This window comes from Manis pentadactyla, chromosome 11, assembly GCF_030020395.1.
Source record: "Manis pentadactyla isolate mManPen7 chromosome 11, mManPen7.hap1, whole genome shotgun sequence".
Lineage (NCBI taxonomy): Eukaryota > Metazoa > Chordata > Mammalia > Pholidota > Manidae > Manis > Manis pentadactyla.
This window is the reverse complement of record NC_080029.1, coordinates 106135930-106424287: the sequence shown is the minus strand read 5'-3', so window position 1 is coordinate 106424287 and position 288358 is coordinate 106135930. Positions and strand designations below refer to the sequence as shown.

General features: G+C 42.6%; 2 protein-coding genes, 1 long non-coding RNA gene and 1 pseudogene across 7 annotated transcripts; 1 reads left to right on the top strand and 3 right to left on the bottom strand.

Moving 5' to 3' along the window:
• Positions 1 to 3534: 3534 nt before the first annotated feature.
• Positions 3535 to 6754, bottom strand: LOC130679592 (uncharacterized). Its single transcript, XR_008992609.1, has 3 exons — positions 6533 to 6754; positions 5414 to 5517; positions 3535 to 3739 (listed from the first exon to the last, which is right to left on the bottom strand). It is a non-coding gene; the product is annotated as an uncharacterized LOC130679592 (long non-coding RNA).
• A 28694-nt stretch (positions 6755 to 35448) lies between these two features.
• Positions 35449 to 52775, bottom strand: LOC118921303 (E3 ubiquitin-protein ligase Arkadia-like; annotated as a pseudogene).
• A 3834-nt stretch (positions 52776 to 56609) lies between these two features.
• LOC130679673 (uncharacterized) lies at positions 56610 to 108146 on the top strand. The gene is made up of 4 exons (XM_057489054.1): positions 56610 to 56630; positions 71013 to 71885; positions 106926 to 106980; positions 108015 to 108146. Exons 1-4 carry the CDS (start codon positions 56610 to 56612, stop codon positions 108056 to 108058), a joined length of 993 nt encoding a protein of 330 aa, XP_057345037.1. The 3' UTR covers positions 108059 to 108146.
• Positions 108147 to 117299: 9153 nt separating this feature from the next.
• CGNL1 (cingulin like 1) lies at positions 117300 to 287459 on the bottom strand. Of its 5 annotated transcripts, XM_057488842.1 has the most exons (20): positions 287313 to 287424; positions 264361 to 264482; positions 224151 to 225758; positions 223327 to 223421; positions 221703 to 221808; positions 218531 to 218632; positions 217848 to 217996; positions 216254 to 216389; positions 207591 to 207803; positions 148957 to 149163; positions 147948 to 148052; positions 142330 to 142482; positions 141352 to 141522; positions 137645 to 137806; positions 134688 to 134777; positions 123795 to 123878; positions 122945 to 123069; positions 121880 to 121988; positions 121425 to 121588; positions 117300 to 120340 (listed from the first exon to the last, which is right to left on the bottom strand). In XM_057488842.1, the coding sequence occupies exons 3-20, from the start codon at positions 225741 to 225743 to the stop codon at positions 120205 to 120207; spliced, it is 3900 nt and encodes a 1299-aa protein (XP_057344825.1). In that variant the 5' UTR covers positions 225744 to 225758; positions 264361 to 264482; positions 287313 to 287424; the 3' UTR covers positions 117300 to 120204. The 5 variants fall into 5 exon arrangements, with proteins under 5 accessions (XP_057344825.1, XP_036785628.2, XP_036785627.2 ...); XM_036929733.2 differs by lacking the exon at positions 264361 to 264482 and having other exon boundaries at positions 224151 to 225755; positions 287313 to 287459; XM_036929732.2 differs by lacking the exon at positions 264361 to 264482 and having other exon boundaries at positions 287313 to 287449.
• Positions 287460 to 288358: the final 899 nt, after the last annotated feature.

Below are 288358 nucleotides of genomic sequence, written 5' to 3'. Positions count from 1 at the left end.
AAGTAATTTGCTAGTAATTTCTGGTTAAGGTACTAACCTTTGTGGATGACCTACCACAAAAGAGGAAGTGAGGTGATTCCTATTAGATTGCTTTTCCCTTGTATGGCTTCCAGTATGCTTTGAGGGGCACAGAAGGAGTAGAAATAGAGCAAGATGCTGATGGGGATGCACATAGTGGTGTTTGGTCTTGGCACAGGGAAATGGGGTTTTGCAGCCTTGCCTGTTGTTGTGTGTATATGTGTGGGTGTGCATGTGTATGGAGAATCGCTTGGCCCTAGTGAGGAACTACAAAGAACCACAGCTTATGCTTTAACAAAATGATAATTACCGTGAATCTTGGCCATGGAGTTGCCAAGAGACTGCTCAGTGTCGAATTCTAGGACAGGAGAGAGAATGCCCGACTTAGGGGAGCCAGGATCAAGGAGGCCGTGTTGGAGGAATTGACCTTTAGGAGTTGAACCAGATGTGTTGAGATGCCCAGTAGGCAACACCTGCCCATGAGACAAGTGGAGACCCCAGGCCTCCAGAGCAGGAGTCCTCATCCCTATCTGTGGACTTTGTAACAGTGCAGAGATCTCCACCTTTCACTTTTGGAGGTCCTGATTCTGCATTAGCAAATAACAACCTACCTCCCCACCCCAGATGAACCTGATGTACATGCTTGGGTTGATTCCACATTCCTTTGAGGGTTGTGGAGGGACAAGAGGTATCACAGTTTCATCACTGGACCTCTGAAGGAACAAGCAGAGTCTCACGCATGTATTCTCCCATGCATGCATTCAGACACAGGCAGGTACATGCACACTTTCATGTAGCATTTGTTTGACTATAATCAGGTCTTACGTGTGTAAATGCAGCTCTAAGAAAGAAATGTTGAAATTTTTAATGTGCTGTCCCAGTAGTCAATGTCTTATTCAGCTCTACAAATTATCTTGTTCTTGATATTGAGCTCTGAAGCCTTAAACTCCTAATAGTCATTGTGGAGTCTTCAAAGAGTGCTAACTCCTCTTTAGTGAGCTCTGGTATTACTTGGATCTTTTCTGTTACTGTTTTTTTGTTCTTGATATGATTGTGTCTTTCAAATCACTGGAGTATCCTGTATTCCTTTACCTGCTGGCTGGCAAACCAGCTGGATCTTGGAAAGGGTGAGGCTTATTTACATTATTCCTTATTACAGAAGGAACAGTAGCTAAGGAGTTGGAAGATCTGGGTTCTAATCATGGTTCTCCTACTAACTTTTGTGACTTGGACAATTCATCTTACATCTGTGAGCTTCATTTTTCCTGTAAAAAAAATGAATGGAACCTTACTTGATGTTCTCTAAGGTTTTGAAAACTATACTCTTAAGACACAAAGCACAAAAAGTGAAAATATTAAAAATCATTTTCTTCCTGACTTGGTTCAGTATTAATAATGGTTCATTCATTAATCATATTTTTATGTAATTAACTGCAATCATTTAATAAGCTCCTGTATTGACAATTCAGGTTTATGTCACAAATACTTGCATTAAATATATTTTAAGGTAATGATGCTTCATCTACATGAAAAAAATCAGTAGCAATTATTAAACAAGTCAGCAAGTAGTCATGCATCTAAATCTGATGTGCACTTGAAATCTATCTGTACTTGTGTTTTGGGGAACAGCAAGAGGACTCCACTGTGTAGAATGCTCCCCATCTTATGTTTCTTAAATCCCTTGGCACGGGCCCTGGGTTTTCCAGTGCTGAAGTCCTGCAACCCTCACGGGCTACCTGAAGACAGACCACTGCTCTCTTTCCCCAGTAAGGTGGCAGACATGGGTCTCTCCCTCCCCCTCTCTGTCTCCCCTCCTGACCCTCTACAACTGTAGCTTCTTCAAGTGTTCTTTTAAAAAATGTTACCCAACAATTTCTTAACAGTAGCTGTACTCCTTCTCTACACATACTATGTGGAAGCATGTTGATACTGACAATTACTACAGTGTAACACCTACTAATACAAAAAAGTCAAGTTGCCATAACTGAATGGAGATACCAAATTATGCACATGTCAAGTTGAGATCACTATTTTTGAATTTCAAGATACTTAATGTAATCTGTTGTACAAAAACTAATTATGAAACACAAAGACAATAGAAATAAAAGTTATTTGTTAATCAATCCACTTACAAAGGAGGTGGCTTAATGTCAGCTTCATGACATCTTCACACATGACCCATGGGGGAACATGTCTTCCACAGACAGACAGCGATGTTACTGACTGATGCATTTGCAATCTGGGGCATATTAAGCATATTTAGACAAATAAAAGTAGGCTATCCTGTATATGAAAGTATCTTGATAATATGCATCCTGAAGTGGATTAAAACTTTCTCCAAAGGAGAAATGTTAGTCTGTTAACTTTATATTCTATTATGCAGTAAATCTTAACTATAGAAATTAAAAATTTTACCAGTAATAGACCCTTGGTAATGTATGAAGTGGGAATCTAAAACCAGAGCAACATTAGGTTGACAGTATCTTCAGATTTACTGTTTTCAAGTTTAAATAGAAATAAAACAAGAGTCATGTAGATTTAGCTGACTTTATTTACCTTTAAGCTAATAAAAAATCCCTTAAAAGTGATCTTGGGATCTTTAGAAGTTCTATGAATGTGTAGATACCTGCCAATGACTACAATTCTAAATCCTGGCTAAATGTGTTTAACAAAATCTATGTAAGCAGAAATCTTTATTATACATGCTTAGTAGGAGACTGAACAAAATTCTACATGTCTTCTTCAATTTCCCTAAGATTCTGTTGAATCTGCAAGTGTGTACAATCCAGCTAATTGAAATTAATATTTAGTGTTCATCAGAGCTGTTTCACAGCAGCAAAAATTGAATTAGGGAAGTAGACTTCTAAGTCATGTAGGAAAAAGATAAATACAATCAGAACATCAGTCTAAATGTATGATATCGATATTCAACACTATCCGCATTGTGCTGAAAGGAAAAGGATGCACCAAGAAAATTTCCAACGATCACTCTGGTGATGTGAATACCACTGGCATCTAACTGAATATGGTTTGTATTCTGTTCCCAGTATTAAGGATGGTATTTATCTCAGAAATTCATGTTGTAAATATGCAGCAGCCATTTTGTCCTAATTAAGGAATGTCTTAATACACAATATTATCATTTTCTAGAGGATCTTCATACATGAAAGTACATGATTGATTAAATTAAAGGCTAGTAATGGATAAAAATTCATAATTCATAATTCTCAAGACCTGGTACTATGTAAAAAACAAAAAGACCACAAATTTCTACAAGATTAGCTAAAGCAGCTAATCTTGCCTGCAAGTTTAGGGTCATAAGCCCATTATATGTGCAAAGAAATGCAATACAAGGAACCACGCAAAAGTACAATAAATGACACAAGAAAAATGTCAAATCTAGAAAAAAGAAGCTTTAATAAATATACCAAAATCAACTGTATACATAAACTGTAGGTCCAGCATTAGTTGTACCATATAGCAGAGCAAGAGGTCTGAGCTTAAGGCTTCCAAATCTGCGCAGGTAAGTCATGCCATCTTTGGTTGACTGCAATACCAGGAGGGTGGGAATGAGAGGGAGGGCAACAGTTCTGAAACACGGTGTCAACCTTCACTTGGTGGCTGGGCTTCAATGTCCACTCTGCATATGGGGCACTTCTTACTGGTAATCAACCATTGGTCAATACACACTTGGTGGAAAATGTGCATACAAGGAAGACGTCTATTATAGGCAAACCCAACAAAAAGCAAAAAATTAATCTTACAACAACTGCACGTGGTATACCTGTAATAATTCAGTAGTGTTTCAAAGTTACCAGACATCTCTTTTTTCTGTAAAAACATTAAACAACCTCCCTCTCTAATGACAGTTACACCTACATTAAATCAACACTGGGCAAAATAAGGTATAAATACCCAAGATGATTAACTGTTTCAGCTATGGAACCAAATCATGTAAAACCTCAAGGATTTTAAAAGCTACATTGGCAATTATTCCAGTTTTTTTTCTATACATGAGCTGCCAATCTGCTGAGTTGGCAGTTATGTTCCTGTTACATAAAATTGCAAAAATATGTTTTTTTACTATCAAATGCATTTATGAAACACTTTTTAAAAATATATATCATCTAATTTTGTCTCAAAAATATTCGAACTCATATTATTCTAGCATGAGTTCTACTCATACTAATTAAGAAATCTTATATGTAATATTATTTTCTATCTAGAGGATCTTTATAAAGTACAGATTGATTGAAGGTTTATAATAAGGCTTTTATGGGTAATTGTTATAGCCACTTAGTACTATGGTACCATTTTTTTAAATGGTTTAATCCATTTTGTAATATATTTTCCATATTGAATCATGTACACTTGAAACTAATATGTACCAATTATATCTCAATAAAAAGTAATTAATGGGAAAAAAAGCAGGTTAAAAGGAGATGTTTACTTTGGTATACTACACTAAGTCATCACTTAGCAATTGAGAAATAAAGAAAGCATCCAGGCAATACAGGGTAAATCTAAGTCAGGAGTGGGATAGGAGTATCCATTTCTATTCCACTGCTAAGAGCTGTCACACATTTTTAGACTTCCTAGTTATGGCTAAAAAGAGATGCTCCAATTACTCTTTGAACAGTATGGCCACTACTGTAAGAAAAGTTAGCTTCCATATTTATAAACTTCACTGGCAACACAGTTTTCAAATAACATATATGTGGTATGGCAGACAAACATTTATAATTTCATTTCTCTCTCAGCCAACTGAACACACATGATAAAGTTACCCTTATAAATTAGGGCAACAAAATTAGCATACGGTTCTGTTACATATGCTACAGAACCTGTTTCACATGGGATTATGTTCCTTTAGATAAAAGCAGAATTCAGCTGCAAAATATTTAAGAGATTATAAAAAGAAAATACCTAAAATTAATATTGGGTTAGCATAACATTTTCTAAATTGCAAAGTTGTAAGAACTGAATAGTCCCAAGAAGTGAGAGGAAATTTTAGGACAAAATCAATTTATGAAAAGATGCTATAAAACACTGCATGGAGTTAATTGAGATTCCCCACTTTAGCTTTGGAGAATACATTAATTTAACAGTATCAGCCTCCAAAGCTTGTCAAGTTCTCTTTTCTGCAAGATTTAGAGAAGACAATTTGACCACAAAATTTCCCTGCCCAAGTATATTTCCCATCCCAACCCACTGTTAGCAATACAGAAACTTCAATCTTTTTCTTTCACTCACTATAGGAAGGCAATTCTCTACACATCAGAGATTGGTAACAGGATAGGCCAGGAGTGATCTTTATGTGGCTTCTAGTCTACTTTCACATAAAATCTCATTTACAGTTTTGGCAATGGATTTTAGATAATTAATGTCTAGTTACCTCACATCTTCACCTTCCTCTAAAATACACAAACAGATAGTACATTTCTCCTCTGTGTCTTCCTCAGTCCCTTCTTCCCCATCTTGTTGGAAGTGCAGTTCCCCCTGTAAAAACCAATCGGTTGTTACCTTGTTAGTAGGGATGACATTATTGAACAACTGAGTAAAGTCTGTGTTTATCTGACAAACAATACAAAACAAAACTACACATTCACCCACAACTTATCTCCCAGGTATAACTGTGATGAGTTAATGGATGAGTTAAGTGACTAATTTCAAATAAGAGTTATTTTAAGACTTAAATAAGCAGCATCAAAAGGAAAATTAAATGTAACCAATTTACTACTTGGAAATCTACTGTTTTTAATACATAATTAGGATGATATACATATAAACTCTATTTTTGTCCCATCATGAACACAGCCTTTACTAAAGAATTTTCAAATAACATCGAAATAAATTAATCTGATGACATAGTCTTTAGCTTAGACGACTGAAAGGACTTAAATTTAGTGATAATACATCTTTAATACTCATAGAAAACAGATGAAAAATAGTGATTTTTCACACTTTATTATTATTATTAGTATCTGCATAGCATAGTTGTTTGTTGAAAGAAATCTATTTAACATGTCTATTGCACAACTTCTATAAATAATACTGTATAATGAATTGAGGGTACAATGTAAGAAATGTAGGTCAACTAAATGTCAGAATAAGTGGCCAGTTAAATTACAGTATAAGTTATTAAACAGAATATGGGTGGCATGTGGATGCTGATATAGAATGAAAATATAATGTGCAAAAATTGTGCACTTATCATCCTCTTTTGTTATTTTGAAAAATGGAAGGGAAAATATGTACATATGTACAATTATTAATGCATAAAAATATGTAGATTACCTAACAAATCCTTAACTATGATTTTCTGGGAAAAAAAACTTGGGTCATCAGGGTAAGAAACTTCAGAATATGTATTCTTACACTTATTTAAAAATCATATGCATGTGTTGCTTTAGTAATAATGTAGTTGGCTAGACTCCATAAATTCAAAGAAGGTCCATAATACTCAATATAATGCATTTCAATAATGTAGACATTACACAGACTAAATTCTTACCTTTTGGTATTTATGTGGATATGTACATCTTTCAATTGTCTCCTGGGATGCTCCACGATTGACATTTCCTAATCTTTCTTCCAAATGTATCAGTTCCTGAAGGTGAAGAATAACTAGTATTAAAAGCCAGGATGACTATTCCTTGTATAGCACTGTCAAGACTGTAAAAGCAATAAAGCTCCATATTTATAACCTGCAGTATAAGTACAGTGTTTGCAATATGTTAAGCAAATGGATGTTTATAATTCTTTTCTCAGCCCACTGACATGGTGTGACAAAGTTACCCTTACATTCTTTATTACCTACGACTACCCACCTCTCGCTTCTGTACCCTCTCCTAATGTTCTGTCTTAAGCCCAAACATAGCTTCAAGTTTACCCAAAACTGTTATCTCCTTAATCCTGGAATGACTGCAGCCCTATTTCCTGCTTTCCTTTCACAGCCAGGCCTATAAAGCAAGTAGTTTATATTCACTGTTCCCACATTTTTAACATAACTCTCCAAGGTTTTCTTAATTTGTCAGTCTATACATTTTTTTCTGGCAATCTAATCCTCTTCCATAGATTTGTATTTTATGACAGTATGTGGCTCATATATATTGGGAAATCACAACATATCTTTAACTCAGGTATCAGTTTATGGTTTTGAGGTGCAGACTATAAACTTAAATCCCTACTGGACATTTCACTTTGATACCCACTTATCACAGATTCAGCATGTCTAAAACCTGACTCACCTAACCTCTTCCCTAAACCATAATCTAATACTCCACAACTCAGTGAAAGGCACCAAGCTAGAAATCTAGGAGTCATCCTAAATACCATTCAAATGTGTCTCATCATTATTACGCCAACTGCCATTGTCCTTGTGAGGGCGTTCATCAACTTCTCCTATGTCTGAACTAGTTTCCAGCCTCTCACTCTGAAATCTATTTTTCCAAACAAGTGAGGAGGTGGTCTTTCTAACTGCAATCTGATTAAATCACTCCAGAAGCATAAATAAGACCAAGTCATTTTGCTTTCAATGGTTTCTGAGTACAAGTTTCTTGGCAGGGCAGCTTTATTTCTTATTGCTGAGTGATCCCCATTCCTAAGATCCAGAAATAACAACCCATTGGCAGTTTCTTGTGTTTATGTTATTTGAGAGCTCTTAACATGCTGTAATCACGGCAAGAGCATCATTCTCAATTCCAAAGCCTGCTGAGAAGTCACACGCATGATAAAGCATCGTGGAAGCCTTTCCTACAGAACCTCTACCTCCACAAGATGAAGCCACTCCCTTCTCTGTACTACTTTTATAATTAATATGTATTATGAATAACAAACTCAATACATTTACATCTTATATTGTTATCTACAAACTGTGAAACTGTTCAAATCAGATATAATGAGTACAGTCCTTTGGCACATCAGTAAAGTAGAAATGCATAGGAACAGGAAGTACCACTTGTGAGAAAATCAAACTCATGTCCCACTGGACAGTTGGTCAAGACTGGTGTCTTGATACAAAAGAAAAAACTTTTATAAAGAGAGAAAAATACAGTACATTTTATAATGCAAATAGAAATACAGATTTTAATATATCTAATCCCTTTTTTATATTACAATTTCCATTTATTAATTCTCAAATTCTATTAAAACACCTATAACTAATACATTGAGAATATTTCCAATAAAATAATTTAGAAAAAGAATACTCTTAAGCATTTTGAAAAGTTTTAATTTTACCATTAAAGGAAGAGCTAGTAATAGTAAGTGATGAAGTCGAGATGGTGCGTGGTAATGGGCCAAGTGGGGATGCAATGCTCCAGGTGCATGAGCAGCTGCAGTCACTCCGGCTTCAATGCCCAGGTCCCTGACAAAGGAGGAGAACGCTTAGCTTTTAACCATCTCTGCAGTGTCTTACGATAATCAATAGAACTGGGGGAGTATGTTTACATTTTTTAAGTTACCTAAAGCTTCTTAACTTACACAGCTGAGACAAAGATCATTTAGACCCTAAGATTTAACTAAAAAATCTCAAATTCATTTCAGAAATTAAACCCAAAAATTCAATTTTGTAATTACAAGGAGCAAAGCACTGTACTGAGTTTCATTCACATCTTACAAAGGAAACAAAATGAACAGGTTCCTTCCAATCTAAAAGGCTGATTCTACTTGAGGAGAACACAAATTAGAAGGTTTTTCTGTTTGTTTGTTTATGTGAATGTTACAGATGCTCCCAAGACTTTTGTTTGTTGAATAGTGTCTCTGGGTTGCTGGCTTCAAAGATAATTACAACAACAAACACATCTGTGCCTTACAACGCAAGGGTAAACAAAATTTTATAAAGAGTAAAACTGGTAAATGCCAAATCTTTCCATTTATTTATTCTCATTTTTTGTTCTGTCTTAAAAGCTACTGTAGACCAAGATCTCAATGACTGCCTGAAGAAAATGAATTTTGTAGAAACTTAATGCACATCTGCTTCCATTTCTCTAGTAAAGACCATCAGACTAGGAAGGCCCAAGCTGGTTTTCCCTTGTCAGTAGCCAGGGTTAGAGGCAGGAAGTCAATCTGAGTACTAAGAACAGGGAGGGTGTATAAAGAAGTTGTGAAAAGTAGGATCTATTAAGGGAGCTGGCTTTAATGGTAGACACCCCTGAAGGACAACAGAACCCCGTACTCCTGTGTGACATGGCCCCCTGCCCCAGAACTCAAGTTCCTACTATTTCCTCCCCAGGTCTCTGTAACTTGCCCAGAGGCAGTGCCTCACAGCTAAGCTGAATTCAGTTTCTCCACAGCACCGCCTGGATGGCATTCCACTATAAAGCATTGATTCTGACAGTTTGACCACAAGTTACTGGGCATATCGCTGAAATAGACAAGATACTGACCAGGCAGATCTCTCTGGAGCCTGTCCAGTATGTGAGGACATAGTCTGAGGCACATGAATATGATGGCCATGGCCATAGTTTGGGTGCATCCTGTGTGGGTGAGGTGGGGGGCGCTCATGTGCCCGCCTGGAAACACAGAACACAGAAAGACCACCGGAAATAAGAGTAATTGGTTATTTCTTAATATAGAAAATATAACCTAGTATTAATATTACAAAAATCTATAGATCAGTCATGAAATTCATTCTCTAATAACAAATTATAAAAATGTAACATAGATTTAATGATTAATAAAATCAAGAAATTATAACCGCACAAACTGCTCATTTCTTACAATACCTCCAGTTCAAATTTATCCAAGGAAAAAGGCAATTTGAATGTTTTCTGATATACCTACTTTACAGTAGATAACTTTAAATAATAGGAATTTGAATGGAAATAAAATTTTAAAAATTAAACACCTCAGCAAATGCTATAGGAACAAGACATTTCTATAAACACATAAGGCAGGAAAATCGAAGTATTTTATTTTGCTTTACTTTTATATTGTAGTAACATTCAGCCATTTTAAAAGATAAATCTTTTAAGAGAAAAAATTTTTAACCTTGTGCATTTATTTCAAACACATGCAAGAAGAGGTTCCACACCTGGAAACTGATATTAGCTCCATTCACACTCTTTATACTGTATTCCAGCTTAATATATTTTCTCTTTCTAAAGTCAGTCAAATTTACAAATATAAGCAGAGTTCTAAACAAAGAGTACTTTAAACAAAAGTTCCAGTGATTCATTTTTATAGTCTAATTCTTATTTTCTATTAGCTTCTAACACGTTTTCAGATTCTGTATGTTTAATCTTTTTTTAAATTTCTATTAAGGTGTCTTCAATAGACAATCTTATGCTCAGGTTTCGCATGAGCAACATTGTGGTTACTACTGAATGTTTAATCTTAACAATTTAGAACAAGTAATCTTCTAGATACTGGAAAATATTAATGTTACATTGGCAACTTTCTATATAAAGGGTTACTATATTACAATGGCAACAACAACCAGAGAGTCTGGATATAATCATAAATTCTACAACTAAAGGAAGAAGTCACACAAGTGGTAGAGCATTAATTAGTTCAAGTGACTTGCAAGCATTTCCATAAGGGCCAAATACTTAAGTATTGATGGCTCTATAGGCCATACTCAACTTAGTCTTTGTAGTACTAAGTAGTTACTAAGTCTTTGTAACTACTCAAATTAGTCAAGTGTGTCAAGAAGCCACAGACAATACATAAATGAACAAGGGTGGCTGTTTTCCTGTATTTACAAAAACAAGCAGGCAGAATATGAACAACAGAATTTGCTGCACTGAGGTAGAAAATTAGATCCTTAATTTTCAAAAGAAAGCAAAATGTTCAGTTATAGTGTTCCCATGTTTAGGTAATACGATAATATTTAAATTTATAAGCAACCTAAGTTAAAGACATTGAAAAAAGACATTTCAGTGTCAGCTGAAAAATGCTAATACTCTTTTTCCCTCTGACTGGTAACATATAATAAATCAAACTAAATATTTGAGAACTGTATCTTGTTCCTCGTCAATTTTAACATTAATATTTACTATGGAAACTGAAAAAAGAAACAAACCAGAGACTGGTTTAAAAAAAAAGACCCTTTGTTGTATCCTGAAAATGGTTTGGTTTCATTAAATAATCTGACATAAACTTGTTTTGTCAACACCTACAACTCAGGGTAAGACAGAGGAAGATTTTGGATGGTAAAGAATAACCTAGTGAACTGGTGGTTTAGTATACTTACATTGCGTCTTAAGAATTTTATAGTTTTAAAAACCAATGGGAATAGAAGGAAAAGGAATAATGTGTGATTATCTTTTTAAAAACATGAAACATACGTTGGATGTTGCATCATCCTCCTTCTTTGAACTTCCATCCTCTGCATCACTTCGTGAAGATGAAGTCTCTGTGCTGGAGGTGCAGTGGCTGGAATATGATGTGAAATTGGCTGGTGTGTGGGAGGAAGATGCTGAGGGATTGGTGCCGCTGTACTGGCTAAATGAGTTGGGGGTGGGGCTGCCATGGGGTGAGATATTGCATGAGAAGGTATTTGAGAATGGAAAGCATGTACAGGAAGAATAACATAATCCACTTGAGGTGGAGGCTGCATCTGCGTAGGGGGGTTTCCATGAGAGTGTGGGCAGGCAGAGGCTTGATGATGAAGTGGTCTTGTCAAGGAAGCATCTGTAAGGAAAATATAGGCACCATGCAGTTCAGTGTAAATTGCTATTATATATTCCTACTTTATTTTAGAAGCATATTAGTGTATTTTTAATTTTTTATGAATACTTTATCAGTGCTTGAGTCTGCTCAGTTCTATTTTGCAACCTATTTTCTTCTTTGAATAATCTTAGATACCTTCTCATGTCAATATACAGTTTTACTTCATTCTCAGCTTCACAGCATTCTACTATAGAAAGGTACCAAAATTTATCAAAGATATTGCCATTGACAAAAATTGAAAACAGCCCAAATGCTGGAATAAATATCTGTATGATCCCTCTTGTGTTGATCTTCTTTTGTACATGTACATACATGAGTGCACACATCATTCATGGACAGTTTTTGTAGAATAAATTTCCTATAAGTAGTTCTGAGTCTCAAAATAGAATTTAAACTCAGATACCAGTTGACAAAAGACCCTGCCCAAAAGGTTACCGTAATCAATACACCTATCACCAGTACACAGGAGTCCCTGAAGACCCCCCACTATTACTCAGTCCTCACATGCCAATCTGAGAAAAATCTTGCATTTATTAGCCACTTACACTTTTTCCCAGAATTATCTATTCATCTTCTTAGCCTATTTGTTCACCTTTTTCTTGCTGATTTACAAGTATATAAATCTTGCTGATTTATATACAATGGAAGCTTTGTCATAATAAGCTGTAAGCATTTTTCAAACTGTCTTTTGTTAATTTTATTTTGCCATACACAGGTTTGTTGGCTTTTGTGTAGTCAACTGTATTAATTACACATTTATAAACGTATAAACCTTGTTTTCCTTTATAATTTCCTGGTTAATAGAGCAGTATAGAGAAGAAAGGGACTTGTAGTCCTTCTGGGCAAGACTGTGGATATGTACTTTTCTTGCTTCTCTCTCCCCCCACCCCAGGCCATTTCCCCCACACTTCATTAACATGATGACAGGAGCATATCTGCCAGGAGCTGGCCAAGGAAATCAGCCCTTAACAAACATGGCTTCCCCCATTTCTTCATTCTCAATTATTTTTTAAATGTTTTATTAAGGTATTATTGATATACACTGTTATGAAGGTTTCACATGAAAAAACAATGTGGTTACTACATTTACCCATATTATCAAGTCCCCACCCATACCCCAATGCAGTCACTGTCCATCAGTGTAGTAAGATGCCACAGATTCACTATTTGCCTTCTCCGTGCTACACTGTTTTCCCCGTGACCCCCCACACCATGTGTACTAAACATAATACCCCTCAATCCCCATCTCCGTCCCTCCAGACCTGCCCTCCCACACCCCTCCCCTTTGGTAACGACTAGTCCCTTCTTGGAGTCTTTGAGTCTCCTGCTATTTTGTTCCTTCAGTTTTGCTTTGTTGTTATACTCCACAAATGAGGGAAATCATTTGGCACTTGTCTTTCTCCACCTGGTTTATTTCACTGAGCATAATATCCTCCAGCTCCATCCATGTTGTTGCAAATGGTAGGAGTTGTTTCTTTCTCATGACTGAATAATATTCCATTGTGTATATGTACCACATCTTCTTTATCCATTCATCTACTGATGGACACATAGATTGCTTTCATATCTTGGCTATTGTAAATAGTGCTGCGATAAATATAGGGGTGCATATGACTTTTTGAATCTGAGAAGTTGTATTCTTTGGGTAAATTCCAAGGAGTGAGATTCCCGGGTCAAATGGTATTTCTATTTTTAGTGTTTTCAGGAACCTCCATATTGCTTTCCACAATGGTTGAACTAGCTTACATTCCCACCAGCAGTGTAGGAGGGTTCGTTTCTCCACATCCTCACCAGCATTTGTTCTTCTTAGGCTTTTAGATGCTGGCCATCCTTACTGGTGTGAAGTGATATCTCATTGTGGTTTTAATTTGCATTTCCCTGATGATGAGTGATGTGGAGCACCTTTTCATGTGTCTGTTGGCCATCTGAATTTCTTCTTTGGAGAATTGTCTCTCCATATCCTCTGCCCAGTTTTTAATCAGGTTATTTGCATTTTGGGTGTTGAGGCATGTGAGTTCTTATATATTTTGGATGTTAACCCCTTGTTGGATGTATCATTTACAAATATATTCTCCTATACTGTAGGATGCCTTTTTGTTCTGTTGATGGTGTCCTTTGCTGTGTAGAAATTTTTTAGTTTGATATAGTCCCATGTGCTCATTTTTGCTTTTGTTTCCCTTGCTGGAGGAGATGTGTTCAGGAAAAAGTTGCTCATGCTTATATTCAAGAGATTTTTGCCTATGTTTTTTCTAAGAGTTTTATGTTTTCATGCCTTACATTCAGGTCATTGATCCATTTCAAGTTTATTTTTGTGCATGGGGTTCAACAATAATCCAGTTTCATTCTCTTGCATGTAGCTGTCCAGTTTTGTCAACACCGGTTGTTGAAGAAGCTGTCATTTCCCCATTGTATGTCCATGGTCCCTTTATCATATATTAATTGATCATATATGGTTTGGTTTATATCAGGGCTCTCTAGTCTGTTCCATTGGTCTATGGCTCTGTTCTTATGCCAGTACCAAATTGTCTTGATTACTGTGGCTTTGCAGTAAAGCTTGAAGTTGGGGAGTGTAATCCCCCCAGCTTTACTCTTCCTTCTCAGGATTGCTTTGGCTATTCAGGGTCTTTTGTGGTTCCATATGACTTTAAGAACAATTTGCTCTAGTTCATTGAAGGATGCTGTTGGTATTTTGTTAAGAATTGCATTGAATCTGTAGATGCTTCAGGCAGGATGGCCATTTTGACAATATTAATTCTTCCTATTCATGAGTACAGGATATGTTTCCATTTATTGGTATCTTCTTTAATTTCTCTCATGAGTGACTTGTAGTTTTCAGAGTATAGTCTTTCACTTCCTTGGTTAGGTTTATTCCTGGGTATTTTATTCTTTTTGATGCAACTGTGAATGGAATTGTTTTCCCAATTTCTCTTTCTGTCAGTTCATCATTAGTGTATAGGAATGCAACAGATTTCTGTATATTAATTTTGTATTCTGCAACTTTGCTGAATTCAGCTATCAGATCTAGCAGTTTTGGAGTGGATTCTTTAGGGTTTGTTACGTACAATATCATGTCATCTGCAAACAGGGACAGTTTGACTTCTTCCTTGCCCACCTGGATGCCTTTTATTTTTTTGTGTTGTCTGATTGCTGTGGCTAGGACCTCCAGTACTATGTTGAATAGAAGTGGGGAGAGTGGGCATCCTTGTCTTGTTCCTGATCTTAAAGGAAAGGCTTTCAGCTTCTTGCTGTTAAGTATAATGTTGGCTGTGGGTTTGTCATATATGGCCTTTATTATGTTGAGGTACTTGCCCTGTATACCCATTTTGTTGAGAGTTTTTATCATGAATGGATGTTGAATTTTGTCGAATGCTTTTTCAGCATCTATGGAGATGATCATGTGGTTTTTGTCCTTTTTGTTGCTGTGGTGGATGATGTTGATGGATTTTCAAATGTTGAACCATCCTTGCATCCCTGGAATAAGTCCTACTTGATCATGATGGATGATCTTTTTGATGTATTTTTGAATTCGGTTTGCTAATATTTTGTTGAGTATTTTTCATCTGTGTTCATCAAGGATATTGGTCTATAATTTTTTTGTGGTGTCTTTGCCTGATTTTTATATTAGAAACAAAATCTAAAAGTTCTTTTTTTCTCCTTTTTCTTCCTCTTCCATTCTTTATATATTAGGTATCATATTCTGTACTCTTTGCCTTTCCCTTTATTGACTTTGGGGATAGTTGATTTAATTTTGCATTTGCTTAGTAATTAATTGTTCTACTTTTGATTTTATTACCTCTGGTGACAGCTTTTAAAACTTAGGAACACTTCCATCTATAGCAGTCCTTCCAAAATACACTGTAGAGACGGTTTGTGAGAGGTAAATTCTCTCGGCTTTTGCTTATCTGGAAATTGTTTAATCCTTCCTTCAAATTTAAATGATAATCTTCATGGATAAAGTATTCTTGGTTTGAGGCCCTTCTGCTTCATTGCATTAAATACATCATGCCACTCCCTCCTGATCTGTAAGGTTTCTGCTGAGAAGTCTGATGATAGCCTGATGGGCTTCCTTTGTATGTGATTTTATTTCTCTCTCTGGCTGCTTTTAATAGTCTGTCCTTATCCTTGATCTTTCCCATATTAATTACTATATGTCTTGGTGTTGTCTTCCTTGGGTCCCTTGTGTTGGGAGATCTGTGGATCTCCATGGCCTGAGAGACTATCTCCTTCCCCAGACTGGGGAAGTTTTCAGCAATTACCTCCTCAAAGACACTTTCTATCCCTTTCTCCCTCTTCTTCTTCTTCTGGTATCCCTATAATGCCAATATTGTTCTGTTTGGATTGGTCACACAGTTCTCTCAATATTCTTTCATTCTTAGAGATTCTTTTTTCTCTCGGTGCCTCAGCTTCTTTGTATTTGTTTTCTCTAGTTTCTATTTCATTTATTGTCTCCTCCACCATGTCTAATCTGCTTTTACTACCCACCCTCTGTTGTGCTCTTTAACAATTGGATCTTCGACTGGAATTCATTCCTGAGTTCCTGAATATTTTTCTGTACCTCTATGAGCATGTTAATGATTTTTATTTTGAAATCCCTTTCAGGAAGATTCATGAGGTCGATTTCATTTGAATCTTTTTCAGCTATTGTATTCATAATTTTACTTTGAACCAGGTTCCTTTGGCATTTATATTTGTATATGGCACCCTCTAGTGTCCAGAAGCTCAACTCTCTGGAGCTGCTCAACCCCTGAAGCAATGTTGGAGGTCACAGTGGAGCAGTATTGGTGCCTGGGGGTAGGGAAGAGCTGTTTCCTGCTTCCCGGCTGCTATGTCTGCCTCCACTGCCAGAACCAGTGGGCCTAGCACATAGGTATAAGCCTCTATGCTTTGCGTTTGTAATTGCTGTAGACAGGGCTTCCCTCTGGCTGGCCTAACACCTGGGTAGGGTTTGCCAGTTTGTGAGCCAGGTGGGGTTGGCCGGGAGAAAGGCACAGTAGGCTGCCTATCATGGAGGGGGTCCTTGGAGCTGTGTAGCCACCCAGGGAGCTGGAGCACCTGAAGATCATGAAAGTTCCCAACCTGCTGGGCAGAGTGCACCCAGATAATTTTGTCTACCTGTCCTTTCTCCTAAGCAGTAAACTCTGTGCAATCCTTGCCCCTTTAGCAGCCTTCTTGCTGTTAGGAAGTCTCTCAGACTGCCCACCTTTTTTTTTGTCCCAGGGCAGCTGGATATGGATCCCTGCTTTCCACAAACAGCTGGAACCTCAGTCTCTCCAGGAATTCTGCCTATCTTAGCTTTCCAACCCCCTAATCATGTGAGTACCACGCAAGCACCATGAAATGTAGGTTTGTGCTCCCAGAGCAGATCTCCGGAGTTAGGTATTCAGCAGACCCAGGCCTCCACTCCCTCCCAACTCCATTTATCTTCCTCCTGCTGTTGAGCTGCGGTGGGGGAAGGGCTTGAGTCCTGCTGGGCCACAGCTTTGGTAATTACCGTTCCATGAGGTTTATTCTTTTCTCCAGGTGTATGCAGTTTGGCACAGCCCTCTTTCCTGTTGCTCTTTCAGGATTCATCGTATTAATTATATTTTCATATTCTATGTGGTTTTAGGAAGAAGCCTCTGTCTAACCTCTCATGCCGCCATCTTTAGTCCCTTCCTTCATTCTAAATCTTTACGTTTCAAAGTAACTGTTGAAAGATCCTTCTGAGGAATATGCATCTATTTGAGGTAAAAAATGTGTTTATAGATTTCAGTCCAAATTTCATTTTATTTGGAAGAATTTCTTGGTAGTCTTGTATAGGTTATGAGCATTCTCTACTTTCATTATAGAAGGATTTCCTTCAGTTTTAAATGCTTTTGATTCATTCAGCTGGGGTAAAAGGTGGGTAACCATGAAAACATTCAGCCATATTTTCAAATGAAAACTTGGTAGCAAGCATCTTAAAGGAAACCTTCACTAAGCTCAATAATTTGTGAGAAAAGTTTTAAACTTATTTTCTAAAAGTTATATTTTCAAATCAATGCTTTACTCCAAGATGTCACAAAGCTCAGTATTTCTTGGTAATAAAAATGGTCACAAAGAGGAAGTGTCTCTGTTTTACCACAGTTAACTATCCTTCCTCAAATTCACAGCATTTTTTTCCAGTTTCACTTAAAAATTTTCTATTTCTATAATCAAAATGCAAGAAATAATATTCATAAGTATTATAAAATTTTAAAGTTTTGCTTCAGGATGAATCAATTAATTTAACTCTTCAACAATCATTTCAGTTTTTTTCAGCTTTATTGAGGTATAATGAACAAATACAATTGTAAATATTTGAAGTGTACAAATGGTTTGACATATATATACTTTGTAAAATGACTACCACAGTTTAATTAACACACCCATTACCTCCCATAGTTACCGTTCTTTTGTGCGAGGTGAGAACTTCACCCATCATTGTAATTCATTGTTTATCTAAACAAAAGAGATTGCTAACCACTGCAGAATGGTGAAGTATTCTGCATTCCCAAAGACCAATTCCCTTCCTTCCCTATATTATGTATTTTTGCCAGTAAAATAAAAGTTTCTGATATTGCTTCCTAAAAGTTCAACATGTCACTTGACCTAGCAATTTCACTCCTAGGAATTTACCTTACAGACTCAAAAACTACAAGCAATTTAAATGTCCATCAACAGAAGACTTATTTAATATACAATGGAATACTGAGGGTAATAAAAACAATAATCTAGATTATTATGTACTAACGTAGAAAAAATAAAAAACGTATGGTTAAAAACAGTCAAAAAATCAAAAGAAGGCAAATAATATGTTTGGTACAGTCCCTTTTTTTTTAAAGGAGATGCATATGTCCGTACAAAAGTAATTTCTGAAAGGCTTTATAATAAGCTATAAACAGGGGCTCCCTCTGAGGCATTAAGATTCATGCACCATGGGAAGAAGGGCTTTAACCTCTCACCTCACATCATTCTGCAGTTTAACTTCTTAGGATGCACACAAATTAGTTTTATGACAACAGTAAAACAAGTTAAATCTAAAACATTTATTTCTTTATTTGGACATTGAAAAAGGAATGGATTTACTTATAAACTGCTTCAGTATAATATTTTTAAAAGGGAGGGGAAAACCATACATGCTGAGTTCCTACTTAAAAATAATCACATATAAAGATGAATATCAACAAGTGTTATAAACCAGCCTGTACATCACACAAGGGCTCATACACTGAATTTGCCCATTGGTCAACGATCTGCAAAATGAATTGTTTCATTTTCTAATGTTTTAACTTACATTTAAAATTTTAAGTGGCATTATTGAAAGGTTAATGATGTTTCACTGGGTTTCACTGGACAAATTCTGGGTTGATTCCAACTGTTTTTGCAGAACCCAGATTCTAAAAATTATAGGAGTGAAATTACAAATCTAAGGAGATAGATAACTGAAAATTATTCCTTGTACAGAATCAGAAAAAAAGCAAATTTCCTTGATAACGTCTTGGATTACCCCTGATTTTTCAATGTTTTTTTTTAACAAAGTATTAAGGTTCTACTTGATTATTTAGCCTATGATTTCACAAAGTAGTAAATATATGTTACATGGCCTACAGGTATTTCTCATTTCTTAAGATTTCTCATAGATTTCAATTTCTTTTGAAAAGCCACATCTGACTCTATTTTAACTGCTTGCATTAAATGAGTATAGAAACCTTTTTGCAACTGGCAAAGCTTTCTGTCAGGGAATCTCTTACACCTTAGTTAAGCTTCAGAATTTAATCACAATTTACTTTCCTGTGCCTAGAAACAGCTGACCTCTCAAATTCCCTGTTATTCCTAAAGGATAAACCTATATTCCTTAGAACTTCCTTTAATAAGAATCTGAGGTGTCATTCAATGTCCTTCAACTTCATAGATATTAAAATGTAAATGTTAGAATGTAAAATAAACAAAATGTTATTTATTTTTTATTTTCCTGACCCTTTTAAACAACTTCTGCCCCCTTTTTATCTTAGAAGAGTGTTTTGGGGACACAAGGAGAAGGAAGGATGAAATGGGAAAATACACCCCACTCTTAGGCCAAGAAAATATTACAAATTTATGAAGAAGGATTACTGAAAGGTTATCTCATGAAGCAATGTACAATGCTTCATTTTATACGCCTCTAAGTTCTTTGCCTGTTAAGTTTATACTTACCAGGGTGTGGCCTATAATGTTGACCTGATGAGAGTGAGGCTTGTGGTGGGCGCTGGGGCTGAGGCTGCGCAACCATGCTTGATCCATAACCGTCTATCGGGAATGGCTGAGTTGGGGCAGCAGCAGCCTGATGGCCGAAGATTGCAGCTCGGGAAGAAGAAACAGGGCAGCAGGGGTCAAATGCAGAGGCTCCATGGAAACCCCCACTTCCATGACTTCTTATGCCACTGTTGCTCAGGGCTACTGGCAATGCCTGCTGTATGAAGAGGAACTGTGTTTTATCTTTCTAAAGTTTGGTCAAAACATTGCATGTTTAACTATAAAAGTACTCCTAATGTAATCTAGAAAAATAGAATCTTTAAGATTTTGAAATTGACAAAATTTTCTATGTGAAGACCTAACTGAGCACCAGAAAATACTATGCGTATCTTGGATTGCAATAATTGTAGTGACCATATACTTAAAATCCATAATCAACTTTAAAAAATCAAGCATAATAGCATGCTACTAGACAAACAAAAGTTAATTAATATATTATTTTAAGGTCTATCTCTCTTCCATTACCTACATTTTAGAAAACAACTTTAAAATCACACTTCCATAGTCTCCTTTACCTCAAAATTCTGAGTAGTAACCAAGGAATTCTTTGGGAAAATACAGCAACATGACTGAAAAATTAAGGTTCTAGGTAAAAACGTGTATGTCCTATCTCTAAACTGTACATAACAATCATTCAACTGAAACTCTAATAGTTCAAAGATAACAAAGGACATAAGATTATTCAAGAGTAACTACAAATTTATTTTGTCTCATCACCTTTTACACTTAAAAAAAAAATCAAACCATTGATTCCTTTTGTTGGGAATATGATCTCAGGAAGACCCATTTGCTAAGTTAGAAAATAAACCAGTCTAGATTCTATCTCTACTCATCAGTCAACTTTTTCCCCCAAAACATCTTGAAAACTCTTAAGTAAAATACACTTTGTATCTTCTACTCTGTAACAGATTAGAGAAACAGAATTGCTTCTTTGTATTCTTAAGTAATTTAAATACAAGTCTTTGTTCAGCGTTCAGTATGGCTGATTTTTAAAATGTGATTAAAGAAAATAAAGATTTGATGTTCTATATGAAATTATATTTAGGAATTGTTCAATACTGGAAGCTGAGGGGCTGGAGACAGAGACACTAGACGGATGCATTTCCCACAGACCCAGGCCACCTAGTGGTCCTCAGAGGAGCCCCAGGGGCCTTTGTATTTCTAATGGGCCCCACACTCTTCAGGGGACATAGACACAAGAGGAGCTCTGGATGCAAAGGGAAGTGGGATGACAGTACAGGAGAAGCTGTAGGCGTGAAAAGAAAGAGCTCCTTTCTTCTAATATAGTATGGAAGAATGGTCCATAATCAATTAAGCAAACATCGGGCCTTTTTCTTTTGAGTTGGCAAATACAATATATGACCTTAATTCAGGTAATATGGTTTAAAAATAAGATTGTGAGATTGTGAATTTACATTTATGGTTCATAATTCTTTCCCTATTTTCCTATTGAGGCTAAAATTTAGCAAATGAATTAGAGTATCAACAGACTGTGACGGTGGGCAAATTTCCTATCGTTTTCTCCGGTGAGTGAGAGCACTCCCAGAGCGGGAGGACAGTCAGGTGAGGGTCCTGGAAGGAAGGGAGGATAAAAGAAAAAGTAAATAATAAAAATTAAAGGGGAAAAAAACCACAAAGAGAACCCTCTTCTTTTCAATTCCTACAATTCATTCAATTCGTATTCTAGAAGGAAAAGAGGATAAGCGAAGTAGGTACAGAAATAACAAATACTACTTTACATAGATGATAAGCAATGCATGACCCTAACTGAACTATTTGCTCAAAAGAGAAAACTACCTCCGAAGGAGAAGGAAGGGCTATTGAGAGTCAGGTGACTGGTGTGATTTCTCTGTTCTGAAGCCTAATCCTCCCCAATCTTTCTCTGCCTATCTACGATCTGGCACTTAATCGTAAAATACCTATGATCACAGATCCTCAGATCAGTTTGTTTTCCCCACTCCTCAGCCTCCTCCTGGGCTCACAGAGGTCTCCCCTGGAGACTGTCTGAAATTATCTCATGAGCATGTGGCTAATTTCAGAGTCTGCCAAACGTATGGGTCTCAAGCTGTTCTTACCTTCAAAACATCACTCTCTGTTCACCTTTATACCCATTATCAATACTGATGACTCTCCTCAAGTTTTGTGTGCAATCCAAATGCGTATCTCTACTAAATGTCCGGTGAATAGGTTACATTAATTTCATAATGAGCAGAACCATCAAAGAGATTCTACCTGCAATAAACTCAGATAGAAAATGCTGCATACACAAATGATCTCTCAAACCAGCTGTGTATTTCCTAATTTCAGCAACAACAATATTCTGTGAACAAAAGGAGCACCTTTTGGCAGCTCTTAAATGAATGTGGGAGAGCTGGTAGGTCCAAGTCCTCACCATTTTCCCACTCTACTTATAAACCCTCCTTTCGGTCTAAATTTCCAGTAAAAAACTTTTGCTTTTAAGCAAGTCCTTTAATTCAGACTGAACAATTTGTCTTGCTGCTTCCTCATTCCTAAGAGGTAGAACAGGTCTAGAGGATCAGTGGATGCTAATACTTAGAACTGTTACCAGAATCAAAGCATCAACTAAAAATCTCTTTAAATCATATTTCCTACAAAACTCTTCTAAATTTCTTGTAAAGCAACTAGTTTTTTTTTAAGGGAACACCATTCATTGTTATTTTTAATTTGTTAAGTCCAGAAGACAGAACCAGCAAAATTTAAGAGATGAAGAAAGTACATTAGGCAAGGTCATGAGGTAAGAAAAAAGCAGCTGCTCTGAAGTTTCGTTTTGACTTGCTTCTAGCACGTATGTCAATTACAACTTTACCTTGAATACATTTCATTTTTTAAAGTATACACCATCCAGGTTTTATCACAATTATACCCAGACATAACACAGCAAAAGTTGAAATAGTATATATGACTTCATTGACCCCATACTAATCCAATATTATCTGACCTTTGAAGCACTCACCAATAATATCTATGAATTAATTACAATTTTTTTGCTGACATTTCAATTCCCTGTAAACTAAAAACCTTATCTGCTCCCAAGAAACTATGTCACAGGTTTGCATCTGAGAAGGCTACTTATTTCTAGGTGAGTGTAGATTACAGGGAGCTCCAGAACAGGTGGAACAGGGGGAAAAAAAACAGGGAACTTTCCCAATTTCTTATTAATCAGGTTAACACTGAAATTTCAATACTTTATTTGAAATAATATCTCAGGGATCAATTCACCTGTATTTAACTAAAAATGAAAAAAACAGTGTTAAAATTCTAATATTAAAAATAGTGATAATTTCTGATTTCCCAAATCCCTGGCCCCCTCAATCAGTAATAATTTAGAACTTTCACAAAATCGAAGAGACTTAATTAAAAAAAAAATCACAGGGCACTAAATTAGGCCATCTTTGCAAGAGGAGCAAGAAAAATAATTATACACAATTTCTCATGGGGTTGGTTTTTCTTTCCTCCTAAAGGAACCACAATTTTTAAAAATAAAGAAAAGCTCATGAAATTCTACATACCTGGTCGTGGTAGCCGGTACCAGGACTGCTGTTTGCTCCCCAAGGTGGCTGTGCCTGTGGAGGCCTTTCCACAGGGCGGAGAGGGTCACTAAATGGGGGAGAGGCGGGAGCAGCAGGGGCAGGAGTGTGATGGGGGTGAGGATGATGGTGGATATGGTGGCCCTGCTCCGGAGAGCATCGTTTGTGCGGGTGTCCTAATGCACGGTGGTTCTGTGCCGACCCTCCACAGGGCAAGTGCTGGGGGCGGCAGGAAGGGGACCTTGGCATTGCCGGAGGGCCCGTTTCTGTTACAGCACTAGATGCAGTTCTCCTTGAGTCATCTTGAAACCAAAAATGCAAAGAACAATCAAATGATCACGTTACTGTGTAAAAAATAGGTTTGTGTAAATAAGTAAATAAAGAATTAAGACATGTTTAGTAAATTCAAATCTCTGTAAATAAGAATGTGATAGTGCCATATTCTTAACGTATATATCATATAATTTCAGGCAGCAGTCTTCATTGAGATTTTCCTGAAAGCCTAAATTCTGTATAAGGTTCATATTTACCATGACGTTTAAATATGGCAGTAGATCATCTCCTCCTGGGTTATAACAAATGATTTGTTTTTAATTGCATTAAAAAAATTTTTTTAATATCAAATGAGTCCTTCTATTATATGCAATAAAGCAAAATTTCCCTGAACTCCAGGAACCCCTAAAACCACAAATCATTCCTACATAATGCAGACTGACTATCTTAAAAATCTTATCTTCTGAAGACAGAACCACCAAACAAGAGCCCATCTGGCTGCCTCACTAACCTCCAACGTCTCTTCCCTTCCTCTGGTCTCTAAACTCAGACATGACAGAATGTAAGAAATAAAATTCTAATGTGTGTAGAATTAATGGTGTCATAATAACCTGATTTCTCATTTCCCAAATCCCCTCGAACAGTAATAATTTAGAACTTTCAGAAAATCCTAGAGAATTAATTTTAAAAAATCACAGGCCACAAAATTAGATCATCTTTTCAAGGACAGTAAGATAAATAACTTATTTATTATATACAATATATCTGAACTAGTGAATTAGTGCTGAACAGTGGGAAAAAAGCATGGAGTCAGATGGGCCTGAGTGTGAATCATGAGCCTGTCTAATCCTGATCAATGTGACCTTAGGAAAGTCATTTAACCTTTCTCACCTATTAAATGGAGCAGTAACTGCCCTGCATGGCTGTTGTTAGAGAAGATGATAATATGCTAGGTTGAAATTCATGAGTTCTGAGCATGCTCTCTGCCCCATGCCCATAGTTATTTTGAAGGTATGCTCTTCCGTGCCAGAAGACATGCAAAAGTGCTCCCAGAAGGCCTAGCACAGTGTTTTAAACTCATCTAAAAGACAGCATCCTTTTCTCAAATCATTATTGTGCGGAAACCAGGTAAAAATGTAGATGAAATGTTTTACTTAAAAAATAAACATAGGAGGAGTGAAGCGCCCAAAGTCTTATCCTTTCCACATAAGAAGAGTGGAGCTCCCAAAGTCCTCCCCTTCCCACCCTCAGTGTGCCTCCTGAGGCCTCCCCGCAGAGCCCTCAGGATTCTGGAGCACCACCACTCCAGTCTGATCTCTAGACTAACCAATACCAGAGTTAACCTGCTCCTATTTGGCTCAAAGGACCTACCTCATCTCTTCTGGGCCAAGGTACCAATCAGGAATCTTCTCGTTAGTTACAAATAATGGAAAAATCCAACCAAAACTGGCTAAAACAATGAAGGGAATTGATGGGGTCACATAAAAGAATCTGGGTGGAGGCACTTTGGGCTCTGGTTGAGAGGTCTGATGGCAGGCAGCAAGCCTCCCTGTAATTCTCCTGGGCTGCCTTCCCATACACGTCCTCTCTTGTCTTTGCTGATTCTCTCCTGGGGAAGGTCTGTGATCTAAATTCTGCTACAGAGTGTCTCTACTCTAAATCTCTGTAAATTGGTTTTCTCCAAGCTTCTAGGTCTGGCCAATTTGTGCTAATTTCATGAACCCAAATAAAGGTAATCTGAGAACTAGATTCAGGAGTCTGTGGGCTTGGATTAAAAAAATTACAAATTTTTTCTCATCTCTAATTACCTCCTGGCATTTGTACGACCTTGTTAGCATCAGTTGAGAGGTTAAATATTACAAGTGATTTGAAACAAAAAACAAGGAAAATAAGTTGTTTACTTTTAAAACACAAATTATAGTGCATTCAAAGTCAGTTATAATTCTATGACTCAGTATATAACTGTATCATTTCATTCACTTGCATTCCAAATTTTTTAATAACTTGAACAAAGTTACAACTAGCATATAAGGAAATGACCATCATCAACAGCCTGTAAGTAACTATTTTCTATATGCTGTAATATATGTAGCAATAATTCATTACTACAGAAGCTTTATTTCCTGCAACATTTTCAGGACTTTATCTCAGCCCCCATGACAACATGTTGTACAAGTGTATGTCATTTAGGGTGAAATTACTTCAGAAAAAAGAGTGAAACCCTTTGGGATTAAATCCAGTCAGTGGGTGGACTAAAGGACCTTCATGGTTGCTTTCAACTCTGAGGCTTTAATTTTACAGATTCAGTTATTTGAGGATTCCGTGCAACCCTAAGACTCAGGAGATGAATTTGTAAGTACAGCAAGAGCACTGCGGACTGCTGCAGCCATGACGGAAGTGAGGGAGATGATGCTTTTCTGCTCAGAAAGAACTTGCCTTCGTTGTCTTCAAATATCTCAAATACAAAACTAAGAGTGAGAGAATAGGAAGCACAGTGACTATAAATATATATAAGGCCAAACACATATTTAAGGGGTCAGATCATTGATGGTGAGATCACTCATGATCTCAAAAAGAAGACTGGATTTAGAGATCTAGTTAGGGTACAGTTTTCACTCCCAATTACATTAAGCCTATTTTCCTATAGTCCAGAATGTCTCTGTTGCTCAAACAGGGTAGCAACCCAAAGCAAAGAGAGCTGAATCTCCTGTTGTTCAAGAGTTACTGACAAAAGAAAACTGCCATAAATTAGAGGTGAAACACAAAGATATCTGATAAAGTAAATAAAACACTTCCTTTGAATTAATATTTAGCCCCCAGTGTCCACTAAAAATGAGACAATAACAAACCTGCACCAGAGAAATTAACTACAGCTCAGTGACATGAAGCTGGATAAAGTACTTTCATTCGATTCTTTAGGAGGATTACTGAGATGGACCAATGCATTTATTCATTCATTTGGCAAGTCTTACAAATGTAATGGCATGGTAAAGGATCTAAAAAAGGCACTGGAAAATGCAACGGTGAAAAATAAAAGTCTTGACCTCTGAAATAACCTATGATGTGGTCTGCCTTTATTGTCTTATCTCAACTAGCAACATTCCTGCACAATGTAGGTGGCTCAATAAACACTTTTAAATTTAAGTTAACTCCCCAAGGGAAAAGAGGTATGCACGCATGCAGATAAGTGCTAAGAAGAAAAAGATTTGATCTTTGGTCCTTGAGGAGCTCATCATTAACTACAGAGAGGATTCAAAATATTAATCAACCAGTATTATAACAGAAGCACTGTGTTCTAGTATAATATAAAGCAATGCTACCCCCGAGGGACATGTGGCAACACCTGGGGACATTTTTGGTTGTCACACTGGAGGGGAAGTGCTGATGCTTGAATTCAGTGGACAGAGGCCAAGCATGCTGATACATACCCTACAAAGCAGAGATCAATAGAAGAAATACTTGTTGAAAATACAACAATACAACTATTCCTAAAAGAGAGACCAGTGGATACAGTACAACAGCCAGGCTACATCTACATCTGCGAGAACTCAGCATCTCACGAAGGGGGTAAGTTACAAGCTGCAGCCTGGGGGGACCTGAGAGCTCCCCCTATTCCTGCTGCCCGGTGGAAGGAAAGGAGTTGGAGCGGGGAGGGAGTGAAAGCCCAGGACTGCTAAACAACCAGCTCTAGTAATCTGCACCAGGAGCGCAGACACACAGTGCACGGTGTGCTGAATATTAGAGAAACAGAAAAGCAAAAATATGAGAGTGGGCCCCCACAACTGGATCCCGTCAGACAAAAGAAAAGCAAGTGCTTTTTGAAAGTCTTAAAGGGACAGGGACCTCACAGCTAGACAGAATCATAGCGGCACATTCAGCCGAGCAGCTGAGAATTCCGGGGAACTCCAGGCACCCTAACCCCTTGGGCAGCAGCGCAGCTCTGAAGCCCCTCAAGGGGATAAGCAGCCTGCCAGTTGTTCCCTGGGAGAGCGCGGCCCCTGACACAGTGGCCCAGTAGCCTGAGAGCAGCAGCGGCCCAGCGGCCGGACAGTGGGAGCATGGCCCTGGAGCAGGCGCATGAGCCAGTGGCGGCCAAGTGGCCCGGGAGTGCGGCAAACGCCCATGGTGGCGGCAGAGAGGCCCGGGAGTGGCCACGTCCCCAGAAGCCACCCAGAATCTCCTGGCACGCAGTCGCCTGGGCCAAACCCAAAGGCTGCCACCAGCATGCAGCTGCCCGGAGCAGGCAGAAGAAATTGGGGCAAGGCGTGAAAGCACGCCACTTTTGCAGGACAGCACATGTGGCGTGCCTGCCACTCCCTGCAGGGCTCTGGGCTACCCTGATGGCAACCCTGCCCATGGCAGCTTAGGGGATTAATCTGGAGGCTGCTCCAGGAATGTGGGTAACTGATACAGGCAGCAGAGAAGGGCAAGGTGACCAGCAAACAGAAAGGACTTTGTTCTCACAGCTGACACAGGCGCTACCTGCCTACAGCTACCTCTAGCACCATGAACAGGCAGAAGAATTTGGTCCAGTCCAGAATTACCCAGACAACCCCCAAGAGAGGGTCAGGGGAGATAGATTTAACCAATCTTCCTGAAAAAGGATTCAAAATAAAGTTCATAACCAAGTTGATGGATCTGCAGAGAAATATGCAAGAGCTAAAGGACCAAGTAGGGATGGAGAATACAGAACTAAAACAATCTCTGGAAGGACTTAAGAGCACACTGGATGAGATGCAAGAGAAGTTAATGGAATAGAAATCAGAGAACAGGAATACAGACAAGCTGAGGCAGAGAGAGATAAAAGAATCTCCAGGAATGAAAGAATATTAAGAGAACTGTGTGACCAATCCAAACGGAACAATATCCACATTACAGGGGTACCAGAAGAAGAAGAGAGAGAAAAGGGGATAGAAAGTGTCTTTGAAGAAAAAATTGTGGAAAACTACCCCAAACTGGGGGAGGAAATGGTCTCTCAGACCATGGAGGCCCACAGAACTCTCAACACAAGGGACCCAAGGAGGACAACACCAAGACATATAATAATTAGAATGGCAATGATCAAAGACAAGGACAGAGTATTAAAGGCAGCCAGAGAGAAAAAAGGTCACCTTCAAAGGAAAACCCATCAGGTTATCATCAGGCTTCTCAACAGAAACCTTACAGGCCAGAAGAGAATGGCATGATATATTTAATGCAATGAAACAGAAGGGCCTTGAACCAAGAATACTGTATCAAGCATGATTATCATTTAAATATGAAGGGCAGATTAAACAATTCCCAGACAAACAAAAGTTGAGGGAATTTGCCTCCCACAAACCACCTCTACAGGATATTTTAAAGGGACTGCTCTAGATGGGAGCACTCCTAAGGCTAAATAGGTGTCAACAGAGAAAATAAAATCACTCCAAAGAAAGCAGACCAACCAAATACTAACTAAAGGCAAAAAATAAAATCAACTACCCACAAAAGCAATAAAAGGAAACACAAAAGAGTACAGAATAAAACACTTAACATATAAAGAATGGAGGAGCAGGAATAAGAAAGGAGAGAAATAAAAAATCATCAGACTGTGTTTATAATAGCTTAATAAGAGAGTTAAGTGAGATGGCTAGATAGAAAAGAAGCTACCCTTGAGCCTTTGGTAACCACAAATTTAAAGCCTGCAATGCAATAAATACATATCTTTCAATAATCACCCTAAATGTAAATGGACTGAATGCACCAATCAAAAGACACAGAGTAATACAATGGATAAAAAAGCAAGACCCATCAATATGCTGCTTACAAGAGACTCACCTCAAACCCAAAGACATACAAAGACTAAAAGTCAAGGGATGGAAAAAGATATTTCATGCAAACAATACGGAGAAAAAAGCAGGTGTTGCAGTACTTGTATCAGACAAAATAGACTTCAAAACAAAGAAAGTAACAGCAGATAAAGAAGGACATTACATAATGATATAGGGCTCAGTCCAACAAGAGGATATGACCATTATAAATATATATGCACCCAACACAGGAGCACCAGCATATGTGAAACAAATACTAACAGAACTAAAGGAGGAAATAGAATGCAATGCATTCATTTTAGGAGACTTCAATGCACCACTCACTCCAAAGGACAGATCCACCAGACAGAAAATGAGTAAGGACACAAAGGAACTGAAAACACACTAGAACAGATGGACTTAACAGACATCTACAGAACTCTACACCCAAAAGCAGCAGGATACACATTCTTCTCAAATGCACATGGAACATTTTCCAGAATAGACAACATACTAGGCCACAAAGAGAGCCTTAGTAAATTCAAAAAGACTGAAATTCTACCAACCAACTTCTCAGACCATAAAGGCATAAAACTAGAAATAAAGTGTACAAAGAAAACAAAAAGGCACACAAACACATGGAGACTTAACAACATGTTCCTAAATAATCAATGGATCAATGACCAAATTAAAACAGAGATCAAGCAATATATGGAGACAAATGACAACAACAGCATAAAGCCTCAACTTCTGTGAGATGCAGTGAAGGCAGTTCTAAGAGGAAAGTATATAGCAATCCAGGCCTATTAAAAGAATCCCAAATGAATAGTCTAATGTCACAACTTTTGAAACTGGAAGAAGAAGAACAAATGAGGCCCAAAGTCAGCAGAAACAGGGACATAATAAAGATCAGAGAAGAAATAAATAAAATTGAGAAGAATAAAATAGAAAAAAAATCAATGAAACCAAGAGCTGGTTCTTTGAGAAAATAAACAAAATAGATAAGCCCCTGGCCAGACTTATTAAGAGAAAAAGAGAATCTACACACATCAGCAGAGTCAGAAATGAGAAAGGAAAAACCACCACAGACCCCAAAGAAATACAAAAAATTATTAGAGAATAGTATGAAAATCTATATGCTAGCAAGCTGGAAAACCTAGAATAACTGGACAACTTCCTAGAAAAATACAACCTTTCAACACTGACCAAGGAAGGAACAGAAAATCTAAACAGACCAATTACCAGCAAAGATATTGAATCGGTAATCAAAAAACTACCCAAGAACAACACCCCTGGACCAGATGGATTCACTGCTGAATTTTATCAGACATATAGAGAAGACATAATACCCATTCTCCTTAAAGGTTTCCAAAAAGTAGAAGAGGAGGGAATACTCCCAAACTCATTCTATGAAGCCAGCATCACTCTAATACCAAAACCAGGCAAAGACCCCACCAAAAAAGAAAATTACAGACCAATATCCCAGATGAACATAGATGCAAAAATACTCAACAAAATACTAGCAAACCCAATTCAAAAATACATCAAGAGGATCATACACCATGATCAAGTCGGATTCATCTCAGGGATGCAAGGATGGTACAACATTCAAAAATCCATCAACATCATCCACCACATCAACAAAAAGAAGGACAGAAATCACATGATCATTTCCATAGACACTGAAAAAGCATTCAACAAAATATAACATCCATTCATGATAAAAACTCTAAGCAAAATGCGTATACAGGGCAAGTACCTCAATGTAATAAAGGCCATATATGACAAACCCACAGCCAACATCATACTTAACAGTGAGAAGCTGAAAGCTTTTCCTCTGAGATCGGGAACAAAACAAGGATGTCCACTCTCCCCACTGTTATTCAACACAGTACTGGAGGTCCTAGCCATGGCAATCAGGCAAAACAAAGAAATACAAGACATCCAGATTGGTAAAGAAGAAGTCAAACTGTCACTATTTGCAGATGACATGATATTGTACATAAAAAACCCTAAAGACTCCACTCCAAAACTATTAGAACTAATACCTGAATTCAGCTAAGTTGCAGGATACAAAATTAATACACAGAAATCTGTTGCCTTCCTATACACTAACAATGAACTAACAGAAAGAGAAATCAGGAAAACAATTCCATTCGCAATTGAATCAAAAAGAATAAAATACCTAGGAATAAACCTAACCAAGGAAGTGAAAGACCTATATGCTGAAACCTACAAGATACTCTTAAGAGAAATTAAAGAGGACACTAACAAATGGAAACTCATCCACGCTCTTGGTTAAGAAGAAATGGCCATCCTGCCTAAAGCAATCTACAGATTCAATGCAATGCCTATCAAAATACCAACAACATTCTTCAACAAACTGGAACAAATAGTTTAAAAATTCATATGGAACCACCAAAGACCCCTAATAGCCAAAGCAATCCTGAGAAGGAAGAATAAAGCAGGGGGCATCTCACCTCCCAACTTCAAGCTCTACTACAAAGCCACAGTAATCAAGACAATTTCGTACTGGCACAAGAACAGAGCCACAGATCAGTGGAACAGAATAGAGAGTCCAGATATTAACCCAAACATATACAGTCAATTAATATACAATAAAGGAGCCATGGATATACAATGGGGAAATGACAGCCTCTTCAAAAGCTGGTGTTGGCAAAACTGGACAGCTACATGTAACAGAATGAAACTGGATCACTGTCTAACCCCATACACAAAAGTAAACTCAAAATGGATCAAAGACCTGAATGTAAGTCATGAAAACATAAAATTCCTAGAAAAAAACATAGGCAAAAATCTCCTGGAGATAAACATGAGCGACTTCTTCATGGACATATCTCCCCAGGCAAGGGAAACAAAAGCAAAAATGAACAAGTGGGACCATGTCAAGCTGAAAAGCTTCTGTACAGCAAAGGACACCACCAGTAGAACAAAAAGGCATCCTACAGTATAAGAGAATATACTCATAAATGACAGATCCGATAAAGGGTTGACATCCAAAATATACAAAGAGCTCATGCACCTCAACAAACAAAAAGCAAATAATCCAATTAAAAAATGAGCAGAGGATCTGAACAGACAGTTCTCCAAAGAAGAAATTCAGATGGCCAACAGACACATGAAAAGATGCTCCACATTGCTAGTCATTAGAGAAATGCAAATTAAAACCACAATGAGATATCACCTCACACCAGTAAGGATCACCACCATCCAAAAGACAAACAACAAAAAATGCTGACGAGGTTGTGGAGAAAGGGCAACCCTCCTACACTGCTGGTGGGAATGTAAACTAGTTCAACCATTGTGGAAAGCAGTATGGAGGTTCCTCAAAAAGCTCAAAATAGAAATACCATTTTAGGAATTTACCTTAAGAATGCAGCATCCCAGTTTCAAAAAGACATATGCACCCCTATGTTTATCGCAGCACTCTTTACAACAGCCAAGAAATGGAAGCATCCTAAATGTCCATCAGTAGATGAGTGGATAAAGATGATGTGGTACATACACATAATGGAATATTATTTAGCCATAAGAAAACAAATCTTACCATTTGCAATGACATGGATGGAGCTAGAGGGTATTATGCTCAGTGAAATAAGCCAGGTGGAGAAAGACAAGTACCAAATGATTTCACTCATATGTGGAATATAAGAACAAAGATAAAACCGAAAGAACAAAACAGCAGCAGACTCAGAGAACCCAAGAATGGACTAACAGTTACAAAAGGGAAGGTGACTGGGGAGGATGGGTGGGAAGGGAGGGATAAGTGGGTGGGTGGGGGAGAAAGGGGACATTATGATTAGCATGTATAATGTCATTGGGGGGCTTGGGGAGGGCTGTGCAACACAGAGTAGACAAATAGTGATTCTACAGCATCTTACTATGCTGATGGACAGTGACTGTAATGGGGTTTGTGGCAGGGACTTAGTGATGGGGGGAGTCTAGTAAACATAATGTTCCTCATGTAATTGTAAATTAGTGATAAAAAAAAAAAAAAAAGAAATGAATCCATCAGAACTGTGTGTTCCTAATGCATTCTGGATATCTATAAATGGTTCTATCAGGTTGATTATATAGAGGACCGATTTGGCCTAGAATAGTGTTCTCCTAGTCTAGGGAAATACAACATAAGCAAGTCTGTCTGTCCCAAAGGTCATCATCAATATAGTTAGAGTCACACCATGAGAAGGCTGTTCAAGTAGTAAAGTTGCTACCTAAGACATTAAATGTGAATCCTGACTGACCAAGGGTCTTATCAAATAAATAAGTAAATAAAAACTTTGAGACTGCCTTGAAATGAAGTTGGGACAGTGTCCCATGAACTAGCTGAGAGTCAGAGGACATAAGGCTGCCAGGGGCGAGGAGTGAAAGAAGTGTTCAGGTGTTGGCCTCAGAGATTACTATTGACCTTCAAAGCATGTAACCTCCAGATTTCTTTTATGAAATGTGAAGAGTAATATCAACATAAAGAAAATGTTTAAAGATTAAATAATAATATATAAAATAGCATACAAGATACTCAGTCCTGGGGAAAGAGTGTAGACTCAATAAATGGAATAAAAGCCCATTCCATTTCTGCCTACATTTTTTCAAAGAATTTGGTTCTTAAAACACACCCCTGTGAAATTTCCTTGGATTCTAGATTCTACCGTCAATTCTCCAAGGAAAGGAGACCAATCCAGCCATAAGCAGTTTTCCAATCTGTTCAATGTTAAGTTAGAAGGCTACTATAAGAATTAAATGAGATACTATTAAAGACAAAAAATGACAGAAAATATAAGCTGATTTCATTATTAATGGTAATATTGGTCAATCTACAAGCCACAGGTCTATGGTAGCCCTGTTAGTAAACAGCAAGTCCCCATCTCAGGGCCAGTGTCCAGAAGAGAAAGGAGGCTAGTTTAAGGCTTTGTTAAGACAGGAGATATCACTGGTGATGGAAACACAAGATTAATCTGAAGTAAGAGTTAAAACTATAAAACTCTTTAAAAGAAAATATAGGAGTTAATCTTTGTGACCCTGGGTTAGGCAATGGTTTCTTACATATGACACCAAAAGAACAAACAACAACAAAAATTAAGAAAATGGGACCTCATCGAGCCTTTTAAAACTTCCATCATGGCTTTCAGTTCTTCTGGATATATTAATCCAGGCCTGGGATTGTGGGCCACGTGGTGATTTAGCCTCTTGGGGAACCACCAAAGTGGTTTCCACAGCAGCTGCAGCGATTTACATTCTCACCAAATATTCATAAACGTTCCAGATTCTCCACATTCTTGTCAACACTGGCCATTTTCTATTTCCTGTTTTTTTGGTTTTGTTTTGTGTCTAATTAGGATGGGTGTAAAGTGGTTTTGATTTGTATTTCCCTCATAATTAATGATATTGTTTTCATGTGCTTCCCAGTTATTTGCATACCTTCTTTGGAAAAATATCTATGCAAATCCTTTGCCCATTTTTAAACTGGGTTGTTTCTCTTTTTACTGTTGAGTTGTGCAAGTTCAAGTTCTTTATATATTCTGGATACTACACCCTTATCAAATAAATGATTTTCACATAATTTTCTCTCATTCTGTAGGCTGTCTTCTCATTTTTTCAGTAATGTCCTTTGATGTACAAAAGTTTTAGATTTTGGTGAGGTCCAATTTACCTGTGTTTTCTTTTGTTGTTGCTCATATTTTTGGTGAAAGCCCCCAATCTCTTTCAGTTGTGCTATGATACTTCGATAACATGCAGCACGTCAAATATGAAATCTTAGTTTAATAGAGATGACTTTGCTCACATATGATGTTTCTAACATATTAAGACATTTCATTTTATCAAATTCTCCTCATAGCTGTACACTGCTACTACTCCAGCTTACCATCTTCATCAACAGTAAGGTCCACAACTTCTGCTGCATTCTGCCTCAAAGGCTGCATCACAGTAGAAATCCTGCTGCGGTTCCTTGGCTCCTGTGGCCGACTTGTATGGGAGCTTGAACCTTGGCTCCAGGGAGATCTGCAGTGTCCAAGGGTTGAACAAGACCTTAAATGACATCAATATTAAATTAGTAAATATAAAAAACAAAACAGAAATTTTAGTTACCCATGAAATAATAAGCCTTTCTTACAAAATACACTGTAAAGTCCTTCATGCAAGGTCTCTCCATAGAAATAATGTCACAGAATTCAAAATTATGACTAGCACAATGCCCAGCACTCAATTAACATGCTGAATGAAATATTCAGCAAATGTTCTCCAAACAACTGACCTAAGGAAATGAGAAATGATATGCCAGACCAATCACTGGTATAAAATACAGGAATTCTGGTTCAAGAATGGTGCTCTCTTTTCAATGGTTATTTTGAATATACATCTGGAGTTACAATCAAATGTTCACATTTTGTCTTAGTACCTGAAATTATGCACCACATGTTAAGTAACAAAAGTATCAACACCCTAAACATTTAATAACATCTTATGATCTTGTATATTTAGTCCAGACTGGACTTGTAAAACACAGCTTTGGGAGTCCTTAGCCAAGCTAAGTTTCTGGTGCTGCTCTAAAAGAGATTCAAGGCACAGAGAAATTTCCTGGGATCAGCAGAGGTGAGGAGAGCTGCAGCTCGTTGACCAGTTTGGGAGACACAACAAAACATCACTTGCTTGCACTGAACATTTTTATCATCTTTTTATGATGTGTATGGCATTGTATTGTATTGTTACTTACTGTAGGTTTCTTTTTTTTTTTATTTTAAGGGATTCACTGTAATGATCTAGACTGAGGGTACAGAGGAATCATATGTAGAATACACAGTCCTAAAGCTCCCAGAGAAAAATGAATGTTTTAGAAAGGTGGGGCTTATAAAAATGTCTTTTTCTCTCTTATCCAAACTGAATGTGAAACTGACTGTAAGTTTATTGTCAGCTTGTGTGGAAAGGGTGAGCCAGACCCATTCACACGCAGTCTTGAGGGGCACAAGCTCGACCACTCAGGAAAGACCTCTGAAGTTCAAACTGGGCTATAAATGCCCTCAGCAAGTGTAAAGCCGAAGAGTTTATAAAGAACTTCAAGCTCTAAAATGAGATTCTCCAGTATCAGGAGTAAAAAAGATTAATTCCTGAGAGAGTAAAAAAGAACAGCACATCCCAGGAAGAACAGTACAGGCTGAGGCACGAGAGTAAACAAACGTCTCAGGGTAACAATGGCTGTGAATGAGGACAGAGATCACCGGGTAAAATCCTTGAGGAACCAAGAGTCTGTGATGAGAAGTCTGTCATTTATGAAAAGCTATTAATAGCTACCAAAAGTTCCAGGTCCATTTTGTAGTACTTTTGTGAAAGCTTCATAGGACGTCCTAACTCCAATTTAGTGACATCTGTCAAGTCCTGACATCAAAGAATCTGAAATGCATCTGCATACGTGGATGTTTTATGGCCCTTGTCTAGCTTGGATTAACACATAGTCTACAGGCACACACCTGATCATCTACATTTGCTCTCTTACAACACTAAACTATGTTTTCTACCTTTATCTTGTATCTACCTACCACTTCAGCATTTTATTAAAAATAATAATAATAGAGAGAAATGTGGTATCCACATATAAATCAAGTATAAAAATCAAATGAGTATTCATATTTGACCTGACTGTTTATAGTTCATAATGCATAAGCAAAACCGAAAGCTTCTGTGATGACTGCCCTTGTAATGTTCACCATGTAACTTATTCACTATGTAAGAATTTGTTCTCCATGTAAGAACTTGTTCGTTATGTTTCAGAAGATTGGAGACTGACGAAAATTAGGCTTGGGGTGGATTAATGATTGTGCATTGAGCATTGACTCCCCTATATAGAATTTTATTGTTGTTAACAACCATTTGATCAATAAATATGAGAGATGCCCTCACACAAAAAAAATATATATACACACTTCCAATTGTAAAATAAATAAGTAACCAGGATGTAATGTATAGCATAAGGAATATAGTCAAAATATTGTAACAACTTGATATGGTGATAGCTGGTACCTAGAATTATCATGTATATAAATGTTGAATCACTGTGTTATACACCTGAAACTAATGTAATACTGTGTGTCAACTACTCTTCAATAAAAAATAATTACCTAAAAAAAAAAGAATCTGAAATGCAGATGTAGTCTCTCTAGGGGCCAACAAAATGGTGATTTAATTTAATACCCCCAGTAACAATAAGGAAAAGCATGGGACAAGAGCACCATTTATTACTATGGTAAATGTATCTGCTTAAATATTAAGCAGCTCCAGGAGAAGAAAGATGTCCAGTTCCACAAAGAGAAGATCCTTAATTTTAGCAATTCTTGTAGCTCATAAAAACTGAGTCACTGTTGTACCAAGCACTATGCAAAGTCACAGGATAATAGGGGAGTATCAGTTTTTCTCAGTCTGTGAAAATCCTTTAAAACTTAAACCAGGGATATATTCTAGAGTGCTCTCTTCCAGGCCATGAGAAACAGCACTTCAGTGGGAAAGTGACAAGTGAAGAAGCACACAATTTAGGTGTGTTTTGACATATTCCAAAATAAGAATGTCTGTTTTTTCAGTCTATAACCACACAAATCAAAACATCATCAGCAAATGCATTTCTAAATTCATTCCAACACAAAAATTGAGATTAATCCGGAGCTTAGTTTGATGAATCAGATGGAACAGAGGGACAAATGGAATGGAGGGACTCTTACCAATATCTGTAATCATCTAAAGCACAAGATGAATGCAGTGTTAGGGTTTAGTTTAGTTTAGTTTTTGAAGGGAGTGTCAAAATGTTTCCCAAAGGACAATGTCATTTTCAGTTATTTATCAAAACAAATGAGGGTTTTCATTCATTTTTTGGGCACAGGGGTTAGATGAAATTCTGAGTGAAGGGCAAAAAAATGTTTTATGCTATGCTGCCCTAACATAATAGCACAAACTTCACTGGTATCACTGAGATCTTGAGATGAAGCAAATTAGAACAAAAAGTAATGCTTTAGCATCAATACTCCTTTATATTTTTCTTCACTTTTAATTTTAGCCCATACCCAATATTTATGCATTATGAACATCTAAACTTCAAAGGAGCTCATGAATTCTCTTAATCATAAAGCAAACTCAATTTTGTAAAACACTTAGTAAAATTACCATTTATCTAGAGCAGACTCTTAACTCTCACTGTACACTATTTTAAAAAATAGTGCCCCCTAAGATTCTGGCACAACTGGTGTGGGATACAATCCAGGCAACAATGTATCTTTATTTTATGATCTTTCCAGGGGAATCTACAGTAACCTGGTTTGAAAACCACTAAAACTGCTTATCTGGTATATACATACACGAACTAGATCTCAGAATAAAAGAATGGAAATATCTGCAGCATAAAGATGTTTAAGTTTACTTTTAAAACTTGAAATGTTAAATTCTTTCAATCTTACTGATCGCTTTCTCCAACTGCCACAGTCTCCACTTCACTGTCAGTCAAGGTCACATCAATTTCTGCACAGGCAGTGACCTGGGGAGTGGAGGAAGCTTCTGAAACCACCATATCTTCCTCGATTTCATTGATAGGCCCTGGAAACAAAAGGAAAAAACTTTTAAAGAGCATCTGTTTCTCAACTAATTGGTAGACAAAATGTTTTACTCACTTTGAAGACTATGAAATTCGTTACAAACATAAAAATCCTATCTGTCTAAACGAAAATTTCTAAAAAAGAGCTGAATGCACATAGTGAAAGCAATACTTACTCTCTTAATCTGTACATCTTCACATATTTCCTCTTTTATGATTTTTGTTTACAAACTTAATGGTTTCCATAAGAATTTGTATGGTCCTATATAGTGATATCAATGCTGCAATTTCTAAAGGTATTAAGATTTTATATATTCATATTCTTTAAGATATTAATCTTTTAGTTCTAAAATAAAGATATTAAATTTGTTGTGTATTTTTTTCAAAGTTATTTTTAACAAAATGATATGTAATTCTTCTATGAAATACACAACAGCTTTTCAGTTTTATGCTATGAAATCTGTAATATCTGGGGTATGTGTTCTTTTCTAAATTATTTTAAGTTTGGAAAGTGCTTCCTTATTTGGACAATGGATACATATTATGTTTGGTTCAGTATGTTTCCTTAATTATTTACTTCATCTAGAACTAATTTTTGTTTATGGTATCAGATAAGATTATAAATAGAATCCAGTCTTGTCCCTCCATGGCTAACTGGCTATCACCAAACCACTTACTGAAAAACCCTTTCTTTTCCCTCTTTAGGTTTTGGTACCTCGCTTAAATATTCTTACATGTTTTAGATTACATTTTGAAGCCATCTATTCATCTCCTTTGATATAGAATGTCTCAGGGTGATTCTTTTTTTTACATAGCTTTTCTGAGGTATAACTTTCTACTTTAAATTTCACATTTTTGTCTTAAAGAGATATTTGTACATCCATGCTCTTGGCCAAGAGATCAAAGCAACCCAAATGCCCATCAATGGATAAATGATTTTTTAAAATGTGGTAAATGCACACAATGGAATTTACCCAAAGAAAACAACTTCTCAGATTCAAAAAGACATATGCACCCCTATGTTTATTGCAGCACTATTTGCAATAGCCAAGATATGGAAACAACCTAAGTGTCCATCAGTAGATGAATGGACACAGAAGATGTGGTACATTTACACAATGGAATACTACTCAGTCATAAGAAACAAATCAATCCTACCATTTGGAACAACATGGATGGAGCTAGAAGGTATTATGCTCAGTGAAATAAGTCGGGCAGAGAAAGACAAATAGCAAATGATTTCCCTCATTTATGGAGTATAACAAAGAAGCAAAACTGAAGGAACAAAATAGTAGCACACTCACAGACTCTAAGAAGGGACTAGCGGTTAACAATGGGGAGGGGTGGGAGAACGTGGGTGGGGAGGGAGGGAGAAGGGGATTTTAGGGAATCATGATTAGTGCACATGGTGTGTGTGGGGTCATGGGGAAGGAAGACAGTGTAGCATAGAGAAGACAAGTAGGGACTCTGTGGCATCTTACTACACTGATGGACAGTGATTGCAATAGGGTATGGGGTTGACTCAATAATGAGGGTGAATATAGTAGCCACATTGTTTTTCTTGTGAAACCTTCATAAGAATGCATATCAATGATAGCTTAGAAAAAAATTCAGTAAAAAAAATTAAAATAAAAAATAAAATTGTGGTATATACACACAATGGAACACTACTCAGCTTTAAAAAGTAAGGAAATCCTATCTCATGCTAAAACATGAAGAAACCTCAAGGCCATTATCCTAAGTGAAATAGTAGAGGCACACACATATACTGTATGATTCCCCTATAGGACTTACGTGAGGTAGTCACAAAAAAAATCACATAAATTTGACTGTACTATAGTAGTCAAATTCACCGAGAAAGTAAAATGGTCAAGGCTGGGTTGGAGGGAAGGGTCGTTTAACAGGTTCAGAGTTTCAGACTGCAAGATGAAAAAGTCCTGGAGATCTGTTTCACCAACATGTGAATGTACTCAACACTACTGAACTGCACACTTAAAAATTGTTAAGCTGGATGAATGGATAAAGAAGATGTGGTACATATACATAATGGAATATAATTCAGCCATAAGAAGAAAACAAATCCTACCATTTGCAACAACCTGGATGGAGCTAGAGGGTATTACACTCAGTGAAATAAGCCAAGCAGAGAAAGACAAATACCAAATGATTTCACTCATATGTGGAGTATAAGAACAAAGAAAAACTGAAGGAACACAACAGCAGCAGAATCACAGAACCCAAGAATGGACTAACAGTTACCAAAGGGAAAGGGACTGGGGAGAATGGGAGGGAAGAGAGGGATAAGGGCGGGGAATAAGAAAGGGGGTATTACGATTAGCATGTATAATATGGACGGGAGATGGGGAGGGCTGTGCAACACAGAGAAGATAAGTAGTGATTCTACAACATCTTACTACGCTGATGGACAGTGACTGTAATGGGATTTGTGGGGGGGACTTGGTGAAGAGGGGACCCTAGTAAACATAATGTTCTTCATGTAATTGTAGATTAATGATAACAAAATTTTTAAAAAAGGGAAAAAATTGTTAAGCTGGTAAAAAAAAGAAGAAAGTTATGCCCATTTATTTTGCTGTATTTTTCACAAAGTAGTGGTGATTTTTTTTTCTTTATAAGCATTCCAGTCTCTATCACCTGCCAATGTAAAGGTCAACAGTTGACAAATCATGTTTGTGATAAGAATTTTCCTATACAAATATTGATAGCTGAAATTTTCACCCATTTTAAGTGTACATTTCACTAATTTTAGTAAATTTATAGAGTGTAACCACCACCTCAATCCAGTTTTAGCACATTTCCAACACCCTAAAAATTATCTCAAATACCCTATTTCAGCAATCATAATCCATGTCCATCCCTACACCCCTGCAACTGATCATTCTGTCATTACGGATTTGCTTGTGTTTTCAAGGGTTCTACATAAATGGAGTCATACATAATCAGTCTATGGCTTCTGGCTTCTTTCACTCAGTGTAATTATTTTGAGATTTGCTCATGCTGTGTGTATCAATAGTTCATTCTTTTTTATTGGTGAGTAGTATCCCAGGAATATACCACAATTTGTCCATTCTTCTGCTGATGGACATCTGGATTTTTTCCCACTTTTGACTAATACATATAAAGCTGCTATGAACATTCATCTCTAAGTCTTCATATGTACACATACTTTCATTTCTCTTGAGTAAATACTTAGGAATGTAATTTCTGGCTAGTATGATCAATTTATATTTAACTTTTTAAGGAATTGCCAAATTGTTTTCCTAAGTGTCTGTACAGTTTTACATTCCTATCAGGAAAATGAGGGCTCCAGTTTCCACATCTCCTTGCCAATAATTGTTACTGTCTTTTTGTTATGGCTGGTCTGGTGGTTATATAATGGTATTTCACTGACTTCATTTCTACACATAACTAATGATGTTGAGGATTTTTTCAAAATGCTTTTCAGTCACACTGATGGACCATCTAGTCAGATCTTTTGTCCACGTTAACTAGGACTTCAGTCCTATTGTTGAATTGTAAGAGGTTTTTTTTTCTTTTGAGTCTATTTTCTGCAAATGACTTACTATTTTTTATACTGTAGTACACAGTATAAAACATAGGGGTCTTTATATATTTGGAATACAAGTCTTTTATCATATATGTTACTTGTAAATATTTTCTCCAAGTATTTTATTTCTACAAGTCTTTTATCATACATGTTGCTTTTAAGTATTTTCTCCCAGACAGTAGCATGTCTTTTCATTTTCTTAATGGTGTCTTTTGAACCACAAAGTCTTTAATTTTGATGAAGTCAAATACACTTCTTCTGTAGATAATGCTTTTAGTGACATATTTAAGAAATCCCTGCCTAACCAAAGGGCAGTGATCATTTTTCTTTTGTCTCCTTATAAATTGTATAGTTTAAGTGCTTACATTTAAGTTTATGATGTATTTTCTTAATTTTTGTGTCTGACATAACATGAAAGGTCGAAATTCATCTCTTTTGTACGTGGATCTACAATTGTCCCACTGCCATGTGTGAATAATTCTATTTTGATACCTAGTAGATTCAGGTTTTCCTAATTATTCCTCAGGATTATAAAATCAAGAGGATAGGAAAATTCTTGAGATTTAGACTGGGTTGGCATTAAGCAACACTAATAAAGCCCTGACACCATTATAATACATATTTTTTTCATCTCATGTTATTTTTTTTCATCTCATGTAACATCTTGAAGTTCCAATGATAAATCATATAAAGCTTGCTTTGCTAATAGATTAGAATTCAATTGATTTAAGTTTATGAACACAGAGATTGTATAACTGAAGGTTAAGTCAGTCACTCAGGCACTCTTGTTCTATTGATTAAACAGAACTCTATTGCACTAGGCTCTTTAAAAGGACAAGCATAACTTGAGCATAATACATGAAAATTATATAACTAGATAATAATTCAAAATAAGGACTCTACCATCTACAATCTAGTTTTCTTTAGAATGACAATTATGTAAAACAAAAATTAAAGTAAGCATTCCTGAAATCATTAAGTTAATCTTAATACAACTTTTAAAAAATCAGGAGAATAGGTCCCTTCTTATTGGGCTGATTTTATTTTCATGTTGCCTTTTACATTAGAAACATTAAAAGATAAGGAACTTGAGTACATCTAAGACATTAGAATGAGTGACCATAGATGATTTTCTTTTAACTATTTCTCTTCAGATTTTACATGTTGTTTGTACCTTTTAAAACACCATGAGAAAAGTGCATATAATAGCCTGGAAAGAAATGTGGGTAGTATGAGAATGGTAACAAAAATAATGGCTATGGCTTCTCTTACAGATGCCTTCATGAACCAATGTCCATTTCTATTCCCTGATAAGGAATCACAGATTCTCTTTGCAGCAGTGTTAGCCACTGTCATCACTGATTACCCTGGTCCCTCTGTGCCTTAAGTCTGGCAGATTTTAATAGTCAGAATAGCTTCCAATTTGTAAGCATATACTTTCTGCCACGTGTAATATTCTGCATATGTAGCTCTATCAAGAAACTGAAACTTAGACCTATTTCCAAAGCTCATAGCTCTTTACTAAGCTCCATCAGTACCATAACTAAACGTGTCAGTGCTAGTTACTATCAAAATCATGTTCTTTTTGATACAGCTGCTGTTTGAAGTTCTAGCAGCTTTGACTCTTCTTTTGGTCTCCTCTGTTTGGTATTTATTCAACAGGAATGAAAACGTACATACACAAAGCTCTGTACCCAATGTTCATTATTCACAATAGCCAAATACTGGACACAATCCAATGTCCAACGTCTGATACATGGGTAAACAAAATATGGTCTACACATATAACAGAATACTATAAAGGAACCAAATAATACAATATATGGAAACAATTTACTGAGACAATTACAATCTGCTACAACATGGATGAACCTCTAACTTTATTCTGACATTACGCTATGTGAAAGAAGCCAGACACAAAAGATGACATATTTTCTGATTCCATTTATATGAAATGTTCAGAAAAAGCAAGTTCAATATAGAGAGAGCAATCGATTAAAGGTTGTGTGAAACTGAGGGTAAGACAGGGATGAACTGCAAAGAAGCAGGATGGATATTTGGGGATTAATGGAAATATTCTAAAACTGTATTGTAGTGATGGTTGCACAATTCTGCATTTACTAAATATCACTGAATTGTATACTTAAAATGGATGAATTTTATCTCAATAAAACTTTAAAAGAAAATAAAACATCCCCTTCAAGATACAAAGGTAGACTTTAACAAATTAAAAGACATGCCATATTCTGGAGAAGAAATATTCAAAATCCCAAAGATGTCAGTTCACCCTAATTTAGCCTACAAATACAATCCTAGTAAAAATACCATCATGTTTCTGCAATACCAGGACCCTCAGATAAACACAATTATCTTAAGTTCACCTGGAAGAATAAGCAGGCAAGAATAACTAAGGAAGTTTAAAGAGTCTAAAATAAAAGCTGCGTGCTTCTAGTGCACAGATATAAAGACCAATAGGAAAGAATGAAAGCTCCATAAACAGACCCAAACGTCTATGGAAATTTAACATATGACAAAAGTGGCATCTCAAGTTAACAGGAAAAGGGAATGATCTGTTTTGGGACAACTGGATAGCCACATGAAAAAAAAGTGGATCCATCCTTCTTCATAATGGACATTAGAATAAACACCAAGTAGATCAGTGCTTTAAATATAAAAAAAGAAATAAACAGTACAAGGGGTAGGGGAAAAATGGGTTAGTTCCTTTATAAGTCTGGAGTGAGAAAACATCCCTAATTATGATTCAACACCCGGAAATAGTAATGATCAAGTTCGATAAAAATGACTAACCAAAAAAAATTCTGGCACAGTAAAAAAAAAAGTCTAACAAAATCAAAAGACAATAAAGAATTTGAGGGAAATGTGTCAGTATATATAATTTACTTCTGTAATATATAAACAGCTTCTAAAAATGGATGGAAGAATGAAGACCAATGTCTTGGTAGGAAAACAGGCAAAAGAGATCAACAGGTAAGTCGCAAGAAATGCAAATGATCTTTAAGCATGAAAAGACATGCAACATTACTCATAAAAAAGAAATACAATTTAAAAATACACTATCCCTTACTTATCAGATGGACCAAGGAAACTAAAATTTGACAACAAATTCTGTTGGAAAGGCTCTGGGAAAACAGGCACTCCACACACTGCTGGTGGGCATCCACATGGTTACAATCCTGATAGAAATTTGGCCAAATTTCAAAAGTAACATATGCATTTATCTTTTCTTATTTTTTTAAATATGGATTTATCTTTGACTCAACAATCCACTCTTAAAATTCTATCCTAAAGACACAGTGGCAAAAATATTAAATGACACATACAAAAAGCTATTTACTGCAGTGCTATTCATAATAGCGAAAGTCTACGAACTGTTCATCAATAGGAGACTGGCTGAACAAACTATGATGTAACTATACTATGGAGTACCATGAAGCTGTTAAACAAGAGGGTTGAAAAGAAAAGACTAGAGGAACTAATGATATATAATATAGCCTTTGTGCCTCAGGTATACATTTAGTCCCCTATAATATCCTTCTATATATTGTTAAATGAGAAAGAGCAAGAGACACTTTTTGAATAGGGGAGAATGAGAGTATATATCCAAATTTGCTTTTATTTTTGAAGAGAAATAAATGGAAAACAAACCAAAATTCTTAAAAAATGACAATGGTTCTCTATGGGGAAAATAAAGATAGGAAGAGGGGGTAGAGTTGGAAACTAAACCTCACTGAATATATCTTGTTTAAGAGCTTTTACTTTGGAACCAGGTAAATGTTTTACCTAATTAAAAAGCAAAATTAAAAATTTTAACAGATTCCTTAAAAAAAACCCAACCTTGAAACAAACACAAAAACAAATGAACCTTTATTTAATTGGTGGTGTAACCACACAGAAAACTGGCCAAGGGCAAAAGGAACCACACAAAAATCCTGTGTTATATTCACTAAAATTACTGTTAATAAAAACTGCAAACATTTCATTTACATTCATTTAATTCCCAGTCAATAGCATCTAAATATCATTTCTCAATAAAAAGAAATCAGGAGTACTTAAAGAGATGGTTGTTTGCAGGTTTGGGGCAGGAAATGTAAAGGATGAATCTGGACTGTCTTGTTGATCAGAGAGTGAGGAAGTGATCAGAAACTACCGGGGTGGGAGAAGGACACGGACCCAACTTGACATGATCCCATTGGCCAAAGATGAAACTACCTGAGCATCAAAAGAATGAAAAGATTGCGACATACCAGCTAGGCTAAAACCCGTGAGTTCATAATGATACTTGAAAGTGAAAAACCTCTTTAGATAGTTCTAGAGTACCAATTCATTGTCAAAAATGGTAAGTGAAGGTAAAGAATTAACTATTCATCCTGCATTTCTCACACAGACTGAATTTCAGAGTAACCAATTAGTTCATGAAAGAACTCTTCCTCAATTAAGAAATTTAAGCAGAATGATAGCATTAGAAACTCAACATTTCACAACTCTAATGAAATAATGGATCCAGGCAAATCATCAAAGCTGTTAAAAATATGACATGAAATGGCTGACAGGAAACTATAATGGATGGATCAGGATGTCACCATCTGAGCCCTCTATCAATTTTAACATGTGATGCAGCACAAAGTACACAGCTCCACCAAGGAAGTGTTAAACTGAAGCTGAATTAAATCAAGCTTTTCCATCTAACTACTAGTTTGCAGGAAACATGCAGTATAAAAAACAAACTAAAGGGTATGATGCCTGGAAACTGTTCTGAAATTCTTCAGAAAAGAAAGGGGGGGAGTCAGAGGTGAAATAAGAATGTCAAAATGTCAAAGAATGAAGTTCGATTATGAAATGTCGATTTGATTGTATACTTCTGTATTATTTGTGAAATTTTTCACATAAAGATATTAAAAAATAACTCTACAAATGATATTTTTGGAAAAGGAGAAAAAGAAATATTCATAGATTCAGACATAATTCCTACTATTAAGACTTACAACTCCAAGGATTGAATATCTTATGCAAACTTTTAAAACACTTAAAACTCTGTACAATATACAGTACACTTGAAAAATATGAATATACAGCTGTTGAATACTTTTTCTTAAAAGATATAAATAAAAATATACAGCTATTGGATTTTTTTAAAACCCTGGGAAATTGGGACTTCCCAGTCTTACATAAGGTTAACTGGTATTTGTAGTTTGGGATAAAACTTCCAATGACAGCATCACTCTTGGAGTCAGCAAGTGCTATGTCTCACACAAAGCAGATGAGGATGATATGCTCTTGAAAACTGTGTTTGCTGACTTAAAAATGGTTCTAGCAATTACCAAATCACTGATGTCTAACTGTGTGAATAAAATTGTCATCAGGAAATGTGGGTACTGAATAAGCAATATTCCTAAACTAGCATTTATTCAATACTTTCTATATGTAAGTAAATTAGTAATTTCATTACAAGACATATATCTGTTTTCACAGCCCTAAAAGTGTACAATTCAAGGTAGCCGGAATGTATTTTTCTACTCAATAGGAGAATGGGACTGATACAGTCAGGCTCTCTTAATTGTGGCATATGCGGTATTTACATTCCCTTCAAGTCTGTAAGAGAAATAATCTATAAATGCTAAACTAATTAAAGTTAATGAAGAGGCCCTCGTATCCACAAATAATTGGGAAACCTAAGGCTATCGCACTATAAAATAAAAATGTTAACAGCAGTTCCCATAAAGCTCACAGATATATGTCACTAAAATTAACATCTCTCAAACTTAGCTTCTATTTACTAAAATTAAACATCTGCTCTCAAACTGAGCTTCTACTGGAACATATTTAAATATTTGAAGTTCTTAGAGAACATTATCATGAACAAAAAAGGATGTATAAGTTCTCAGCCTCCTGAGCAGCTGGGAATCAGTCCATGTCTGACAACCCAGGTCACAGATCATGGTGCTTTTCTAGGCGTGAATACGGAGCCTGATAAATTTCCCAGGTGATTAATAATGATGAAGCAAGAGGTAAATAGGGATTTTCCAGAAGGCTAGTCATTACACAGATGAACTTATGTTTGTTATACATTGTAAAGTACTGACTTAAATAACTCAATGTTAGGTAATTTGGTAAAACTAGTTAATTATGGCCAACTATTGTACCTTAGGCTTTGCAGATACAACAAAGCATTTAACATGTAAAACATTCTTTCCATCAGTTAACTATAGCAACACCTACCAAGTGTTGATGATTAGTGTATGAAAAAGTTGCCCTAACAGCTCTAGAGTAACTAATACCCATACATCTAAATCATATTATTAAAATTAATATATAAATGTAATTAAAATTTGAGATATTCCAACCATCTCCTAATCCATAACATACATTAAAACATAAACCATACTCAGTATACTTCAGCCAGCATTAAAAACATATCTAGAAGAAAACCTAACCTCACTCAATTTTCTGAGAGCTATGATTTCTTGATAATACAGCTAAGTCCCATCAATATTTCAGTTTAACTATTCTGAATATAAATCATTCTTAAAAGGTTTTCCAAATGCTTCATCTGTAATATGAAGGTGATGGTAACAGAACACTCATAAGAATGTTGGAAGGATTAAATGAGAATATATATAAAACATTTACAACATTACCAGCACAGAGTAAATACCCAAAAAATGCTAGGTATTTTTTTTATCGTCATGACATCACCCACTATTGGGTGATAAAGGAACTTGATGCAAATTCCTTTGAGGGCATTCTGGTAACAATAGCCAGCAGTTTATTTTTATTTTTATTTTTTATTCAGGTACCACTGATATACAATCTTAGGAAGGTTCACATGAGCAATATTGTTACTACATTCAAACATATTATCAAGACCCCCTCATGCTCCAGCAGTCGATGTCCATCAGTGTTAGCTACAAAAGTTTTAAGTGCATTATCCTTTGATATACTTTTAGAAATTATTCCTTAAGCTATGCTTGCAGAGGTGTGCAAAAATGTGTGTACAAGGCTGCTCAATGCAGCAAATATTCATCAACAGAAGCTGATTTTCACCTACAAAATATTCATCAAATATTCACCAACAAAATACATTATTATACAGCCATACAAAGGGAATACTATGCAGGTGTTTAAAAACAAATGGGAAAACTATACATGTTGATATTTTTTAAAAACCCACATCTATTTACCCTTACATATATTTTCACATTTTTTGAAGGAGATATGAAATTGCTCACTGATTATTTCTGGGTAATAATACTGGGACCTAAGAAAAAGAGTTAAACTTTTATTTTTTATTTTATCCCTTTTTTTATTTTAAAAAAGAGACAAACATTTAAGAGTGTCTGAAAATAATGTAGTGGAAATAAAGTAATTCTTCAAAGAGAGAGAGTAAAAAACATGCTACAGTAAGTATGAAACAAAATTTTAAAACATATTATATTATAGACTTTGAATTTATCTTGAATACTTCAAAAAATATGAATTCTTTTGTTCTTGGAAACAGACACTGATACTCACCTGCATTTGCTCTATTCTCATGCCTCCTACATATATCAGCTCCTTGGAACATCTGCTGCACATCACCAAGCATCCTGCCTCACTAATTTCAAGCACAAAGTGGTCTCTGCTGATTCCTCTCCCAAAACTAAAGTCTTCACATGTTAAGCCCTTCAGAAAAGGGTGAAATGTGACAATTCCTATTCTCATCTCCTTCTTTCTCAAGAGACCTCAGGGAATGGTTGCTCTAACTTCCCCCTCAATGAGCTCTTTTTAAAACAAATATTTGGGTAGGTTAAAAGGTATGAACTGACATGGCCAAGACTAAAATTAAGAACAATGTTACTGGGTTTAGGATTCCAGCTAGGATAGAAAAAGAAATAGAGAAAAGGGAGTCTTGGAAAAGGAAGGGGCCCAAATAAAAGGAGAGAAGAAAGAGGGAGAAATGGCCTATTGACATAGCAGACTAACAGGCTCTGCCCATCACATGCAGGCAATCAGGCAGAGACCGGGAAACTTCTGAGTCTGTGTTAGAAGCCATGATATTAGCCCTTTAAGCAGCTCTCCCTGTCCCCCGTTTCCTTAGACTTCCACAAGAAATTAATCTTTCCCTCAGTCCAGACTTCACTCCTCAATGTTCACTTCATCAACGTCCTTTCAATTACAACAAACTGTAAAAATGGTAAGGAACATACTTATACTTCAGAGACTGCCTGCACATACATTTTTTCTAGTTAAATATAACTATTGTTGGGGGAGTAATGCAATCAAGCTAATTCTCTTATCAATTTAAATTAACTGATTAATTACATATTCTACTGAGCAGTGTTGGCCTAAAAACTTGTGTTCTGGTTTGAAAACAACAAAAGTTACTGCTCAAATACTTGAAATTATTTTTCAGTTATAAAGATCAGAACATTAAAAATCGAGTACTTAAATAAAAAATTATATTAAGCAGTCTTTTTTAGAGACTGGAATTGTTCTTACTGTGGTTGAATATGAAAGAAATCCATCACACAGCAATCTGAAAATGTATTCATAAAAGATAACCAAACTAAAGAAGCTCTATAGGAAAAAAAAATACCATAAATCACAAACTTATGAAACATCTTGTATGTATACAATGGTAAAATGATTTTTCTCGAGAAAACTACTCTGGCTTTTTTGTCAGAAAATTTGAAATCTTGTTAAAAGTTTTTAAAATCTGTGTCTGAGAATTATGGTTAGTCATGGTTCAGGACTACTGTTGATATTTATATGACTCAAAAATAAAAGGTAACAAGGCATCAATTCTTCTAAATGCAATGAAATCACTAAAAAGTAAAGGAAATAAGCACAGGCACGCTGCAATAGCCCCCATGTTTTACTCAACTCGAGAAACATTTTTACCTGAAGGAAGAGGTGGATTGTTCTGGTGGTTTTCAGCAACAGAAACAAACACATGTTCTCCTGAAGGTGGTGGGTGGGGAGAGGACTCACTGCTGAGCTCACTCTCACTGGAACTACTAGAACTAGGGAGCAATGCATATTTTCTTCGAGCTAGCACTTCTCGTTTCTTCCTCTGCATTAATATCCTCTCTTTTTGTTTCCGTGTCCTCTGTGAGGAATTCTTTTTTACAAACCTCTTGCTGCAGGGAAGTTTCCTTAACGAACTGCCATGAAAACAGGGTCTTTCCATTAACAATCCTGAAACTGATTTGGTCTCAGTGCGAGGCCACTTTTGTGATGGCGCACTGTGAGTTCTACTTTGAGCATTCAGTATTCCCTGGGAATGTCTTACAGAGACTTCTTTATCCTCATCTGAAGTCACAGTATCAGAATCCCCAAAATAAGGACTAGATGAAGGAGAAAGACAATCACTGAAAGAGGAATCATTATCTTCGTCACTTGGTGTTTCTAGGTGTTGCCTCAATCCTGATATTCCCTGGTTCTCTTTAACACAATTCTGCATGTATGAAGGGCCAGCCTGCTGGCTTTTGCGTTTTTTCCTCACAGCAACACTTTTTTCTTGCTCTTGTTGGTTACCATTCATGTCCTTCTCTTGTTTCTGAGAATCATCACACAAATGAGAGGATTCACTCCCCACTTTACTATTTATCATCTCAACTCCTGCAGGAACCCTTCTGGCTGCCCCAGTGGGCCTGGATGCACGAGGGTCCCTTTCAGGCTCTCCTGTGTCTTTGGGCATCAGGAGGAATCTCCCTCTTCACGTCCACTGTTAAGGTATAGGGTTTGTTATATTCAAGAATCCGTTGAGACGTGGGAAGCTTTAAGGAAGGCCTAGAAGACATAATTGGATATTTACAAGATTGTCAGTGTTTTTATCACACTACTTCACTGAAGAGTTCTCAGATTCTACTGAGAACATTCCTATAATAGGGCAAAAGGGCCTTTTCCTCATCAGGATATAAAATTGCTGTAATGAGTCATTTTACTGTTCTTATAAAACATTTTTCTCTACCCATATACCCGATTTTTACAAATACAGTAAAGATCACAGAACATAAGCCTACTTGAAAACTTCTATGAACCAATAACTGGTCTTGCTGTATTATCTTCCTACCTTCAGCAACATATTTGATAAAAATTAAATAATTTCTTCAATACCTACTATGGTGAAAATAGATAAAAGGATTAGAATGTGAAAGACTTTTACTCATCAACAGTGTTTTTCTATTTTCTGTGCATTTAGATGATTACTATGTTAGATGGATTACTATAAATAATGAAATAGCATGAATTCAGTGCTGTATCTAAGATCAGCCATTGCAGCCTGCCTGGCGTTCAGTAAGGTCAGCAGTAAAGGAGGACCACAAAGCTGGGTGAACATATGGGCACAGCCATGAGCAAATGACAAGAATCAGCCAGCCAGGCAGACAAGAATCACCACAGTTAAATGCAAGAAAACAAGTCACAGTGATAAGGCACAGGTACATGGGACTTAAGATTCAAGAGAGACCCACTAGGATGTGTATAATAAAAAATACAGATAATAACAAGTGTTAGCAAGGATGTAAAGAAACTGGAACCCTCACACACTGCTGGTGAGAATGTAGAATGGTGTAGCCATAAATATTCATAAAACCGTTAGTCATAATAGCCAAAAAGTGTAAATAAGTATCTGTCAACTGATGAATAAATAAAACCCAATAGGATATTACTTATTAAGAGAAATGAAGTACTGATTCAAACTACAACATGATGCCAACCTCAAAAACAGTATACTAAGTAAATGAAATCAGTCACAAAGATCACATATTGTAAACGTCCTTTTAAAGCCAATGTCAGATTAGTGACTGCCTTGGACTGGGGCTAATAGGAGGATTGAGCTGTGTTAGCCAAAAAGTGTAGAGTTTATTTTTGGTGAACTGATAGTGTTTTAAAACTGACTGCCATGATGGTTGTTCTGAATTGTACACTTAGAAAGGCAGAGTTGTATGGTATGGTATGGTTGCACAACAATGTGAATGTACTTAATGCCAAACTCTACACTTAAATATGGTTAAAATAGTATATTTCAAATTATGTGTATTTTACCAAACCTTGGCACATTTAATACTGTTGTGGCATGTTTCTCAGAGGACCTGGACTAACACACACTCCATTTATAGGACCAACTTTTCACCATCTCTCAAATCACTTATTTTTGTAAAGTACTTGAGTTGCCAGTAAGTGAAATTACTTCATTAGCCTATTTATTGTCTATTGTACAATAGACAATAAAGTCCCGTTACTAGAATTCAAGTACCAAAAAAGCAGTAACCTTCTCTGCCATATTCACTGCCTGACCTCCAGCAACTAAAATTGTTGAATGGCACTCAATGAGTACTTTTTTTTACACTGCATTAATCAGTAAAATGAATGAATGGATAAAAGTAAAAAATGACTGCTGTATTTCTGGCTTGGATGACTAAGAATACTGTGATGTCAATCACTAAGATAGGAAAAAGAGTAACAGTAACATAAAAATTATCTAATAATATCTAAGATTCATGAACATCTACGATAGCCCACTTTTCAGTTATAGGGGCTCATAGGACTAAACACCAAGAGGAAGATTTCAAGACTAAGAAATCTTTTTAAATATTTTCAAATACTCCAGGAAGCAAGAAAAAGTTACATTACAATGACAGCCAAAAAAACTAGAGCAAACCTAACACCTATGGGAAAACATTATGGAAAATGAAACATTCAAGGATATTGAGTGATAAACAGGAAAGGTGATTTTCCACTTGTAAGTGGATTACTGACAAAAAGGAGTAAACAGCCAAGCAAAATTAAGTGTCATTCATTTGTACTAAAAAGATCTTGGCTCAGTCTTAAAGTCTACCCTTGACTAGTTGTATAACCCTGGGCAAGTCACTTAATACTTAAACTCCTTAAGACTGTTTCTCATCTATGAAATTGGGATAACAGTAGTACCTACCTTGTAAAACTGCTTTAAGAATTAAATGAGAGTACATATCATAATGAATTAACAATAAATGAATTTTCCTTTTCTAGAGCAGTTACATACATTAGGCATATAATATTTAAGACCTTCTCTTATGCCTAGAAATGAATGAAATTACCTTAGAGTCAAAGAAAGACATAAAAATCAACTGTTCCTACAGAACCTTAAAGTACAGAAATAAAGGACTAATTTTCTTTGGCACAAAGACAATGAAAGCAAATAACTATAAAAATTTACAATCAAAATGTAAGTTGGTCACAGGGATGGTAGTACAACATGGAGAATATATGTAATGATTCTGTAACATCTTCTGGGTGAGGATTTAATAATGTGGGTAACACATTTGAAATTAATGTAAGGCCATGTGTATCAACAATGCTTCAAAAAAATTGCAATTTAATACATTAAAATATTATCCAGTTACTTTAATTTCCATTTCTTCAACTGCTAGTAGAGGAAGTATTAAAAACATTAAAAAAAATAAAGCAAATAACTCTATAGAATCTTCTCTAATATGAAGGACTGGAGTTTGGGGAGATGGATATTTCAGCTCCCTAATTTCTAGTACTAGACATTCTACTTTTGGAAAAAATTAATCTCTCTCAAACAATAGGCATCTATTACTCAATGAAGTTCATTATTCTGTTTGTCTTGTTTAAAGTATTCTAAAATCCCTAAGTATTAGTCATCAAAGAAAAACACATCTAACAAACATCTATTTAAGTCTATCAGTACAAACTGGGTGGAGTTCACTGTGCTATAGAGTCTGCTGCTGTAACCATGATTATGGCATCATAATGGCCAGTAGCAACATGAAGGGTGTATCTATCCTGGCAAGCCTGAGGAGTACGTGGCAGTCAGTTTCAACTGCTTAGGAAGGCAATACTGCAAATCACAGGGCACACCACGCAAAGGTCTAACATTTCTCCTATGGAAGCCTGGACTGTGGAATTTGTCCCAACATGAAATATAAAATATAAAGACATTGTTTATGATCAATTGCACAAAATATATACTATCAAAAAAATCTAAAAGAATCAACCAAAAAAGACCTGTGTGCAACAAACTACAAAATGTACAACAGGATGTAAAAGAAAATCCTCCTAAGTGGAAAGACACCTCATTCCTGGATGTGCAAAGATTCCAAACTGGCTCTGTTACAAATTAAAAACCGTAATTATTAAAAAATATATAAAACATTAAAAAAACCACCACCATGGACACGTCAGGCCTTTAAAAAAATTTTTAAACACTTATTTTTTCAGATAGTCTGAATACATAAACCTAAACATTAATTCAAATTCATATTGTTTGCTTTTATTTTCTCATCATTTAGTTCATTGGAGCTTTCAAAATAAGGAATATTTAATTTGAAATAATAGTAACTAAGTTTTATGTAAAACTGAGCAGGATAGAAGTGAAAGGGAAAATTTGAACTCAGGTGTTTTTTCCTTTTTGTAATCAATCTTTAATTTTTACAACAAAGATAAAATTACCATATATTCTAAAACTGCTAAACAGGCTTGTAAAATGAGGTAGATTCTGTACAAACTGATAGAAAGTACAGATAATTTTTTTAAAGAAGACTGCAAATAAATCTGTTATAATATGATTCTTTTTTTTGTAAAACAACTTATGTTTATATATGATGAGGACAAACAAAACATACCCTTAGTTTGGGATTGAAATTATAGGGTAGAAACTGACAGCACTGGGTTGAGAGCTTTCATTTTTTGTGTTACAAGTTTCTGTATGGTTTGACTTTTTAGAAATCAATCATTTGCCACTCACTTTTGAAATCAAAGAACAAAATTTCTGAAAGGTATAAAAACTGAGGAAAGAATATCCTTTATCTTTCCACTAGGACCCAACTTTGTTAGTAACAGATTACTATACAAATCAAACGTATGCTAGTATGACTTTTACAGGCATCTTGGTGAGGCATGAAATTCTTCCTTGGTAACTAGAAGTGACCACCAGCCTTGCATAGCTTAATGAAAGAAGAGGGAAGAAACCGACAGATGGCATCTGACTGTTGTCAAATTTGAATGGACTTCAAATTTGAGAGTTGAAGGCATGTTGTTTCTGAATTTACTTAAATTTCTTCAACTGTTTCACAAAATCTTTCATCATTAAAATACAGTAATTAGTGTTGCTGGGTTAACTGAGAAGTGCCAATACAAAGTAACAAAACAATGTACAAGGAAAACAAACCTCCACAATCTTTCATTCTTGATCCTTCTTCAAGTAATCAATTTGCCAACTTTCAAAGCTTCAAATTTCCAAACTATTCTCAGACATTAGTTATTGAAATGTCCAGTTTTCAAAACTGGACTTCAACTGAACTGGCCTCCAGGTTTCCTTGGAGATTGGAACTCAGTGAATTGAGAATTCTTTTTTTTTAAAGAGATACAGGCCAACTTAAAGATGATTAACATTTTTATATGTGTAAAGATATCTGCTTTCACATGCCAAATATCCTATTAAAATTTAACAATCTGTAAGAGCTATATGTAGAATTAAACCATACTGCTAAATAAGAACTGAAATCTTTACAGGAGTACATTGAACATTTTGAACTAACTTTTTTGTCAATATTTAAAATGACTTGATCCCTTTCTTAATGAGTAAATCTGATCCTAAAGAAGGTATTAGGAGAAATGAAAATAAAAAATAAAAATTATGGTTACACAAGACTCAAGGGAATAAGTTCAAAGCAGCAGTGAGCACATCCTTGTGAGGAGCAGGGAACAGTATTGGAAATAGGGTGTTACCAAATTACAGTGTGCTAAAATAGGATGAAAAGTTTTGACTGATATGGTACACGTCCAATTGCTCAAATATTTAAAGAATAAATACTTTGTAAGCTGGATCTGTGGACAGAGATAAAAATAAAATACAGGTAGGGTCCTATCTTTCAAGAAGCTCATTCTTAGTTGAAAGGACAGAGCTCCTGGCTTACACCAGGAGGAGACAAGAGAGTCTGTAGTGGTGCCTTTTCTAGGGGGTTTTATAGGCAGTTAAAGATTTTTCAAGAACATGAAAGAAAGCTTAGGGGTGTGGACTTATTAAGTGGTCCCAGGATACTTACAATTAACTTGATACAAGTAACTTCCTGCTCTGTTGATTTCTCCCTGAGATATCAGCATCTTAGTCTGGGGGCTTATGAAACAAGACCACCTGCTCAGCCCCCAAGGTGGGCTGAGACATTGTTTGCTGAAGAGTAAATTAAGTGCAATCTTATCTTTAAGGTGGAATCCTTTTTGCCTTTTACTGTGTTATGGCTGGGCTTGCATCCTAAATTAGTTTGCCCAGTTTGCAAAATCACTTCATCAGATCTGAAGGAGGAAAGACAGCACATAGGCCTGGGCCTTTTAGCATGCTAAAGTGAATTTTACACGTGATTATAAATGATTAGCATAAAATAAACATGTGCTGCTCTTCTTTGTCTGGAGTATACCAACTGCTCTCACTGAAGAATGACTCTAGAGCTGAATGTTTAACACAGAGTTTTAGTAGGGGGTTTCCTTGCATGTAGTTACATTGCTCTGACTGCAAATATCCGGCCTTGTTTTTTTCCGGAGGCCCTCACCCTACTCTGACTACACTCACGGTCCCTGTCTCATTCCCTGGAAGAGACCCTAGCTGCTGCTAAGGAAAGGGGGTGATGACCACTCTGGCTGCTTCATGCTGAGAGGGAGCGCAGTGAGGGGTGCAACTAGGTCTCCATCAGTAGTCCGTTGAGAGGGCCTCAGAAGACTGGCGCTTCTATTCCAGGCTCTATTTTTATTACTATTTTCAGTTTTACTACTTCTAGGCAAGATAGAACAAATTGTGTTATTAGGTTAAGTAGCAACATCTGGAGTTTGGATTTTCCATTCTGGAAGAACAGACTTGACAAGGAGATTAAAGAATGCATGGCTGAATATGAGGATTTGAAATAGTATAACTCTAATTGAGAATCATAGCTAGATATCTTGGGGAAACTAGAATTCTGGATCTGGTCTATGTCCCAATGACTAGTATTAGGACTCAGTATAGACAAGGATACATTATTGTAACAATACTTTTCTCTAAAATCACCCTCATTTTTATTAGAAGTAACCAGATTAAGAAAATTATTAACACTTGGCTTGATTATTTGCATAAGTGCAGCAAGAAAAGCAATTGATTACATAGGCTCTTTTAAATGTGCTTTGCTGGAACTTTTTATAAGGAATTTCAGATTGGACTTTTAAAGGCCACTTGAAGCCAGAAGGCCAAGCAAGACTTGCCATTAGGTTTTGCCTGCAGTACCTGTAAATTTGGGTAAATTCCTCTCTTCTTGAGGTTCCCAAGACATTCTTGAGGTTCCTGCACCTGCCAGGAAGTGACCTTCCTTACTCACCTGGTAAGGCTGCTGGGAACCCTCTAAGCAAGGTACCAAGCCAGTTCTTCCAAGGGGCTTTGTTGGCCTCATAAAGTCAACCTTAGCTCCTTAAAGCTGTCTGTTCATATCTGAGTTACACATGTGTCTGAGTTTACACATGTGTCTCCAGTAAAAGCCTTGGTAATATAACCAGTGTTTTTAATTGCTCCTGTTACAAGGACAGCAGATTCTTATTGAGCTTATGCAAATAAACACACTGCCATGAAATATAAAAAATAGTCATTGAGAGTTTTTAAATTCTGGAGGGATCAGGTACAGAGAAAGATAAATGTTTCAATTCCATTTATAAAGATTAAACTGTTGTCAGCTTAAAATAAAAAGCTTAAAACACTTTATCAGCAACATTTGAAACAAAAAGCCACAAAATCATTTTCTTTAGTTTACTTAATCCTATGTAACCAATACCTGTTCTGCTGAAATCTACTTCTTTATTAGTTTATAAATAATAAAACAGTGACTATAAATGACAAAAGACTTAAAAATGACAATGGAAACTGGAGCCAAGATGGCGGCATGAGGAGAGCAGCAGGAATCTCCTCCCAAAACCATATATATTTTTGAAAATACAACAAATACAACTATCCCTAAAAGAGAGACCAGAACATACAGGACAACAGCCAGGCTACATTTGCACCTGTGAGAACCCAGCGCCTCGTGAAGGGGGTAAGATACAAGCGCCCCTCCCCCCAGCACCCAGCGGGAGGAGAGGAGTCAGAGTGGAGAGGGAGAGGGAGCCCAGGACTGCTTAACATCCAGCCCTAGCCATCTGCACCAGAGCACAGACACACAATGCGTGGGGTGCTGGATTCTAGGGAAAGGGGACAGTAAAACCTGTGAGTGGGTCCCTGCAGCTAGCGCCCCGGGACAAAGAAAAGCGAGTGCTTTTTGAAAGACTTAAACGGACAGGGACCCCACAGATGGACTGAAACATCCTGGGACACTTAGCCCAGCAGCTGGGAATCCCAGGGAACTCTTGGTGCCCTAACCCCCTGGGTGGCAGCACAGCTCGGAAGCCCCTCATGGAGATAAACAGCTTCCCGCCCGTTTCCCCTCCAATGCCCACCCTGCCATAGTGGAGCAGCAGCATGAGGCTGGCCACACCCACAGCAGCAGGGCAGAGATTCTTTCACAGCAGCCAGGCAAGAATTAGAAACCCCGTCTGCACACAGCTGCCCAGCACAAGCCACTAAGGGTCGCCGTTCTCCCAGGAGAAGAGGGCCACAAACCAACAAGAAGGGGAGTTCCAAGCCGACACATGCGCCAGCTCACCACAACTACCTCTACCGCCATGAAAAGGCAGAAGAATTTGATACAGACCAGACTAACCCAGATATCCTCACCTGAGAAGGAATCTGGGGAGATAGACCTAACCAATCCCCCTGAAAAAGAATTCAAAATAAAGGTCATAAACATGCTAACGGAGCTGCAGAGAAATATGCAAGAGCTAAGGGATGAAGTCCAGAAGGAGATTACAGAAATTAAACAATCTCTGGAAGGATTTATAAGCAGAATGGATAAGATGCAAGAGGCCATTGATGGAATAGAAACCAGAGAAAAGGAATTCATAGAAGCTGATGCAGAGAGAGATAAAAGGATCGCAAGGAATGAAACAATATTAAGAGAACTGTGTGAATAATCCAAAAGGAACAATATCTGCATTATAGGGGTACCAGAAGAAGAAGAGAGAGAAAAAGGACTAGAAAGTGTATTTGAAGAAATAATTGCTGAGAACTTCCCCAAACTGGGGGAGGAAATAATAGTTCAGACCATGGAAGTACACAGAACTCCCAACAGAAGGGACCCAAGGAGGACAACACCAACACAGATAGTAACTAAATGGCAAAGATCAAGGACAAGGACAGAGACTTAAAGGCAGCTAAACAGAGGAAAAAGGTCACCTATAAAGGAAAACCCATCAGGCTATCTATCATCAGACTTCTCAACAGAAACCTTAAAGGCCAGAAGAGAATGGCAGGATATATTTAATGCAATGAAACAGAAGGGCCTTGAACCAAGAATACTGTATCCAGCATGATTATCATTTAAATATGAAGGAGGGATTAAACAATTCCTAGACAAGCAAAAGTTGAGGGAATCTGCCTCCCACAAACCACCTCTACAGGGTATTTTACAGGGACTGCTCTAGATGGGAGCACTCCTAAGGCTAAAGAGATGTCACCAGAGAATATAAAATCACAACAAAGAAAGCAGACCGGCCAAATACTAACTAAAGGCAAAAAATAAAATCAGCTACCCACAAAAGCAGTTAAAGGAGCACAAAAGAGCCCAGAATAAAACACCCATTTACATTTAGGGTGAGTATTGAAAGATATGTACTTATTGCCATTGCAGGCTTTAGATTTGTGGTTACCAAAGGTTCAAGTTTGCTTCGTTAGTATCTTACTGCCTAACTTAACTCCCTTATTGTGCTATTATAGACACTGTCTGGTGATTCTTTATTTCTCTTCCTTCTTATTCCTCCTCCTCCATTCTTTATATGTTGGGTGTTGTATTCTGTGCTCTTTTGTAAATGGACTGAACGCACCAATCAAAAGACACAGAGTAACAGAATGGATAAAAAAGAAAGACCCATCTATATGCTGCTTACAAGAGACCCATCTCAAACCCAAAGACATGCACAGATATAAAGTTAAGGGATGGAAAAAGATATTTCATGCAAACAATAGGGAGAAAAAAGCAGGTGTTGCAGTACTAGTATCAGACAAAATAAACTTCAAAACAAGGAAAGTAACAAAAGATAAAGAAGGACATTACATAATGATAAAGGGGTCAGTCCAACAGGAGAATATAACCATTATAAATATATATGCACCCAACACAGGAGCACCAGCATATGTGAAATAAATACTAACAAAACTAAACGAGGAAATAGAATGCAATGCATTCATTATAGGAGAGAATTCAACACACCACTCACTCCAAAGGATAGATCCACCAACAGAAAATATGTAAGAACACAGAGGCACTGAACAACACACTAGAACAGATGGACCTAACAGACATCTATAGAACTCTACATCCAAAAGCAACAGAATATCTTCTCAAGTGCACATGGAACATTCTCCAGTATAGACCACATTACTAGGCCACAAAAAGAGCCTCAATAAATTCCAAAAGATTGAAATTCTACCAACCAACTTTTCAGACCACAAAGGAATAAAACTAGAACTAAATTGTTCAAAGAAAGCAAAAAGGCCCACAAACACATGGAGGCTTAACAACACGCTCCTAAATAATCAATGAATCCATGACCAAGCCAAAATAGAGATCAAGCAATATATGGAAACAAATAACAACAACACAAAGCCCCAACTTCTGTGGGTCGCAGCAAAAGCAGTCTTAGGAGAAAAAGTATATAGCAATCCAGGCATATTTAAAGAAGGAAGAACAATTCCAAATGATTAGTCTAATGTCACAATTAGCGAAATTGGAAAAAGAAGAACAAATGAGGCCAAAAGTCAACAGGAGGGACATAATAAAGATCAAAGAAGAAATAAATAAAATTAAGAAGAATAAAACAATAGCAAAAATCAATGAAACCAAGAGCTGGTTCTTTGAGAAAATAAACAAAATAGATAAGCCTCTAGCCAGACTTATTAAGAGACAAAGAGAGATGGATTAAAGATGGCGGCATGAGAGGAGAGACAGAGGCTTCCTCCTAAAACTGGATACAATTAGAAAATTTAATTGGCGCAACTAATCCTGAGAGAGCAACAGGAAACAGGATGGCGCCAGACTGCACACACCTGGAGAAAAGAGCGGACCTCAGCGAACCGGGTAACTTACCAGAGCTGTGGCTCCGCGGGACCGAGCCCCTCCCCCACCCCAGCTCACCGGTGGGAGGAAAAGAAACGGAGCAGGGAGGGAGTGGAAGGCTTGGGACTGCTGAATACCTAGCTCCAGAGATCTGCGCTGGGTGCACAAACCTACATTTCATGGTGCTTTCATGAGACTCGCATGGAAAGTTAATACAGGCAGAGTTCCTGGGGAGACTGGGATTCCGGCTGCTTGTGGAAAGGAGGGATCCATATCTGGCTGCTCCGGGACAAAAACTTATACCTGTGTGCCCGGCCCACTGGCTCAGGCAGTGGAGACAGGCACATCAGCCAGGAGGCGGGGAACAGCTCTTTCCTACCCCCAGGCACCAGTACCGCTCCCCTGCGACCCTAACATTGCTTCAGAGATTCAGCAGTACCAGAATAGAGCTTCTGGACACTAGAGGGCGCCATATACAAACATGAAACGCCAAAGGAACCTTGTCCAGAGTAAAATTGTTAATACAACTCCTGAGAAAGATTTAAATGATATGGACCTCATGACTCTTCCTGAAAGGGAGTTCAAAATAAAAATAATCAACATCCTAATGGAGGTACGGAAAGACATCCAAGAACTCAGGAATGAGTTCAGGTCAGAGATCCAATCATTAAAGAACACAATGGAGGGTATTAAAAGCAGGTTGGATAGGGTGGAGGAGACAAAAAATGAAATAGAAACTAGAGAAGAGGAATACAAAGAAGCTGAGGCACAGAGAGAAAAAAGGATCTCTAAAGATGTAAGAATATTGAGAGAACTGTGTGACCAATCCAAGTGGAACAATATTTGCATTATAGGGATACCAGAAGAAGAAGAGAGAGAGAAAGGGATAGAAAGTGTCTTTGAGGAGGTAGTTGCTGAAAACTTCCCCAATCTGGGGAAGGAGATAGTCTCTCAGGCGATGGAGATCCACAGATCCCCCTACACAAGGGACCCAAGGAAGACAACACCAAGACACATAGTAATTAAAATGGGAAAGATCAAGGATAAGGACAGACTGTTAAAAGCAGCCAGAGGCAGAAATAAGATCACATACAAAGGAAAGCCCATCAGACTAACAACAGACTTCTCAGCAGAAACCTTACAGGCCAGAAGGGAGGGGCATGATGTATTTAATGCCATGAAGCAGACGGGCCTGGAACCAAGATGACTTTATCCAGCAAGATTATCATTTAAATTTGAAGGAGGGATTAAACAATTTCCAGATAAGCAAAAGCTGAGAGGGTTTACCTCCCACAAACCATCTCTGCAGTGTATTTTGGAGGCACTGCTATAGAAGGAAGTGTTCCTAGGGGTGGATAGCTGTCACCAGAGGTAGGAAAATTATGGTAGGGAGGGTGGAGCACCTGATTGCAAGGCAAATGCAAAACTAAATTGACTATCCCCAAAGCCAATCAAGGGATAGAGAAAAAGTATAGAATCTGATACCTAATATATAAAGAATGAAGGAGGAAGAAAAAGGAGGAGAAATAGAAAAGAACCTTTAGATTGTGTTTGTAACACCATACTAAGTGAGTTAAGTTAGACTCTTAGATAGTAAGGAAAGTAACCTGGAACCTTTGGTAACCACAAATCTAAAGCCTGAAATGGCAATAAGTACATACCTATCAATAATCACCCAAAATGTAAATGGACTGAATGCACCAATCAAAAGACACAGAGTCACTGAATGGATAAAAAAACAAGACCCATCTATATGCTGCTTACAAGAGACTCACCTCAAACCCAAAGACATGCACAGACTAAAAGTCAAGGGATGGAAAAAGATATTTCATGTAAACAATAGAGAGAAAAAAGCAGGTGTTGCAGTACTAGTATCAGACAAAATAGACTTCAAAACAAAGAAAGTAACAAGAGATAAAGAAGGACATTACATAATGATAAAGGGGTCAGTCCAACAAGAGGATATAACCATTATAAATATATATGCACCCAACACAGGAGCACCAGCATATGTGAAACAAATACTAACAGAACTAAAGGAGGAAATAGATTGCAATGCATTCATTTTAGGAGACTTCAACACACCATTCACTCCAAAGGACAGATCCACCAGACAGAAAACAAGTAAGGACACACAGGCACTGAACAACACACTAGAACAGATGGACCTAATAGACATCTATAGAACTCCACACCCAAAAGCAACAGGATACACATTCTTCTCAAGTGCACATGGAACATTTTCCAGAATAGACCACATACTAGGCCACAAAAAGAGCCTCAGTAAAATTAAAAAGATTGAAATCCTACCAACCAACTTTTCAGAGCACAAAGGTATAAAACTAGAAATAAATTGGACCAAGAAATCAAAAAGGCTCACAAACACATGGAGGCTTAACAACACGCTTCTAAACAGTTAATGGATCAACGACCAAATTAAAATGGAGATCCAGCAATATATGGAAATAAATGACAACAACAACACAAAGCCCCAACTTCTATGGGACGCAGCGAAAGCAGTCTTAAGAGGAAAGTGTATAGCAATCCAGGCATATTTAAAGAAGGAAGAACCCAAATGAATAGTCTAACGTCACAGTTTTCAAAATTGGAAAAAGAAGAACAAATAAGGCCTAAAGTCAGCAGAAGGAGGGACATAATAAAGATCAGAGAAGAAATAAACAAAATTGAGAAGAATAAAACAATAGAAAAAAATCAATGAAACCAAGAGCTGGTTCTTTGAGAAAATAAACAAAATAGATAAGCCTCTAGCCAGACTTACTAAGAGAAAAAGAGTATCAACACACATCAACAGAAACAGAAATGAGAAAGGAAACATCACGATGGACCCAACAGAAATACAAAATTTAAAAATGGGCAGAGGAGCTGAACAGACAGTTCTCCAAAGAAATTCAGATGGCCAAAAGACACATGAAAAGATGCTCCACATCGCCAGTATCAGAGAAATGCAAATTAAAACCACAATGAGATATCACCTCACACCAGTAAGGATGGCCACCATCCAAAAGACAAACAACAACAAATGTTGGCGAGGTTGCGGAGAAAAGGGAACCCTCCTACACTGCTGGTGGGAATGTAAATTAGTTCAACCATTGTGGAAAGCAATATGGAGGTTCCTCAAAATGTTCAAAATAGACTTACCATTTGACCCAGGAATTTCACTTCTAGGAATTTACCCTAATAATGCAACACTCCAGTTTGAAAAAGACAGATGCACCCCTATGTTTATCGCAGCTCTCTTTACAATATCCAAGCAATGGAAGCAACCTAAATGTCCATCAGTAGATGAATGGATAAAGAAGATGTGGTACATACACACAATGGAATATTATTCAGCCATAAGAAGAAAACAAATCCTACCATTTGCAACAACATGGATGGAGCTAGAGGGTATTATGCTCAGTGAAAGAAGCCAGGTGGAGAAAGACAAGTATCAAATGATTTCACTCATATATGGAGTAGAAGAACAAAGAAAAACTGAAGGAACAAAACAGCGGCAGAATCACAGAACCCAAGAATGGACTAACAGTTACCAAAGGGAAAGGGACTAGGGAGGGATAAGGGCAGGGAAAAAGAAAGGGGGCATTACTATTAGCATGTATAATGTGGGGGGTGCATGGGGAGGGCTGTGCAACACAGTGAAGACAAGTAGTGATTCTACAGCATCTCATTATGCTGATGGACAGTGACTGTAATGGGTTTGTGGGGGCGACTTGGTGAAGGGTGGAGCGTAGTAAACGTAATGTTCTTAATGTAATTGTAGATTAATGACAAGAAAATTTTAAAAAATGACAATGGTTTAAGTTCCGATGACAGATTAGTGTAAGACGGTTGACATAAGGAAATTAGGATATTTCTGTACACACAAAACATTCAGTTACAAAGTTTAACATCATTCCCTTTGATAGTGCTTTCCAAGTAATTAAGCAGGTAATTATATGTCAGGTAAATAAGCCAAATTAGCCAAATACTTTACCCAATGAGAAAAAATTCCTCTGACATGTTCCAGGGGCTCTCTGGACAATATCAGAGTTAACTAGAGGTAAAAAAAAAAGCACCTTTTTGAATTTGAATCTGGGACCCTGTCAGAAGAAAGTTTTTAAGTCACTTGCTTAAATAAGATTATAGGTTGCCATGAAGCAATATGTATCCATTTAACCAGAATGACAACAAAATACCTCAAAGGCAAATTCAGAAAATTACAGAGTACTTAGACAACTCATTGAGACTTTAAGCAGGAAAAACTGCTTTGATAAAACAATTAGAAAACTGTTTGCAATCTTTCAACATTAAGTGCTCTTAATGAAAACTCTTTAAGAAAACTCTCTTTTTCACTGAAAACAAAATTTTCTTTGCTGTGTACTTGATGTCGACTTATTTGCTTCAATTTCACATAGCATGACTATATCAATTTTTCCACAAACTTTCTACAACTTTTTTTTACATTCAGTGTTTTCTCTTTAAATAAACGACTGTACTTTTGAACAGATACCACCTTCTTTTACCCTCAACAAAACGAATTTCCATTCCTTACACCTTCTTTTATTAAAACACACATTTTTTTCTAGCAAACAGATGTTTTCTTTATTACTTTAAGTAGTTTTATTTAGAACTTAAAACCATTAGGAACCTTAATTTTCAGTGAACACTGAGAAGTAGGCTATTGTAAACCATTACGCTAGCATCCTTTAGATTGAGAAATCTATGAATACATTTTATAATTTCTGTAACTATGAGCTTTACAGCACAATCTCTCACTAAGCACAAAGTATGTCTACTTAACTTAGCAAAACTTTCTTTAAGGTTTTAGGTTACCACAAAGATTCTCAGGCCCTTTGTAGGTATACACACTGTAACACACTATTATTAAGATGTTCACTTGCTACACTTAGTTTACTCATTCCCAACAACCATGCTAGATTACTCACAAAACTTTTACCAAACATTAGACAAAGTCAAGCCTCTTTTTCAAGCATTTTTTCTTAAAAGATTTAACAGATAACATCAACTTAAATGACTTTAGGTAAACTTAGGCAGCTGATAACCATAAGGACATGTCCGTTTCAGTTCAACTTAAATTAGCATTAATGCTTAATATCTTCTATTAGAATTTTGGAAGGTTTGAAATGCCCAATTTTCACAAGCGCTTGTTTCTAAATCAATTTTTATTAATACCATCCGGAGGTAGAAAAAATATTTTTCATTTACACACTTAGACACAAATATACAGATTGAGACGTAATGACTACAGTTGGCAACACTTTTCATAACAGAACATATGCACACACAGATAAACTGATACAAAGATTTGAGTTACTGATATCCAATTGCCTTCTTTCCCTTTAACTTACTAGATTAAAAGTATCCCAATTTTCTAGAATACACTCTAAGAGCGAGTAGTTTACCTATCTGGATTAAGGGTTAGAAGACCCTAGACTAACAGGGCAAATGAAGGCTCTGTACTGATAGGGACTGTGTGTGTCCAGGGGGCTGGAAATGAAATACAAGTATAGTTCTAGCACTAGTCATTTAAAGCCAGTTTGTATTGTAAAAGACAAATTTCTTCCATTTCAGGGAGTCTAGTTTAAAAACCTCCCAATTATTGAAGATAACCTAATAAATAGAATAGATTTTTACCAAAAAAAATTAGAAAACCAGTTCCATATTGTAGTAGTTCATGGGACTTTTGACAATTTTCCTTCCTTGTGGCAAAATATATTTAGGTGCATAACCTTATTATATTGCATACTTCTCTTAGGGGCCAAGCCTCTCTAATCAGAGAGTTTGTATTGAGGCCAGGCTTGTGTGCAGAAGATAAGACACTTCTTTTTCAGGGTCTGGAGATCAAATTTCTCCCAGTTCTTCAGAATGCATGCCAGAGGTGTGTCTGGCTTTAACCTTGAAGAGGAAGCTCCCATCTGGAAGAGAGAGAAAGGCAAGTGTGCGACACCTGATTGGCCTTTCCTCTGTGGGGGCATCCCCTCGCCTTGGAGCCTGGTTACAGTGGTCAATCACCTCCTCTGCCAGGCCTACTGGATTTAACCACTCCTTACCAGCGTGGCCTGCACCTTGCCTTGATTCGCCTCTTGCCTTCCCACTCAGCAAGAGTCTCCTTGGAGCTCTGGATTTAGTGGGACCTTACCAGTGTGCTCCTACTTTACGCCTTTTGGGAGTTTTGCTAGTTTTCTCTACACAAACTTTAGTCATTCCTTGAAGAGTCCTCCTGCCTGTCCGATAAGTGCAGGGACTGTGGTGACCTCTCACTGACTGAGCCTTGGTCAGAGTCACAAGCCCGTTTTGCTTCCCTGGGGCCACAGAAAAGGAAATGCCTAGCCCCAAGATGACTGCCTTTAAGGAAGAGAGATCAATAGAATAGAGCCATGGCTAGAGTTTAAACGGGGCCATTTACATGTACAGTTATCTATACTCAAACACTAGTTTTTGCCACTGCCTGGAAATTTATTTAGCCAGTCAGTCATCTGCGACTCTCGCATAGGCAGCAGCCTAGCCAGAGGTTCACTCAGCACCATGGGATCAATCAGCTGGAGCCAAGATCCAAGGACCACTGTCTACTAGTCTGGTCTGCCCTCGGAGTCCGCAGATTGATAGGAAAGTAGGAAATCGGCTCAGCCACTCCGCGACATTCCCATCCGGAGGCGGGGGATCAAGGAGCAGCAGACACCGGGAAATCTTTCACCCGAGACTTAAGACTGGTAGCTGATGCTAATCATCTTTTAAGTGGCTAACAGGTGCCCAGACACATTTTTATGATATAAAAAGTACAGCAGTAAGTCAGGAATAAGAGCAAAGCGTAGGTCTCCTACCTTGCCATGGTGGGCATTGGGTTCCATGAAATTGAAGTTAGGAGAGAGTTAGGAACGCCCCATGCCTCACTGAGGCCAGGGCGGCCTGAAGAAGCAGGCTGGAAGTCAGAGGCAGAGAAAGAGAGACACTCCTCACAGATACCCAGTCAGGCTATCTGGGCACGCAGGCCTTTGAGAAGCCGCTGAAGTGCAGCCTCAGCCTAGACTCTCGCAGTTGCCCACAGCCTTCCTCAGTCCTCGCGTCCGAGGAGATGCCTCTGAAAGGGAATCCTGGCCTCCACTCAGCTGACTTTCCCGGCTCCCAAGGGAGATGGGGTATCCACTGAGGGAGATGCAGGGGAACCTGCCACTTGAGACTTTGAGATCCGCAGCCAGGCTAGTCCCATTTAAGGGGCTGACAAGCGCCCAGTTTTGTGTGCCATAGACGGCTTCTGTCCATAAGGACAGTAAAGAAAAAAGCAGGCTTAGTGCCGATACTCACCTCTGAAGTTACCCTGGACGAGCCCCCAAAGATGATGCCGGGGTTCTTCTTCATGAGCTTCACAAACACTCAAGGTAGAAGAGCAAGGTACAGGCTTTATATATAGATAGAGTGAAAGGACAGAGCTCCCCAGCTCACGCCAGGAGGAGACAAGAGAGTCCGTAGTGGTGCCTTGTCTAGGGGGTTTTATAGGCAGTTGAGGATTTTTCGAGAACATGAAAAAAACACTTATTAAGTGGTCCCAGGATATTTACAACTAACTTGATACAAGTAACCTCCTGCTCTGTTGATTTCTCCCTGAGATATCAGCATCTTAGTCTGGGGGCATATGAAACAAGGCCACCTGCTCCACCCCCAAGGCGGGCTGAGACATTGTTTGCTAAAGAGTAAATTAAGCGCAATCTTATCTTCAGGGTGGAATCCTTCTTGCCTTTTACTGTGTTATGGCTGGGCTTGCATGCTAAATTAGTTTGCTCAGTTTGCAAAATCACTGCATCAGATCTGAAGAAGGAAAGACAGCACATAGGCCTGGGCCTTTTAGCATATTAAAGTGAATTTTATACATGATTATAAATGATTAGCATAAAATAAACATGTGCTGCTCTTTCTTACCTGGGGTATACTAACTGATCTCACTGAAGAATGACTCCAGAGCTGAATGTTTAACACAGTTTTAGTAGGGCGTTTCCTTGCATGTAGTTACATTGCTCTGACTGCAAATATCCTGCCTTGCTTTTTCCGGAGGCCCTCACCCTACTCTGACTACACCCACGGTCCCTCTCTCACGAGGCTCTAAAGACAGCCCGAGGGTGCAGAGCTCCTCACCCAGTCCTAGACTCTCAGACCTGCTCATTCCAAATCTCCCTTTGCCCGGCAATCTCGCCACCAGCAAAGTGCTGGTCGCTGAGGGAAGGCGACAACCCCTGGACGAGAGCCAGAGCAGGATTTGGATTCGGTGCCGCGGGCCTCGCCCTGGAAGAGCGGCGCCCTCTCCTTCCTCGGCCCCACGAGCTGAAATTCCGCGCCCACTGCGAGCTGGGGGTTCTGGAGTCCGGCAATTCGGGGCTCCCTGAGGGGACCGAGGTACGACGTTGGAGGGCGCCATATTTTCAGTGGGTCTGGGCTGCGGAGGGCAGGGGCCGACCAGTTTCCGGGCCCCGGGAAAAGCGCGGCGCCCCCACAGAAGGGGCAGGAGCGATTTTCTCAGGGATTCTGCGCGCCGAGGTCGGCACGGAGGCGGCGGCGCAGGGCGCGCACGGAGGCTGTACCTGCGGGGCCGGAGCCGCGGTCGGAGACTGCGCGCCCCGCTCGCCCCTCAACCTTCCCGCCGAGACGCGGCGTTCGCGCGCGCAGGCGCAGGGAGCACGCCCCCCGTCCCCGCCGCCCCACCGCCACCGGCGCCCCGGCGCCTGGGCGGAGTCGGGCGCTCGGCGGCACGCACCCGCCCGTCGCTGGAAGCCGAGCGTTCTCCCGGCCGGGGGTTCGCTTTGGAGCCCCGCAGGGCGCGGGAGCTCACTCCTCGAGCAGGGGGAAGCGCCCGGGTTAGTGGATCCGGGCCGAAGAGCAGCCCCAGCCTCTTATCCCTCCCGGGCTGCGGCGGCGGCAGCAGCACCCGCGACTGCGTGCCCAGACTTGGCTGCGATGCCAGCTCTCGGAGGCGAGGTGAGGGGGGCGTTTCCAGAAGCTGGGGCTTCAGGGGACGCGTGGGGAAACTTGGAATTTTGCTGCCTGTGAGGAGCTGCGGCGATTCGGGGATAGGGAGCTGATTCAGAATCTCTGGGTCTTGCGGTGAAAATTGATCTCCAGTCTTTTCCAGAAGATGAGAGAGGAATGAGCTGAAGTTCTCGGCGTTGTCCAAGACACAGTTAAAGAACAGGAGGGTAGGGACGATGTCCTGGAGAAGTGGGCCCAAAATAACAAAAATTACAGACCCCCTGGTGCTCCAAGTGCCACCTACTTTGGCTTCTACGCGTGCCTGGGTGCACTGCGTTGTGGCATCCGTAGGTTGCCCGCCGTCCTTTCTACTCCAGAGCTTGGAGTCAGCGACCTCTTGGAAGTCAGGCGGTGGGGAACCATTATTTATTTTTTAAAGAGACTGTGGTCTCTGCTTTGTGAAGGGGCAAGGGAAGGGCGTGTGTGCTGACCTACAATCCGCTAAGTGCAGGAATGTGCCAGTCTTTTTCCTTGGCAACTTACTGAAGTGATGCCATAGTACTGAGGTCATGTCAGCACTTTGGGGGCTTCATCATTGGAGAGAATTCAAGGGATCACAGAAGTGGGAGTGGGGATGGGGTGGGCAGAGATGAGGGGAAGCTTTCTTCTGGGAGGTAGCCCCCCCCCCCCCATGTTAGGGATTAGACCGGTTCTTCCTGCTCCACCTCATTAAGTGCCTCCAGGGTGAATGTCAGCCATTGAGTTTACAAGATGTTACCGTATTTGATTGCTGATTTGGGATGTCTATGGGAAAATGGGGGCAGTGAAAATGACAAATAGCCTTGAGAGAGGAGGGATATCTGCATGAATGCTATTTTCGTTTTCATTGAGTCCAATAATTGTGGAAAACACCCAGAGTCCAAGATGTGCTTATCTAAAATTAGCATAACCAATTTTGGAGCTGAAATCAGCTGCAGAAAATCCCCACCTATATTGTGAGGTTCCCAGTCTTAGAGGTGGTACCTTGAATCGCAGAAACACAGGCCTCCTTGGATTGGGCAAGTCACTGTTTTTGCTCAGCCTTTGTACCCACTCATTATCAAGGAAATAGGAGAGCTATTAGAGCCTCCATTTTTGGCATTGATGTGCTTCAACCTCCAAAGGGAAAGTGAACTTGACCCTGTTGGATGAAGATGTTCTTTACAGGTATAGACATATTGGTGTGTGTCTTGTATTCTATTCCTGCTAAATTTGTTCAGGGTTTTTCAAACACTGTTCCCTAGAGTATTTTTAGGTGAAGTCAGGTTTTAGAAAGATGTACGTGTGTGTGTGTTTTTCTAGTCCAGTTTCTATCTTTAATACCTGAAAATTATACTGATTCCCTTGTTCCTCCAATCCTTACTCCCAGATCATTCATCCCCAAGAGCAGTTAAGGATGGTTAAAAGTCATGAACAATCTAAACTTTCACCAACTCAGAAAAAAAAAGTACATCTAAGCATGTATTTACTCATTTTATCATTATGCTTCATAACTATATGTCACATATTTTGTGCATGTGCTAGATGTTATATAATAGAAAATACCTTTAAGAAAGTTTTATTGCAAACCCTGCAATCTTCATTCCCAAGTTCATTGCCTTAATATTTATCTAGTTTCTTATGCCTGTCTTAAAGTGTTATAAATTGTGCTTTGTTGCCTCTTGACTGATTCTTATTACAACTTCATGGTTTGATGAAAGGTCTTTTTTTTCTTTAAGAAGATGTTGTCACTTCAAAAGGTTACAAAATGCTTACAAGTTTTAAAGAGCTGTCTGTCAATTTACCGGGCCTTGTTTTGTGTTGTGCGTGTTGTGGTGTGGCATGCCCAGACTCTTGGAGCAGCATCTAAAACTTGTGATCTGTGACATTATTGCCCCAGAATTTTGAGTCATAGTGTTTTCTTGGAGATTTGGGGTGGTGTTTGGCCAATACAGGAAGTACTAAAAAAGTGGTTAATAATTCAAAGTTATTTTTATTGGGTCCAAGAAATTTTAAAGACAAGGAGGAAAACTTAATAAGCAGGACCAGAATGACAGCTTAACATACCCAACTGGAGCCTTTTTAATTACAGCACTTTCTCCCAGAATTTTTAATCCTATTACTTTTATATTTAATAAGGAGACTAGTTAAAATATAAGCCAAACAGAACTATTACAAATAATGGGGATAAATGGTGGGTATAACCACATTTTGCCTTAAGTGAAAATAGTTAAAGAATCTGAATTGTCAGACTCCCCTTGCAGGCCCTCCCAACACCTCTCTTCCTAGTAAGCAGGAGATTTTGAGAGGCAAACCATCTTTGAGGGTGTGGAGACAAAACAAACAAACAAACAACAAAAAAGAAACAAAATGCTTAGTGTAGGTTTCTCCTGTTCCTTGCAACCTTTGGCTCATTGGCAAGTGCCATTTGAATGAGAAATGGTGGATAAGGCTGGGTACAAAATATTTTGGTTGTGAAAGCCTTGATATGTCACCCAGAACTGTGAATTAGGGTTGGGCTCATTTGCCACCCATTTCATAGGGAATTTTCAGAGTTACTGCCAAGACCATAGTTTAGCTTTTTCCTTAACCAGCAATTTAATTTCATCCAAAGTGATGCTGTTCTGAATATGTAGAAAAGTAATGAATATTTGTGTTTCTGTTTACTTTGTAGCCTCAGTCTTAACAAATAAATTTCTCTTAAGTCTTCTATTCACTTATTCAGCACTTGGTTTTGAGGCTTCCCATGTACTTCATGCTAAGAAGACATCCCTGACCCTCACCACACACACTGAATTCCAAAGGGATGATACTCTTTCATACTTTCTCTATCTAATAGATTAGGGTGGGAGATGAGTGTGTGATTAAATAGTTAAAGGACAACAAAATAGAAAGATGAGCAAAGGATGTGAACAGGCAATCCCCAAAAGAAGAATTATGAATGGTCAATAAACATGGGAAAAGATTCTCAACCTCCCTAATGGTCAGGGAAATGAAAATAGAAAACAGATAGATTAGTTTTCTGTCTATGCAATTGACCTACTTTTTAATAGGATGTTAACATCCTTCATTAGATGTGTTGAGGGCAACTCTTTGGTAGGAATATGAATTGTAACATTTAAGGAAAACAGATAGTGTCTTGCCAATGGGTTTCAGCCCCAGGCAAGTTTGCTGTGGATTCAGTGTGACCAAAGAAATTGATAGCAAAACGTTCTTTGGGGTGAAAGGGTTTATTACCTGGCTTGTTCTGCGGCAGTAGGTCGAGCACTAGCATCTCCGCCCAGAGCACTGGGCCGAGCTCTCTATAAGCACAGTAATAGCTTATTGCCTAAAGGTGTGGCAGCGGCAGCCCAGCAACAGGCCAGTTACATCATCAGGTGGTTTAAGTACAGTGAGGATCCTGGCCATAGGAACCCCAACTTCCCCACACTCCACCCCTCCAGGATTCTCACCTTACAATCTACACGCTTTCAATCTTCCGCAATGGTCCCTGTGCGAGAAAGCTGGAGCACTGTAACCAGATTCCACAATAGCAACAGAGGATAACAACTTGGAGATAATAAAAATTAAGATACTGCAACATTTTTTTTTATCATTAATCTACAATTACATGAAGAACATTATCTTTACTAGGCTCCCCCTTTCACCAAGTCCCCCACACATACCCCATTACAGTCACTGTCCATCAGCGTAGTAAGATGCTGTAGAATTACTACTTGTCTTCGCTGTGTTGCACAGCTCTCCCCATGCCCCCCCTGACATTATACATGCTAATCGTAATGCCCCCTTTCTTTTTCCCCACCCTTATTCCTCCCTTCCCACCCATCCTCCCTAGTCCCTTTCCCTTTGGTAACTGTTAGCCCATTCTTGGGTTCTGTGATTCTGCTGCTGTTTTGTTCCTTCAGTTTTTCTTTGTTCTTATACTCCACGTATGAGTGGAATCATTTGATACTTGTCTTTCTCCACCTGGCTTATTTCACTGAGCATAATACCCTCTAGCTCCATCCATGTTGTTGCAAATGGTAGGATCTGTTTTCTTCTTATGGCTGAATAATATTCCATTGTGTATATGTACCACATCTTCTTTGTCCATTCATCTACTGATGGACACTTAGGTTGTTTCCATTTATTGGCTATTGTATGTAGTGCTTCAATAAACAAAGGGGTGCATATGTCTTTTTCAAACTGGGCTGCTGCATTCTTAGGGTAAATTTCTAGAAGTGGAATTCCTGGGTCAAATGGTATGTCTATTTTGAGCTTTTTGAGGAACTTCCATACTGCTTTCCACAATGGTTGAACTAATTTACATTCCCACCAGCAGTGTAGGAGGGTTCCCCTTTCTCCACAATCTTGCCAACATTTGTTGTTGTTTGTCTTTTGGATGGTAGCCATCCTTACTGGTGTGAGGTGATATCTCATTGTGGTTTTAATTTGCATTTCTGTGATGACTAGTGATGTGGAGCATCTTTTCATGTGTCTGTTGGCCATCTGAATTTCTTCTTTGGGGAACTGTCTGTTCCGCTCCTCTGATCATTTTTTAATTGGATTATTTGCTATTTGTTTGTTGAGGTTTGTGAGCTCTTTATATATTTTGGAAGTCAACCCTTTATCGGATGTGTCGTATATGAATATATACTCCCATACTGCAGGGTACCTTTTTGTTCTATTGATGGTGTCCTTTGCTGTACAGAAGCTTTTCAGCTTGATATAGTCCCACTTGTTCATTTTTGCTTTTGTTTCCCTTGCCCGGGGAGATATGTTCATGAGGAAGTTGCTCATGTTTATCTCCAAGATATTTTTGCCTATGTTTTTTTCTAAGATTTTATGGTTTCATGACTTACATTCAGGTCTTTGATCCATTTCGAATATACTTTTGTGTATGGGGTTAGACAATGGTCCAGTTTCATTCTCGTACATGTAGCTGTCCAGTTTTGCCAGCACCATCTGTTGAAGAGACTGTCATTTCCCCATTGTATGTCTATGGCTCCTTTACCGTATATTAATTGACCATATATGTTTGGATTAATATCTGGAGTCTCTATTTTGTTCCACTGGTCTGTGGCTCTGTTCTTGTGCCAGTACCAAACTGTCTTGATTACTGTGGCTTTGTAGTAGAGCTTGAAGTTGGGGAGCGAGATCTCCCCCCCACTTTATTCTTCCTTCTCAGGATTGCTTTGGCTATTCAGGGTCTTTGGTGTTTCCATATGAATTTTTGAACTATTTGTTCCAGTTCATTGAAGAATGTTGTTGGTAATTTGATAGGGGTTGCATCAAATCTGTATATTGCTTTGGGCAGGATGGCCATTTTGACTATATTAATTCTTCCTAGCCAAGAGCATGGGATGAGGTTCCATTTGTTAGTGTCCTCTTTAATTTCTCTTAAGAGTGTCTTATAGTTTTCAGGGTATAGGTCTTTCACTTCCTTGGTTAGGTTTATTCCTAGGTATTTTATTCTTTTTGATGCAATTGTGAATGGAATTGTTTTTCTGATTTCTCTTTCTATTAATTCATTGTTAGTGTATAGGAAAGCAACAGATTTCTGTGTGTTAATTTTGTATCCTGCAACTTTGCTGTATTCCGGTATCAGTTCTAGTAGTTTTGGAGTGGAGTCTTTAGGGTTTTTTATGTACAGTACCTTGTCATCTGCAAATAGTGACAGCTTAACTTCTTCTTTACCAATCTGGATTCCTTGTATTTCTTTGTTTAGTCTAATTGCCATGGCTCGGACCTCCAGTACTATGTTGAATAACAGTGGGGAGAGTGTGTGTCCCTGTCTTGTTCCCGATCTCAGAGGAAAAGCTTTCAGCTTCTTGCTGTTCAGTATGATGTTGGCTGTGCATTTATCATATATGGCCTTTATTATGTTGAGGTACTTGCCCTGTATACCCATTTTGTTGAGAGTTTTTATCATGAATGGATGTTGAATTTTGTCAAATGCTTATTCAGCATCTATGGAGATGATCATGGGATTTTTGTCCTTTTTTTTTATGTGGTAGATGATGTTGATGGATTTTCGAATGTTGTACCATTCTTGCATCCCTGGGATGAATCCCACTTGGTTATGGTGTATGATCCTTGTGATGTATTTTTGAATTCGGTTTGCTAATATTTTGTTGAGTATTTTTGCATCTACATTTATCAGGGATTTTGGTCTGTAATTTTCTTTTTTGGTGGTGTCTTTGCCTGGTTTTGGTATTAGGGTGATGTTTGCTTCATAGAATGAGTTTGGGAGTATTCCCTCCTCTTCTATTTTTTTGAAAAACTTTGAGAAAAATGGGTATTATGTCTTCTCTGTATGTCTGATAAAATTCCGAGGCAAATCCATCTGGCCCCAGGGGTTTTGTTCCTGGGTAGTTTTTTGATTACCAGTTCAATTTCGTTGCTGGTAATTGGTTTGTTTAGATTTTGTGTTTCTTCCTTGGTCAGTCTTGGAAGGTTGTATTTTTCTAGGAAGTCGTCCATTTCTTCTAGGTTTTCCAGTTTGTTAGCATATAGGTTTTCATAGTATTCTCTAACAATTCTTTGTATTTCTGTTGGGTCCGTTGTGATTTTTCCTTTCTCATTTCTGATTCTGTTGATGTGTGTTGATTCTCCTTTTCTCTTAATAAGTCTGCCTAGAGGCTTATCTATTTTGTTTATTTTCTCAAAGAACCAGCTCTTGGTTTCATTGATTTTTTTCTATTGTTTTATTCTTCTCAATTTTATTTATTTCTTCTCTGTTCTTTATTATATCCCTCCTTCTGCTGACTTTAGGCCTCATTTCTTCTTTTTTTTTTCCAATTTCAATAATTGTGATGTTAGACTATTCATTTGGGATTGTTCTTCCTTCTTTAAATATGCCTGGGTTGCTATATACTTTCCTCTTAAGACTGCTTTTGCTGCGTCCCACAGAAGTTGGGGCTTTGTGTTGTTGTCATTTGTTTCCATGTATTGTTTGATCTCTATTTTAATTTGGTCATTGATCCATTGATTATTTAGGAGCATGTTGTTAAGCTTCCATGTGTTTGTGGGCCTTTTTGCTTTCTTTGAAGAATTTAGTTCTAGTTTTATTCCTTTGTGGTCTGAAAAGTTGGTTGGTAAAATTTCAATCTTTTTGAATTTACTGAGGCTCTTTTTGTGGCCTAGTATGAGGTCTATTCTGGAGAATGTTCCATGTGCACTTGAGAAGAATGTGTATCCTGTTGCTTTGGGATGTAGAGTTCTATAGATGTCTATTAGGTCCATCTGTTCTAGTGTGTTGTTCAGTGCCTCCGTGTCCTTACTTATTTTCTGTCTGGTGGATCTATCCTTTCAAGTGAGTGGTGTGTTGAAGTCTCCTAAAATGAATGCATTGCATTCTATTTCCTCCTTTAGTTCTGTTAGTATTTGTTTCACATATGCTGGTGCTCCTGTGTTGGGTGCATATATATTTATAATGGTTATGTCCTCTTGTTTGACTGATCCCTTTATCATCATGTAATGTCCTTCTTTATCTCTTGTTACTTTCCTTGTTTTGAAGTCTATTTTGTCTGATACTAGTACTGCAACACCTGCTTTTTTCTCCCTGTTGTTTGCATTGAATACCTTTTTCCATCCCTTGACTTTTAGTCAGTGCATGTCTTTGGGTTTGAGATGGGTCTCTTGTAAGCAGCATATAGATGGGTCTTGCTTTTTTATCCATTCTGTTACTCTGTGTCTTTTGATTGGTGCATTCAGTCCATTTACATTTAGGGTGAGTATTGAAAGATATGTACTTATTGCCATTGCAGGCTTTAGATTCGTGGTTACCAAAGGTTCAAGTTAGCTTCGTTAGTATCTTACTGCCTAACTTAACTCCCTTATTGTGCTATTATAGACACTGTCTGGTGATTCTTTATTTTTCTTCCTTCTTATTCCTCCTCCTCCATTCTTTATATGTTGGGTGTTGTGTTCTGTGCTCTTTTGTGTTTCCTTTAACTGCTTTTGTGGGTATTTGATTTTATTTTTTGCCTTTAGTTAGTATTTGGTTGGTCTGCTTTCCTGGGTGTGATTTTATTTTCTCTGGTGACATCTGTTTAGCCTTAGGAGTGCTCCCATCTAGAGCAGCTCCGGTAAAATACCCTGTAGAGGTGTTTTGTGGGAGGCGAGTTCCCTCAACTTTCGTTTGTCTGGGAATTGTTTAATCCCTCCTTCATATTTAAATGATAATCATGCTGGATACAGTATTCTTGGCTCAAGGCCCTTCTGTTTCATTGCATTAAATATATCCTGCCATTCTCTTCTGGCCTTTAAGGTTTCTGTTGAGAAGTCTGATGATAGCCTGATGGGTTTTCCTTTGTAGGTGACCTTTTTCCTCTCTCTAGCTGCCTTCAAAATTCTGTCTTTTTCCTTGATCTTTGCCATTTTAATTATTATGTGTCTTGGTGTTGTCCTCCATGGGTCCTTTCTCTTGGGAGTTCTGTGTACTTCCGTGGTCTGAGCGAGTATTTCCTCCCCCAGTTTGGGGAAGTTTTCAGCAATTATTTCTTCAAATTCACTTTCTATCCCTTTTTCTCTCTCTTCTTCTTCTCGTACCCCTGTAATGCGGATATTGCTCCTTTTGGATTGGTCACACAGTTCTCTTAATATTGTTTCATTCCTGTGGAGATCCTTTTCTCTCTCTCTGTGTCAGCTTCTATGTGTTCCTGTTCTCTGGTTTCTATTTCCATCAATGGCATCTTGCATCTCATCCATTCTGCTTTTAAGTCCTTCCAGAGACTGTTTTATTTCTGTAGTTTCCCTCCCTACTTTGTCCATTAGCTCTTGTATTTTTCTCTGCAGCTCCGTCATCATGGTTATGACCTTTATTTTAAACTCTTTTCCAGGAAGATCGGTTAGGTCTATCTCTCCAAGCTCCTTCTCAGAGGTTGTCTCTGTGATTTTGGTCTGGATCAAATTCTTCTGCCTTTTCATGGTGATAGAGGTAGTTGTGTAGAGCTAGTGCGTGTGTCTGCTAGGAGAATGTCCCGTCTTGCTAGTCTGTGGCCTTCCTCTACTGGGAGAACAGCGACCCCCAGTGGCTTGTGCTGGGCAGCTGCATGCAGACGCGGTGTCTCTGATTCTTGCCCGGCCGCTGCGGAGTAAGCTCCATGGTTGCTGTGGGCGTGGCCAGTCTCAGGCTGCTGCTCTGCTATGGCAGAGCCACGCCGGAGGGGGAATGGGCAGGAGGCTGTTTATCATCGTGAGGGGCCTCCAAGCTGCCCTGCCGCCCAGGGAAGCTGGGAAGCTGCTGGGCTAAGTGTCCTGGGACGTTTCCATCCAGCTGTGGGGTCCCTGTCCCTTTAAGACTTTCAAAAGCACTTGCTTTTTTTTTCCCAGGGGCACCGGCTGCAGGGACCCGCTCGCAGGTTTACTGTTCTATTTCCCTAGTATCCAGCACCCCCCGCACTGTGTCTGTGCTCCCAGTGTGGATGGCTATGGCTGGGTATTTAGCAGTCCTGGGCTCCCTCTCCCTCCCCTCTCCGACTCCTCTTCTCCTGCCAGGAGCTGGGGTCGGGGGCGCTCGGGTCCCGCCGGGCTGCCACTTGTATCCTACCCCCTTTGTGAGGCACTGGGTTCTTGCAGGTGTAGATGTAGCCTGGCTTTTGTCCTGTATCTTCTGGTCTCTCTTTTAGGAATAGTTGTATTTGTTGTATTTTCAAAAATATATATGGTTTTGGGAGGAGATTTCCACTGCTCTACTCACACTGCCATCTTGGCTCCTCCTCCTCAATACAGCAAGATTTTGATACAAAAACTATAATAATCCTCAAGCCAGAGGAGGTTCCTAATTGCAAAAATTATAATAATCCCCAAGCCAGAGAAAGTTCCCAATCCACAAAGACTTTAGGGGCGGTAGGACACATGTTTTAATGTCAACAACGTAGGTAAATCTTGTACATCAGGTAGGATGCATGCAAGAGAGTGGTCCTGTGATAGGACTGTAGCAGGAAGAGGGTCCCTTCCAAATCTAGTATACCATACTTTTACTCCTTTCCCCGTCGGAGTTACTGAAGGGTCTATATAAAGTGCTACTGGAGGTGCATGCACTGGCCACAATGATAAAACAAAACTTCCTGGTAAGATGCTCCTACCTTCTGGCTGTTCAGCATATACTACTGTGACCTTTGGGGGCCACTCTGCTCTTATTCCAGGAATACACAGGATGCCAGCTTCCAGGCTTTGTCCCCAATGTGCCTGGAGAGCCAGCCATTGTTGGTCCATGTGTCAAAAGGTCCAAGGCCACGTCCACTCAATGGAGTCTCTGGAATTCAGTGCAGTTGGTGCTGGCAGCAAGATGTTATTCTGGTGGCCAAACCTCGGCTTCAGTGATTCTTCCTTGGTTTGTACTTGCAGTTGTATAGGGGAGGCAGCCATATGTGCTAACATATTTACGGGGCTCAGAGCTCCCTTTCAGGGTCTCTCATTCAAATGCCATAGCATGGTTCATAAGCGGACTGACCATCCCCACAGACTGTTGATATCTGACTTTAGTCTGGATTTAACAAGCCATGGTGCCTCTCTGTCATGCCTACTGCGGTAGGATTATATGGCACATGAAATGTCCACTTCATTCCCAGCTGTCATTCCCATTCTTGCAGTGTATGTCCAGTAAAATGGGTGCTCTGATCACTCTCAATCACCTGTGGTCGGCCATGGGCAGCAAAGAGACCCTCTAGGCCTCTTTTGGTCATCTGCTGGTCTGCACAATGGGTAGGAAAAGCAACCAGAGGTTCAGTAGCTGTATCCACACAAGTCATCACATACCAATATCTTTCTGACACAGGTAGAGGCCCAATATAGTCTATCTGCCACCTGACGAGGGGTATAGGCCCCTTAGCTATTGTCCCATGTTGCTGTGGAACTCGGGGTAAGTCCCTTTTAGAGCACATGACACACTCCTGCCGGGCTCTACTAACTTCTTCAAAGTTCAAAGGCAAGAACCACCTATGGGCTACAGCCCACATTGTCTTTTGCCCTGCATACAACAAATGCTGATGTAGCCATTGGGGCTACATCAGAGGCAGGCTTTCCTTCTAACCAACGTATCTGGGCCAATTCATCTGCTTCATCATTTCCTGGGGATTCCTATGGCAAATGACCTGTCACATGATATACTATAATTATTTTGATCTGACCACAGGCCCATAAGTCTTGCCATAATTCTTGCCCCCAGAGGGGTCGGTTACCAACCAGCCAGTTGGCATAGTACCAGGTTGGTAGCCACAGGGTCAAGCCCCAATAGACAGCCCAGCTGTCAGTACAGACAACTATCGGGAAGGGCTCCTTGCTGATCACAAGCCATACAGCCCGCAACCCATTTGCTGCTCTTCCCCTCACCATCTTCCATTCATATTGTCTCAGTCTTAGGATGGAAAGCTATGGCCCTCCATTTTGGGGGCTGCCCATGACTGGAGCCATCTGTGTACCATGCATCTTCGGGTATATGGGCTCTTCCCTCCCAATAGGGACTCTCTGCTACTAATGGTTCAAAAGCAAGTTCTTCCTGCTCTTCACTAGTATATGCACTGACCCCAACAAGTGTTGTTGTTCTTCACTCAAGGGGCTACTAGAGAGGGCATTACACTGCTGTAGGTAAGCACCTCACTTGGCCAGTGTGAACGTTTGTGACACACTACTCCTTGGCTTTTGGGTCCAGTCTTGTACCCACCCCAAGATGGGATAGGTGGTTATTACCTTTATCGGGCAATTCCAGTGATGGGTTCTGTAGCCAGCAAGGCATGATACATGGCAGCCAGTTGTTTTTCTGTCAAAGTGTATTGTAACTCTGCCCCTTTCCAGAGTTGTGACCGGAATCCAGTGGGGTGGCGAGTTCATTTAACTTGCTGCTAGAGACCCCAGCCATAACCATCTTCAGTGACATGAACATCCAGCTCGCAGGGCCTTGTTGGGTCTATCACACTCAAGGCCTGCACAGCCCTGACTGCCCGTTTTGCTGTAGTAAAGGCAGATGCACATGTCTCATCCCAGTCCCACCTGATGCCCTTTCGTACCAACCGGTATAAGGGCTTCAGAATTTGTGCCAAGTGTGGTATAAACACTCTCCAGTAGCCTAGAAGACCCAGAAACTCCTGTAGCAATGCTACAGTTGTGGGGGTAGGAAAGGCCTGGACTTTGTCTATAACAGCTTCTGGTATAACTTTGGTCTTACCCGACCAGACAACCCCCAAGAATTTAACAGACAAACCAGGTCCCTGAACCTTGGTGCTGTTCACAGCCCATCCTTTCTCCTGTAGATGTTGCAGCAGTCTAGGTGCTGCACCTTCTAGATCTGAAAGAGAATCAAACGTGAGCATGACATCATCAGTATAATGGTACAGCCGCACCATTGGCAGTTTCTCCCATGTAGCCAAGTCCTGGGCTACAAGTCCATGACAGATGGTGGGGCTGTGGAGGTTTCCCTGTGGAAGGTTGGTGAAAGTCCATTGCCGTCCTTTCCACGTAAAGGCAAACTGTTCCTGACTTTCCTGCTCAATGTCAATGGAAAAGAAGGCATTAGCAAGATCTACCACGTAATGGTATGTTCCTAGTTCATGGCTGAGGGTATCCATCAAGCCTGCAATAGAGGGGACATCAGCATGCATAGGGGGTATGACTATTCAGTTCTCTGTAATCCACAGTCATATGCCAGGAGCCATCTGGCTTTTTCACAGGCCGCATTGGGGAATTGAAAGGACTATGGGTGGGCTTTATAATACCCACCTTTTCCAGCGCTTGGGAGAGTTTCTCCAATCTCTTTATGCCCTCCAGGCAGTTTGTATTGTTTGTTATTAGTCACCCACTAAGGCACAGGCAAAGCTATGGGCAGGTGCCTAGCATGTCCCCTCAGAACTGCCTTCACCACACATACCCTCAGCCTGAACTCACCTGCAGTGGTCTGCAACAATAGGCCCTGCAGGATATCAATCCCCAAAATATACTCAGGAATCGGAGATATATACACAGTATACTCTTTGGGGGGTAGATGCCCTATTCCCAAAGGGATTTGGGCTTTTTTCACTCTGATAGCCTTACCCCCATATCCATCTATGATAGTGGGGGTCCAGGGAACCTCTCCAGGTTACCATGAATCAGTGAACATTCAGCCCCTGTGTCCACCAGAGCCAGGACATGTATGTTCACTGGGGACCAATGGATAGCTATTTCAACATGTGGCCTCCGGTCCACCCCTGGTCCCTCAGGGCAGATACATTGACCTTTCCCTCAGTCAAACCATGTTCTCCAATCATCTTCCTGTGTGGGCTCAAGTGAGGTTGGCTTGCTCTCCAGCAGGAAGTCTTGCAAACACACAGGCCAGACTCGTGGCTCTGCTTCTAACCTCTGCCTCTTTGGTCTTAATGGCTGGAACTGCTGATCTGGTTTCAGCTGTTGCCATAGCTCTAGTAACATCATATTGGACTTTCCATCTAATTTCCTTCCATCTGCTCCTGTCTGTATTAAATCAACCCACATCTGGGTCCTCGTAACCTTCATAGGGCCCTGTAAATTCTTCTTGTGAATAACAGGTCTTATTTCTTTCTGGCTTCTTATTGCTTCTGCCTCTCCTAAGTCTGCTACTGTACGTGTCACCTCGCTTATGGGCTGCCCTAAGTGAGGGGAAAGAATGGCCACTAGAGACCCAAAGAGGGATGTAGGAGCCATTTGAAGTACAATATTTCTCATCCCAGTAGTGAAAATCTCTTCATCTGGGTTATAATTCTCTGGACTATAGATGGCATTTCTTATGCCTAGCTCTCGTAGCACCTGTTGGAGCTCAGCATATGTCTGCCATCTAACAGGAGAGGATGGCAGATCACCTGGATTGGGCCACACAGCACTAAGTGCGGCCAGAAGCCCATCGAGGAGGGAGTGACTCCCTGGGGTCTGATGTGGACTTTGTAACTGCTGCCTCAAGGCAAGGTGCACTGTCAGGGAAGACAGCTTTCCCATCTCTGATCCCAACAGAACAACTCCATCCACCCGCAAGTCCCACAGATGCAGGAGCCAAGCTGATACTGACTCCGAGGGTTTCTGCCTAAACCAGGAGCCCAAATCCACCAGCTCAGCCTGAGTACAGGGGTGGACCATAGAGTGCTCCACGACCTGGGGAGGGGGCTGCTCCTCTCCTTGGGGAACTTTCAGCTGCTGGGTCTTTATTATCTTTACAACCACTGGGCGTGCTTTCAGTACAGGAGGCACCAGTGCCTCCGGCGCCACCCCTTCATCCTTCCCCAGCTCCTCCATTTCTGGGGCTCATGGCACTTTTCTCACCCCTCCCCCGAGTGCCTCCTCTGCTACAGCCTTTACCTTTTCTACTGTGCCTCGCAGCAATGCTACCTCAGTCTTCAGAAGGTCTCTTACCTTCACCTCAATGCTTCACAGCTGATGTTCTCGTGCCACCTACGCCTGTACTTCCCTCAGGAGTTCGTCTTTTTCCTTGATGGCCTCTTCCTCCTTCAGAACACTTGGCAGCACTGCTGTCTCGTCTCCAATGGCACCTTGCTGCCGGCGCTCTCGTGCTGCCTCCTCCTGCATCAAGGCAATCTCCTTCCTCAGGGAATCCACAGGTTTGCAGCTCGCGTTCTCATGCTGCCATTTCTTGGGTCTCCTCTTTAGACCTTTTTAAGACTGTGAGAAGCAGCCATTCCACAGTCCCCGCTGCCTCACAGGCACTCTGCTTCTCAAAGAATCTGCTTACTATATCAAGAGCCACCCCTACAGCCTCAGGTGTCACCTCCACTTGCCTCCAGTCCTGGGGTGGGGCCCAGTCCTCTAGGAGGTAAGCCACCTCAGACCACATACCCATTGGGGGATGATCCACTGTCTTCCCATTCACAGGGGCAGCCCACTGAAGCACCCCTCCCATAAGGGCAGCCTGTCTTTTTCCTTGGTCAACAGTGAACCCTGCCAACTTTCGCCAGTTGTCTTGCCAATGGGTTTCAGCCCCAGGCAAGTTCGCTATGGATTCAGTGTCACCAAAGAAATTGACAGCAAAACGTTCTTTGGTGTGAAAGGGTTTATTACCTGGCTTGTTCTGCGACAGTAGGTCGAGCACTAGCATCTCTACCTCCGCCCAGAGCACTGGGCCGAGCTCTCTATATAGCACAATAATAGCTTATTGCCTAAAGGTGTGGAAGCGGTAGCCTAGCAACAGGCCAGTTACATCATCAGGTAGTTTAAGTTCAGTGAGGATCTTGGCCACAGGAACCCCAACTTCCCCACAGATGGTTTCTACAAAAGTTTTGTAGGTGCGTGACAATATGACCTAGCAGTCCCATTTTTGGAGTCCTGTCTTGCAGAAATAAAAACATAAGCATCAAGGATCTGTGTGTGAGGATGTTTATTGCAGGATTATTAAAGTAAATAACCTAGGAGCAGCATGACTATTCATCAGTAGAATGAATCAAGTAGGATATAGCCATACTAAGGATTTTTTTTACAAGGGATGTTGCCTTGCCTGAGGGTTTCAGCCCAGGCAAGTTCGCTATGGATTCAGTGAGACTAGGAAATGACAATGGGATGTTCTTGGGTGAAAGGGTTTATACAGACTTTATTCTCAAGGTGTAGGTAGAGCACTAGTATCACGTCTACATCCATCAGTGTGCAGATCTGTAATCTACCTCTGCCTCTGCTCAGAGCACTGGGCAGAACTCTTTATATAGTGACTCACTCAACAATAGCTTATTGCCCACAGGTATGGAAGCAGTATCCTGGCAGGAGGCCAATTACATCATCAAGTAGTTTAGGGTCAGGTGAGGATCCTGGCTGTAGGCATTTCCATGTTCCCCACAGATGTGCATGATACAGTAAATGTAAATAAAATCCATTTGCAGAGTATCATGTGTAGTGTGATCCTAATCTGATTTATAAAAGAAGAAGCTCTATGTGTTTGACCTTGGAAAAAAATGGGGAAAGACACACAAAACTCAATATTGTTTAAAATTGGCTGTGGGAAAGGGGTCATGATTAACTTGCTCCCCATACACCTCGATTGGTTTACTTGCTCAAACATGTAAGCTTTACTACAAGAAAACACTTAAAAATGTTATTTGGTTAGAAACTTGTATGGAATCATTTTGGAAACAAAAGCTGTGCAATATCATGCCTTTCTCTGATGCCTTCTGTATCAGTCTCTATCGCTGGAAACTTTCAGATAATTGTCTTCACAAATCCTGAGGTTTACCGGTTTTGAGTAAATTCCTTCCATGTAAAGGATGGCTTCAGGAAAAGCTGTTTACCTCTGTGCCCCCGGAGAGTAGTGAAAATAAGAGATCATGAAAACTCTTGGCAAGCACTCCCCTTTCCCTGACTATCTGTGATCCCATTCTGGGAGAAGACCAATGGCAGTCCTAGCAGGGGAGGTGTTTTGGCAAAGTGCCGTCTTCCTCGATATCAGCAGCCTGTTATCAGACTTGGTTTTCCTATCTGAAGCCCAGAGAGGTGCTGCTTAATGGCTGGGCTGGCGACTGAACCCAGGTTTCCTTTCACACTACCCCCAGCTTAGCTGATTGCCTCATCTGTATCACTTTCAATCCTGCCTCTTACTGTGAGTTTTGATGCTTGATAGAACTTAGAGTTCTTGGCAGTCACCACTAAAACTAAACTTTCAAAAACAGGGGAATCTCTACCCATATTTTTAAAAGTACATTCCAAGTGACCTTGTAAATGCTTCTGGGAGACTCAAAATCTTCACTTGTTGGAAGCTGGGGCCCTGCTGTACAATTTGAGACCCGTGGTTGGATTCGAGTGCATCAGAATCACCCAGAGGGCTTGTTAAAACCCAGGTCATTGGGCCAGAATTGAAGATTCTGCAAGTCTTGGGTAGGGACTGATAATCTGCATTTTTACCAAGTTGTCAAGTATGCTGATCATGCTGGTCACGGACCACACTTTAAGAACCACTGGTTTAGAGGAGATGGCTTGCTCAGATTTGCAGTTCTTGTGTGCCTGGCCAGCCAGTACTCTACTGTATCACAAATTAAAATTAGAAGGCCAATCAAGGCAAGTTAAATCAGTTTAATCAATTTCACCAAGCTGGGAAAAATAAATATTTGGGTTATGCTATGTAGCTGTTGTCTGTATCTGGTGTATGTGTTAGGATTTAGTGCTATTTTATCAATAGATGTTTGTTTGATCAAAGTGAAAGTCAGTTAATGGGTATTGTTTTGAATATCTGGAATGGATTCTCTTGGAAAAGCTGAGAGGACTGCTAGAGGATCTCTGGTTCCTCTTTTTGTTTTTTTTTCTGCTTCATCATGCATACATACATATTCAGGATTTGATGTCATTGATTCCTTTTAATAAAAAGTTGCATGCATGTAAAGGGTATTATGAAGAAGATGGTGGCCACACGATACATGTTGTTTAAATTGCATTGTAATCTGATCATTGGTGCATTTTTGGGGGGAACTTAAGTGCAATAGCCATGAATTTCAACAAGGGTTTAGTACAGTGTTGCCAGAGAGGCCACATTTCTAACAATGCTTATTAGTGACACGTAAATGCTTGGCTGTCCTTGGGGACCCTCACTTGTCTGGATGTCCTTAAGGGGCTTGGATGACCCAGAGCTCAATAAGAAGTTTCCCTGAAAGACTCCCCTCCCTGCTGATCCCCTAATTCTAAAAATCTTTAGCAGATAAACACATGTTCTCTTTTTAGCCTCTCAATTATTGTGCCTTTTATTTGTTTCTAATGATTTCACATGTAAGTTATAGCATAGCAAAATGAGTAGCAGTAGTGAGTTGTATGAAAAAAAGTGAAGTGGAAGAGAAGTTTCATAAAGGAGGTCGTACTTAAGCTGGGCTCACTAGGAGTGCGTCCCTTCTGTGGGGCTCTCTGCTGGGGCTGCGCGTTGGCATCATCTAGGCACTCTGATGTGGCTGGGTTGGCAGGACCTGGACACTGTGGGCGAGTTCCTCAGGGAATTCTAATGTGTAGCCAGTGTAGACAACACCATCTACAGTTGTGTGGGTCACTTTGCCTCATTTTTTGAAGATTTTGTTATCTGGCCCATAGTACCTCCTCCCATCAGGTTTCAAAATTATTTACTTATTTATTTTTGCCAGAAAGGAACAAACCAAACACTTTTTTTTTCTGGGTAGTGAGATTATAGATGTTCTAAAATTTTTTAAATATTTGTTGCCATTTTCCAAGTTTTTATGTCTATTTTAGGGTATGTTTCTCTTATAATTGGAAAACATTATAAATCTTATTATTGGATAAATTATGGTGTATCAGATATATATTTGCATTTATATTTTTCTAATTATTGAAATCAATATCAAGACAGTAACTTCTCCATGTATGCCGCAATAAGTGCAGTGTGCTTTTTCCTTCTGTAATCCTTATCTCACTGCTACATGTTTGTTAAAAATAATTGGGGATTATAGGTTAGTTTATTATTTTATAGTTTTATATTATATACCTTAATTTACAGGAAAGGGAATGGAATTTTGTAAACATATTTAAAAACATTTTTTCCTGCTGAACTATATATATTTTGTTAATTTTCCTGATAATCAGAAGTTTTAAACAGAGCAGAATGGTGCTGTCAACATTTTGGTGACTTGGACACCTATGCAGATTGTCCACTCAACTCAATCCGTTGACCAGTCATCTTTTTCTCTACCCTCCCTCAGCCATCTCCCCCATGGTTCTCTCTGGACCACCCAGAGGCTGTTTGGCAATGTCTAGAGACATTTTTCTCTGTTACTGGGAGGGAGGCTGGGAGGGGTGCTACTGGCATTTAGCAGGGATGCTGCCAAAATCCTAGGATGCATGGGGCAGCTCCCAAAGAATTACGTGGCCTAAAATGTCAGCAGTGTCAAGGTTGAGAAACTCTGCCCTAGTGTCCTGAAGTTTTTATCTGTAACCCAAATCCACGGGAGAAATACATCTTCCAGGATAACCCAGTACAAAAACATACATGCAGCTGAAACTGGTCTCCCAAAACAGTATTTACACTTACTAGGTATAATGTGCTCTTAGACCTCTTGTCTCATTAAAAAAAATTGCTGATCATGACCCACTAAATTGATTTCACTACTCACTAAACCTGCAACCTGTCATGTGAAAAACATGGTTATAGACCTCATCATTACCTATAAATATACCTCCACCGAAATCTTGACAAGCATTCCAGGCAGACCCCCACTTCTTCTCTTTCATCTTACTCCCTTCTCCACTTCCCAGCCCCACTCAGCCTTCATCCTACAAGGGGCTCTGACCTGGCGACTCTTTACTTTCTCATTGTCCGTTTTCTCTTTCTTGTCCTCATGACACTCCCACCCCCAGCTCTCAGCTCAACCTGCCTGCAGACTCCCTCAACTCCCTTGACCCTTTCCCCCTTCATCTCACTGTCTTGAGAAAACCCACCGTCCGCCCACCCGGCTCCTGCCTCAGGTTGATGAACATGGCTGGAGAAAACACTCAGCCTTCTGTGTCATCTCCCTTTTGATTTATGACCACAAACCTCAAGGGGTCTCTTGGCACAACTGGATCCATATGTTTCTGTGCCCAGCCCACTCTTGGCTGATGACTTGGTTTATTTCATTGTAAAAAAGGAAGCAATTAGAAACTAGTTTCATCACCTTCCTGTGGTGAGTCTGCTACCAGCCTGCAATGTAACCACACAGCATCGCACGCCCCTGGGCACTGGAGCTGGGCTCTGTGGGCACGCAGGGCTCTCACTCCTGTCTGTATGTCCTGCCCCTTCTGCGTTGTCACTGTTCCCTCTGACGGACGATCCCCATGACAGAAAAGCTATAGTATCTGTCATCCTGAGGAAAACAGCAGCCAGGACACACCGCGACCCTGAATCCCATCAGCTGCCCTTAGATTCTGCCTCCCTTGTAGTAAATGCTTCTGAAAGAATTGTCAGGCGTTCTGCTCCACTTCCTCCCTCATCCTGTCTCGAACCCACTCGAGTCCAGCTTTTGCCCCCCACCATATACCCCAAAACCACACTTCCTGCACCCGCCTTCCATGCCCACCCCCACCTGGTTCCCCCTCCAGGCCCGAGGCCACTGGGACTCTAGCTCCCCTCTTCTCCGCACCCTGGTTCTCAAGGCACTGCAGGCACTCTCTCCGCTTCCCTTCATTTAGGAATTTGCTCCAGTGTCAGCTCCTCATGGGCTGGCATCCCCCAGCCTCTGCCTCAAACCTCTTCCTTTTTAATTTTCATATCATTTATCATTCAGAATTCATTTATTGCCTGCGTCATAGCACTATACAATATGAGATCCATGAGAAATCATCTGGTGCTGTGTCTCCAAGTGTGTAGAACATTGCCCAGCACACAGTGGGTCCTCAGCAAAAAACTTAATGAGTAATTGAAGGAAACTTGCTGGTTACACAGGTAGGCCTTGGGTGAGGGAGAAGTAATCTTGCCCAGGTTGGATCTAAGGAGGAGAATAACGAGGTGCAGAAGCAGTGTCGCATAGGGCAGTAGTTTTGAGATCATGTGCTGAGAGTTAGAAATTCAAGTACTGAGTGAATGAAGCACACCCTTGCTAAATACTTGCTCAGTGATAGAAGGTCCCTGCAGGGACAGCTAGATGGAGATGAATGATTCCCCTCTTACTTTTATCTCTGAAGAGGGGCACTTCAGCAGTCTGTTGGGGAACTGTTGTCACTGGGTTGAAGACAGTAAATTCACTTGTCTGAAGTGTTTACCATTGACCTCAGTGTTCCGGTGAATTGTTCTGGTGTGTCACTCATCCCCAGAGCCCACGTGACCTCATGGCGCGACGTCCTTTTTTCTCATGTTTGAGCCCACGGCGGAGTGAATTCCTGCAGATGGGCGGGCGTGTTCCGCGGTTCCGCAGCAGTGCTCTCTCAGGCACCCAAGGTGGAGAGCCCCGAGGCTTTGTGTGTTTATATCTTCCCCTCCTCTTATCACAGGTGTGAGTATTATGGGTGGGTTCTATTCCTTGAGTGAGGAGAATCTTGAACTTGGCGAGAACACATCTTGAATATGGATCCATGTCTGTGGATCCTTAAACACAACCGAATGGGCATTTTTTTTCTGACAATAGACCCCCAGCCTAAAGTGCGCCAGAGTGCCCAAGGACAGGGCAGACAGTGCTGGCTGACCTTCTCTGCTCTGGGCAGTGTTTCTGTGGCAACCCCTCTCTCTTCTGCCCTGCCCCCATCCCCACCTTGCCTTTGGCTGTGGCCTGCTGGATCTCCATAGCAGGACACATTGACCCCATTTCTCTAAAAAGGAGGTGTCACGCAAAGCAGCATGCCCCATGGATGCACGTCTCTTGTCCATGCAGCAGTTTTAGCTTCTAGAGGCTGTTTCAGCCTTTTCTGTAGCCTCCCCATTTGGTGCTTAGCAGATGTTGAAAGCACATATGAATGACTATTACAGCAAGGACTTTTCTGAAGGAAGCAATGTATGAAACAAGATTATGCTAACTTGTGGCGATGGTCTATGGAAACAAAGCTACATTCTGGATATAGTCACATTGGCATATAATAGCTTGTCATCAAGCGCTCTCTTGTTTCCCTCCCATTTCACATCTGTGCTCCAGGGTAGCATTTCCTGCTGTGTGCTCCAATGAGCTAGTGATGTGGTGGATGTTTGTTAGTGAGAAAGGGTTTCAATCCAGCAGGGGTGGGTTTGCTGTGAGCTATGAAGCCTAAGCCTCAGGACCTCTCATTTTGGGGTGCCTGCCAAGGCGCTGCACCTCCTTTGGTATTCTTTCTCCTAAGGAGGGCTTTCTAACTTGGGAGCTTCAAGTAGGTCCGTTCCTGAACACAAGTATAAAACACTGAGCTCAAGTATAATGAGAAGACAAGTAGCAATTCTATAGCATCTTACTACGCTGATGGACAGTGACTGTAATGGGGTATGTGGTGGGGACTTGATGATGGAGGGAGTCTAGTAACCATAATGTTGCGCATGTAATTGTACATTAATGATACCAAAATTTAAAAAAAAAAGCAACTGTAGAGCTTGTCAGAGCCTTTAATGTGTGAATGTTTAAGATGAATACAGTACTGTTTCCCAAACTTTGATTTATAGGACATTATTTTGCAAAGAATCTCATAGTACCCCTGAACGTCTCAGAATGAGGCATATATTAAGTACTATGTGAATCAGAAAACTATGAAATTAATTGCCAGCTCATGAGAGCTGACTGCTTCTCTTTCTAAACTTGGTATTCGATGATGTCATGTTGGAAGCTTGAATTGGCTATGTTGTGAGTGTTTACACCATGGAAATCTGCAAACTTGCCCACAGGCAGGACCTGATTTCTTATTTTTATCTGCTGCTTGGACGAGTTATCAGGCATAATGCATATTCACACTAAGAGCATAAATAACTTTAGAACCCTTTAAATAACATTCACGTGGAAGGCTGACAATGTGGAATGGTTGTTTTTATAAAATACTTTTGTTTTTCTGAAAAATGGGTGTGGTATTTCTTACTTCCCAGAGGAAAAATTATGCCTTTCTCATTGAAAAGTAGCTAAATATTCCAACGATATGTACTTAGACCAAATGATTTCACTCAGGTGTGGAGTATAACAACAAAGCAAAACTGAAGGAACAGGACAGCAGACTCACAGAACCCAAGAATGGACTAGTGGTTACCAAAGGGAAAGGGGTTGGGGAGGATGGGTGGGAAGGGAGAGATAAGGGGATTAAGGGGTATTATAGCACAGAGGGGACAAGTAGTGACTCTATAGCATTTTGCTACACTGATGGACAGTGACTGCAGTGTGGTGTGGGGGGGGGGACTTAATAATATGGGTGAATGTAGTAACCACAATGTTGCTCATGTGAAACCTGAGTGTAAGATTGTATATCTATGATACCTTAATAAAAAAAAAAGATGTACTTAGCCTTTGAAAACAACACTTTGCTATTGTAACAAAATTTTTTTTCTGATGCATCCTCAGTTTCCTTCCTTCCTTCCTTCCTCCCTCCCTCCCTCCCTCCCTTCCTTTCTCTCTCTCTCTCTCTCTCTCTCTCTCTCTCTCTCTCTCTCTCTGTCTTTCTTTCTTTCTTTCTTTATTCTTTGCTTTTTTATTTTGGTATCATTACTCTACAATTACATGAGGAACATTATGTTTACTAGACTCCCCCCATCACCAAGTTCCCCCCACATTCCCCATTGCAGTCACTGTCCATCAGCTTAGTAAGATGTTATAGAATCACTACTTGTCTTCTCTGTGTTGCACAGCCTTCCCCATGCCCCCCTCCACATTATACATGCTAATCATAGTGCCCCCTTTCTTTCCCCCCCCTCCTTATCCCTCCCTTCCCACCCATCCTCCCCAGTCCCTTTCCCTTTGGTAACTGTTAGTCCATTCTTGGGTACTGTGACTCTTCTGGTGTTTTGCTCCTTCAGTTTTTCCTTTATTCTTATACTTCACAGATGGGTGAAATCATTTGATACTTGTCTTTTTCCACCTGGCTTATTTCACTGAGCATAATACCCTCTAGCTCCATCCATGTTGTTGCAAATGGTAGGATTTGTTTTCTTCTTATGGCTGAATAATATTCCATTGTGTATATGCACCACATCTTCTTTACCCATTTATCTACCGATGGACACTTAGGTTGCTTCCATTTCTTAGCTATTGTGAATAGTGCTGCAATAAACATAGGGGTGCATTTGTCTTTTCAAAGTGGGCTTATTGTAACAAATTTAACACAGTAGCTTAAAGCTACACAAATTTACTCTTACATTTCTGCAGGTCAGAACTTAAGTCAAGGTCAGCTGGGCTGTGTTCCTTTTGGAGGCTCTAGGGGGAGAATCTGTTTTCTTGTCCTCTCTAGTTTCTAGAGGCCACTAGCATTCCTTGGCCTGTGACCCCGTCTTTCATCTTCAGAACCAGCAGCATAGCCTCTTCCAAGCTTGTTCTATCACATCTATTTCCATTATCAGGTCTTCTTCCTTCTGACCTTGACCATTCTTGTAAAGACACTGTGCTTCCATTGGGCCCACTAATCCAGGATAATCTCCCCGTTTTAACCTCCCCTTTTAATCACATCTACAAAGTCCCTTTTGCCATGTTAGGTACTAATAGGTTTTGGGGATAGGGACATGGGCTTCTTTGGGGGGCTGGTATTCAGCCTACCACAGTTGATAATTTTAATAACAAGTTTGTTATTCTTTAAAAATGTTCTGATTGCAATGTTTGGTGTTTGTCCATGTCCTTCCTGCTTCCTTAACTGGTTCTAATATAGTTTTATCACCATTAATGAATACTGTTGGACAGTGACCTTTAATGGTCCTGCACCCTTTGTTAAAACTTGGGCAAAGGAAAAATGTGTTGGGCTATGAATGAACTCTCAATTAAAGCTATAAAGGAGGATTTATTTTCCAGTTTGGCAATTTTCATGCCCAGCTACCTCAGAGACCTAATCAAAATCCACTAAAATCCCAAAACACAAATATGAAGGAGCATTGCAAAAAGAGTTGGGTGTGAATTCACTGCCCTCATTTTCTCTGGGTTTACTTGCTGGGTGGAGAGTCTGGAGATTGAGTTTATAGAGTGCTTGTAAAATGGGAATCTGGGATCTCAGTTCATCTGTTGGTGTCCACAGAATTCATTGACTATTCAAGAAACCTTTCTGAGCCTGTGTTGATGTGAGCCTTGAAAGGACCTTAACAGTGAATGGTGTGGCGGAGCAGGGGGTCCTGCACAGGAGACAGGGGAGGTGTGGCCAGGGAGGGAGGAGGGAATGGAATGGGAGTGTTGAGAGGGTGGCTGAGGTTAGGAATTCTTATTATTGCTGAGAGAACAGGATGAGGGGGTCTTGGAAGTGGCCTTTGCCTTTAAAGATGTGAGGTCACTGGTTGCCTTAGCTGTGTCTGTGGAGGTGACGAATCCCAGGAGAACCACGTCTTCAGATGGCCTCAGCCCTGTGAATGGTATGGTTCTTAACTGTTAACATCAGACATACATTCTATAAAGGAAGCACAATAATCTCTATTTTTAATTAGACCTTCGTCTTAGAGCTTATGTGAATCCCCAAATTTGTAAATGCTTTTATTAATACATAATTTTCTCCATACAATACAGTAGTGTAGACCTTGAAGATTATGAATCAGTTCATTTTTGCTTTCCAAAGGACGATCATTTCTTAGTGTTTGCTTTCTCCGTTTCCAACACCATCTTTATGCATTCAGTAACTAGTTCAGTCAACAGTTCCTTAATATCAGTTTTGTGACTCAGTGTGTCACAACCAATTGTAAGGACTATTGAAGTAATTTGCTAGTAATTTCTGGTTAAGGTGCTAAGCTTTGTGGATGACCTACCAGAAAAGAGGAAGTGAGGCGATTCCTATGAGATTGCTTTTCCCTTGTACGGCTTCTAGTATGCTTTGAGTGGGGCAGAAGGAGGAGAAATAGAGCGAGCTGCTGGTGGAGATGCACGTAGTGGTGTTGGGTCTTGGCACAGGGAAATGGGGTTGTGCAGCCTTGCCTGTTATTGTGTGTGTGTGTGTGTGTGCGTGTGTGCATGTGCATGGAGAATCACTTGGCCCTAGTGAGGAACTACAAAGAACCACAGCTTATGCTTTAACAAAATGATAATTACCATGAGTCATGGCCATGGAGTTGCCAAGAGACTGCTCAGTGTCAAATTCTAGAACAGGAGAGAGAATGCCCGACTTAGGGGAGCCAGGATCAAGGAGGCCGTGTTGGAGGAATTGACCTTTAGGAGTTGAACTGGATGTGTTGAGATTCCCAGGAGGCAACACCTGCCCATGAGACAAGTGGAGACCCCAGGGCTCCAGAGCAGGAGCCCTCATCCCTATCTGTGGACTTTGTAACAATACAGACACCTCCACCTTCACTTTTGGAGGTCTTGATTCTGCATTAGCAAATAACAACCTACCTCCCCACCCCAGATGAACCTGATGTACATGCTTGGGTTGATTCCACATTCCTTTGAGGGTTGTGGAGGGACAAGAGGTATCACAGTTTCATCACTGGACCTCTGAAGGAACAAGCAGAGTCTCACACATGTATTCTCCCATGCATGCATTCAGACACAGGCAGGTACATGCACACTTTCATGTAGCATTTGTTTGACTATAATCAGGTCTTACGTGTGTAAATGTAGCTCTAAGAAAGAAATGTTGAAATTTGTAATGTGCTGTTCCAATAGTCAAATGTCTTATTCAGCTCTATAAATTAAAGTGCTGTAGTCTTGTCTTGTTCTTGATATTGAGCTCTGAAGCCTTAAACTCCTAATAGTCACTGTGGAGTCTTCAAAGAGTGCTTAACTCCTCTTTAGTGAGCTCTGGCATTACTTGGACCTTTTCTGTTGTTTTTTTCCTCTTGATATGATTATGTCTTTCAAATCACTGGAGTATCATGCATTTCTTTACCTGCTGGGAAACCAGCTGGATCTTGGAAAGGGTGAGACCTATTTTCTTTATTCCTTATTACAGAAGGAACAGTAGCTAAGGAGTTGGAAGATCTGGGTTCTATTCATGGTTCTGTTACTCATTTTTGTGACTTGGCCAATTTGTCTTACATCTGTGAGCTTCATTTTTCCTGTAAAAGAATGAATGGAACCTTACTTGATGTTCTCTAAAGTTTTGAAAACTATAAGATACATATGTGTTTTCTATTATTAGATCTAATGTTTTTAATAATTCTTGAGTATCTCTGCAATACAAGGGTTAGACCAGGGACTGCCAGGAAATCAAAGACAGGTAAGACATACTCCTAGCTTAAATGAATATTCTACCTAAAATAACATGCATATACACTCAGAATTAAATAACATAAGATTAACTGTTCAAGTCAGTTAAATAGCAAACTAAAGATGTGACTTGATTAGTTGGTGGATGCAAGGGCTAGATCAGCATTTCACCAACTCTTCTGTGGATCATCAGTTCCGCAATATAATATGAGGTTTTCCTCCACAGACAGGTCCCTAAGTCAGTTGAGTTTAGAAAATGCTGGGTGAAACAAAACCAAACAGTTTAAAGATTCTGAGAAGATCTGTAATAAATCCATAATGAATGTACATCTGCATCATTGGGGTCCTAAACTTTATTGTCAAAGAAACCCTTCATTTCTTTTTTACAGATCATGGACTACTCATTCATTGAATGCAGTGTAACTTGGAAAGTTGGTGTTAACGATAAGTGTTAAGAGTTTAAAGTGGAGAGAGACAGGTTTGAGCTGGATGGCCAGGTGAGGTTTTAAGGAGATGCTGGAGTTGGGGCTGAGTGCTTGAGTGCTGGGGTGGCTTTGCAGAGTTGCGGGGGATTTGGGCATATGTGCAAACAGCGTGTGGCTGAGTTGTCCTGAACAGAGAGGTGCAAAGGACCCCTAACACTGTCTTCAGAGTCTTATCAGACTCAGTCTTGTCTCCCAAGCGCTCCTTTGGCAGTTAACCCCTCTGAAGTTCCGAGTGCCCTGAGGGTGTGAGGGGAAGTCACTTCCTACTCCTTTCACGGGGGTGCCTCTCAGTGTTTGCTCCTTCTGTATCCAGTAGCAACCAGCTGATTGCTGGCCTCCCCACTTCCTTAATGTGCTGCTGTGCGGGGTCAGGGCACCAAACTGGAAGTCGGCCACTCCTCACCCTTGGTGGGCCGGAACTGAGGGTGGCCCAAGGACTGCCTGTACTGAGTCACCTGGGCTACCCCTCCCCAGGGCCACTGAAGCCGAATCCTTAGGGAAGGGGCCCAGGAATCTGTATTTGTAACAAGCCGTAAGGCCGTGGAGTTAGAACTTGAAGCCAAACCAACCTGGCTCTGCTTGGGCCCAGGGAGCCTGCATAGACTCACCTGACATGAGATTTTGGTGAACCCATTAGGTGTGGAGTTACCCTGGGGAAGGCTTGGGAGATCTGTGTGCTATTGACTCCAGTGAAGTCTGGCAGTGAAGAATTACAGAATGCTGGGTATTAAACTCCTGGGCAATAGGAAAAATAGTGTATAACAGTGCATTCGTTTTTAAGACCTGAAATGACGTGGCTTAACTTATTAAGAGACGATGTCTTAGAGATACACCACCTCTTAAGGGGGAGGACCCAAATGGATGGTGAGTAATATGTGGGGGTGGGTGCCTGGTGCCGTAGCTCCTTTGAGGGGTCTAAGGAAGTTTGGGTGTAACTGACTCCTTTGGTGGTCTGCATCAGTGTGGTCCCATTGCTGGCGTTCTTCTGGATCTTCCCTCATCTGCGCGGAGCCTTGGAGCTGAAGGAGATGCAGGATCCACCAGGAAGGTTAGCTAGCACAAGGCAGGGGAGTTTGGAAATCACAGCACCTGCTCTGTCAGGACCAGCCCAGTGTTGAGAGCCACTGGCCCCAGAATGCCAAGATCCCTTTCAAAACAAAGACCAACAAAACCTGGGCAGGAGCTACGCACAGAAAGGATGAGAATGCCAGGAAGGGCTTGTGTTTCTAGGCTAGTATTCACAGTCAGAGATGCGTGGATCCATGACTTTCTGTCTCTGTTTCCTTTAATCCTCTCTCTCCCCTACACTTCCTTCTTGCTGTTTCTTCCCTGTCCTGGTTGTAAAAGGATTTGGGTTCTCTGCCGACTTCTGCCACACAGTTTACCCTTTGTGCTGCTGCTTGCAACCTTCAGTGACCCCAGCTGCTTCTGTAGCTGGACCCCACCTCCCCTTTCTCATGTCCTTTTCTACTTTCCCCTGCAGGAGCCTTGCTCTGGCCAGCCCCATTCCCAGCTGATCTGTCAATGTGTCTTTAGAGTCCTTATCCTTCAGCCTTTATTCAGAAGTGACCCATTGTCTGGAATGTTCTCCCCACAGACCGCTTGCTCCCTTTAAATACCAGATCCTACTCAGACGGAGGCAGGAGACTGGCATCGCTCAGGTGTATTAGACTATTACAGAGTAAACAAGAAAGTTCAGAAACCGATGGTGTATCAAAATCACTATGTTTGTGGAAGACTGATTTCTTGGTTTAACTTAGGAACAAGTTTAATTTGTATATAAATCTTCAGCATAGACAGACCCCCTCAGAATATAAAGTTGTGTGTTCAGTTTTTTTTTCACTTTGCATGACTTTGTGAGCTTTCCCCACATCATTAAATAGTTCTCATGACACATTTTTTTTAAGTCCAAAGCTTGCCTTCAGTGTGTTATATGTGGTCTGAGGATCCCTTCCTTTAGAATTGCCTGGGTTTTTGCCAAACCTGAGGACTCCTGGGCCCCGTGCAGGCCCGGGGTGGAATCCGGGAGTGGAATGGGAATCACTGCTGTGATTCTGCGGCACATGAGGTTGGAGAATGTCTGCTTCAGACCCACCCCTGGAGCCCACCACGTGGTGGTGTGAGGGGTAATTGTGCCCACTTAGCAGCCTGGGCAGGGAAGGGCCAAGGAGAGCCTAGGTCCTTCGGGGGAGTTGTCTGCACAGCCTGGCCATCTGGTGAGAGAGCCTGCCGCTGCCTCTAGTCTTTGTGCCCTTTGCACGGTTTGTTGTCTTCCAAATACTTTGCAGCCCTGACTCTGTGTGTTATTTTTTTGACTGCACATAGCAGCCATAACTCATGTCCTGAAATCTGTTTTATGTCAAACACCCTCCAAGGTAGGTGACATAGAACGTTAGGTCAGATGCCAGTTTGACACGACCCCTGCTCTGCGGCCTCCAGGGTCTGAGGATGGGGACGCTGTGTGAACGGGTGTGATACCCCTGTGTGCGTGGGTGGGAAAACACCTCATTCCAAAAGGAATGAAATTGTCTTTTTCTCTTTGTTGTCCTTCACCCATTTCTGAGCTTTTCATTGGCCTGTAAGTGAGTTCAGAGCCCTAAGGCCTGGTTTCCCCTTCAGAAAAGGAAGTTGTTCCAACTGCAGAGATGGCATGGGGCTTTCACCAGCCTGGAGGCCCCTGGTATGTGGAGACGAGCTTTCTTGCCTCCTTGGACTCTGTTCCTGGGAGGTTTCTCAGCCTGTTGGGGGCTGAGTATACGATGATGCCAGGGCCTTTGGACACGAAGGGAGAAGGAAAGTGGTGGTGTGAGGGGTGTGTTTGCGGGACATTCTGAGGCTGGGATGGTGGGACCCAGGTGGGCACAGAGGCCGGCTTCCCAAGCCCCCGGTCTGCCCCTTCCTTGTCTTGCTTTCCATCCATGTGTTGCTGATCTGTTTTCCTTATAACCTGGAAATTACTAGCAGCAGATACCTGTCCCAGGAAGTTATAGATGAATCAGACAAAAGAGACAAAAAAAACTTAGCTAAACAGGAAAGAGGAAGAACATTGGTCGGTCCAAAAAAAAAATTGGTAAAATACGCATACATTTTAGCACTTTAGCCCTTTTTAAGTGTACAGCTCAGTAGCTTAAGTAATTCTTAAGCCATCACTGCTTTCTATCTTCAGAACTTTTTCATCACCCCAAACTGAAACTCTATTCCCATCAAACACTAACTCCTCAATCCTCCAGCCTCTCAGCCCTTGGCAACCACTGCTCTACTTCGTATTTCTATGAATTTGCACACTCTGTGTACCTCATAAGTAGAATCATAAAATATTTTTCTTTTTGTGCCTGGCTTTTGTTGGTAAGTTTGCACTTTCTTTGTTGACTTATTTTTTATTTTTTATTTTGATATTGTTAATGTACAATTACTTGAACAACATTATGGTTACTAGACTTCCCCCATTATCAAGTCCCCCCCACATATCCCATTACAGTCACTGTCCATCAGCATAGTAAGATGCTATAGAATCACTACTTGTCTTCTCTGTGTTGTACAGCCCCCCCGTGCCCTGCCCTATATTATGTCTACTAATAGTAATGCCCCCTTTTTTTTCTCCCTTATCCCTCCCTTCCCACTCATCCGCCCCAGTCCCTTTCCCTTTGGTAACTGTTAGTCCATTCTTGGGTTCTGTGAGTCTGCTGCTGTTTTGTTCCTTCCGTTTTTTCTTTGTTGTTATACTCCATAGATGAGTGAAATAATTTGATACTTGTCTTTTTCCTCCTTTCTTATTTCACTGAGCATAATACCCTCTAGCTCCATCCATGTCATTGCAAAAGGTAGGATTTGTTTTCTTCTTATGGCTGAATAATATTCCACTGTGTATATGTACCACATCTTCTTTATCCATTCATCTACTGATGGACACTTAGGTTGTTTCCATTTCTTGGCTATTGTAAATAGTGCTGCAATAAACACAGGGAGCATATGTCATTTTCAAACTGGGCTGCTGCATTCTTAGGGTAAATTCCTAGGAGTGGAATTCCTCGATCAAATGGTATTTCTGTTTTGAGCATTTTTAGGAACCTCCATACTGCTTTCCACAGTGGTTGAACTAATTTACACCGGGGTCATGTTGGAGATGCTGTGTCCATGTCTCACAGGAATGGGCACCTGGAATCAAACACAGGCCTCCAGAGCCACAGTTTCCCTGCTTTTGACCTGTCCTTTTTCATAAAGTTCCAAGTTTCTACAAGCTTTATAATGAAAAGGAGCATTCTCCTTTTCCATCTTCTACACCCTGATTCCCAGTCTCTAGACAAAACCACTTTTAACCCTTTTAGCTACTTCTTTTGAGGTTTACCAAATATAGCTTCTGAAATATTCAAACAACACACTTATACAGCTAGGTGTGGATTTTATTTAGATTTTAGATCTTATTTATTGACTTCCCATATGGAAGCTGAGCCTCCCTCCGCTTTTCTGTCCTCCATTCTCCAGATAGAACTATGTCATAATTTTGGGCAAATCAATATTCAGTGCTTACACCCTATGGCCATGCAATGATTGACCACGAAATGCACTATATAGTAATATTTTCTTTGTTTTACAAGTTTCTGCTTTTCCTGGAGTTAACAATGATCACATTTTGTTCATTTATTTAACTTCATGTTCTTATTACTATCTCATCACTAAATTTCCTTCAAAAATAGCAATCTCTCATAAAACCAAAGTCATTGGGTCCTATACCAATGGCATCCTTTTCTGGTCACAGCCCCTCTGCCACTTCAGGGCAGAACCCTTCTGCTCCAGCCTGGACTGGTTGTTCTCCAGGCCAGCCTCACAGCGCCACCCTGGGGCTTCCCTTACCATCATTGTGGGGATTCTCACAGTGTATCTCTGCGGATGGATCACCTGCTTCCTTTATTTTATGTCCTTCTCCTTGGAGAATCCTATATTTTTGGAGGAACACATGTAAAGGTAAAGAGGAACTAAAGTTTTCAAGACTTCGCATTTCAGAAAATGCAAATCAGAAATACGTGATTTGTAGATGATTTGGGTGTGGATAGAACTATAGGTATAGAGAAATCACTCTCAGGATTTTGAAGACTTGCTCCATGGTTTTCCAGCATGTAGTGTTGCTTTTTTTGGAAAGTTCAAAAACATTCTGACTCCTGATGTCTCCTTCTCCCCTACCAGATGCTTTTAGGGTCTTCCCTTTGCTCCTAGTGGCCTGAAGGGTCATGATTACATCACTTTTCATGGATCTGTTTTCATACATTGTGGGTACTCTGAAGACCTTTTCCATCTCGACGTCCATGTCCTTCAGATATGGGGAATTTTCTTGAATTATGTCTTTGATACTTTTCTCCCCTCCATATTCTCTGTTCCCAATCTATGGAACTCTTATTTGGTTGTTAGCTGACCTGGACAGTTCCCATAATTTTATTATATTTTCTCTTCTATTTTCCACCTCACTTTTGTTAGTGTTCTACTTTCTGAGTGATTTCCTTCATTCTCCACCTCCTCTCTTATTTATTTTTTCTTTCTGCTGTCAAACTTTGAAGTTCCAAAGATTATTTATTTTCTCTCTTCCGTTATTACACCTTCCTGTGCATGAGTATCCATTCTCTGGGGACCAGCCAGTCACAGCACCCTGTTGCTGCTGCTGTGGTGACTTTTTCTTTCTGCTGCCTTGATTGTTAATTCCCAAGCTCCTCTTGGTTCTTTTTCTTTGCTTTTGTCTCTGTCTCTGATATTAGTGATTTCTCTCCAATGCCCGATGACCGTTGGTTGCCCACTCATATTTGGGAGTAGAGCACTAAGTAGCTGAGGTGCAGCCCTCTGAGTGGGCTCAGATCCACCCACTGGGGACTCACTAGAGTAAATGACTGGGCACTTTCACTGGGGGACACCCACTTCAACATTATTAAGTCCTGTGGCCTGAGCCAGTCATCTTCCACCGACAGGAATCCTCAGGCTCCTGCCTGGAAGATGTCTTCCTAGCTGCCAGTGCTCTTGGAGCTGGGTGGTGGAGGAGCCAGTGGTGTCACCATTCAGTGGATGGACTGTCACTCAGTCCCCAGTGTAGCATAGTGCCCCTGTCCTCAGCCATGTGGCCCAGAGCCATCAGCTTCTGCTAAGATGAGTGAGAAGATAGAAGGGATGTTTCATATACACACTTTCAAGTCCTATCTTTAGCCCCACCCGCACCGCATTTTCAGAGGATCTGCACACTGCAAGCTTCCGTCACTGTCTAGATTACACCATCCTCTGATCTGTTAAGTCTACCCTTGTCCATTTCTTTTCAGCTTCCCAGATTTTATTGCTGTGTTAACTGTCCTCTTTTATTGTTATTTTATGGCCTTAAGAAACTATTTTGACTTATCTTAGTGGGGTTTCAGGAAGGAACAATGGCAACCAAGGTCTATCTGCCATGTTTAACTCAAGTCTAGCCGTGTCATCTTGGTGAGTACCTTGTCTCTGTGCCTCTTCTCTCTTCCTCATCTGGTAAGGGCTGCCAATAACATACCTCACAGGGGTGTTTTAAGAATAAAATGAGGGAATGTTTGTAAAGCTCTATGTGTGGTTTCTGGCACATAACATATACTCAACACATAATGGTTACTATTGTCAGTTACCAGGTCCACTCTGAGAAAATGGCATGCAACACAGCAAAAAAACACTCAGGTTAAGATCAAGTTTAACTTCCTAAATTCATAAAAATTAGATCCTGGAAGTAATTCTTTGTCCAAGACATAATTTTTCCATACCTGTAAAATTTTTAAAATATGGTGGACAGTCACATCCTGAGTTATTTTAGATATAGCTCTTTCTGGAGAACTAGATGATATGAACTCTGCATTACAAGGAATCAATTCCTCTCTGATGAATACATATCACAAGGACACCAAAGAATGGCAATATGACAGCCCATTATTCCTGGGAATTTGAATTGCTTTATCTCCGTGGTGGTGGCTTGCTGGAATATTAGCATGTTCTCTGAGTAATACAATGGTAGGACAGGAAGCCTACAGATGGATTATTCCAGTAAATGGTGTGGGGTGGTATTGCAAATGTGTATTTGTATTAGAGCTAAAAAGTAAATTTGAATGTAAACAAGGAACACCCAGTACTTATACTGACCACAGGCCCTTCATGAACTAGGATTCTAGACTTGCTCAGGCTTAGGAAACACACAGCTATCCTAGAAGATGGGTATTGAAGGGGGTTCATCCACAGAGTCTGGTATCTTTTTTATCCAGGGTGAGTTGACTTAGTAACTGTTCACACAGAGAATATTTGGGAATATATAAACTTGTGAGAGTGAGAGAGACAAGAACATGGCTTCTCTGAAGAGTAATTGTGCCTGACCATTTTTAGAAGAAATTAACATTCACGGTGATGCTAAAGTTAGGGGAAAAGAGTTGTATGTAATTTGTAGGTGATGAAAACACATTTAACAAGAGTCTTTTGCAAATGCTGTCCTTTTAAAGAAGCCATGGTTGTGAGGAATGTTCTCTCAGAGCAGAGAACTGGTTTATGGCCCGGAGGGAAGGAGAAATCCTGAGCAGGAACCTCCCTTGTGGAAGAACCACAGACCCCTGAGGCTTCAAGGTCCTCATCCTAGCACCACCTCTTCAGCTTCTTTTAAACATTTTCAGTTATTACCTATTCAATGTTTAGGAAAATTGAAATAACATAAGCAAAACGAGGAATCCTTAAAATCCTACCACTGATTTTAGCTTTTTCATAAATGATCTTTGTATAAGAGGAACAATCTAGAAAAATCTTCTGGCTTGAACATGGCCCTGCATTCCTACAACAATGCCATGCTTATGGCCTGTGTGTAGCTGGGGAGTCCTTTAGGGCCAGATCTGAGAGGCCTCAAAAGCTTTTCTACTCTGTTGCAGGGCTGGCACTCTCACCATTACAGATTCATTCATACTCTGCAAACATTAGAACTCAGTGAGTCTCCTGGTGAAAGGCCAATGTCTTACTGGTCATGAGCACAACTGAGCAGGGGTTACTCTGCTTTACCAAGGCCAACACCTCTGAAAGCAGAGCACAGAGCCCTGAAGGAAAAAGAAGCAGGACAGGCCTTTGGCAACCGCCAGGAGCTGTACAAAGAGTGTTATTCCGGGTCCTAAGCAGTGGGAGTCCAAGTAAAAGTGTGATAGAGCTCGGCACTGAAGTTCCTGGACTCACTGGTCACCAATGTCAAGAAAAGTCAGGTGTCAGTAGGCAAACTAGGAGTCACCAGGGATGATTGTCTAAACAACATATGCAATCATAGACATGAACACCCAGTACACTCATTGGCTTGTCTCACAGAAAGATAACGGAATCACAGATTCATTCATACTCTGCAAACATTAGCTGAGTTGAGAATTTCCCCTGTACTGAGGGGTGTGAGCTGGGAGCCACTGGGCCGGTTGGCTTGTCACTGCTTGGCTTTCAGAGACTGTCATGGTAACTGCAAGGAACAGTGCCTGCCACGTTCCCACAAGGCTGGTGTGATTGTAAAATTGTGCAGCCACTTTGGAAAAAGTTTGGCAGTTCCTCAAAAGGTTAAACATAAAGTTACCTTATGATCCAGCAATTCCATTTCAACATATACACCCAGGAGAACTGAAAATACATGTTCGAACAAATCCTTGTACAGCAATGCTCATAGTAGCATTGTTTACGGTATCCAAACAGCAGAAACTCAAATGTCCATCAACTGGGGACCATGCAAGCAAAAGGCTGTGGAGTCACACTACAGAGTAGTACCAGCCATAGAAAAGAATGGGGCCACCGGGACATGCCACAACATGGAGGAACCTTGAAAACAGCAAGCTAAGTTGAGGTCAGACACAAAAGACTATGTACTGTATGATTCCATTTATATCAAATGTCCAGGATCGACTCCACAGAGACAGAAAGCTCATGAGTGGCTGCCAGGGCCTGGGGGAGGCAAATGCGGGTGACTGATGACAGGTCTGTGGTTGCTTTGGCAGGTAATGAGAATGTTCTGAAGTTAACAGCAGCAGTGGTCACATGACTCTGAGAATGTGCTAAAAACCAATCCATTGTACACTTGGGTGCACAGTATGGTATGTAAGTTATATCTCAATAAAACTGTGTTTAAAAGAAAACTAAAAGACTGCTCATTTTTTTCTGTCTGGTGCCCAGAAAGATCTTAGCCTCCCTCCCAATACACCAAAAACACATCAACAAATAGCCTGCATAAAAGGGTGGGGGCCTAGAAGGGTTGAGAAACCTGGATGGAGATTATTCCATAGTGAAGCAGCCAGTGCCATTTTTCTTTAATAACAGAACCTTTACAGGCATTTTCTTTGTCAGTGAAAACACTGCACAGATGAAACAACAGAATCAGGGGTGCGGGACCAGCCTCCCAGGTTACACCTCTGGCCTTGGCTGCCTGTTTGGGGAAGGAAGACAGACAGCTCCATGAAGCTCCACCCTGGCAGGTGTGGAGCAGGAAGAGGGGCTGGGAAATAATGACCCTGATCGAAGAGAGAGAACCACACCCAGCCAGAGGCCACTGTCGCAGCATAGCGCTCCCCTCAGCCACGTGAGAAGACAGAACGGAGAAAACACAGTCCGTGCCAGGAGCCTTTCAGATGGGCCTCTTCCCCCACCATGTCTGCTTTATGCTGACAATTTTACCCTTGCCTGTGCAGCTTCTAGTAAAACACCCAGCATGTGTGGGAGCTCAGTGAATATTCATTTAATGAATTAATAGCAACATTGCTTATGACAGCAAATAAAAAAGAAACAACTTAAATGTCTTACTACAGACTATTGGTTCACATACATTTATAATATCTCTGTAATTAGGCAAATTATGTAATCTTTATGTGCCTGACTTTTTCTTTTGCTAAAATGGAGTGAGTGATGAATGGTACCTATATCGTAGGGTAACTGTAATTGTATGGATTTAAAATGAGCTTACATATGTAATCTCCTAGCATATAACTACAAAATGAATGTTGACTATTATTAGTATTCCATGGAATACTGTGCAGCTGTTAAAACTGTGTTGAGGAAATACATTTTTATACATGGGAAGATTCACGGTAATTTGAAAAACAGCTTATGTGATAGTACAAACAGTATGATTCCAAATTTTATAAAATAAACATGCATATAGAGAAAAAAGTCTAGACAAATACACATGGAAATATCAACTATTTGATATTTCTATATAGTAAAACCAAGGTGACTTTCCTCTTCCTCCTTCTTCTTCATATTAATACCTTTTTCTTGCCTATCTGTATTTCTTAATGACAAACATCAATTATTTGAGTAAGTGAAAAAGTTAATAAAGATTCCTCTTGGATGCCAAAAAAGCATTTGACACAATATTTCCTATTCTGGGATACTTTTTCAAGAAAATAATCCCTAAAACCAAATAAAATACTGCCTAAAAGAATTAGATAAAATATGCTTTCTATACATTGTAGAATAATATATAGTGATGTTTAAAAGATGTTCAGGATGTTCAAAACATTAGACATCCAAAAATGTTGAAAAACTTTGGAATAATGCTTTAAAATACTAGAAAATGTTATCAATAGTAATTTAACTAGAATAAAAATTACTGGTAGCTGATCTCAAGCATATAAAAAAATGTAGTAAATATCAGGAGCAGGATAGACTAGAAAAGGACTAGAGGAAAACATTAGCAGGAAAAATAGTCATTAGCAGAAGGCATGTTTGACTGTCCTTTGTTGATTAAAACACAAAAAGCATGATTCCAAATTTTATAAAATAAACATGCATTTATCACTTTTTTTGGTATCATTAATCTACAATTACATGAGGAACATTATGTCTACCAGACACCCCCCATCACCAAGGCCCCCCCACATACCCCACTACAGCCTCTGTCCATCAGCGTAGCAAGATGCTATAGAGTCACCACTTTTCCTCTGCGCTGCACAGCCCTCCCCGTGCCCCCTTATTTATTATACATGCTAATCATAATGCCCCCTTTCATTTTTCCCCCCCTTATCCCTCCCTTCCCACCCATCCTCCCCTGTCCCCCTCCCTTTGGCAACTGTTAGTCCATTCTTGGGGCATTTATCACTTTTTGACCAGAACAGTATAAATTCTTTCTCAATGATTTACAAACTAACTTAGAAACCTCTAGACTTGTTAGAATGTCAGTTCTTCTATGGGTGGGTGGTTGTGCTGTGATATAAAACTAAAATCATTAAGCCTATTCAGTCTAGAAGGAGAAAGGCCCAGAAGAACTATCCTTTCAGTTTACAAAATCATTTAAGTTTAGGTAAATAGAGCCCTGATCATTTCCCAACATGTGAGACAAACAGTTGTTCCAACTCCATCAATATCGAGGTACCACCTGCAAAGGTGAAAAATGAGACCCAGCCTTTGCCGTGGAGCAGCTCGCCACCTAATGGTGTAGGGGAGAACGACTCTAATCTGCTACGCGCAATCTGGGAGGGGCTACAATAGAACAAAGGGCCGCGGGAGCCCAGAGAGGGAGCAGTTTGGATTTGAAGGGTCAGGATAGGCTTTTTGTGGGAGGACCTTTGCGCCAAGTCTTGAAGCATGGGTACAGTTTTAAAGTGGTGAACTGAATGGTCAGATCCAAACAGGTTCACTTTTAGGGCTCTACTGGTTCCTCAAAGGGTCAACCAAATGGCCCTTGGAGCTACTGAGAAGGGCAACCCTTGCCTGAAGAGCAGGTGTTGCAGCCATCTGGCCGAGGCGGGGGATGGGGGGGACGGGACTGGATGTCGGATCACCCGGGATGGCACCTGGCTAATTCTGGCCTCCTGTCTCGGCCAGGATGGTCTCTGCTGAGACACAGGGGGCAGGCAGTGCACTGACTAGGCACCATCCGTGCTGGTCTCCACAGTTCCGTTTCCAAGCTCTAGTTCACGTTACATTAGGACAGAAACCTCGCTGGAAGTGACCTGGAAAGTCATCAAATATACTCCGCTCTTCAGGGAAGGACGTGTTGAGGAGAGCTCTCAGGGACTAGCAAAAGGTGTGTGGGGTAGAGTTGGGAGCAGGGGCATCCTGGAGAAGGAATGAGAGCCAAGCCACCAAGCACTCCCTTCTACCCTGCGTCCTTGCACTGAAAGCTTGATGATGTGGTCGGTCTGCGTGGTCGTTTGGTAGCAAACGCCTGCGTTTGAAGATCCCAGGAACAGCCCTGGGCCGCCTCTACCTGAGGACTCCAGGGTGGGCCAGTGGGGTGCTCTCTGCTGCCACCTAGTGGGTCTACGGAGAAAGGTCAGAGAGGAAGTTTAATCAGAGGTTCTCAGGGAGGTCCCCAGACCAGCACCATCAGCGCCACATTCTCAGCTGTTCTGGAAACTGGGAACGAGGCCAGCAGTATTTGTTTTAGCAAGTCCTTCAGGCGATGCTGACTCACATCCAGGTTTGTAAAGCACTTTCAGACTGAGTAGCCATTTGCCCTCTGGAATGTTTAAGATGGATAAGCAGAAGAGAATTCTTAATTGGGAGAAGCTGATTCTCCTTATTGATAATCAAGGATCATACCTCTTATAAGAACTAAATTTCACCAACCGCTTTAAAAAAATTATTCATCTCCTTCTCAAAAAGGACAAAAAGACATAAAACCCAACTCTTCTTGTTTTTTATCCAGAAACTCCCATTCATGAACATCCGCTGCTTTCCTGTTTCTGGGAGTGACATTCGACATCCTTCAAAAATATGGTCCTAAGCGTGTTTTCCAGCCTCACCTCCCATTGTTCCTCCACTTCATTTATCTTAGACTCTAACTCAACTGGCTGAATCCAGCCTGCATCCATGTGTTCAGTTCATTCTTTCCCCTCAAGATGCACCCATCTGTAAGACTAAAAATTCAAAATGAAAAGCTCTAAGACATTGCACCCACTTTTAAGTTGGACCCTCTTGAGCACCATTTCCTCCATGAAGCCTTCCCTCATTGCCCCAGCCAATAATGATCTTTCCCCTTCATGAACCACCATCCCACTTCATCTATACTTTTCTCCTTTAGTGCTTTAGATTCAGCTCCTTGTGTATTTAGTTCTTAACAGACATTTTTTTTTCATTCTTTTGAGTCCAGGGACTGATTCCTACTCATTTCAACATAGGCCAGTGCAGCGTAAGTGCACACAGCAAATACTCTCTGGCAGGTGTAAATGAGTAACTTTGGTCTTTCACAAAATAGCAGCTCACAGCTAATGTTGGAATTAAAACCAGTGCGATGCAAACATTGCAACATGAAGGTAACTTAGGAGCCCCAGATGACCTAGGCTAGGCTGGGAAGATAAATCTTGGTATTGTCCAAAGTCCTGTTTGGAACTCCACCACCACTGGGCAGGGCAAAAAAAAATGTACAGCTTTATCAGTATTGTTTTATTTCTTTTATTTAAAAACATGAAGTAGATATGACCAAATGTTAGCTACTGCTAGTTCTTGGTGGCAGAGACACAAATCGCTCAATAAAACAACCCAAAACTCCTCAACAAGAAATTCTCAGAGATCTGATGCCATGTCGTATCACCTGGCCTATTTCTGTCTTCCCCGTATTTGGGACTCCCAAAATGTCTTTGTTGCTGATGTTGGTAGCAAAGTTACAGGGACTAACTTCACAGCTGGCCTCTTAACATTGAGGAAGCAAGTTCTGGATAGGCACCGGCACTCCTCCGAAAGCCCGCACCCCACGTGATGACCCATGGCGAGCGCAAAGCTTCCTGCCTGCATGTCTCTGGCCGTCCCGGGGCTCACCGGCCCTGCTTACCCTGGGCGCACCTAACCTTTCCACAGAGCCTGGGAAGGCCACACACTTTGAGTAAGCCCACAGGCATTCTGTGCCTTGATTTTAGAATCCAGCAGCAATGAAACACATAGAAAAAGGAAAAAAAAAATACCATGAAGGGGAAGAGGGAGGAAAGGAATTGTTTCAGAAAATGGAGCTGGTTTTGGAAGACATACGTGCATCAGGAACAAAAAGTGATTGGCAACGTCAGAGCTGTGGATTATACCTAGGCTGCAGGCAGGCTGAGCAGAGGCCAGTCTGTTCTCTAGTTCTTTAATATCTCAGTGCTGAGAGAAGTCTCCCCAGGGAGGGTGGACAGGAACATGGACTATCTCCTTCGGGAGGTACCAGGAGCCACAGGAGCTTTGCCACCCCTCTTTCTCAGATCCCATTTCCCTTGCCCAGCTGCTGGGAGCCCTGTGCCTAGCTCCAGAAGCTCCCGTATTCGTTCCCAGTGATAGGCCGGGAATTGGCATCTGATGGAAGGCCAGGCAGCCAGAGCCCCAGAGATGGAACAGAGCAAACCAAGGAGCTAGACTGGCAGGCTTACTGGTCCAGCCCTTTCAAAGGCTGGAGGGCATATAACCGGAAACACAGGGTTTATCTTCATTTCCAAGCCCGTTCCTGGAAAACAAGCTTGTCCTGGAAGGCCTAAGGAGCCCAGAGGTTAACCAGGCTGGCAGCATGCAGCTGGCAGGAGGAGGACCTGCAGAGAGGAGTGGGCAGGCCTCATGCTCCAAGAGCGGCTTGCAGTCCAGAGGCCAGGGGGCTGTGACCAGACAAACTGCCCAGCCCTTGGGCCTCTTGTCTTCAGCTAGGAAAGTCAGTAGAGGGGCAGCAGGGAAGAACGGCTGGAGTACAGGGAAACTTGGGGTTGGTAAGAGCAGCAGACGAGGCGCTTTATCCCAGCCCTGCTATGAGTTGGTGACTTTGGACAAGTTATTTCTCTTTCTGCACATTTCCTAACATGCAGAAGGAGGTAACACCACCCACCTGACAGGGTGCAGACAAAATCAAGTAATGTACAGACTCCTGGCCCACAGGAGTTTACCCAACCCTGTGAAGGGATTTTAGATGTTAACAAAAGACTCATTCTCATTGCCCGAAAGCACCACTGGGTCTGTCCACAGGGCGAAATTGATTTCTTTTTGTAGAGTCCCTGGGTGGAGCTCAGAAGGGAAGCCTGCCCTCTGATGTGTGAATGGGGAGGTGGGTACCTACCATCTCCCCAGACCTGCATACACAACCCCGATCTCAGCTTGCAGACCAGGTTAAGGAGACCAGGAGTCTTGGCTTCTAGGGCTGGAGCCCTACTGCTCCTGGGAATGGCTGGGGCAGAGGGGTCTCTCTCCTTCAAGACGAGCTTCTGCACACAGCAGACTTCTTCCGTTGCAGGACACAGCTTAGCCCCCTGTCCACTCACAGGCATCCGGAGCCTATTCGCACTGGGACCACGGCTCCCAACTCAACAGACACTATGCTGTCACCTCTGGGAAGGCAGCCCACTGTTGTCAAGTCTGGGGTTTCCAGACTTCACCCCAACCACCCAGTATTCAGTGAGCTCCTCGGGGCTGAGGGGTTTATTAGCGACCTCTGTTGGTGTTACATTGACAATCTGTTGATTACAGGTTGCAATGCAATTTTGAATATAAGACTACATTTTGAATGTAATGAAAGGTGTACTACCCAATGAAGATGATTGCTGTCATATACTGTCCTAGAAGAAGGTTCTCATCACAAAAGAGTCTGGGGTTGGGAAGGTAAATGTTCCTTGAGAACCACCTAAACTCAGGGACTTGCTGGCGTTGCCCAAAGACATAGTGAGACAGTGGGGAGGCCCAGTGACCACCCAGAGTAGCCATCCCACCCCGATTAGGCCCAGACAAGTCAGTGAAAATGAGACTGAAAGTGTAAGGATGAGAGATCCAAAGATCACAGCAGCAAATGGCAGCAAAGACAGCAAGGTCAGAAGAGCAGTTGAAAATCTGTGACTAGCCGCATCCATCGGGCCTGTGGCTACGAAGGCTCACTTTGATTTCCATCTTCCTTTGATTGCCCTGCTCAGAGTAGAGGCAGGCAGCAGGCTGTTGGGTTGCATAGAAAACCACAACAGAAGGGGAGGCCTCAGGAGTCCCTAATACAGGAGCAAGTGAAGGGCCTTTGTCCACCTGGACTGTAAGTGAGGGTGAGAGGCAGCAGACTCCCTGGTGCACAGCGGGAGCCGCAGAAGCAGACCCAGACTTGTCCTGGCCCGCCCACCTCCTCCGGGCGCCCTTGGGGGGTTAGTAACTCCCTCTGCCAGGGATGCTTCACCTGTCACAACAGTACCTGCTTAGGGGCGGTCAGAGGGATTTACAGGAGTCAACTTGTGCAAAGGGTTTAGAACGCCTGATATATGGCAGATAAGTGCTCAGTGCAGGTAAGCTGAACTACACGTGGCCTCAGAAACCTGGCAGCACCAATTGCATGGGGCTTGCCACGCACAGGGAAGACGCAGAGCTGGGTGCCATGAATGTTTGAAGGGTTTCATGTTTCTAATTTCCACTTAGCTTAATAATCACCATTGCTGTGATTTCACTGGAAGCTGCCAAAGGTCCTGGGCAGTGGCTTGCACCTGTATCTGCACAGCAGCTGCCCACAGTGCCGGGTTCTCCTCCCAGGTTGGTGACCAACTCCAGTTTTGACCCACAGCAAAATGCCCAACTTCCCCCAGCCTCAAATTCCTTACCTGGTGCGTTCTGCCCTTCTCATAAAATTGTTTAATTTTGTTTACCCAGAAAACCTCTGGAATCATGCTCCCATCCCTAAGGAGTTGTTGACAATCTGTTGTGAGACAGTGAGATTCCACATGGTAGGCAACTTGCAAACTTCCCCCCACAGAATAGTTTTATTGTTGAATGTCTTATGGAACTGCACTGGCACATTTTCCAGCCTTAATAAACTCAGCAAGGGGCACACACTCAAATCCTGCTTTGCTCATGGAGACAGGCTGGGCCTTGGGTCATACCAGTGAACGTCCACGATCATTTTCAATGCTGTGTAATCAGCAGGTCTGAGAGAGGACCAAGTGGTGCCGATCCCTCTGCAAAGCCCAGAATTTCTGGTTTTGGGGCTGTTCAGGCCCTGATAGGAACTTGCTGTTGAGTCATTTTTCCCTATCATTTGAAAATTTAGAACAGAAAATTTTCTGGCTAATGACTGTCTTCCAACCAAGACAGGATCACTGTAACTATTCTCAAGTTCAAAGTAGGAATGCCAAGAATGTGGAGGAAGGAGGTGCAGACCTGGAAGGACTCTTTCCCTTTGGCTCTGGGCTCCTGACTCACATTCCTCCATAGGGCTGAGGGAGAGGTAACCTCTCAGGATCTCTTATTCGCACCATGAGAATCCTGGCAAAGAAAGAGGCCTAAATAGTTTCAAAGCAAATAATACCAAAAAGGGTGACTTTTCTACAAGTAATAAAATTATACCTCAATAAATCTGACTTTAAAGAAAAAAGCAAACAATTTATGCAAAGTCTCTGAGGACTTATTAACTAGAAAATCTCATTTATATTTGAGAAGCTCCATGTGCTCCATGTAATCAAAATAAGGGGAGTCATTTTGTCATTTCCTGCAAACGGGCAGTTGGGATTTCCCAGATACCCTCTGCAGGACAGCTGGATGGGTGGGATGTTTACATCACAGGGACACTGAGGGGGCAGCGGGCAGAGCTCTGCACAGCAAACGGCAGCCTCCTGCATTAGTCCAAAGGGCTTAGTGACAAGCTGCCCTGTAAGACAGTGTCGGAGGGACCGGCCGGGGCTGCCGAAGGACAGAGAGGAACACAGCAGGCTCTCTGACCAGCTGCAGATCTGGATCCATGGGGAGGAAGCACGGTCACCCCAGTGCTGTGGAAGCTGGAGCCACGAGGGAGCCCCCCAACAGGAGCCACAGCTGGAAACACTGCACAAAGCAGGGAGTGACGGCAGAGAAAGGCCTGACCTCCACCTGCTCCAACCGGCGGACCTCGAGCAGAGCAGTCGGCTGTCATGGAGGGAACCCAGGGCCCTCGGGTAGCTGAGGACAGGATAAGCAGTGTAGGGCCCTGCCGTGGAGAAGTAACTTCCGTTTCCTGTAAGATGGAGGCCATGGCACCTGCTGTCAGCCTGCTGTAGATAGAGATTATGTGCAAAATGTGACTATTTAAGTTTAGGAACAAGGAGCAAACAGCGGGTGCCTGTTAGTTTGCAGTTGTGAACACTTCCCCTTCTGCCATTTCCTGCAAACGGGCAGCTGGGATCTCTGAGAAGGCTGCCCTCCAGGTGGGTGAATTCCCTCAGGGTCCGCCAGTGACCCATTCCCCACTCTTCTACTTCTGAAACTGATTCTGGGCTTGGAATGCCACCAAGTTCCACTTCCTCAAGCAGCTTCCAGCCATTCACCTCGGCTGTTTCTTGGCAGCCACAGAGCTAAGCTCTGGAGAAAACAAGGGACTCAAAACAATGGGCGAGGCAAGATTCCCACCGAGTGACACAGTTTATTGAAAGGCATTCTTGCTTCATCCAGTTCACTTACATGGAGGAAGCTGCATAGAATGCCTCCTCCCCAGGACAAACCAAAGCAGTCAAAACACCCAAATGCAGAAACCCAACAGAAACAGCCGGTTGGCATTGTCCAGTGACACTTGGAAGCAAGAAAAAAATGATAAAGATATATGATGATTGTCTCCCCAGCACTGCATTTGGCCACATATTTATTAAATAAAATACTTCTTTTTTAAGCTAGCTAAAGAGAATACTCTTGAGTAGGGTTAGTTCTTAAAACAATAAACTGAAAGAAAAATATATGTATATAATAAAATCAAAGAATGACAGCATGTCAGAGCTGTAAAGGACGCTGGGCCCTGGGCCTCGTTTGTTCTGGGCAATCTGCAGCTCTGAGAACATGCCCTGTCAAGGTCACCTCCATCAAGGTCACCAGGGTAAGAGGAGCCAGGACTTGAAGACCACCTCTCTCACCAGCCAGGCCAGTGGTCTTCCTACCCCGCCACCCTCGCCGCCGGCCATTACCAGGGACGATGGCGCATTTGTTAATATTAAAAATGGCCCGCTTTTAGGGCAAGGATGGCAAGTCTTTCAGAAGCTGGTCTGTGCTTCCTGCAGCTTGCCTCAGGGCTACCAGGAGGGGCCGGCTGGGGTGAGGGCCAGCAACTTCCTCACAAAACTGGACACTCACTGGCTCCCAAAGTTCCTGGGCCTCTGACCTTTCTCATCTTTCACCTGTAGTTATAAGCAGGCTGAGGCATTTCTAGGCCACTCTTTGGCAAGTATCTCATGATGGTGGAAGCAGCAAAGAAATCAAGAGCCTACTGAGGATCAAAGAACCCCTGGGCCAACCAACCACAGGCCTGATGTGTCCCCGAGAGGAGAGGGCTCCAGGGCTGGGTGCGGAGGGGCTCAGCCTCTGTGTCCACGCCCTCCCCCTGGCTGTACTCCGGGAGGGGAAGGATTTGGGCCCATTTTATTCTTTCCAGTGCCAAGGACAGAGCCTGACACATTGTAGGTGCCCAATAAATATGTGCTAAATGAAGGAAGGAACCTCTCCACACTCCGTGTAAGTAGAGAACCACTCCACCCAGCAGAGGTAATAGAGGGCCTGGCGCTCTGCTCCAGGGGCCTTGCCTATCAGGGGGCAATGGCACTCACCCTAAATTGGGCTGATTTCTGAATTCTGCTTGGTGGGCTCTGCGGCCTGGGGTGGGACACTGAGATTCTAACCCCTGTGGCTACCGTCATGGAGTTCTCTGGTCTGCAGGCTCCCAGCTCACAGGGTGCTCAGGGACAACGCCAAAGCAACTGAGCGGTCATCTCCACGTCCAACTGTGTACACACCTCGCAGGGTCCTCTCCCTGGCCATGGGCTTGTCGCCCTCCCCACGCCCTGGGCCTGACTTACAGGAGCCTGGCTGGGTTTGGACCTGGCCTCTGGAAGTGCCTGGGGACTGGCCCCATGGGAGGTGACACCAAGCAGGCCAGGAGAAGTGCCGGATACTGTATCCCCCCAACTCCACACTTCCTGCAATTCTGTCCCTGCCTTGTGGCCTTGCCCCAGACCTCACCCAAACCCCTTCTCTTCGTGCCTGGTGCTGGCCCATGTCCTTCTGTCCCAGGAGACTGGAAGGAGCCCTCCAGTTTACACAGACACACCTTTGTCTGGCTTGTTTCTTTCCCCTCTTCCCAAAATAAACCTGAGATCCTGCCCCATCTGCCTCCTCTACATATCCCCCAGCTTTCAAGAACCTGCTTCACTTCTTCTCTTCCTTCCCACCCACACCCACACACACCTGCTTACTGCCCCGTTTTTTCTTTCCCCATGATCTTACTGGACACTGCCCACCTCTTCCTCACACCTAAGTCTATGAACCTTGTCCCCAGACCCTCTTACTCCCACCCAGAAACCATGCTGTCCAGGGACTTGGAGAGTGCAGGTCAGAGGCCTGCCATGGAAGGAGGAAGGACCAGTGAGGAATGACAGAGGGCCCCAACCTTCCAGAAATCGTATCATTTGTCATAAGCATTACTTACAAGTCTCCCCACCCTGCCTGTGTAAAAGAAATTGTAATTGGTGACTGGAAATTGGTCCCAGCATGGTTCAGAAATGATAAAAAACTCTAGATAAAATGGCCACCAAGGTCACACAGACAAGTGACCTTCTGACTCTCCTTCCATCAGCAAGTTGTTCACTAAGACCACTTGAATTTCTCTTCTCAGGTTACCTGTCCTTTATCACAACAATTCCTTTTTTCCAAGTCTGATGTCCAAAGTGGTCTTTTCTTTACCTTCTCTCTCTTGCCTCTGATCCTTAATACTTAAAACCTAGTAGCTTCGCATTTAAAAAAAATAATACTCGATAGAAATGTGTGACATTTACAAACAAGCCACCCTATGAAGCCTCTGTCACATTCCAAAATGGAACAGCAGCAGTCCAAGAGAAGGTCTGGTTTAAAATATTTACAGCCTAGACATCATTTCCTCCTCTACACAATGGCTATTAAAGAACAGCTGGCATTTGGACCCTTTTCTTGGCAGGTGGGGGTGGGAGGCAGGAGCTGCCATGCAAATGGTGCAGGCAGATAACTGTGCAGAACAGGGGCTTTGTCCTGTCAAATTATATTTTCCAAAACATCTAATGGTTGGTGGCACCTGTGCTTCAGGCATCTCAGCGTTTAAGTCGCAACAGCTGCCTGCCCAAGCTACAGGAGCCACCCTAGGAGGAAGGTACTGTGGAGGAATCAGCCTGCGATGTGAAGAGGAGGCGATGGGGCTCCACTCCTGATGGGTGCCCCCTCCCCTGTCCCCTGCTGCAGGTGGCCGTGGGTCCCCGTGAGGAATGATGGGCCGCCTCCGCAGCCCTGGAGGTGGCCTCAGATCTGGCTGGTGGCAGTGCTGTCCCTGGAGAAGGTGAAGCTCAGGGGCGCCTCACAGAGGCTGCCCCCGTCGGTGCTGAGGTCGTCATCATCATCCATGTCATCCAGCACTTTACTGGGCAGCTTCTTGAGTCTGTGAAAAAAACAGGAGGCATGTTTCTCGGGGTCCTGGCCCACGGCACACTTCTGATCTGGAGGTGCAGGAAAGATCTCAGGGTCCTATCTCTTCAACCCCACTGTGTGGCACAGAAGCGCTTGAACTTCACTGGTCTGCACCTGGCGGTTCCTTCAGCGCCAGGGAACAAACGGCCCGCCTTTCAGCACAGGGGGCTAGTGCTGACACGGTGGGCTGGCCAGGGCTGGGGCCAGATCAGTAGCACTGACTTTTCTTTTTGCCTCAGGCTCCAAAATGGCTTGTCAGAATGCTGTTCTCGAACCTTCTAAATTTAAAATTTTGCTATTTTGTTCACCATTGTTTTGTTTGCATTAATTTTTTTAAAATACTGCATTAAATATTACCTATCTTGATTTCTGAGATTTGGGGTGCCCCTTAAATGGTGCACCCTAATGCTGGCCCCAGCGGCAGCTTCTCAATAGACAGGCCCTGTTTAAGGGGTTTTCAGCAGGCCTTTAGAAGAGAACTACCTGTGCGTGCAGCCAGCAGTCAGCTTCCAAGAGAGGCTCAATTCTCGGGAGGAGCATGCATGCAACCTCACCCCTGCGCTCCACCCCAGGCAGGGGCACTTGGGCAGGGAAAGCGCTCCCAGTCCCTCAGGACCATGGCAGGGGGGCTTTAGAAGCAGTTCTCCTGAAACGAGGCTCGGCAGATCCTAGTCTCATCAGGACACACACAAGACTTTATTTCTAAGTTACGTAAAAGCAGGGGTCGCAGGGGCTGGTCCAGGACCTGCCTCCTCCTTGGTGGTGTGAGCTAGTCCCCCTGCCCTGAGCCTCAGTTTCCCTTATGGGAAACCGGGATAAAATCTGCCCGGCTGACATGAGGGTACTGGAATGAGGATGACACATGGGAGACCCTACGGAGCACATGGGGTGACTGAAGGGGACACCACCACTCTCATCTCCAGAATGGGGTGACCCCAAAAGGCGACAACAGGGAATTGGCTTGAGAAAAGAGGAGTGAGAATGCTCTGAAAGCCCTGAGCTCCCCTCAAACATCGGGGGCTCACGGCGCCTGTGGGCTCAGCACACTTGCCCACCTCAGGTCCTTCTTTATGGAATTGAGCTGTCCCTGCAGCTGCTCATTCACATCCATCTGCTCCTCCAGCTCCCTCTGCAGCTTCTTCTTAGAACTTTCCAGTCTGTCGATTTCCTCCTCAGCCTCCTCCACCTGCCGCTTCATGGCTTTCAGGCGCAGGCTCAGCTGCAGTGGGAGAGGGGCAGGTTGAGGGCGGCTGGTCCTGGCCGCTCGCGGGGCCGTGCAGGTAAGACTCTCAGGCAAGGCTACTTTCTAGAAGCCAAGCTCAGGGTTGGAACACTGCTGAAATCCCCGACTACGCTGGGCTGGGAAGGGCCCATTCTATGACGGGGGAGCGGAAAGGCAGAATCAGTCGCCACAGCGCCACTGCCCACTGCAGAGGCCTCCTGCCCTCTTGCTCCCCCAGCCCGGGGCATTAAGCTTCATGTGAGAAAGCCTTGGCAGAGGGCCCCTCACCTGGTCCTTCTGATCTGTCAGGGACAGGTGCTCATCATCCACATGCATCACCAGCTCCTTGACCTTCCGCTCCAGCCTCCGGTTGCTGAGCTGGAGGCTGGCACGGTCCCTGGAAGGGCGGGGGAAGCCAGATCAAGGACCCTTTCATCCCAGCCTCACAGGAGGCTCGAGCTCTAGCCAGGGCTGCCTGCTCAAGTGAAGGCTTCAGGTCAGGGAGACACACATCAGTACAGAAGGGAGGGCTGCTCATTGGACAGATGCCCAAACATAGGTTCCAAGGAGGGTGACTTGCCCAAGGTTGAAGAGGCAGCAAAGGGCTGAGTTACATTTGCCTTGAGTTCTTCCAGTCCCAAGCTCAGCTTTGCAAGGCAGAGGGTCCCAGACTGCAGGACTGAACATTCTGAGTCTACTCAGGTTGCTCCAGCCCAGCTCCCAAATGTCCTACTGAATGTGGATAATGCCAAGTGCTACATGCACACAGGCCGCCATACCCCTTCTAGGGAGGTGAGGTGCCAGGAGTTAGAATTGAGGGTGGTCAAATTCAAGCTGGTGCTGGCCCTCGGGCTGGGATTGGAGAGCTAGCTGTAGAGGGTTGTGGTGTTAGTGTTGGAAAGAAGTGTGGTCACTTGATCCCATGTCCTTTCCACCACTGTGGGGGACCTGCCCATCTCTGACAGATGGCCACTGGGCCTCTGCTTGAATACCCCTGGCCCCCAGGGCAGAGTTGGCCCCTTGGCCTCTGATCCTGTACTGATGCAGTAGCTTATGAGGCAGCCTCTCCTGATGTGCGATGGGGAAACGAGCAGCAAATACAATGGAAAAGCTATGGACTGAGGAATGGGAGCTCCAGGCTGTACTCCAGCTACACCAACTTTCAGCCAGGCTACCTTCCTCAGGTACTTACCTGGATGGGTCTCAGCGCTCTCATCTGTAAAACGGAAACGGCAGCAAGGCTGTGCTTGCTCTAAGGCAGGTGAGGATGGGAAGAGATACAAGTGTGAAAGCACCGTTTCACACCATGACCACCGCTGGCCAGGCCTCCGCACCACAGCTGGGCAGGCTCACCTCTCCTCACTCTCCAGACGGTCCTCCAGCTCCGTGATCCTGGTCTCCATCTGCACCACCAGCCCCTCTTTGCTGGACCTGTAGGAACCTTCCAGGTGAATAATCCGGCTCTTTAAGTCCTTGTTCTGGAATTAGACAGGGAGGCTACGTAAGGGGCTATGTGTCTGCCATGCTCTCTTTGCAGAGCAGAGTGCAGGGCTGAGCCAGCAACTGGTTGGGGGTTGTGATAAGCCTGCTTTCCGTGCCAGGATACAAGGCCCGGGGGACCTGGGAAGACAAAGATGTTTCTAGGGAAAAGCTTCGCTCTCAGGTCCTGCCAGGCCAAAAGAGGAGATTCTATCACATTCCCTTATGGGCCTGAGTGAAGTTCTTGGCATGTCCTAGGCCTCCTGGAAGTCAAACGGCCTTGTCCTTTGCCTAGGCCTTGTATAAACCTACTGGGGGTAGGGGTGGCAAGAGAAATAGGCTCCTTCACCAGTATCATACAACAAATTCAGTGAAGAAGTTACATGAGTAGCATATAAAAGGAAAAAATGATTCAAGTCAGCTTTGTTAGCAGTGCACACATTTGGTGACACCAGTTCCTTTCCCTGCCCTTTGGATGAGAATTCAGCTCTCTTAAGGATCTAGAAAACAACACTTGCAATTCCACCTCCCCCACAGATGTTAAACTTCCAAGCAGGTTTAATATGACTGGGAAAAGCTCTCTGGACTAGGCCTTAGAAACACCTCTAGGTCTCAGGTGGGTTGTGCCCCAGAGTTCCTGCGATACTAAGCACAGGCGGCACTACCGAAGGGTCTAGTCCAGGGTCATGTGGAGGGGACAGCTCTCGGGGCCAGCTGGCCTTACCTGTCTCTCCAGGGAAATCTTGTCACACTCCAAGTCTTGCCTTGCAGCTCTCTCCTGAAGTAGCTCGTTCCTCATCTGCTCCACCTACACCAAAGGGAATAAGAGCCCAGGCGTTAAAGGGGTTGTTCCTATACCAACAACCCAGGTGCCAAACTCCAACAAGTCAGCGCCTCTCCATGACGGGGGCCTCCTGCCATCTCTCCTGCGGTGCAGGAGCTGCTTTTTATTCTTGCCTTCATGTGAATTGCAAAGATGATAAAAATAGTAACAGTCATAGCTAACCCTGCTGTTAGGGGCTGAATTATATCCCCCCAAAAAGATACACTGAAGTCCTAACCCCTAGTACCTGAGATGTGACCTAGTTTAAAAACGAGTCTTTACAAAGGTAATCAAGTTAAAATGAGGTCATTGGGGGGGCCCTCACCTAATCTGACTAATGTTCTCCTAAGAAGGGAAGATTTGCATGCAGAGGCAGACATGCATAGATGGCCGTGTGAAGACAGAGATTTGGGGAGAATGCCATGTGAAGACAGAGGACTGGAGTGAGGCATCCACAAGTCCAGGAATGCCAAAGTGCCAGAGAACTACCAGAAGCTGCAAAACAGCAAGAAAAGATTCCCCTACAGGTCCAGAGGGAGGGTAGCCCTGCTGATACTGTGATCTCAGACTCTGGCCTCCAGAGCTGTGAGACAGTAAATTTCTGTTGCTCTAGGCCACCCACTCTGTGCCACCTTGTTACAACAGACCTAGAAAACTGATACACCTGCTCAGCACTCCACGTGTGCCATCCTATTACATCTCCAGAACAATCCTAAGAAGAGGGGAATGCTGTCTCTGCTCAGGGCTTCAGGGCTTGGATAAGTTAATCAACCTGTGTGCTGACCGACCATCCCAGTTTGCCCAGGGCTGAGGACATTCTCAACGCATCGGACTTTGGCTACTGCAACTGGGAAAGTTGCAGGCACCCCACGACAAGCCAGGCACCAAACTTGCCTGAGATCTACACAACTAGTAATGGGGAGCTGATACTCCCCTGAGCTCCTGATGGTGCATTACAAGTTCAACCCCAGAAAGGGCTTCCATAGTTAGCATATTTCAGGTGCTGCTAGATTTCCATTTCCCACTTCTTATGCCAGATACGGAAGTCAGCAAGAACATGGAACAACTCCAGCTGACCTGGTAAGAACTAAGCACTACTGAGTATTTCTTCTATATTAAGAGGAAATGAGCCTAGCTGAGAAGCATCTGGAAAGAAATCCCATTGCCTGCCAGTCCGCATCTCTGTGCCCCATCCCCAGGGGGCTGTCGGCAGCAGTGAAATAAAATGAGCATCGAGGGTGGGGCCCCAGACCCTGTTCCCAGGACTGTCCAGCAGAGGGCGGCCTGGAAGCCAGGAGAACTAACCAGGTGGAGCAGTAAAATAAAATTGCCCTTTCCTTCTTAAGGTGGGGGTCCAAGGTGAGTAAGGTGTACACACAGGAGTCCCTGGATTCCTGGGGAGCACTTGTAACAGCCTCCCGTGGCTGGCCTCAACTTGCATTTTCCCCACCTGTATGAGTGCCTTAGCAAGTACAGGAGAAGTTGGCCCCTTCCCCACGAGACCTGTGGGCTTAGCAATAATAAAACAGAGACGCCACCACGCTGGCCAGGCTTGCATCTGCTCCCATTGTCCCAACTGTGGTGGGTGTCCAAATGGCATGTAGTGTGGTGTGGCTGGCCCACAGTGGGCAGTAGGCAGTGGCAAGGAATGAGGCAGGCGATGGGCAGGGCCTCAGATGCCATAGGAAGAAGCTGGGATCCTGTCCACAGGTGAGAGGGTACCTGTGAGATTAAAAAACAAAAACACCCACCCACATTTTTGAATTTCTGTCTAGCAGCCTTCTGAGTCATGGGGCCTCAGGATTTACAGCAGACGGACACCGATGCCTAGGGCGGAGATACATGGAACTGGAGGGAGCAGGACTAGAACCCGGGCCGCGCCCACCCACTGTCCCCTACTCCGCCGGCTCCAGCTCTCCAGGCCAACTCCGGGAAAAGGCTTCAAACAGATCTAGGGTTCAGACACAGCTCTCACGTAGAAGCCAGGATCCGGGGAGGCACTCAGTTTCCTCAGGGCATCGGTCTGCAGTGGGGGAAGAATGCCAGCTATGCAAAGGGTCAGCAGGCAGAGCACATAAAACTCTGCCCTTGGCCCCTCCCCGACTCTCCCTGGCCCTACAGCCTCCAGATCACATGTTGCAAAGAGGGCACTGGAAAGATTCCTGTAACTGCTCTACGAGCACAAAGTCCACAGGTAACAAACGCAAGGTCACAGCCCCACCCCGAGTGTGGCTTCTGAGCCAGCTGACACAATGCGTGGGGCCGTCATCGTGGCCGGGCCACAGGACCTTGACGTGCCTCCCAGGGGAAGGTGTTCTACTGACACCCCCTAGGCAGAGGCTAGGACTTCATGAAGACGTAGTTAAACTTTGACTGCGACGGGAAGTAATCACACAGACAGGCAAGAGCAGCCCGGCTTCTTGTGCTGGCTCTGTGCGCACTGTGTGTGACCTCGGCCGTCTCACCTCTGGGGCGCACACTCCCCGTTTCTAGCCTAAGGAACCTGAATGAGGCAGCCTGTAAGGGCCCCTCAGGGTGTGCTGTGATACAGTAAAAGCACATTTTGGTGGCTCCTCCACCCTGCAGGGTGCTCTGTGGCTCTCCTGAGGAAGCCAGAGACCCCTGCCTCCACACCCAGGCTATGAAACCCCATCTTCCAGACATTTAGGAGTGTCCCCAGAGAAGAGCCGCTCTGCCAAGGTGGGCGTGAGCATGTGTTTGTGAACACTCACGCGTGTGTGCTGTGGGAGGGTGGGTTTGCTCATTTGTCTGGACGACATTATTAGCCCAAGGATACTCATGACAAAAAACCAGCACAGCACGTGTCTGGTGGGGGATGGATGAGGAAGCCGTGTGTTGTGGTCGGCGTTATGGTGATGTGAGGACGGTGTGCCGGGGTGGGGCCTGAGAGGCCAGAGCCAGGCAGGCAGAGAAAGGGCGGGAGGGAAATGCAGCTTTCCCCGCAGGGGGACCACCAGCGAGAAGGAGCAGGAGGTCAGGCAGAAGTAAGAGTGAAGGAACAAGGGGGGCGGGGGCAGCTGGAAGGACCGAGTAGGATGTGGGGAGGCAGGCAAGAGCAGGTGAGAGGTCAGGTGGGAGGCAGACGGGGAGCAGTCACGCTGGGCCATCACAATGTGAAAGCAGCAACCCCCTGGGTGGCACTTACTGAAGTGAGCCTGGGCATTTTTACAGTGTTATCTCATTTAACCCTCACCACCCACCAACAGTAACAGGCGCTGTTACTAGTCCCCTCTATCTCCACGGTGCGGGACAGGCTGCAGGCACATGCACGGAAACTGGGTGGTGCCAGCCGGAGCTGCAGACGGATGAGCTCACTGAGGGGACACACATGCAGAATGAGGATCCAGCCCACACCCTGGGGGGCCCTGTCCCCTCCACCTCCTGTCACGGGAAGAACACAGGACAGACCCGTCCCAAAAACCCAGCAGGGGAGCACTGAGGAAGGTCAGGCAGGAGCAGGACTGAGGAGCCAGCCAGCACCTGGGCTGGACAAGTGGTGGGCTTCGGACGGCTGTGCAGAGAGGGTGCTGGACCACAGAGACCAGGAGGTTGCCAGGCGGGAGGGGGCGCAGCCTCTCCTCTAGACCTCCTCGGTGGCCAGCCAACAGCTACAGCGGAGGGTGGAGAGGTCCTGGAAGGGGCTTGGGCAAGTTAGAGAGGCTGGACTAGGACGAGAAGGGCGCGTGACAGGAAAACGGGACCCGGGACCCAGGCCCCGCACAGGTGGCATAGGAGTGGGAGAGATGCACTTTCTCTGAGCCTAGGAGAGAGAACATGACTCCAGGCTCAGGGGGAGGCAGTTCCTGGGGTGTGGAGGCACAGGAAGAAGGGAAGGGGATTATTTTCCCCAAAGTGAAGGGATAAGGAAGAACTGGTGGCTTGTAGAGAGAGAACAAAATTTAGAAATCTAGTTGCTGTGGGGTGTGTGGCCAAAAAAGCACCAGAAGACAATAAAGGCCTGCAGAGCGGAGGCCAGGGTCTCATTGCAGCTGTGCAGCATGTGCTTTTAGGGGGTCAGGGGGTGACCTCCGCAGCTGTGCTCAGGGCCTAAGGACCAAGGAGGGAAATAGCAAGAGCCCCTGGTGACAGGCCCCGGGTGACAGCGAGTGTCCGTGTCTGAGCCCATTAATCCAGCGTTCTCTGAGGCCGATGCTGTCACTCCCCGCTTGCGGGTGGAAGGCTCAGGAATGCTGGAGGCAGCTTTGGGAATATAACCTAGGCTTTCTGGCTGAAAATCACACATTCCTTTTCCCCCTCTTGGCAAACCAATAGGAACCAGGTTCCTCAATGAAAGGTAAATTCTACAAGAAGGGAGAATTCTGGGGAGACTGGAGCCCAAAAGGAAGGGTAGTCCACAGTGGAATGAGGCCGAGAAGCGCCACCATGGGGGGATCCAGGCACTGTCAAAAGTTTGTGCAGCTCCGGGTCCAGGCCGGGAGTTCAGGGCAGCCCCTGCGACAGCAAGCAGCAGCCACTGGCCAAAGTCTGGCCCCCTCAGTGCCACTAACTGGAGAATCGAGGTCCTGCCAGGACCTGGGCCTCTAGGAGCCGCACCCACTCCTCCCCCAAACACACACACACAAGCAGCCTCCCCGAGGTCTCTGCAGATTCCAGGCTCCCCTGGGGAGCCCCGGGCAAACAGTGACTCTCAGAGGAAAAACAAAAGAAACCTGTAATTATTTCTACCCTACCACATCCCCTCAAGAGGCGGCTATTAACATGGAAGTGTAAAATTAATTAGAATGAAGAACAGGAAGGAACAAATGTGTGACCATGAAACAACAGTTACTGCGACCAGGCTGTCCATTTGTCTTCAATCTTTTGGAAACCAAGGCTTTTAGCAAGCATGACAGGCTTCCTTCAACTCGTCAAAAAGGACCACGGGACACTAAATTCTAAAATAAATTCACCACTTGGAACCTTATACAAGGACTACCATGTGGAGTTGTGGCCCACGTTCCCAAGGACGGGTTTCACGATAAGCCAGAAGGGCTTCAGCTTGGCTCCTCCATACAGCGACCCCTGGAGTCGGCCCCCTGACTGGGGACGTTCCACATCCCGCCCTTCTCACCCTGAGTCCACACTGGCAAGAGGGGAGGGGACGGGAGGGAAGGAAGGAAGGAAGGAAGGAGAGAAAGGCCCTTGGCTTGGCCAGCTTCCTCCTTGGGGCTAGGGAAGTAAATCCGAGGCCGGGAAAGCATTTTTGGTATCAGCTTAGTGCTTTACATGCTGTTTATCCTTCAACTATATTAAACAGACCCAACAAAAACTTTCCAGTTCAATTAAAAGCAGAACAGGAGCTGAAGGCAACAGTTTATCACAGCTGGACTGAAAGAATGCTAAACCCTGAGCATTGTGATCGGAAACAACAGTATCAGATTCCGGCGGGTTTTATGCTAGAGGCACCCGTGACCTGAGCCAGCTCTCAGGATTAGAAGCAGCTGCCTTCTGGGTTAATGAAAAGCTAGATATTTATGATTGCTAATAACAATATTTAACCCCATTACCTGTGTTAACCATTGGGCTATAAAGGGGCTGGCGAGCCTATACTACCGGCTAGAATTTTAAAATGATAATCACAGAAAGGAAAATTATCGTTAACCAACTGTTCACATTGGGTTTTTGAGCAGCCAATACAGTAGGAGGCAGTCCTGAGACTAGGATCATCTTAATTAAAAAAAAAAAGAAAAAGGCAGTCCCATTTTGCCCTCTCACTTCCTGCCTGATTTCCCAGGCCCATATCCTGCTGGCTGCATCTCCCTGGTGCAGATTGAGGAGCAGGTGTGAGCCAGACACCGGGGAGCAGTTCCCAAAAGTGACTGCAGAAGCCGTAAACTGTATCCACCGGGATGTATCCTGCAGTTGCCAAGGTTACAGGGCAGCCTCACTCAGTCACTGCAAAGACCATGACACCATCCGAAGTCTGCAGTACTTTTCCTCCCGCTGGCCAGCTGCCTGGCTGCGATGAATCGTCCTTCCACTGAGCTGGGTCATCCTGGCCTCCATGGCCAGGAGAACACCTCTCCATTCCGGCGCAGCTCCACCATTCACTGTGTGCACTCAACCACCCCCACCACACAGCAGTGCCCGGTCAGCTCACTCGGCTGCCATGCTGGGCCTCTCTGTTGCTATGTAAATCCTGGACTCATCAGGAGAGCCAGGAGAAGATCAAGTAAACCCAAGTCCTCACCCATATTAAGAGGCACTGTGGCACTATTTTAACTTGGGAAAAGAGGCCCCAAATGTATCTGTGGAGGAGAGTTACCACTCTTACAGTCTGATGCGGGGATGCTGGAAGCAGGTGGGAGGCAGTAGGCTTTGGAGTCCAATGATGGCTCCACTTCTAACAAGCTCTGTCACCCCAGCAGTCACTTACCAGCAAGCCCTGAAAACAGTGAGCAAACAGCACCCAGTGCTTAGGGAATCCTCCGTAAGGGTGGCAACTGTCGCAAGCAGAAACAGGGTTTTGGAAGAAGGTAAGGAAAAAGGATTTCTCTGGATTTAAAAAGACCCAAAGCCAATAAAATACCCACTTCCTAACTGAATTTTCTGCCAGCTTGTCAATCAGAAGTCTTCCTGTGTACAGTGGAACTATATTTGAGTGAGAAAACAAACACTCCTCACCTGTTTTATAAAAGAAGCATACTTTAATCAAATCCAAACCCATCCCTTCTCCTTCCAATTAGTCAGATTTGAAAACAAAATCTAAGCATCCAAAGTTTGAAAAATCTTTCTATTAGGATTCCTAGGATCTATCAGCCTGCAAAATAATATCCTGAGCACATATGGAAAGAAAGGCCCTAGGAAGGCTGGGAACTCACTAAAATTGTGGCCAGAGTTTACTAAGTGTTAAATGTATACACAAAAAAGAGGGGAAAAAAAAACATGGAAAGCATAGAATGTTTGATCCCACAACTGCCCTTCCTGTCCTCTGTCCCTGGGGACATCTCAGGTGCGCCTCCTCCTGGTCTCTCCTTCTGCCCTTACCCCCATACCTACCACATTAATTTTCTAGAACACTAGGTGGCTTCACTGTTCTGCTCAACAACATCCACTGACTCCCTACTGCCTTCAGGGGAGGGTCCTTTCAAACGTTCAGCCTGTCTCTCCAAACTTACCTGCCTTTAATCCCTCATAGAAATCAGAAACCTGATCAAGTGACCAGAGTATATATATCTGACCCCTAATTCTTGTTCACTATTCATTCTATCCAGGATTCCTTTACCCTCCTTAGTTGGCCTGAATCTTACCCCTTCTTCAAAGCTAGCTGTGGTCCACTTTCCTCTAAGAACTCCTACAGCCTTTCCCTCACTAGCTGCTTGAATCCTGCACTTGGCACTTAGGATCTGCTGCTCTTTCTTGGTAGTGATCCATTTTTTTAGGTATGCCCCATCTCTTCAAACAAGCCACAGCACCTGAAGGACAGGGGCCACTTTTAATAGTTTCTCAGCCTTACTGCAATGCCATGCATGCAGCAGGTGCCCATCACGCTGCACAGGCACTGGGAGATACAACAGCTTTGGGAGTGGAGAGCCCTCAGACCATCTCTGCAACTACCCAGCCGGGCGACCTGGCCAGATCCTGGGTGGCGCTCGGGCCTCAGATGGTCCCCAGGACCATCTCCCCTCCACTGCAAGGGAGGTCTGAGGGGATGAACTTGGGGGTCCTTGCCAGATCTAAGATGCTGTGAAAGGGGCTGGCCATTTGCTAATACTGCTGGAAAACCTTTCTCTGCTAGCTTTTTCACCTAAGGTCTATCACTAAGACTAAGAAAAAGAATGGGAAATGTTTGGCAGAAGCAAAGGTTCAGGAGAGGGACTTGTAAGAATGCAGAGTTAGAGTTAAAAAAAAGAGCTCTAATCGCTTACTTTTTAATTTAAAGAGAGCAAAATCCAAAAATAAAATTCCCCACACCTTCCCTTTTCAGTCCTTCATAGCAGTCTGTCAGGAGTCCAGGGCCAATATTATAAACCGGGTTGGAGATAACAGACAGGCAACGATTTCCCATTCCTTAGGAGACATCCCTTTTAAGGTGACATCACAGGCCAGCATTCCGGGGGCAGAGGAGAAGGGGTCTCAGGTTTGGAAGTGTCCCATTCCTCTGACTTGGGCAGGAAGGGAGCAAGCACAAGGCCTGAGAAGTTAACCTCAGTGGATTGAAACAGCTTCAGAATCAAGGCTCAACTGTCTACACCCAAGGGCCTTCCTTAGAGCCTTTGGTTTAAGAGGCAAGAAGTCAGTCTCATATTGATGTCCACTTTGAATGAGACTCAAATGCCTTCCTGAGAGGGTATTTGGTCAACCCATTTCATTATGCTTCCTCACAAATCTGGAGACACGGACACCAGCAGAGAGGCCCTGAGCACTCAACTGGGACACCTCACTTTATCTCAGGAGTTTGGTTTTGTTTTAGCAATTCCTACATCAGTTTCAACCTGACGTTCCTCTTCTCCACTTAGACACCAGGCTTTTCCCTCTGTACCTCAGAGAATGCAAAGAGAAGAAAGAAAATAGGAAAGGAAAATAGGACTAATAGGAGAAAGACACTAGAGCCTTTGTGGAACTCATCTTTGTAGGTATGTAACTCATTCAGGGAGAGAATGAGGGAATTAAAGGTGACTCAGACCCTTTTGTTTTATAAGACCTTCTAATAGCATTTCAATGTGAGAATATAAAAAGCCTTCAGAAATCTCCTGGACAAAGAGCCTTATTTTTATTGATTTTAGAGGCTGCACTCAGAGAGGCTGGGCCCTTCCTGAAGACGTGGGGTTGGTGCAGGAGTCAGGGCTGAGACCCGCAGACAGAAGTTCCTTTAACTTCTTCCCCGGACTTGCTTCAGGTTCTCAGCTCAGTGGAAATATTTCCAACGTTGACCGCACCACAGAGAGCAGCTCCATTCCCCATGGTCCAAGAGTTCAGTTGAGAGGAGAAAGAAGGGGCCGAAAGCAAACTAATCCAAGTGACCCATTTTCTCAGGTTGGAACATCATCTGAGCCAGGAAGGTTACCTACCACCTTCTGGTTCGGCTTGTATGCGTTTTGCTTTTGGCATAAAACGTGGGTCTGGAAGTCTGTTTTAATAGCCTGGTTACTGATAGGAGGACAAACTCCTCCCCACCCCATTCCTCCTTGCATAAATCAGAAGTGTTGGCAAAACAAATTCATGGCCACCTCTTCCATTATCATGAATGCTTAGCAGACCCTAAAATACCCCCTAAGTAACGTGGCTACTTAGCGGAGCCGGCAGGGACTTGTAACACAACGCTTTCATACCAGTGAGAGAACTTAGAAAACACAAGCTTTAGTGAGAACCTATTGGGGCTAAACGTCAAGGTTGGGCTTTCCATCTGGACTTTAGGTTTTCACGAGGGTCTTGCTCTGAACTTCTGCAGCCCAGGCCAGATGGGCTGCCACTCCTCCAGAGGATGCTGCTCTCAGCCCTGGAGCAGGAGACAGAGCCTGAGCTTAGGGTGGAGGGTCCAAGGAGCCTCTGGCTAGAATTTTTTCACCCTCAGGAGCAAAATAGCCTGACCATTTTACCTGTTTGCAAAGAAGCTAGCAAAGGGAAACAATGGTAGAGGGAAAAGAAGCCAGTGACTCCCCTTTGACTTTGAGCAAGGGGCTTACCAGCTTGGAATGGCTTTGTCCTTAGGCACTCACTGGAACTTCCAGTTCTCAGTCAGCCAAGGGGAAGCGGGTGCATGTGAATAAGCAGACGAGTGATCAGAGCAAAATGCTTCTTTGGATGGGGAAGATTTTGCCCAAACTAATTTGTATTTTTTCAGACTTTTAATTTTAATCCTTTACATAGATAATTCCCTAAATTAAACTCAGCATTATCAAAGGTTTTTATGGTTTGCTTGCATTGTTTAATTAAGAAAGGGCCTGAGGCAAATCAAGAGGTGGAAAGCACAATTTTTCCACTACCGTTTTCAGGACCTAGACGGACAACTGAGTAAGTTGTACTGAAAGATTTCCACGGGTATCATGTACATGAAAGGCTGATGCTGGTGAACACATGAACACAAGTTCTCTGCAAAACTGCCACTGAGTGTTCTGAAGCCTGGTCCCATCATTTTATCAAACGGTTTGGGCATGGAAACCAGTTAATGGCACCACCACATTCTAGCAATATAACACCTCCTCCCCAGGATATGCCTTAGCCACTCTGGGCTTTTTTGAAATTAAAATATGGAAACAAAGTCCAAAAACCTTAGGATTATACTGAGTACACTTTGAGAAATTAGTTCCATTATCTACAGTGTGAACCCAGCAAGAACTGTCCCTGGGTGTCTCCCAGTGTCGCTGTAAGGATCAAGAGTAGGTGAAACTCCTTACATGTGAAAACTGCAAAAAGCATTCGCTTGGAAGGTCCTGTTAATGTATTGTGAATGCCTCAGAGGTGTATGTATTGCTAATTAGCTGGTAAAGTCCTTTAAGGAAAAGACTGCACACCATTTACTTTCCATGGCACTAACATGGTGCCAGCTACCAAATGTCACACAATTGCTTGCTGAACTAATGATTCCTAGAGGCTCAGTTCTAAAAGCACATTGGTGATTATGGCTATTAGATTATTATCTATAACCACTCTGGAAATTTCCAATTTATATGCTTTATACCTCCCTTGTACTGACTGGGGGTGAAGACTCCTCAATCTTCCATCACTTCCACGAGGCATGAACTTTCTCTCCCTACCTCTAGCTGAGTCCTCAGTTGAAGTGCTCACATTTCTTTCTCCATGCAGGACAACCCACCCAGCATTCCACAGTACCTGTTCCCTGCTCCAACTGATCCTCTCAGACAGCAAATCTGAATTGTTTCTTTCTTCTTCCAGTTCCATCTCCAGCTGAGACACTTTGTCCTAAGAAAGAAGTCACAAACAGCCTACTTAACTTACATCGACCCAGGTTAGGTGCAAGGGCTGCCCTGTGGAAGGAAAACCCCAAGAGCAGGTCAGAGCTGGATATCATTAGAGTCTGGGGAAAACATGTGGCTATTTCTCTTTCTGCACAAAGCAGATATTTTAAAACTGTGTTTTATTGATTTTATAATATAAAATTTAATTGTGTATTTAGAAAATACATAAAAGGAGAAAAATATCACCCAAACCCTAGTGTGTGAACACTAACGGTATCTTAGCATGTTTCCCCTTATGAATCAATAATTTTACAAAGAACTGCCTAAGCCTAACAGGTGTCTAAGCTACCTGTTAAATGACAATGTGTGAGCCATCATCCAAGGCACATTTTTCTAAAAACTCAAAGCTCAAGACAATGCTTTACTTCTCTCCTGCTCATCGTTTCCAACAGCCTTGCAGGAGTCAAGTCCATAACAGGCTTCTGCACCTCTTCCTTCCAGGGAACAAACCTCCGACACTCAGCACCATGCAGTCCCAAATCCACATCAGAATAACAAAGACAGTCCTGGCCCATTCTGCTAAATCAGTCATCACAGAAGAACAGTAATTTCTACCTTCCTTGCTGGATCCTAATTTAACATCATTGGATGTTAAGAGAAAACCATTTCAGAGTAGCTTTGTGTATACAAAAAAAAAAAAAAAGCTTCCATCACAAACCACCTTGAACTGGGAGGTTGTAGGGCTTGTGCATGTGTTTCTCCTTTCACCAGCCAATTTGTCATATGTCTGTGTTAACTCAGAGTCACAACATGCTAAAAGCAATCAGCATGGTGAGTTTTTAAATATGCACCCGCAGCATCTGCACATAAATACTGTCTCTGCAATTGTCAAAGTTGGCTGGCAAGCTATGGATGCTTCTATAAGCACCACAAATAAAACTCAGACAACTCACGTGAGTGACTAAATGTGTGTGATCCCTATTAGTGATCATCATCTAAAGAAAACCCAAAAAGCACTCTCTCAGGAGCCGCAAGTGCCAAAGACCAACTCGGAAGAGAGAGCTGGGTTCCGGTACCAAACTCCTATCTGTTCAGTGGTTCTGGACTCCTCCAAGGCCAGTTTCACTCTAGTCAGAAATCATCAAGTCCACAAATGCTGCATTTACATGAAACAGCCACCTAGATTATTGAGTTTACAGAAAAATGTCCATTACTGAGAGAGCCCTTGATCCCTGAGAATTAATTCTTAAGTACCAGTGAAGGAACAGGCAAGATATTAGTCACAGCAAGACAGTCCTGCCAGCTACTGATTAGGGAGAAACCACCCCTCCAGCATGCTGCACAGTTGTATTCTTGAATCAGTGGAGAAACATCTAAAATACTGCAGAGGATAAATAAATAAATAATAATGCACAGGGGCAAAGGAGATTAGCTATGCCACTACTTCTAGACCTTGCGTTAACAAAAGGAAATGTTCCTTTTAGTCAGAATATTCCAGAAAGAGATGAACTGACAACCCAATGTTTATCTAAAATCACCTCTTCGTGGGGCTCTCTTTCTGCCTACAATCTGTGCTGAACAGAACACAGCAGGGCATTCAGGGAGCCAGGCCAATGGTCACTACATGATCACTTCCCACGTCACTGCCTCCAAGGCTTTAGCTGGCTTCTAACCAGACTGTTTGGGTCCCTCAATAATCACTTCCTAGTTAACTGGGTGGACCTTAACTTGTCTTAAAATGACCTACCTTAATAAGATCAGAACCAAGACACTAGCAAAACACACAGCAATCTTACACAGAACAATAAAATTGTAACCAGGTTATTCTAGCCTCTAGAAAGGGCCCATCCAATATAGTCTTTAATGGGAGAAATATCTTTTCCTAGATAGAAACTGTCACTTGGTCCCCTGGAGGTTTTAAAAGTTATTTCTATTTATTTGTAAAGTTGAATCAGGAATTCCATAGATTTTTTTTTAATTCAAACTCTCTCTCGCTGGCCTTGAGCACTGTCTGACTTTTATCAAAACCTTGACAGTTTTAACTTCTCCTATAGGTCTGTGGCTGATTTTTAGGTCTCTCTTCCCCTCTAAATTCTGCTGGGATGTGGGGGGTGGGGGAGTGTGTGGTTTGTGCTTGGGTTTGCTCTTGAGTTTTAATAATTTTATAAATTCAAGTTGACCAATATTAAGGTTCTCTCATTCTCAGGCTGTTTATATTTAGGTTCTCTTACTAGATTCACCTTTTTCTAATGTATTGTGTTTTCACCTTGCGAAAAGATCACCCCAGCTGGTGACCCCACTGAGCCTGTGTTCTGACATATTGCCTTGGACTACGAACATACAGTCTCTCCAAAATGAACTGAGCCACAGTTCGCTGCAGCTTTAGCAAAGCTGGATCATCTGTACTGGAAAATGGGCCAGAATCAGGAAACAAGAATAAAGCATGTGGAGGGCAAATGAGTGCTGGGCACCCCTCAGAGCAGGTGGTCTGGACCCAAAGCACAGCCCTGCTCTAGATGCACAGCAGTGTTACCTCCTCTGTAGCTGGACAGGAGAAACAACAAACAGAAATGAGTTATGTACCCTTACGTAAAATCACCTAACCTTCCTGGAACTCTGTTTTGCTTCCTCTTCAAGACAATGAGGACACTGTGCTAAACAGTTTCTATAATTCCTTCCAGCTCTGCCATCTTATGAACTACCAGCTTCTCCTTCAAATCCAAAAATGACTCCATTAATGTCTGGCTACTCAAAGAGAATAAAAACCAAAGACTTCCTGGAGGCTGAGCTTTGAACAGAGGTGGTGTGTGTCCCTCATGCCCCGCACTTGCTGACCACAGACCCTGGCTCATGCCCGGGCAGCCTACAGACCTCCATCTGCTTGATGAGTCGGCTACGGTCATCTCTGAGGTGGCTCTTGGCCTCTAGCTCGTACTCCAGGTCCTTCAGCGTCTGTTCCAGAAGCTGCCTTTTCGTGAGGGCTTCATCCTGAGCTCTTTGGTAGTCCCGTAACTCCTCCTCCATCAGGCGCATCTGGAATAAGAGGGAGTTGGGGGGCCCATCAGAAGCAGAGAGATCTTGGCAGACGGTGCACAGGCTGACCCTGACGAAGATCAGGTAGACGCCCACTATAATGGAGCTCAGAAGACTTCAAGCAACTACCATCTCCCTCTGGGCCTCAGTTTCCTCTTCTATTAAAAGCAGTGTTCTAGCTACAGATAGCAACCCATTGGGTTCTAAATTCAATTTAGTAAATGTTAGTCAACATTTTAAAATAAATATAACAGAAAAAACATAAGAGTAGAGGACAGGCAAATACCGTTTTGTGACACTTTTGTGCTAGGTAGTCTTATGTTTGTATGGATGGTTGTATACTGGGTGGCAATGCCAAGGTGAATTTTTTACTATAGTTCCTGGCCAAAAATACTTGAAAATCACCCATCTGTATCAGCATCATCTCAACAGAGGTTTCAATTAGGTGAAAATAAAAAGTAAATTAGTGACTCCAAAGCAACCTAGTAATAGAGGCACGCTCCTTAGGTGAAAACCACTGCTATCTAGGAAACCACATATCAGCTATTGTAACTGACAGTGCTTTTTTCACCCACAAGGTGGCACTGAAATAACAGCTTTGGAGAAAGTGCAACAGATAAAAGAGCTTTATTCACAAGGGGTTGTCTATGATTTCGCTTCCCTGCAAGGGGACTGCCACCTCACCACCCACAGCAGGTATTCCCTAAACACCTGAAACATCCGTGTGGACTGATTCGGTGAAGCACGACGCTGCCTGTTTTGTTTTCAACTCCCTTCCCTTGAGGAGATGGTGCAGGGTGACGGGAGAACACACAGCGGCAGGAATTTAATGCTCAGGGTTTACTTCCTTGGGGGAGTATGGAGGGTGAGCGGCATACTCCATTAAGGAATACCAGCCTTTGGGGGTGCTGTCACACAAAAGTTGAGGAAGCCTCAAAGATACTCTTTTGGGGGGCCCAAGAGGTTAGGCTAACTTAGGAAGACCAGTGGGAAGACTTTAGGGAGTGTGTTCCTCTCCTGAAGGCTGCCATTGCGATGAGAACAGCACAGCCTTGAAGAAGACATCTCCAGATCAAGACCCTAGTCTGGTTTTGGTGGTAACTGAGTGGAAGCGCAGCTCTGAAATGAAACTGTGAGCAAAAGCATAAAGTGAAAATCATCCCATGGGAAAAGGGTGATGGGACATTCTTTGGATACAGAAGGTACACTGTACTCCAGAGGATTAAAACTCTCTCGAAAATAGTCTTAACAAAAAGTATACCTCTGTGCCTCAGTTTCCAGAATTGCAATACTGGGATAATTATGAAACATACCTAAAAGACCTGTAATGAGAATCAAATGAGATAATACCTGAAAAGAACATGGATTTGAGTGAGAAAAACAGACAGTAAGTGTAGAGCCCACATCTCCTTTTAGTAACCCTCCCAATGTCCGGCACATCCCTTCACCCCCACTGCCTAGCACATTCCTACCTTCCAACACCCAGTCTGCCCCTTCTAACATCTAGCAAAGGCTCTGTCTCCTAAGGGTACACGATAAGGACATGCAGGAGAGAATAATTAGTACAGTGTCTGTAATCACAAATAAGCAAATAACTCTGGAATCTACAAGTGCTGCTCTTTTAAGTAGTTAAAACTGCCCTTTGCTAACAATGGGATTTAGAAAATAAACTGCAGAACAGTGAACTCTAAGCCTTAATTCTCTAAAGATTACCTTCATCAGAACTTTTCTAGCTCCACAGCAAAGGCAAATGGGTAAAATATCTATTTCTCCCAAAGCAAAGCAAGCAATCCCACAGCAGTTAGGATGGAACCCCAGAGCTGCTTCTTACAAAGAGCTTTAACTCAGCTCAACCAAAGCACAGGGTGGGAGGCAGTGCACAGAGCTGAGCTTGCATTTTTCAAGGATCCACAGGGCGCTTGGCTGGTTAATCCACGTTTCTTTTAAACAACAACTCCATGACTTGAGCAGCTTGATTCACGTGGTACCCGACTGTACTTTCAGAATGAGGAGGTGCCCGATTCTGCCATTCAAATGAGCCTCACAGAACATCTAGGCAGGGCTATCTTTATTTTTATAAGGAATCCTTTTTTTAATTACTCCTCTTTTACTAACAACACTGGTTTCTGGTCTTAACTAATTTCTCTAGATCTCAGTTTCCTTATCTCTCTAGAGGATCTCTAAGATTCTTTCCAATCCAAAGATTCTAACAAAATAACCATTAAAAAAAAAAAAATAGTGACCAATATACAAAAAGCAACAGGAAGCACTTAGCAAGGGTCACTGTGACACTGATTTTTCTGAAATCAGAACAGCATATCAGATGTTTGTTGGTATTCTGGCACATATCTAAATTCCCCCATCCATTTGCTGTAGAAATAAAAACGATTTTTTTAATGCCAAAGAGAACTGTGATATCAATATGCTAACTTCAGTTCTTACTTGGAGTCCTGTATCATGGGACCCTGAACCACAGGGGATATATTACCAGGGACCTTTCAGAAGTATTCTCAAAGTCTGTAATAAATACCCATTGTTCTTCCACACATTTTTAGGACTGACTCATGGCCAACTTTTCTTTGATCATCAAAGATATTAAAAGTTTGTTTTTTAAAGCAAAACTTGTTTTCCTGTGGAATCTTAGTGCTCTTGCCTTTGCTTACAAAACAAAGCAAGACTTAGAATTAAAAAAAACTAGCATTTAGTGTTCAGGATATATACAGTCCCTGCTATATAGTCTCATATTTATCTCATTTAATTGTTAAATCGTCATTATTTTGTATACTTTTAAAAAGGTAGAAACAGATGCTCAGGAAAACTGGGGTAACATGCTCAAGGTCACCCAGTTGGCAAGAGGCCTAGCTAGAAGTCAGCATACACTGTACTTGGATTTCAGAGCCTTCAGCTTTCCATTAAAATAATCAGAAACATTCCCCTTATTTTTCTCAGTTCTTTAGAAGTCAAGACTAAAGGAAGTTAACATTTGGGCTACTCTGCTCTACTACTCCTAAATATAAAACCAAGAGTATGTTTTTACTAGTTTCAGTGCTCATAAATTCTTGAAGATTTCTTTTTGTCTTCATTATCGTTCCAAAACTCTTGTCCATTACTCCCACTCCAATAAAAACTCTGTCTTTTCTAAATGAATGATAAAAAAACAATTAGTTACTATAATCCCTATTCTAGGATTAAATTAAAACATTAATACGTGCAAATCATTTGGATACAGCCGGCATACCACTGGTGCCCTATAAATGCACCAGTTTAGCTCCTAAACTTTTTAGACAGAAAATCTTGGATTAATCAAGAAAATGGTCAGGTTAAAGTTGTGCCAATTCCACGCGCTACACCCTGGTTCCTTGTGTGGTACAATGCCGTCTGTCCTATTCCAGCCACCCTGAGGGTAAACACTGAGGAATCCAACACAAACACTGTCTTAAGAATCTACCGCAGGTCTCTCCTAGGAGAGCTTGAAAGCGGTCTGGCAGGGTACTCTGAGTAAGGGGTACACCAGGGGCTGCGCCAGCCAGGCATTTAAAAATTACCTCATCCTGCATTTTCATGGCAGTCAGACGGGACTTTTCTGCCTCTAGGGTTTTCTCCTTCAACTGCCTCTGCATTTCTGCAAGCTCCCTGCGATTTTTCTCCTTGTATTCATCCAACTGGTTCTGAAGCTCCAGGGTCGATGTGCGGGAGACCTCGACAATGTCGGCCATCTGGAAGAAGTGACCCAGGTGTCAGCCCGCCCCATGATGCTCCATCTGGACCGGGCTTGGGGCCACCAACCCCAAACACATCTCCTCTTTTTTCTTGCACAGCCTCCCCTAAGACTTTGCAAAGCACCTGGCCATGGGCTATCCAGGTTTAGTCATCTCTAACTTGCAGGCAGCATGGAGGAATGAATAAGCACAGCCTTTGGAGCTAGATACACAATCCTGGGTCACCTCAGTGCTCTGCCACTTAGCAGCTGTATGATGAGGGCAGGTAATTGACCTCTCTGGGCCTCTGTAGTGTCCTCCTTGGAAATACTGAAATCATAATATCTACCTTACAGGGTTGTTAACAGAATTAAAACAATATATAGAATTCTAGTTAAGTACAAAATAGCAAGTCAAGCGACTGGCATGTAGCAGATGTCGGAAAATGGCAGCCACTCACATCAGCTCTTAGAATGCGGGAAGCCCAGCAGCTTTGTGGACATCTCAGGGCGGAGATGAGCAGAGGAGCAGCACCTACTGAGCTTTGAAACTACCTGAAAATGCAGGTAGTGCATCTGTGCACAAATGCAGAGGTTCGGATTCAGGTAATATAAATGTAAAGTCTGCACTTACATGCCAGGCTTTTTCAGGTAATTACTGAGAGGAGCTAGGCCCAGAGTCCAGAGGGTACTGGCATTTTCTAGACCAGTTTCCTTATAACTGGGATTCTCAGCAAATTCGGGCTTGCACGCAACTGCAGGCTTCCACAGTTCTCATCAGGCCCTCCGAGGAGGCTGGGTCCCTCCCCTGCTCCCGCTCCTTCACCTCCTTCTGCAGCTTCTCAATGGTCTTGTCCAGGTGCCACCGCTCATTCTCCATCTCGTTCTTCAGTCTCCTTAACTGCTCTTTCTGCTCAGTCTCCTCTTTTAGTTTCTCAGACAACTGCCTCAGCTCCTGGGTGACCCGACTCAGACTTTTCTGCAGGTGACAGAGAAAGGACAGTGCTGTCATCTACCTACCAGGGCAGCCACAGGAACAGATGGCAGAGGGAGTTTCACAGCCACACCACAAAGCAATTGGTCCTGTTACATCAGTGATAAGGAAAAGATAAAAATAAAGCCATCATAGGAACACAAGCACCCTGGTGGTTCTGAAATTCAGAGACCTCAATGCAACATTGACTTAGCCAAAAACATACACAGGGATGAAGGGGAAGACAATGGATGTATTACAGAAATACAGAAAGTGGCCAAGGCTGCTCGGGGTGGGTGGGTGAGGGGGGATGATTTAGGATAGTATCCAAAAACCTGACTTGTTCACACTTGAAAATTGTGGTAAAATTACATATTAGACCAACCTAAACCTACCTGGCAATTTACATCCTGTGATAATACAGCGATGCACCTAATACTCTAGAATTTGTTCTGCTATGCAGATGATTCTTAGAGTTAAAATAACTAAAAATGAATCCGTAAGAAAAGAGAACACTGTCCCATAGGCCAAGAGGCCGCTTGTGTAGAGGGAGTTATAATCAACAGAATCCACGGTTGAACTCATACACAGAAGAAACTTGGCAATACACAAATCGATGAACTAGATGAGCAGATGGTGTTAATAGTAGGGAGACTAGTCAGAAAAAGTGCATGTAAGTGGTTATTTAGTACCAAATACTAGTACTTTCTATAAAGTGCAACCATTGGGTACAGTATTTTTCCTGGGTTCCCCTGAAGCTCTCTTCTCACAATGTCACATAGATGGACATCCTTTATGTAAAAAATGCAACTCGAAAACAAAATCCTAAAATATCTTAGGAAGGTTATAGTGGCTTTTTAAATGGCTGAGTATAAAGGCCATTAGCATAAGAATTTATGAAAAGGCAGAGCTCAGAATGAGGCAGCAGGACCCAACACTGGTGGGATCATCTAGAAAATGTTATCGTGTGCCAAAGGCTGAATGTGCCTGAGTACAGGTAACCACTGCTTAGGATTCATTCAGTCTTGTGACCATGCAGAGGCTGTATAAGGACAAGGGCTTACATTTGTATGGTGCTTGACAGTTTACAAGCTGCTGTCATGTGCAGCAACTCAGGCATCTTGAAGTCACTCCCAAATCACTTCAGGCGCTCCTGGTTTGCGGAGCGCAGGAACAGCTCTGCGGGCCAACCACATGACCAGGGGCCAAAAAAGCCACCCATGGAGGCCTTGTGACTCCTTGGCCCTGACTCTCTGCCAGGCTGGCTGCACTCAAAGAATCAGCCAGCACAGCCAGGCTTCCGAAGTTAATTGCTACGGGGAACCAAGATCAACAAAAGCAGTTGGGGAAAGGGAGGTGATAAAAGGAAGGTAATCAGAAGGTCAGCGTGGGGGCAATTAGCAAGAGTGCATCCCACCACGGTCCACCTGGGAACACAACAGTGACAGGGACGCCCCTGGGGTTTGTGTTTGTGGTTGATTTTGTAGTGTTAGGGGCAAAAGGGAGCACACAAGGTAAGCGAGGTGGGATTCTGTGTGTGGGTGAAAACATTCAGGAACAGGTATCTCAAAATGTAAATTCCTGAAAAATAACAGCTATGGAGGACCATCAGTGGTTTTCTGTAGAACCTCAGGATCCAACTCAACCCCCGTGCATACTGCTCCCCCGGGCATCTCTTTTACTTCCACCTGGATCCCAGCCCCGGGGGCTCCAGGCCAGCAGACAAGCGGGCCTCAGCTCCACTCCGCCTCCGTTTGGTATGTGCATTTCTGCTTCTCCCTTGGTTCAGGCAGGGCAGCCTGCAGGCCCTGCTCTCCTTTGGCACCGGACAGACCAGGACTCACCCACTCTGGGCCCGGGCCTCACCCTGCCTCTTCTCCCCTCCCCGACCCCGCCAATACACACACACATATATGCCTAGAAGAACAGCTTTGCTAAATTATTTTTAAAATATTTCTTGTATGTTTGTTTGTCTTTATTTCAGGGTAGTAATATCTGTAAAGGCAAAGAACAGATTTTCTATATGAGTGTGTCACGTAGCCCAGATTCACTATTAGGCATATGATAAAAACTCAGCAGTTGAAAATTAATACCTAACCCCAAAAGTGGTCTAAAGACTTCCTAGAACAGAATCACCACCACCAAGAGTGGAGTAGTCTTTACTTAAAACACAGATTCTAGCCCTTTCTGATGGAATCACAATTTTTCTTGGAGGGGAGCCCACAGATTTGCATTTGAAGATTGCCCAGATAATTCTAATACACTCTGAAATTTAGAAATGCTGTTTAGAACAATGATCTGTGTCTTGCCAATGGATTTCAGCCTTGGGCAAGTTCACTATAGATTCAATAGACCGAAGAATGACAATGGAACATTCTTGGGGTGAAAGAGTTTATACCCAACTTTATTCCCACGGTGGCAGGTCAAGCAAGCACTAGAATCCCATCCACTCAGAGCCAGTCTGCGTGCAGCTAGCCGGTCTCTGCCTCTGGGCCTCTCTGCCCCCACAGCCATCTCAGTCTGTCCTCAGCACTGCCACCACTCCAGCCTCTGCTCTCCTGCAGCCAGCTGTGCCACCATGTCGCCCAGAGCACTGGGCGGAGCTCTTTATATGGAGTCAATAACAAGGTACTGACCACACGTTTGTAGCGAGCTAGCCAACCAGGGCCAGGTGAGAATCCTGGCCACAGGAACCTTCACTTTCTCCACATTCTGTCTCTTCAGTTATTCAAGAAATATATCACTGCTGAGAAAACATGCACCAGATTCATAAGAAAAGAAGCAAACTTGGCAACTTTGCATTTAGGGTTAGCAGTGAAATGGTCTGAAGCTCCAGCGACTGTATTTCCAAGCCCAGCAACATAAGCCCATTGACCAATACTGGGACAAAACTGGAGCAGGTGGGGAGGGGTGCGGGGAGGGATGAATCAGGTCAGAAGATCCAAAACACAAAGTTGGTGGATGTGCAGTGAGTGCCCTTGGGCTTGGGGACCATCAGTGTGAGTGGAGGAACAGCCTGTTACCATGTGCCTGAGTAGAACCCCAGTTAGTTCATACTAACAGTGAACGACTGGCAGGTGAGCCTACAGGCTTCAAGGAATCAGAGGCCTGAGGAGGAGGTGGCTGGTCCCTGGGGAGCCCTTGCTGCACAACCACCGACTGTAACAGTAGAAGCACTGGGGCTGTTTTCTTCTGTTGTCTCAATGCACGGAAGTCCAGCAGGGTGGGAGCAGGTGAAGGCAAACAGAATAAACACCATTATCTCCCCCATGAAGGGAAGAACTATGGCTTCTCCAGGAAAGGTTTCTTCACTTCCCCTTCTGCAGAAGCCATTTCTCCAGGGATTGCAGATGGCTCTGCCTTGAATGCAGCTCAAGGAGATTTACACAACAGCACAGTCCTAAACCAAGTGGTAGGAGGTCGAGCAAACCAAGAATGGCATGTTTACCACCCTCTGCCACCTTCTGACTGAGTCATAATAAATCCCACCTAAGTTCCCGTGGTATTCAGCTACTATGTAAAGAAACATTTATCATACGTGAAGATGCAAAGGATTGCTAAAGGCACAAGGAGTTTGAAATGTAAAATCCTTGTGTGAAAAAAATCAAGCTACTCTTTCCTCTTCCTTAAGGCCCTTCTGGGGCCAGCTTTGGGAAGACAGGCATGCACAAAGAGTTACCAGCCTAAAGGAGCTCCATCTGCTTCCCAGCGTTAGAGAAAACGAACGATTCTAGAGTGCTGGTGCGCTTTTCACGGCAGATCATTTTTGAAAGCAGATAATTCAGATAATGGTGGTGAGACTGTTGGGCCCTTTTAAAATTCTTGCTGGATCGTGTGTTGCTGGGGGCTAGCATGACCACACGCGGCACAGAGCATTCTCACCAGCTCAAGACAGCTGGGAAAACAGGCCTGAACAAGACATGTCAGGGACAATTTCCAAGGCCAGGAGAGAGATCCTGAGGTGGGAGTGGGTGGGGATTACACCCCGACCTTTAGGCTCTGAGGCCCTCATCTGCTCTTCCTGCCGAATTAACTAGGAGCTGCCGAGTCACAGCTGCTCAACTGCTTCCCTATGTGTGAAACTTGCTGGGTTGACCAGAGAATGATGAAGACAGCCTGTAATAGCTGCACCCAGCCCTTGGTGTTGGGCATGACATGAAGATGTAGATTCTTGTCCCGGTTGAGTGCAAATGTTTTTCCTTTCTGTCCCCAACTAGCTCCTGGCTTTCAACCCTACCCTTTGGCAGCTGGGGTTTAGCCATCAGAAGCCTTCAACAGCAGCACAGTGAAAGTGCCGTCCACCCAAAATCAGCCGAATAAGTCTGTAACAGAGATCTAAAGAAAGAAAAAGGACAGAAAGAAATCCGAAGTGAAGATGGTCAGACAAGGAACTCAGGAAAAAACAAGGCTGAACTGTATGCAAAACAAGGTCTCTGTCCAAAGCCGGAGAGGAGGTGCTGACTGCTGATTCCGGGGTGCAGCCCCTGAGTTACGGCTGCCCTGAGTGAACCCTAGTACAAGCAGGTTTCTCCCCTCTGTCCCCAAAGAGATGAAGCTGTGAACTGAGAGGAAAGCTCCAACTTGACCTTTACAAATCTGAATCCTGACTGCTTGCCAGCTTTTAACACCTTCCACAGTCCCACCCCCGGCCACTGGCAAGCGGGTCCTAACGGGAAACTTTAACAACCCACTCTTTTAGACAACTGCTCAGAACACCACCTTTACCTCCTCAGAAACTCACCCGAGGGGTGCTTGGTGCTGGTTCTTTAAGACCCTACAGCATGTGAAGGACACACCTGGATCACACAGAGGCCACTGTCCAAAGTCAATTCAGAACTTCAGCACAGCCATTTTTTTTTAACAAATATATTTCAATCTTTCTAACCCTCAAATGGGAAGATCTAATTTTCTAATAATCTACTGATTCTGAATACAGATAGCTACCTAGTTTCAAAGAAAGGACTTCTTCCTGCTCCTTAATAGCCTTCTTGAAGGACTGCATTCTGTGGTGTATACTTGCCCAGAGGAGAAAGGAAATTGGCTTCTGCCAGAGAGCTGACTCCACACTGCCTTGGGGTCCAATCCTCCGCACACAAGTCCTATTTTATCTTTAGAAAGCTGTCAAGCTCTTTAATGTCTAGACCAGCATTTCTGCACCTTGGGAAGTACTGACATTTGGGGCCAGATAATTCCTTGCTGGGGGCTGTCCTGTGCAGGACGTTAGCAGCGGCCCTGCCTCCACCCGGTAGCATCTCTCCAGCTGTGACAACCAAAAATGTCTCCAGACATTGCCAACGTTCCCCAGTGAAGAACCACTGGTCTAGAAGGATAGTCTGACATCCAGGGCGATTATTACTATAGAAAGAGCTCCCTGGAAGGAGAGGACAGTGGCAATCTGTGCCTGTCCCTCCAGTTTTGCTCTTCTCAGGCTTCCTCCATGAGGGATGAAGACAGCAGCCCGCAGTGTGTACCTGAGCATCTTCTAGCTCACTCTCCAGGCTCCTTTTGGCTGACACGGCTTCTCTTTCTTCCTTTCTTGCATGTACCAGGGCCTCCTCTAATTGCCGAGTTTCTCCCTATAATGAAACACAGGATCAGTGTGCACTCGGCTGCGCGCTGTGCCACAAGCTGACTCAGGGTCATGAAAGGAATGCCAGAGACATTCACAGACACAGCCAGCCACGGCTGTGGTCACGATGCACCTGTCATGCCCCAGATGGCACATTCAGCCGTGTTCTTGGATGTGTGGGTCTGTCGGTGGTTCCATACTTGGCCAGGCACAGACATCCCAGTCATCTGGGATGACTGAGAATACAAATACCCAGCCTCATCCCTGAGCCAGAAGCAGCAGGTATTGAGTGGACTCAGGCACGGGAAGGTTTGAAAAAGGTTTCTGGGTAATGGATGACCATTTTTGGAACCTCTGTTAGACTACATCTCCCTTACATTTCTTTTGTCCCTCTTTTATAATTGGCAGCCATTTCTTACTGGCATCAGTAGGTGTCTCTTGCTAATAGCCTCCCACTTCTAGAGATCTGGCAAAGCAGATAATTGGTTTGTTAAAACTTAAGTGTGACTTCAAAAACTGTCAACTATGTGTTAAAAAAGAATGAATAGTCATGAGTGAGAGGGCTTGAGACGGTGGTGTTTAGATGGCCTTTTAGGGTGTTTGGAGGTCTCTGCTCAGCATCAAAGGCTGGGTGTGTCTGCTGTCTGGGTGAGGGGGATTCGTGTGCCAGGACTTGTGCTCCCTCCTAACTTCTTCAGCCCTGTTCCCAGACCTCTTTGGGAATGCACCTCCCACTCATACCACTAGTTGAGGAATACAAAATGGCTTGCAGAGGAGATGGAGTCCTAGTGCCTTGACCTTTCCTACTATATTATGATAATAAATCCCTTCCCACCTCTGAAACCACGCACACAGGAGAAAAGGATGAGCAGAAGCTGCCAAGCCTGGGCTGGGGGCCCAGCGAGCCTCACCTCATACTTCTTGAGAGTCTCCTTCATTTTGGCTTCATCTCCTTGCATATCAGCCACCTGCCTCTGCAGCCGGGCGGTGCTCTGCTCCAGCTCCCCAGCGCTTCCCCGCAGCTTCTCGTTCTCCTCCCGCAAAGCCTTCACGCGCATGTCTGCCCCCACCTGGGTGAGCTCTGAAGTGCTGCTCCGACTGGCCAGGACCTCCACATTCTGTTAAAAACACACACGGGTGAACATGGAAACCAGAGTGAAGGGGCAATCCCCAGCTTCAAGGAGGCTGACACTTATTAAAAACCCACTGCATGCCAGGCACTGTGCTAAGTCAGGGACCGGCACACTGCAGCCTGCAGGCCAAGTCCAGCCCCCCACCTGTTATTAAAAACGAAGTGTCACTGGAACACTGCCACACCCATTCGCGTCTATGGCCACTTTCATGCTACAACAGGAGGGGTTGTGGCCAAGACCAGAGGCCTATGGTTCACCAAAATGTTTAGTATCTGGTTCTTTACAGAACAAGTTTGTCAATCCTTGCCTGTGTTATGTCCTTGACATAGGATTTCAATCTTTTAACAACTCTGGGAGGTGGGTACTATTCTTACCACCCATTTTAAAGACAAAGAAGCTGAGACTGGGGTAGATGAAGGAACGTCCAAGTTCACTGAGGAGGAAATGCATTCAGACAGACTGAATCAGGAACCTGTTCTTGGAACCACTGCTTCTGGTGAGTCTACTTCTCTGACCCCTCACCACGTGCGGGGCCTCTTAAAGTTCTTGATGAAGGGCAATTTCTACTAATAGATTTTTTTAATGTCCAATACAAAACAAATTAAAACTTGCTTAAATTATGCTACAGTTCAGAGTGTAAGCTCAAGGCACTGTCACCTGCAAATGAGCTCGAGTGGCACACAGTCTATAATAAAATGGAATGGCAACAATTACGGGATGGTGATTGTGAATTGCAGGTGTCACACGGAACTGGCTCTTTTTGGGTCAGCACTTGAAGTGATGTTAAGTGGCCCCATCCAGAATGCCACCTGTCCCCACAGAGCTCTCTTCTTCCACTTCACTACTACAAATATGCCAATATATGCAAATCCAGTGCTCATGAAACAGTGCTGCAAATGCAAGAAAAGTAAGACTCAGGGAGGGCAAGATGCAGCTTCAAAGCTACGTCACAGGCCGCTTGGGAGTGCTATCTGCCAGAATTATTTGCTTGCTTGCAAAGCTTTTCAGAAAGATCTTTAATCTTTTAACAGTAAGCTGTATTATCCCGAACTTAGCCACTTGCAGAGTTTCAGAAACCAGAGCATCTTTTCACATCCCAAATGTTTAATTCTATACATCGGGGAAAGCCCGCCCAGCCAAGCCACTGAGTCAGAACAAGGTTAGCTGGCATTGCTAGGAGGAAACAAGGTGCCTGGCAGCAGGGATTTCTCAGGATGACTTGGATACCATCTCCCACTGAAACGGCATGATGAGCAAGGAGATACAAAGTATGGTTGAAAGCCTGGGGAGTGATTAAATAATCCAATAACTGGTAAGACCAGGGAAAGAAACAGAGAAGTCTAGATTGCCCATTCCTGCCCTAATTTCCCCATTAAAGGAAGAGACTACAAAGCCACACTTAACAAGACAGCGTGGGAGTGGAATAAGGATACACATGTAGTTCAGTGCAATAGAATTGGGAGTCCAAAAATAAACCCAACATTTCCAGTCAATTGGTTTTTCAACAAGGGTGCCAAGACAATTCAATGCGGACAGAATGGTGCTGAGACAACGGCATATCCACAGGCAAAAGAATGAAATTGGATCCCTTCCTTACATCGCACACAAAAATTAACTCGAAATGCATCAGAGACATAAATATAAGATCTAAAACTATAAAACTCTTAGAAGAAAACACAGGAGTAAGTATTTGTGACTTCAGTTAGGCAGTCTTCTTTGATACAACACCAAAAGCACAAGTGACAGAAGATAAATTCGACTTCATCAAAATTAAAAACTTGTGCTGCAAATGATGTCATCAAAAAAGTGAAAAATAACCAACAGAATGAGAAACTATTTACAAATCATTTACCTGATAAAGGATTTATATCCAGAATATGCAGTTGGCTCTTGAACAACACAGGGGTTAGGAGCACCAAGCCTTCACACAGTGGAAAACCCACATAGAACACTGGACTCCCCCAGAACTTAACTACTAATAGCCTACTGTTGGCCAGAAACCTTACTGGTAACATAAACAGTAGATTAATGCACAATTAACACATATACTATATTCTTAAAATTAAGCTAAGAAGAAAATGTTTTTTCAAATTGTCACAAATCTCTGAAAGTTTTTCCAATATATTTACTGAAAAAAATCCATATATACAAATGGACCTATGAAGTTCAAACCCATGTTGCTCAAAGGTCAACAGTATAAAGAATTCTTCAACTCTGTAATAAAAAAATTAATGACCAGTTTAAAAACATAAGGGATCTGAGTAGACATCTTTCCAATGGAGATATACAAAAGTCTAATAAGCATATGAAAAGATGCCTAACATCATTAGTTTTTAGGAAAATGCAAATCAAAACCATAATGTGGTACCACTTCACACCCCATAGGATAGCTATAATTAAAAAGACAGATAACAACAAGTGTTGGGGAGGATGTAGAGAAACTGAAACCCTCATACATGGCTAGTGAGAAGGCAAAATGGTGCAGCCACACATTGAAAAACTGGTAGTTCCCCAAAATGTAAGCAGAATTATCACAGGACCTGGCAGTGCCATGCCTGGTATATACCTAGGAGAAATCAAAACATATGGCCACACAAAACTTGCACAAAAGCTTCACAACAGCAATATTTGTGCTAGCAAAAAAGTGGGAACAACCCCAGCGCCCAGTGATTGGTGACTAGGTGAACAAAATGTGGTATATCCACAGAAAGGAATGTTATTTGGCCCTAAAAGGGAATGATGTACTATACATGCTACAGCATGGATGAAACTTGAAAACATTATGCTAACAAAAGAAGCCATTCACAAAAGGCCACATATTAACATTTACATGAAATGTCCATAATAGGCAAACCTAGAGAGAGAGAAAGTAGACAGTGGTTGCCTGGGGCTGGGTGGGGTCATTTGGGGGTGATGAAAGGGTTTTAAAATTGACTATAGTGATGATTGTACAAGTCTGTGAAATGCTAAAAACCACTGGATTGTGCATTTTGAATAGTTAAATTATAGGTTACATGAATTATATCCTAATACAGCTCATTAAAAAAAGAACAAAAAAAGACAAAGGAAACCTGGAGGTGGAGGCAGGATGGAGGGAGAGGTGAGGAAAGGAGGCATTTGCCCTGAGGTCTGAGCTGCCAGGCCACCAGCCAGAGGAAGAGGCGCCTGGAGGAATCTACCTAGTCTTTTGATGAAGCACAGAACATGCACAGGTGCCGCGGCCCTTCCACTCCCCCCGCGATCTCCGGGGGAACAAGGGCGCCAAGAACCAGCTCTGATTTAACCTGGACTTGGGCTTATCCGGCACCCCAACACACCAGATAGGGGAACTTACACTGTGCTGCGACATTTGAGACCTGGTATCTTCTCTGTGTGACAGTTGTGGGGCGCACTCTGAGTGGTGAGGGATCACATGCCAGAGGACTGGCCAGGCGCGCGTACCGCTCAGCTTAGGGCCGGCAGGGCTCTGCTCCAGTCCCAGCTTCCAGTTCCACCGGCGGGCATGTCACTTGGAGGAAGTCTGGATGCACTGAGATACTTAGCTCTGCTTCGACTATTTCTAAAGCAAAAGCATGTTTTTCTCCATGTCTTCAGAGCACAGTAGACCACATTATGTTTACAATAAATTGAACCGAAGCCTCTGTTGTTAAACCTTTCCAGAACCCCTGTCCCTGCCCCGCCCCCCACAGTCCACTATTTCATATAAAGCCCATGGGACAAACTTCCTTTTCCTGAAATCTTTCCGAATTCACCTACAGCAGTCCTAGATAGACTGAGAAGTGAAAATCATATCCCTTTGTTCAAAGCAAGTCCTATATGCAAGGACTCTGTGACGTCCCAGCAAAGAACACCGCGCTACAGGAGTTCCAAAAGGGCTTCCAACTCTGAATTTTGATCTATGCATCATCTTTTCCAGATGCTTAAGTCGGCACCTCACGAATGTGGCAAAAGCAGCAGGACTCTACTGGGACCAGGGCCGTTACAGAGCCACTCGGAAAGGAGGTCACCGGGGACAAATGCCGCTGACCTCACTTAAGTTGCTGGCACTGTGTTTCTGTGACTCTTTGATCTTAAGTCTTGTACGTCATGACAAGATTAGAGGGGATGTTCCATCATAAATAGAACCAAGGAGCGCACAGCTTCTAATGACTCATTCAGCTGTATCGTACCACCTATGTGATATCTATTTTTCAAAGGGTTACACTGATTTGCTTTTTAATATGTTAACTATTATTCATTCATATAAGCAGTCATAAATAGTTAACAAAAACTGACACCGATTCCTCTGCCACTCCAGAAGGATGGAAACACCTCATCAGGTGACCCCCACAAAGGCAAAGTAGCAGATGTGCTGTGTTCTGTTGTTTTTCAAGATTGGGCCATCCTTTAAAACTGCACTGAGATCATTTCTCCACCCATCACCAGCCAAGGTCAAAAGGCTAGAAAACATAGTGTGTGGGGAGTGTAAGGAAACAGTTCTTTCATCCACTGCTGGTGGGGCTAGAAACTGCTATGAGCTCCTGCAGGGCAATTTGATAGCATCCACCCAGAGTACAATGCACACCCCTTTTGACCCAGCAACTTCTCTAGCCCATATCCTACACGTGTGCAAAATGACATCTAAACAGGATTATTAATTGCAGCACTCTAATAGAAAAAGATTGAAAACAACTAAATGCCAATTATTTGGGTGCTTGTTAAATAAGTTACATCACTTTAATAAATCCTGTGCAGCTGGGGAGAGAAAAAGGAACGAGAGAGCCAGGAAAATGCCAGGAACAGCACTGCACAGACAGCATGCTTCTGTTTATATAAAAATAAGGCAGCGGGGCATAAATGTGTATGTACTTGCTACACAAGAAACTGCTAACACTGACTGGCTATGAGGAAGGGAATTGGAGAGATGAAAAGAAGCAGAGGGAAGAATCTCTTATAATTTGAATTTTGAACTATGGAAATTCAAGAGATACTTAAACATTTTTAAGAAACATACATTTTCTTTGAAAGGATCGACTGTCAATGGCCCCAGATATTTGGAGGTCAACCACGTCCCCAGGCCAGTTCTCACCTCCTCCAACCTCTGGAAACCCTTCCCTGGCACATTTGCAGATACTTCTGGTCCATGAGAGCAGAGCAATGCCAGGGAGCAGCTGTGCAAACAGAGCACAGCGCCTACTCTCCCACACTGTTTTACATAGTTTAGAAATTCCTTTTCACCACATATAGCTGGGAGAGTGGAAAAGGCCCAGATGGCCCAGGATTTCCCCTTACATGAGTGCTTCTCCAGATTTTTCCACCCGGGCAACCTGAAGCCAAGTCCAGTGTGGATATGAGACATCAAGGGAAAAGAACTGCTTTCAAGGCTTGGGCTTTTCCACCAAAAACACATGTACATTTTGCATGTGACGCTGTAACATTTTTCATTCTACTCTTCACCTCTTTGTATATTAAGGTACTGTGTCCTTGGTGTTCCGGGAAGATGTGCCACCACTACCCTCTAGCTTTGCCAAGCACTCTCCTCCCCACCCACCCAGCGCATGTATCTCAACCTGCGTAACACACACATTAATCATCTCCAGAATGGAATCCTCAGCTTCAACTCTAAAAATGCCTAAGATTGTAGGGAAGCAGCAGAGGGCTCTGCTGTCAGTTGGCCGGATCAGACTCAAATCCAGCTGTGCCTCTTTCTGGAGCCTTTCACTGGGCCTGGCCTTGCAGAGCCACAGCTTCCGGATTTGTAAAGGTGGGGATGAAGTTACCTACCTCATATACCATCTAGTTAAATGAGGTGGCAGGTCTTATTATTATTACCAGGCCAACAAAACCCACATGTGTTTCCCAAAAGGTCAGGACTCTGCACAGCTTACCTACTCTGGTGCTAAATCCTCTGGTGTGGGGAAGTTGGGGTTCCTACGGCCAGGATCCTCACTGATCTTAAACCACCTGATGATGTAACTGGCCTGTTGCTGGGCTGCCGCTTCCACACCTGTAGGCAATAAACTATTATTGTGCTATATAGAGAGCTCGGCCCAGTGCTCTGCGCGGAGGCAGAGACGCTAGTGTTCGACCTACAGCTGGAGAACAAGCCGGGTAATAAACCCTTTTCACCCCAAGAACGTTTTGCTGTCGATTCCTTTGGTCACAATGAATCCATAGCGAACCTGCCTGAAGCTGAAACCCATTGGCAAGACACTTGGCTTCAGACTACGACCAACACCTTTTTATCAGCTAAATATCAAGCCTAGATTTCTCAAAAAGAGAGCCGAGATCTTCTAAATTTTTCCAGGGCAACTGCACAAATTAGATGATTGTTTTCTCCCTTTTTCAAGGGCAAGTCAGTTTTCTTGGTTGGCTAATTCATTAAAAATTCAGCCCCATTTCCTAGTTGAGAATGGTAAACTGATGAAAACTAAAAAAATTCTTTTAAAACAGACAAATAGCATGTTTCAACATGCTGAATTGCTGAATTTCCACTGCCCCTGAAACAGCGGACTTTTAACCACATGCTCCAATTGCTGATTGAAAGGGGTGGGAGGCATTAGGAAGAGACAGTGGGAAAAAGCAATTCCCAGTCTTTGCCAGATACACCATTTACTGCAAATAATCATTTGCTTACAAGCTGGCACATTTTTGTGAGTTAACGCCCACATTTAGCCATGTCCACGCTGTTCCCTGGGGCCAGGAGAAACTTTTAGCCATAACAAGCACAAAACTCCCAAATAGAGTCACATTTGAGTGCTTTCCTGACCCAAAGGCACTGGTGCACATTCCCTGCAGGAGCAAAGACCTGACACCTCAGACAGACAGCACGGAACAAGTAACCGTGTAGGCCGAGGCCCTCCTGGCCTGTCCTGGTGCAACCTCCACACAGACATATCAGGTTTTACTAATTAACAAGGCCTCTTCCACAGCCAGCTTTTGTTTCTTTTCTGACTCCCTTTTCTGCTGAATGAACGAAAACAGCTGAGGCATGGAGGCCCGGAGTCCAGGGCCTGGAATGTTGATTTGCCGGTTCATGTCACTGACCACCCCCCACTCCAGGGCGTGGAGGCTGCAGGATCTCAGCTGGTAGGCACCCAAAGTGGGCCCCACAGGTCAGGTCACTGCTTACGGGGTTACCACCTTTTCACCATCACGGCCATGGACTCCACTTTCATTTCCACAACGAGAACCTAGGTCACAAATAATGAGTCCCTTTCTCACTTGGAATGTGAAGAGAACCAGGTAACCTGTGTCTCCTGCTTCCCTTTCACCTGAGCAACTGTCTTGCCAATGGGTTTCTGCCCCAGATAAGTTCACCATGGATTCAATGTTACCAAAGAAATGACAGTAGAACATTCTTGGGGTAAAAGGGTCATACCCAACTTCATTTCCACAGTGGCAGGTCAGTCACTAGAATCCCATCCACTCAGAGCAAGTCTGCGTGCAGCAAGCCGGTCTCTGCCTCTGGGCCTCTCTACCAGTGCAGCCATCTCAGTCTCTTGTCCTCGGTACTGCCACCACTCCAGCCACCACTCTGCTCTCCTACAGCCTTGCAGCCGTGCCACCGTGTTGCCCAGAGCACTGGGCGGAAGTCTTTATATAGAATCAACAGCAACGTATTGCCCACACATGTGTAGTGAGCAAGCTGACTAGGGCCAGGAGAGAATCCTGGCCATAGAAACCTTCACTTTATCCACAGGAACAGTAAACTATTTAGGAATAGAAGCAGCATATATTGTAGTCATAAGCCCCTTAGGTCATCTCTGTCCCTATTATCTGTGAATTTCACTGATGTAAAGCCCCTGAGCCAGGGCTTCACACGTTTTCATGAGTACAGGACTAACCTGGGGATCTTGCTAAATGCTCGTTCTGACTCAGGAAGTCTGGAGCGGAGCCTGGACTGTAGTTTTAACAAGCTCCCAGGTGGTGCCAATGATGCTGTTCTGGGGGTCCCACCTGGAGTAGTGAGGTCTAGACTGAGGAGTGGCTATGACCTCAGGCCTTTCTGAAGAGGTTCGTTCATAGTTCAGGTCCAAATTGTCCAAGTCCTTTATGCTTCTTGGTGTGACTCAGTGCCTGGGACTGGGTGTCAGGTGGCCCAGATGCTACTACAGGCTTTGCAGCCATCTCACACTGTGACCTGCACAAACCCTTGACCGTCCTAAGTTCAATCCACATCTTAAAGAATGTGTAGCAGGTAATACATGCTCTAAATGGGTCTGAAAATCTAAAAAGAAAGATCAGAGATACAAATGCTTGAAAAAGCTGAAATAACCTCCACTGATGCAAGTGATGTTTTTTTTTCTCTGTCCTTTCTGACTCTGCCTACTTACCATTTTCAGTCAGAGTGGGATTCAGCCATTGAAAAACATCACTGTTAAACCCCTAAGAGTTGCATTAGTGTTTCCAAAAACTCTCTCACTATATTTCCAAATGCCAACAGCACTCCCTCCCAACGTATCTGCAGTTCAGAACTGAACTGGCAGTACCGTTGGACTGCTCATTGACAAGCTATGTTTGTTTTTGGCACTAGTGAGATGGGCATAAATGTGGCAAAGGAAATGGCAAAGAAATAGAAGATACTCATTAACAAAACCCCGAATATTTTCAAGGAAGAGTTGATTGCAAAGCCAAGAATAGAAAAGGTCAATATTCAATTTCCTTCTACTAGAAGACATGGATTCTGGACCAGACTCTGCTAATAATTTACTGTATGACGACTTTGGGTGAGTCATTTAACTTTCACCTGCCTTCAATTTCCTCCTCTGTGAAATGGTCAGTCTAGCTAATTGCAATGTCCCTGCTGACTCTAACCAGCCTGGCATTCTGGAATGAACTTGAAGAAAATGGGCAGTATTAGGCAGTTCATGTAATTAAACTAAGAATTCCAGAGGTTTTACTCCTATAATTTCATACTTAAATTTCATTTTAATCCATTTGCAACAACATGGATGGAGCTAGAGGGTATTATACTCAGTCCAGTAAGTCAGGCAGAGAAAGACAAGTATCATATGATTTCACTCATCTGTGGAGTATAAGAACAAAGAAAAAAACTAAAGGAACAAAACAGCAGCACTCACAGAACCCAAGAATGGACTAACAGTTACCAAAGGGAAAGGGACTAGGGAGAATGGGTGGGAAGGGAGGGATAAGGGGAAAAAAGGGGGCATTACTATTAGCAGACATAATGTGGGGGGGTGGGCATGGGGAAGGCAGTAAAACACAGAGAAGACAAGTAGTGATTCTATAGCATCTTACTACGCTGATGGATAGTGACTGCAATGGGGTATGTGGAGGGTACTTGACGATGGGGGGAGTCTAGTAAACATAATGTTGCTCATGTAGTTGTGGATTAATGATACCAAAAAAAAAAGAGCTGCAAAAATAAATAAATAAAAATAAATTTCATTTTCAAACAGTCAGCTAAACTCAGATAATTTTTACCACTTACCCTTCCACTTGCCATCTAGAGCCAAAGACCACACCCAAAGACAGGCAACTTCTGCCATCGAGCAGCACAAAGTGTCACCAACTTGCCACAACTCACTGAGTTCAATTGCACCATGCTTAATGATGATTCTGCTTACATCTCATTTTTTCACTGCCCTGGTAGTAATTTTCCTGCTTACAAAACCACCAAAAGATACTCCCTCTTAATCATATTCAATTACCCAGTTTTCCCTGCCATAACACAGTGATTACATAGGTTAAAGATCTCATTGGTTTTCTTCACAATGTCCTTGTGAAATAAATACACTGATACTTCCTTTGATATAGTCAAGAAACTAGCAAGATTTGCCCTCAGAGTGGCCTGTAATTCTGACACAGGTCCAAAAGTTACGCTAATAAAGTGCCTCACACTTGTCCACAGAATGGTTTGTATTTGATGTAGGTTCTCATTTAAACCACACAACAAACCTATAAAGATACCCAAGGTGGGGATGAAAATACCTATGATAAAAATACCGTGTACCTAAATAGGTCAAGCAATTTTCCCAGTAAATTACTCAATAGTTCAGGCCTTGCCATATAGTATGATTCCACTGATACGAAATGTCCTCAGCAGGCAAATCCTTAGAGAAAGAAACTAGACTCGTGGTTGCCTGGGGACAGGCGAAGGGGGGACTCCTGAGGTCAGGGGCTTCATCTGCGGATCTGCCCTTGAACAGTGGTGATGGTTGCCCAACCTTGTCAGTACATAAAACAGCATTGAATTGTACACTTTAAAATGGTGAAAATAATTAATTTTATGTCTTATGAATGTCATCTCCATAAAAACAAACAAACAGAAAATGAGTTCAGGCCTTGGAGTCAGCCGACCTGCCCTGACCCACTTGTTCATCTCTAAGCCCTCATTTTCCCATTGTCCTAACAACACAAAGGGACGTGATGCTAAGCACGGAGCGAGGTTTCAGGCACACAGTAAGAACGCAGTGGATGGCAGCCACGTATGCAGGTCAGGCGGCAACAGCCACCCAGCCAGGACGTGCGCCCAGCTCCGACTCCGTGGCTGGGAGCTCTGCTGCTCACTCCTTGGTTCTTCCGGTGGGGAAGCAGCTTCAGGGAAAACTCCCCACAGCCGGCCAGAGGGTGAAAGGAGATTCACAGCTGCCGAGCGGGGCCTTAGCTCTGCCCACACACTCACCTTAATTCAAAAGGGGAAAAGGAATATGCAGCTGTGTCAGAAAAGCAGGATTTCAGAGCCCTGCATTACTGACTTGTAAATGCTTTCACTTTTTTTTTTTTTTAAATCACTCCCTAAAAATTTCTTACAAAAATTTCACCAGTGTCCCTGGGTCCTCTCAGTTTCCAAGAGATAAAAAATGTCTCACATCATATTTATATGAGACTATTTCCCTCACCATAAGGGCTGCAGTCTGAGCTAATCCTGTAACCAGTGTGTAAAAGTTCTGTTTTTAGGACCAACACCCCCTGCACCCCCCTCGCCGTGCAGTTAGCCCTTCAAGGAGCTCTATGTCACCAGGAAAATACTGGGGGGTGGGGGCAGGGAAAAAGCAGAGGTTAGTCCACCCAGTTAGATTCACTTCATCTCTGACAGGCCAGGTGGCTTTACAAAACGTTAAAGTCAGCCTGTTGTCAGCCCACACACGTCCAACAGGCTGGGCAGGATTTTTGAAGACAGACGATAAACACACAGGTTCTCTAGATCACTGCCTGCTGGGGAGTTGTGGGGACCCCTCCAAGATAAACCAAAGACTAAATCTGGAAGCTAACAGGTCATAACTGAGTCCATAGTTTTTTGCTGTTCCATTCCCAGAAATCTTGTTATTTGTAAAAGCTGCTCCTTCAATTTTCCCATTTTGCCTATACCATCATTTCCATAAATGATGCAAGGCTCAACACTATGTTATAGAAAACATGCTATTTAAAAAATGTAATAAAAATTCTTAGACCAAGAATTTTCATTCTGATCAAATTCCCATTGCGTCTTTTTGCACCCCTCAAACTCAACCAAATTCCCAGCAGAAAATCGTCAAAAATTCCTTTTGTTCCCCTACCTCCATGGCTGCAGGAACAATGCTTAAGGCCTGGAGGAAGAAAAGCAGGACTGACACCACAATCAGGACGCAAGGGGCTGGCCAATACTCTCGCCAAGTTCTGAGGCTGGTTCCTGCAGTCCCCAGGGTTAAAGCATACAATAAGGATGACCTTTACTTATTTCCTCCTCCAAAAATGTTGGCTGTTCCCTGGGACCAAGTTGAGCAGGCTGGGCTCCTGCAAAGCCCAGGCCCGGTCTCCAACCTTCTCCTTGTGGCCAGCCTGCCGGGGTCAGCAGCCAGCTCTGGCGGGCAAAGGGAGTAGGGCCAGAAACAGGAATGCCCTAATCCAGGGATGGTCACCTGCCTACTCTGAGGTTTTGTCCAAGTAGCAATTTCACTGAATCACAGCTTGGTTTTCTTAATAGGGGCAGTATTATAGATCCATCTACTGCATGGATCAAGAGAAATGAAACAAGTGTGCCAAGTGTCAAAACACTAGTCACTATGTAAATAGCAAACAGCGTCCAGGAAGGAATTGGTATGCACCACCCAGAAGCTCTGGAACATAAATCACAGATTTCCTTCTAGACAGAGGGTTGCAAGAGGTGTGGTGACTTTTTGTTATCTGTCTCCTTGGACCAACTGTTTCCCAGCCATGGCGGCTGGCACAACTCTCACTCAGTTCTTCCGTTTCTGAATGAAGGGAGAACAAAATGGACAGAGGGGGAGGGATGGAATAACCAGTCTAATTGAAGACCCACCCCAGGACTGCTCAAGGGTCAGGTCCCATCGGTCTTTTCTAAAAGGCCATTTTGGGCACCTGCCATTGAGGCCCCCATAAATCACCATCGTGGTCACTGCTGCTGCTCACCAAATATCTCCATCCTTCTCTGCTCCAGGCATATGTACGACTGGACCTGCCTGCCCCCTTGAAGTCAGGTGTAGCCAAATAACTACCTCTGGCCAGTGAACCGTGAGTGCAAGCAGCACGCATCATAGTCAGGTACCAGCTCTAAAAGCCAGGTAGTGACTCAGCGCTTGCCCCTCCCACTCCTGCAGCCATCACGCATGCCAGGGGCCCCAGTGATCCTGACGAGCGAAGTATTCTCCACCCTCACACCACCATGACCCACTCGGGAAGTATAATGTGAGCAAGAAACATGCTTTTCTTAGCGGAGCTACTGAGATCTTGCTACTACAGCGTACCCTAGCTTGCCCCATCATGGAAAACCACTGGCTTACAGGTTGGCCCCCAGCTCACCTCCAGTCCACTAAGAACACAATATCAAAATATCAAAATAGATTGTGTGTGTCACATACTTCATCCCAAAGGGCCTGTGGGGGCTATAAAAATGAAAGGGCATGGGCTTCCAGAGTCAGGCAGACTGGCTCAAATCTTGACTCTGCCACCTACTAGCCACGTGACTCTGAGCCAGTTACCCTTTACTGAGCTGCTATTTCTCAATTTCGAAACAGCAATTGCATTACCAACCAAACAGGGGCATGGTGGGGATTAAAGGTAATAAATGTAAAGTACGTGGCATGTGACCAGCTGTGCAGGACGCCCTAAAGCCGTACGCAGGGATTGCTGTGACACTTCCCTTCCCTTCACCCTGTTTTTGTCACTTACCAGCTAACTGTGGCCTCTGCTGCCTGCTCTGCAAAACGGGGAAGCAATGCTGTGCCCATCTCAGGGTGGCTGCAAACCCCACCCTCCCCCACACTCCAAGCCCTTTACCCAGTCAGCCCTGAGGGAACCCTGGAGTGCCAAGAGCCAGTAAGCCTGCTGCAGACCCAGTGTCTGCCACCCCCAGCCAATCACTGGCTGCCATTTACAGACTGCAAGCACCACCTCTGTCTAGGGGCTCTGACCCTGGGGACCCCGCACACCAACTTCACCCCTGAAATACCCACACCAGCCCACGTTTGAGACGCCCCCTTGAATATCCTCTGCAGAGATCGGCCCATCCCTGGGAGTGGAGGGAAGTCTCTCGCCAGGGCTCCTACTGACCTACTGCTCTTGAGGATTCAGAGCCTAGCAGCCCCAGCTCTGGCAGTCAGAGCATTTCAGGAGGCTCTGAGGAGTAATCAATGTTGCATCCAGGAAGGCCTTCCTTTGCCACCAGGCCCCTGGCTAAACACTAAATATCCTCAAGTGTGTGTCCTTAAGCAGTAGCTTAGTGAAATGCCATCACTGGTGCTGACACATCCCAACTGCTTGCAAACCTAAGCATGGCCTGTGCGAAAGGAATTGGAGGCACAATGGAGCAGGCATCCTAGTTCCAGGGCAGCCCCTCACTAGCTGGTTGACCCGAGGCAAGTAACAGCCTCTCTGAGCCTTGTTTCCACAGACATCAAATGTCAAGGGAGAAGGGATCTGCTTAAAGATTTAAGCACTTGTCAGTGACTGTCTACACTTAATAAACACACAAGTTGAATGAGCCACAGCATCATTCCTAAAAGACTTAAACATCCCATAAGAGAGTTAAACTTGTTCACAACTGAAATAGAAGTAATTATGGCCTAAAAAGAGAGTCATGGGCACAATGGTTTAATGGCCTCTAAGATCATGTCCAAGTCTGTGATTAAGAATATGGCACCCACATGGCAGATAAAGGTTATATCCTCTCTGGCTTACCTAAGTTTCCATTTCTCCAGATAAATCAAAACAAACTTGGATATTCATGCATTCATTTACATTTTTAGTTGCTTATTAAGTAGTAGAATGTCAGCACTGCTTGGCACACCAAATTTCTCTAGCTCAAATACCAATCTGGATTTCCAGTATCTCCATCTCTCTCTTCCCCCACCACACCTTTGGCAGATAAGCAGACATCCAGCCTCTGCTTCCAGGAGCTGGAAAAACATACTGCCTCTCAAAACAAGCCTTTCAGTTTTCTGACAGCTCTCAGCCATGGCTGCGTGTGCTTGCTGCTGAGCTGTGTCTGTATTCTACAGCATCACTGGACCAAATAAGCATACAGTCCTTCCTCCAAATGACAGCCTTTCCAACACCGGATTTCTTTGTAGCTCCTTCATATCATCCTGTTCTTTAGGCTAAATTTTTCAAAAGTCCTTCCTCACCTAAGGGGCCACGGTATCAAGTACTCTTTCAAAGTGTGAGCCCCAAACCAAAACAATACTCCCTGAAGAGTCAGGCCTGCCGTCGTCCTGACTGCCAACCACCCCAGGCTCCCTGAAGTCCCCAGTGATTAAGGTCGGACCCCTCACAGATACATGGCTACACAAAGGCCAAAAATGACACCTGATGCTTGAATTCAAGTCCACAAGCCAAAGAAAGCTTCACCCATGTGGAGTCGCACACATGTCCGTTAGACCCTCCCCAGGAGCCCCCACCACGAGTGACACTGCTGGGACCAATGGTGACACTCAGGGTCTCACTGCTGGAGTCCTTCTGCACCAGTCCCTTCTTCAGCTGTCAGCCCTGCCCTTCCCCACCCATGGGGGTACCCCCAACGCCCCAAGGTGCTTGTGCATGTCTCAGAAGCTCCGGGAGCCTACCCTGTTGCCCCAACCCTATTCTCTTAGCTGGCAAGTTGTACCTTAATGTTTTGGGGGGAAAAAATGACAATATCTTGTTCCCTTAGCCTCCTTTCCCTCCCGCTCTTCTCTCGCTTTACAGTCAAGACCCTCTGCCATCCCATTCCAGGGCTATGCCTGGGGAACAGCCCAGGGCCCACTGCCTTAGCGGCCCCAAGTGAGCTGCTGGCTGCACCCGACAGGACCAGGCTCCGGCCAGGCTGGCGTAATGACCCCTACCGAGTGCTCACTCCGTGCCGGGCCCTGTGCCCATGCCATGGGCATTCCACTGAATTCTTCAGTTATCCCCCGCTCCCAAGGGAGACATGTTAAAGCCTTTGCTTGTAAGTGAAGAAATGGGGACACTAGGAGGTCACATAACATGTTTCAGGTCTCAAGGCTAGTAAGCAGAGCCAGGATACAAGCCCAGGCAGCTGAACTTGAGCGCCAGCAGAGCGAGCAGCACACCGGGGGCTCTCTGCCCGCAGGCAGGGCCCGCATCTCCCTCAGGGCCCCGGCCCAGTGCCCGCACACAGCGCACTCACGACTCATGATTAGTAAATTAATCGGTTCTATGTTTTTGAACATCTAAGTGAATATATACAGTCACAGTCACCAATCCACCCACTGCCCCGCTGCACATTTTATATAATTTTTTTATTGTCAACACACTCCATCTCCACTGTATCATGAGCCACATCAACTTTTGTTATCTGACCTGAGAACCTATCCCCAATTTGTAACAATGTCTCCATGAGCAAATTCTTTCAACATCCAAACACCCCACATAAAAATAAATTTTTAGCACCCTCCTTTCCTAAATCGAGTCTCCAATTAGCAGATTGCTTCATTAGGGTGCTGTTTACCTTTGCATTACTAAGAGGTCTGTCCTGACAGAAATCTGCCTCACTTCGCTGCATCTCTGACTCAGAACATGCCTGAATTTCAAAGGAATGTGTGAACACTCCTCACATTTTTTACAAAGGCCTCATTCTCAATCTAAATTTTTCACAAAATTATTGTTCTCTCAGAGGCACTAGGTCTTGCTTAACCTGATAAATGATTGCCCTAATTAATGAGTTTTTAGTTCTCTGAGACAGCTGAAATGTTTGACTGAAGAGGAGCCTGACGTCTGCTCTTGTCACTCATTTTCCAGATGAGCAAACCAGGGCCTGGAGAAATTAAGTGACTTGTTCAAAGTCACATAGGATTTCAGCCCTGGCAAGAACACGATGGACTTAAACTCCCTCATTAGGCATTATCTATTAACCAGTAACACCTCTCCTGCCCCCTGATAATGACAATGCTATTCTGAACTTACACCTTCCCATCCGGCCCTGCCTGGTAACCCAAGGGCTCCAAGGGACTCCTTGTTCTTACCTGGCCTCAGAAAAACACAGAAGAGACTCCCTTTCCAGCCTTCTACTGCTGATAGCAGCTGCCCTTCAACGGGAAAGGGTGTGAAGAAACGTCTTACATTTCCTTCCCAACCTGAAAGGTGCATTTTCCCATTCCTACTCCCCCACCCAAGCCCAGATGCTCATTTACTCATGTCCAGAAAACCAGGATAGCCTGTATCCCACTCTAATACACACCTCACCAATCAACTCATTGTATGACTTACAGAATGGTCTTGCCAAGATGCCACTTTGACCAAGACATGTCTCAGCTCATGATCCAGAATGACTCCCAACTTACAGCAAGTTGAATCCAAACTCCTCTTAGCCTGGCTCCCATAACCTTTGCGAACTGACTTCAGTCTTCCCATTCAATTTGATTTTGTCAAAGCCTTCAAACTGTGTCAGATTCTTTATACTATGTGTTAGGTTCATTCTAAATTTCAGGCCTTTGTATGATATCCAGAACTCTCTGTAGAAAGTAGACTCCAAAGAAGAATTACGTAATGCAGCAGTTCCCCAAAAGTATTCTATACAACAAAAGTAGTAAGGAAGATTCCTTGAAAATAAAAAAAAGAGACATTCTTATAATAGAGTGCTTTCTTGAAGAATCCTGACCACATTTAGCCCACATATTAAAGGCTCTGAGGAGTCTTTTTTTCTGGTATCATTAATATACACTTACATGAGCAGCACTGTGGTTACTAGATTCCCCCATTATCAAGTCCGCACCACATACCCCATTACAGTCACCCGTCCATCAGCGTAGTAAGATGCTATAGAATCATTACCTGTCTTCTCTGTACTATACTGCGTTCCCCGTACCCACCCCTACATTATGTGTGCTAATCATAATACTGCTTTTTTCCCTTATCCCTCCCTTCCCACCCATCCTCCCCAGTCCCTCTCCCTTTGGAAATTGTTAGTCCATTCTTGGGTTTTGTGAGTCTGCTGCTGTTTTGTTCCTTCAGTTTTTCTTTGTTCTTATACTCCACAGATGAGTGAAGTCATTTGATACTTGTCTTTCTTTGCCTGGCTTGTTTGACTGAGCATAATACCCTCTAGCTCCATACATGTTGTTGAAATGGTAGGATCTGTTTCCTTCTTATGGCTGAATAATATTCCATTGTGTATATGTACCACTTCTTCTTTATCCATTCATCTACTGATAGACACTTAGGTTCCTTCCATTTCTTGGCTATTGTAAATAGTGCTGCAATAAACATAGGGGTGCATCTGTCTTTTTCAAACTGGGCTCCTGCATTCTTAGGGGAAATTCCTAGGAGTGGAATTCCTGGGTCAAATGGTATTTCTATTTTTCGTTTTTTGAGGAACCTACACACTGCTTTCCACAATGGTTGAACTAATTTACACTCCCACCAGCAGTGTAGGAGGGTTCCCCTTTCTCCACATCCTCGCCAACATTTGTTGTTGTTTGTCTTTTTGGATGGTGGCCATCCTAACTGGTGTGAGGTAATATCTCATTGTGGTTTTAATTTGCATTTCTCTGATGATTAGTGATGTGGAGCATCTTTTCATGTGCCCGTTGGCCATCTGAATTTCTTCTTCAGAGAAGTGTCTGTTCATATCCTCCACCCATTCTTTATTAGGGTTATTTGCTTTTTGTTTGTTGAGGTGCATGAGCTCCTCATGTATTCTGGATGTCAACCCCTTATCAAATATGTCTTTATGACTATATTCCCCCATACTGTAGGATGTCTTTTTGTTCTATTGATGGTGTCCTTTGCTGTACAGAAGCTTTTTGGTTTCATACAGTCCCACTTGTTCATTTTTGCTTTTGTTTCCATTGCCCATGGAGATATGTTCATGAAGAAGTTGCCCATGTTCATATTCAAGAGAGTTTTGCCTATGTTCTCTTCTAAGAGTTTTATGGTTTCATGACTTACATTCAGGACTTTGGTCCATTTACTTTAGTGTATGGAGTTGGACAATGATCCAGTTTCATTCTCTTACATGTAGCTGTCCACTTTTATCAACACCAGCTGTTGAAGAGGCTGTTATTTCCCCATTGTATATCCATGGCTCATTTATCATATATTAATTGACCATATATGCTTGGGTTAGTATATGGACTCTCTATTCTGTTCCACTGGTCTATGGGTCTGTTCTTGTGCCAGTAACAAACTGTCTTGATTACTGTGGCTTTGTAGTAGAGCTTGAAGTTGGGAAGCAAGATCCCCCCTGCTTTATTCTTCCTTCTCAGGATTGCTTTGGCTATTCGGGGTCTTTTGTGGTTTCACAGGAATTTTAGAAATATTTTGTTCCAGTTCATTGAAGAATGCTGTTGGTATTTTGATAGGGATTAAATTGAATCTGTAGATTGCTTTATACCGGATGGCCATTTTGACAATACTAATTCTTCCTACCCAAGAGCATGGGATGAATTTCCATTTATTATTGTCCTCTTTAATTTCTCTTAAGAGTATCTTGTAGTTTTCAGGGTATAGGTCTTTCATTTCCTTGGTTAGGTTTAGTCCTAGGTATTTATTCTTTTTGATGCAATTGTGAATGGTATTGTTTTCCTAATTTCTCTTTCTGCTAGTTCATCGTTAGTGTATAGGAAAGCAACAGATTTCTGTGTATTAATTTTATATCCTGCAACTTTGCTGAATTCCGATATTAGTTCTAGTAGTTTTGGAGTGGAGTCGTTAGGGTTTTTTATGTACAATATCGTGTCATCTGCAAACAGTGACAGTTTGGCTTCATCCTTACCAATCTGGATGCCTTTTATTTCTTTTGTGTTGTCTGATTGCCGTGGCTAGGACCTCCAGTACTATGTTGAATAAAAGTGGGGAGAGTGGGCATCCCTGTCTTGTTCCCGATCTTAGGGGAAAAGCTTTCAGCTTCTTGCTGTTAAGTATAGTGTTGGCTGTAGGTTTGTCGTATATGGCCTTTATTATGTTGAGGTACTTGCTTTCTATACCCATTTTGTTGAGAGTTTTTATCATGAATGGATATTGAATTTTGTCGAATGCTTTTTCAGCATCTATGGAGATGATCATGTGGTTTTTGTCCTTCTTTTTGTTGATGCAGTGAATGATGTCGATGGATTGTCAAATGTTGTACCATCCTTGCATCCCTGGGAGGAATCCTACTTCATCATGGTGTATGGTCCTCTTGATGTATTTTTGAATTCAGTTTGCTAATATTTTGTTGAGTATTTTTGCATCTATGTTTATCAGGGATATTGGTCTGTAGTTTTCTTTTCTTGTGGTGTGTTTGCCTGGTTTTGGTATTAGAGTGACACTGGCTTCATAGAATGAATTTGGAAGTATTCCCTCCTCTTCTAGTTTTTGGAAAACTTTAAGGAGAATGGGTATTATGTCTTCTCTAAGTGTCTTATAAAATTCAGCACTGAATCCATCTGGTCTGGGGATTTTGTTCGTGAGTAGTTTTTTGATTACTGATTCAATTTCATTGCTGGTAATTGGTCTCTAGATTTTCTGCTTCTTCCTGGGTCATTCTTGGAAGGTTGTATTTTTCTAGAAAGTTTTCCACTTCTTCTAGGTTATCCAGTTTGTTAGCATATAGATTTTCATAATATTCTCTAATCATTATTTGTATTTATGTGATGTCTGTCATGATTTTTCCTTTCTCATTTCTGATTCTGTTTATGTGTATAGATTCTCTTTTTTTCTTAATAAGTCTGGCTAGGGGTTTATCTATTTTGTTTATTTTCTCAAAGAACCAGCTCTTGGTTTCATTGATTTTTTCTATTGTTTTATTCTTCTCAATTTTATTTATTTCTTCTCTGATCTTTATTATGTCTCTCGTTCTGCTGACATTGGGCCTCATCTATTCTTCTTTTTCCAGTTTCAATAATTGTGAATTTAGACTATTCATTTAGGATTGTTCTTCCTTCTTTAAAAAGGCCTGGATTGCTATATACTTTCCTCTTAGAACTGCCTTCACTGCATCCCACAGAAGTTAGGGCTTTGTGCTGTTGTTTTCATTTGTCACCATATATTGCTTGATCTCTGTTTTAATTTGGTCATTGATCCACTGATTATTTAGGAGTATGTTGTTAAGCCTCCATGTGTTTGTGAGCCTTTTTGTTTTCTTTGTACAATTTGTTTCTAGTTTTATACCTTTGTGATCTAAGGAGTTGGTGGGTACAATTTTAATCTTTTTAAATTTACTGAGGCTCTTTTTGTGGCCAAGTATGTGGTCTATGCTGGAGAATGTTCCATGTGCACTTGAAAAGAATGTGTATCCTGCTGCTTTTGGGTGTAGAGTTCTGTAGATGTCTGTTAGGTCCATCTGTTCTAATATGTTGTTCAGTGCCTCTGTGTCCTTACTTATTTTCTGTCTGGTGGATCTGTCCTTTGGAGTGAGTGGTGTGTTGATGTCTCCTAAAATGAATGCATTGCATTCTATTTCCTCCTTTAGTTCTGTTAGTATTTGTTTCACATATGCTGGTGCTCCTGTGTTGGGTGCATAAATATTTATAGTGGTTATATCCTCTTGTTGGACCGACTCCGTTATCATTATGTAATGTCCTTCTTTGTCTCTTCTGACTTTCTTTGTTGTGAAGTCTTATTTTGTCTGATATAAGTACTGTAACAACCTGCTTTTTTCTCCCTGTTGTTTGCATGAAATATGTTTTTCCATCCTTTCACTTTTACTCTGTGTATTTCTTTGGGTTTGAAGTGAGTCTCTTTTAGACAGCACATAGATGGGTATGGCTTTTTTATCCATTCTATTACTCTGTGTCTTTTGTTTGGCGCATTCAGTCCATTTACATTTAGGGTGATTATTGATATATATGTACTGATTGCCATTGAAGGCTTTGGATTTATGGTTACCAAAGGTTTAAGGGCAGCTTCTTTACTATCTAACCATCTAACTTAACTCACTTATTACACTATTATAAACACAGTCTGATGATTCTTCATTTCTCTCCCTTCTTTTTCTTCCTCCTCCACTCTTTATATGTTAGGTGTTTTACTCTGTACTCTTTGTGTTTCCCTTGACTGATTTTGTGAATAGCTGAGTTTATTTTGCATTTAGTTAGTATTTGGTCGGTCTACTTTCTTTGCTGTCATTTTATTTTCTCTGGTGATATCTATTTAGCCTTAGGAGCACTTCCGTCTAGAGCAGTCCCTTTAAAATACACTGTAGAGATGGTTTGTGGGAGGTAAATTCCCTCAACTTTTACTTATCTGGGGATTGTTTAATCCCTCCTTCAAATTTAAATGATAATCTTGCTGGATACAGTATTCTTGGTTCGAGGCCCTTCTCTTTCATTGTATTGAATATATCATGCTATTCCCTTCTGGCCTGTAAGGTTTCTGCTGAAAATATGATGAAAACTTGATGGGTTTTCCTTTGTATGTGGTCTTTTTTCTCTCTCTGGCTGCTTTTAATACTCTGTCCTTATCTTTGATCTTTGCCATTTTAATTATATATGTCTTGGTGTTATCCTCCTTGGGTCCCTTGTGTTGGCAGATCTGTGGACTTCCATGGCCTGAGATACTATTTTCTTCCCCAGATTTGGGAAGTTTTCAGCAATCATTTCTTCAAAGACACTTTCTATCCCTTTTCCCTCTCTTCTTCTTCTGGTACCCCTACAATGCAAATATTGTTCCATTTGGATTGGTCACACAATTGTCTTAATATTCTTTCATCCCTAGAGATCCTTTTATCTCTGTGCCTCAACTTCTCTGTATTCCTATTCTCTGATTTCTATTCCATTAACAGTCTCTTCCACCTCATCCAATCTTCTCTTAAATCCTTCCATTGTTTGTTTCATTTCTGTTATCTCCCTCCTGACTTCACCCCTTAGCTCTTGAATATTTCTCTGCAGCTCCATCAGCATGCTTATGACTTTTATTTTGAATTCTTTTTCAGGAAGATTGGTGATTTCAGTCTCAGCAAGCCCTCTATCTGGTGTCTGAGGAATTTTGGTCTGAACAAGGCTCTTCTGCCTTTTCACAGTGATGGGAGTGGTTGCCTGCAAGTGGTGTGTCTGTCAGCTGGGAGAACAAAGTCCCTTCCTGCTTGCTGGTCACCTTGCCTGTCTCCGCTCTCTGTGCTGGTTAACTGCACACAAGGAGCAGCCTCTGGGTTAATCCCCTAAGCTGACATGGGCTCTGTGGCCTTCAAGATGGCCTAGAGCAATGGTGGGGGTCGCAGGCCAGCAATGCATGTTCTGCCAAGAGAACAGAGCCCCTTCATGCTTCTCAGACTCTGCACCTGTCTCCGCTGTCTGTGCCGGTCAACCGCACACAGGGGGCAGCCTCTGGGTTAATCCTCTGAGGTTCTGAAGGCAGCACGGCCCTCGGGATGGCCTAGGGCACTGGCGGGGTTTGCAGGTGAGCAGCACATGTTCTGCTGCAAGAACAGAACCCCTTCGTGCCTCCCAGACTCTGCGTTGGTCTCCGCTGTCTGTGTTGGTCAGCCGCGTGCTGGGAGCAGACTCTGGGTCAGGGCCAGTTAGCTGCATACAGGAAGAAGCCTCTGTGTTAAATTGTGTGGTTGCTGTAGGCGGAGTTGCTGCCCTGCTGTTCAACAGCAATGGCAGGTCAGCTGGTTTGCTTGCAGTGCCGGTGGGGGTGGGGAGGAACAGCAGGCTGCTTATCGCCATGAGGGGGTTTGGAGCTGCGCTGCCATCCTGGGGGTTAGAGGGGCTGAAGTTCCTTAAAGTTCCAAGCCTCCTGGGCTGAGTGTGTGAGGATGATTTTATCTACCTGTTAAACCCTTGCCCCTTTAAGACTTTTAAAGAGCCTGCTTTTCTTTTGCCCCAGGGCAGCCGGCTGTGGGAACCTGTTTGCAGTCTGAATCTCGGATTTTGTTTTTCCGCTCCTCTGATATCCAGTGCACCATGCAATGTGTATCTGTGCTCCCAGGGCAGATTACTAGGCCTGGTTATTTAGCAGTCCTGTGCTTCCACTCCCTCCCCACTCTGATTCTTTCCTCCCGCTGGTGAGCTGGGGTGGGGGGAGTGCTCGGGTCCCACCAGGTCACAACTTTGTATCTTACCCTTTTCCATGAGATGTTGGATTCTTGCAGATGTAGCCTGGCTCGTGTACTGTATCTTCTGGTCATGCTTTTAGGAATAGTTGTATTTGCTGTATTTTCAAAATATATATGGTTTTGGGAGGAGATTTCCACCACTCTACTCATGCTGCCATCTTGAGAATCTCCTTTGAGGAGTCTTATAATAAGAAAATCCATTTAACTTCATCCCAGGAATTCCCAAATTGATCTCAGATCTACGTGCTCCATTCCTACCACCACTTGCCAGTCCAAGCTGCCGTCACTTCCTTCCTGGACAGCAGCAAAGCCTCCTGGCTGGTGTATCCTCATCCCCGCTTCTGTCCTCTCTGATCCATTCCCCACACAGGGGCCAGAAGAGCACATCAGATCATGTCAAAACTGCCTCCCTCTCCCCGCTTAGATGTTTCAGCGACTCTCCTATAACTAATGAAGATAAAGGCAAAAAGAAACAAGTTTGTCTTCACCCTTAACGTGGTCCACAGCGCTTCCTCATTCTGCCTGCCTCCCCAGCCCTGTCACATCTCACTCTTCTCCTCCTCCTCACTCACCCCCATCCTTCCCCTGGCCTTTTCTTTCTCTCTCACTTTTTTTTTTTAAGTTTCCTCCTGTACCTTCTTCCCTCTTACCCCAGGGCCTTTCCACATGTGCGTGAAAGACTGTGCCACTCCACATTATTAGCTTCTGCCCAGCCTTATCCTCATGTCCTCAAGGAAATGGTCCCTGACCTTCCAGACTAGGTCAGATCCTAGCTCCTGGTCTTCTACGAGCCTTGTCACAGTTGCAGTTTTCACTTACTTGTATGACTTTTTCTCTTAAATTCTCTCCCACCAGACTGTAAGCTTGCTGAAGGCAAGGAGCACTTGTCCATTTTTGCTCACCAGGTTAATAGTGTCTGGCCCAAAGCGGACACTCAAAAATATACAGAAAACTGTTGAATCCTCATTCTGAAGTTTATCAACTGATGTGAAAAAAGAAGGAACACAATACAATATCTTCTGTAATGGAGATACAACCCCAATGTTGTTGGGGAGGAGGTAAGGGAGCCTTAGTTCTCCCTGGGTGAGATAAGTAAAGCTGCAAAGTGCTCAGTACCAGGCAGAGAAGGGAAGGGAAAGGCAGGGCAGATGGGAGAGCAGCAATGCCGAGGTACAGACGCTTGCAAAGGCTGCTGCCTTCTGGTTGATTCCGCTTTACAGCTAGACCACCTATCTGTGACCCTCAAGGGAAGAGAGAACGTCTTGTAAACTCTCCTCCCCAGCATAAAGCCTAGTGCCCTGGGGACACAGAAGTATCTGCTAACCATGAGAAGTGGGCACCTCCCTCTAGATTAACTGTGCTTCCTTCCTGACAGGGATCCTAAGAACCACCAGCTCTCTGTGTGCACGATTGCAGCCCACGTCTTCACTGCACAGCACGCATGCTCAGCTCACCAGGGCCTTGAGATTAAAGTCATACTTCACAGATTCTGCAGGGCCTGCCCCTACGTCTAGCCCACCCTAACCCTCTGCTCCTGTGGCACTGTCCCATTTATGGAAACAGTATGCCTCTCTTTAATGCCGCTCTGGTTAGCCACTGTCCCCAATAATATTCCTACTAATGCTGAATAAGAGCCTATAGATTTAGAGGGTCAGGTCAACTCATGACCCTTTTCTGTGGGCTTTGACTCCACTAGATCAAAGTTTAACATATGTGTATGTCTCTTCATGCCATCCCCGTCGGCAGCAGGGAGACACATGCCAGAACTTCCCCTAGAGTTTGTTTTAACCAGGATTCCTGTCAGGAACCACCCCTGCTCCCCAACCCCCACTCTAACCAGGCCTGTTCTTTGTTCCACAAAACAAACAGTGAGTTCCGCCTGCCAGGGCAGATGAGGTGCTCACACAGGAGCAAACAAAGAGGCCCTCTTGCCTAAGACTTTCTTTCCTGTTGGACTGACACGGTCACCGGTGCCCTTTGTTTGAAGTCACCAGATGTGCCAGGCACCCACAGGGACCGGGAGCAGCTGGGAATATCCCTCCCTGACCTGTTTTCCCCAGCCGAGCCCACAGGACGTGGGGTCAGGGGTCTGCTGCTGCTCTGACTGCTGAGGTGCTGCTCACCCAGGGAGGGCGTCCTCCTCCCCACAGAGCACTCCTGCCGCCTGGGCCCTCATCCGGCCCTCCTCCCCAGTCTGTGAGCGTCACTGGCCACACCTGCAGCGTGCCAGCGCCTGTGCTGCCACCGACTTGTGCCACCCTCACTGCAGCTCTGCGGCCGTTACCGTCCCCATTTTACTGATGGGGAAACTGGGGCTCAGACTAGTGAAGTGACATGCCCCAGATCATATGGCCAGGGTTCAAACTGGGTCCATCAGACTCCAGAGCACAGACCGCCGACCTCTTTCTCCAGGGCCTTGATAATTCTTTTACAAAAGAGACTTATCAGGGAGTAGAAGGCTGTACTGACCCAAATACCAGGTCAAGAATGACTCTCAATTGGTTTAGTAGACAATTTTGTTGATAATTACAACAATTTTCTTAGAAACAATCACATTTTGATTTTATGACCCTTCAAAGAAAGAATAAAATAAAGTGATTTGGGTTTTGATTTTTTTTTTTTAACATTTATTGCCTTTGTGATCCAACTGCACTTTAAAATAACCCTGTGAATATTTTCCCTGAAAACACACACGTCCCTCCCTCGGCTTTCACTCATTTATCTTATCTCCACTCCCCAGAGCTCCTGAGGCTCCATTCCATGGTCATTCCATGATCATTCCGGTTATCAGTTTTGTTTTTACAAGCAACATTTATCTGGCTTGCTAAGACATTCTTGGCCTCCTAGAAATATACTTGCATTTTTCTTGTCAACTAGTCACTTTCTATGCATTCAAAGTTACGCTTTTATATGAAAATAGATGCCTTCCTAATTCCCTCACTCTTAACATGGCATTAACTAAAGTTACAATGGAACTGGGACATTAATACTTCATTAAAGTCAAACTATACCAGGGAAAATAATGCTGGTCACCATGCAAATCATGTTAAACATTTCCCAAGACAATGTGGATTAGCTGAACTCTCTTGGTGTTTATAAGCACCTTCCCCAAATTGTTCATCAATGCGTTAATATACAGAACCCAAAAATAGTAGGGTGGCTATGCTTTTGTATTTTCCTAGACTGACTGTCCCTAAGGCTAATATTTACCACCATCCTTTCTCTCTCTCCTTGGTGGTGTTCTTAGGTGAAAGGGCAAAGGAAGGCTGTTTTTGAGGGCTATCCTAGGTATAAACCAGAAATTCAGGTTTTACAATAATTTTTATTTTAAAGAAACCAGCACATAATAGGCATGAAGAATTCTTGACATAGAAGGGAGGCCTTCTATCAAGACAGGTCCAGGCATCCTCAAGGTATGAGAACGGGCAGAGATTTTAGAGTAACTATAGCTTATCGTCCACAAGGAAGGCTGGTGGTTAATGAGCAGAGAAAAAGAGCAAGTATATTGATGCTATAATGCAAACGAGTTACTGACAGCTGGTCTGGGTTACACACGCAAGGTATTTCAGTGATTTCTCAGCAAAAAGTTCCTGTAGAAACTCCAGGAAGGCTCCACAGTTTAATGACCCCCAGAGTACCACCAAGTTACATGAACAGATCCCCTAATCTATGAACTCTCTGGAAGGAGGTAAAGAAAAATAAAAAGACCCTGCCTTCGAGGAGTTTCAAGGTGATGATAACCACCTTCACAGCTCCTGTCATATGAGGAATGAGTGATAAATCCCTAAGAAAAGAGCAAAGAGAAAGCTCATGCATCCAGAGAAGAAGAGCTACCTTCTGGCTTTACTATCAGTATTCCGCAAGAAGCACATGGAGATATTTAGAGGGATGGCAAACGTGCCAGGGTCTGAGCTCATGCCTAGACACTCAAGTTTCCAGGGAACACCCTTGGCCCGAATGTGTTGGACGGGATACCGGCTGAACACTGTGCACCATCACAAGTGGCTGGGGTTCAGGAATGGACAGAGAAAGACATGATCCAGTTGTTCTGGAATGGAAAATGTAATCCACACCAGTTTGCAATTAATCTAAAATGAAGAATCGGGACCATTTAGCCCCAAACAGAAAGAACACGAAGTTCACAGGATTGGGTCCTTTCCCAAAATAAAATCCCTCCTTCCTGATGCTTTTCAATTTTCTACTTCTATTTTTAATGGTCTAATGTTATATGAGTAGTTTATTATAAGCTGTTCACAAGTGAAGGGTGTTAAACACTGAATCCTGGTGCAGAGGAGAAAAAAGGACCAGGAGACAGGGTGGTGGCAGAGATGGGCGCTTTCACAGCCTGGATTTCAAGAGAACCGCAGCAGGGACCAAGAGATGGAGCAAGAAGAAAGAGAAGTCTCTGTATTTCCATCATAAATAAAGCTTTTTGGCCTCAATTCAGAGCACAGATCTTCTCAAGCCCTCTTTCTCCATCACACACTATCTAGTTACAAAAATCCATGTGATGGCTACGTCTTTCAAACAGTAAGTCAATAGCTGAGCCTATATATGTAAAATTTTCAAGTGGCAAGAGCACAGGCATATAAAAATGATGGTCTTTGGAGCCTGCCTTTCCTTGCCTTGTGAGGTTTATTTTTTAAGTAATTTTCAGGTTGATTTCCCCCCATCAGTGTTTTCTCATCTCTCTCTGAGTGATTACTGCTTCCCATATTCTTCTGAGTATCTTAGGGTAGCACAGTGGTTTATGACTTCATCCCTCACCCTCACGTATTTAGGGAAAAAGCCTGGGTTTCTCAAGGATCGAGACCATGTGTCACTTATCTTCTTAGCTACAGTGTCTGGACCAGTGTCAGATACACAGCTAGGGCTCAATAAATACTTGCTATTTGGGGAATACTCCTGAGTGGGGAAAGTTACCACATGCCTATTATAACCACAGCAGATAGAAAGAACAGAATTTAAGAATTTGCAGTCTCACTGAATCCACTGAATGGTACTCTAGAGGACTTAAGTTTTGACAGTATGTTGACTTGTGCACACGAGCATGTCTGTGTTCCTGTCAGTGGAGATCATGGTCATCCCCAAGTCCTGCCAAGCCTTCGAGCCTCCTTCTACACTTAACCCCTAAAAGTGAAAGAAAAAGAAACAGATGTCATTTATCTGTTTTCAGTGTCATTAAGTCCATCTTGAGTCCAGTCTCTGACTGTTGAGACACTTTGAATCGTGGGCCTCTCGTCTAGGAGCTGGGCTCTCTGCTTGTTGTGGGTCACCGGGAGACTTGGTGAGCACGCTGTCTGTGTCTTTATGGCATGGAAAACAACTGACGCCACAGGGCCAAAAAGTCCTGCCAGCCATCACTAGAAAACTCTTTCCAAACCTGTCTGTAACCCCAATCTCCTTGCCTACTAGCTCTGTCAAAAGGAAGACAGCATGATTCGAATGATTCTGTATGAGCTTTGCTGACTTCCAGAGACCATCTCTTTCTTCAGGTCTCACCTGAGCTTTTAATAGTTTCAAAGAAGAACAAGAGGATCAATGAGCTTTATTGACACTAATTCACTGCAAACTGGAAATCATGAATTCATTATTAAAAGCATTAGTTCTGGTCTGATATACTTGTTTTCTTCACTTTGTTTATTCCTGATGTCAAACCAGACCTCAGAATCATAAATATGAGTATATTGGCTGCTTGATTATCCCCTTCGCCCACCAATGCAGAAGGACAGATGCCGGTAATTCTCAATAAGGAAGTAAAATTTGGAAATCAAATGCCCATACCCAAGGGGCTGTTCAGAACTCGAGGGCAATGACTTGTTTCTCCCTCAGTGACATGTGAGCCTAAGGCAAGTACAAATGACAGGGGACATGTCTCGCTCCTAGCATCTAGCGTCTCTCTGCTCATGGTATCCCCATACCATCAGGCTGGGAAAGAAACTTGGGTATAATTGTCAAAAGTATATGTCAAGAGGAACTTTACTTCCCCTGGGGAAGTGGTTTTCTTTTCTTTCTATGGACAGTAAAAATCATGAGGTTGATCATGTTTGTTTTGTTTTTTTCACTCTGACCACCAGGAATTCCAGGGTCACGTTCCTCATTTACTTTCGGGATCTTTGGACATCATGACTGGGCTCTATTTTGCCCCAGTATTAACTCTATTTGAATTTATATTTCCATGATTTTTTATAAATATATATATTTTTTATATATATTTTATATATATATATTTTATTATATATTATTATTAAATATATATATGTATTTTTTAACTATGTGCTTTTGTGAGTAGCCTCAGAGTCATCCCATGAAAATATCAGGGCATAAACAAACTTGCAAACATACTGCTCATGGAAATTTCCTGTCCAAATGAGAGTCTGGCACTCCTTAACCTTTGCAGTGTGCTAGCAGGTAGGATGAGAGTGTAATTCTGCAGTAGGTGTGGTGCCTCTGAGGAAGTAAATCAAGATTAGGCCCATCCCATCCCATCTTTTAAGCCCCTTTTCTAGGGCCACTGAGAAGGTCAGATTCTCCAACCAACCCATTAGGAGGTGCCTGTCTCACTGCCAGATCTCCCAGTCTGCCTTCATCAGTCTGAGAAATCTAAGTCTTCAGTTGATAAATAAAATGCACCTCTCCAGATTAAGTCATCTTAACTGAGGATTTCAGAGTAAAAGACTTAAATGAAGAAATAAAGTCTCTAACTAGAAATACCTGGGAGTGAAGCCAGTGGTGTACAGAGTCAGGGAGTAGTACCATGTGAGTCCCACTTGGGAGGAACACGTTTTTAGAGCACTTGTACTGATGGAATCTCACTGTGAACCTTATGCTGTTCTCCAAAGCAGACGGAGCAGGTGTTTCCTTCTCCTACTGCATCAGGGCATCGTTATCCCATTTCTATTTCTGCCTCTTAGCTACAACGCGGGTGTCTTTGAGTATGGAGACCATAATGCAAAAGGTCGTGCATGCAGAACATGCACGAATCATTTGTTGTTGCACTCATTCCTTCACTCTATTGATTCACAAACACGTGAGTGCCTCCTGTGTGCCAGAGACTGTGCAGAAGGATGAATGAGGAGCTCACGGCCAAGCAACACAGATGAGTTAAATTAACTGCAGCACAGTGCGCACATGATAACAGAGGGGAGGTTGTGCAGTGGAGGAGGAGGCAGTGCCAATGGACGGAGGCTGTTCACAGACGACTACACGGAAGGGGTACTGAATTGGGTATTAGAAGATTTCACTAGGCAGGCATAGTTTTTTAATAAAATTTAGTTTTTAGATTTTTAGATTTTAAATTCATTTTAGATCACTGAAAAATTGGTAAGCTAGTACAAAATTCCCATGTACTCCACAGTGTCCTCTATTTCTGCAATGTACACCAGTATGGTACATTTGTCATAATTAATGAACCAATACTAGTACATAGAAATACTGACAACAGTCCATACTTCATCTAGATTTCTTCAGTTTTTGCCTAATGCCCTGTCTCTGTCCCAGGATTCCATCGAGGACACCACGTTATATTTAGCCATCACGTCTCCTTCGGCTCCTCCTGGCTACGACAGGTCCTCAGACTTTCCCTGCTTTTAAAGGCATTGACAGTTTGGTGAGTACTGGTCAGGTATTCTGTAGAAGGTCTCTCAGCTGGGATTTGTCTGATGTTTTTCTCATGATTAGACTAGGGTTATGGGTTTGGGGGAAGGAGACAGAGGTAAAATGCCCTTCTCATCCCATCATTATCAAGGGTAAATACACTGCTGATGTTGACCTTGCCCACCAGGCTGAGGTAATGTTTATCAGCTTTCTCCACTGACCAACACAAAAAAATGTTTCTTTTTTTCCCCCCCTCTTTCCAAACTGTAATTTGTGGAAGAAAGCACCTCTTTGAATGCAAAGTACCTATAGAAATTATTTGGAATTCTTCTATATTTTGTGATATTTTGTCTATTCTTCCCCATTTATTTATTTAGCCAATCATTTGTATCAGTATGGACCCATGGGTATTTGTTTTATTTGGGGGATTATAATCCAATACTACCTTATTGCTCAAATTGGTCCAGCTTTGGCCACTGGGGCCTCTTGTAGGTGGCTCCTGGGTCCCTTTGCCACACCTGCATGTGTGTGTGTGTGTGTGTGTGTGTGTGTGTGTGTGTGTGTTGTATGTGTGTTTCTTTACAGTGTTTCCTTACTTTCTGGCACTACCAGGTAAGTTTTTGTAACATGGTTTCTAAAGAGCAAAGCTCATTCATGTATCTTCAAATATACTAGCATCCTAAAACTTAAATGTAACAGCGGAGGTTGTTGATCCAGTGCCCTCCTTTAGTGTAGAACAAAACTGAGTGACGCTGAAGCCATGTGCTGGAGGCCACACAGCTTTTAGTAACTTTTTACTAACAGTGCCATTACGAGGAACCCCTGCTTTCCATTGCTTAAGCTCATTTCTTCTTTTTGACTGTTCCAAGCATCTACTGTCCATGTGTAAAAGCCTGGTCTACAATAATAGAGAAACTTTAGTGCATCACTAAATCTCTCCAGGTGACCAAGTGACCTCAGTAAGGCTGCAAGTGGACCAGAGTCCCATGTGCGTAGGCTGCCTTCAGACATTCAGGAGGATGGCACTTTTTAAATCTTCTACAACCAGTCTCATTTTCCTACCATCTCTCACCCACTTAGGATAGCAGTTAACTTAAGCTTTTAGCATTTAGCTGTATCAATCCCTTCTGGTTTAAACAGTCTCTGTAGGATAAACACTCTTGCTCCCAGTGTCCAGGACTCCCACCAAACCTTAAGTCTGGGGAACAACTTGGATGGTAAGGGGCCTGCCACCTTAACAGGGACAGCATAGTGCTAAGACCTTTCAATGGGACAAGAACAGACTCTTCAACAAATGGTAGTGGGACAACTGATATCTACATGCAAAAGAATGGCACTGAACCACTACCTCATGCCACACCCACAAATTAACTCCAAATGAACCACAGACTTAAATGTAAGAGTTAAACCACTAAAACGATAAAAATGATAAACTCTTAGGAGAAGAGGAAGTCATGATAAATTACAGTTTAGGCAACAGTTTCTTACATATGACATAAGTAACTAAAGAAAAAATATATTCATAAAGAAAATTTAAAATGTTTGTGTTTCTCCTAGGAATTTACCCAAAGAAAACAAAATCCCTGATTTGAAAATATACATGCACCCCTATGTTTACTGCCACACTGTATGCAATAGCCAAGATATGAAAGCAACCTAAGTCTCTATCAATAGAGAACGGAATAAATATACACAATGGAATATTATTCAGCCATAAAAAGAAAAGAAATCCTGCCATTTGCGACAACATGGATGGAGCTAGAAGGTATTAGGCTGAGTGAAATAAGCCAGGTGAAGAAAGACAAATGCTGTATGATTTCACTTATCAATCCAAAGAATGGGAGAAAATTTTGCAAATTACATAGATGATAAGAGAGTGGTATCCAGAATATTTGAAGAACTATTACAACTCAATAATACAAAGACAATCCAATTAAAAAATGGGCAAATTATCTCAACAGACAGTTCTCCAAAGAAGATAAGCAAATGGTCAATAAGCACATGAAAAGATGCTTAATATCATCAGCCATCAGGGAATGCAAATCCAAACCACAATGAGATACCATTTCACAACCCCTAGGGGAACTACCATCAAAAAGGTAAATAATAACAAGTGCTGAGGAGGATATAAAAAATTGGAACCCTCTTACACGCTGTGAGAATGTAAAATGGTATAGTCACTTTGAAAAATAGCTTGGCAATTCCTGAAACAATTAAACATAGATTGACCATATCACTTGGAAATTCTTCTCTTAGATACCCTAAATAAATGAAAACATCTGTCCACACAAAAACAGGTACATTTCATATGCTCTGAAACTATATCCAGAGGCTGTAGGACACTGGCGACTCTTTGAGATAGGCTAACTTAAAGCTTTTATTTTCCCACCTAGCATACCTGGCAGCATCTGAACTTGTAGCCCACTCTATCTCATCTGGGCAGAAGATATAACCTCTAATCTTCTGCACATTATGAGAAGTATAGAAGGCAGTAAAGGCAGGATTCCCAGTAACAGCACACAAAGCTAGCAACTACACTCACTTCCAATACCCAGTCGCACAGAAGTACCTGCCTCAGCCTTGGGCCTTTTTGAAAATATAAAATACTGCAAACAAAAAGAAAATTCAAGTATATAGATTTATTTGCTGACAGCTAATGACACATATTATTACCAATATCAGTGAATATCACCCCTTAAAATTCCTAAAAACACTGTGGGGAAAAAAAAAATGTTTTCTAACCCAGTATGCCAAATGTTCCCATTAAGTATTACTTTTGCCTAGAAAAACACAAATAAATCAACCCTCCTCTTTAATAACTGTTCTTTTGGCTCTGCATACCTAAAAATAAATAATGTTGGCTCAAGACAAAATAAGTTAGGAAGGTTAAATAAACTCAAGAGAAAGGAAAAGATTTTCTTTGGAACCCACCATCTTGGAAAAAAAAACCACACCGCTCCCCAACCCCAGGAGAAACAATCCTGATCTTCATAATAAATATGAATTTGCAAGTTCAACTCCTCTTCCCCAAAACACACACATACAATAGAGTATGTGATCTTAGTATTTTCTACCTGGTACACAATTAGAGCTGAGTGAGACTATGCTACTAGGGAGGCTTTTAAGTCTGTCCACTTAAAAAGCTTTCCTCCACTTTGAAAGCTTGGCTTGCATCAGGGAACAGTTGAACTGGTTTGGGAAAAATAGAGCCAAAGAAATGGATTATCTCCACAGTACCTCAGCATGGCTGGCAAGACCAAGCCTACAATTACTGTGATGTGAGTAAGAAGTTCTAGAACACGTCCTCCCAATGGGGATATAAAACTAGGGCAGAATTCAAGCAGCCTCTTCCTTAGAACCATTAACTGTTCCAAGTGCCCATTAGGACCAATCAAAATTGGGAGCTACAGCCCAGCCTCTCTCTTGTGCCAGAGACCTCTCCTTGGATGTCCCGAAGACTCCTCAAACTCAGTACAGTCAGACTCAGTATGAGTAAAACGGAAGTCCTCGTCCCCCTCACCACTCTACCACAGCCTGGACCTCTTCTGGATTTCTAATGCCTCCAATATTCATCCAGCCACTTGGTGTAAGTATCTGAAGGCCACTCTTGACAACCTGTTCTCACCCATTCAATCAAACCATGGTTGTGGGCAGGTAGTCCAGTTTAAGGACTTAGATGTAGAGGTGAGGCAAAGAATAGATTCCACCACTACCTGAGAGGCAGAATCAACCAGACGTTGTGAAAAAAAGCTTACTTCCTCCAGAAGAGTCCATTGTCTGTCTTGCTTTTAATCCCTGTTTCTCCCTTCCTCACTGTTATTCTCTTCCCTCCACTACCTTCTCCCTGACCCTTTGCAATGATATCATTCCCATTTCCATGAGAGAAACAGAGTCTCGGGACCATAAAGTTGGGTTTGCATTTTCCTGACAGGTAACTTAACAAAGGAGAGGCAGGGAAGCTTGATCTGGGCCTAATCCCTTAGCCACATCCAGTAGCCAAGCCCTATGGGAGAAGTTTCAGTCTTCAGCATAGCTGAGCCCAACCCTACCCTGGAGTGTCAGGAAGAAAACTGATTCAACAAGGTCACCACACGCCTCGGCCTAAGCAGCCTGGGCCCTGACTCACCTCACTTCTGATTCCAGTCCCCTGACTCAGCCCCTCATGAATTTGAATTCCTAACTCTTATGCACTGTCCAAATTATTTTAAAGCAAGCATTTTCTATCATTCCATTTTACTAAAGCAATTATAAAACAGAAAAATTCCACAAAATTACAATTTGAATGGAAATATCCCTCAATGGCAAATGCCACTGTACATATCCTACATACCCTCAACCACTTACTTTTAACATGGAAATAATTGGATTTGTAAACCACTAAAATTTGTAAATATTTGTAAAAAGGATGCCTTCTCATTTGTGGATGTTTTTTAAATAACTAGGGCAGGTTAAATGACTTGTTCAACGAGTAACAATCTTTCCACTGCCCAAGAAAAAAATGTTATTTTTATCCCTGAGATTGATCTGTATTTACTATTTTAAATCCTTTTTAGTAAAATACACATTCTTTTCAAGAACTCATGGAATATATGCCAAAATAAACCATATCCTGGGTCATAAAACAAACCTCAACAAATTTAAAAGACCTGAATCCATACAGAGTATATTCGCTGACCACAGTGGCATCCAACCAGAAATGAGTAAAAGAAAGATAACAGCAAAATATCCAGATATTTAGAAATTAAACAACACACTCCTAGACAATGTATGGGTCAAAGAAGAAGCCACAAGGAAAATAAGAAGGAATAAATACACTGACCCAAATAAAAACTAAAACATAACATACCAGAATTTGCAGAACACAGCTAAATCGGCACTGAGAAGGAAACTCATAGCACTAAAAATTCTACATTAGAAGAGAGGAAAAGTCTGAATTCAATAAGCTAAGCTCTCACATGAAGAACCTGGAAAAGGAAGAGCGTTATAAACACAAAGCAAGCAGAAGGAAGGAAATAATAAAGATAAAAGCAGAAACCAACAAAATGTAAAAGAAGAAGAAAAGGGGAAAAACGTGAAAGCTGATTCTCTTAAGATCAGTAACATCGACAAACTTCTGTCGAAACTGCCAAAGACAAAAGCTAAAATACAAATTGGCAATATCTGAACTGAAACGGGGGAGATTACTACACATCCTGCAAGCATCAAAAGGTAATACAGGAATATTACAAACAATTCTACGCATGTAAATTTGAGGATGCAGATGCAATGGACCAATTCTTCAGAAAGCGTAAGCTACCAGAACTTACACAATGTGAAACAAATAATTTGAATAGTCCCATAACTCTTACGGAGACTGAATTCATCATTTAAAAACTCTCAAAATGGTCTAGATGGTCTCATCGTAGAATTTTACCAAGTGTTTACCAAATAAACATGAATTCTACACAATCCTTTCAGAAAATAGAAAGGAAGGAACACTTCTCAATTCATTTGAGGAGGTCAATATTATCCTGAAACCAAACCAAAGAGTACAAAAAACAATATAGACATAAAATTCAGCAACATATAAAAAAAATTATACACTATGACCAAGTAGAGTTTATTTCAGGGATGCAAGACTGGTTTAATATTCAAAAATTACAGAAAAATGACATGACCATATCAATAGATGCATGAAAAGCATTTGACAAAATTCACACTCATTTATGATTTTAAAAAAAAAGAAAAAATTCTCAGGAAATTATGACTACAGGTGCTATCTTGAACCTGATAAAGAGCATCTACATCTACAAAAGACCTACAACATATTTAATGGTAAAAAAGTGTGTTCCTCCTAAGATCAGGAATACTGCAAGTATGTCCACTCTCACCACTCTATTCAACACAGTACTGGAAGTTCTAGCCAGCATAGTAAGACCAGAAAAATAAGTAAAAGGCATACATATCGAAAAGGAAGGAATTAAACTATCCCTATTAGCAGATAACATGGTTGACCACGTAGAAAATCCCAAAGAAACTAGCAAAAAAAATTTTTACTAACATACTATTGGTTGATCTCATAATTTCTGGATACAAGCAGAAAGCTTTAAAAGGTCTGTTCATCAGGGAATGATTTGGAGGGAATAACAGGAAATCTCCAATGACATGTCAAAGAACGTGGATTTCAAGAGGAAGGGAGACGGTGGAATAACAGGGTCCTAGATGCACCGAGTAATGCCACAAGCTCACAGATGTACACCAGGAACCAAGAGTGTGTCTATATCTTCTCTAAAAGGCTGTATAAAGTCTTGACTAAAGTACATAATTTTTTAAAAAGCTGATTACTAGTTTCATTCTCAAGGATGGAGCCCTGAGTCATTTAAACCCTTCTTTTGAATCTTTCCAAAGGTATCTCTTCAAACTCCCACCCAAAGACCATAACATATTGGACTATAGTCCTGTTTTCCACAGACAAATAAATGACACTCATACTCTTTTAAACATTAAATGCAATGCATATTTCCAAACCTATACTCAATGATATCGACAGAGTCCCTAGAAATAGGAGGCCTAAAGATTATCCAACTCAAGTGACAAAAGGTTCATTTATCCTCTTCTAGTTTCTCACACTTCACATTTTACTTAAAAGGTCATTTTTTAGTAACCACATATTTCTAATATTGCAATAAAACCAACATTGGCTGCTCTTTATCTGGGGTAACAGTGGGCCAATACCATGGAGCAGAAAGCCCTCCTGGCATAACACACAGCTCACCCTCGGCTGTCCCCATCTTGAACCTCTCAGGGCCCTCATTCCTCCCTTCCTCTAGATCTTTGGCTCAAACTCCTGACTCCTCTGTCATTCTCCTGATGCTTCCAGCTTCCCCACTTCCTGTCCACTTTCCTCCCTCCTGCCTCCACTGTACCTCACCAGGCCCATCACCCTCCCAACTATTGTCCCTCTTCCCTGTTTCTCACGCTGCCTCTGTAACTGGGCACAGGTCCCGCCCCCAGCCCTCTCCCTTCTTGTTCCTGTCCTTCCTCTGCCACCTCTCCTTTTCTCTGGCTTGTTCTGTGTTTCAGTCCCATCCTCCACACCAGTCTTGGGCCAACTGCCCTCCCCAGAAGTACATGTGTATTTACAGAGCATGTATTTCTTGGCTGGATTAAAGTGCCAGCCAGTGTACTGGAGGAAGCACTGACAAGGAATGCAAAAATCACATGCAAGAGCCATCTCTAGCCCAGCCCCTGCATCTTCCTGCGGGGCTGCAGAGGGAGAAGCACAGCTAGACCTCTACAGAGCTTTGCAGCTCTTGACACGGAAATGACTGCATTCCTACTTCAAAGAGCAACCGTGTAACCGTATGGTGCACCCAACATACAGTCATTTAAATAAGTCCCTAATAAGTGAGTCTGCCTCTGATCAGAATGCATGTGTTAGCTAGCGTTCTAGGCTTCTCCAAAGGTTAACTAGAACTTGTAATCTAAATCTCTTCATGGCTCTGAGGCTGCTTTCACTCCAGTGAAGAGAAGAGAAAATTTACAGTGAGAGCCCCTCATCCCATTAAAGTGCCTTCCAGACATAGCAGTCATGTTGACTTTACAGTAGGAAATTTCATCAGTTTAAACTTCTAGCCCAATAGCTACATTCAGAACTGCTCAACAAAAAGGGCTGTGAATTTAAAAGAAAAGGTGTGGAGTTGGGGCTGGGGAGCCTCTTCACTGGCCATACCCACCAAACCCAAATGTTATTCTACTGCCTCTCCTAGCAGCTCCTCCATCAATGCGGCTTTTGTTCTTCTACCACAATGAGCAGCTCCACATAAAGCCAGGCCCCCTGACCTCGGGTGACATCTTTGTCTCATGAACACTGTGAATACGATGAGCGAACAGTTCTCCACTGCTAGATGCAAACTGGACCGAATGTATGTGAAGGTCAATGTCAACTGCAAACTCGGAGACAGGATTAACCTCTCAACAAGAAGTTATTTCTGTGTCATATTATCCTGTTAGTTAAATGCGAAGCCAGGCTCTGACAAATTTCTCACAGTTTTGTCAAGGTCAATATTGGTGGCTGAACAGAGGTGCAGTAACTTATTAACCCTGGTTCTCCACTGAGCCCAAATCAGCCACAGAGTTCACCACCTGCCAGCCACGTTTTCTCCCCAGATCAGCAGCAGGAAGTTCACGGTACACAGCACAGGCGTCTGCTGCTGCCTGGAAGGGCCACTAAGACAGATACGGGAAACAGCAGTGAGTGAGGGCTGCAAGCAGAACTGTTCACAACAGAACCAGGGTACGGAAGCCCAGCAGGCAGGGTGAGTGTCCAGCATCCTGGGGTCTCAGAGACCAAGTATTAAAGAAGCAGTGGAACTAGTCTTCTGAGACAAGGTCACAAGCTTTGAGACATGGAAAAAAATGCCTGACCAGACAGAGAGGACCCTGTAGGTCAGAGAACATACGGGATTCAAACAGCATATTGCTCCTTTGGGATTGGCACATGCTGGCCTCAAATTCAGGGTCATACTTACAAACCCAACTGGCTCACAAGACTTCCCCAGGTGGGCTTCACAGGACAACCCCAGTGCCTGTTTTCCAGAGTTTATTAATGCCTTAGCTCTTGCTCCACAGCCACGAAGAACTCAATGTTTTCCAGCTGAACGTGCAGGCATCTATGTCTTCCCTACACTGTCATCCAGCCAACACTTCCCCTGGTACAGAACAGACATCTTTAAGCTCTTGGACAACTCAGGGATGGAAAAGACAAAGTTTTCACATCCTCCCTATACCACATCTGCCCAAATACTTTGGGATTCATCTCCAGTGCCACCTCTTCTGGGTTCTGTCATTTATTTGCTTGACTTTGTCCCTGGTGTGGTTCCAAAACGTCTTTGAAGCACATCCAGCCCTCTTTTCTAACTATAAGTGGACTCAATGTTTCCCTAGATCCAGACGTCACCAGTATTTTCCTCACTCTGGACCACACACTTGAGAAACATGTGCAGAAATTTAACACATAAAACACAAAGAAAGAAAAAGAGGGGACGTGTTTAAAGGAGAACTATGTGTGCGTGGCCATATCCTCCCCTTCGTTTGCAAGTCCCCGGGGAGAGGGCCCACCCATGACTTTGCAGTTTCCCAGGAAAGGAACAAACCTCCCGGTTGCCCCCTCTCCCACCCAACTCCTACTCATTGCTGACAAAACACTGCTTTGTTCTTTACTGTGAAAACTGCTGCAATCACCCCATGGGACAAACACCGTGTCCTGTATTTTGTCTCATGAAACCAACCTAACAATGCTGGCTCACACAAGCTCTCTTCCCTAGCGATCACTGGGGCGGGAGGAGTTTTCCATTACATCTGCTTCTGACTTGTTTTTACACACATTTCCAGAATCCTAATGTGTGGTCACCACGAACACGTGACTCGGTGTGTAGCTCCAGACTCAGCAAACCACATGTGATCACCGCAGAGGCCATCTACTGCTCTCCTGGCCTCTCCTGTAACCCATCTGCCCACCAACCACATGCCTGAATGCATCCATATTGATTCAGTACCTCAAGCATGGAAAGCACACAAAAATGTTTGTGGAATGAATATGCACATGAACACACAACTATTAACTGCCTAGGGTGAGATTGTGGCAGGTAGAAAAATGACTAAGGAAAATGGCTACCCTGAAGTCCCAGAAGAAACGATCCAAAATGTCTCATGCTCCGGCTTATGAAATTTCCTCTGGAATGCCCTTTCCCACCCCTAAGTCAGCTCGAGCAGCCCGACTGCTCCCAAGATGCAATCCAGCCTCACTCCCTCCTCTTAGGAACTTTTTCTGGCTTGCTGACATGAAGCCAAGTTATCTACTTTGGCATTTCTGCTTTAGTGGCTGTGTGAAAGCCTCCCCAAACCTGGCTGCCATCAGGCGGCATGCCCAGGTGACAGCATCCACTTTCTTTTCTGTCTGCAGACAAGGCAGAGGGAGAGCGGAGAACAGGGACCATCTTGCCCATCTCTGTACACCAGGCTTTGTATGATGCTCCATATGCTGAGAGTGAACTAGGCACAGCAAAACATGACAAGTGCTATGGGAGGGGCAGAGGAGGGACAGCAACTGCTGAACACAAAGAAGAGGGCATGCAAGCTCAGTCCTGCAGACAGGCAGGATTTTTATTTATTAATTTTTTTATAAAGGTATCATTGATATATACACTTATGAAGGTTTCACATGAAAAATTGTGGCTACTACATTCACCCATATTATCAAGTCACCCCCACACCCCATTGCAGTCACTGTCCATCAGCATACTAAGATGCCACAGAATCACTATTTGTCTTCTCTGTACTACACTGGGACCACCCCATGCCATGTGTACCAATCATAATACCCCTCAATTTGCCAGTCCCTTCTTGGAGTCTCTGAGTCTGCTGTTTTGTTCCTTCAGTTTGGGTTTGTTGCTGTACTCCACAAATGAGGGAAGTCATTTGGTACTTGTCTTTCTCCACCTGGCTAATTTCACTGAGCATAATACCCTCTAGCTCCATCCATGTTGTTGCAAATGAGGGGATTTGTTTTCTTCTTATGGCTGAATAATATTACATTGTGTATATGTACCACAGCTTCTTTACCCATTCATCTACTGATGGACACTTGGGTTGCTTCCACATCTTGGCTATTGTAAATAGTGTTGTGATAAACATAGACATGCACATGTCTTTTTGAATCTGGGATCTTGTTTTCTTAGGGTAAATTCCTAGGAGTGGAATTCCTGGGTCAAATGGTACTTCTATTTTGAGTTTTTTGAGGAACCTCCCATATTGCTTTCCACAATGGTTAAACTAAGTTACATTTCCACCAGCAGTGAAGGAGGGTTCCTCTTTCTCTGCATCCTCACCAGCATTTGTTGTTCCTTGTCTTTTCGATTTTGGCCATCCTAACTGGTGTGAGGTGATATCTCATTGTGATTTGCATTTCCCCAATAATTAACAATGTGGAGCATCTTTTCATGTGCCTATTAGCCATCTGAATTTCTTCTTTGGAAACAGTTGTCTGTTCAGATCCTCTGCCCATTCTTTAATATAGTTGTTTTTTGGGTGTTGATGTGTGTGAATTCTTTATATATTTTGGATGTTAACCCCTTGTCAGATATGTCATTTATGAATATATTCTCCCATACTGTAGGATGCCTATTTGGTCTACTGATGGTATCCTTTGCTATACAGAAGCTTTTTAGTCTGATGTAGTCCATTTGTTTATTTTTGCTTTTGTTTCCCTTGCCCAAGGAGATATATTCATGAAGAAGTTGCTCATGTTTATATTTAAGAGAGTTTTTCCTATGTTTTCTTCTAAGAGTTTCTTTTCTTTTTGGACCTTGTAGAATTAGTAACTTTAATAGGCAAATGAAAAAAGAGGTACATTTGTCATAGGTACAAAATTTTTTGGGGGGGGCAGGTCATGCAATTTTTTTTCTTTTTGCGATCATTAGCATACAATTGCATGAATATTATGGACATTATGGTTACCAGATTCCGCCTATTATCAAGTACCCCCTACATAGCCCATTACAGTCACTGTCCATCAGCATACTAAGATGCTATAGAATCACTACTTGTCTTCTCTGTGTTATACTGCCTTCCCCGTGTCCCCCCATCCTACATTATATGTGCTAATCGTAATGCCCCTTATTCCCCTTATCCCTCCCTTCCCACCCATCCTCCCCAGTCCCTTTCCCTTTGGTAACTGTTAGTCCATTCTTGGGTTTTGTGATTCTGCTGCTGTTTTGTTCCTTCAGATTTTGCTTTGTTCTTATACTCCCCAGATGAGTGAAATCATTTGATACTTGTCTTTCTCCACCTGGCTTATTTCACAGAGCATAATACTCTCCAGCTCCATCCATGTTGTTGCAAATGGTAGGATTTGTTTTCTTCTAATGGCTGAGTAATATTCCTTTGTGTATATGTACCACCTCTTCTTTATCCATTCATCTACCGATGGACACTTAGGTTGCTTCCATTTCTTGGCTATTGTAAATAGTGCTGCGATAAACATAGGGGTGCATCTGTCTTTTTCAAACTGGGCTGCTGCATTCTTAGGGTAAATTCCTAGGGGTGGAATTCCTGGGTCAAATGGTATTTCTATTTTGAGCTTTTTGAGGAACCTCCATATTGCTTTCCACAATGGTTGAACTAATTTACATTCCCACCAGCAGTGTAGGAGGGTTCTCCTTTCTCCACATCCTTGCCAACATTTGTTATTGTCTGTCTCTTGGATGTTGGCCATCCTAACTGGTGTGAGATGATATCTCATAGTGGTTTTAATTTTTATTTCTCTGATGATTAGGGATGTGGATATCTTTTCATGTGTCTGTTGGCCATCCAGATGTCTTCTTTGGAGAAGTGTCTGTTCATCTCCCCTGCCCATTTCTTAATTGGATTATTTGTTTTTTGTTTGTTGAGGTGTGTGAGCTCTTTATATAATTTGGATGTCAACCCTTTATCAGATCTGTCATTTACGAATATATTCTCCCATACTGTAGGGTACCTTTTTGTTCTACTGATGGTATCCTTTGCTGTAAAGAAGCTTTTATTTTGACATAGTCCCACTTGTTCATTTTTGCTTTTCTTTCCCTTGCCCAGGGAGATATGTTCAGGAAGAAGTTGCTCATGTTTATGTCCAAGAGATTTTTGCCTATGTTTTTTTCTAAGAGTTTTATGGTTTCATGATTTACATTCAGGTCTTTGATCCATTTTGAGTTTACTTTTGGGTACAGGGTTAGACAGTGATCCAGTTTCATTCTCTTACATGTAGCTGTCTAGTTTTGCCACCACCAGCTGTTGAAGAGGCTGTCATTTCCCCATTGTATATCCATGGCTCCTTTATCATATATTAATTGACCATATATGCTTGGGTTAATATCTGGGCTCTCTAGTCTCTTCCATTGGTCTATGGGTCTGTTCTTGTGCCAGTACCAAATTGTCTTGATTACTGTAGCTTTGTAGTAGAGCTTGAAGTCAGGGAGTGTAATTCCCCCTGCTTTATTCTTCCTTCTCAGGATCGCTTTGGCTATTTGGAGTCTTTTGTGGTTCTATATGAATTTTAGAACTATTTGCTCTAGTTCATTAAGAATGCTGTTGGTAGTTTGATAGGGATTGCACTGAATCTGTAGATTGCTTTAGGCATGATGGCCATTTTGATAATATTAATTCTTCCTGTCCATGAGCATGGGATGTATTTCCACTTATTGATGTCTTCTTTAATTTCTCTCAAGAGTGTCTTGTAGTTTTCAGGGTACTGGTCTTTCACCTCCTTGGTTAGGTTTATTCCTAAGTATTTTATTCTTTTTGATACAGTTGTGAATGGAAGTGTATTCCTCATTTCTCTTTCTGTTAGTTCATCATTAGTAAATAAGAATGCAGCAGATGTCTGGGTATTGATTTTGTATCCTACAACTTTGCTTAATTCAGTTATAGTTCTAATAGTTTTGGGGTGGATTCTTTAGGGGTTTTTATGTACAGTATCACGTCACCCACAAACAGTGATGGTTTAACTTCTTCCTTACCCATCTGGATGCCTTTTATTTCTTTGTGTTGTCTGATTTCAGTGACTAGGACCTCCAGTACTATGTTAAATGAAAGTGGGGAGAGTGGGCATCCTTGTCTTATTCCCGATATTAAAGAAAAAGCTTTCAGCTTCTCGCTGTTAAATATGACATTGTCTGTGGCCTTTATTTTGTTGAGGTACTTGACCTCTATACCCATTTTGTCAAGAGTTTTTATCATGAATGGATGTTGAATTTTGTTGAATGCTTTTTCAGCATCTATGGAGATGAGCATGGGATTTTTGTCCATCTTTTTGTTGATGTGGTGTATGATGTTGATGGATTTTTGAATGTTGTACCATCCTTGCATCCCTGGGATGAATCCCACTTGACCATGATGTATAATCTTTTTCATGTATTTTTGAATTCAGTTTGCTAATATTTTGTTGAGTATTTTTGCATCTATGTTTATCAGGGTTATTGGTAATTTTTTGTGTGTTGTGTGTGGTGTCTTTCCTGTTCTTGGTATTAGAGTGATGCTGGCCTCATAGAATGAGTTTGGAATAATTCCCTCCCCTTCTACTTTCTGGAAAACTTTAAGGTGGATGGGTATTTGGTCTTCTCTAAATGTTTGATAAAATTCAGCAGTGAAGCCATTTGCTCTGGGGGTTTTGTTCTTAGGTAGTTTCTTGATTACCAATTCAATTTCATTGTTGGTAATTTGTTCAGATTTTCTGTTTCTTCCTTGGAAGGTTCTATTTTTCTAGAAAGCTCTTCATTTCTACTAGGTCATCCAAATGGTTGGCATATAATCATTCACGGTATTCTCTAATAGTTCTTTGTATTTCTGTGGTGTCCATAGTGATTTTCCCTTCCTTGTTTGATTATTTTTATGTGTGTAGACTCTCTTTTTTTCTTGATATGTCTGGCTAGGGGTTTATCTATTTAATTTTCCTGAAGAACCAGTTCCTGGTTTCATTGATTCTTTCCATTGTTTTATTCTTCTCAATTTTATTTATTTCTGCTCTTATCTTTATTATGCCCCTCCTTCCACTGACTTTGGGCCTCGTTTATTCTTCTTCTAGGTTCATTAATTGTGAGTTTAGACTGTTTGTTTGGGATTGTTCTTCTTTCTTGAGGTCAGCCTGTATTGTATTGCTATATACTTTCCTCTTTGAACTGCCTTCACTGCATCCCTGCTACTGCTTTTTTCTCCTTCTTATTTGCATGAAATATCTTTTTCTATCCCTTCACTTTTAGTCTGTGTATGTCTTTGGTTTTGAAGTGAGTCACTTGTAGGCAGCATGTAGGTGGGTCTTGTTTTTTTGATCCATTATGTAACTATGTCTTTTGATCAGTGCGTTTAGTCCATTTACATTTAGGGTGATTATTGATAGATACATACTTATTCCCATTGCAGGCTTTAGATCTGTGGTTACCAAAGGTTCAAGGGCAGCTTCCTTACTATTTAACAGTCTAACGTAACTTGTTTATTATGCTATTTCACACATAATCTAAAGGTTCTTTTTTTCTTCCTTCTTCTTCTTCCTCCTCCACTCTTTAGATATTAGGCATCATATTCTGTACTCTTTGTGTATCCCTTGACTGACTTTGTGGGTAGTTGATTTAATTTTGCATTTGCTTAGTAATTAATTGGTCTACTTCCTTTACTGTGGTTTTGTTTTCTCCGGTGACAGCTATTTAGCCTTAGGAGCACTTCCATCTACAGCAGTCCCTCCAAAAACACTGTAGAGACTATTTGTGGGAGGTAAATTCCCTCAACTTTTGCTTATCTGGAAATTGTTTAATCCCTGGTTCAAATTTAAATGATAATCTTGCTGCACAGAGTATTCTTGGTTCGAGGCCCTTCTGCTTCATTGCATTAAATATATCATGCCACTCCCTTCTGGCCTGTAAGGTTTCTGCTGAGAAGTCTGATGATGATAGCCTGATGGGATTTCCTTTGTATGTGGTCTTTTTTCTCTCTCTGGCTGCTTTTAATACTCAGGACAGGCAGGATTTTAACTGGTGGAGATCAAGACCCAGGGGTGGTGAAGGATAGTGGAGAGAGACAGCTAACAGGCAAAAGGATGGAGGAAAGAAGCCGGGGGAACCACCAAGGGGTCACGTGGGGAAGTTCAGGAGGAGGACACAGGAGAGAAGTTAGAGAAGACTAAGGCTAGAATATGTACAACCCTAGACAACAAGTATGTTAGTATTATTCCCTGATTAAGAAAAGAGAATTCTGGGAATCACAGATGTGGTCTGCCAAAAGTATTCGGTCATTCCGTCTATTCTCACCAACTATGCTTAAGGTCACACAGCAGGCCTTTGTGTAAAAAGAAAAGTAAGACTGTGCATGCATGCACACACAAATATACACACACATGTATGTATACGGTTTCCAGTTACTCAGCAGCAGCACTCTTTGGGGAGCTGTCCTGTGCTTCACAGGATGTTAGTAGCATCCCTGCCTCCACCCAGTGATACCAGTAGCCTTCCTCCAGTTGTGACAACCAAAAATGTCCCGGACGTTGCCAGATGTCCCCCAGGGTGAATGGACTGAATCACTCCAGCTGAGAATCCCTAACATAGATATCCCAAAGAGCACATGAGGGGTTTCAGGGATTGGGAAGAGGAGACAAAAGGAGGTATTTTGCCAACTGGTGTACAGAAACAGAATTTTTAAAAAATTCATATACAATACTACTCCATGAAATAAAATAAAATAGAGCAGTCTGAAAAAGGATCTCCCTGACAGTAAACAGTGGAGACATGCCTCTGCTCTGTTCACTGCACCACACAGATTCCACACTGGAGGGGACTGCAAAGCAAAGGCTCAGAGGGGGCAGGCACGGGGGAGGAGGAGCACACAGCTTGGTGTAGGAAACAGGGAATTCCTTAGACAACAGTGAGGCCGCGCTTGATAAGGCAGATGGGAGGCAGTTCATGCAGGACCCTGCAACTGGACAGAAAGCGCTAAGGGACTTCTGGGGGAGATGGCTGGGCGACAGAGTGGCCAACCTGGAGCAGGGCAGGTGTGGCCAGCAGGGCCCGAACCAGGAGAGGGCTGCTGAACTTGGCCAGGCTAAAGATGATGAGGTCTGAGCCAGGGCAGGGGCTGCGGGAAAGGGGATCCAAGGAGGGAACCGATGCCACCAACACGGAAGCCACAGACTGGCAGCAGGTGGATGGGGAAGGTCAAAGCAGAGACAAGGACGCCCAGTGATAAAAGGTAAACATATGTCACTAAACTCAGGGCTGCTTCTTGGCCTGCCTGGGCGGGGGGGCACAGATCAGTAGCCCTATTTCATTTGTACATGGGATAAATTCAAATGGTATAAAAGGTTTTACACACAGTTTATTTTTAAGTTTTTCTCTCACCCATCCACCTACTTGTCCCCAAAGGCAATCACTATTTACAGCTTTGTAAAAGGCAATCACTATTTATGGCTTTGTATTCTTCCTGAGACAATCTATACATGCACAAGTATATAAGCATATGCGATCATTTTTTTGTTTTTTATAATACAAATAGTATTTGTATTTCTTCTGTTATAACAGTAAATTAAAACACAGAAGGACTAGGAAACTTCTATGCAGTCAGCAGCAAAGCCAGATTTGGACCCCTGACCTCTCCTTAAACTATGTCAGTACTCTTTTTGATTATGATTCATTCATACATAGAATACTTACTGAGCACTCTGCTAGGAGCTGGGGACACAAAGGATAAAGATGGTCCCTCTTCCAGGATAGGGAGAATGACATATCACCTAACAGGTACAGCCCAGAAAAACGAGGACTAGACTGAGGGTTCAGTGGCTGCTGTGCCTCCGCTGAGGTCAGGGGCTATCAGGAAGCGTGGCACACAAGAGATGGCTTTGTCGAAATGTTGTGTTAATTATTTATTATTGCACAACATATTGCCCCAAAACTCAGCAGCCTGAAATAACAGTAACCATCCATCACCTCACAGAGTTTCTGAAGGAATCTAGAAGTGGGTAGCTCTGGCTCAAGGTTTCTGATGAGACTGTGGCCATGATGTTGGACAAGGCTATGGTAGTCACAGGCTTGAGTCGGGCCAGAGGACCACCTTCCAAGACGGTGCACTTGCACGGCCGGTGACAGGAAGCCTCAGTCCCTCACCGCGTGGGACCCCCACAAGCTACGTGATGCCCTTACAACATGGGAGTTGGCTTCCCCCACAGCAAGCAATTCAAGAGGAAGCAAGGAGGAAGCTACAATGTCTTTTATGACCTAACATTGGAAGACATACTCTAGTATTCCCTATTTGCCATACCGATCAGCCCTATTCAACGCAGGAAGGGACTACAAGGTTAACAAAAGTACAAGGAGACGCAGATCGCTGGGGCCACCCCAGAGGCTAGCCACCATAAATGCCTCATATATCCCAATTTGCTTTGACTTTGTACATATTTCTGTTTCCACACTGCTTATTATCTAATGAATTTAGAGCTTATGACATGCTCTGTTTTCTGCTTAAATTGATCAAATAATACTGCCAAATTTTTCCACCAAGTAGAAATCTACTTAATGATCTTGGCAAGTCTTTATAAAAATATTCACAGGGCAGAGTTGAGAGGGTCAGAGAGAGTAGAGAGGACAGAGAAAGTATAACAGACTGAGTAGGATTTCTGGTAATAAAATTAAGGTGTTTTTCTTTTCAGATATTAAGAATTCAGCTATTTACAATACAGTGGCTGCAATCATCTGTGGCTATTTAAAACATCCTCTCTCGTCACACTGACCACTTGCTGGTCACATCCACCCCCTGGAAATGCACCTGGTTACAGATCCTCAACGAGCAGCCACCACTCCTGCCTTGCTCACTACACTCTTGGACTCCGGGTGGTGTCCCTCGATGGTTCAGAGATCTTAGAACATTCATTCCATTTGGGGAGATAAGCAAGCACCCCACTCAGTTATTCTTGCTACTATTCTATAAATGTTTAGTGGCCTTCCCAGCACTGAGACATTACACTAGCTTTATTAGATAAGAAACAAATGAAACTTTCCTCCTGCAAACTTTACCACCAAACTTTTCCCTTTGTCCATGATCCCTCACTCCCCCATCCACTCACTCACAGACTCAGCTTACAGACTCAGACACCAACACTTGGCAAAGAGCAAAACCTTACAGACAAAATGGGGCCCTTCATGGCCTTACTCCCTTCTCTGCCCTTCAGCAGAGAGGCCGGCAGGTAATCTCCCATGAACATGGGACTGGATTGCTGAAGAGACCCAGAGAGCACAGGCCCCCATCAAAAGTGGCCACAGGAACAAACCATCCCACTGTATTCCATCTACTTGTAAAGACCACAGCAGACTCCTTCCCACAGAAGGAACCTGCTCATGTCACAAACACAAACAACACACACACGTGCAGCGCTGAAAAGTCTTTCATGGTTCCCATTGTTCTTTGGACGAAGTACAAAAGCCTTAGGATGCACACAGGACTCCATGAGCTGGCCCCAGTGGCCTCTACTCCACCCCACACCCGACTTCCCATCGCCCTTCACATTCAACATCTGGAATAGACTACGCTGCCACCAAGCCCTTTGCACCTGCTGTTTCCTCCCCCTGGAACATTCCGGGAGTTCTTTTTTAAATCTAGTTAATTCCTATTCATCCTTACGTCTCTATCCCCATTTTCCTCAAGGAAACTTCCCCTCCCCGCCTCCATTTCCAAGCACTTATCATTACTGTATTACACATTTATACATGTGATTAACTAAATAATATCTGTCTCAGCCCTTCTGTCCATTTTATTCCCACAATGCAGCACATTGCCTGGCATAAGTGAAATGCTCAATAGATATTTGCTTAATTAATTAGTGACAATAAATGAACCAATTATTGATGGAGATTCCAAAAACTATATCAACAATCCATTCTCAGCAGTTAGGAGTTGATGCTACTTGCTGTCAGGTCTCCTGAGTTATTATTTAAGCCTTGTCCTCTGGTCATTCCTCCTCACAGGTGGGAAATGGGAACCAGCTCTCTGCCCTCCTCCCTGCAGGCTTAGAGCCTGTGTCAGGTGAGGCACCGACAGCAGGATTTGTGGGCCAGGCTGTTCTGTGCTCTCCCTGAGGTCAGCACAAGGTTTTCTACTCTCTTCTCCAACCAATTAAGTTTCAACACTTTCTCTTCACACTGCATGTGAATTTGCTGTGCTTTTCTGGGTCATCTGAGTGCCCTGAGTGTCCTGAAAACCCTCCTTCCCCTCCCCTCCCACTGGAACTTCCAGTAAATGCTACCCTGCTTAACCACCCTCATGAGGCTTCAAGGTACCATCTTTACCATTGTTAAAACTTGTCAAATGTCCTACCTATCCTTGTATGAGGAATCTTCCTAATGCAGTTTGTCATCAGTTCTTCCGCTTGCACTGTGATGCTCTCCACAGAACAGCAGCCATTAAATCTACTCACCTAAAGTCACGACAGCGGACCTTACGGAGCGCTTCTTTAATGCTGTCATCCTAACCAGGAAAGGTAGACGTTTCCCCTGTAAATATTTTATTTTATGAGGTCCTACCCTCTGGATATCTTAACTGGAACTGGAATCTAAACTTTTTAAATAAATGAAATCTATTTTAGCTCGTCCACCAGATCAACATTCTGTCTTGCATTTTTGACTGTTTAAACTTTCTAGCTAATTGAATTAGTGACTCTGAGTTAATTAAAAGGAGTTGGATATAAAGACAGCAGGTTCAAGGTGTGTGAACATCCAGAAACTCTCAGAGAGGTCCTGGGGAAAGGAAGTATCTTCTTCATTCCAAATTCTTAAGCATTTTGGTATGCAGAAGACACAAGAGTATTAAGTTACAGAACGGAGGTACTATGCCTCTTCTGAATTTTACGTAAGTTTTTCCTGATCTTCTGCCCTGCATATGTCTCAGCCACAGCACCTATAACTTTATCATCATCTTATTTGCATGTCTTTCTCCCCACAAGACTATAAAAGATCTAAGCAGGAGACCATGGTTTGCCTGCCTCTGTACCCTCGGTGACCTGGCGCTGGTAAACCACACTCAAACATTTGATGACGAATGAATGGGCATGTCTGGGACTCTTACTCTTACTCTGTCTTCCACAACCCACAGCAAGTGACTGTGCAGCTGGGTTGAAACACCAGGGGCGAAGTGCAGGAATGTCCTGTTTACTGTTCACCAAGGCCCCCTAAGAGTCTTATCAGGACCCAAACACCTGGATCAGAGTCACAGCGGGGAGGGGATGCATCTAGGGCTTTGATGGAGGGTTCAAAACAAACATCCTAGGATGCCACACCAGGCATTCTATTCAGAATGCAGAAGAGTGATACAATTATTACAAGAGTCATGTCTGGGGGAAAAAAATGAAAGGAAGGAGACCCTGTTTCTTTGAATCTTTGCCTCTTTCCCATTTCCCTCTGTGGATGGAAGGTCCGTGCCACTCCCGGCACACCAGAGTGTGTGGGAAAGAGGTGTCCTCCTGCACCTGGACACCTGATTAACCCCTGCTGCCACTCCTGCTCTCAACGGTTGTCACAGTAAGTTAATTATGTGATGTTAAAAAACTGAGAAAAATTAGAATTTTTTTAGTTTCCCTCACTAACATGCCTCCCTTGGAGAAGACAGAAATGAGTTTTCACACAGAATTAGCCCTGTCTTTAGGGAGGCAATGCATTGATTCTGAGATTAGAACTGGTTTTACCATCTGACCCTCTGTTGACCTTATATTTTGAAGGAAACTATTCACAGATGGTAGGAATGAGGGAAAGAAAAATCTCAAAGTAATATGGGAAAGGCCCACCGAAGCACATATGCATTTATATAAGACTGAGAGACATTTCCAAATTGTTGGGTCAAACATAAACATACGCCATTACTTGAGGACAATTTTGGAGGAAAAAAACTTCAACATTATTGAATGTGAATTTCTATAAAGGTTATAAAATATATAAAACATGGATGTAATGTTAGAAAGAATTTACACTATGAGGAACCAAACGAGATAAAAGTACAGAGACTTATTTTTTAAGTACATAAAGCAAAAACAGGCCGCTCAGATGTTCCTCAAATACATCACTAATTAAGCCAAATACGACACCCTTCCCCCTGCTTTCCTGTTACTGGGCTTGCCTGCTTTTCATCAGGTCTCTGCATCTGTGTCCTCCTCCTCCTTCACCCCTGTCAGTTAGACGTCCCCCTACCTCGTGGACTCGCCCACCGCCCTACCCCACCCCAGGGCCGCCCTGCCTCTCACTAACCACTTTCCCCCAGAAGCCCCCCCAAGCTTTCCCATCCCCTGCAGGCCTCCTTCCAGGCACCTGAGGCCGTACCTTGGGCTCAGCCCTGTCTCCTCTGTCTGCCCCAGCCTGGCCCCTGGGGGCTCTCTCTTATCAGTCCTGCCTCTCCTGAGCCCTCCCTGAGCCTCATTCTTCCTCCCCACCTCCCACTCCCTTACTTCTAACCATTCTTCCAACTTGCACCCTCTCCCACCTCTACAAAATCATGTCCCTGTCAAGTCCCTAATAAAAACCATCAAGGGCTCCCTTACCATTAAAAACTTCTCTGTCACGGCATTACAGTACTCAAGGGGTCTTCACACTCCCCTCCACCTCAACTTTTCTATTTAAAATCCTTTCATGTTGTTCTTAAAAAAAAAAAACTTTTATTATAAAATTTCCATCATTAGTAAAAGTAGAGAAAATAGTATAATTTAACTCCTATCTACCCAGCACTCAGCTTGTGACCCTTTATCAACACATGGCTAATCTTGTTTCATCCATACCCCTATTCACTTTCTCCCCCAAGTGGATCATTTTAAAGCAAATTCCAGATAGCCTATCATTTCACCCATAAAAACTTCAGTAAATTTTTTTTTAAACATGAAGACTCTTAAAAACAGTATCACTGTCATCATTGCTAAAAAATTTTGTTTTATTATTTCTTAGTACCATTAAATACAGAGATCGTTGTTCAAACGTCCCCAGTGATTTCAGATATTTTTGTTTTCTCCAGCTGTCTGTGGTCCACGCTGCGGATCTGGGTCCCCAGCTCGTACAAGTCTCTTTTAATCTGTAGCCACCTTAACTTCTGCTGCTCCACGAGGCTCCAGCCAGACACACATCTCACTTTCCCTTCTGTAAAGTGTTGCTTACACTGCACTCAGCACCCAAAATGTCCTCAGCCTTCGTGCTCACATGTCCAAATACCCCTCACCTTTCACAGCTCAACCCAAACACTGCCCTTTCCACACAATCTTTCCTGATGTCCGCAGCCGCCATCCTAAACACAACCCATCTCCTACAGCCCATCATCTCCACTTCACAGGGGGCAGTTACTCTTTCCTACTCTATAATCAGCCTGACAGTTACTTATCTCCCCTTCTACCTTCGGGAAGGTAGATTTACCTGATTTATCTTTATAACCCTTACAGAACTCGGCACAATGTCTTGCACTTAGCAATGGTTCAGTAAGTAAATCTGTAAATGCTATATTTAAAAAAAATATAAACAGGGAAGTGAAGGATGGTAAAAGTATGTCACAAATCTTCATCCACCTCCTCTTCCCCCTCCATTCACTGAAGAGCTGTTTGTTGTCTAGCTGCTGGGTAGTGCCCCTCTGAAAGTGCCGAGTGGCCCGGAAGTCATATCGCCCGACACAAAAATAGAAGCAGTTCTTGTAATATCATCAAAATATCTGCAACTTTTAGACACGAATTGATCCTTCCAAGATCAACATTAATGTTATGATAGTGATCCCAACAGACAAGATTTGTTCGTTTTCCTGAGAAACAATTTTAATTCATAAAATAAGACCCAGATCAGTCTAATGCCTGGCTTTGGGACTGTTAGGACTCAAAGGTTATCTCCCCTTTTGTCAATTAATTCCTAAAACGCACCAACATTAACTGAACACCAATTAAGTGCCAAGCACAGTGGAATGCCAAGTGGGAAATGATGACAGTCCTTAGTATGACAGAGACGATAAAACCAAGAACAAAACTTCTAGCAATACCAGGTGCCTGGAAACTGTAAGGTCCGTGAAGCAACTAGGGAAGATCCTGGAAGAGCCAGAATTTGAGCTGAGCCTACTCTATGGAAAATCTGAAAACAATAAATTTTCTGCACTTATTTTTTGCACAGAAGTTAAACATAGGAAGGGGTAGGGATGAAAAAAGAGAAGCTAACCGCTGTGGATGGTCTTCATTTTAATCGCAAACAGCAGTCATTCGCATCACATTGACAGTCCATTTCTCCACGTAGATTCCAGCCACTGTCATAAACCCAAGTAGAAAGGAGATTTCCTTTTCAAAGCTGCAGACTATAAAAGGACATAGGCCAGAAAAAGGTATGTCATGGCTTAAGGTGTCAAAGTCCTCAGCAGTCCTGTCAAAGAATGTCTGATAGACTGACAGACGCCCCCTTCCAACAGACCTCGATTCTCTAGAGCGAAGCAGCTCACCTAATGGCCCCCCGGCGCCACGGCTCTGCAGGAGGTACAGCTCCTTCTGCTCCACAGGGAAGCCCCGCAGAGCAAGACACTCAGGAACTCTTTTACTGAAATCCGTTCTTTAAATAGTGTGGCTGTTGGGGTTCCTTTTACAGAGCATCTATCTGGAAGAGCTGTAAAATGTTCTTAATAGAATTTGAACAGTTTTTCCCAAATGTTCTAGTAATTTAAAACTTTCAGTGCTCAAGCTCAGGCCAGGATGAAGTATTTATTATTTGACTAAGATAAAAGAGTACTTTAGGGGTTTGGAGCCCTGAGGCCAAGGCAAAAATTAGATGAACTGATGCCAGGAGGTTGCGCTGCCCCCAAGACTTAGCAAGGAAGTGACTTTTTAATGTCATAATGTAGTTTCTTAAAGAAATGTTAGCTTTTTAGTAACAGTAGTGTCTGAGTTCTTCCCCTGGGGCAGGAAAAGGCTAAAAGCTAGTGTACAGATTTAAGCAGCACTCCTTACCAAATTAAAAAATTATATTTAAGTCATTCTCCTCTGAGTAGTTAATAGAAAAACCTTAAACTTCTATAGATTACCCATAATTAAATAAAGCAACAAAAAGGCAGCATCTGTCCACTAAATTGACATTTTTTTCCATTAAATATGATATGATCATATTTGTTCATCAAACACCTTCAGAAGCAAAAGGAAGCAAGACATAAAAATACAATCATGAGCTTCTTTTAGAAACTGCAGGAAAACTCAAAAGGCAAGGTGCAGAAGTCCAGTTTCCTGGAAGACCTCCCCCACCGTCATCATCAGAGAAAATCCCACAGGAACCACACAGCAGGAACTGAAAATCCAAGAACAGAAAATCCAATTGGGAATTTGTCCTCTACTCACTTTCACTCATCAGACATCGCCCAGATGTGACTGTGTGCTAGACATCAAGCTAAGCCCAGTGTTGGCCTGCAATGGGCTGTGTTTGGTCTACTGTGACTTTTTTTTTCCCCTAATTTGAAGTAAGGTTTCAAAATCAGGAGATCTCACATCAGTATCTAGGTATTTGGCTTCTCTTAAAAAATTGAGAGATCTAGCCACATGGGCCTAGAATTCTTTCTCTGGCTCAACTACAGCATGGAAGCAACTGACTCTACAGCAATGGACACACTTTCTGGCTTGCCACAGTCCCCACTATGCCCTACTGTCTCCCCAACAAATCACCCAGAACGTCACTCATTTAATGCCCCTGTTTGGGCCCTGAGGTACCTGAGTTTGCCACACCCACTCTAGGAACAGACAAGTGATAAAAAAAAGTCCCCTGTGCTTAAGAAGCTGTGAGTCTAATGGAGTCAACAGACAGGAAGATCAAGTAGAGCATGGTGTATGATACAAACTACAATAAAGGAATAACCAGGGTGCAATGCTCTAAGGAAGGTGCAACAAACCCCAGTGTGGGGAGGAGAGGTATCTTGGCACCTTCACAGGGGAGAGGATATTTGGGGAAAGTGAAGGATGAGAAGCAGCTGGACAAGCAGAAAAGGAAAAGGAAGTGAGTCCACATGTGCAAAAAAATGAGAGGACTAATAGAATATGGAGGCTTCTGGAGATGGGGTTAGGCAGAGAAGGGGCTCCTACTGTCTACCATGCTAACAATTTTGAACTTGAGTCTGGGGCAGCAGGGAACTAAGAGAGCTATTTAAGCAGAGGCTGAAACGATCAGATTTGTTATTTGAGAGAAAGATGCTGGCAGCCGTGAACATGTCCTGGGGCAGAGAGCATTGCTGGCACAGGCACGCACCCCTCTGGATGCAAAGGCGAACCCCTTTGTGTTAGTTTCCTGGTGCTCGGAAACCCCACATTCCCTGCCAATGACACATGTGTTGGCTGACTCACCCATTATTTCCCTTACATACTGATACGGGTCAGTGCAGTTCTTGAACTGGCAAAATGAAAATGCTGTAAACTAACATACTATGTTGACCTTGAAAACGGTCCAAATGCAGCAACCTAAGTCTCTACAGATCACCTTGATTCCATACAACAAAGATCTTCTTTCACCCACCATGTTCCCTTCCTCACAAAGAGTAGAGGACCTAGAAGCTTCCAATAAAATATCCTGCACCCCAAGTGTGGCATGTGCTTATTTTCCCTTATAGTCAAATCTCTGTTAACATTTCCCAAACACCATCTTCAACTGCCCTTCAAAGAATATACTATGTTAACTTGAACTCTGATGCAAGGTTTGCAGGTGCTAATGACATGATGGGTCCAAAGGAGAATCATTTTACTCAGTAGCCTACTGGCATGCACCTGATGAAATAACAGACATAAAGGCCAATGACAATGACATCAGGCAGTTGCACAGAAAGGAAATGGGATAGAAAAACCAGACATGTCCTCTCAAAGCAATGAAAATTAAATCAGTTTCACTTTTCTCCCTCAAACTAAACCAAATCTCAGCAAATACTAAGACAGGCAAATCAACAGGAGGCCCCTTAAAAACTGTCTCTGTTAGGACAATCCCAAACAGACTATTTCCCAGACTTCTTATTGTGATAACAAACAAGCCCATCTTTCACTTCTTGTCATTTGCAATTACCTTGCTATAATTGAAAACCAGTGAATCGCTGTAGAGCTCATGGCTGAGAGCGCCTACTAGCCCTGAGCTGTCCCTGTAATCATCACAGAATAAACAAACAATATGAAGAGTTCTTTTCTCATCATCTTTTACCTATAAATACCAGTCTCTCAAAACTGTATGCTCTGTAATTCCCCTTTCCCTAAAGATGGCATGATATTTCAAAGCATTTTCCCCTTCAAAACACTGCTTTTCTTCAACAGTCAAGGTAAGGCCTGAACCAAAAGATTCAACATAATTTGGAATCTATTTATAGGAGCCAAGAATTCAATTAAGAGAAAAATTGTCTTTCAAGGGCTTGGGCAATTCATCCAATGAACCCATCTGTTCTTTGTGGAGAAAAGAACCTGAATTATCTAACAAAAGGCTTTGCAAGTCGGAAGGAACAGGCTAGGACAGGGGAGAAGAGATTCAGAAATCTGGGTCCTATCTGCAATCCTACCGCACTAGCAAAACCCTCCAACTCCCAAGGCCTCTGGCCTTCAGGGACATCTACAGGGGCACAGCTCTCCACTCCGCAAGGGGCTGCAGAACATTAAGAGCTCACTCGTGGGCCTCTAAAGCTCACCCAGTGCCACGGCATTTAACCAATGCCCTTAACAGTGTTGAAGTTTATAGACTGTACAAGGCCAGGGGCTGCACTGCCGAGCTTATTCTTTGTGAACAAGCTCTACTCCCACAATGTGAGGACACTGAGCGTCACTCTGTAATGAAAAGGACAACTGGCGAGTGTGGGCCTTTATCCCCGCCCAAGCCCCATTCTCTTGCGGCATCCCGACCCCTGCCGCGGTCCAGCTCACCCTGGTGGCCTCTTCCACACTCTCCCTCAGGGCCTGCAGCTCGGTGTCATACTGCTCCTTCAGCCGGTCCATCTCCCGGTCGTGGCTGGAAACCTCCTCCTTCAGGGCTCCCTTCAGGGCGGCGAGTTCTCGCTCCCGCTTTTTCAGATGGTCCTCCTGCTCCTCTTTGGCGAAGAGCAGATCCTGAAGATCCTGTTTTGCCTGTAAGAGCTCCTAAAGAGAGGATGCAGGGATAGGCAGGTGAGGAAGAAACACCTTTGTCTGCCACGAGGCCCTCAGTCACCCAGGTGAACGGCCACACGCTCATCTGGCTCCCCCACCGCTGTCTCCTCACACCACACGCTGCTTTGACCAGCTCTTCCTCTCCCCTTTCACTGCGCCAAGGCCTTCATTCCCCTTGACACGTCTGTCTGAGCTCTTTTGAGACTTAAGGGAAAAAAGGGAAACTGATTTACTTTTCAGGGCTTTGAGGGGACATGCCTGTCTTTTCTGTCTCATTTCCGTGCTATGCAGTGGTCTGGCGCCCTTCCTCTTGGCCTTTACGTGCTGTTGCGTCATGGGGTCTTGTTGACTTGCTGGTCTCGCTGGCTTCACAGCCCCGGAACCCTGTGTGTGGCCAAACCCTGATCCATGACCCTAGTACTGGGGACAACTGCCCCTTACTCCCTCTATCACACTCTGAGCAAGGGACAATATTCACATTTTCTGCTCCTCAGCTGCCGAGGACTTTATGAAGAAAGTCACAAAACTGGGGCAACAAGTTCCACTACAAATCACATTACCTAAACCCAAGTGTGTCCTGCAGAAGCTCAGTATTCCTTTTACCTCCCAGCTTTGCACTAGACCTGCTCAGTACCCTGCAAGCTCAGAACTCGCCCTCTCCTACAGACACCCTCACTTCATACTCGGCTGGGCCTGGGCCTCAGCTGCCTCCCCACCCCAGCTCTCCTCTGCAGCCAGGCCTTCTCCCCACTGGGAACCACGTCACAGACAATGAGCTGTCCCTTGCCAGCCTGCTCCAAGTCTTTACTGCATCCATTATCTCTTCTTTTCCTGTCATTTTGTTCTTCTCCATTTGCTTTAGTCTATGTCCTTTCCCTTGGGGCACAAGAATCCTTTAACGGAAGACAAAAAAATAAACACACACACACACACACAAGCTTTCCCACCAAACTTCTGAAAGCATAATTTCTGTTCAATGCCTCCACTTCTTGAACACCTACCTATTCACTCCTTCATCTCTTGCTAGATGGCTTTCATCCTGCTTTGACTACCTACCCCCTCCGAGGTCATAGTAACCTCTTGATGGCCATATCCAATGGCCTCTTCTCAGTCCTCACGTTCCTGACCCCTCTTTGATCCTCCCCACCTGTCTCCTTAGAATTCTTTTGCCTTGCAGTTCCAAGACCCTGAGCTCTCCCGTTTTCTTCCCTCAGGCCATTTTTTCAGTGACAATCTGTTCTGGCTTTTCTTTCCCTCTTCACGAAAGCTAAGATGATCCACAAGAATGAAACTCTGCATTCTTTGTTTCTTTTGGGCCTGCTAGTCTACTTTTTTCCAATTATTAATGCTATATGAATAACTCCCAAATATTTTCCTCCAACTCTTATCTAAGTCCATACCTGCATTTGCAACGACCTGCTAAACACATCCACCTGGATGTCCCACAGGCGCCTCACCTGCCGGTGGTTTGTATTGGTCCATGAATTCAGCGTGTGCATTATTCTTGTGCATGGCACCATCTGTTCGGAAGCCCAACAGCTACCTTGACCTCTCTCATCCTTGTCCCTCACAACCAAAGAAATAGCTCTGTAACATTTTAGATCTTTTCCCTCCCCTCCTTGGTTTAGGCTCTCATCACTTCCTGCCCAGGCAGCTTGCAATCACCACCCAACTCTCCACGCATCCTCTAGTCTTTCACCTGTGGCACCTGGGGCATCGTCTACAGAGCACCCTCCATCTGAAGGGCCCTGCTTGCCTCTCAGTCCCACCTCTCTCTGCTTTGCAGAAGTCTCTGAGGAGTTAGATGCCACAAGGCCTCCTCCAAGAAGCCTTCCTGAATCCCCTTCCCAAATACTCACCTTGCTTTAGCTACACAAACATGCACTTAAAACTTTCACCTTGCAGTCCACATATTTACATTATTTTACCTCCCCTGCTAGACTGTCAGCATCTTGAAAGAAGGATAGAGATATGATTTATAATACTTTTGATACATGGATCAATGATACTAGGGATAGGTCTATTATGGGTATAAATATATTAACATGTCCAGTATAGCAGGAGTCTGGAGTTATTAGAATAATAAACTAGTCTATTTTTTCACCAGAGGCTTCTGAGAAAATACACATCCTGTGTATTAGTCTTTGTGAACAAGCTCTTTTCCCACAGTGCGATGGCACCGAGGGAACCAGAGGAATGGCTGCCGCCTGGGCACAGAAGGCCTCAAGGATGCCAAGCTACTTTCCATTCAAGAAGTGCATCATTGGTGAAGGGATGAAAACATTCCTATCGATTCAAAGATTAACAACGGAATCTCTTTCCTTTTCCTGGGGACATGCAGATCCATTCTGCAGTCCCAGGGGAGAGCTGCCTTGCCGGGAGCAAGACTGAGCCCTTCAAGAATCCAGCTAGCAGGCACTGATGAGCTCAGCTTAAAGGGCAAGAGATGAAGCCAGGTAGCTTTTCCAAAGCACTGAGCACAGAGCTCATAATCCAATCTTATGAAAATACACTCCGCCCTGATATTTCCCTACAGGGACGTCCTGCCGCCACCAGCCCCTCCTGAAGGAGTATCAGAGCCTCCCCGCCACTGTTGCTATTGGCTGCCCCCTCATGTCCTCCGGAGCCCCTGCCAGACTCTCCTCAACAGTCCGTGTGACTCTAACCCTGTCTCCTGCCCTTGCTCTCATACATTTCCCAAGTGTTCTGACGATAAGGCAGTTCCTCCTCCCACACTTATCTCTTCCAGGACCTATCTGTGTTTCGTGTTGCTTCTTGCATATACTGCCGCCAATGCATGTCAAGAACCTAGCTTTTTATGGCCCATTCTACACTGATAGCTGTTATCTGCGGCTGGGCTACTGCCTAAGTGGACTGTGCTGCACAAATCCAATCAGATTACACCTCACCATAGCACTTAGAAGCACTTGAAGTTTTCCAGGATAGAGACCAAAAAGCACTGGAGATTTCAAACACTTCACTTCATCCTCAATGGCTTTATTGCCAATTACACCCAGCCAACGAAGAGAGCGAAGATATATAAACTTCAAAACATAAGTAAACGTCCTTAAGAGATGAACATGCTTCTCTGTAGACTCCAATCAAAGAAAATAAGGGAAAACTTTGGCCAATCAGAATCAGTGCTTTCAAAACTTATATGCATCAAGATAGTTGCATATATGAAAGTAGCAGGGAGATAAAAATCTTAGTGAGTATGAATGGGAGAGGCTATAAGAGTTCACCAAAAGCTGTAGTTGGCGCTTACTACATAGTAAGAATTGTGTTAAGTATTTCCAAAAAACAAAAACTACAACAACCCTAGAGCTCTATGATGCCAACATGTCTAGGGTCGCACAAGTTTGTAAGTGGGAGAGCCAAGAAGGAACCCAGATTGGATAAAAATGCCCCTTTGCTACATTAGTCAGCCTTTGCAGGCCTGACAGTGAAACTACACACTCAGGAGGTTCTGAGGAGCAATCACACTGTGCTCTGTCTCTTAGATGCAAACAGAACAGAGCACCATGTTTAGCTGGAAGTGCCTGTAAGGAGGCCCATATCTTTAAACAAAAGCAAAGAAACATGCCCAAAATCTGAAAAGATAAAACAGAAGGGAAGTTGAAAGAAAAAGGAAGCGTGCTCTGGGACCCAGCTGTCAGCAGCAGCAAGTGGCCACCCTGCCAAGGGTGCGCTGAGATGCACACCAGGATGCCTTGAGCAGCAGCTTATTTACCTGCAGAAAGCTTCATTTCACACAGCATCTACTCACAGGTATGCCGTGTCACAAGGAGGAAAGTACTAATCTAGACCCTCTTCTGTGTAAATGTTTGCCAGAAGTTCCACAAGCTCCCTATCTCTGGCCCACGCTCACTGAAAGGGTAAGTACAGGGTTTTATGTCAAAACTGTAGCTCATTTTTATATAAATTTTTCCTAGAAAGCAATGTAGCTGGGGAGAAACATGATTTTTAGTTGCTTTTCCATTAAAATTTGTATAATATTCAGTAATAAAACTACAAAAGAAGTTTGTATTAAAAACCTCATTTCTGAGCACAAACTGTGCCCAGATCAATACAATCTCATAACTAGAATATTTTACTGATACCTAAGTACTTGAATCTTGTCAAATGCCGTGGCTAAAACACCACTAGACTCCGTTGGAGTGAGGCCCACCTGTCAGCACTGCAGGCTCCCATCAAAGGCAACAGCTAGTAACTAGAAAACTCCACTGTCACGGCACTTAGAACAAACAATATCTCATATTTACCCATTACCAGGATAGAGGGAAAAGCATTTATGAACAAAGAAGTGGCCAAACACTTGTTCTATAATCATCTTTGTAACGAGGTAAAAAAAAAAATATTCAGAACCATCAACTGTTTAACTCATTGTTGGTCAATTATATAGCTTATCCTAAGAAAATGAGGGTATTTTCTACTATCCCTTCCTTCTTTTCTGTCTTCCTTGTTTTTTAAAACTATTTTATTCTCTGTTAATGCAACTTTGCTGATTCCATATAGGGGCCCATTGTTATTTAACAAAATGTAAAGTACTAAAAAAAGAAAGAGTTCATGAAAAATCTTAGTCATTGTGCATGCTTCAACATAAAGGGCCTTCAACCTTTTTCAAACATTCAGAAGCAAACATGTTTAATGTTCAATGACTGCATTTAAAGGTCTGTTCTAAGCCAAATGCCATGGAAAACTTGGCCATAACTGTTATCTGTTAACAGATTCCCCCAGGCCATTTTTTATTAAAATATGAAGAATAAATTGAATGTGACAAGGAGATCGGGTCTTTTTTATTAGTGATGCAGAAACCACAGATCGTATTTTAAATGTTGCTGACAAGTCAAAGAAACCTGATAAAAACAGTAAGGATGATTTTCCAGAGGGGGAGAGAAACCCACTTTGGCAAAGAGAAGCTAACTGTGCCCTAACGCATCTTGCAGCAAGACAGCAGTACAGACACAGTTGCCATTACAGGACAAATGCAACCAGAAAATCAGCAACATCAGGAATGCTGTTTCCCTTTCCTATGTCTCTCATTACCAGCTTCTGTCTGAAAACACATCACCAAAACTGAGCCTCGGGTTCCTATCCTACTTACCACTGTCAATAATCAATAAATGAATTAAACAACGTGCATTAATGTTTACACAGAATCTTGTGCTTAAAGAGATAAAGAAGCTTACAAAGAATTATTCCCTTTTCTTAAAATGGTGACATTTTAAAATAATTTAAATACTGAAATTTATTTCTTCATTTGCTCTATTGCTTGGCACTAGGCTAAGCATGCAATGGGGGAAGAAGCAAAAATGACATCTTCTTGAATTAGCTGGCTAGTATGAGAAAGACACAGATGCAAAAACAGAGCAAGGTCAAAGGTGCTAAAATAAAGAAACTAAAAGGATAGAAGGTGAAAGAGCAACTGACACTTATGGGCTCAGTTGTCACGATAACTCAGCAACTCAAGAGATTTCCCAATGGCTAAGCTAACATCTTTCCCTTTTACAATGAATGAAGTGTCCACACAAGGAATCACAGAATACAGTGAATTCTTACCTTCTATTTAAGTTTGTGTGTGAAGCTACAATTTTATGGAAAGCCATAAACATGTTCAGCGACACCATTTCTGGGAACTTATCCTTATCCTAGGACATTTTTCTAAAGAAGTAAGAGGATACATGTAAAACACATTCATATTTTTCATAATTGAAAAAAAAGAGAAACAACGAATATAGTAGGATGAATAAATACATGTGGTTTACCTCCTTAAAATATGAAATACAAAGACTATAGTTTATAATAAGGAAAACCATTTCTGACAAACTAACTTTTAAAAGCAGGTATCAAAGCTGTAGGGCCCTACAACTGTCCCTAAATTATAGATGGTTAGATAAAACCTATCCATGAATAGGGAGGCAAACAGAATATACAGAAATAAAAATAGTTGTTAAGGTGTTAGGAAAATATGTGTCTATACACACACACCCTGTTTTGTTTGTTTTTTAAGAGGATGGAACATACTTTAATAGTTTACTAGCTTGATTTAATAACTTCAAAATATTTAGACCCAGATTATATGAGTCTCCATTTGTCCTCTGCCCAGGACCCGTGAATGTAGTTGGGCCTAAAATTTGGTGGTGGGGAATCAGGGAGTCTTAGCCCAGGACTCCCCAGTAGATAATGAAAAGGGCTGGGAGCTGTATGAAACAAGCTAGGCCTGGCAAGCCAGAATTTTAACTCACGGTACCTTCTGAGTATATTTTCTTTCTGTTATTCTTCAGCTTTCAGGACAGTCTTGCTAGAAAATTTCTGGCTGCTATTATAGCTCAACAGCATGGCAGTGAAAAACGGTCATCCTACCAGCCCTCTACCCCATTTTAAAATTTCCTTTTATGTTGTTTCAATAATATTTCAGTGATAAATACACATATTTGCAAAGTCCCATTCCAATGTACCTGGTCCTTATAACTCAGTCCAGAAGAAGGCAGAGCCACAAGAAGCATGTATAACAAACACCATGAATCCAGTGGTTCTTAAAGAATTGTTGGACAAAAAGAGAACTACCAGGCAGTAAGAAACAGGTCCAAGGCCTGCTCAGAGAAAAGGTCTAAATGGAGACATGTAGCTAAGATCATGTGGGGAGAAGAGAAATGATTCCCCTCTGCCCATGTGAAAACCAAATCCATGAGAATGGCTATGCTGTGTGGCCACCAGCACCCTGCTTTCTGCCCCTGACAGGTCATGGGGATGAGAGAGGCTAAGTTCTAAGAAGCAGGAACTAAAATGCCTCCTAGAGAATTACTTAAAACCTAAACAAGGAAGGGCTGACAACTGAGACTTACAGGGAGCTACAAGGATTTATGAGCCAGAAGATTTTAACCCCAAGAAGCACAAAAATGAGCCCTAAGCCCTTAGGGGAAAAGCAGTAGAAAATGAAAGTTAAATACTAACAAGGTACCTTGTTTTTTCTGCTTTTTTCTAAATTGTGCATCATTCGTCGATTGTTTCACAAACTAAAGCTTACAAGGATATAAATTTCAAAACTACACCAAAAATATAGGTAATGATAATGTTACAGCCAGTATTAAAACATCTAAATGGACACAGAGATAAAGTTCTGTCTTCTCCTGACCCCAAGTATACTCATTCCCAACAAAAAGTGTAGATATTCAAAATCTATTCTTGCTCTCTAATCATTTCATATGTGTATACCACTTCAACAGGATGATAATTTTGTTCAGGGAAAAGATAGTAACTGTCTTTGGAAGACCCCATAATAATTAACAAAGGCTAAGTAAAGGAAAGAATCACCCTTCTCCACTGACTTATAGATTGGTAAGAGCTACTAAATACTCAGTAGAGGATACACTGGTATGGGCAGAGGCCAGATGGGCAGCCTGAGCACACAGTAAGTTCATTCATTCATTCATTCATCCATCCATCCATTCATCCATTCACTCACTCATACATATCCACCCAACCATCCACCAAATATTTACCAAGTGCTCTATGCCCCAGGCACTGGGACAGCTGCTGTGGATAAAATGCTAAGCCAATCATGCCCTAGCCACTAATGTCTTTAAATGTTTTTTCATCAGCAGCATTACTTACAAAGTGTTTTTGCCCAAAGTTTAACATGAATAGTGTTTAGATCTCAATTCAAATTGACTAGAAATACAGGGGATAGTGGAAGAAGTTAATGGACACCACAGGGAAACAATCAGACAAATCCAGAATGTGGGACATTGGTTTGGTCTCTTTAAAGACCGATGGGATGGAAGAAAAAGAGCAGGGAATAGAGGATGGCAGGCAGTGGGGCTATACTAAGATAAATGAACTCAGAGAACAGTGAAAGCAATGTAGGATTCTTGATTGCATCCCGGCTTGGGGCAGGGGGCTATAAAATATACTTGGGGGACAACTGGCAAATTTGGAATAAGGACCACGTGTTATAATTACTGTTATATTACATGAATTATTAAACTTTTTAGGCATGATAATAGTATTAAGGTTATTATATTCTCTAATTTTTTGAAGATTTGTGCTGAAGAATTTAGGTATGAGGTGTGGTGTTATCTGTAACTTTGAAATGGTTCAGCAAAGACAAATATATGGATGGATGAAAAAAATAATAGGTTGCATGGATTGACAGATGAATAAATGGAGTAAGTACAGAAAAATGTTGACTGCTGTTGGATTTGGGTACTAACTCTAGGGGAATTAATGAATTATTCTTTCTACTTTTCTGTATGGTTGAAAATCTTCCTAAGACAATGTTTAAAAACTATTACATATGATGCTCTTACAGAATCTAGCTATAGGCACAGTAGCAAATGCACACAACAGAATATGGCTCTCAGCACCCAGTTCCACCCCCCACTTCCCATCCTCTTCAAGCAGATGGGACCTCTTGTCACCTGACCCCACTGCCCCCTTACCTCAATCAGAGCCCCTTTCTCACTGTCCTCGGATCGTTTAGCACTATCCAACTCATCATGCATTTCTGAGAGCTGGTCCTGGAGATCCCTGATCTCAGTCTGGTGCTGTTCCCGTTCCATCTTCACCTGGAACAGCCTGGCAGAGAAGCAAGCCCATCAGAGAGACTCTCCTAGGCTCTGCTTCTTTCCATCCAGTCTGATTTCAGACCTTCAGATGATTAAGCAGAGTCATCTAAAGCCCCAAGGAGCCTCCTATTCCGTTTCGTGCTGAACAAAAAAATCACAGACCAGAAAAGGCATTGGGAAAAACCCATTTCTACAAGCTATTTTCCCAAGAAGACGACATTAAGAATGCAAACCAATGTAACGGGACATTTTTCCCCACAAAAGGAGACCTAGAGTACTAGAATGTGGATGTAGAAGACAAGGAATTGACAAAAAGAGCACAACTTTTCTGATGAATGTTTTCACTGAAGCTGCCTCACTCCCTACCCCTCACCTTTCCAGTGCTCTAGACCAGGAGAGTCAGCAAATTATGGCTTGTGGGCTAACTGGCCCACTGCCTGTTTTTGTAAATAAAGTTTTATTAGATAACAGCCATGCTCATTCATTTATGTATTGCTTACGGTCATTTGCACAATGTGATGGCAGAATTGAGTGATTCTAACAAAGATCATATGGCCCATAAACTATGCAGTATTTACTCCCATAAACCATAAAATATTTACTATCTTACAGAAGTTTGCCAACTGCTGCTCTAAACTCAGAACTATTCTTTTTCATTTTGTAGTCTTTACTACACTCCAAATTTTCTGATTTTTTTCTCACCAATTTCTTTTCTGAAATCAATCTCTAAGAATTTGTGAAAAGCAAAAACTACATTACCAAAATTGCAAGGGCAATCAAGTATTTTTATTATCAAAAGTTCTGTTTTTCTTGAATTTCCCTTGAGATTTCACTCCCGCTTAAACCTTCGCTTAAGGCTTCTGTCATGTGCACAGGGCTTCACAGCATTTTCAGACCGTAGCTTCAGATCCTTTTGTCACAGATTTGAATGAAAAACAATGACAGGGCCATCTTGGGCTTGACTTCCCTTCTCTGCAACCTCAATAAAAGCACTGGTCACAGAGACCAGCACCATCCAGGATGAAATCCACAAACTGGAAGCTTATGGGGGTCACATGGCATGTGCTTTTCGGAGGTTGAGCCCAGGCTCCTTGAAACCTCGGTCTTTAGAAATCACCACACAGCATTCCCTGCTTCTCATTTACGTACTGTGAGATTCACTCTAAGGGCTGAAACTTTATAAACCATTTTATTTATATAAAATATTAAAAGATGTACACAAAATTATTAATTTTATTTTTAAATTTTAATGTATTCTTAAGTTAATCGTTGTTCTTTTAATTATTAACCTTTCTGCTTACCAGTCAGGGCATTTCCAGTTTTGCAATTTTACAAGGAGAAGAGGGAGAAAAGGAAGGGTCAGCAGCCCCTGTAAATATCAGGAAGGCTGGAGAGCATTAAAAGGACAAAAGGGTGCTGGTTCCATCAGCTACAAGACCTCAGGAAGGCTACAGGCCCCAGAACTCACTCCTCCAGGTTTCTCCGGAGCTCCCCTTCGCTTTCCTCCAGTCTCTTCTGCAGCTTGGAGTTCTCCTCCACCTTGTTGTCATGTTGGCTTTGAAGATCTGCAAAGTTCACTTTCATTCTCTCTCTCTCTTCTCTGATGTTCTGTTGATTCTAATACGAACACACGTGATATTAAAGTACAGCCACTGTACATTAATGTAATGCCACCAAAGCCTACTTCCCAATTCTGATGGACTCGGTGTCCTCAAATTTATATGATTAAGTAATTCCATCAAACTACATAAGGCATAGGAGTTTGTAACTAGAAAGAATATTAAATATTAAATGAGTTGTAATACATCTAAAAGAGAAACACGAATATAGCTAAACTTCATTCTGCTATTTCTATTGCTTAGTTCAGATGGTTGATATGCATTTAGTTTCCTACTGGCCTGCCTGGATCCAACAGCATTTCTTTTATGCTGTCAAAGCAAATAGTGTCTATGTGCTTTGGTTACTTCAAAAAAAAAAAGAAGTTCTTTGGCTGCCAATATGTGGGAATTCATTCAGTGACGAGAGTAATGTTTCTTTGAGGGGAAAGAAAAAAATGGCTTTCACTTCACTTAGGGATCCCAACGTGTTTAAAATATTCTTTATCAATCAAGACAGAGATGAAAAAAATAACATAAAGGAAAAACCGGATACCTTGACTTCTAGCTGAAGCTGTCTCTGAAGTTCAGCCACTTCTGTGGTCAACTTGTTTTTCTGTTCCAAAAGACCTTTGACTTCAGATGAAGAATTACAAGCCTACAATTAATTGCAAAGATACCCTAATTTAAATGTTCAAGACTCTTTCAATTCCCTTCCTCCCAAAATATAATCAGAGTAGTGACATACAATCTTAAGACCCAATTCAAACGTAAACCCCTACAGAGGAAGGGGCAGAATGAAACCTTCTGGAGTGACATATCTTGATCTGGGGGGTGTTTACATTTATGCATACCTGTGTTAAAAATCCAATTAACTATAGTTCAGATTTGTGCAATTTACCATTTATAAGTTATACCACAATAAAACAACACAAAAAAGATGAAAGTATTTGTTGAAGATTCCTCTGTGGGAGGAAGTTACACCCAAAGCCCACGTCTCTGTGCTCCCAAGGCCCTGTGTACATGCATCTATCATGAGACTTTCATTACACTGGAAATTATTGCTTCTTAATAAGATTCTTATCCTTCACTCTCTTTTTTTTCAATTTAGCAATTTTTCCTTTTATTGGCAGTGTGTTTTTTTTGGTATCATTAATGTACAGTTACATGAGCAACATTATGGTTACTTGACTTCCCCTATTATCAAGTCCCCCCCACATACCCCATTACAGTCACTGTCCATCAGTGTAATAAGATGCTATAGAGTCACTACTTGTCTTCTCTGTGCTATACTGCCTTCACCGTGCCCCCCCACATTATGTTCACTCTCTTTATATGCCTCTATGCAGTAGGAAATTAAGTGTATATTAGCTTAATCAGCTTTCTTCTTCAGAGGTTACATTTCCATAAGAAGAAATAAAATGAAGAAGGATCTGATTAAAGACAGTCTATTAGAAAATAATCATCTCTGATTGAGTATTCTCAAAATCTGGCTAAAATCCTACAGCAAAATGATTCGGAAACTACAAATAGGGGGAGGAAAGAGATAAAAGCAGGAATCAGAGCTAGAAAAGGCAGGCTTGGTTCTCACTGGCCTGAGTCCAGGTGTGAGCTGTGTGTGAACTTGGAACGAGGTACTTCCTCACCTACTCCCTTGAAGTTAACCAGAACTCAATAGTCGGCTAAAACACAGGGCTTCCTATCTTCTTAGGCAAAATGGGAACAATCCATTTTGGAAATGTAAATCCAACCCAGCCAGGGAAATCGTACATTGTTCTTTCCCAAACGAAAACCCTACCTGCTTTGCTGTTTTCCAATATAGTCTGAATCCATAAGGGAGAGGGTTCTTACATTCTCCCACAGGAAATCACTTAACTGACATCAAAACAATAAAATTCCAAAGCTCTTGCCAGCAAACAATCAGATTTAGAAAATAAGAGGGAGAGAAGGGAGCAGAAGAAGACTGTGGGCAATTAAGCAGCTATGGCGCTGTGATGGGAGCCGGAAGGCTAAGAGCGGCAGTTCATCTTCTAATCATCCCTCCCTTGGTTCAGCAGCAGCTTCTTAACTGGCCTCCCTTCCTCTAACCTTGCCTCTCTCCAAAAGCTGCAAAAGGAATGCATTTTTAAGAATACAACACTATTCACTCCTGTTTAAAGTCCACTGATGGCAGCCCTATCACCTTCAGCCTACGTATGTGATTTCCAAAGTCCTTCCCAACTGGTGCTCCCTCCCCGCATCCTGGCTGTCTGCTCCAGCTACACTAAATGACCTCCAGTCCCCTAAACATAGCAAATACACACCTCTTTGTATTTGTTCATGCCATTCCCTCTTACCCAGAACACCCTGCCAGCCCTTCTTCTAGAGAATTCTATACTCAAGACACTATTAATGTCACTGACGTCTAGGAGGGCTAACCTGACTTCCCCAGTTTGGACTAGCTACCCTTGGTCTGTGATCCACAAAGACAATGTGTCTGCCTTAAGAATACATAGGTAAGCAAAAAGCAAGAGTCACAGTGATAATTTGGATTTAAGAGTTTTAACAAAAGACCCTAAACTAATCTTAAGAACTATGCAGAGTCTCTGAAGCCTGTCTATAAGCAAGGTATGTAATATAAAAATCCCCTAATGGGGGTGATTAATATATATGCACATGTGCATGTGTGTATATTAATATAAACATATTATACATGTTTATAAACATAAATGTACTCTATATACATGTATATATAAATAATATGTACTATATATACATGTATATATAAATAATGTGTGTATATTAATGTAAACATAAACACTGATATATACATAAATTGTTCTATTTGATGCCAGAGCAGCAGCCATGGGTTAACTGAGTGCTAGGGGAATACTGAGCAGTAGAGAAAAGAGGATAGTTGATGCCTAAAAATATCCTCTCTACATGTTTCCAAAGTTAAAAATGAGCCACTACAAACTTCCTGTTACCTGCCTCTGGGTGTCTTCTCTCTCCTTCCTGTGGAGAATTCCCCCGGGAGGGGAACAGGAAGCCCACAAGCCAGAAACGAGTTCTAATCCAACGTGGTGTAGGACTGAGGAACAAATTTTCAGTCTCCCCTCCTAACTGCTGCTTCCTTTCAGGGCACACGACATGTCTAGCACATAGCAGATGTTCATCAAATATGAGATGACTCCTTCTTTAACAAAAAAGTCTCCAAGTCCCACCTTGAATTCAGTACAATAAATTCAACAGGCAGTTTCTTAAAAAGAACTTGGCACCACTCTGCTCCTTCTTTTCCCTTCCACCAGTGCTGGTGGCTTCACCAGTCTCTATTCTTCATCCTCTCGTTCTTCCTCTCTTATTTCTTACTCTCTGAAGTCCCAGAGCTGGGGCCCAAGCCAGTTCGCACTTACCTTCCAAATTTGCCTACAATAATGCGAGGGCTCTCCATCCATTACTTCATTTCACTCTTCCTATTCTTACTTGTCCTCTCTAATATTTCACCACCTATTTGCTTCATCCTGCTCTATTTTGTATTTTTTAATAAAATACCTTAAAATATTTCTGAAAAAAGGCAGAATGCAAGTTAATAATATTCGAAACATGATCTTCCATCTTAGTTTCGCTCACTACTCAGGGAACTTCCCACCTACTGCTACGGTCAAAGGTACAGACTGAAGAAACAGCAATTTGTCTGCCACAGTCCAGCTTAAAAAAAGCCCTCTGCAAAATACAAAACTTCAATTTACTTGATTATTTCGTGGCGTGCTCCCTGCTGCTCGAGACTTTAAAGTCTGGATTTTCTCAAAGACCAGGTTGACTTTCCTTTTGGTAGCATCATCGTTATCGGTGCTTCTGGAAAAGAGGCAGCAGAAACAACGAGGGTACAACACTTGGTCTCAGAATATTTTAAGTGCCAAGACACACAGACAAGCCCTTTAAGATGATAAACTGCCAAGAAGCATGAATTAACTAAGGCTACCAACAAAACCAGTGCAAGAAGAACAGGATGGATGGTGTTATTTTTCTTCAAATAAATTTTTACATGTGACCTCTCAATTTGGAACAGGGGTCCCCATTTCCTAACATATGAAAGAGACATAATCATATTCTAAATAAGCTTGGAAAAAAACATCCAGAGAAAATGTACTCATCTTTTGTTTGATTCAAATTACTTATATCCATTCCATCAAGGAATTTCTCCTGTGTGTGTGTCTCACACAAACACACATTTTACTTTAAATCTTACACTAAGAATGATCTGCATTGACCTTAACTTGTATAGCTTGTGTTTAAAAAATAAATCCCCCAGGCCAAGACTGGCAACGCAGCAGCCCTCTGCCTAGACTTCCAAAGGTAATGATCAAATAAATTTTTATTAACTTCTTCCACACCTTCTATCACACATACCTGGCAATTAGGAAAAAATTTTTAGTAAGTTTCCTTAAATAGGCACCTCCTCCGTAAGAGTATCTCACCAGTCTCTCAATAAATCATAAGCAAAATAAAGAATTTAGAGAAAAAATTTTTTAAATCAAAAGTACTTCTATCTTAATCTTAACATGTAAATCCCTTCACAGAGACACTAATAACTAATTTTTAGAAGAATTTCTTTGGTTAGAAGAGAACCTCTTTCCTCCTCCTCCCCTCAAAGAACCCCTATCTGATTGAACCTGACTACTCTGTCAGCTCTATATGACTCACAAATAATTGTGAGAGACAATACAAAAACATGAAGTGTTTCGATACCAATGAGTATTTGCCAAGTGACTTTCAGTCATATCAGGCTGTAAAGCCTTTTTTCTTTTTAATTATATTGATGAGACAACTGAAACAGAAATTTCAAATTCCTGACCTAGAATTCCAGTGCAGTTACTATCTAAGAACTGAGAACAAGATTACTCAAACTCAGCCTTCAAGATAAGTATGTGGAAGGCACTGCTTTCATGACTCAGACATGCTTTAAAAAAAAAAAAGGAAGCAGGAGCTTCTGGCCAATGTCAACTCTGGAGAGAGGAGGTGTTTTTATTTGTAATATCTAATAAGGGACCACTGATTGCTCTTGTGCGTGTTCAAGAACTCAAGGGGATGGCATTAATTCAAAACTGAATGGCAGATATTTCTATCTTTCGATCTATTTTGCAATAATAAAGAACCATTTAAAAAATGTGTTCTACCTCCCTCTCCCCTGCTCTCCTTTCCCAACCACCCAGGACTTAAATGCTGTTAGGAAAACTCCAGCAGTTGAGTCTTAACCCTCAAATGACTCACACAGGGCAGGAAGGGAGGGCAAAACACAGGATCTCAGAAAAGGAAATAAAGCCTCCCCACCAGAAATGACAATACTTTGGTCCTTTAAGGAAAACCACTGACCCTTCTTTGAGGTAATTGTAAAGTATCTGCTTGGCGGTCTCCTCATTGGTTTGTTGAGTGAGCTCCTGCGGGCCTTTTAACAGATCCGGTGTGGCCTGGAACATAACGTCTGTTATTAGATCACAGGATGTTAGGAAGAAGGCAAAACCCTAAAGCAAAAGCTGCCAAACAAACACATGCCTACTTTCCAAAAACGATTCTACAGGTAAGGATTCTCATTGCAACTGTCTCCACCAGAGACCCTGGGCAAGTCTCGTAACTTTTCCTTACCTCAATTTGCTTGCCTGTCAATCGAATTTAACAGCGCCTACCTTCATAGGGTTGGTGCAATCCTCTAACATATAACAAATACTGCCTGACATGTACCAAACTTATTATCATTTTTATCATTAGTTTTTAGTGTTACTACCATTACACTGAATGTACCACTTAAACAAATTACATCACTTTAGGATTAACCTAATTTCTCAGGCCAAATTAACACAGTGACTCAATTTCACGAGGAAAATTAATATATCCACACAAACCTCAGCATTGAGCCTCTAGGTGGAAACAAATTCTGCATAGTTTTAGATTTCACACAAGAGAAAAATCGAGCCTCTTTATAGGGTTTGACAACTCACTCCAGACAAGCCACGATGGAATCTAGATGCACTCGAGTTAGAAAAGCATACAGCTGGCAGTGCGTCATATGCAGAGGAAAACTCTTAAAAAAAATTCAGCTGTGCAATTACTCCTTCAAGATTGAGGATCTCTTTCTATAGGTTCTAATGATTTAGATCATTTAGGGGGGTTAAAAAAAAAAGGCCTCACACTAGTATTACCTGAGTATTCGAGGTGGAAGTAAACGTCTTCACAGAAATCTTCTTGGCACCGGAGTCAGGTGAAGTTGCCAGCGCCGGATTCTGTAACAGCAGCGTAGCTGTGGCCGTCTTGATTTCCTCCTCCTTTTTATTCTGTGCTGAGAGGGAGTTTGAACGCAGGGTCGTGCCTTCCCGCCCACCTTTGTTTTCTGGAACTTTCCCGCCGTGGCCCGGCGGGGGCGGCCTGGGGTGGGCTCCCTGCAGCTTGGCGCAGGCGCGGCCCACGCTCTGCTTGGCGCCCGGCTCCTGGGCCTGTGGCCGCTGCCCACACACCTGCGACGGGCGGAGGAGGTGCTCGCTCGACTTGCCCAGGTGCCTGCTGAACTCGGTCAGGTACTCCGAGTCCCCTTGGAGACCAAAAGGAAAGGCGCTGTCCACGCTTCGGGACCTCTTCCTGTCCTCTGGATTGATTCTGTTACGCCTCCCAGACCTTCCTCGTCTCTGGAGCCCAGGTTTTTGGTCAAATTTTTCAATTAACTGATCCACAGCAGGAATTGATCCCGTATCAATATCTCGCCCCGTTCCTGGCAAGAAGGGAATATACCTTCTGTTTTCATGACGATTGACATTGTCAGCATGGATGGCACATTCTTGATCATCAAGCAAAAATCTGTACAAAGAGTTGGCAGAGGTGGGCGTCGTCGAGGCGGACGACGATCTCCGGGACCGCGAGCCGTCCAGCACGGGCCCCGCTGAATCCTGCCGACGGAAGGGAAGGACGTCCGGCCTGGTTGTCTTGGTTTCAGGATGGGAGTGTGGGCTGTGGGCAGTTAGGGGCCTCCTGCCAGGGGAGAGGACCTCCTCCCCCACCCCCTCCTTGCCGCAGCTCTGAACATTTACACACACTGAGGTCTGCTTCTTGGCATCATCTATGACCACGGAGCTGCACAGACGAATGGCCCTCACGCCAGACCTGCCTACGTCTTCCAAAGAAGGCCCGGTAGAATGGGAACTAGTAGCTTTGGGAAGGCAAGTCCAAGCCTTTTTATTGGACTTAATTTTGTTGGGCTCTTCTTCTGTTAAACTTTTTAGCCAATTACTCTCTGGAGGTTGGTGATTTTGTAAGTTCAACTCATTCTTTTCAGGGTCATAGGGCTGCAAAAGCTCTGGATGCTTCTGAAAGTTCAGCATGTGGGATGGCTTCCCTGGCCCCTCTTTGCTTTCTAGAACTCCATTCTTGTCCTCAGCGAGAGAGGGTTGTTTCAGGTTTCTTAGTGGGCTGGGTTGCACATACGGGTTCTCTGGGAGTTGCAATTCTTCTGCACTGTTCTCTGCTAGCACAGACCCGTTGGAGTGCAGAGGCAGGTCATTTATCATTGGAGATGGAAATGAAGGCCCATTTTCAGAAAAAGATGTGCCTGCTAGACATCGTTCTGTGTTATTCAGTACTATGTAGGGGTGGCCATCAATCCCTTGCACCCGAATACTGACACCATAGGAGCCTGCCTTAGGGTGCTGGGAATTCCTTGGTTTTTTGGTTTCATCGCTCGCAAGTCTCAGATGGACGCCATATTCCTGCTGCACGTGTTGATATTCACCGAAATACAGCTCCATGGTTCACTGTTCCTGCTACCAGGGAAAGATGGAGTAAAAAGAGGACATTAAGTTAGCATTACATCTATTTAAAAATGTTATGAGGAGAAGCTTCCAAGTACAAAGAAAACGAAACACTTTGAGCAGCAAAGAGACTTCAGAACCAAATGCTCACCCTAATAGGCCTTTCTGGCTGCCCCTGAGTCCACGTGACCAGGGTGTTTATCAACACTGGACTTGAACCCTGGTCTCTGGGTGAATGACTGGCATAATGACCTGACGCCTTTGGCTTCACTTCATTACTGTTTCTGCTGATGGGCTATTCTGGTCGCTTTGTTTTTCCCTTAGTTGGTTTCTTCACACTTTATGCTATTTATTTTTAACCAATAGGATATTCCAGGTACCAGCATTTGAGAACAATGTAATTTTCCGTGCAAATAATTCAGAGCTAAAGCATACTGATGCTATTTTTCTTTTTTCCTATACTATTATGTCCCATCAAAATAACACTTTCTACCTTTTGTATGCACAATTCTGCTTTGAAATCTTTACCATTCTTTATGAAGATATAATGTTAACATTTTTTGTTTGTGAGACCAGCAGTCAGAGTAAATACACAAAAAATAATTTTCAATAGTTTTTTCTCACCAAAAAAGTCCAAGTAACATATTGATCTGAAAAATGTTATGAAAGACTGAAAACTCAGAACTCTTTATTTTGTGATGGGTCCTAATGCCAAGAATCACTGCCTTTGCCTTTCTGGTGTATGGCCACCCTAGTCAGAAATGGAGGCCAGACCACCAGGCCGGACACTCAGGTCTCCCCCCCACCCCCACCCTGAGGGATCCGTCAGACACTCACACCCATCATTCTGAACAACAGCAAAGACCCAGAAAGAGCTGTAACAACTGGCTACAGGTAACAACTGTCTCATTCTTTCACTATTAGGGACCTCTTTTGAGTTTTCTTTCTATTCTGGAATCAATCTAGTAGCATATTTCCCAAGAAAATCATCTATTTGATCCACATTTTCAAATTTATTTTCACAGAGTTTTGCTAACGATAAATTACTTCATCTCCTCTATCATTATCTAGTTTTGTTTGTATTTTCTTCACCTTTCTCTTAATTACATACATAGAATATATGTCTATGTATTTTTTAAATCATAGTTCCCCTAAAAACCTAGGTCTTATATTTATCAATCATTACTTTTTTTACATTTTCTAATTTATTGAGTTCCAGTTTGATCTTTATTATTTCCTTCTGTTTTCCTTTACTTTGCTGTTCTGTTTCCAATTTCTTGACTGGCATACTTCATTTGTTTATTTTTATTCTTTAATTATATCCCATGAACTGTGGTATGTGACTATGTGGTATATGACTGGTATGTGAACTGTGTTGGTTCCTAACAAAGAGACCCAAAATAATAACCTGGGGTTAGGATTTTTTTCCTCAGAGGTAGGAAGTCCAGGGCTGTTACAGATGCCAGGATATTTTCAAGAAATACGCTTTCTTTCCACTCATCTACCTTTAGCATATATTAAACACCTGTGACTGTAAGATGATGGACCCAGCATCACATATGTCAGGGGCTTATAGGCCAGCTGAGTCAGCCTTCTTTTTAAGGAGCTGTCCTGGAAAAGCCCCTCTTTCCAATAATCCCTTACATCTTTTGGTGAGAACTTTATTATATGGCCACTCCTACCTTCAAGGGGGATTGGAAAATAGGGTTTTTAACTGGTCACTGACACTCTCAATAAAATAAATGTTCTCTTAGTAAAAAGGGAAGAGAGAATGGACATTGGGTCGATAGCCAAGTTTCCACCACAGTCGTGTTTTTATTATTATTTTCTAGGTAGTTTCAATTTTTTCCTTGACCCAGTTGTTGTTTTTGAGAGTTTTTTCATAGCCAGTATCCTTGTTGTATTGTTTTGGCTTAAAGTATATTTCTATATGTTGTTAATTTCTACTTGTATGCTAGTCAGAAAATGAAATGCCTATTATTTCTTCCTTTTTAAATATATTAAGGTTTCCTTTGTGGGTGAAAATATAGATAACTTTTGTCAATGTTTAAGGGGTATCGGGTGTAGTCTCTTTTTAAGGCATGGCATTCAAAATATATCCCTACAACCTTAACAATTATTTAGTTCAGCTATAGTACATCCTTATTTTGTCTTTCTGATTTGTCTTGGATCTTCCTGGATACATCTGTCTCCTACTCCTAGCATGATGCTGTCAGTTTTGCTTGGTGATTATTCCTTTAAATGTAAAACATATTTGACATCACCTCTAATTTTACAGATAAAAACAATTTGGAGAAGTACATTCATCTGCAAATTCATCATTATCTCCAATTATTTCATTATGCCTACTGCCAATCAGAGTTATACTAACATTTTAAATAACTTTTCACTAAAGTAAAACCAGATATAATGAAAACCTGTACTCTCTGGCTTCCCTTTCCCTATCCTGACCCCATTCCCCACAGGAAGCTGATTGCAGATCAGAGCTGTTTCTTCCAGTACTTCCCTCTGTAAGGGAGACGAAATCCTGGGGCAAAATACCTCTAAAAACCAAAATCAGTCAAAGGAAGAAATAAAGTTAAAAATCCATTTATTGCTTACAAACTGCAATCCGGGGCCTTCTCTCCTTCCTCCAGCAGAAGCAAAACTGCGCCCCACCCCCTCACCTCTCAGGTACAGGTAAGCCCTCTGTTGCCCAGGTAATTACCCATAGTTATGGAGAGGAACTTCTCTCCACCCCTGAGGAATGATGCAAATGCACTAAAGCCATACTTCTCTCCACCCTTGAGCACCTACTGATATGCAGATGTACTAAAGCCAGGTGAGATTATTCTGGAAATGTTACAATTTCACCCACACCCTCCATGTGGCTGGGTAATATGCCCAGCTTCAGTTTCTTAACTTATCAGCTTTCCATAAAGTAGATGGCAGATCACGCATACAAATTTCTCATTCTGCTAACTCCCCAATAATAAAATCAAGAGCCAGTTGTTTATATTACTATGACTACATACTGTTGAGTAAGGAACCAAACTGTAGACTATGGTCATTTTCCTTTGTTATAAAACTTTTAACTTCTTTAGAGTTAATAACCGACTGTTATTTTCACTCGTCCTGTTCCTCACATATCCTGAAGCCCTTTCATCAAGTTTATCACCTCAGTTAGATGCTTAGCAGTATACTTGATTTCCAAATGATCAACGTATCAGATAATTTGGTGCTCTCTCCGCCCGGTGCCCTCCCTTCTGCAGCCTTCCATCCTCTGCCCTGTATCAGGGTCTGTCTGCTCTCTTCCTTTCATGCTGTGTTGTTTCCCAAGTGTTGTGTCTTCCTCTTTTTTAGATTACCCAGTTGGTCTGATGGAGCACACTTCCAATACCGTTTTAAGAAAAGGTCAAGGGAATAAATTTTTTTAAATCACTGTATTTTGAAAAAATGTCTTTATGCTTACTTTTTATTAACATTCTAGCTGGATTTAGAATCCAAGTTAGAAATAATTTCCCCACAGATTTTTAAAAGTATCACTGTAATCTCCCACTTCCAGGGATGCTGTTAAGAATTATGATGCTATTATGTCCTTTCCTCTGTATGTACCCCATTTCCTTTTCTCAAAAATTTTAGGACATTTTGTCCTTCAAGTTCTGAAATTTCACAATGACATACTCAAGTGAGGGTTTCATAAAATTGGACACTTTTTATAAAACCTGGGCACTTAATACATATTGCTTCAGTTTAGAAATCCATGTCTTTAATTATGTGAAATGTTCTTACATTATTTCTGTGATCATGTTGAGAACCATTTTATTTTGTTCTTGGTTTTTGCATCTAATATATTAATAATGTTGAATCTTTTTGACTATATTTCAGTTTTTTGCGTTTTCTTATCTATTTTTTTTTTAATTTTTATTAAGGTATTATTGATATACACTCTTATGAAGGTTTCACATGAAAAAACAATGTGGTTACTATATTTACCCATATTTTCAAGTCCCCACCCATACCCCAATGCAGTCACTGTGCATCAGTGCAGCAAGTTGCCAGAAATCCACTATGTGCCTTCTCTGTGCTACACTGTTCTCCCTGTGATCCCCAACACCATATGTACTAAACACAATACCCCTCAATCCCCTTCTCCCTCCCTCCCCACCCACCCTCCCACACCCCTCCCCTTTGGTAACCACCAGTCCCTTCTTGGAGTCTCTGAGTCAGCTGCTATTTTGTTCCTTCAGTTTTGTTTTGCTTCATTGTTATACTCCACAAATGAGGGAAATCATTTGGCACTTGTCTTTCTCCGCCTGGCTTATTTCACTGAGCATAATGTCCTCCAGCTCCATCCATGTTGTTGCAAATGGTAGGATTTGTTTCTTTCTTATGGCTGAATAGTATTCCATTGTGTATATGTCCCACATCTTCTTTATCCATTCATCTATTGTTTTCTCATCTACTTTTCAACTCCATCTTTTTTGTGCTACTTTTTGAGAGATACATCCTCAACTTTGTTTTTTCAGTTCAAGTATTTAATTCACAATTTCCGTCATCCCTTTTTTGTGCTCTAGGTGTTCTTCTTTTATAAATGCTTTTTTCATTTTAGACATGAAATACTTTCTCTCTTTGAGGATATTAACAATAAATCTTTTTCAAAAACTGTGTTTTCTGTTTTCTGCAGTATCTCCACTTCTGTAAGTTTCCTCTTTTCTGGTTGGTTTTGGTCCTTTCGTGTTGAAGGTTTTCCTAATACGACTCAGATCCTTGGCTGCCTGACCCTATTTAAGAGTGAGTACCTGAAGTGGGGTGGAGGCTCTGTGCGTGTGGAGAGGAGTTACTAGCTAGTGAGCTCCAGGTAGTAAGGGGAAAAAGGTGCCAGTCTTTCCAGTGAGGGACACATACATTTCACCATTTGGGGGCACTTTTTTCTGGAGCTGTTCACTTTCTCAAGACAAGAATCCTCCAGTCCATTGCTGGCACTGCACAGGCCTGACTGCTGGCTTCACAGCACAGGGTATGGAAAGAGCATGGAGGTCCCAGCTCATTCACTCTCTCTGTTTTCAGTCACCCACACCCCCTTCTGACATTCAGTTCAGTTTCTCCAGAGAACCGACCTCCAGTCTGGAGGGGCGCAGGGGCAGATGGATACCCAGATATCCAGGTGCACAAGAGACCCCGGAAGCCAACTGCTCCAGTTCTCAAGGCTCTTACGTAATTCTCTAGTTTTGGCCTTCTACGGTCACCCCCGCCTTCTATGGTCACTGATGCCTTCCATCTTGGAGCCTCTCGGCATCTCTGCAGGGAAGTCACCTCATTTCTGTACTGTCAGCACTTTAGAAGGAAGCATCTCTCTCCACTAATTCAACTACCACTCCTTCCCTCTAAGTCTCCACTGCCGTCATCTTTGTAGGTTTAAACATTTTTGTCCCTTTATATTTTTGAGTGGGATTTTGAAAAGAAGATAAACCATCCACTTTTAAACTTACCTGGTGAGACGAGGCTAATAGTATTTGTATAACACATCAATACCAGAACAAGAACACAAACGTGCTTTAGACGGAGAAGCAGAGCGCAAAGGCCGAGACTGAAATGACTGACTGGCTGGGTCTTGATGCCTCGTTTCTGAGCCGCGCTGGCGTGTTTTATTCTGGATCCGCAGAAGTATTTGTATTCATTAAAGTTTATAACAAAGACTTAACAGAAAAGCTTTTATGCCAACACGGCAATGCTTTGTTTATGATATTTACTAAATGGGGTTGTTTCACTCACCAATAATCTCTTCTTAGGCCGACTCTGACTTTTCTATGAAAACATTTCTTCTAATACTTGGCAATAAAATTTTTCTTGAGGGTTTCATAGTCCTTTTCATTATCTGCTGGTTTTACAGTCAACACTAATTACATTTCAATCTCTGAAGAAGGCCACCTTGGTTTATTACAATCTTAGCTCCCTGTTAGCAAATTAATCCACATATTTGAATTTCACAGTATGTCCATAATTTACATTTCCTTGACAACAAACCTCAATCCAATATTTTCAAGGAATGACATTTCTCAGCTGGGCACTGGTGTCTTAAGCAAATGTGGATTTCATTCCCAATCACAGTGTAAACACTGAATTAATGAATGAATTCAAAGACAGCTGCTCTCCATTTTCAGACACCAGGCCACGTCACGATCCTGATGCACTCCACAAACATACTTGCTCAGTCGGGGACTAAGCCCAACCAAAGGCTTACATAATTTGGCAGTAAATGCTAACCAACTGCCAGGCTGTAACATTGTGGCACTTGGCAAATAAAAGCGGTGTTTTGGAGTGGAAATAATGCTTTCAGAAAAGACCGTTAAGTGATGATAATTGCTTTAGTTAGCGAGATCAATGAGTGTGTTTCTGAGTAAGAACAAAGAGCTTAGCACTTGGAAGAATTAGGAACATATGCCAGAGAGAAACATTTCCTCTCCCTGAGCCATCAGGTGTTATCAGCTGAGTGCAGAGATTAGTCACAATGCCAGCCACACATCCTGGCCTCTCTACCCCAATTCCCAGTGGCACCTCCAAGACCTGGAAGCATATTCAACAGCCATTCCAGGGGCCCTCCTGGCTCCCGTGGAAATGCAGCCAGGTGCTTGGAAACCTCTCCACTCTGGCTTGCCCTCCCTCCTGAGGACAACAGTCCTCACCAGTCATGCCAGGCAGGCCAAGCACCAGGCACAGGACAGGGACACCGTGTATGTTCACTTGGAAAGAATAATTGTTTTATCATACAAGTTATTTAAAATAACATCTAAAGCAGGGGTGGTGAGCTAATGAGCCTCAGTGCAGTTTTTAGCTTAATTCCAGAAAGTAAGTGAGCCACAAACCAAAAGGTAATTTCCCCCGAGGGGGAATTCAGTGGCTGTCTCATTCAGAGGAAAGCCACTGTCAGTCTGATGATACAAGTTAACCCCTCTAAAGCCAGGACAAAATGTTCACTCCTAAAGGATATACGTGTGAGACTGAATTTTGTGTGAGAATATCCACATCAGAACCTCAAACTAGTTTATAGTAAAAACTCAGAGTGTGGAAAACCAAAATTAGCAAAATGCATACTGGTTTTTCAATGTATTTTCATACATGACACAAAGAGGCAGCCTTACCTAAATTAAGCAGTGTGTTCACTCTTTCCTTTTTATTTCTTTTCTTCCTTTCTTCCTTTCTTCCTATTTTATCCATTCCATAGTGAAAACAAAGGAAATGGACCAAACTTTTAAGATTCAAGAGAAAGTGTCTTCACACACAGTCAAACCTTCAGAACTCCCTGGGAAACAATTTCAAAAATCAGCTTTGAGGTTTGAAAATGACAGCCGGGTTGCTAATTTACACAGTTCAGTATGGCTTGAATCTCTTTAAGCAAGCACAATGACCAAAACATTTCTATCAGAGGGAAACATTAAAATGTTAACATGGAGGGCTGCAGCTTTCCTGCAAGCCCACCCACTTCAAGCAAAAAGGGAGCGACAAAGTAAGAAAGGAAGCCAGTAGGAAGGTTCCTTTTTTCCTAGGGATGGAAAAACTTTGAGACTCAACCTAGAAGCCTGCAGATCAGAGGTGACCAGGACTAACTAATCCGAGCACACTCAGCCTGGTGCGAAGGTGCCAAGCTGGCTTTCCTGGGTTCCTCTGCTTCTCTAGAAGCCGGCGCCATCCTGTCCCCACCGGTGGTCTCTCGCCAGATCAGTCTCTCTTCCACTTTTGTTGGCTTTGATCTTTCTTTCCTTACCTGGTTAGCACGTGCATGACCACTTAAAAAAATTGACCATGTTCTTATAGTCCCAACTTCAATTTTAAAATCCAGTGATTGATAAGTTACATTCCACATGGCCTCTGAAAAAACACAGAATTCCTATCCAAAAAAAGGTTCAAGATATGTTATTCATCCTTTTTCACCTCATGGCCCTGAAATGATTTCTAAAAGTTCCCCCACCATTACAGACCTAAGACACAGAAGTTTGCGATTCTGAAGACAAGTAGTGGAGCAAATACCCAGATGCAGGGGAGAACTGTCCACCTTTGACTCAGGTCAAATCCAAGCTCCGGATAAGTTCTTTAACTTCTCTGAGTGTTTGCCTATCTCTGAGGTCAGACAGTTAATGATGACTCATAAGGTAACTGGGAAAATTAAATCATATACTGTATGCTAAATGAAATAACAGGAAATAAATGAAAAAAAAAGTTCATTGTGGTATTTATGGCCGTAAGAAAGCCAGCCTTGATCATAAAAGATTTTTTAAATACTAATGAGGCAGAGGCTAAAAACCCCACTAGTTAACCAAAAAACTTTAACACCAGTATTCTGAAATAATTTATTAACTAATTAAGAAACCAGAGGGCTGAGAATCTAAAGTACAGTGCTGTGTCCATGATGGAAATATAATAAATAGCTGCTGTAAGAATTAGTGTCTTTATGTTATCAGGTACACAGAAAAGATCTTAACCAGGTAACAAATTCACAACATTTTTTGTGCTTTAGTTTCCTATATGGAGCGTAAGCTCTAAACATATCAACACAAGGTTTCAAGGCATTTTCTCTCTAAACCCAAATCTAGCTTCAGAATCCTGCTCAACACCACGCCCTTGCAGGCATTGTCTATTGATCAGCATAGACAAACTAAAACCTGCTTGTCATCCCTGACATATATTACGATACTCACCTAAACCTACCTACATGGAAGCCAAAATGTCCCAGAAATAAATTAACTCCTAAACTACCTGTGTGAGAGATTCTACTTTCTCCCGTTTAGAGATGTATAAACTCTGATGGGGCAGGAATTTCCCCCAAGGTCTCACACCTGGCTCAGGGGCAGTGATGAATTTAGGACCCTGCCCTTCTCTCCCTAAGACCTGAGCTATTTCTTGAAGGACCATGTCTTATTTCTCTGGCTCCCACAGTCATTGGATGGCTGTGGACCAAAACACATCTCTTTGTCCCTCTGCAATGGCATGCCAGCAAGGTGGCCTCTCATCTGTCAGATCTCAGGGGAATGTCACTCCTCCAGGTGGCCTACCTGCTTGCCATGTTACTGGCCCTCAGAAAAGGGCCCTGCACATATGAATGAACGAGTGAACTAATAAGCCTCATAAAATGCACATAGCTCTCTGAATCCCTCCTAAAATGTGAACTTTTTTTTAAGTCAAGGTTTCCCATAACAAATCCCCTATGTGCACACTACCACCCCCAGCTGGAAAAATCACTGCTTAAAACACCAGAACCCGATCATCACCATCAGTGTGGTTTTACTCCCACCTCCGGCCACCATGTTTGCAAGATGTGCATGTTCCAAAAGTAGAAGGTGGGCCCTGGGTTATCAAGCATCTCCTAAGTGAGTAAAAGGGCCCCTGCAGAATTCCCACAATGCCAGCTGTGCCAAGCCTGATTCCCGGAACCTCCTCAAAGGAGATTTCTGCAAAGAGAATTCCATAGCTACACATTCTCCCCTGGAATATATGTTACACCTTCTGCAAAGTATCTCTTCTTGGCCGCTCAAAACAAGATCACACCAGGGAAATATGTCCATCTTTGTCCTCAACAGTGAAAAGACACAGGGAACTGGCACTATGAAGAAACTTGGCCAAATGACCATGAAGTCCAGAGCCACCCAGGAAAGGTCCATGCCATACAGCCTTCCCACCTCCCCTCAGGCATCAATTCACAAACCAACTAAGTCTCCTAACTGTCTCTCTCTCTCAGTTGTTTGCATGGATCCAGAAAGACTGTGCTAAAAGGACAGGCACCCTGATTTGTCCACAGAAACCCACTGATCATACAGTGTGACTGTGAAAAAACAAACAGAACACCACGTGGTCCCTTGAGATATTAAAAAATAAAATAAACGTCCTAAAACAAAAACCTAGCAGCTTCCCACATGTGCAAATTCAGACTGTCTGTTGTTCAAGACAGTTACTACCCCAAGAGTTTGATGACACCCGAAGTCTGAGGAACACTTAGGAGGGCAGCAGGGGAAGGGGGCTATCCCAGACCCCAAAGTCACACAAAACATGCTGCATCTTGTTCTCACCAGTTACTTGGGTAATTAAAGAGCTGATGGCTCTTTTGGATATTCTGACCATTTCTGAGGTCCTCAGCTCCCCTCCTTACCTAAAGCACTCCCACCCGAACGCATCCTCACATCCTGCTTTTCTTCTTCTGCCCCAGTCTCCCCAGTCTCGCTGTTCCACCTAAGGAGCTCATCAGCTTGAGAGCCTCAGATTCTATTTGGAAGTTGCCGTAGTCTGATGTGTCCCCCTCAAAATTTGTATGTTCTAACCCAACCTAAACCTAACCTAAAATTAAAAAACCCTAACCACCAAAGATGATGGTATTAGTCTGTGGGAGATGTTTAGGTCATGAATGGGATTAGTGTTCTTATAAAATAGGCCCCAGAGAGGTTCCCTAGTCCCTTCCACGGTGTTTGGACACAGCAAGAAGATGCCAGCTGTGAACCAGGAAGAGGGTCCTCACCAGAACAACACATGCTGGCACCTTGATCTTGGACTTCCAGCCTCCAAAAATGTGAGATATACATTTCTGTTGTTTATAAGCTGTCCTGTCTGTGGTATTTTGTTAGAGCAGCCCGAAGGGACTAAGACAGAAGAGAAATAAACAGAATAAAACAAGCACTTACATTCAAATGTAATGGGTGTGAAAGAACCATCTTTCAAAGCAACAATCTGTCTCCCTCTTGGGCCTCATTTCCCAAGTGCAGAATCCATTCCTCTGTGACTGCTAGGGCCTGGGACCAAAGTCAGAACTAGGAGCTTCTGCTAATACCTTCCTAACCCAGGCCCTGGCCTTGATGAGAAGAGGCTGTCAACTCCATTATCTTTAGATGGAAATATCTTTATTTGATACAGATGTTGCCAGTATGGCAGTTTTCACAACTCAGGATGTTTTTCAATAATCAGAAATTGAATCAGACATAATCAGAAACCGAAGTTTTATGACATAATACAAACAAAAGTACTATATATGCTAGTCTTTTAGGGTCTGTCAGTATGTTTTCTTATACGAATGTGGACATTTTAAAATTTCACTCCTTGAAAGCATGCTCAAATTTAATCACCCACTCAGAGCCTATACTACCCTTATTTTGTTAAAAATAGCTTTTCACAAGCACTTTGAGAGTTATGGCCTATTCCTAGGTGTCCCTGTCCTTAGCCACATCTTGAACAGATTAATTCCTATTTTAGTTTTTTATAAGCTTGTATAATGTACAGATGCCTTTAGACAAAAAATCCTCAAAGACCCTTAGTGTTCACTTAATGTACAATATAGAACTAGTATAGTTCTTATACCAATACAACCAAATTTGCACATTAAATACAAATACGATTTTTAAAACTGATACAATTCAAATTCACAACATAAATGTAATTCCAGGGTGCTACTGATTTTGCTGAAACTAAATCACCATACATGATGTGAACAGGAAGACAAGGCCGCTACAGAGCAGGGCCTCCAGATTTCGGTGCGCACTTGTTACCTGGTACAATTTCCTGAGACTTTTTATTCAAACACTATGAAACGTCCATTTGTGCAGTTTCCCATAAAAATACTGGGTCTTCACATGGTGTGATGGCCTCACTTATGTGTCCAATCTTTCTCATTTTCCAATAGTACGTGATAATTAAAGTGTTGTGACCTGAAACCCAAACCATTATAAACACAGCCATTGGAATTGAGTGCTGGTATCCAGTGGTCATCCGACTCATTCAGGATATGCTGATACCAATGTTTTATTTGATTCCTAACAGTTTGTTACTGAGAGCCTATTATTGGGCTAGGCCTTCTTCCACAGCAGTTAATATGGGAAGACAGAGTCCCGGCCCCACAGAATGTATACTGTAGAAAGGAGAGAGAAGATGATCAAGTACCTACAGAGACAAGTACCGTGAAGAAAACGCAGCAGAGTAAAGAGAGAGCATGGTGGTCGGTGGGGAGGTCTGTTTGAGATACAATGGCGAAGAAGGCCTCTCTGAGGGGAACATTCGATGTGAAAGATCTTTGTAAGCCATGCACGCACAGAAAGTTTAGGGCTCCTGGGAAAGGAATGTGCTAGGCAAGACAGAGAATCAGCCAGAAAGCCACTTGGCCAGAACAAGGTGTGAGAGAGGGGAGGGGAAGGATGGGGAAGGGCAGAGCTAAATCAGGGGGGTGCATAGACCCCAGGAAGCACTCTGGGTCTTACCCCAAGTGGGATGGGAAGTCACCAATAGGAGTCAAGATGTTGTTTAAAGCCCAAGGCTGGCTAAGCTCAGCTAGGAAAGGATGCAGATAGAGAAGCTGAGGACAGAGCTCCAGGGCCTTGCTGCACAGAGCACCCCATGGATCAGAGTAACCGCATCACCTGGGAGCCTGTGAGAAATGCAAACTCTTAGGCTCCACCCAAACCCAATGAATTATTAACTGCCTTTAACAAGACCCACAGGAGGGTCTAGGCCCTTACGCACCAACACTGAAAGTCAAGAAGAGCAGGAGAGGCACAGACAACCAAGAGGGAGCCGTCAGTGGGCTGGGAGGAAGCCGGTGAGCGTGGGGGCCTAGAAACCAAGAGAAGCTGGTGGTCCAAAAAGGAAGGAATGGCCAAATAAATCAAGCACTGCTAATAAGCAGATGAAGACTAGGGAGCGGTCATTGTAGCAGGCAGGATGGAGACAAAGGTGACCTTGGCAAGAACTCTGGAGTGGAAGGAATGGAAGCCCAACCAGACTGGGCCAGCAAAAGAATGGAGTACAGAACTCTTTCAAGGAATGTTAATTATGGTAGAAATTAAAACACAAAAATAAAGGCTGTTACGGAGAACTCAGATGCCTCCCTTGCCCACCCCCACTCTCCCTTCCACCCTAGTACAATCTCTGCTCTATTTGTTTCCTCTCCCCAGGGGTGTGTTTGCAGCCTGGGGGGTGCAAATGAAATGCATGAACTGGTATTCCTGCTCAAAGAACTCCAAGCAAGGCCCTACCTAATTTCACAGTAATTTTGCCTATTTTTCCCTCCCTCAGGCAGTTGCTTATTGCCCTGAGTTTGCAGCTGAACCTCTTAAGTATGTGCCAAGAACACTGGAAGAGTGGAAGACCAAATACACTGGTCTGTATTTAATTAAGACCAATTGCAGAAGTATATGGAAATAGCTTTTCACCCTGGGAATGCCAGCAAAGACACTGATAAAAGAATACAAGTCAAGAGAACCCAAAGGAAAAAAAGTTACTCCTTCTCCCTCACCTCTTCAACATCCCTTGACCTAATAATGCCCACCTCGTCCTACTCCAGGTAGAATCACATTCTAAAGATAGAAACACTTTCAGAGGCCATCTAACTGACTTCCTAGTGAGTCACGTGCAAGCTCCCAAGTTCCAAGTTTTTAGACTTAAACCTCCACTCTGGGATCCATCCCCATCCCCATTATCACTTCTCCTGTAAACACAAGCACAGCAATTCCAGCTCACTCTCCTCCACCCACACCTTCTCCTGATTTTAGGCTCTCACTGTGTCTTATTGTCCCACAACATGCAATATGGGAGCAGTTTTTAGTTTGTCATAATAATACTGTAATTAACTCTTATATATGCATACTATGTACCAGGTACTCTTCTAAATGTTTATACACTGAACATTAACATACTCTGAATTGTAAGGTCAAAAACTAACCAGTGGACATGAGCCTAATGTTGAACATTAACACCTATAATTTTGGTGGTTAACTGATGACTGCACAGAAAAAAACTGCAAAAGGAGAAAGCACCTAAATATCTTAGTTTTCTCCCAGGGGCTCAGTTTGGAAAGGTTTAGTTTTCTCCCAGGGGCTCAGTTTAGAAAGGTTTTGTATTTAAAACCACAGTGTAATTTGTTTTCCTGGGTAGATCTCTCCAACTGGACCTTCTCTGAGTAACAGCCCTGGAAATCATGGTGTGAAGCCCTGAACAGATTTACCCTGGGTTCTTTGGAGGGTGGCAGGAAGCAGACATCCCTATCAAAACAGGTGCCCAGCTGTGAAATAAAACAAGCAATAAAAGTCATTCTTTTTAAAATCCTGGATATGAAAAACTTCACTGCAAAGAAAAGAGAAAAAAATAAAGAGGAAAAGGAAGAAACACAAATGAGAAACAATGAAAGGAAGTCCTTCCCTAGCAGTTAAGGGTTTTTTTAATGAACTCAATCCATCTATTGAGCTGAGGGCCTTAAATTTCTCCCAAGCACCAGGCTTCTTTTCTTTCCCACACAAGTGACAGCTCCTATGACTTCTCTCCTCTACATAGTGAGCAGATAGTTGCAAGGCAAAGACACAATCATCTGTCTAAAGAAGATAAAAACACTTAACAATGAAAGGAGAAATACTACAAATCCACAACCAGCATCCCAGAGAAAAATCTGCCTTTAGGAAGCCAAGGCCTTTAACCTGGACTTTGAAACAGTCCCTCACATCCACACTGGGATGCTATGGTTTACAAAGTACTTCCACATTTACCATGTCAGGCAGGACCCCACTACTGGACCCCACTACAGAAGCACATGCTGCTAGATGACTGACCACAGTGAAGAGCCAGGACTCAAATCCAGCTCGGCACCATCATGCATGGGCTCTATGACCCTTCTCAAGGGTGCTTCCTGCTTTAAAAGCAGGCCCTCCTGCTCTCTTATGCAGAAAGGGGTTATGCTTTTCTCCAAGGAAGCAACTATGATCTAAGAATTCCCTTGATCCTAATGCTTGCTTTTGCCAAAAATGTCCCATCCGACATCCTCAGACAGTCCCCATAAAGAGGTTTAACCCTAAAGCTGTCACACCTAAATGCACCACACTAAGAACAGTACCTGAACCCATTTCCCATCCTAGATGCACTGGAGGAAAGAGGGGTCTCTTTGTTATTTAAGGTAGATATCTTGATCTGGGTGACAGTTATATGAGTATTATACACATGCCAAAATTCATCAAACTGTACACTAAGATTTGTGCATTTTATTGTATGTAACTCAATATAAAAAAAATTTTTTTTTAATAAAGGTACAAAGGGAATTTGGAAATTGGTTTAAGAAAGGGGACCCTCAACAGCCCAGGGGTGCCTCCCCTTTTTCTATATCTAATGGTGTATTAATTTTCTCAGACTGTCATAGACTGGGTGGCTCAAACTACAGAAATTTCTCACTGTTCCAGAAGCTGGGAAGTCCAAGATCAAGGTGCCTGCCAACTCTGCACAAGGTGAAAGCCCTCTCCTGACTTGCAGAGGACAGACTTCTCACTACGTCATCACATGGCCTTTCCTCAGTGCCTGTGTGCAGAGAGAGATAGCTCTTCCCTACTCCTAAGGCTGTCAATCCCATCAGGAGGGCCCATCCTCATGACCTGACCTGGTCTAATCCTAATGACCTCCCAGAGGCCCCTCTCCAAATGCCATCACACTGAGGGTTAGGACTTCAACGTTTGCATTTTGAGGGACACAAACATTTAGTCCATAGCAAATGGATAGGAACCAAAGTAAGCAGAGGGAGAAAAGAGTACAAGAATCCTGTCACCTAGTGCACAGAGCCACCAAACATTGGATACATGTAAGAAAATTAACTGTTCACAAGCTTTTTCTAACTCAGTTCTCTGATGGCTGAGCCTTCATCTTCCCATTCTCTTTTAAGGAGCCATCAGACCAAAAGAATCTAACTGTGTTACAAATATATGAAACAACTTCACAGAAGGGGGTGAGGGAAAAAGGTAATGATCTAAGTAACTCTAGAAGTCAGTGGAGTCTGTAAGACCAAAAGCAAAAGAAATTACATACATAAGTATTTTACTATAGTTGATAAAGTTCTTCCCCACAGAGGGATGGATTCACAATTCTGAAACCACTATTCATATGTACTGGAAATGGACATTAAGTAAATGAATAGCAGATGGTGGGCGGCTTGCTTCTCACAGTGGAGTGGGAGTGGGAGTCATAGATATGCATACACAGTGACCTATGTGGTAATGGATTAGAGTTGGAGACATCAACATAAATTCATATTTAGTTTAATTGATACAGATGGTTACATATTCATAAATATGTTTATATACACCATATCCACATGTTTCCTCAATCTGTCAGGGAAGAAGACTTAAAAGCAACAACACCCCAGTAGCAGTGAGCATACCTAGCATCCAGATCTTGGTTTCTAATACCAATGTTCTCCAATAAAAAGGACCAGCGCTCCTTGAAGAAATGGCTGATTCCAAGAGTAGGGGAGGAAATATACAAGATGAGCCTGGAGCATTTTGTAAGTAAGATTAAGGAAGTCAGAAAGTAAGGAAGTGCTTTAAAAACAAAACAAAACAAAAAAAAACACTAATGGAGGTATGTCAAAGCTCCCAATGGCCAAAGCTGAAACACTCTGAATAACAAAATAAAGTAGCATTCAATTAAAACCCAAAGTACAAAAGTAAATATCCATGAGTGCATGCTGATATATGCAAATGATTGAAGAAATACATAAATGGGGAAGAAGAGACAAATCTCACATGTAGAAGAATTCCAAATAATTGACTTAGATACTCCACCCTAAATTAGGAGAACATAACTCACTCCTTAATTATAATCTGTACGTAGTGACTTCCTTCCAGAGAGGAAAATGTGGGAAGGAAATAAAAGGAAACCTTTACAGTGGAAAAGCTGACAACAGACCTCAGGCAGGTACACACTTTAGCAAGAGGACCATCAAGAGTGGTAAGTTGTACTGATGCTATATGCTGTGATGAAATGGCATTATCTCCGTGGTCTTCAGCGTAATCAAGAGGAACACATAAGGCAAATTCCAGTAGAGAGGCATCCTATAAAATACCAGACCAGTACCCCTCAAAACTGTCAACGTGATCAACAAGGGAAGTCTCAGGAACTCTTACAGCCCAGGGAGCCTCAGGAGACATGACAATGAACTGTGATGTGGTGCCTGGAACAGAAAAAGGGCATTAGATAAAAGCTAAGCAAATCTGAATGAAGCTGGGCAACAGAAGATATACCTTCCTATGCTTCCTATACTCTAGCTAGTAATAATTTATCAATATTTGTCCCCTAATAGCGACAATCCAAATGTACGGTGCTAATAATAGAGCGAACTATGGGGGAAGGAGGAGGTCTATGGAAACTCACCACACTCTTGTCACAATTTTCTAGTAAACCTAAACCTATTCTAAAATAAAAAGGGTTTTTTAATGCAACATTTTTTTTAAAAGCCACCAGCCAGTCAGACCCACTTTTGTGGTCAGTGTGGTCACATCAGAGCCAACACTTCCTGCCACATCCTCCACCTCTGGCCTGTTGGGCGGCCGGGCTGAGATACTCATGTCCTTCAACAGGTCAGAGGGCACACCACCCTGGTGAGGGCCCAGAACACTGTCCTGGATCATCCGCCTGTCAGGAAGAACAGGGCAAACTTGGAGCATCACATCACAGGGATAGCTGCACAGAAGAAAGGCATCCAGCGAGTTCCCAAGCTCAGAGTACTGCACAACGTGGCTGTGAATATGATCTACGTGGTGATAATTTATGAGCTGAAGACAGTTTCCCACAAGAGTAGAACTGAATGACTAAGAAACCTGCAAGCTGCATCCAAGAGAGAAGGGACAAGTAGAGCGCCTGGCAGACACAGAAGATGTACCTTCCCCAGAGAGCAAACATCAGAGCAGAGTTTAAATGGCAGCATTAAACAGAACCTATATATCAGTGTTGCTTATGTAAGACAGAACTCTGCCCCCTTCCTCCTCCATCTCAAAGAACATGCTTCTCTGAGAGAGAAATCTTAAATGGATGGAAAACAGATCAGTCATAGAACAGAAGAATCAGGGAGAAAAGGAGAAATAGAGATTGAGAGCAAGAAAGGGATAGTGAAAGATCTGAGATGAGATGGAGGCAGTTATATGAAGAAACATTAAACTTGCTTGGCCTCAGGAAGCCACGTGACAGGAATCCAGGAATCAGGTGTTATTTGGGCTGAACAGGAGTGGCCAAGTTAAAGCCCCACTTAAAACATTCCTTAATAAGCACCACCTGAGAACTCAGCTGCCCTGATCAGGCAGCGGGAAGTCTCCTTTCCTCCCCAGCCATGCTCTTCCCAGCTGCTCCTCTCTGAGAAATGCCTGTGTCTCTGATGGTGTCCCTCAGAGACACCGAATCTCAGGTACCTGGGACTGTCCCCTGCTGGAGCCCAGGCTACCACCACACCTACTTTGATCTGGACCCAGTGCTGCCAAAGCCCCAGTCCAAGCAGCTGAAGACAGTGTCTGCTACCAGTGACACAGATCCAACCCAAAGGCCCACTAAGTACCAGGACAACACTTCCCTAAACCCTCTCCCAGCCATTCTCTCATAGCAGCTGCATTGTCATGTCTTAAGACTTTTATTTTGATTAGTACCTGTCTCTCCCGTCAGACTGTAAGATCCATGAGCACAGGAACTATTCTGGTTTCTGCTCACCATTTTGTCCCCAGTGCCCCACAGCATGCCCAACATAGTGTGACTGTTTATGAATTAAATGAAGGAATGAAGACTCCCTCGTCAGTTCCCACCCAGGAATCTGAGACCTCCAGAAGGAAAGAAGGACATTTCAATTCTGAGTGACTAGCACAGAGTTTGACCTTGGAATCAGTTTACCCATAGAAATAGTAGTATAAATAGTGATTAAGATATCTGATGCTACATAATTAATAGTACAGTAATAAATAATACTGACCATTCATCGAGCATTTTTCAAGTATTGTAACTGGTGGTTAAACACTTTTTATACATTATTCAGCAACACTGCCAGGTAAGTATTACTTATCATCATTTGCAGGAGAGGCAACTGAGGCTCAGATGGTTTAAGTCTGTGGATAAAATGAAGGTTCCTGTGGCCAGGATTCTCACCTGGCCCTGGCTGGCTAGCTCACTACACACATGTGGGCAATACATTGTTAGTGACTCTATATAAAGAACCCTGCCCAGTGCTCTGGGCTACATGGTGGTAGGGCTGCAAGGCTGCAGGAGAGCAGAGCAGAGGCTAGAGTGGTGGCAGCACTGAGGACAGAGGCCCAGAGGATGGCTGTGCGGGAAGAGAGGCCCAGAAGCAGAGACCAGCTTGCTGCATGCAGACTCGCTCTAAGTGAAAGAGACTTTAGTGATTGACCTGCCACCATGGAAATAAAGTTGGGTATAACCCTTTCACCCCAAGAGCATTCTACTGTCACTTCTTTGGTCACACAGAATCCATAGTGAACTTGCCTAGGGGCTGAAACCCACTGGCAAGACAAAGTCCCTTGCCCGAGGTCACCCAAATAGCTGTGGCTGAGCCAGAAGTCACCCAGACCTGTGGGATCCCAAAGCCCATTCTCTCCAGGACTCGATTTTGGCTTACATAACAGGTGCAACAGATACTGGTTAGGGGCCTGGAACCTAACCACTGTTTATGACTCTGAATCCCCAGGAAGATGCCTTCCAGTTCCAATCAATCAACTAATTACAAAATAAACTTTCAGAACTCCTCTGGTTTGTAGCTTGGGGACCAACTCCTGAGGATTATGAGGAGAAAGGAGGCTGAGGATGTGGCTGCCGGGACAGCACCCAGCCAGCACAACTGAGCACCTCCGTGTGCACCCTGGTATGAGACACGACGCCAGGTCCCAGGACACCCTCCCAGGTGCCTCTGAGAGCAGGCACTGATCTAGAAGGCCTCTGTCTCCAATTTAAACCCAAAGCAAGACGGGCAGCCAACAGTGGCAGGCCCAGACAGCAAGGTGGCCACGCAAAGAGCATGGATGGCAGGGATGAGAGAATGCTGACTTCGTAAAAAGGAATGCAGGGTGCAGAGGGCTGCCCAGAACTCTAAGGCAAAATAAGAATGTTCTCGACAACATTAAAGAGTGGCGAGTGGTGGTTCCAACAGCCCTGGGAACAGAAACGTCTTCTGGACGAGTCACCTTGAACTCTGACCCATGATAAAAGGGATGATGGGTTTCCTGCCCAACATGTCAAGAGTTTGTACATCATCACTCCCATCTTCACAAGAAAAATGCCTAACAAACTAAAAAGGGGATGGCTGCTGCACAGGGCCACCGTGGGGGTTAAATGAAGCACTTTTCTCAACTATACTACATTAAAGAAACAGAAGTCATCAAAACTGCATTTCTATGGGTTTTTTTAATCCAACCTCTGATATTTGAAGAGTATTAAAAAGTTCGGTCTCCAAAAGCAGGTGGATTCACCACACAGAGGCCCTAGAGTGGATTCCAAGCGTGACGAAGAACACTTAGGAATGAAGTGGGCAGCTCTAAGCCCGCTCAAGGTTCACAGGGACAGGAGAAAAACCACAAGGGACTGGCTTGTTCCTTTTCTGGCAAGGGTGCTGAGCAGGGAGGCAGGATCTATGACAGCGCAGCTGAGTTTCTGAAAGGCATCATCAGGCTTCTCTTGGGGTCCTGGTTCCACGGACATGTGCCAAGGACCCAGCACAGGGAGGCACACGCTGGCCTGGAGGCAGACAACAGCGATGAAGGGGGAAGGCATGGACCAAGGACACCACCTGCAAACGAGGGCACGAGGCACTGGGGGCGCTCATCACTGCAAGTGGGCAGGTGGCATGTGGGAGAATTTAAAGCAACTTAGTGACTTAAAACCACACACATTTATTTAAACTGCACCAGAGGTTAAAATCAAGGTATTAATAGGGCTGCATTTTGGGAAACATTAGGGGGAAATCCATTCCCTTGCCTTCTCTAGCTTCTGGAGGCTGCCTGCACCTCCCAGCTCACAGCCCCTTCCTGCATCTTCCAGGCCAGCAGGAGCATCTTCTCCCTGACCCTGTGGTCTTCATCACGCCTCTCTGACTCCCACTCTCCTGTCTCCCTCTTTCTCTTATGAGTACCTGTGACGATGCTGCCCGGCCCCACCCCAGGGTAGCACAGGGGAACCTCTCCATCTCAAGGTCCTTAGTTTCATCACATCCCTTTTGCCCAGCAAGGTGACATATTCACAGGTTCCAGAATTAAGCTGTGGACATCTCTGGGGGTGGGGATGGGGGGACTGCCACGTAAGTCGACAGGAAAAATCAGCCTTCAGAAAAGAAAAAGAAAAATTAAATGCTCAGAAAGGAGCAAGGAGGAGATGAGGTCTTTTTTCAGCTTCCCCAGTTCTGACTTCCTGAGGCTGCTGCCTCCTGCCCTCAGGTTCCTGAGACACCAGTCATTTGCTCTGTCACTTGCCCCAGAAGATTCTTCAATAGCCCTTGCCCCAAACCACATAACCAGTAGGTGGCAGACACGGGGTCCACACCCATGTCTCTCTGACCCTAAAGCCTGTGCCCTGAACCACAGGAACACAGAAACCTCGGAGACACAGGCAAACCTTGTGGGAGAGAATGGGTCCGACTGGCCTGATGGGTCAAGCCTACCAAAATGAAGTTTAATAGGGACAACTGAGGACCCTGAAGAAACCACCTGTTTGACTGCAGGATGGGTGAGGCACAGAAGCACACCTTGTTTTTCCTTAAAAAAAAAAAAAAAAGACTTGTGATCTTAGTTGACAAGTTCTCTAGGAAATTATTATCAAAGACCATTATGATCTGGTCTCTGGAAATGATATATCCAGATTCAGCAGGGCAGAGCTGAATTATTAGCCATAATGTAGACCCCCTGAAATCAAGAACAACTCCCCCCACTATTTCCGAAGTATGTCTTTTCATCCAAGCACTCAGCCTCCGGGGAACAGGAGTCCTGTGGACAAAGGGGCCGCCGGCCCAGCAGTCACACTAGCCAAATGAACCCTGCTGATCAGTGCTGGCAGATGCCCCTCCCTGGCAGTTAGGGAGCCCCCTCTGCCTGGGGCTGATCCGCAAAAGCCCGGTGCAGGAAGAGTGGCCAGGATGATTTCAGGCAGGGTATAGCAGGAGGTATTGGGGCTGACAACAGGATAAACTGTCATCAAATATGAATACCAGAGGGCTGTCATGTGAAAAAGGATTAAACTTGCTCTGTGTGGCTCCAAAGGTTGGACCAGGAACAATGGCTAGACATGCCAGGGGCACAAATTCCAAGTCTATCTAAGGGGGAAAGTTTTATAACAGTTCGAGATGCGTAAAGATATACCAGGCTGTATTTGGAGACAATGAGTTCCCCACCTGCGGAGGAATGCAAACAGGGAGGGGCTGTCTGGTCACAGGTAGGTTGGAGAAGACTCCATTGTCAGTGCCTGGAAAAGACAGGCTTTTCCAAATCTGAGAGTGAATGATTCCATCTCATATTTACTCAGTAACAATCACCCATCTACATACACACAGAGGACACCAAGATAATCACGCCAAAGATAAGCAGTGCAGAGATGAGTGCAGCCAGCAATACTCTTCCAGAGGCAAGGAGATAACAGAACAACCAAAAAGCAAGTTTTCTCCAGATCTTCTGCAGTTTTTATCTGTATAGAACACTAACTTGAGAATAAAAGTATCTTGACTGAGTGGAGTCACTTCTGCCTGCAGCTGGGGTGAGGGTGTTCTGGCCCACCCCCTGCCTAAGGGACACCAGCCTAGACCATAAATGAATGAGAATTACTTCAGCACACCTGGGACATCAGGTTTATCCCAGTACAGTTAACCTTTGAACAATGAGGGGCTCAAGGGCACCGACCACCACTCCCTCCAACCCTACCCCTTCCATTCCCCACCTCTTCAAAGTTGAAAATCTGTGTATAACTTCTGCTCCCTTAACTACTTAACTACTAATAGCCTACTGTGGACTGGAAGTCTTTGTGTTAACACAGTCAATTAACACATATTTTGTATGTTCTCTGCATTGTACAGTATATTCTTACAGTAAAGTACACTAGAAAAAAAGGTTTTCTCAAATTGTCACAAATCTCCAAAAAATTTTCCAACATATTAAACACACACACACACGTGTGCGCATAAGTGAGCCATCACAGTTCAAACTTTATTGTTCAAAGGCCAACTGCACAACGTACTCAAAGCCATTATTGGCTGGTTGCCATCTTGGCAGAGGAAGGAAACCAAACCAAGCCTGTCCCAAAGGAATCCTGGGGATGTCACATTAAAAGGCTATGAACACTAATGGGACAACTGACAGATAACACAGAAAATATGAGCCTTTATGGAATTTTCCAAGCACTTGATACTCATGGCTTAAAATATCTATTCTTTCAGTACTAGGAAGCACAAAGGCTCTCAGGAGGTACGGCAAGATATTAGGATGCTCCACACGGAAGCTGAGACACAGGCCAGTGAAACTGTCCACATCAAAGACGACAATGAAAAGTTACTGAGAGCTGAACAGTACGTGGCAGAAATGGCAGAACAGCTACACGACACTGTGAGCTCCCCGAGGGGAAGGACAAGTGGGTGGCTTCCCAGTGAGAGCACAGCTGGTGTGAAGGAAGAAAGCATGAAAGAACACAAGCCAGCAGTGAGTCCATGAGAGAGTGGAGGCGGCCTCTGGGCAGCCCAGGTGACTCTTGATTCTGGGAGAAGATAAGCTCAAATTCTAAAGACGACTCAAAAACCAGTGCATGTCAGAAAAATCTCTGTATCTACAGACAGAGCCCCTGCTTACGTGCTGATATTGAGAAAAGTATTGTCAACAGCACCAGTTTGGTATAAATTTGATAAGTTTTAGTAAACTCCTTCAAAAACTGGGTTTTAAGTTGGTCTTGTGGTATGATACTAATTGTGTTCTCTAAGCCATTCAGCTTATTTTCAGACTCTTGTATTAAAATGCAAAACTCCAGATGAGTATTGTCATTTTCAAGTAAATCTGATTTTCTCCACTGAATCTGAGAAGGCATGAACATGGTAAACATCACTTTCTTACAAAGAAAAGTATGGCATTTTATCTTTTAAGCAGAAGAGAAAAGAAATTAAAACCACACAAATATGTCATGTTTAACACAAGTATTGAAAAGTACCTTCAGAAGCCAGGACAAAATTAGGGAGCAGAGGTTTAATAATCTCGAAATAATAGGTTCATTTGAAATTTTCTAGGTTCTATTACAGTTTCTCTAGTAGTTAACAAGACTTTGTACATTTTTTAACAAATAATAAAGCAACAGATATTTTTAGGTTGGATTTACTTTTCCCTCTCTCTCTTTCAACTGTTACTATTCAACCTCCTCATACTCACTACCCCCACCCCACCCCACACACATGCTGGCACCATGTAGACACGGTCAGGAACGCCTGCCTAGAAAAAGGAAGTGACGGGAAGGTTCCGGAAGTCCTCCTCCACCTTTCGACAGAACCAGCCGCAGAGCGCAGAAGGGGAGAAAAAAGACGGCTGTCTGCCCAGGGACCAAGTGTCATTAGGTCATGAGCAGAAAGCCAGGGCTCCTGTCCAGTGGTTATACGAACATCTCCCACATCGACTAAGGGAAAGGGTTTAGTTTACTGAGTGCCAACCATGAGTCAGGTGCTGTTGTGGGCACTCTGCCTAGGTTCACACTGAACCTTCCTAACCACCTTGTCAAATGGGAAAACTAGAGGAAGAGGAGTTTCAGTAATCTGGATGAGGTTATAAACTCACAGAGCTGGGATTCTGGGAGCAGCTGGTCTGTCCCCCTTGAGATCCTTGCTTGCCCACTTTACAAGACCATTCTGCCTCCTGAGCATGCAGTCCTCACACTGCACACAGGGAATCCCCACAACGTGGACATGATTCCACTTACCTAAAGCGGTGAGCTCTCACTGGTCAGAACCCAGAACCATCTTTTCTAAAATATCTTCCAGCTGATGGCTTGTGCCTTTAATCTTCCAAAACGGAAGGAGTCATTGACACCTGTCAAGTTCAGAAAGGGCAAGGCAGCGGACAGTAAAGGTGCCCTGTAGGGAACTTTCTATTCCTAATTTCCTTCTACTAATTTGGTTTTTCAAACCAAGCAGGGTTTTACTAAACTTGTTTCTCTACATATTTTTCATGAGAAAAACAACTGCCTGATTGAAAGGCAACTTGGAACCACGCCTGCCCTTATTGTAGTAGTTTCCAACTGTCTAACAGTGCTAATGGTCCCAGGACCATTTGATCTTCTCTAAAAACTACTGAATTACCACAAGACAGGGCATCAAGGTCAACCTCAGCACCTCTCAGTGGCCTGGAAGCATCCTAGGTTCTTCCTCCCCCTTATGCAGCACACCGGTTAGTGACTGCTTCTTGGTGACCCTGCCTCCCAGAGTATCTCAGCCATTCTCCCCATTGCCGTGCTGGCATCCTAATCTGGACCAGACGTGGGTCTCACCTGGATGTCAGCAAAGGCCTCCTAAACTGTCCCTCAGCCCCAGGCTTGTTTTCCTCCAAATCATTCTTCATATTTTCCACATGGCCAGTGAGACCTTTTCTAATTTATCCACTCATTTGTACTTGAACTTAAAAAGTATTCAGTGGTTTCTCCCTTTGTGTACAGGATGAAAATACAAGGTCCTCAGCATGGCATGCAAGAGCAGGCCCCTGACAATCTCAGGCCACTTGGGATGCCCCCGCGCAGACTCAGGGTCTCCGTGGCTCCCATGAGCTTGCCTGGCCAACCCCCACTCTTCTTGGGCCTCACCTTCCCTGACTCCCCTGACCAGGCTGCCTGCCTTTGTCTCCCTCTCCTTTCCCCCCAGCACCCGCCAGTGCTCCCCAGACCAGGAACTCACTGATTGTGCACTTACTTCCTCACCTCTCCATTGCAGACCGTGGTTTCTAGAGGGCAGGCCCACCCCTTAACCTCTGCAACGTTTAGCTCCTAAAGCCCTCAGTGAATGAACACAGGCAGGGGTGAGAGGTCCAAAGGCAATTTTAAGAGCATACCACTCACAATGAAGGAGCCTAGGGGAGCCCTATACTGACCGTGGGAAAGTGCATCGTCTCCAGAAATTCAGCTCTGGGAACACTGCCCAAGCTTTGCTTTGGAGCCTGAAAATCACATTTCTGAATAATCAGCTCTGTGAGCCCAAATGGAACCACTGGGCAGCACACAGTTGAGGCAAGAGATTCACCTCTGAGTAAGGCTCTCAGGACAAAGGTCTCTATCAAAGGGAATGATTTCAGCTCATGAGTGTGTGGGTTCATCCTCCCCGACATCTGGGGCCCAGGGAAAGCTAACTCTATGTTCCCTTCACCAAAATGAACATGTATCAGGAGTGCTTTGGGGAAACTTCTCGGGTTGGACTGGTTCATTTTCGAGCATCCCACTTGCTGTAAGACTTCCTCAGGACCTGGATACTTAACCAGGTCACTTACCCCCATCCCACCCTCTTAGCTCCATGTCTTCAGAAAACACTAAACAGAAAAATAATACTTTCAGACATGGAACAAACTGATAAAACTCCTTTTTTGAATTTAAAAATTGAAATAATCAGAAAGGGACCTTTTGTTTTCAGTAGTTTTTCAGTAGCAAAAAGGCTGCACATTACTCTAATGAGCTTTCGGGTAAGAAACCTCATCCACGCTAGGTTTATTCTACACAATTATTTCTTTAGAGACTTTTTTGGGTGATAAGACTAGAAGCAATTCAGAAATCAGAGCAGATGAGGAGTCTTTTCTTTCATCACATTTGCTAAAAAGAAACAAAGAAAGAAAAAAATTTAGCCAGACATCAAGTCAGTTATAACAAGTGAGTTAAGGCCCCCTGTAAACACTACCACTTGGCTCTCACTGGTCTAACAGAATGTCCTGCAACTCCCCATGTATACAGAATGCAATTTGGGAAGCCCACATCCAAAGAGCACGGGCAAATGACTGGACTCTGCCAGCAATAATCAAATGGCCCAACAGTTACCAATTCTGCCATCAGATAACCAGAAAACTCAAGTCAAAGGAACAGATGGCCCCACCTTCCAAGTGGCTGTGAACCGACCCAGGAGTATGGCAACAGTCGTAAGTTCTAGTAACAACTAGTACCATAAGCACTAGGTTACTATTTAGTAAGTACTCAACATTTTGATAAATGAATCGATGCAAGAAAAACTTGTTTTGGAATGGACGCAGAGCACAGCACCATCTCTAACTCTGGCCATCAGAGCAGCACCCCGCACTAATAATTTTGGGGACTGACACAGCATGTTCGTGGAAGTTTGGTTACTATGCTATTGTGTGTTTAGTTGACATTTGAAATGAGGACCCTTTGGTCCAAGCAGGCATCTGTTTCCTGAGGTACTCACTCTGGCCTTTCATTCCCACCCTCCGCCTCTGTCACTGGCTCTGCTCCTCCGTGTTAGTATGCCAAGGCCACTTTGCAAAAACTGCAGAACAAATTCACAGAAAGTCCTAGTCTGCTGTCCTAGGCTCCTGACTGGGCTGCCCGCCTCCCCCACTCTCAAAACCTTTAATTGGCCTTCCACTCTTGTCGCAATACAACCCCTAAGATGCTCTGTGAGATCCAACATGCTCTGCCCCTCCAGCCCTACCACCTCCCCTCCCTCACTCCTCTCCAGCTATGCTGGCCACCTTCTTGTTCCCAGAACACACCAAGCATGCCTACTGCCTTAGGGCCATAACATCCCCATTCCCTTTTCCTAACGCCCTCACCCCAGACAGTCAGGCTCCAGACTTCCCTTCAGGTTTCCATTTCTTCTTGACCATCTCATAGAAAAGACAACCCCATAGAGTAGGATTCTCTGCCATCCTACAATCTACCTTATCTTGCCCGGCTGTCCTCCTGAGCGCTTATCACCCCCTGTAGGCCTTTGTTTGTGAGCTGACTGGCATCTCCTCCACTAGCTCTCCCCAGCTACAGTACAAGCTGCCACGAGTGGCCCTGTGCTTTGCTAGCTTTGTTAAGGATACTGCATATCCTCAGGGCTAATGTAGGGTCGGGCACACAGCAGGCTGTATGCTCTGGGACATGTCTGTACTGAATGAATACAAAGCATTTGTACTAAATATAAGTTACAACACCTTCTAAGAGCTTTCCTGTCTTCTCAGAACCCTGGGGAAAGGGGCTAAGTCTGGGCTGGGGGAGGGGAACATGGAAGGAGCACAGAAAAGGTCAAATGAATGAAGGACCTTCTCAGGGGGCCCAGCCCTCCCCATAGAGCAGAGTCAGCCTGTCTGCCCTCCCCACTCACTGAGCTCACCACACACCCTTGAAAGACAGGAAAGAGCTGAAGACTGCAGTGACAGAGCAAAGACTGCTGCGGAAAATAGGGACCCCAGACAGAGTCAGGACAGGAAGATCTGGAAAAAGAAAATACCTGAGGGCAGGAAAAGCAGGGGTTGCAGCTCACAAACCAGGAGCAGCACCAAATGATGGCCCAGTCAAAGTCGGTGACCCAGGAGGGATATGACTCGCTGGCCCAAGGAAGAGAGGGAGAAGGGCCACCCCAGAGATGATGGGGCAATGACATCCATGTTGCCATGGACTCAGAGGCAGTGGGCTGGGAGAAGTGCAGAAGGGAGCCATCATCTTGATCACGTATTTATACAGCACTTCACAATCAGGGAGCATCAACACAACGTGACTTTACTGATTCACATAAAAGACAGTGAGATAAGCAATATCATTTTACAGGGCTCAGGGCTCAATATCACTTTTCTGAGGCTCAGAAAAGTCAAGAGATTTCTTGTCCAAGATGGTGCAGCAAGTAGCAGAGGTAGGACTTTGGGGGCTGTAGGGCTCCAGGACTCTCAGTTCTTTGATTGAATTCAATTCTTTAGTCCCCCAGAGATGTGACGAGTAGGATTTTATCCATGTTATCCTCACGGCTGTTAATGCAAAAGCAGGATAGCCTTCCCGAACACCTCCAGGAATTCATTCTATGACCTCTTGACTTTGAAGAAATTTGGTCTTCTCTGTCTAAGCCTTCCTAGGGTTCTTAAAAGCTGAAGAGACCAAAGGGAAGTCGAACCCAGGCCTATAAAAGCATTGTCTCAGGGCAGTGCAAAACCACGGCCAGAAAACCAAACAAAACTGCTCCTGAAAGCATTTCCACGTGAGAACACACCCTCTGGAAAATTCACATCAGGCACCATATTTTTCAATAAGTTCCTTCAAAATGTCATGACCAAGCGTTCATAGAAATTTGGTTTCAGAAAATCCATGACCGGTTCATTGGATTTATTAGAACTGCATTCTTTACACAAAAATATCTCACATGTGGAACATCAAAACAAAGCAAAACTGAAAGAACCAAACAGCAGCAGACTCACAGACTCTGAGAAGGGACTCATGGTTACCAAGGGGGAGGGCCTGGGGGGACGGGTCAGGGATAAAGGGGCACAATAATTCGCAGTCACAATAAAGGTTGGTCATGGGGACAGTACAGCACGGAGAATATAGTCAATGATCCTGTAACATCTTTCTACGTTGATAGTGACCGCACTAGAGGGGGCAAGGATTTAATAATATAGGCAACTGTTGAACCAGTGTTGTACATTTGAAACCACCATGAGATTGTGTATCAACGATACTGCAATAAAAAATAAAAAGACTCACATGCTATTCAAAAAGAAAAGACCCTCAACATTCCAAATCCCTGGAGATGCTGTTCTGTTTTTGTCACCAGCTGGTAGATGCAAAATTGAAGAGGAAAAAGGGATTTTCCCTGGTGTCTCAAGAGGCCCAAAGCTGGGCTCCTCCAAACTCGGCAGGGAGAAGGGAGCACAGCGATAAGCCACTTGCCTGGAGATGCGGCAGAGCCCCCCGCTCCTGGGCACCGTGAGTGCGGACGAGCACATGGGCGCCTTGAGAACGTGCTGAGGGGGAAGGGATTTCTAATCGTCTAAACCAACACCTCCAATTGCACTGGAGGCAGACAAGAAGTCCAGGCTGACCACAGAGCCCTGGCCCACGGTGCAACCTGGGCAGCAAACACGATTCGGCTCTGGGTGCCAGCGGCCGCTGTGGGAGGACCCCTCTCCCCCACGGGAGCCTCAGAAGGGGAGAGGCAGGTAACTGGGCTCTGGGCTGTGCATCCGTCTGTTGGAAAGGCAGAGGCAGCGCATAGCTCCAGGGGGAAAGTCAACCCAGGACACGGAGCGGTGTGTCTCGGACACAGGCCCTGGCCATTTTCTCCAGCTATTTCTTTCCTTCTGCACAACGTCACCCCCTGTTTAGATTGAGTATTCGCCAACCTGCCTCCCTCTAGCCAGATGTTGCCTTTCAAGGATTGCGTATTTCTATAATTATTTCCAGGAGAAGCAAACACTCTTGAGCCACTGGAGTTTGCATGGAATCACTTTTTCCCACAAAGGGGTGTGGCTCTTCCTTTGCCCCCTACTCTCAGTGGGCACACAATGGGGTGGGCTCTCCAAGTCCCTGCAGTCAACGGAACCTGTTTTGAAATAAACTCCTTGACATCAGTGAAGGCTTCATCCACCTACCAAGTTTTGCTTTTTGTTTTTTGAGTTGTTTTTTTTTTTAGGGGGGAAGCTTAACCCCATATTACAGTAAGGAGCCTTTCTGTTGAAGGAGAAGGAGTCTTAAACACATTCCAATCAGGCCTAACTGATATTCCTAACAGTATCATTTTATTAGCAGCAGAATCTTGGCCTAAATGCATCCAGGAAACCAGCATGTTGTCCTGGGCCCAAAAAAGGCGTGTCAGCCCGGCCGACAAAGTTCAGCAGGAGTCAGGGACAGGCTGGAGGAGCCAAGACCACCTCTGAGGTGGCCACTGAGAAGTCAAACCCCCTTGTCAATAGCTGGCAATCAAGGCTCCTTTGCTCCTTCACAGTCACTTTCAAAAGGCTCCCCTGACATCAAGTTCCTGGCAGGCACTGTGGAAAGGACAGCCTCCAAATGACAGCAAAAGATTTCACATCACAGTGGCCTTTTCTGACATCATTCGAGCCCACCTCCAATTTCTTGAGTAGATTCAGAAAAGTGCCAAGCCCTTAGATTGTCACTTGAAATAATGCATGCAGACAGCTGGAATCTCAAAGGCCTGCTGCCCACTGCCTTGTCAAAATATTGAGCCTGTAGCCCTAACGCCCTGCACAGAGGACTGGGAAATAGCTTCCTGGGAGCTGAAGTAGGAAAAATAAAAGATCCCTATGAGTAACTGAGTCTATGGCAGGAAGGCAGAGGTCAGAGCAACCAGAGCCTTTAAACTCCCCAGCTCAATGCCACTGGCCATTTAACTTGTCATCCACTTAATAGAGAACCTACTGTGTGCCAGTCACCTTCAAGATGGTATGGAGAACACACTGTGAAGCTGTCAGACAGCAGGGTGTCAGGTATCAGTTAGGTCAGGCTCAGCTACACATGCTGTAAAACTCAAAATAGCTTCGGCTTAAACAGTAAGAAAGAAGGTAAGCAGTCCAAAGCTGGTGTCATGGCTCCGTGGTAATTAAAGATCCAGGCTCCTCCTTTTTTTTTTTCTTGTACCACTTATAGCATGGGTACCACCTTCGCTGTTACCTCATGACCCAATACAGCTGCTGGATTTCAGCCACCGTGTCCATGTTCCAAGCGGTAGGTAGGAAGACAGAGAAAAAGCAAAAGGGGTGTGTTTTGTTTATACAAGTCTGTCCCTGGAACCTTCCCACACACGAAACTTCACGTTTCATTCACTAAAGCTAAGTCACTGGCCCGTATCTAAGGTGAAAGTGAGGCTGGAAATAGAGTCCTCTAGCTTGGTACATTAATACACTTAAAAAAAAAAGATCAGGCTTTGGTTACTGAGGAAGACAGGGAGAACAGAGACTAGATATAAAAACAGCAGTCTTTGCCACAGAATGCTTAAAAAAAGAATTCGAGGATGAACCAGTCTGGAGTCCTACTAAGTTCAGAAGAGTTGGTAGTAGAAAAGGAGAAAGGATGTGAGAGATGAAGACTCAGATGACATTATTCGTCAGGGACAACCAAAAACTTTATTTAGTTGAAGGTATGGTCTGAACCACTAATAAAACCAATTTTCCAGAACCATCCACATTTGAATTAAACATATTTCCTGGTACTTATTAAAACTGGTAGAGAAATTTCTCAGGGATTCTAGAATGATGGTACCACTGGAATCACTCAGGAGCTTTTTAAAAATACAAATGCCTAAGACCCGCTTTTGTAAACTCGGATAGAGATGGTTTAGAGACAAGGCCTAAAATTGTGCTCGCACACACACACACACACACACACACACACACACACACACACACGCAAATGAGGTAATTCTTCTGATGAGCAGTCTTCAAAAACTGGCTTCATCTAAGCCCTCATTTCAAATATGAGGGGACACCTCAAAACAGTCATATGACTTGTCCAGGGCCTCTATTAGTTATTAAGCAGAACTAGGACCAGAAACAGGTCTCTTCCTTCATAATCCTGTCCCCTTTTTCCTGAAATCACCTCTCTGAGGAATTTGCCTTTGAGCCTCCAGACTCCCAAACACAAAGAATCAGACCATCCAGCCATCCCACCCAGGTCTTCTGGATGAAGGGTGTTAGTTTCCAGGCTAGATCAAATCTCCATCTAAATTGTACTTCCCTAGCCACTAGGAAACACGGTATAACCAGCTGTCTGCTGGAATCCCCACCCCTGCAGTGAGACCCTCTTGGTGCTGCCCTGCAACCTAAAGCAGGAGAGCTTAAAAAGAGATTTAAAGACAGATACATGAATGTATAAATACATGTGCATGGATCTGTATCTATATCCCCCATCCCAGAGATCTCAAAGGTTCTGCAGAGAGAAGCAAGGAAGATAACACAGGGATAACGGTCAGAGAATGGAAATGACTGGCACACAGTAGTTTGGGCAGCCTCGGAACACAGTCTCTTCCTGGGTTGGGGAATTCCCTGGACGCAGGGGAATCAAAGTGCAGTAGGGTCCACCATCAACTGGTAGGAAAGAAAAGGCCAAATTCTCTCTCTGCCCACATCAGCTAGAGAGAGGAGGCCTGCTTCCAAAGTGCAGCATGGCCCGGGGCACCACGTCCTAATCAGAGCTTGCCTGTGGCAAGACCAGGCTGCGGTCCCACCTACCACCCCACTTCACTAGGTCCCAGCCCATTTCCACAGTGGGTTCCCACCCTCCCAGCAATTCTGTGGGCCTTACAACATCATCATAATATTTACTCCCTGCTTAGATCTACCAGGGTTAGTTTCTATTGCTAAAAATTAAGACCCATGATTGACGTCCCCCAGGAAATAGAGAGGGCTCCAGCTCCCCAGAGGTGAGCCATTTCAGGGTAAATGGACAATCTGAAAGGGTGAGGAGGGAGGCAACAATTTAGGAAGACCCCTGGGCCAGGTCATAACTCGCAGAATGCAGAGACCAGAGGCCACAGGAGGGAATCGCTTCTGGTGGAAAACCAGCATTTCCCTGCTGTCTCTTCTCTCTTCTGTTCACTCTCCTCCTCCTCCTGGCCTTGTCTGCCTCTCTTCTTGACAGAGGTGAATCCCTTCCTTCTTTTTCTTGCCTCTTACATCCAAGAAACAAAGGTCTCTCTTTGGACAAAAAATGAAATTCAAAAATACCTCATCTGACACTTCAGACTCTCAATTTGTGCTTTGAAAACACGAGAAAAATATGCAGAAACAGCTTTTGATTGGAAGCAGGGGGATAATTGTAAGTGCATATGGGTCCATGGATAGCAGACAACATCACATTTTAAAAGTACACCAGTGGATCCAGCAATTCTACTCCTAGTAATTAACCCTAAAGAGAAGAATTATACAAACACACTTCTATGTATGTAAATACTTGTATAAAGTATTCATAATAACTCAAATGCCCATTAATAGGTGGTTGACTAAATTATCATGTATCAGTATTGATGAACCTAGGAAGCTATTTTTTTTAATGATTTGTGTAGACAGCCATAGAAAATATCAATATCCATTGCTTTTTAAAAAGCATAATACTATATATACTTACAGAAGAGCTCCATTTCTGTAAAATACCTTATATATATATAATTACATAAAAATCTAAATTTAAAAAGTTGACCACATTCTTAGAGTAGATAAGACAGGAGGTGACAAGACAGAGTGGTTTTGATTTAAATTACACTTTGCTGTAGTGCTCCAATGTTGATTAAAAACAAATATTGCAATAAGGAAAAAACAGATGGAAGCAGAAATGGCTTCTGAGCATGGAAAACAGCAGTGCTGAGAAGCCCACTGCTCCCTTTGTAGGCAACAGGCTGTCTCAAATCCAGCACCTACCACATAACACAATTCAACATCAATATTCTTCTTTGCTTCTTACACACAGGTCTGCACAGTTGGAGATTACAGTTCCCTAGCCCAAGGCCAACCAGAAGCCATAGCTCAGAAATATGAGCTGCTACTGAAGCAAACAAGGTATTGCTTACGGAAGATAACAAGAACCACAAAAGGCAATCATTAGAATTAGAAGCACAGCAATTTCCACAACTATTTCGTGTAGGAACAAGGAGACTAATGCACCTAGACCCTCTAAAGATATCACCATATGATAAATAAGATCAATATGAATGATATGGGAAATTTTAGTTAGTGTCTAGGTTGTAGGAATTCAGGGAAATGTGTCCCTACTGAAATTCAATTAAAAAGCCAAATATTTAGTCTTACCTCTTTAAGAAGGAAATGTCAGAAATCAGGAAAATGAACTAATATGAAATATCTAATTGCCCAACATGTTGTATAATTAAGCTATTCTTTTTAGTTAGGTAGTATTTCCAGAAAAAGTTTTATGAATTCTGGTTCTTATTTTTAAAGGCCATTAGATTAAATACCCATCATTCTTCAAAATTATTCCCACAAACACCTAAAATTACCTTGTATTCACATGAGAGAACTTTTCCCTAGGTAACCATTCTCAATAGAAAGATTCATACCCTCTGCTCTCAAGAGATCCTTACTGGTTGTCATCATGAAGATATAGAGTAAATTCAGGCTTGTAACATAGTGTATTTTGGGGGCAATATTTTTTCTATTTCAAAGGATTTTTATTGGCAACAAAAATTGGGTCTTCAGGAGATTAACTATGGCTTCAAATTATAAGGTTCCCCTTTTCAAAAAATTACCCAACCAAGATATCAGCCAATAATGCAAATTACTCAAATAAAGACTATAATTAGGATGTTGAGATATAAGGTTCAATGTTAAATAACAATAAACCATTGGATTTAATGCATTTGAAGGAAACAGGACAATTGTTAAAATATGAAGTATATGCACCAAATAATGAAATATTTTCCATTCTTTGTTGTTCCCTGTGTGTTCAAGTGGGTTAAAACAATAGAAGCATGTGTAGCTTTCCAAAGGGACAACCTGCCATTTTAATTAAACTCAATTTACACTATGACGTAAGTCCAGTTTTCCAACATGCTCAGTTACTAACTCATAAGACTTATTTTTCAAATATGCTGTACATTATATGGCTGTCATGCAGGCTGCACTTTCTCAGAGTGCTCAAGTTGACTCTGGAAGCATACAGCTCTTCCCAGCACCACAGAGCCCAGGGCATGGCAGGTGCACAATAAGTGCTGGTTTCCTTTCCCCTTTCCTTCTTCCTGCAAATAAAATAGGAAAATGGCAATATGATAAATACTTATAATATCACTAAGACCCAGGGCCTTCCATTCATTGCTTTCCTATTTCATTATATGGGTCCCCAGAATACCCCCTTGAACAGTACTCACTTGCACAAAACAACTCCAGTTTTGTATTTAGCATACACATATATACATATATGCAGTGGAAAAAAAGACGCAATACACCCAGTTAACAGCTATCTATCATGACAGTAGAACTGAAAATAGTTTTTAATTTTCATCTTATACTTTCTTGTATTTTCCAAATGTTTTACAATAAGCATCTCTTGAGTCAAAACTGAGTTTGAAACAACACAGTTCCACTATACGCTCACCAAAATGATTAACATGAAGACAATACACAATATCAAGTGTTGACACTGGAGCTACTGAAATTCACACCCTGCTAGGTGGGAGTGCAAATGGTACAACCACTTCAGAAAACAGCTTACAGTATTGACCACAGTTCCCCATATATGAAGAACCAGCAATTCTGCTCCTATGTATATACCCAAAGAACCTACATACATATACAAGAATGTTACACTATTAATAACAACCACAAGCCACAAGCAACCCTAAAGTCCATCAACAATAGAGTAGATAAATCAATTATTGAGGTATAGTCATCCAATGAAATATATAATGAGAAACATGGCAATATACTCACAATGAGAAAGAACGAATTAGTGCTACATGTAAACCCAAGGATGAATGTCACAGATAATGCTGATTGAAAAAAGCCTAACCCAAAAGAGTACATATGATATGTCTGTGGAAGACAGCCAAAATTTACCTACAGTGGTAGAAACAGGATGGTGGTTTTCTTTGTTAAGGAATAAGGACTGGGAGAAAGCATGAGAAAAACTCTGGAAGATACTATTCACTTATGATTTCTGCACATTTTTACATTAAAGAAAAAGCAAACTGGGTTTGCACCATAGCTCTAACCACTTCCTAACTGTATGGCCTTGGGCAAACTTCTTAACCTCTCTAAGCTTCAGTGTCTACATCCGTAAATGGGGCTAACACAGAAACAATACCTACTTGATGGGAATGTGATGAGAATTAAATTAGAGAATACACGTAGAGAGTGTAACATGGTGCCCAGCAGTACATAACACGGAGCAAGCATCTCCTAAGGTCTTAGTAGGTGCCAGGTGCTGCTCTAAGCCATAAGCTCTTAATCATTTCACGATACCAGCTCTCCCAGTTCCTGTTCTTATCACTCAAGGAGTGCAGGCTATGACCTGGGCCTTCAGAAGTTGTCCGTGCAGAACACCAACCACAGCATTCATTTCAAGGAGAAGTGTGACTCACTAGCTGTGTTGCTGCTGAGGTTTCAAAGAAAGGAAATTGGCAGGAGTCACACATCAGGATTAATCACAGACAACTGAAGAGAAAAATGACTTTAGCTTCTGAAAGCAGTAGCTGCTTTCTGCAGGAGGAGAAAGACAATTTTATTCTGGAGGAATAATTCATTTTAAATTGAGGAGTCATTTGGGAACTGAAAGAGCTCATCTTTCTTTCCTAAGGAAAGAGAGGAGACAAGTAACTCTCTGTTAAAACTTTTCCACATTGACTAGTTAAATTTACTGACCTTTAATGCATTTCAGGTTTACAACTAAAATTATTTCTAAAGTAGATGCTTGCTGGGAATGTAACTTAAAATGTTGGTCATGAAGCAAGGGACTCAGATTATTTTAGTTAAGTGAAACACTAGGCTCACTGGTAGAATACTCTCCAATTTATAAGATTAACTAATAGATTTAGGAATGACATGTCATGAATTTTTGCTTCAGTTAATCTTTAATTTGCTTTCAACTAAGGAAAGAGAGACTGCTGCCCCACAACTTTCTAGCGGTATCATCTTGGGTGAGTTACTTAATCCCTCCTCTGTAAAATGGGATAATAGCATGCTTATTATAGGGACTAAATGAGTTAATAGACGTCAAGTGCTTAAAACAGTGCCAGGCACTATTAAATGCTATAGAAGTGCTACTGTCATTAATTTTTATTATATTTTCTAATGTAGATGCAGAATTCACCTAAAATGATAAAATTTAACCACAGAATTTGCACAGATGGGATAGACTGAAAGCCAGGAGGATGTGTACTATGATTGTGTCAAGGGAATGTGAACATTTGGGTCTGTAAGTACATACGTGTGCAAACACAAGCTCTCTCTTCTCCCCTTCCACCACCCCTCCCTCCTCTCTCTCTCTCTTCTGAGTAATTTAAATCACTCTAGAACCTAATCCACAATGATTCCCAGTTCTTTTGATCCCAAAGTGATCCCAACAAAGATGTGAAATATTACTCTTCTTCTAAATATTTCTAAGGACCTATTTTAAATGTACACACTGAGAGAAGTGTATTTGCCTTGTATATTTCAAAAACATGCTGGAACCTTTCCATGGCACATTTGAGCTGCAAAGAAGATGGTGCTCCAAGATGGACTCTTTTCAACCTGCAGCAGAAGAGGCCTACTAAAGCTTGACATTTTCCTCCAATTGTGAGTGCAGAAAGCTTTTCATTTTGTTCCAAAGGAAATGATCTTACCATAGCTAAATGATATCATCACTGTCTGAATAAAGTGGGCATCCGGTGGCCATTACAGAACAGTTAAATGCTAAAACCCAAGGGTATAAAAGTTAAAAGCAACTCAATGGAAATATAAGTTACAACACTCTCTGATTTATGAGAATTAAATTCAGAAAGAAGGAACCCTCATGCAAGAAAATTATGAAGAATATCAGCACAATATAATGGTAGCAGCCTACCTTCCTTCCCCCACCTTCTCCAATAAAAAGTCTTTTCAGTGCCCATGTGCCTTTGATGTTCTGTGTGGAAGAAAATTATACTTGAAAATACTACTACATATAATCCTTTCATTTCATCAGTAGGCACATTCACACTTGTCTACGAATACTGGTCTGATTGGAAAATCCCTATCTCACTACTATTATCTATTTTCCTATTATCAGAGTGACATAATTAAGATAGCACTTTTCTGGCTTATTTATCCAAAGTATCTAAGGATCTTATTTGGCTTTAAAAAAATAACTGCACATTCTAAACTTAACAGACTTTAGGACATCTAGATACCTCTGCACTGAGGCCACATCTATAAACACAGCCAACCCAGGATGGTGGTTCCTGTCTTTGCCTTACCCTTAGCTGTAAAAACCTTCCTCGCCTTTATTATCCAGACTTGGCACAGTCGGCTTCAGTATGAGATGGGTGATGAACAGTGAGCTGCAAACTCAGATTGCTTCTCGGCAATGAATTAGACTCTGGAAGCACAAGAAAAAAGGAGGAAACAGCAGCCCTATTTTATTTGCAAATAAATTTCCAGCAGAATCTACTTTCTTGCTGACTTAAGCTGCTTGGTTGGGTTTTGTCACTTTATAAAGTTGTTTCGGGTCTTGATCTAAACACTCATTCCTTCTTCAAGTGTGTATTTGACTCTATTACATGTAAGACACCATGCTGGGAGATATACCAAGGGAGATAAAATGACCTTATTTCACTCCTGAACTTCTTTCCTCCACGACCTCCCTTTACACAGACCACACACAGCCAAATGGCACTCCCATCCCCTCACAACCACGTTGCTGATAACACCCCATGTTAGAGCCCTGGTTTCCTCTCCTTATCCCTGGCACACACTAAGAAAATACCTATCATTTTCTTTTTTATTATAAAGGCAATGCATACAGTGATTTTTATAAGATTCAAAGAGTCAAGGGCATGAAATGAAAAAGAAATTTTCCCTCCCAACCATACCACCAGTCCCACAGCCCAGAAATAATCGCATCTCTTAGGACCTCTAGAAATGTGTATTTGCGATCAAGAAATAAGATTTTTTTAAAACAAAATGAGATTTCAGAATACATACCAAATTGCACCTTGCTTTTAAAAAAACAACAGTACACTTTGTGAATTTTTCTTTATCAATACTTGCAGATTTGCCCAACTCCATAATGTATTTAGACCTTAGTTTATTTAACAAGTCCACGGTTGACAATCACTTCCAGTGCTTTGCTATTATATTGCTGTTAACGAGTATCTTTGTGTGTTTGCCAGCACACTTTAGCAGTCATGAGATAAACTCCTAACTGTGGAAAGGCTGAGTTACAATATGTACATTCCTAATTTTCAAAGAGAATGTGTGCCAGCACCTACCACAGCAGCTGCTGCTTTCCCCCTGGCCAGCAAAGCTCCAGTTTCGCCCCCTCTCGTCCCAGGGCCAACATGCTTCAGGGAAGGCTGGGCCCCTGTCTAGCACCACAACTGGTCTAAGCAAGCTATGGGCACCCCCTCTTCTCCTGCAAGTCATTGGTTTAGGTGTGGGCACCTGACCCAGTTTTGCCAAAAGGGCACAGAAGTTCTGGGGAGAGGTCCTGGTAAAGGCTTCCTCTTTTCCTGCATCTGGACATCACTGTGTGTGAGGATACAGGCTGGAGAAGCTGAAGCCACGATGGGACCGTGGGGAGACAAGCTTAAGGACAAATGTCAAACACTGAGGCTAATAAAGAGGGAAGAGGAGAATGCATCTGAGTCTTTCATTATTAGCCCCAAATTGCCCTAACTTTGGGCTCCTTGTTTACATGAAAAAACATCTTTACTATTTAAACCACTTTTAATTGAATTTTATTTACTTACAAGTGAGAGTACCCACTGCCAAACTGCTCTCCAAAAAGAAGTCTGCTGGATTTACAACCCCACCCATACCACATATGTGTCTCCTCACACCCTTGGCTTCCCAGGGTTTTAGTCTCCATCAGTCCTCTGCACGTTGTCACCTAACAGCCAGAGCCCAAGCACACACTGCCAGAAGCTAACACAAAGGCTGCTTGCCCTTAGCCAGTTTCCTCCTCCTGCTCTTCCCAGGGTATCACACTGAGGCACTGGGTCCACCTGGCTCCTTCAGGAGAGTAGACCCTGCCATCAGAGGCCCAGGATGTACTGTAACGCTGTGAAGCCAGCTGACTCGCTCCCTGGGCCAAGACAGTCCCGGAGCAGTGGAAGGACAAGCCCTGGGCTGGGGATTGGGTGACCGAGTTTGGATCTGCTACCGAGTAGCCAGCGGGCAGCAGACAAGGCACCTAACCTCGCAAGGCCTGTTTCTCTCGATATAAAAAGAGGGCTCTGAAAACTATGGCCCAGAGTCCTTATGGAGATGGGAAGGGCGCACGGGAGGCCTGACGATAACAGTCACTGACTTTTAGAGGTGGGATTTGGGCTGACTCCCACAGACCTGCTGAGAAGCGACCGTGTGAAGGGTAAGCCGAAGCCCAGCTTCTCTGGATACTCTGGCCCTCTCTGTCCTCTTTGCAGCCTCTCTATCTGTCGCTCCCCTGCCACCTCAGTGGGCTGTCTGTCAGGTCATCACTGCTGACCTGAAGAAACCCAGCCTACCACTTCTGCTCCTCGCACAGAAAAGCATTACCCCAGGAGCACCATCACAGTGAATGACTATGAAGTGACGTCCAGCCAGCCGAGAGTCAGTGCGTGCTAGACCAATGCACAACAGTTGCCAAGGCCCGGCCTGGTACCTCAACAGAACTTATGTGATTCCTCTCCCTCACTAGCCTAGGTTTAGCAGGCTCCCCAGAAGCTGGTGCAGCCCACACGTCCCTCTTCTTCACTCTCTGCCACTGGGCCAGAGTGCATTGCTGTTCCCAGCACTTCACTCTCTGGAATGAAGTTGGATGGCCACCTTCTTTGCCACGCAACTTCGTAGTATTTCCCACTAGAGTGGCCTAGGCATACCTCTCCACCACACTAATGTTGGGTTTGGCCATGTGATTTATGTCAGCAGAAGTGACAGTGGGGTGGTTATAAGCCAAAGCCTTCAGAGGACCCCACTTGCTGTCCTACGCCTCTTCGATCTGCCATGAGACAAACACGCACTAGGAAGCCGCTGCCCCTTCAGTCTGGACCCCAGAACAAGCACATGCAGAACAGACCTGAAGCCAAATGGAAGCCTGGAGTCTAGTCTGGCCCAGCCAAGGCCAGCTTAGGTCAACTGAACCACACTCAACCAACAGATGAGTGACTAGGAAAATAAATGTGGTTCTGAGGCACTTACATCTGGGATTGTTTGTTACCCAGGAATATTATGCAGCAAAACTAATATAAGCATCATAAGAGCAACAATAATGGTAAGTTTGCCTGGTACATAACAGATATGCAGTAATTAAACATTCGTGCTTATCTTAAGATCTTACTTCATGCATCATTCAAACACATATAGAGCACTCCAATGCATGGGGCACCACGCTGAGCCCACCGGGGAAATGAAAACTACAAGGACAACTAATCCTCCAAGTGTCTCTTTAGTCTAGCAAAACTCCAAGCTTCCTAAATCCTACTGGAGAGGGGTCTGTGTTAGCAAAGCTTATATTTATTTCATTCATTCATTGATTGTCCTGGGTCAGATCCCAGAAGGGATGGAATTCAGCATCTGTGCGATTAGTGACCTAAATGTCTCTACATGCGTTGACAGTAGAATCTACTTCTATCTACAAATATACTATTTAATTAAAAGACAGGAATGAAAGTTATTTTTTAAAAGATGGAAAGAACTTGAATTATTTTTTAGTGAACTCCTTGGTTCTATTAATCTTCATTTACTGAGCACCTATGATCTGTAGCTGTGCTAGGAAGCAGCACACACAATTCCTAGTCCCAACCCCTGGCTGCCTAGGAACAGTCACTGTCCACAAATGAATTATTTAAAATAGTTAATATATCCATGTAGCATACAAAGTTAAAAAAAAAAAACTCCCTATACTTTAACTCCAACATCTTTCCATTTTACTTTTAAAATAATTTTGTTTCGGAGGGGGCGAAAGATGGCGGCGTGAGTAGAGCAGCGGAAATCTCCTCCCAAAACAACATATATCTATGAAAATATAACAAAGACAACCCTTCCTAGAATAAAGACCAGAGGACACAGGACAATATCCAGACCACATCCACACCTGAGAGAACCCAGCGCCTCGCGAAGGGGGTAAGATACAAGCCCCGGCCCCGCGGGAGCCGAGCGCCCCTCCCCCCAGTTCCCGGCGGGAGAAGAGCAGGCAGAGCGGGAGGGAGACGGAGCCCAGGGCTGCCGAACACCCAGCCCCCGCCATCCGGGCCAGAGCGCAGGGCCCTCGATACTAGGAAAACAGGGCAGCAAGAACAGTGAGCAGGCACTGGAGGTCGGGCGCCGGAGGACATAAGAAAAGCGCGCGACCATTTTTTTTTTTTTTGGTTTTTGCTGTTTTGTTTTGGCGAGCGCTTTTTGGAAGTCTTAAAGGGATAGGGACCCCAATACTAGGGAAACAGGGCAGAAAGACCGGTGAGCAGAGGCCTGAGGCTGGCACCGGAGAATAAAGAAAAACGAGCAACCACCTTTTTTTTTTTTTTAATTAAAAAAAAATTTTTTTTTGTTTTAATTAAAAAAAAAAAATTTTTTTTTTCTTTTTTTTTTTTTGGTGGTCGTTGTTTTGTTTTGGTGGGTGCTTTTTGGAAGTCTTAAAGGGACAGGGCGGGTCACTTAATCCAGAGGTAGGGAATCCGGGACCTCTGGGCACCCTAACCCCTGGGCTGCAGGGAGCAGGGAGGCCCCTTACGGAGATAAATAGCCTCCCAGCAGCTCCTGCTCCAACGCGACTCCACCATTTTGGAGTAGCTGCCCGAGCCAGGCCACGCCCACAGCAACAGCGGACATTAACTCCATAGCAGCCGGGCAGGAAGCAGAAACCCTGTCTTCGCGCAGCTGCCCAGCACAAGCCACTAGAGGTCGCTGTTCTCCAAGGAGAGGAGGGCCACAAACCAACAAGAAAGGAAGTTCTTCCAGCCGTCACTCGTCCCAGTTCTGCAGACTATTCCTATCACCATGAAAAGGCAAAGCTACAGGCAGACAAAGATCACAGAGACAACACCAGAGAAGGAGACAGACCTAACCAGTCTTCCTGAAAAAGAATTCAAAATAAGAATCATAAACATGCTGACAGAGATGCAGAGAAATACGCAAGAGAGATGGGATGAAGTCCGGAAGGAGATCACAGATGCCAGAAAGGAGATTACAGAAATGAAACAAACTCTGGAAGGGTTTATAAGCAGAATGGATAGGATGCAAGAGGCCATTGATGGAATTGAAATCAGAGAACAGGAACGCATAGAAGCTGACATAGAGAGAGACAAAAGGATCTCCAGGAATGAAACAATATTAAGAGAACTGTGTGACCAATCTAAAAGGAACAATATCCGTATTATAGGGGTCCCAGAAGAAGAAGAGAGAGGAAAAGAGATGGAAAGTATCTTGGAAGAAATAATTGCTGAAAACTTCCCCAAACTGGGGGAGGAAATAATCGAACAGACCACGGAAATACACAGAACCCCCAACAGAAAGAATCCAAGAAGGACAACACCAAGACACATAATAATTAAAATGGCAAAGATCAAGGACAAGGAAAGAGTGTTAAAGGCAGCTAGAGAGAAAAAGGTCACCTATAAAGGGAAACCCATTAGGCTAACATCAGACTTCGCAACAGAAACCCTACAGGCCAGAAGAGAATGGCATGATATATTTAATGCAATGAAACAGAAGGGCCTTGAACCAAGGATACTGTATCCAGCACGACTATCATTCAAATATGACGGTGGGATTAAACAATTCCCAGACAAACAAAAGCTGAGGGAATTTGCTTTCCACAAACCACCTCTACAGAACATCTTACAGGGACTGCTCTAGATGGGAGCACTCCTAGAAAGAGCACAGCACAAAACACCCAACATATGAAGAATCGAGGAGGAGGAACAAGAAGGGAGAGAAGAAAAGAATCTCCAGACAGTGTATATAAGAGCTCAATAAGCGAGCTAAGTTAGGCAGTAAGATACTAAAGAGGCTAACCTTGAACCTTTGGTAACCACGAATTTAAAGCCTGCAATGGCAATAAGTACATATCTTTCAATAGTCACCCTAAATGTTAATGGGCTGAATGCCCCAATCAAAAGACACAGAGCAATAGAATGGATAAAAAAGCAAGACCCATCTATATGCTGCTTACAAGAAACTCACCTCAAACCCAAAAACATGTACAGACTAAAAGTCAAGGGATGGAAAAACATATTTCAGGCAAACAACAGCGAGAAGAAAGCAGGGGTTGCAGTACTAATATCAGACAAAATAGACTTCAAAACAAAGAAAGTAACAAGAGATAAAGAAGGACACTACATAATGATAAAGGGCTCAGTCAAACAAGAGGATATAACCATTCTAAATATATATGCACCCAACACAGGAGCACCAGCATATGTGAAACAAATACTAACAGAACTAAAGGGGGATATAGACTGCAATGCATTCATTCTAGGAGACTTCAACACACCACGCACCCCAAAGGATAGATCCACTGGGCAGAAAATAAGTAAGGACACGGAAGCACTGAACAACACAGTAGAGCAGATGGACCTAATAGACATCTATAGAACTCTACATCCAAAAGCAGCGGGATATACATTCTTCTCAAGTGCACATGGAACATTCTCCAGAATAGACCACATACTAGGCCACAAAAAGAGCCTCAGAAAATTCCAAAAGATTGAAATCCTACCAACCAACTTTTCAGACCACAAAGGCATAAAACTAGAAATAAACTGTACAAAGAAAGCAAAAAGGCTCACAAACACATGGAGGCTTAACAACACGGTCCTAAATAATCAATGGATCAACGACCAAATCAAAATGGAGATCCAGCAATATATGGAAACAAATGACAACAACAACACTAAGCCCCAACTTCTCTGGGACACAGCAAAAGCAGTCTTAAGAGGAAAGTATATAGCAATCCAAGCATATTTAAAAAAGGAAGAGCAATCCCAAATGAATGGTCTAATGTCACAATTATTGAAATTGGAAAAAGAAGAACAGATGAGGCCTAAGGTCAGCAGAAGGAGGGACATAATAAAGATCAGAGAAGAAATAAATAAAATTGAGAAGAATAAAACAATAGCAAAAATCAATGAAACCAAGAGCTGGTTCTTCGAGAAAATAAACAAAATAGATAAGCCTCTAGCCAGACTTATTAAGAAGAAAAGAGAGTCAACACAAATCAACAGTATCAGAAACGAGAAAGGAAAAATCACGACAGACCCCACAGAAATGCAAAGAATTATTGGAGAATACTATGAAAACCTATATGCTAACAAGCTGGGAAACCTAGGAGAAATGGACAACTTCCTACAAAAATACAACCTTCCAAGATTGAACCACGAAGAAACAGAAAATCTAAACAGACCAATTACCAGCAACGAAATTGAAGCGGTAATCAAAAAACTACCAAAGAACAAAACCCCCGGGCCAGATGGATTTACCTCGGAATTTTATCAGACATACAGAGAAGACATAATACCCATTCTCCTTAAAGTTTTCCAAAAAATAGAGGAGGAGGGGATACTCCCAAACTCATTCTATGAAGCTAACATCACCCTAATACCAAAACCAGGCAAAGACACCACCAAAAAAGAAAACTACAGACCAATATCCCTGATGAACGTAGACGCAAAAATACTCAACAAAATATTAGCAAACTGAATTCAAAAATACATCAAGAGGATCATACACCATGACCAAGTGGGATTCATCCCAGGGATGCAAGGATGGTACAACATTGGAAAGTCCATCAACATCATCCACCACATCAACAAAAAGAAAGACAAAAACCACATGATCATCTCCATAGATGCTGAAAAAGCATTTGACAAAGTTCAACATCCATTCATGTTAAAAACTCTCAGCAAAATGGGAATAGAGGGCAAGTACCTCAACATAATAAAGGCCATCTATGATAAACCCACAGCCAACATTATATTGAACAGCGAGAAGCTGAAAGCATTTCCTCTGAGATCGGGAACTAGACAGGGATGCCCACTCTCTCCACTGTTATTTAACATAGTACTGGAGGTCCTAGCCACGGGAATCAGAAAAAACAAAGAAATACAAGGAATCCAGATTGGTAAAGAAGAAGTTAAACTGTCACTATTTGCAGATGACATGATACTGTACATAAAAAACCCTAAAGACTCCACCCCAAAACTACTATAACTGATATCGGAATACAGCAAAGTTGCAGGATACGAAATCAACACACAGAAATCTGTGGCTTTCCTATACTCTAACAATGAACCAACAGAAAGAGAAATCAGGAAAACAACTCCATTCACAATTGCATCAAAAAAAATAAAATACCTAGGAATAAACCTAACCAAAGAAGTGAAAGACTTATACTCTGAAAACTACAAGTCACTCTTAAGAGAAATTAAAGGGGACACTAACAGATGGAAACTCATCCCATGCTCGTGGTTAGGAAGAATTAATATCGTCAAAATGGCCATCCTGCCCAAAGCAATATACAGATTTGATGCAATCCCTATGAAACTACCAGCAACATTCTTCAATGAACTGGAACAAATAATTCAAAAATTCATATGGAAACACCAAAGACCCCGAATAGCCAAAGCAATCCTGAGAAAGAAAAATAAAGTAGGGGGGATCTCACTCCCCAACTTCAAGCTCTACTATAAAGCCATAGTAATCAAGACAATTTGGTACTGGCACAAGAGCAGAGCCACAGACCAATGGAACAGACTAGAGAATCCAGACATTAACCCAGACATATATGGTCAATTAATATTTGATAAAGGAGCCATGGACATACAATGGCGAAATGACAGTCTCTTCAACAGGTGGTGCTGGCAAAACTGGACAGCTACATGTAGGAGAATGAAACTGGACCATTGTCTAACCCCATATACAAAAGTAAACTCAAAATGGATCAAAGACTTGAATGTAAGCCATGAAACCATTAAACTCTTGGAAGAAAACAGGCAAAAACCTCTTAGACATAAACATGAGTGACCTCTTCTTGAACATATCTCCCCGGGCAAGGAAAACAACAGCAAAAATGAGTAAGTGGGACTATATTAAGCTGAAAAGCTTCTGTACAGCAAAAGACACCATCAATAGAACAAGAAGGATCCCTACAGTATGGGAGAATATATTTGAAAATGACACATCCGATAAAGGCTTGACGTCCAGAATATATAAGGAGCTCTCACGCCTCAACAAACAAAAAACAAATAACCCAATTAAAAAATGGGCAGAGGAACTGAACAGACAGTTCTCCAAAAAAGAAATACAGATGGCCAACAGACACATGAAAAGATGCTCCACATCGCTAATTATCAGAGAAATGCAAATTAAAACTACAATGAGGTATCACCTCACACCAGTAAGGATGGCTGCCATCCAAAAGACAAACAACAACAAATGTTGGCGAGGCTGTGGAGAAAGGGGAACCCTCCTACACTGCTGGTGGGAATGTAAGTTAGTTCAACCATTGTGGAAAGCAGTATGGAGGTACATCAAAATGCTCAAAACAGACTTACCATTTGACCCAGGAATTCCACTCCTAGGAATTTACCCTAAGAATGCAGCAATCAAGTTTGAGAAAGATCAGTGCACCCCTATGTTTATCGCAGCACTATTTACAATAGCCAAGAATTGGAAGCAACCTAAATGTCCATCGATAGATGAATGGATAAAGAAGATGTGGTACATATACACAATGGAATACTACTCAGCCATAAGAAAAGGGCAAATCCAACCATTTGCAGCAACATGGATGGAGCTGGAGGGTATAATGCTCAGTGAAACAAGCCAAGCGGAGAAAGAGAAATACCAAATGATTTCACTTATCTGTGGAATATAAGAACAAAGGAAAAACTGAAGGAACAAAACAGCAGCAGAATCACAGAACTCAAGAATGGACTAACAGGTACCAAAGGGAAAGGGACTGGGGAGGATGGGTGGGTAGGGAGGGATAAGGGGGGGGGAGAAGTAGGGGGGTATTAAGATTAACATGCATGGGGGGGTAGGAGAAACGGGAGGGCTGTACAACACAGAGAAGGCAAGTAGTGATTCTACAACATTTTGCTATGCTGATGGACAGTGACTGTAAAGGGGTTTATAGGGGAGACCTGGTATAGGGGAGAGCCTAGTAAACATAATATTCATCAAGTAAGTGTAGATTAGTGATACCAAAAACAAAAAACAAAAAAAACAAACAAAAAAAAAGGGCAGTTCCTGTGTGGTAACCTCCAATGAGTTCTACACAAGGGTATAAAGGGCATATAAAAGTGTAGGCAAAGGGTCTGTTTGTGTTTATACAGAAGATCAAAGCCTAATTGGGCTACCCTGAAAATGAACTAAGATACGATATGAAAGAGAACTTCCAACATCAGCACTCTCTGGAAGACTCATGCCAGAAGATGATCATCAAAAAACCCCAACAAAGATCCACGCACTGCTACAGCTGTAGATGCACTCATCCCACCAGCTCCTGGACTTGCCATGGGAATGAGGAAGGAGATATCTAAGCTGGCCTGTGCATACAGTAAAACAACAAATTTGACTGGATCTATACTGTTGGAACTCAACCAAGAATCAGAAGTGCAAATTGTAGCACTAAAAAATCTTACAGCTACAGACTATTTACTGTTAAAAGAACATAAGGGATGTGAACATTCCCCAGGAATGGGTTGTTTTAATTTGTCTGATTTCTCTCAGACTGTTCAAGTTCAGTCGGACAATATCCACCATATCATAGATAAGTTTTCGCAAATGCCTAAGGTGCCTAACTGGTTCTCTTGGTTTCACTGGAGATGGCTGGTAATTACAGGTATGCTTTGGTTATGTAACTATACTCCTATTATGTTAATGTGTGTGCATAATTTAAGTAGTAGCTTAAAACCTATACATGCTGAAGTTACTCTACAAGAAGATATGTCAAAGAAATAATCAATCTTCCCATGTTTTCTTCCGCCTGCTACTTCCATAGCTTTTCTCCTTCCTTCCTAGTTACAACCCTTAGAATTCGTGCCTCGTATCAAATTTACCGAGTATCGTAATTCTTCCAAGTGGTAAAGATACCTCAAGACAAATGCTGGGCATAGAAGCTACAGGGCATAAATATGCAAAGAAGTAAAAAGCTAACCTTTTCAAACAAGGCTTCCCTCTCACTTACCAACTTCACATTTCCCTGTATGGCCCCGGAAGATGACTGGTTAGCCAGAGACGGGTAAGATTCCTCAAGGGAGGAACAACCTAAGACAGGCACAGTCGCAGGGGGGCCATCAGGTGAGAAATTGGGGATCAACAGAGGTGAGGCTTAGAACCTCACCCCCCCTGTTCTGAGAGAAATCTTCTGCATACGTGGATGTTTTATTGCCCTGGTCTAGCTTGGATTAACACAGAGTCTACAGGCACACACCTGATCATCTACATTTGCTCTCTTACAACACTAAACTATGTTTTCTACCTTTATCTTGTATCTACCTGCCACTTCAGCATTTTATTAAAAATAATAATAATAAAGAGAGAAATGTGGCATCCACATATAAATCAAGTATAAAAACCAAATGAGTATTCATATTTGAACTGACTGTTTATAGTTCATAATGCATGAGCAAAACCGAAAGTTTCTGTGATGACTGCCCTTGTACTGTTCACTATGTAACTTATTCATTGTGTAAGAATTTGTTCTCCATGTAAGAACTTGTTTGTTATGCCTCAGAAGATTGGAGACTGATGAAAATTAGGCTTGGGGTGGATTAATGATTGTGCATTGAGCATTGACTCCCCTATACAGAATTTTATTGTTGTTAACAACCATTTGATCAATAAATATGAGAGATGCCCTCACAAAAAAAAAAAAAAAAAACGGGACAGACTTCCAATGGTAAAATAAATAAGTAACCGGGATGTAATGTATAGCATAAGGAATGTAGTCAAGGTATTGTAACAGCTTGGTAGGGTGATAGCTGGAACCTAGAATTATGTATATAAATGTTTTATCACTGTGTTGTACACTTGAAACTAATGTAATGTAATACTGTGCATCAACTACCCTTCAATAAAAAATAATTATTTAAAAAATAATAATAATAATAATAATAATTTTGTTTCATCTGCAAATACGAAGATTTCACCACCCCCTTTCTCCTTTTATTGAAAACAATACACAGGATGGGTTTTGGCCATACTCCTCACATTCATCTCAGCTCAGGGTTGTGGGAGACTGCTGCATTTAGTCTTTTCAAGGGTCTTTGGTATGAAGTCTTTTCAAGGGTCTTTGGTAGTCTAAATACACTGTATTTTGGTATGAATACAAAGTCTTTTGGTATGAAGACTTTGGCATGAAGTCTTTTCAAGGGTCTTTGGTAGTCTAAATACACTGTATCCACTGGGTCGTGCTTACTCCCACATGTATTGTCTCCCTCAGAGAACTTTCATAGATTCATCAAGCATGATTTCTCCATGGGCATGTCATGTATTTTCAGGGATCTGGTGGGATCACCCTCTTCCATGGACTGCACACGAATGCTGGGTATGAAGGTGAATTCGCTCTGAAAGCAGGGAGCACTTCTACAGCTCTAACTGGGAATTCACAAAAGTGAAGTGTCAGAGTAAGAACACACATACCCACACACACCTCCCTATGCAGATGCTGTTTTAAGCATTTTATACATATTAACACATATGACATGTAATCCTGGAGCCAGGATTTGGATCCCGACAGTCTAGAGCTGGAGGCCAGGCTCATCATGACCAGGCCCTGTGGCATCTCTGCAAACCGCAGCGGGTGCCGCGACTCTGGATTTCCCTGCCTTCCTGCCTGGCCAGCACAGTGAGATCCCCAGGGAAGCAGCACAAAGGGAAGGCGTTCTGGAGCGTCCCTGAGTTCAGGACATAGCTTTTTCCTGGGAGGTCCCCTGTGAGAACTCCCAAAGTTGCCCATGAAAGGACCTCCATCAGCCTCCTAAAGCAGCCAACATCCTGCTTCTCTTGGCGGATCCTACTCACCTCCCCAGATTCACAGCACAGAGCAGAGCCTCCTCAGCAGTAAGGGCACACGGCCTCCTGAGCCCAAGGAAGTTCCAAATCCTTGCGGAAAGCTTCGCCCCAAACACCCAGAATCTCAGAAGCCTTGAGCTCTTCTCCAAAATGCTCTAATCTCTTGTTGCTAATGCTACCCCCACCCTCACCCCGGCCCTGTCACTAGGGGCAGAATTGGAGGTGGGGGGAGATGGGGCCACACATCACCACCTCTCCGTCTAGTCTCCCTGCAAGTAAGCTAGTGTTTCATCTCCGGGCGGCTTTAGGCCAGCCGTGCCTGAAGGGGGAAGGAAAGAGAGGAGTTAAGATTGTCTGGGTCAATGACAAGCTACAAATGTGGCCCAGGCCTCCACCTGGAAATCTAAAGCAAAAGGATATTATTAAAGTCACAGGTTAAGGATCACTCACTCCACAGCTCCTCATTTAGAAGCCCGTGGTGGCATTAAATGTAAACACTTCCCAAGAATGCTTTAAAACAGAGAGGGTTTTTATTAAACGACTTAATTGAGGGCCACTTCTCATTGTGGAAAGCTTTTAAACCGAGGAATAAAAGGGGGCCTGGTGGGTGTTTTGCAGACACTTGTTTTTAAAACCTGCCATGCTGTTCTGGGAAAATGAAGCACAGCTCGAGGCCCCTGTGTGGGCTCCTGCTGTGAATTTGTCAGCAGAAACAAAATACCTAATAAGACCTACTCCCTGGCAGCACCCAGAAGCTGGCGAGAGAGCTTTATTCCAATATTCATTTCAAGGGTCATTAGAGTCACTGGATGGGAAAAGTGGAAAAAGTAAGGCAGGCCAAAAATGGACCAAAATATATTTTAAACCTGGAAAACAGGACACAACCTGGGAAAAACCACAGGCCTGATATACCAGAGGCTTGGGCTGCTCTACAAAAAGGAGACCAGGTAAAAAGGAATTCAGCACTTAGATTTGCTGTCATACACAGATGAGCCTGGATAACAGGAAACTAAGCAAAAGAAGCCAGACATAAAGGGCCACATATTGTACGAATCTATTTATGTAAAATATCCAGGACAGGCAACTCCAAGGAGATGGGGTGGACCAGCAGTTGTCGGGGCCTGGGGGGCCGGGAGGACTGGGAAGGGACTGCTTAAAGGGCACAGCTTCCTTCTGGGTGACGAAAAAGTTCTGGAATAATTCTGTAAGGTCCTTCTATGCTGCCAGATAGTAACTACACTAGCTGGGGTGAGCATTTAATAATGTAGCTAAGTGTCAAACCACTATGTTGTGTACTTGAAACCTATATAATATTGTATATAAACTACACTTCAAAAAAATATAAAGTTCTGGAATGGTTACATAACACTGTGAATGTACTTAATGCCGCTTAAATTTTACATGGGTTAAATTTAAATTTAAAATGGCCAGTTTCATGTTGTATATATTTTACCACAATAAAATTTTAGAAGCTACCAGGAACTCCAGAAAGATCCTCTAGCACCTAACCTAGGGGCAACTACTTCCTCACCTGAGTAAAAATACATATGCTGGAGGCCAGAATACTAAATAATATTGTTTTACTAATAAAGCAGGTATTGAGTTAAGCTTATGTGCACCAGGCACTTCTTGAGGGCACAGCCCTATCACGTCCCCCACACCTGTCCTCAGTAGGTGGTGGGATTATCACCAGCCTCGTTTTACAAGAGAGGAAACCAAGAGGCAGGGAGGTCAAGGTTCCTGCCCAGGGCCACACAGCTAATCCGGAGGAGCCAGAGGGGAAACCAGGAAGCTCCCACCCACACTCATGCTCAGCCACGGGCCACACAGACTCCAAATCACGCGCTCTGCTGGACTGTTTTCTGCGCCTAGCTTCCCACTTGGCCTGCAACACAGATACTTTTTGGCTGTTGAGCTCTAATCCTTTTTTAGTGGCATTTACTGTGTGGCCACTTATGAATAGGGTTCTCTGAAAAAAAAACGTGTTCAAAAGACATGGTGTAGGAGCCATACATGTACAGGGTTACTTTCACATGTGCAGTTATTTTATTTAGTCCTGTGGTACCATGATAAGACAGGAGGGTGACGCATACCTGTTCTTTACCCAGGAGAAAATCAAGCCTCATAGGTGTATAGCCAACCTCAGGCCACACGGCAGGTGCAGGAGCCTAGCTTCTACTCCAGGCCAACGCTCCATGGTCTTCGCTCCACAGTCTTTGTAAGGGTAAGTTTTTGGTTTTAACAACCCTGAGATGTTAAGGATTTTAGCATATCTAAGCCATTTATATGTAAATTCATATGTATTTTTTTATATGTAAACAGTGCAAGCATTTACAAATGAAGTTAAGAAAGGCTTAATGGAGGGGAAAGTAGCTCTTCCCACCCTTCAGGAGCACCTGTGGGATCACCCAGAAGCATCAATAAAAGGTTGAATTCCATTCCCTCCACCCTACTTAAGAAAGGCGGGCTCTCAGTCACTGGCCAGCAGCACCCTTTGATGAGAGATGTTAAAAACAACCACCAGTGTTAAAGGTTCCACCTTGCCAGGGCCCGCAGCCACAGCGCTGCTGACCCTTGGGGCCAGATCATTCTTTGTCACCAGAGTGTCCTGGTTATTGTAGGGTGTTGAACAGCATCCCTGGTCTTTACTCACTAGATAACAGTAACCGCCACCCACGTTGTGACTATGAAAAACGTCTCCAGGTGTTGCCAAATGGCCCCGGTGGAGCCCCCCTGAGAACCATTATACTATGTCAAAAAGATGCGGCCCCAACAGCTCTATGACACAGCACTCCACCCCCATTTTACAGCTGAGGAAACAACCCCAGGGGCTAGAAGAACCTGTGCAGAGCGCCACTCTCCTACCGATGGGCAAAGTGGCTTCCAGCGCACGTAGGCAGGACCCCAGCGCTCTCACCCACCGTGTGGAGAAGGAGCCAGCATAGAAAAGGGAGAGAACTACCCCCACAGGCCCGTGTATTTAAACGTTAAACTGTGCCTTGCCCTGGGAAAATGGAGGGTGTTCTTGAACCCTGCCGGTGTTTGGGCCTCAACTCCAAAGAAAATACGCTCGGCTGGCAGGAACAGCCCCCAACCATGCAGCAAGTCTGAAGGGCCGTTTGACTCAGGAAATCATCCGCAAGCTGAGGGTAGCCATGCTCTTCGAATAAAAAATGCCTTAAGCACAAACACAAGCAAAAGATTGCTGACCAAGGGAACTTGATACACATTCTTCAGCAGCGTGCCTGTATCAGGAGCGCTCCCCGGTTATTTCTGTGAGACACTGCCTCCACGCTCTCACCCTTCTTATCGCTGGGCTCCTTTCCTGTTTAGAAATTACTGTGGCCCCTAGAGATGGACAGACAGAAGAAATACAGGGATGTCAAGTTTCAGAAGGCTGCTGATTTCCACCCTTCACAGAATGTTACTGAGCACCTATCTTCTGCTAGACACGGGGACTCAAGGTTGGAGGGTCCCCCTCTTTATGGGCTTGTTTATAAGTTTGTGGGAGTTCAGACAAGTCGGCAAAGGGCACTGATGGTGTTTTAACTGCTGAGATAAAGCTATCTACCAGCAGCCAGCAGGCTGTGAGGGAACAAATGAAGAGCCAATGCAGCTATGCGAGCTCTGGGACTAGAGAGGCCACCTGAGTGGTGACAGCATAGCTCCAGACACACAAGTTTGAACTCTGAATCCACCACTTTACCAGCTGTACAACTTTGACAAGTTACCCAGTTTCTCTTGGCCTTGTTTTTCCTCACCTGTTGAATGGGTTTATGAGAGTACAGTTGACCCTTGAACAACGTGGGGGTTGAGGGAACCAAACATCCCCCTGCAAATTGAAAATCAAGTATAACTTTTGACCCCCCAAAAAACTTAACTACTAATAGTCTACTGTTGACCACAAATCTTACTGATAATGTAAATAGTCAATTGACCTATTTTTTATGTTACAGGTATTATATACTGAATTCTTACAATTAAGCTAGAGAAAAGAAAATGCTTTTCAATTGCCACAAATCTCCAAAAATTTTTCCAAAATATTTATTGAAAAAAAATCTCCATGTAAGTGGACTCATGCAGTTCAAATCTATTTTTCAGGAGTCAACTGTACCCATCCCACAGAGTTGCTATATTAGAAGTTCTCAGGGCCAGAGGCATGTACTCTGAAGCATTTGCTGTTATTATTAGAATTACGAATGTTGCACAGGTCTTCTGGCAAGTCTGGAGACCCTCTCTCTTTGCACCTGCTGCCTCTCACCCAGGAAGCTGGACTCACTGCAGGGACCCAGTCCTGTAGTGAGGGGTGGTCGTGCTCTGAACAGGCCAGACACCAGGTAACCAGGGGCTCTAACCATCGCCCTCACACCTCCTCCCCTTTTCCTGTTCTCCCCCACTCCCCCACCACCACTTAGAGGTGGTGCAGGGCAACTAGACAGGGCTGAGCTGGTCTGGCTCCATCTGGAACAAAGGTGCTCAAGTCCAAAACTTGAAACTCACAAGTAAAAGAAATCTTAAATTTGGTAAACTCTACCCTGCAGTCCCTTTGCAAACTACTCTCTCTCTTATCTCTCCCTCCATTCTTTCTCTATCAGTTCCTCTGCAGCTCCTAGAGCTTTCACTGTAATCACCACTCTCAGTAAACTTTCCAGGTTTTTGGTATTTGATTAGGGCACAGAGAGAGGCTAATCAACTTTCAGCTGCTGCCATGTAATTCTGAGTAAGTCACTGTTCTTAATAAGAAGGATTAAAATCTCACATGCAAAAATAGCGGAGAAGCAAAATCTTTTTTTCTTTAAGCTATCAAAACAGCTACAATGAAGTTCAAGGATATACATTAGTTCCCAGGGTATACTAGAACCTCTCCACAGCTTCAAGCCATTTCTTTTTCCTTTTATTAAAGACCAAAGAAGCCAGCTGCTTAGAGTCTGAAACTATGAGCTGGAATCTGCAAACTCCCACTTAGAACCCAACTCTCTGCCAGTTTCTTCACCTAGAAAATGGGTCTAACAACACTGACATCACAGGATCCCTGGGAGGAGTTCACCGTAGGTCCTCTCCTCGCTATGGGTTTAGGGGTGCAAGGGAAAACAGAGTACCTCTTTCAAATGCAATAAAATACAAAGATAGAAAGCCACCAAAAGTCAGAGGTAAAACCCAAGAGAATTGCTGAAACCCAAACTAGAAAATCTTGGTTATCTTGCTTCAACCCTCTAGGAAAGATAAGACAGTGAAAAGTCATTAATAATAATGGGGCTTTACAGACCTAAAAAACTACAAGGTAACAACCTGAACCATTATGTACTTAACTCTAGCTAAACCTCTCAGAAATCCCTGTGATTGGGTGTCAGGGAATAAACTCCTCCCTAGAAGCAGAGGCTGCCAACGAGGCTGGCAGAAATATTCCACGTTCATGACAAATGCCCTGTGCTCTAATCCCAAACACTCTAACTCCATGACTACCCTCCACCGAGTCCCCTGGAAATGTCCCCTGGAACTGATCCTTCTCAGGATGAAATACTGAGCAAGGGCACAGTGTAGTAATGAACACACAACCACAAACCCTGTTTTAAACTCATCTTTACTAATCGTAGTTCCATATGGCCTCTAAGTCTACTACCTGTAATTTTAGGAGCTTGAGATAATTATGATGCAGTGAAGTTTTATTTTTTCCACATGTATCACATAAATAAAGAATTGAACATGCACAGTTATCATTTTGCCCTAGAATGTTCAACAATGAGTTTTCTGGTTAATCTCTTACCCAACAATGACTTAGCTGCAAAAACTCAAGAGATTTGCAGAGCTGGAAGAAATGTAGAGATACTATCTCTCTAACCTAGGATTTGGGATCCATTCAGAGCCTTTCTGAAGAGCCTCATCTACCCTCACCATTATAAAAAGACACTAGGAAAGGATTTCATAATATTTCCGCTATGGTGACAAGCCCACGGTGGTCTTCAATTTAATGTCACACAACATCTAGTAGAGGAAAAGAGTAAATCTATCTGGATTTAAGGAGATTATGGTGTTAGAAAAACAAAGCACTGAAAACACAATTTCTTAATCAGCTCTGCTTAAGAAGAGCATGGAGCAGATGAAAGAACTAAGCACTCGTGAACCTCATCTGTAAAGTTTCCTCATCTGTAAAGGGAAGCCACTGCCACCTGCCTCTCAAGAACAGAAGGATTCAGAATAACGGAAGACAAGGGCTGAACACGCTGCCTGGCACTTGGAAGGCGATCAGTGAACAGATGGTACCTACTCTTAGAACCCTGGGCTCATTAGCCCTATGGGTCAGCAATTTGGAAACCACCCTCCCAGGGGAAAAACAGTGTTAAGTCCAGCTTTCAGTCTGTCCAAGGAAACCTGAGCTAAGGTGACAACAGCATAAGAAAGAAGGAATGTCCGCACACTGGCTGGAGTCATAGACAGGAACGGAGCCACTTGCTCTAAAGGCACATCAGCCATTGCTTTACGGAGATGCGTTGCACTCTCCTCCCTGCCTCTGCTGCAGGGGTAGCTCCTGCTAAGCTTATCTTGCCAGTAACCAGCATGCCAAAACTGGATCCAGCCAGCCACATGCTCCACCAGCTTCCGGACCCCAGAGAATACCCCAGCGCCACCCGGATAAGTACTCCTCATACACAATGCACCAGCCAGAACCTAGCCCCTCTTCCTTCCCTCCCCCTCCCCTCTACATGATCTGTGCACAAACCCTTCCCTCTCCTCTGTCAGAAAAGTACCTAAAACTACTGATTTAAAACTTGATGTAGGAACCCAATAAAATAAATTCTAATTTAAACCCAAGTATAGCTTCTCTTACGCCTGCTTGGCCAATGAATTCAGAAAGTATCTCTCTCCACGTGAGGCTAGCCAGGTGGGGTGCCTGGCTACCCCCTTACTTCTTTGTGCTCGCCATGATTATCAGTTTCCAACTTACTGTAACCCACGGTTTACATCTTCACCAGACTTCAAGCTCCGTAAGTGTGCAACTGTACCCTGTTTACCAAGAACTCAGGGAGGAATACAGAGCTCTGCCAGCAGTAGGGGCTTTATAGGTATTTGTTAAATAAGGGAATAAAGAAATGAAACAACAAAAACAAAGAAAAAGTTGGTGCAAATTTAGGAGGAAGCTCTCTCCTCCCAGAGAGATACTGGTTTGGGGGACAGAAAGAGGACAGGGTATGAAAAAGGCAGGCAGAGGAGGACTGGAACGTGGGAGCTCAACTGAAACCTCCAGTAAGTTTCCCCTGAATGAAAGCCAGTCAGCTCTGGTGCTATGTCCCTCAAATCCCCATTTTTTCTGTTCCATTTTCAGGGTTTTCATGCCATAACTTGTTTCTCGAGAACATCGACATCACATGACAGAGTCAAGTAAGCATTTGGTCATTCAGGGAAAATTACCCAATTTTCAATTCCCCTTGAACTTTGTTTTCCTCCTCTGATGCCAACCTCACAGCCATTTCATGCCCTTTAGTGCCAGGTTCACAGGAAGGAAAGAAAGGAAAAGCACAAAATCAGTTGTGTTTTTTAAAAAGGTCAATGACATCTTTTAGATTAATAGATTTCAGGAAGAAAGGTAGTTAGGGAGACTATTAAATTTCTTTAACCACCCCTCACCACATCGGTACAAGCAAATGAACTGTCCTGCTGAAAGAAAGAAAGCCAACAGGGCGGGTTATTCTTAACCCAAATCAAAGATCAGCCTTCTGAACACTCTACACTTTTTGTCCGGGTGGAGATGCCACACAGTAAGTCCTCTTAATTTTTATTCATTTACTTTCTCCTGTTCCCTATATATTAGAGAGGCTACTCCAAAGTGAAAAATGTTTCAGTAAATCTTTTGAGGTCCACATTTACACACATTTTCTCTTTTTTGTTTTTATTTTGGCCAGAATGTGCCGCTATTCACAGTATAACTTCCACTGTTCAGGTGCTACTTTTCAGATACCAGGAGTTCAATAGCATCCTCAAATATTTTCCCCCAAAATGAAGACAAGATTCACATACTAAAAGCTCACAAACCACTCAATACCATGCCTTCGTTTTGTTGGCCTGGTTCAAAAAAAAAAAAAATAGTACAGAAACACTTTCCATATGGTCTTTTTCTCCAAGGTTGTGGATTTGGGTCAGGGGCCACCCTGTGAGACCATGCACTCCACATAACCTCCATTCTCAAGCCAAGACAATTAAGACTGTTCCCACAGCAGCCCCACTTCCAGCAATTGAATACAGTGATAGGAGCAGGGCATGATAGTGGAAGGTGGGAGACAGAGAAAAACCCGACTAGGCAAACTACACAGTTTTTTATTTTTCAAAATAAATGTTCTGTGTACTCAGGAGCTAGAAATGAACACAAGCACCACCTCTGGAGGGCATTCCCTTGGAAGTATGTCACTCCACTGCTAGTAAAAATGCAATTTAGGCAGCAAGCTGGTGCCTAAAAAAAGATAAAACCCACGAGTTTGTGGCCAGGTAGCAACATCAAGGTGGGAATTTAATACAACCATTGTACTTGGGCACAATAGTAGATTAACCAAGATCCAAGGAGGCTGTCACAAAATAAAGACACTGAAAACACACTTTCAAAATAAAATATGTATGATCAAATTGAGTCAATATATATACATGTTCAGATTTTCCTTAGTCCTAGTTCCCTATCATTTTTAAGATCATGTGACAAGTGGCTAAGGTCTCGCCTCAGATGTGCCACGCTACTGTAAGGCACAAATTTCCTAACTCAGATGTTATTCTATCAACAAGAAATAAACACTGCGTTACATCTGCTGGGCTTCATCACATACTGGGAAGAGCTTAACCAGCAAATGCATACACATTAACACAGCAGCAATACAAAACCTTAAGGATCTTGTCACCTTGTTTTCTTTAAAGACAATTCCCCAAAGTTATGCAAAAATCATTCTCTGTGGCTAAGGGTCTCCAAAGACTGATGAATTCCTAAAGTATTTTTCCTCCTTTTAATCTGAAGCCCTTTCTCAATTGGACAAATCAAGCTACCACTTGGTTTTCCGTGAAGAGAACAACCCTATGTTATAACCTTGACCTTTGCAAGGATTTGGTAGCTTTTATTCCTACACTCCCACCTCCTTGGCAGAATGGGCCAGGGCAATATTTACTATCAACAGAGAGGTAGAAACAGAGCGAACTCCAAAAAAGGGCACTGCCTGCACTCTAAGGTTGGAAAGCGACAACGAACAGGCTCTTCAGGTGGGGAGGTGGGTTGCAAAAGGCAGGGTCAAGAGTGCCTGCGACCAGTTCTGTGTGAAGACTGATCTCTAGAAGTTCAAAGAGTGGCTGTGGGAGCAAGCCCCAAAGCAGAGGTTTTCAAATGCTGCTGCACGTTCTTATCACCTGACTTTTTAAATTCCATTGTCCGGGCTGCTTCCCAGACCAACTGACTCGGGATCTGAGAAGCGAGACCAGGAATCGGCATTTTTAAAAAACTCTAGATGGGCGGCCAAGTTTGAAAACTAATGCTCTAAAAGAATTTCCAACGTGTTTTGAACTGAATGTTGTGAGAAGCGTGCGCAGCGAGGAGCACTGCTTGCTTGGGGCGAAGGGGTACGCACGTAGCAAATACACAAAAATCCAGTTTAACTAACTCCAACATGACAGCCAAGCACCTGTCTAGAGGCCAAACAGTGAAGCAACTTGGAAAAGTCCCTTGGAAAGCCAGGCTATGCGCCAGGAGAGGCGGGGGCTTTCAGGGAAGACCCCGCGCCGGGAGAGCTTTCTTTTCAAGGGATGGTCTGCACGACCAGCGGATAAGTTAAGCAAAACAGGGTAGGACAGGAACCGAGGTGCTCCGCTTGGGCCCTGGAAGGACCCTGGCTCACTCCCAGCTGTCACACGAGCCCGAGGGTAGAGGCAGGGGTGCGAAGGCTGCCAATCCCTCCTCACCGAAGGGAGGTCCTGCGGACTCGCCCCCACCGGGCCCCGACGCGGCCCCCCCAGGAATCCCCACCGTGCTCTCTGCGCGTCCTCCGGGAGGGCGCGGCGGGCCGGGGCCAGGGCGCACCTTCCAGCCTGAGGACCCGCGCGCCCGGCGGCAGGCGCGGTGCGGCGCGGGCTGAGCGCGGTCACCTGGCGGAGCCCGAGCAGCCCCTCCGGTGCCGCCGCCGGGACACTTCGGACCCCGGACCGGGTCCCCGCTCACACCCGGGCCCGCTCCCGCTCTCCACTCGCTTACCGCCGCCGCCTCCCGGGTCGCGCTCGCGCCGCAGCCAGCAGAGCCGGGCCCGAGTGCCGGGGCCGCGGCGCCGCCAGGAGGCCGGGCGAGCCTGGACCCGCCCCGCCGCGCCGCCCGCCCCGGGGAGGAGGGGCCGGGGGCCGCGAGGGGGCCCAGAGCGGCCGGCCTGGAAGCCCGACGCCCCTCCGCGGCCGGCGCCCGCCACCCGGCGCCTGCCGCACGCTGCGGCCCTCGCCCGCCGCCCCCCTCCACGCCCCACGCGGGCTTGCCCGGGACGCGCCCTCCCTCCGCCCCGCCAGCCCCTCTTCCCCACCCACCTCGGGTGCACTTCTCTCCAGCACCGCTTTGTCCTCACCCTTCCCCAGATCGGAATGTTCTCCCACTTCCCTTCCGCCGTCACCTGGTGCTTTCTCCCCGGAGCCTGGGCCTTTCAGATTCCCGGGCCCCCAGGAAGCCTGCCTTGTTCCGCGCCCCGACCCCACAGTGCCTGAGCACGGGTTTCGCCTTACCCTCTGCGTGGCCTTTTTCTCTTAAGTCAGACGCTTAAGGTACTACTTTTCTCCTACCACAATCAGCTCTACAAATATTTATTGAGCACCTACTATGTCTAGATGCTGGTGGAGGGGTTTAAGCTTATAATCACCATTTACAATCTAATAATAGTAAATGTCCGTTAGGCGGGAAAGTGAGGGGCCCAAGGTCACACAACTGGTGGTAATAGAACTGGGATTAGAAGCCAGATTTCTGACCTCAGGGTGCCACTGACCAGCTGTGAGAGCTTGAGCAAAAGTGTTTTTGTATGTTCATCTGAAAAAAGGGAAGCAGGATACCAACTCCACCAGGCTGTGAGGATTGCCTGAGATAACATAGAAAAATGTCTCACAACCTGTGCTTAAGAAGTAAATGTTTGCTGACATACTGAATGAAATAGACTAGAAAATTCAATTTAAAATAATATAAAAGACTTTTAAAAGTAACAGTGAATAGGAGAAATGTATGCAAATCAGATGTCTGATAAGGGATTAGTACTCAAGACATAAAGACTC

What these genes read in the sequence shown, in the direction of transcription:
- LOC130679673 (XM_057489054.1), top strand. Translation starts at nt 56,610, where the DNA reads ATGACTTTTACAGGCATCTTG. An exon ending in TGCCAGCTCTCGGAGGCGAG is followed by an intron (nt 71,886 to 106,925) that starts GTGAGGGGGGCG and finishes ACTCTGTTGCAG; the next exon opens with GGCTGGCACTCTCACCATTA. An exon ending in TCTGCAAACATTAGAACTCA is followed by an intron (nt 106,981 to 108,014) that starts GTGAGTCTCCTG and finishes TTGCTTTGGCAG; the next exon opens with GTAATGAGAATGTTCTGAAG.
- CGNL1 (XM_036929733.2), bottom strand. Translation starts at nt 225,743, where the DNA reads ATGGAGCTGTATTTCGGTGAATATCAACACGTGCAGCAGGAATATGGC. An exon ending in TCAGTTGGAGCAGGGAACAG is followed by an intron (nt 123,879 to 134,687) that starts GTACTGTGGAAT and finishes CCTTTGGTGTAG; the next exon opens with GTGGAGCAGATGAGGAACGA. An exon ending in TGACAGATCAGAAGGACCAG is followed by an intron (nt 121,589 to 121,879) that starts GTGAGGGGCCCT and finishes CTCCCACTGCAG; the next exon opens with CTGAGCCTGCGCCTGAAAGC.